General features: G+C 40.9%; 4 protein-coding genes and 4 pseudogenes across 13 annotated transcripts; 3 read left to right on the forward strand and 5 right to left on the reverse strand.

Annotated features, from left to right (window-relative positions):
• The first annotated feature begins 27,474 nt into the window (after nucleotides 1–27,474).
• Nucleotides 27,475–104,829, forward strand: DCBLD2 (discoidin, CUB and LCCL domain containing 2). 3 transcript variants are annotated; one of them, XM_016199721.2, is made up of 16 exons: nucleotides 27,475–27,697; nucleotides 45,205–45,432; nucleotides 66,194–66,331; nucleotides 79,328–79,379; nucleotides 81,613–81,685; nucleotides 81,991–82,124; nucleotides 82,997–83,037; nucleotides 83,850–84,065; nucleotides 84,831–84,955; nucleotides 89,335–89,485; nucleotides 90,217–90,303; nucleotides 90,457–90,582; nucleotides 93,673–93,766; nucleotides 96,882–96,931; nucleotides 102,255–102,392; nucleotides 103,087–104,829. In XM_016199721.2, exons 1-16 carry the CDS (start codon nucleotides 27,490–27,492, stop codon nucleotides 103,554–103,556), a joined length of 2,331 nt encoding a protein of 776 aa, XP_016055207.2. In that variant the 5' UTR covers nucleotides 27,475–27,489; the 3' UTR covers nucleotides 103,557–104,829. The 3 variants fall into 3 exon arrangements, with proteins under 3 accessions (XP_016055207.2, XP_087674252.1, XP_016055208.1); XM_016199722.2 differs by lacking the exon at nucleotides 27,475–27,697 and adding an exon at nucleotides 60,124–60,269 and having other exon boundaries at nucleotides 45,361–45,432; XM_087818126.1 differs by lacking the exon at nucleotides 45,205–45,432.
• LOC148092870 (E3 ubiquitin-protein ligase KCMF1 pseudogene) lies at nucleotides 75,933–76,938 on the reverse strand (annotated as a pseudogene).
• Nucleotides 104,830–105,864: 1,035 nt separating the features above from the next.
• On the reverse strand, nucleotides 105,865–156,321 carry ST3GAL6 (ST3 beta-galactoside alpha-2,3-sialyltransferase 6). 8 transcript variants are annotated; one of them, XM_016199727.2, is made up of 11 exons: nucleotides 156,163–156,309; nucleotides 139,149–139,248; nucleotides 133,244–133,321; nucleotides 130,071–130,174; nucleotides 129,028–129,091; nucleotides 116,332–116,427; nucleotides 113,305–113,491; nucleotides 113,064–113,201; nucleotides 109,661–109,813; nucleotides 108,364–108,479; nucleotides 105,865–107,171 (listed from the first exon to the last, which is right to left on the reverse strand). In XM_016199727.2, the coding sequence occupies exons 2-10, from the start codon at nucleotides 139,235–139,237 to the stop codon at nucleotides 108,393–108,395; spliced, it is 996 nt and encodes a 331-aa protein (XP_016055213.1). In that variant the 5' UTR covers nucleotides 139,238–139,248; nucleotides 156,163–156,309; the 3' UTR covers nucleotides 105,865–107,171; nucleotides 108,364–108,392. The 8 variants fall into 8 exon arrangements, with proteins under 8 accessions (XP_016055213.1, XP_016055211.1, XP_016055214.1 ...); XM_016199725.2 differs by having other exon boundaries at nucleotides 105,865–107,186; XM_016199728.2 differs by having other exon boundaries at nucleotides 108,357–108,479.
• Nucleotides 136,457–137,022, reverse strand: LOC107527091 (PRELI domain containing protein 3B pseudogene; annotated as a pseudogene).
• Nucleotides 156,322–230,513: 74,192 nt separating the features above from the next.
• LOC107543058 (ferritin, heavy subunit-like) lies at nucleotides 230,514–234,290 on the reverse strand. Its single transcript, XM_087818129.1, has 4 exons — nucleotides 234,180–234,290; nucleotides 233,351–233,494; nucleotides 232,270–232,395; nucleotides 230,514–230,805 (listed from the first exon to the last, which is right to left on the reverse strand). The coding sequence occupies exons 1-4, from the start codon at nucleotides 234,273–234,275 to the stop codon at nucleotides 230,653–230,655; spliced, it is 519 nt and encodes a 172-aa protein (XP_087674255.1). The 5' UTR covers nucleotides 234,276–234,290; the 3' UTR covers nucleotides 230,514–230,652.
• A 19,315-nt stretch (nucleotides 234,291–253,605) lies between these two features.
• On the forward strand, nucleotides 253,606–266,355 carry CPOX (coproporphyrinogen oxidase). The gene is made up of 7 exons (XM_016220467.2): nucleotides 253,606–254,556; nucleotides 256,229–256,372; nucleotides 256,633–256,743; nucleotides 258,118–258,259; nucleotides 259,046–259,264; nucleotides 263,138–263,242; nucleotides 264,988–266,355. Exons 1-7 carry the CDS (start codon nucleotides 254,019–254,021, stop codon nucleotides 265,073–265,075), a joined length of 1,347 nt encoding a protein of 448 aa, XP_016075953.2. The 5' UTR covers nucleotides 253,606–254,018; the 3' UTR covers nucleotides 265,076–266,355.
• A 1,890-nt stretch (nucleotides 266,356–268,245) lies between these two features.
• Nucleotides 268,246–269,843, forward strand: LOC107543050 (MAP3K12-binding inhibitory protein 1 pseudogene; annotated as a pseudogene).
• Nucleotides 269,844–279,289: 9,446 nt separating this feature from the next.
• Nucleotides 279,290–279,737, reverse strand: LOC107543055 (large ribosomal subunit protein eL29 pseudogene; annotated as a pseudogene).
• Between the last annotated feature and the right edge of the window lie 8,621 nt (nucleotides 279,738–288,358).

The following is a 288,358-nucleotide window of genomic DNA, read 5'->3' on the forward strand; positions in this document are numbered from 1 at the left end:
AGAAAACAAAGAATGACTTAGTGGCATGAAAGTTGTGGTTGGCTATCTCCAAAAGTACCGAAAGAATCACATTTTAAACAAGGAATGACAAACTGACACTTACTGCCGTGCGCTCCAAAGCTGTTTAGTATGATGACAGGGTACACTGGCATATAACATTCTTTTCACAGTTCATTATGTGACTTAAAGTATAATACGAACAAGATGGGACGTACAACTATTCTGTGAGCAGAAAATGTATTCTTCAAGGAAAACAAATTGGTTAGGATATGTTGATATTGTTTTAGTCTTTTTCATGTAAAGAAAAATATTATTTTATTTCAGATGGTGTCTCTATGATTGATTCTGTATTGTGATTTTAAGAATATTCCTCATGCTCGAGTTAACAAGAGAAAACAGTGAGGCAAATGAGCCAGGAGGTACTCCGCTTGCTGAATAAAAGTCTGTTACAAATCAATTCATTGTCTTCAGCTCAAACTCCTACCTCTCTCAATTAAAATTATGATAGAAGAATAAGATTATAATTCTATTAATTTTTGAACAAATACATATATACAAGCTAAAAATAATATTCAATAGGTTTGCCCTGGCCAAGTGGCTCAGTTGGTGGGAGCATCAGCCTGTACACCAAACGGCTGCAGGTTCGATTCCCCGGCAGGTCACATACCCAGGCTGCGGGTTCCATCCCTGGTCGGGTGCTTATAGGAGGCAACCAACCAATGTTTCTTTCTCACGATGTTTCTCTCTCTCCCCCCCTTCCTCTCTCTCTAAAATCAGTAAGTATATCCTTGGGTCAGGATAAATATATGTACATATATTTATTCTTATTTATTTATTTGCATATGTGTGTGTGTGTATGCAAATATTCAGTAGGTTTATTTGGTCCCGGTGTTAGTGTCACTTCCTCTCCAGAGATCTGATAAAAGGTTAGCCAGGTGTACTAAAGAAAGTATATCCCAATCCTTTATGGATCTCTCTTACCATCTTAATTTTTATGTTTATTTTCTCATGCTAGACTGAAAATCTAATAGCAGAACACCCTTGTTCTTCTCTGCACATGGGCAATGCTCAGATGTGAAGTGGGGTGTGGGGGGGGGAGTGTTTTTCTATGCCTTCTGAAAAAGTCTCCCAAATGATGTAGACATCACTGGCTCTATGTGACTTCTAGTAGCCCTGCCAGCTACTATCCTGGGCCACAATAGATGATATTTTACTCTTTAAATTTCTCATGGCTACTTACATGTAGGGTACAACTGTAGAATATTATTATTAGCTAGGCTAGAAATTTCCCATTGGAGTCCTCAAAGACATAATTTAAAACAACTTTTCATATTTTGGGGCAATAGATCTACTTATAAAAATATTGTCATCTATGTCTAAATGTTCCAATTTATTTTGTCTCTTAATAAATGTGATTACAGAGTTTATAATAAAGTTCATGGCAGGTTATTCTTGTGAACTTTAATGTTTTTCTATAAGTCCAATCTATTGTTAAATATGGAGAGGAACTTACCTACTATAAAATATATAAAAATGTTCTTGAATATATAAAAACACTTTCAAGACAATAGTGAACATTGTTTTCTGAGAACCCAGCTTAGCCCTTAGATGAGGAACTATAAAAAATTTCTAAGGTCCCTTTTTGCTCTAAAATTATATGATTCTAATTTTAGGGTTTTATGCCTTTTTTTTTTTTTTATCTTGATTCAGCTTTGCAAGTTTCTTAAATTCATTCTCATCTTGCAATCTTCCCCAAGTTTCAAAATTCAGATCATGAACAACTGTGGTCATCCACAATATTCTATCATTTCAGGGAAAAGCAAACTCCTGAGAAAACCCCTAAAACTAATTAATCTAGGTTTCCCGAGGTCCTCAGAACTGTGCCTGGTCAGTGCCCAACAGGACTACCGTCAACTGCAATAGACTTCCTAATGCTTTATAAGCCAGGGTGATGGTTGTCTGTCCATCCTCTGCTTAGAATGACTAACTGATGGACATGGGACTGGCATCCCTTAAAAGGAGCTTTAGACAACCTAGCCCTTTCCAGAGAGAAACTATAGCCCTTATCACAACCTTCTCACTTTGCCCCTGCACTGTCTCCTCACCTCCTGGGTAGGCCTTGTCGTTACCCAGCTTTTTAAAACTTTATCTCCAGTTCTCAGCCTCATACTCTCTCCTATAGCCTGAAAATAGATTTGGTTTCTTGAATGTGGAGCTCTGGAACTCTTATCTCTTCGATATGTTTGTTTTGGCTCCGTCTTATCTTACTGCCCAAGGGAACAGCGCTGACATCAGTCAGCTCGACTGACACCCCTTCGGGAGGCAGAAACAACCCACCCTGTTCTATATCCGCTCCACGCCAGGATGCGTGCTCCAGCCTCTGCACCGTTCTCCTAAATTTCTCCTTCTCAATCCATTCTCCATGTCTTTGCTAGTATCATCCTAGAACACCTGAACATATCCTAAAGTCTCTCATAATTCCATGTTGCCTTAAGATATAGTCTAAACTTCTAAGCCTAAAGGTACCCCACTCCCCACCTACCTGTTCTCTATGCTCCTTTGTTCCAGACACGGCTGTCCCCTCACTCCCTCCAGAACATACCAAATGCTCCCACTTAGTGTGCCCGCGCCACCACTCTCTTAATCTTACCCGGCATTCAGGTCCCAGCTCAAGCTTACGTCCCTCATGAAACTTCTCAGAGATGGCCCACATTTTTCTACACCTGCTTGAGTACATCTAACAAAGGGATGAAAAGGGTATGTTGTCTGTAGTATTCATTGCAACACTTAACTACATAGACTTTCCCTATGCTGTTATATATGGTTATCTAATGTGTAATGTGAATGACCAGTTTTCCAAACAGAGGTTCCATTAAGATAAGAACTATATCTTAAAGTTAGTTAAACTGTTCCTAATACTAACAAGTAAATACTGGTTGAAAAGGAACTCAGAAATCCAAATGACTCTCAGGATTATTGTTCTAGTCATCCTTGGCTTAAGACAAAGAATGGACTAGATTATCTTATAAAATGTTTTCTCTCCCTGTATTTCTCAGATACTAGCGTCTTGGGTTTTTGTTTCTGGAAGCTATAATTACAATTCTTGCTTGCAAACAACCGGATGGACTAACATCTCAATGTATCTGCTAAATTTGTCTACCAACTATAAGTTGCATATCTTAAGCAAGTACCTTAAGCTTGCTCTGCTTTCATTTCTTCATCTGTAAAGTGGAAAAATTAATAAATGGAACTACCTTATTAGGTGGTGTTAAGGATTAAATGACATATACCTTAAGCTGCAGTCATATATAGTAAACACAAAATACATATTAGAGCCTATTGTTATTAATCGTTTCATTATAGGCTGAGAATCAGACATGGAGGCAACATATACACCTTGATGTAATTCTTTTTCTGGAACAGAAAGTGCTATCAGTATTTTTCATAGTCAGATCTGATGCACAATTTTGGAGCAGATTAAATATAACAAGCCTGATTCTTCCCTTAGTCACGGAAAGACAAAGAAATCAATTCTCCTTGTCCACATGACTCCAAAGCACAGAGACAAGGGGGAAAAGCCAAAAAACAGGGTGAGAGCAGAGAAGGTGGTTTTCTGGCATTTTCTGAAGGTACCCCTCCCAGTGATGTGTTGAAGCCTCCACAGTAGAGCATTGAGTAAATAAAACATCAGTAGTTCATACTTCAGCCCTCTGATTTGATTGGGCTTTATCTAACTAACCTGGCATGTTGGTTAGCTGAATTTAATGAATTTAGCACAACTGAAAGCTTGTTTTTGCCCTGAGTTCAATGAACCATAAATCAGTATGGCCACAGAACCTGTCAAAATGAAAACTGGTCACTTAAAGCCAAATTACACGCAAAATTTCCCGTGTTTTAGCAACCCAATTATTCTTTATAACTCAGCTCAAGAAATAAGAATCAATATTTAAATGTTTTTGAAATCAGACTCATTATTAATTACATTCAATTAAAGTAATATTAATTTGCCGTGAAAATGTATTGTCATCAGTGCTAGCATATATCCATCCATGTCTTAAGCCACAGTGGAAACAATACAGAATGAAGAAAATAAAATTCTGAACAACAAATGTAAATGTTGAGATACTGAGACTATTAAATGTTGAGAAAATTATTAAAGAAAACGTTTATTCCAACTGGGCCATTTATTTCCCTTATGGCTTCCCTTTAGCATCTTCATACCACTTACTTATAGATCCTCGTAAGTCAGTAGGAATACATCATTAATGATCAGTTTTATTTGGTTTAAACCAAACATTTTAATAAGCCATTTGGAAGAATATAAGTATCTAAACCCTGCAGTGCTTTTTCCCCCCAAAAGGTATCTGAATTGTGAGGTTTTTAAAAGCCTCATCAAATAGATCTAAAATAATTATAATAATTTAAATATCCTTTGAAATTCTAGGATTCAGTTAACATCATTTAATATTGACTTTACAAAACGCTAGGAGATTCATTTCTAGAACTGGCTCAGTCACTACCTTAGTTGTGTGAACTTGAGCAAGTTAATCTCATTGGATCCCAGATGTGTTTTATTTTTTAATCTGCAAAACCAAGTGGATAACTCAAACAATTTTTTCTCTTTTGTTTTGTTTTTTAAAAACATATCTTTATTGATTTCAGAGAGAAGGGAGAGGGAGAGAAGAGATAGAAATGTCAATGATGAGAACATCATCATTGATCAGTGCCCCCGACTGGGGATGGAGCTTGCAACCCGGGCATGTGCCCTGACCGGGGATTGAACCACAATCTCCTGGATCCTAGGTCAATCCTCAACTCTGAGCCACACCCGGCTGGGCTAACTCGAACAATTTTTTTAACTGCCTTCTGTTTCCCTATCTTTTTGATAGGATATATAAGATCTCCAACTCATATAAGAAAATACATCACATCTGTAAATTGCAATTGTGCCTCATCTATCCTTTCGCTCTTGCCCTTCCTGTAGAGTTTGAAGGGGGAAAATAAAAACTTTCCACGCAGATATGTTTTATTTGATAAAAACTTGCTTCATAGAAATGACAACCAGTATAACAACTTGATAATTTCAAATAAAATACTCAGAATGGATAAGCACAAAGTTAGATATTAACACTATGCCATGCCTTCTTTCAAGGCAACTGAACTATTATGAAACCTCATCTATTAATTTGTCCTGTAGCTGAACATTAATTTTCAACCATATACATTCTGATTCAGAGTGAATGCTGAATACAGTAAAGGGGAAGAGATTGATGGAGTTAGGAATAGTAGTTAAAGCAATTCTCATGTAGCTGAAATGTAGCCAAGAAGAATATCTGTAAGAGTGGTTGAGTGTTGTCCAGGAAAGCTGACATCAATTCAGTCCCATTATTTAATCTGTAAAGAGATTAGAGGAGGGCACGTGGCTCTGCTCCCCGATGCTGAAAGGAGAGAATTCTCTGGATACTTTGAAGTAGAAACTGGGTCTTACACATGCTGCTACCATGGGAGTAAGTAAAAGTTTAAATTTGGCAGAAACCCATGTGGTTGGTGAAAATCACTCCAAGGGCCTAAAGAAAAGTAAGCAGTGACCTGGAAGATATGCACTGAACTGCTTTTTGCCATTCCACCCAAAATGGTGCCACAATGCCTGAGTCAGTGGGACAGTTGAACACCCGAATTCTGCCATTCTCTCTGTCCAAAGAGACTGTGCTCAGCCACTCCTGGAGGTGTGGAGCCCAGAAATCCGTGTTTTAAAAAAGGCTCTCATGTGATTGTAATGTACGCTCAAGTTTGAAAACCACAACATGGAGATGTGAGAGTTTCTCCATGCTCCTGCCCCCCCTCCTCCACCACACAAGGGTAGCAAGGCTTAAATTGACTAGAGATATTAGATCCAGTTTCTCATTTCAGTTGGTTCTATTTTATTAAAAGAATCACAAAAAAGATATGACACCTTGGTTTTCAAATCATTATTAAAATCCTTGAAAATATCACTATTAAAATCATTCTTTCCAATCGAATACTTCAATAAGTATCTGTTGATTTTAGCAACTTTATCTTCCAGACAATTTTTGAATTAAAGAGAAAGGTAATGATAATGAATTTATTCTTTCCTACTGAGAAGAACCTTAGCAATGAGCCATCCCAGATGTGAAAGGAAGGGAAAAAAACCTCCCTGTGTTCTTTCCTTGGCTTATCTAAAAGAAGCAATAATTCTCCAGAAATTTAAACTACTAGACAGTGTAAAAAGAGCTATGTATACAGAAATAATATATTTTCACCTATATGGTAAAGATGAAAAAGAATGATGCATCAGTAAAAATAAATTCAGCTTCAAATTTATTAAACAAGTTAGAAATGTATTTGTTTCCCATGTAACAGTCTAGAGGCAGGCCGTCCAGAGTTCGTAGTGCAGTTCCTGGTGTCAGGGACTCGGGCCCTTTCTATCTTGTTGCTACACTATGTCTGGCTTTCAAACTGTGGAAATCAGGGTCCAAAATGCACACTGAACCACCTGCCACATCTACATTCTGAACAGCAGGTATGAAGGTGGGGGGAGGGGCATGTTTCACTTAGAGAGAACATTCCAGAAACTGCATATACCATTACTTTGAGAGCACATTATTTTTATTTATACATATCATTATTTTTAGACTTCATTTTTAGAACTTAGTTATATTGCCACATCTAGCTGTGAGGGATGGTGGAAGAAGAAATCATTATTCCAGCCTTGTGACTGCACCACAAATGATCAAAACCAATGCTGCAAAGGTGTCGGAAAATGGGTTGCTGTTGTTTTTTCACATTGCTGGTAGGAGTGTAAATTGGTACACTGTTTCTATGAATAATTTGGCAATATGCATCAAACACTTTAAGCTTGACCCCAACACTTTAAGGAAGTTGTCCTAAAATATGTATTACTATAATATTTACTACAGTGCTTTTATTAGTTGTGGTAAAATGCACATAAAATTTCCCATCTTCATTTTAAGTGTGCAGTTTAGTCCTGTTAATAATTTCACATTGTTCTGCAAGCAATCTCCAGAATGCTTTTCATTTTACAAAACTAAAACTCTATACCTGTTAAACAACAACTATTCATTCCCTGCCTCTACCCACCCCCTCCATCGCCAGTCCCTGGCAACCATCATTCTACCTTCTGTCTCTAGGAGTTTGATTACTCTAGGCACCTCATATAAATGGAATCATTTAATATTTGTCCTTTTGTGTCTGACTTATTTCACCTAGCATAATGTTCTAGTATGTCAGAATTTCCTTTCTTTTTAAGACTGAATACCATTCCACTGTATGTATACACCACATTTTCTTTATCCATTCAACTATTGATGGTCACTTGGGTTGCTTTCACCTTTTGGGCTCTTTGTTAAATTGTCTGTTCAAATATTTTGCCTATTTTTAATTGGGTTGTTTTCTTACTGTTGAGTTTTGAGATTTCTTTGTATAGTCTCAATGTTGGATGTGATTTGCAAGTATTTTCTCCCAGACTGTGGCTTGTTTTTTCATTCTCTTAACAGTGACTTTCACAAAGCAAAAGTCCTTAAATTTGTGAAGTTTAATTTATCAATATTTTCTTTTAGGGATCATGCTTTTTGTATCATATCTAAAAATTCTTGACTGCCCGGCCGGGCGTGGCTCAGAGGTTGAGTGTCGACCTAGGATCCAGGCGTCGGGGTTCGATTCCCAGTCAGGGCTCGATCAATGACTCTCTCATCATTGATGTTTCTATCTCTCTCTCCTTCTCCTTTCCTCTCTCTGAAATCAATAAAGATACACTTTAAAATAAAATAAAAATAAATAAAAATGAAAATAAAAAATAAAAATTCTTGACCTAATCCAAGGTCATGAACATTTTTCTCTAATGTTTTCTTCTGAAAGTTTTAGAATTGTTTATTGTATATTTAGATATATGATCCTTTTTGAGTTAATTCTTGCATAAAGTATGAGATCTAGGTCAAAGTCCAATTTGCCTATAGCTGTCTGATGGCTATAGTACCAATTGTTGAAAAGACTATGCTTACTCCTTTGAGTTACTTTTGCACCTTTATTAAAAATCAATCAACCATAATTTCTGGCCTCTTCATAATCTATGTGTCTATCCCTTTGTTAATATCACACTATTTTTATTACTATAAGTTTATTATGTTTTAAAATTAGGTAGTATGAGTCTTCCACTTTTTTTTTTAAGTTGTTCGAGCTATTTTACTTTCTTTGCCTTTTCATATAAATCTTAAAGTCAGGGTTTTTTTTCCCACTAATTTTTAGAGAAAGAGTGGAAAGGAGGGGGAGAGATAAAGAAACATCAATCGATTGGTGCCTTCACTGATCAGAATCAAACCCGTGACCCTTCAGTCCACGGGCTGACGCTCCAACCACTGAGCAAAACCTACTAGGGTTAAAAATCAGCTTTTTGACGTCTATAAAAATCATGTTAGAATTTTATTGTAATTGTGCTAACGCTAGAGGTCAATTTGGGGAGAACAGATGTCTTAACTATATTTTCTTCTAATCTACAAATACAATGTATTTCCATTTATTTAGTTTTTTTAAAATCGTTTTTTTCATCATTTTTTAGTTTTCAGTATAAAGATCCTACTCATCTTGTTAGATTTATACACAAGCAGTTCTTTATTTATAGGGCTGTCATGTTATTTCCAATTATTAATAGCTAGTATATAGAAATACAATTGATCTGTTTATATTGTCTTTTTAACCTGTAAACTTGTTAAAGTCACTTTATATCCCAGGGGTTTTTTTGTTTGTTTTTTCCTTGTAATTTCCTTGGAATTTTCTACACTGATAATCATGTCATCTATAAATGGGGTGATTTTTATTTCTTTATTTCCAATCTATATGCTTTTTATTGCTTTTACTTGTCTTATGACACTGGCCAGAACTTTTAGTACAATGTTGAATAGAAGAACAGAGAGTAAACATTCTTACCTGTTTTTTCACTATTAAGTGTTACATTAGCTGTGGCATTTTTATGGATGCCTCTTATCTGGTGGGTAAGGAAGTTACCTTCTATTCTGAGTTTGATGAGTTTTATAATAAATCAATGTTAAATTTATCAAGTGCTTTTTCTGCATCAATTGATATGATTGTGTGATTTTCCTTCATTAGTCTGTGAATATAATGGAATTCATTGACTGATTTTCAAAAATTGAACCAAAATGGCATTACTGTAATTAATCTCACTTGACTGTTGTTTATTTTCCCCTTTTGAATATTGCTGGACTTGCTAATATTTTATTAAGTATTTTTGTGTATACGTTCATAAAGGTCATTAGTTGTGGTTTTTTAAAAATCTTGTAATGTCTTTACTGGGTTTTGGTATCAGGTTAGTACTGACCACATAAAATGAATTGGAAAGTGTTTCCTCTTCTATTTTTTTTGGAAAAGGTTGTATAGAATTGGTAATCATTCTTTTTTAACTATTTGGAAGAATTTACCAATGAAACTCTCTGGACCTGGACATTTTTGGGGAGGGGGAAGGGGATTTAAATTATGAATTCAATTTCTTTAACAGTTATGAGATTATTCAAGTATCTCTTTCATACTTGGTGAGTTGTGGTTTGTGCTTTTTAAAGAATTGGCCCAGTTCAATTAAGCTGTGAAATTTATGTGTGTAGGGTTGTTTGTAGCAGTTCTTTATTATCCTTTGATGTCTGTGGGATCTATAGTGATATATCCTGTTTCATTCCTAAAACTGTATAGGTAATTTGTTTTTCTCTCTTTTTTGTACTGTTAGTTGTATTAGAGGTTCATTAATTTTATTGATCTCCTCAGGGAACCGGCTCTCTGTTTCACTGACTTTCTCTTTTGTTTTTCTGTTTTCAAGATTTCTTTTCTTTTTATTTCCTCCCTCTGCTTGCTTTCAGGTTATCCTGCTATTCTTTTTTCTACCTGAAGATAGGAGGTTAGATTTTTATTTGAAATTTTTCTTCTCTCCTAAGATAAGTATTTAGTGCTATAAATTTTCTCTCAGCTCTGCTTTAGCTGCATCCTACCAATTTACATTTGCTGTATTTTCATTTTCATGGAGCTCAATGTACTTTTTTTAAAAAAAAACAACCCACAACATATCTTTATTGATTTCAGAGAGAGGAATGGAGGGGAAGAGAGAGAGATAGAAACATCAATGATGAGAGAGTCATTGATCGGCTGCCTAGCCTACAACCTGGGCATGTGCCCTGACCGGGAACTGAACCCCGATCTCCTGGATCCTAGGTCGATGCTCAACCGCTGAGCCACGCCCAGCCGGGCTCAATGTACTTTTTAAATTTCCTTTGAGATTTAGCAGCATGGAAGATGTTAGCTTCCAGGGCTGCTTAGTCTACACTTATAATGATTTATACAAGAAATAAAATTATGTAAAACCTACTAATAATTATTGCTTGGTAATAAAATTATGTTTTCTTTAAAATTTAGTCATCTTATATAATTATTTCCATATAAGTCATGAAAATAAAGATGGGGATTATATAACTTAATTATGTTGACCCATATTAAATTGCAGCATTTGACTTATTTAACCTACAAAAACACTAATGTCATATGGTTCAACCTAATCATTCTTATGATACATGTAGTTCTCCTTTAACAACTGACATTCAATATTCCATTTCAGGATTTAGGATAACAAAGAAAGGGAAAAAATTGTGATGAAGATCAGAGTCAGCCATATGACTCACGACCAGATGAGGTCATAGGTCCCCTAAGTCTCCCAGAAAAGAGAATAAATTTTTGAGCATGAGTAAAAGGAGAAAAATGAAGCCTTGACTGGCCAATTTTTCTAGTGTTCAGAAGGTTATGGTGTCCGAATGAACGACTAGACAATGTAAAAATGAGGCCTTGCCTGGCCGGGCGTGGCTCAGCAATTGAGCATCAACCTGGGATCCAGGAGATGGCGGTTCAATCCCCGGTCAGGGCACAGGCCCGGGTTGCTGGCTCGATCCCCAGTGGGGGCGTGCAGGATCAACGACTTTCTCTCATCATTGATGTTTCTATCTCTCCCTCCCTCTCCTTTCCTCTCTCTAAAATCAATAAAGATATATATATATTTTAAAATGAGGCCTCAGGTAAAGGCTATTTACTCCATCTCCAGTTACAGATCAATCCATTTCTGTGGCTTAGAGTATAACATTAGGCAAGTTTCTTTTTAACCTGTCTGTAAAGTAGGGATAGTAAGGCCTAAACTGTAGTGTTGCTACAGAGACCTAAGTAGATAACATATGTTGATACCTGGCACAATTAGGGGCCCATTATATTTTAGCTCTCAGGAAGTCACTGCTTTGGAAAACCCTAGTGTTAGCGGAGGGGCATATGTCTCTGGTTCAAGCATGGACTTTGGAGCCACAGTGCCTGTGTTCAGACCTCATTAGCCATTGAGACTGTTGGCAAATTATATAACCCCTCCATGCCTCAGTTTTCTTTCTGTGGAAGGGTGGAACAGTACTGTGTACATCCTAGGGTTGCTGAGAAAATTAAATGAGCCAATGCAGGTAATGTGCTTAGAACACTGCCTGGGCTATAGCAAGCACTATATACATGGTATTTTATTACTAGTATGAGAAAATGGATTGGGATTGAAGAAAATTTTATTTTAAAGGGAAATATAAGTTCCAGAGTTGGAGAAACAAGGAAAAGGAGAAGTGGGGAGAGGGAAGGACAGAAAGAGAGGGGAGACAGGAGGGGAGAAAGGAAGAGAAGGGAAGGCAGGGGAATGGAAGGGAGGAGAGGGGAGAGGAGGAAAGGGGGAAGGTAAAAGTGAAAAATATTTTAAGACATTCCCTTTCTTTTCCTAAAACATTGGGAGAATGATACTAACACTGTACTAGACAGGATGCCTGCTACATTACATGCCTCTGGTAATGAAATCTTAGAGTATTTTTACTGTTTGTTTTTGAAGAAAAGTAGCAGGTAATGAGGAAAGCCCAGAGAAAAAGGCGCTCACAATCAATGAGTGAGAATGTAGGTAAATTGGAGAGCAAAAGGAGAGGGGAAGGCTGCTGTGTAGCAATGCCATAGCCAGCGTGGTTTCTGTTTCAGAGAAGCGAAATCGTGAGTGACAGATAATCACTTCATTTACTTCTCCCGTCTCTAGAGACAGTCCTCGCGAAGCAGGAGTACCTTTGAGGAGCTCCGCAGTGATTTTTCCCCTTAATGGATTGATGTATTTGCAGCACACATTGTAAAAATTGGTTTTGCTTTGTCTCCCAAATGCATAACCTTTTGGTTTTCTTTTTTAATAATTGTTGGCAACTAGCTCTGCATGACAGCATTGAACACAAATACCACTGATGATGATGAATGAATGGAGGAATGTGGGATGCATTGCACTGAAAGGGTAACACATTATGTCTATGTAATTGCTTCATCTCCCTTAGGATAGACAAAGTTCAAAGAAATGTGAGCATAGATGACTCACAGACATGTTCTTTGGAGCTACCCAGAATTCCTTTCTCTAATTGCATTGACCTTTTCTCCCTTCCTCACTCATCACATGTGCACTAGCTGTACAGGACATCTTGACAGGGTGTTCATCCACTTAACTTTCACACTTTTATTTATTGCAGCATCTTCCTGAAGACAGAGCACTTCAAAATACTAAAGTGGCTGGAAAACAGCCACTTTAAATTGGGCTTTCACATTTTTGGAAACACATGATAAGCAGTTTGGAAGTTTCATTTTAAGTAGCATTCTTTCAAATTTCACGTTAATATTGCCCATCCTTATGTGGTAATATGCGTTTTAACAAACCTATACTAATTTGATACTTTCTAGTTAACAATGGTGTGGGAAACTGTGTTTTGGCTAAAAGCTACATTTGAAAAGCCAGATTCCTAAAACAGCTATGTTGGAATGGTATTTCAGTTAATATTATTTCTCAACAAATGAGATGTTCAACAAATGGTCATTCAGAAACTTCCTGTAACTTCCATTGCCAGGAGTTCAATGCATAATAAGGCAGGTCTGACTATTATAGAAGACTTTGAATATTTAGATGGTTCTTCTTGGCCTTGAGCTGAGATATTAACCTGGTAACCTCACAGGCCATACCTCTTCCTTAGAATATCTGGAAACTGCTACCACATTGCCCTTTTTGACAAGCTCCTGTTTCATTTCATAAGAAGTGGTCACTGGACTAAACACCATTTTGGCTAATATCCTAGACATCTTAGGTCTGACAATGTTGTTGGTGAACTCTCTGACATCAAGCTTAGATGAAATATTCCAGCATAATCTATTGGTCAGAGTAATTATACTTCAGTGGAACATTTACCTCCTCTCTGCTGAATCATGTTTTTCTTTGTCAGAGTCTGGGTTTGTGTTAACCCTTTTAGAAGCAGTTTGTTCCTGTTCAAATCCAGATTATGACCAACTAAAAACCTTTGTCATATAAACTATTATAAAGCCAGTCCTTTCCCTATCTGTTCTTTTCTACTTCTTGTTTTAGCAAAGCTGAAGACTCCATTCTATTGGCTTAACTATTTACCATTCTGAGGGCATCAAAACATGTATTTAAGAGCCAGTCTACTTGGGTTCAAACCTTATCTTACTTAACTTGCTGTGTGGCCCGAGGCAAGTTACTTGATGTCTCTATGCCCCAAGTTCCCCACCTATGCAATAATAATTAAATGAGCTACTATATGTAAAGTACATAGAAGAACAGATATAGTAAGCACTAGGTAAATGTTTGTAGCTATTATGTTCAGCTGTTTCTCTCAGCATTGGGTCATCTAAAGACTAGAATATCATGATTTCTGTTCATTAACCCAATTCATTGATAAAAATGCAACGAGGTTACTAGCAAGGACAGACCCACAGAATTTCCCTCAGATTTCACTTTAAGTTTCAGTTCCAAGAATAGAGTAGACACTTGCCTAGCTTTTGCCTGGACATTTGCCTGGAATTTTGGAAGAAGCAGTTTCACAAAGTAATGTGGAGGTCCATAGGGATAGCACCACATCAGATCTAGCCACAAGAGGGCCATAGATTTCCCTCCTCTTCCTCCCAAGTCTCGAGGGCTCTGAGCAGAATGTGAGGCTTTGGTGACAGTGCTCTAGAGAGAAAGCAAGATGTGCCTATCCACAATCCTGCAGTCTAGACAAGGGCATGCACATCAGAAAGATGAAGGTGATAGTCCACCACTAAAGTTTGGATTAGGACTTAGCTGTGTCTTTGCAGATTGCAAATGCTGGGGCAGAGCACAAGCTGGTTTGATGCCTACAGACTACCTAATTATCAATGAAGTGAAAGTACTATAATCACCACGCCAAGCACCAAACGAGAAGAGTTACCTCTGGAGCAAAAGGCTACCAGGAAGGACTGTAGATCAAAACCTAAAAGCAATCAGCTCCCTCCCAGTGATGCCTCAAGGCAGTTGCACTAAAAGACCCTCCCAATCATATTTCTTGTACACCTGCGTTTTTCTGAACTATTGCAATTCCATAAAATTAATACACTGCATAATTAAAGACCTCACACACACACTCCCTATGCATTACCTCTTTTTAATATGATAGTGCTCTTTTATCCCATTACCACTATAAAAAGGTTCAAGGGCACTCCTACAATTGTATCAGAGTGCAAAAACACAGATTATTTAACCACTGTAGATAAGGTACAAAAATACATCATGTTATCGAGTTATACTGAAATGGCTTTAAAACATTAAATAGTTCATTTAAGTATTGCCTATGATTCCTCCCCTTTTATTTATTTATTTATTTTTTACCCTCACCAGAGGATATTTTTTCCACTGCTTTTCAGAGAGAATGGAAGGAGCAGAGAGAGAGAGAGAGAGAGAGGGAGAGAGCAAGAGAGAGAGAGAGAAACATTGATGTAAGAGAGACAGAATGATTGGTTGCCTCCCACACATGCTCTAACCAGGGCCAGGGATCAAACTTGCAACTGAGGTACATACCCTTGGTGGGAATTGAACCCAAGACCCTTCATGTACATGGGCTGATGCTCTAACCACTGAGCAAAACTGGGCAATTCCTCTCCTTTTAATATAGTATAAAGCACTGGCTCTCAAACTCTGGGGGTCACTATATGTGTTCAGATATGATTGGTTAAAAGTAACCAAAAAAAAATTGATTCAAGCTCCTTTGAATAAAAACATTTATCAGTTACAGGAGAGGAAGTCCAGATGTAGGCCAGGCTCATGACATTGTTGAACCAGTGGCTCAACAACGCCATGAGGACTCTGCTCTTCCTTTGATAGTGTCAGATTCATCCTGTCATAATTGTAAAAATTATTTATTATTTCCTACACTCTGCATCAAAATATTCCAGATTCTGCGGTAAAAATTTGTTAAGCATTTAGCGCTGGTACGTGTTTTGTATACATTAAATTTTTAAATATTGACAATAATTTCAGAGGGAAAGTATTATTTGCCTTGTTCTAAGATGAAAGTCACTATACAGAGAGCTGAGTTAGCAAGGGGCAGAGTTGGGATTTGAACCCAGGTTTTCATTTCACTCAAGAGTGACTCTTTCCATAGCCCCACCAAGTCCCTAGGCTTGCTGTGCCCCCATTATGCCTTTCTCAATCTCAGTTCTCGGCATAACAAGAAAAGACAGCATCTTCGCAAAGAAGTCTTTGTTAATACCTCCTGGCATTTTAAATATTTAGGATTTCACATTTATATAAAGTCATGAAAATATTGGCTCTTTATCCAGAGTTCACCCTTGAATTCATAATTACTGTATGGGAGGGAGAAATTTCACCCTAGTTTAGTATTTGATGGCCTCAAAAAAGGGAAGATTTCTTCTTCATCAATCACAAAATTTTAATTTCTTTTTATTTACTTAATCTGAACTATTTGGCATGCGATTTTTAAGCAAAAGATACAATAGTTTTCTACCCTTTTTTTAGTTGTCTCTTTGAAAGTCTCCTTTAGTTTTTCTGTTCTTACTCATGCAGACCAGTCGTCTTCTCCACATTCCAGTCAGGGGAGTGGATTCACAGACAGAAACAATCTTTCTACAGTGCTGTGATTATGAAGAGAGACAGAGCTCTCCTTTCAAAGCCTCTGTGTAAAGTAATCATAATCACACTGTGGTTCTGTGATGTTGATAACAAGACCAAATACCTTCCTCTCCTTGAAGCAGAAAAATGTCTTGCTATTTATGACGTGCAGAAATGACATCCACAGAATTGAATGTCACACAATGTATGTAGGGATGAAATAAAAAACTGAAACTTGAGTATCTTCACAGTCCTGGAACAGGACTCTGATATAATGACAAGGAAAGAAAAAAAAGTGTGGGGGGACTTTGTGATGAATAGGAAAAGTGTTTAGCAACTAGTATGTCACAGGCCTCTACCAGAGCAGAGCCCTAGAGGCCTCCAGGGCTACCAGTTTAGTAGACGCTGGAGGGTAGGGAGGTCTGTAGAGTCCTGGGCAGTGCCATGATGGTGGGGATACATTCAGGGGCATTAGGACAATGGCTACTTACTTGCTGAATGGAAACATTTCAGACTATGGCTTCTATCTTTAAAAGTGTGAACCTTCAGCATAGCACTTGGAGAAAGAGAAGGGCAGGCGATCAGACACCCCCGGGGGCCCACGGCAATCCTAGTTTATACCTGTTACTCCGGTGCCGTTATCAGCAGCTCCATCTTATGTAATCATCTTAGGTCATTGTGCCCTTGTCTTAGGATGACCACATAATACATCTTAATGTATCCCTGATTGAACAATATATGATACAGTCACCCTAATAAAAGGGCACAAAAATAAAATATAAGGCTGTTTCAAACAAAAAGCCATATAGGCAGGTGAAGGCCTTGGCATCAGGAAGGAGGAAAAAAATGGTAACACAAAGAAAACATCCCCATCAATTGGCCAGTGAAGACTGTATGTGAATGCCAGTTTTCAGGGTAATCTAGGGAGTCAAGGACATAGCCAAAGACAGCCCAGGATAATAGATGCCATTGCCAAGCCTCTAGAAAAAGCTGGAGCTGGAGGAAAGGCAGAATACACAGGGACACTTGGCAATGGAGACCCCTTCGGCCACTGTAAGCAAAACCAAAGACAATCCAAAGAATGGCTTGGGCTGCCTTGCATGGCCTTGGAGGTTATGCACCACCCAGCTACTACAAGGGTGACATTCCATAGGCTGTGATGCGAATGCCACTCTCTAGGGTGGAACAGTGCACAGTCTACATGTGGCTGTCTCAAAAATAGCATTATTCTAGCTTCTCTGTGCCCAGACATTGGCCTAATTTTATATATATATATACATTTATTTAATTAAATTTCTTTGCTGAAACCCTTAGAGTCTGCTCAGCCCCTTGGATGCTATCTTTAGGTTATGTGCACACAACTCCATGGTATTCAATACTTGGCAACGTTGAAGAAGGGTAATCTCTCCACCCCACCATCAAGGAACAAAGTCATAGACTGCATTTAAAAAATAGGGAGATAAAGTTGCAAACAAAGACTCATTAGGGATTCTCCCACCCTGTGGAACAGTTCACAAGTGCACACTCTTATCAGTGCACAGGCTCTGTCACTTCCTTTTGTAATATTATTTTCTTGACAAGGAGTGCAGTTCAAGGGCATCACACATTATACTGTGGGCAAGGATAGTCAAGGAGATTGCTTTTATTATAATCCCGGTATCATTAAAATAGGCATCTTTCAAATAATGGAGAATAAAGATGTACTAATATATTCCAAACTCTTGCACAGACTGTGGGTATAAATAAAGAATTCATTTACATTAATACCTTCAAATTGCAATGTCTTCAAGTCTCTACTTTCATTGCTAGAACTAAATGGAGAAATAAAATTTTCTCTGATAAAAGGGCCAGAGAGGCTGAATTAAAATATAAGTGAGGGATCTCAATGATCTAAGTAATATTTTGACAGTTGTCAGGAGGTGAAAAAAATAGTTTATACAGTAGCTAGTAACTCTGAAGATCATACCTTGCATGTTCCCACCTTCATGCCCTTTTCTATGCCATTCTCTTCTCTGATAGTGTCCTAACCTCTCAACCTACTGAAATCCTATCTATTCTCCAAAAGGCCTTCTCTATGAAGCTTTCCAGATTCCTCCAACAAAATGCAATGTCTCCATTCATTACACCTACGCCTATTTCATGGTTTGAGCTTATCATATATATATGTGTGCTTATCCAGTCATCCCAACAAGCTTCTTGGGATTGTTATAAAACCACTCCTAATTCATATTTATATCTATGGTATTGAGGACATACCATAGATATGAGGACATCTATGATATGTTAGAAATTAGTATTTATCTAACTGGATTAGGGAATAGGGAAATAGCAGTCTCACTATATAAGTCTATACTCAGCATTCATGAAAAGGACTGTTATACCAACTTATAACAAAGTCTTTTCAATACAAAGTCCTCTTAGGATTTGTTGAATGTGGATATGCCTTATATTTTGTTTCCACAGGATTGTGGTACCTCACTCCTTCATTAATACACATCAGGATTGCATTTGGCTCAAAATAAAAGAAACCTAAGTATGTAAATTAGCCAAACATAGATTTATTTTTATCCTGTAACATGTGTCTTAGGACATAAGCTAGTGTCAAAACTCAGAAATAGAAGGATGATACCTGGAATCTAAACAATAAGATAATTTTTCTGAGTCCTAAAGACTCACAATTCTTTCATCCATATGTTATTCATTCATCAGATGTTTATTGTAAACCTACTATTGTGCTATCTACTGTCAAGAGACACCAAAATAGTCCATGCTGTCTAACCAGGAAATAATTTAGTAACTTAGGATGTAAGCACGTATGTAGGATAACATCTGCAGTTAAGATAAGCTTGGATCTTAAGAGCCCCATGATCTTAAACGAATGGTCTATGAATCACTTCACAACGAGACTTTAAAAAAAAAAAATCAAGCTCCTGGAAGGGATTCTCTAAAGCCTTACGCATATGCTAAGACAACCCAATGGTGTAAAGCGATATCTGTGATTTCTAGTAACTGTTTGTAGTTTATGCCATGCCATTCACTCACACTGTGGGGAAGTGTATGCAGACTTACTGCAGGTGGATGTAGCGAACCATGTTGGAAGCAGGGAGGAGGTGGGGCAAAGTAGAGACACAAGCATGACTTTTGACAGAGACATTGTCCCTGTTGGGGTTATGGTAGTGACAGGTTATTCTAAGATCCACCAGTGGTTGAAAAAAGAAAAAAATGCCATCAGGACTCAGTTAATTTTGTCACAACTTTTGTATATTTTATTATGAAAATTTCATGTTTTTATGTTGCCGAGCTGGCTCAGTAGAAATTAGGTTGCTGCTTAGCTCTCAGGTTAGTGTGGTACCAAGTCAAAACGTGCTCTTGCCCACCTAGTAAGTAGATGTTAAAATGCAAACAGGTCTTTGGGACTCCAGGGATGTGGGATGAAAGTATCCACTGACCAAGTCCGGTACACTTCAACTCACAGCAGGCCCAAGACAAAATCTAAGCAGCATGGATAGTGGATGGTAGGATGTTCCAGAATCTCAGTGAAGTTTCAGAACATTCCATTTATTTGAGCTGGTCTTTGAAATTGTGAGAGCTGGATGGTAAAAGGGCACTAGAGTCCTATAGTTCAATATACAGGCATTCACTTATTTGCATCCCCCATTTCTATTTTCAGCTCTGATTCTTAAATTCCAGCCCTTCTACCTTAATTTATAAGACTCCAGCCCTTGTCATTATCGGTACCATCTTAATTCTAATGTCATTTTAACATCATCTTCAAGGTGGGAGGAGGGAATAAACATTTGTGGTCAATCCACATATTTTTAATTGGAAATTAACCTCTCCGATTTTTAAGCCTTTGTGAGACTGCATTAGGCAAAAATGAGGAATACCAATACATTCTCTATACACTAAATTCGATCCTATACAACTCTAAGACCTGGGCCTGTGCACCTTTCAAAATATTCAAGGCTTGAATTTTTTGATGAATTTCAGAAAATACAAGAGATAAGTTGGACATTTACTAGCACAGTTTTCAAAATTGCCATTTGTACCAAATAAAAATTTTATGACCAAAAAATAAAGCACTTTTATTAGGTATACTTGTTACCTGCTGGTAGCAGGCTTTGGAAAAAATCAAGGTCACTGAGTAATATAAGCAAAATTCCTAGAATAACATTGAGGCAGTGTGGTCAAGTGGAAAAGACACAAGCTCTCACAATTAGACAGGTCTGGAGTCTCAACCCAGCTGAGTTCTGGCCAAATCAGTGGACCAGTGTGCCCATGTGTGTGCCCATATGTGAATAATTATACTTACCTCACTAAGATGCCATGAGCCATCAATAACTGACACGTACACAATGCCCAGCAGAGGCAGATACTCACTAACCATGAATCCCCTGTCCCCTCTCTTCTGGCCAGGGTCCCTGAGCATGGGAGGTGACCCAGTAATAGGGCCCATGATTCTTCAGTTGTTATAGGAGAGTACCTCATGCTGGTCACAAACAGCCTTCTGAGGAATCTCCGTGACAGGAAATTGTGTGCAACTAATTCCTACAATGAGAAAGCTGTACCCCCTGTGACAGGCGATCTGCTTGTTGAAGACAGAGGGGCCCATTTAGCAAGCACCACATTTGACCTGTTGCCGGGTTTGGACGCTCTCTGTCGCCTGGCTTGCTGCCCGTTGCTCCTTGTGGCCGTGAATCAACATTGTGACAGAGAGGGCACTGGGTCAACTACATTCCATTAATAGATCAAAGTGTTTCATTTAGACTCTTACAGCAAAAGGGAAGCAATGTGGGAGATATACAGCTTAGGATGGGTATAAACTTGGCAGAAACAGATACATAAGGATTTTAAAATATAAATCTGAAAATGCCAAAGACACTAATGAACTCACACAGTCTGGACATCAGAATTAAATCTTCTAACTCAATGATTCTCAGTATTTTTCCCTCCACTACTAAAAGTAGGTCACAGGTTTCCATAAGGGGCTCTCAGACCTTCTAAAGCCCCATCAGGAAATTCTGTTGGTAATTACCATGTAAGTAGAGTAGCTCATTTTATTTATGTGTCATGATTTTTATGCAGCTTGTTTTTAAATCAATTTGGAAACCTGATAGGGAAACAATAGCATTAATTGGCTAAGATGTGGATTTCTGAGCTTTTTTGAATTTTTTTCCCAAGGACATTTTACATTCTCAAGATATTTTCAGTGACAATTCATACTGTCTTCTCCTAAATACAGTTTTCTTATCATTTCTTAGCTATATTAAGTCCATGAAGACAATCTTTAAAGAAAGCTATTTGGAAGGTACACACTCTACCTTTCATAAATGTTAGGTACCTCATATTCATTTGGGTTGGAAAATTAAGGTGAGGGTTATTTAATGCGATAGAGTGGAATGAGACCCACGATTATGAAAATGATGCCAGGACCAGGAAAAATTGATAGGCCAAGAGGAACTTAATTTCTCTGCACACAGAATATACAGACATAAAGTTTGGGAAATAACTTTTAGAAGCAAGAATATGATTATAGACGGGATTTGAGTACGATATTTTAACATATCTTCAAACATGGCTTATTTGTTGCATTTTGTTTTCTATTAGGGCACAGATGGTGCTAAAAATTTCATCCTGGGCCATGTATAACTATAATTCCTTAAATGGATGGCTGCCTTAAGCATGCATGAATGGCTGTGTATTTGTTCACTTGGAGAGAATTTCAATTTACTTATACATACTGTTGTAGTTATTATTAAAATAAAATCTAGGGGCTAACTCAGCATGGCTCTCTGGTGGGGTATCATTTTGTAGGTGATTTAAGTAGTTGCATGCATATGTGACTAACTATCTAGAGCGAGAGGCTATATTTATGTTGTGATAATGAAGTACTTTCTTAGTATTAGTTATTTGTCAAAATGAGAATAGCAAATGAGAGAAAGGCTAAAGTAAATACTGAATTACCTTATGTCTGGTAATTGATTTTGGGGAAATAAAACCACTCTGTTCCAAATCAAACAGCTAAACAAATGGTTAAATTTTGACATTAGATGGGGCTGTTAATATCTGGCTGTCTTCCAAATGAGTCCTAAATAAATAGGAAATCCATGAATTTTTTGACTCAATAATTTATGTCTTTTATCAAGGTCTGCTCTCACCCCCCATTTTAGTCAAGTCAGTAGTATCAAATAAATATACTGATTATATTCACCAAAAAATGAATGGACATATATTTAGATCTACAGATGAGAACTAAGCATTGATTTATAGAGATCGCCAGTAAACAATGCTAGATATGTGGTGAGAAGATTGTCCTATTAATTCAAAATTCTATGAGCACTTGGCATGTACAGTCACTCCTTCAAGATTAAAAAAAGAAATAGCTAGGTCAGTGAAATTATATTCTCCTTTGTTTTTCTCCTGGGAGCTATCTTGCTCTGCAATCAATCCTTCAGAAAAAATCTCTCACATTTTCACTTCAGTGCAGTATGTTAACTATGAACAAAATGATAGCGTGTGTCAGTCAAATGTAAAGTATTATTTATATTGACATTAAAACCTGATTATTAATGCAGAAGCTCATGGAAAGTCACATTAATCTGAACAACATATTATTTCCTTTTAGTCCATGGTCTGTCATTTTGCAAACCATGGTTAATAGGATGCCAAAAATAAAAAGATCTGTTTAAATAAAAATGTATAATATATTCTGCATCTCATTTATATCTTACTGTGTTAAAAGGTAGGCTAATATCTGCTAGTCTGTGAACGTAATATGAAGGAGATGATATTCTTTGTTTTAAAAACCTTAGGTATTCCTTTTAAACACTGAATTTTCAAAGGCTTGCTATTACTTAAAATATTAGTTCCTATTTTATTGACTTATTAGATGTAAAGGCTCTAAATTAACCTTTAATTAAAAGATTCAAAAGGAATAACTGAAAAAGGTGATCTACATATTTTAAAAATCCCAATTTCTATTGCCATTCTCTTGGTTCTTGAAAAATAAAAAGTAGAACTATTGTTTGCTTGTCCTAGAGTAACAGATGGCAGCTGCCTCGATGATTCTAAAGCTGGGGATGGAAACCGAGTTTCTCGTCAGGAAGAAGGGGAGTGGCACGGCAGCTTCCACGTGTCAAAACCTCTGGTTCAGGAGCCTCCTGCTTTCTCCGAGTGTTTGACGTCCGCTTTCATTTCACTTCCTGAGGACGCTGCCCTTTCCACGTAGAATCAAGAAGCTGGACACCAAGCTGATTGTCCCTCCTCTACTTGCGTGCCCCTTCTGCCCAGAGTTTCACTGGATCCAGGCTGACAACAGTAAACTTAACAGAGTCCGGGAGGAAGGCAGGGGAGGTTACAGCATAGCATATACAGCAACCAGCTGGAGTCTCTTTATCAGCCATCTCTCTCTCAGAGCATCTTAGCATTCCAACCACTGGGGAATTTTCACCCTTTCTCACCTCCCCTCTGCTCCAGCTTCTGGCCACAGTGCTGGCCAGCTTTATCTCCTCTGGCCTCCCCCATCTCCTTCCTGATAAGGTTACCCTCCTGCTCTAAGGCCCTGCTTGCTTCTTTCACAGGAGAGAACTGGGCTCTTTGTCTGGCTCCAGCTCATAAAGGCATTGCTGGGCTGGGGTCACGGGATGCGAAGCACACCCTTCAAGGCGCACTCCTGTTCAGCACAGCGTTCTCCCAGACAGGAATTCTGTAGCCATCAGCTTTTGCGTCCTTTCCCTCCATTAGGTAGTAGTTTAGGAATTAAGGACTTAGAATTTGACTGTGACACGAAAGGGAGCAGTGGATAAATTGTCAAAATGGACAAATTGTCAAAATGAAAACCTATAACAAGATCCATCCATCTTCTATTGTAAATAAAAGAAACCGAGGCCTAGGAAACTTACTGTAGGTTACACAGCACTTCCGAGTGGAAGTTGGATACAATAGTCCGGTCGAAGGCTATTTCCATGACCTCATGAAACACCTCAGTTTCTCAACAGCATTTCAACTCTGTATATTTAATTCTTTACTATGTTGCCAGCATAGGCCCCACAGGAAAGAATACAGTATATAGCGGGAGAGGCACATAGTCACTGCACACCTAAATCATATTATCTCAGATACTCCGGCATGTTCACTATTCATTTTTTAGTTCTCATGTATAATTAATTCTCTCATGTCTAGGCATGATGTTGATGTTATAGAGGGCGGTTTTCATGTTTTTACAAAATCTTTTGTAGCCACCATCAGAGATAAAATACCAAGCTGAAGCCTTCTTGTTCTGACCCACAAGACAGTGAATTAAACTTATTCTATTATGTTACTAGAAAAAACAAGGGGAGGGAGGAGATGAAAAAGAAAAATGGTTGTAGAAGAAGGCAAATGCAAAGTGATCAAAACCATTCATGTTGCTGCAATATGCCAAGAAAATATATGGAATGTCATTATCCACTAGCAGAAATGAAATACCTTCTAAAATAAATTAGGTTCCTAACACTTCTATCTTAAGTTTGTTGAAACAGACACCCAAAGAAATAATTTATAAATGTTAAGAAAATATAAGTAATAAACCTGAGAGCTAGATTTGACTGAAATGACTAACTGAAAGAAGCTTACAAGATAAAGAGAAAAATGTATCCAAACCAGTTCTGTTCACAGGAAAGAAGAAAGTCTCAGCATAATTCAGACATTTAGCAGCAAACTTGTCTGTAAACATGTGTCCAAACAGTCAATAGGACAAAGCAAAATGCGCCTGTGAGAATAGTAATCAGATCTTAGGGTCCTGAGCTTTGAAGTCTGAAATATTTCCCCAGAAATGCCGCATTCTTCTTTCTCTGCCACACCAATGGAAGATCACAAAAGCAAATTCTCATTTGTTCCCTTTTTTTGTTATCCTGCCAAAAATATACCCTCACTGATAAAGTCCACCAGTGATTCATTACACACCATCATCCCAAGGTTTCCAGTATAAATGCCATATTAAATGAGCGTCTCCTGTTTTATTAATGCTTAACAGACATTTAATAGTGATGATGCTGCCAGTGATTCTTACTGAATCTTACCATTAAAACACAGGTGTTTCTGTATGAAGCAAAGGCCCCCAGGTTCTTCTCCTCCATTCTCATTTTCTTAGCAGTGGCTGAGCTGAGGTTCATTTAGAAGCAGAAATAGTGGGAATGGGATGTAACCATTCTTTTCCTATTTCTCCTTTTCTCTACAGATCAATTCCATTTTCTCTGTTCCTCCACTCTTTATCGATGAAAAAAGAAGAAAGAAAATGAGACAAAAAGAAGACTGAGAAGAGGAAAAGGGGAGAAAGCTCTGGTGAGTTGAAATTTAGATTGAGAATCTATATGTTTAACATGGAGTAAATAAACAAACACATTAAAATGATACACAGTTTAATTTCCTGGCATTTCATGCATAACCATCCAGTGTGTTCCTTTCCTGAAGCTCTAGTCTCCCCTAGAGCCTTGATCCACAGCATTAATTCATTTACCAGTCAAGGAACGTAGTCAGCCCTGGCTGCTACAGGTCCTACCCCATGCAGCTCAGTCAACACCATTCACCTGTAATCCATTCTCCTTTGCCGCTGGCCTGAGATTCAAGACAGGTGGAATTTTATACCTGCCGTAATGGGTTTCTTAAAATCCTTCCAATGTGGTATTGTGGTATCAGTCCAAACCTCCAACATGCTGCTGATAGCCGATGGATCTGTTCACACGGTCGCCGTCCCCACAGAATGTAACCTCCTCTGATTGAATTTTCTATGCCCACATTAGGCCTAAAGCATAGTAGGATTTAATAGGCATCTAGTAAGTGCTTTTTAAAGACATTTGGTAGACAGGTTTAAAGCATGAGGGGTTTGCAGGGGAGTTGAAAAAGATGACCTCCAAAGTCCTTTACAACTTTCTGATTTTCATTTGAGGATATCAGTCCCTTCCGTGGTTTTGAATATTACACCTGTTCATGACTTCCACCCACCACTTCAGGGCACTCCTCATCCGAAGCTTTGGACCAAAACGTCCACCTGCCTGCTATATAGCTTCGCATATTAGCAGAGTGGGCATCTTAAATTCAGTATGTCCAAAATTAACCCACGTTCCCTCGGAACCTGCTCCACCTTTACAGCTTCCTGCACTTATTAATGACACCACCCTCCTTAGGAGCCCATGTGGAAGACACGCAGGAGGGCACCTGTCTCCTCCCTAAAGCCAGCCTGCCTCCTGGATCCATGGATTCCGCTTTCCCAAAACCCAGTTCTTTTTGTCACTCTATCTTTTGACAGTCTCCATTAAATTGTTTGTGACTCTAATAAGCATTTATTTGATTCTTTCACGATGTATTTCCATCTCTGTCCCAACACTACATCCTAGAACCCGTCTGTGTGTTAGGCTGAAACTCCTGCAACTCACAACGCAGGGTTTGCAGGTGCGCTGAACGGATGTTAGGATGCCAGGTTTCAATTACTTTGGGGACATGGATCTTGTTATACCCTTTGTTTGTTTCCCCCCTTTTATATGTGTATATATATGTCACTGATCTGTTATTGTCACTCGGAGTGGCCGCGACAATTAGCAGTAGCTTTTTTTTTTTTTAAATCCGCTCTATTTTTTTTAACAAGAAATTAAAAAGTCCTTTGGACTCGGCTCCCGGCTAAAGCCATCCAGGATCAAGGCTTCCCACCCCTTCCAGGGGCCTGATGCGCGGCGGGGGAGGAGCAGGGAGCGGGAGCAGCCCGCGGAGCCGGAGCGCGGGAGGGGGGCGTCCCGGAAGTCGAGGACCCGAGGGGGCGGCCTCCTCAGCCGGATCAGCTCGGGCTGAGGGCCCAACAATAACAAATCTCGGGGCCGGGCGGGGGCCGCCGGGGGCCCAAGCCTGGGGGCGGGACCCAGATTGGGGGAGGCGGGTGGGACGCTTTCCAGGGCCTCAGGGGATTGGAGGAGCAGAATGAGAGGCGGTGGAGCTCGATTAGCGGGCAGCGGAGCTAACTGGTCGATTGAGGGGAGAGCGTGTTGATTGGGTGGCGCGGGGGGAGACGGACCAGAGCCGACCGCGGATTGGCGGTGGCGGCTGAGGAGGCGTGGCCAGGGCGCGCGATAGGGAGCGCGAGGGATCCGGCGGCCTGCCCGCCCGCCTGCCAGCTAGCCTGAGCGGCGGGAGAGCGCGGCGAGCAGGGTCGGCTTGAGGGACGCGGAGCGGGAGGCTCGTTCCCCAGCTCCGCGCAGCCGTCCTCGGCGCCTCGAGGGGCCCCGTTTCCTTCCCTCCCCTCCCCTGCAGTCCGGCCTGGGGTCTCCAGCGGGGAACGGAGGGAAGAGACGAAAGAGGAGGCGAAAGCGGAGTGAGGAGCCGAGGGGGTCCCGGCGCCGGGCGAGGCGCGCGCTGCCTCTCGCCCTCTCGCCGCAGCCGCCGCCTCTCAGCCCGGTGCCGCGGCCCCGGGGCGCGCGGGACTCCCGGGGCGCCCGCACTATGCAGGCGGACTGCCCGCCGCCGCGATGGCGAGCCGGACCGTGGTGAGAGCAGGGCGCAGCCCTCACAGTCCCCGAGCCCGGGCCGCGGCCGCCGCCCCCGCCCGGGCCGCGCTCCCCCACTCTCACTCCAGCCTCCACCCTCCCCGCTGCGACTCCTCCTCTCCTATGCCTCTGTTCCTCCTGTCCCTACTTATCCTGCTCCTGCTGCTTGAGGACGCTGGAGCCCAGCAAGGTGAGTGGTCCCCGGGGAACGCGCGGCGCGTGGAACCCCGGGACGGCGGGGGCGCGGGGAGAGTCTGCGGGGCGCCAGGTCCCCGGGCCTTTCGCCGAATCTGCGACGCGCCGGGGGCGTGCGGGGCGCTTCCGTGCGTGGGCAGACCTGGCCGGGCGCTCGAAAGGTTAAGCGGCAAAGGTGGGATCAGCCTGTTGTCCCCCAACTTGGCGCGACTTTACTTTTTTGGCAGGGCCATTCATTTTCCTGAAAAGAGGGAATGAGACCTTGCTATCAAGGCCTCCTTTTTGGTATTGGATTCTTTTAGGGGGGGGGAACCTTTGGGAGGAAAAAAAAGTTTTGGATGTGTGACGCCTAAAGTTAAGCTAAGTGGAAGGATGGACAGTAGAAAGGCAAGGTAATTAAATAGCATTTTAAACCTATTAAAGGCAAGTGACGATAATTGCTATCTTTTGTGGAAATGCTCAGGTTCCAAAGCGAATGAAATTGATTCTGGTTACCTCTGAACCTTGATTTCAGACAGTATCCTCGACAGTCCCTGCCTATTAGGATGATGGTCTAGATGGCCAGGGTCAGAGGCTGGCTCTGACCCGGTGCAGCCTCTATGTTGCCTAAATGGAACGTTCCACGTTAAAAGGATAAGTCCATCCACAAAGGGACAAAACTTTTTTTCCATCTACAGTCCTTGGAAAACCTATTCCAGAAGCAAGCAAAATTGTTTATTGAATACTCTGATGGAAAGAGAATGCGGAGCTTATTCACGCTCCCCCCTTTTAGTACTATTTTTCAGGCAGTGAACCGCAGTTTTTGAATCAGTTTGTCATCAGTTATTGAACACATCTTCCATTGCATTTCCCATTTCATTGCAGTGAGAAGTGTTGTTACTTATTTCTGGGAAGATTCTTTTTTAATCGATCAACACATTTCCCATTTCATTGCAGTGAGAAGTGTTGTTACTTATTTCTTGGAAGATTCTTTTTTAATCGATCAACACGTTTAAGTCCAGCAACCATATGTTGCTCTCATGTGGTTTTCGGTAAAGTATGGAATCATGGCCATAAGCCTGTCATTATGACGATGCTGAAACTGACAGGCACATGGAAATATAATATCATTAACAAGGATAAAACATATTTGGTAAACTGACCTCTTTTAGATGTAGGGACAGATTTATTCAATGTAGATGGTTAGCAGTCAGGTTTTAGTTAGATAATCTTCGGTAAATTTTTGTACATCAGCCCTTAAGGAATTAGTGTGAAATCCTTCTCTCCATTGAAGTCTTAGAACCTATGCTTGTCTTTTCCTCCTAGTAGGAAAAAAACAAAAGAAAACATAAACACATACACAGGCTTACATTTACTGGGGCTTGCTTTGTAGCAGGCACAGTACCAAGTGGTTTACATGGATTAACTCAATCCTCACCACAACCGTTTGAGATAGACGTTGTTATCCTATTTCAAACATAGGAAACAGACCAAAAAAATCTAAGGTCTCTTGATACAGAAAGGAAAATAACTACATAAGCAGAATGCTCTGTTTTGCTTATTTCCAGATCTGAAAGTATTTATATCTTTTTTTAAAAAAATCTTTGAACAGTATAGAATCAGTTATATGTCTCCCCCCATATAAGACAATTACCTTGTTTATAGAATTTCTCAAGCCTGACCTAATTAAACATGCAATGTTACATTTTTTAAAAGATTTAAGTTTTTACCAGAGTGTTTTAACAAATACATGTTTGTCTTTCACAGTGTTATATAAACACCAATGCAGATTAAACACAAATAGGAAAGATGTTGGTAATTTAAAAGACGTAATTTCTAGTTCTTCTAAATTGATTGGGTAAATATTATTAAGTCATTTAAATTCTTCATATCTCAGTTTTCTACGTGGGTGATACAAGAATACCTGTTTTTTTGTTGTTTTGTTTGCTTTTCTTAAAAATTTTGTTTTTCAATTACAGTTGACATTCATTATTTTGTATTAGTTTCAGGTGTACAGCATAATGATTGGATAGCCGTGTCCTTTACAAAGTGATTATCCTGCCCTCCCATTCCCCCATATTTCAAGTACCCACCTGGCACCATACATAGTCATTAAAATGTTATTGACTCCATTCCCGATGCTGTGCTGTACTGTACATCCCCGTGACTATTTTATAACTACCGATTTGTACTTCTTAATCCCTTCATACCTATATCATAACTGATAGTACACTGGAGTTTTGCAAAGGGGAAAGCATAATATAGCTGAAACTGATTATCATTGCTAATCTTGAGCTTACTAAACTATCTGACAGAGTAAGGACCAGTGAGATATATTTCACCTGAAAATTCAGGAATTGTGTGGGATTTGAATTCCTTGATTTTTAAAAATTGTTTTTTCTTATCCAAAGGACCCCAATATGGACTGTGATGGAATTGCTTTTAAACTAGTCTTCCTAGTCTAACAGATGTGCTTGAAGGGTGCACTTGTGTTCCTTGTATAACCTGAAAAGAAGTGTAATTTCAGAATGAGAAGCATTGCTTTAAAATACTATAGAATTTTTAATAATGGGAATGTCTACGTGTTGTAACGTTGAGTTACAAGCTGGAGCTTTTACTTTACAGTAAGTATTAGGAAAAAGACTGGAAAGAAATGAAATGATAAGTTTTCTTTTGCTAGTATGGTTGTGGATAATTTCTTCTTTCTGCTTCAGATTTCCTGCAGTTTGCATATAGTCAGAATTTAAAATATGCTATGTAAAATGTTTTGTAATAGATTTTTTTCCCAGCCAGCCTAGGTAAAATGCATGTAATATACAGAGTGGGGCCAAAGTAGGTTTACAGTTGTTCGTATGGAAAATAATACAATCATTAATAAATAATACAAGAATAAACTCTGTTTTGCGTACTCATAAGTGTAACCTACTTTTGCCCCAGCCTGTAGATGTTGAGGTAGAATGGTGCTTCGGGCTCTTTTTTTTTCTTTCGGACATCATTTTGATGTAGTAGGGGATATTACCTTTATTTCAGTGATGCCATGCATAGCTATTCCTCAGCAGGTTTTTGCTGACAAGAGTGCTTTTTCTTTTAATTTGGCTCAGAGTAAAATTTATCACTGGTCTGAAAACTTACCAGCCTTTCATAGCAGAGATGTTTTTTGATTAGTCTCATATCATTAATCTATAAGTTGATTCTATTTATTCACATCTATTTTACTATCGTGTTTTAGGTACCGCTTATATTTTTGTATTTTTGATTTATAAATTTCACATTAAGTTCACCTTCAAAATAATTTTCTTATTGAAAACATTTTTTCCTATAAAATGTATGTCTTTCTAGAAAACTTAAATTGGTGAAGCTTATGCTGATTGCATATTAGCTACTGTAATAAATTTAATAGGAAGTCAAAGGTCTCCAGTGAATGAATTATGTCTCTGATTTACATTATGACTGTAGGAATTTGTATCACCTCATCTCAGGAGGTCAGGTTCCTCATTTGTATTTTGGAAGGCTTGCCTACCTTTTGGGTTAGAATATTATTTGAATGTGGAGTGAATTTTAAAATCCATTAAGACTGACCTGTTTATGACTGTTAATGTGAAATGTTTGTGAAGATACTGATTTTTGTTTGCTAATTTAATAAACCTATGAAACAAATCGGGTTCTTTTCTAAAAATTTCAGTTCCACAATGGTTTATGGAACTAATGTGTGGCGGGGGGGGAGAATTATGTTCTGTCAAGTAATGCTTTTTTCCCCAATGATGCAGGGAAATATTTTTGAACAATATTTGTGAATTGTCAGAATTGAAGAGCACTTTTCTCTCTGCAAAGAATATTTGTAATTATTTCTAGTATTAACATTAGGTTAATTAAATTTAGAATTTTCCATTGCCTTTCTTGGTGTAATAAAGCAGTAAGATTCTTTATATAGTTTTGTTTAGAGGCAAAAATCAAAACATCTTTTTCTACTATATTTCCAATTTTGCACAATGGAAATTAGAAATATAGCACATATTCTACATATGCTAGTGAGCAGATTAAAATCCACATTTTAAAAATGTATAAGTTAAAATTAATTGTAAAATTTCAGGTTATAGAAGATCAACATAAAAAAATCTTAAAGTATTGAATTGGTATAAATGAAAATACCAGTACTAGAATTAAAATGACAAATGAATTAATGTCCAGAAAGCATATTGGGATTTCAGTATGATGAGGAAAAGCTAAATTTACAGAGGTAGATTTTAAATTTCGGACTATACTTAATAAAATGAACCTGGAATGTGAAAGCTCAGGTGGTAATAATATTGAGCATTAATTGAATGCATGCAAATAGATAGTTTCTATTTCTACTTCTTGATGAGTTGGAAGAGTGTGGAATGATGACAAAATTAAGGGAATTAGGAAAAGCTCTATAGAGAATGATATTTGCTAAATGTGATTGTTGAAGTATGAAGTAGACACCTTGATAATTTTTCTTGTGTGGCTCATAAATTCACTTTATTTTAGAACGTTATGGCCTTAGTACTTTATTTATTTTTAAAATATTGAACAGATAACTGATCGTTACTCAAAACCAAAAACTTAAATGATAATTATCCACAGTTCTACCCCCTAATCTATCAACTTATAATTTTTATGTTCCTTTCTAGTCCATATTTACACACCTACATAATCTTACATGGATGTAATTTTTGTGTTATGTTCTGTAGAGATGTCTTGTAAAAATGTGTAAGCTAACACATAAGCTTACTTACAAAATACAAGTCAAAAACTTCAAAATGTAAAAATTCCTCAGAAGATATTTATTATTTATTATGTAATTACTATATTGTTCAGAACTGCTGTTACATTATTTTCTTTATTCCATTGGATTAAATTCTTCACTGAGGATAGGATCCTTGAGAAAGTACAGTAAGTCCTCAATGACATTGATAGATTCTGAGACTTACAGTGAAATGACTTGTTAACAAAACCAGTTTTACCACAGGCTAATTGATATAAAGTGTTAAGTTCATATAGCAGCTCATCAATGTCAAAACGCTGTTTAATGAAAAGACGTTGTTGGAGGACCTACTGTATGTCAGTTCAAAATAATAGTTCAGTAACATATCATGCTAATTTTCCAGATTATGTGGATTAAATCAGTATAATCCATGAAGACAGAAAATACCTGTAGATATTTAAGTGAACTAGTATTTAATTAATGCCAATGTCTGTGAAGCAGATGGGATAATGGGTTGATGTTAAAAGGCTAAAACATCACCTATTAAGTCAACCTGTACTTTGAAGGATATGTAGTTGGAAGAAAAACTAATTAGCTACTTGAATTGGAGGGAAGACCCCAAGGTACAAGCTCCCTCCACTCCTTAGGATAGGAGTGGCCCAATAGTTCCCTGCACGGCTTTTTCTGAGTAGGGTACGTGCAATTTTGCAGTCAAAATGGAATTGCCTGGGATCGAAGGAAAGATGCTGGTACTCTATCATTCTCTCATTAAGAACTGTCAGCATGAAGGAGTATCAGTAATGAGCTCCCAGGAGAGTATTCACATATGTTAGTCCAGTCCAGGGACATTCAGAGAAGAACAGTAAACATTTTCATTGTCCTCAGAGAACCTATAGTTTGAGAAATAATCTCCAAGTTGGAATATATATAGAAATAACCAAGGAAGATTGCACCCCGCTGTGGGTTTATGAGAGAAGGAGAACTCACAGTGCCTAGGAAATTAGGAGAAGCTTTGCCAATAAAGTGGTTTTAAGTGGGTGAGTTTTAAAGAATTGCTAGATTTCTAGTCCACAGTGATGGCAGACACTTGAAGAGTAAAGATCACAGCATCAGAACAGCAAGGAGTCAGGAAACCATGGGAGTTTAAAGCCTGCCCTGTTGCAGTGAGTAGCAGGCCTCTGGTCTTGGCCCACTGCTTTTTCCTTGCGCTCCAGTCTCTGCACCTCTGCCCAATCATTGAGCAAGTATTTGTGGGCTATGGTTCTACGCACTGGGGTACTGTCTGCCCTCTTGGAGCTAAGTTAATACTCCCATAGTGTGGCCAGCAGCCCCTTTATCACCTGTAAGATAAAATCCAAACTCCTTTGCGTATTATATATATGGGGTAGGCAAAAGGAGGCTTACAGTTTGTGTGGCAAATATTATAAGAATAAACTTTGGTGTACTCAGAACTGTAAATCTACTTTTGCCTACACCAGTATAATTTTTTCACATTCCAGACCCTCTCTACCTCTGTGACTTGCTAACCTTATGCCAGTACCCCTCATGCTTTAGTACAGGTGTAAGACTGGGCTGCTTTTTATTCTTACATAATTTTAGGCTTTTTTGCCTTGTTCCCTATACTGACTTCTTAACATCTGCCGTTTTCTCTACTTGGAATGCCCTTTCTTTCCTTGTCTAGTTGGTAGACTCTTAATCATCCTTCAAAGACCCTTCTTGGGTCTCATCCCCTCTGTGAAGCGTTTTCTAACCATCACCAAATACTCATTTCCAGATAGTACTTTCCAGTTTTTTCTGTTCATTCATTAATGACACTATTTAAAATATTTGTTCCTGGCAGAGAGTTTTATTCACTTTCTTATTTTTAATAATTAGCATGATGTCTGTATATTAAGGGCCCATTTCTGGTGTTAGTCACTGAACGTCTGCATGCCCTTCACGCCATTGTCCTTTGTCTAATCCCCACAGTTAGTGGTCCATCCAAGAGCCTGGGCTTCTCAGTCCCATGGGAATAGAGCCATTTCTTGAGCCTACTTGCTCAGAGTCTTAACATCTGCTCAGCGTTTCCCAGCCATCCTCTTCCCAGGTGCTAGACATCTGCTGCACTCCCTTGAGAGAGGAGGCCTCCTTTGCCTGGAACTCTGTACATAGCCATGGCTCCTTCTTAGAGAGCACTTCTGTGCCCACCGGTCATCTTCCTTAAGAACAGTAACAGCCTAAATCAGCATCAGCAAGTTGGGTGCACTCCTTTTTTCTCTTTCAAGTTCTCATTTGAAGAGTCACCTCCACCATTGTAAGAGTCCCCTAGTTTGGGTTCTAGTAGTTGCTTGCTTTCTTTTTTAGTCACCAGCTGAAATGCTAGAAAAACACTCAGGTAGCTTTAGTAATATGGTATCAGGAAAATAATGAGAAACAAAAGCTGGAAAGGTCAGTGGGAACACTAGTTTGAAGGACCTTCCCTTGCCGGACAGGCTGAGGAGTTTGTATGTGAGATATTAGGCGTGGTATCAGCTGCATGGTATCAGCCGTAGGTTCCTCCATCTTCACCTAGTCCATTTGTGCATCTGCAGGTTCAGTTGTCTCTTACCAAGCCTTGGCACCCCAGTCTATCATCTCAGTTACCCTTTTCCCTGATCCTTGACAGATCCCCAATGTCTGCTCTCTCAGGTTCTGAATATCTCAAGATTACTGGAGACAGCCATGTGTCAGTTGTGATGAGATCTGCCACAGATCTGCTGTACTAAAACTCATTTAAATGATCTGTTTTGTTTTGTTTTGGCTTGGTTCTTTGTTTTACTCTCCAAAACCTGAGAGCTTTGTCTGTCTTCACTATTTTTTATCTGGTGGGCTTTGAAAGTATGGAGACTTTGGAATCAAACACACTTGGATTTAAATACTAACCATGTCAATTTGGGGGTTCACTTCCCACTCTCAGTGTTATTAAATATATAATGCATCTCTCTTTCTAGAATGTATAAGGGTGGGGTCAAACCTGTTGGGGTAGCTGGTAAGTTTTTGTTCAATGAGTGAATCGATGTGTGGATGAAGTTGTTTCCCTTTTTCCTACTCTGCACTTAAAATCTTCATCTTCAGATGTTTGCCTTCTGCTGACACCCAATGCTTTCCATCCATACCCCTTATCCCCATCCCAGTTATTGTTTAGGGAAGTTCCACCTCTAGTTCAGTGAAAAGGGTCAGACTATGCAGTAGAGGAACATGACAGCAAAGCAGGATTGTTCACGTGACATATTTCTTCCTGTCCTCTAACCCACCCAGACCTGAATGCTGACTTTCACCTTCCCCTTTGACCTCCGCTTTGTCTCTCAACTTCTGTTGATGTGTTTCAACTGTCTTTGATCTCCCTCCTCTCAGATCGTTGTCAGGTTCATGGTTTATCTCTTTCTTTCTGGAATAAGTTGTTTCTAGTTATTCTTTGGACCCTAGAAGCTAACTTTGTAGGTCTGAGAGACATTCTTCTGTTGCATGGGTGGAGGAAAAGTGTTTTAGTTTGGACTCTTGGTCGTAAGGAACAGAAGTCTAAATCTGCTTACTATAGAAGGGAAAAAAGTATTAGGAGGATTCTAAGGTTACTTGTGGAGTCTGGGGAAGAGCTGAACTATGCTAAGCCAAGGGGAAAGCAGGAATGCAGCTGGACCTCAGGCACCAGGGATTCAGCTTCATTTTTGTCTCTTCAGTCTGGCTTTCTGTGGATGCACAGATTCATTCATGGCTTTGGCAATCCTCCAGGCTGATAGCTTCAACACTGGAGAGATTCTGGGATTTTCCCTAATGTAACAGGTCCAGCAATTGGAGGGAAGGGTGAGTTGGCATCACTTTGGCCCAGTGTAAGACAGTACCTCCTCTTAGACCAGTCAGCTAGCATGGGGCATAAGGTGTAGAAAAACTGTTGGATATGCAGGGCAGATCCCAGAAGAATAAGGAGACACAGGCATCGTTATCAAGGAGAAAGAGTTTCACATTTATAGAGTCCACTGTATTTTACAGAAGTTGCTACCAAACCCTCACAGGTATCTTAGGAGATGGAAGGTGTTATCCCCATGTACAATGACGATATGGAGGCTTTTAGAGGGTAAGTGCCCAGGCCTCAAAAGTTGGCATGGCTAGAATTTAAATCCAAGTCTGTCTGACTCCAAAGCCTATGTACTTTCTACTAAATCACTTGCCTGTCAAGTGCCTGCCACTGATGTGTTTGGGTTTATTATTTTTCTAAATTCAACAGCATGTGTTAAGAACCAAGTATGTCCTATTTCTATGTGTATGCCTGCCTAACAGTTTTACAGCTGGTATGGTAAACTGACATAAAAATACATACGTAATTAAGCATATTAAATACAGTAAAGATATTTTGATAATAGAATTGGAGAGACCAGGACTTTCAGCATGTTTCACAAAAGAGGTAACATTAAATTTGTTAGGTGCGTGAGAGGAGGACTCATGCTGTTCTTGGCAGAGTGGAATAGCATGTGCAGTGGCCCAGAGGAGAGAACATAGAGTGCACAGGAGTCACCCACCGTCCCACAGCCGGAGCAAAGAGGCTGTGGGGAAAGTCAGAAAATGAGACCGGAAGGGGAATTGGGGAAAGATTATAACTGACTTTGTATCCTTGATGAAGAATTTGACTTATTGTATCATCAGTGGAATATAGTGGAAGGATTTTTAAGGGACCTTCATGGCAGGAGTGTTGACAGTGGATTAGAGGGAGGAAATATTAGCAAGCGTGGAAACAAGAGTCTGCACTTGTTCAGGGAAACCAAATTTAAAGATATTGAGGAGATAGAAGGTATAAAACATAGTGACCAGGTAAATTTGAGAGAGCAAAGGTTAAAATGCTTTCTTTCTTTCCCTCCCTCCCTCCCTCCCTCTCTCTCTCTCTCTCTCTCTCTCTCTCTCTCTCTCCCCCTCCCTCCCTCCCTCCCTCCCTTCCTCCCTCCCTTTCTTTCTTTCTTTCTTTCTTTCTTTCTTTCTTTCTTTCTTTCTTTCTTTCTTTCTTTCTTTCTTTCTTTCTTTCTCTCTCTCTCTCTCTCTCATTCATTCATTCATTCATTCATTCATTCATTTCTGGAATCCTGTTCTGCTTTCCATCCCTCATCCACCAGGATTTCTATCTTGTTAACTGCTGTTTATCCTACACGCACACACTTCCCTGTAGTACTCATCCTCCATGAAATTACTTGCTATGTCTGTCTTACTATATTGTGAACTATAAGGACAGAGGCCTTTACTGTCATTTTTGTTGTTTGGAACACCTAGTATAGTGTGTGGCATGTGGGAGATGTTCCTTGAATACTTGGGACACGTTGAGTTTGAATGCAGAGGTACTTGATATGTATAATAAGTGACAAGTTTGAAGATTAGGAGAAAGTTGGAGGCTTTGGAGTTTTCTCTACTTCAGTGGTAACTGAAATCCTAGGAGTAGGTGAGATTGCTTTGGTAGAATACAAAGAGTGGAGAAAGAGCCCTGAAGAACAGCAGCGTCAGCAGTAAGAGGCCAGGTCAGCTGGGATGCCAGAGAAGTTGCAATTACAGAGATAGAAGAACTAAGACATGGTAGGAAAGTTTTAAGAATGCAGGAGGGAGGATATAAAGGAAGGAAGAAATTTGGGAGAGCAGGAAGCACCAGCAGTGCCAGTGCTATAGAAAGATCACAAATGATAAGCATAGAAAAGTATCCAGTGGGTTTTGGCAGCTCAGAAACAGGCTGCTGTAGTGAATAGTTTCATTGGAGAGGTAGGTCTGCATTTCCTAGGGCTCCATAAGAAATTACCACAAACTTACATGGCTTAAAACAACAGAAATGTATTGTCTCATCGATCTGGAGGCTAGAATTGTAAAATTAGGGTGTCGACAGGGCCATGCTCTCTCGAAAGACCCTAGGCTAGGATCCCTGACTCTTCCTAGCTTCTGGCGGTTGTCACCTGGTGTTCTTTTGCATCACTCCACTCTCTGCCTCTGTAGTTGCATGGTACTCTCCCTGTCTGGATCTGTGTCCAAGTTTTCCTCTTCTTATAAGGATGCCAGTCATTGGATTAGGGTCTACCCTGATTCAGTATGGCTGTATCTTACTTAACCTGAGTACATTTGCAAAGACCTTGTTTCCAAATAAGGTACATTCACAGGTATCAGGTATTTAGACTTGAACATATCTTTTTGGGAGGCACAGTCCAACCTGCAGCTGCCTGGAAGCTAGAGTGGGAGGCAAAGAAGCAAGACATGAAGAATAGAGAACTGAAAAAATCTCTGCAAAAGAAAGGAAAAGTGAGAAAAAAGATGGTAAATGTCAAGGGACACTGGGTCGAAGGAGGGTTTTTTGTGTGTTTTGTTGTTATTGCTATGTTTTAAGATTTGTTAAAGTGTAGATCCTAGGCCCCCAGTGAAGAACTATCTTACAATGTATGATTTGTAGAAAAGTCAAATCATAACTGTCATGCAAATACAAAATAAACACATATCAAAGATTTTACTTAACTCATTCATTAATGAGGGAACCAGTGGATATCATAACCCATCCAAAGAGTATTTGAGAAGTTGGTGTTTATAGACAATCTTAGGACATGATTGCTAGGTTAGGTGGCTAAATTTGGTTAATGGTCATCAGGGCCATAAACTGTAACCTTTGGGATTATCTTTGCAACAACATAGAAATTATATGCGTCTCTACCAGGCAACAAACTACAAATTAACATGTAACCAAGATTAGTATCTTTAATCAATGATAAATAGCAAGTCCAGCTAAGTGTTTTGCCCTATAATTCTTGGGTGGCTTTTGGCCTCTATGACATTTAGAAGATGCGTTGCTTACCTTTTGCTTTTTCCTATTTTCAAGTTCCAGGTAATTTTTTTTTTTTTTTTTACATTTATTAGAATCTGTGGGGATGAGGGTCTGAGAACCCTAGGTGTTTCTAATGGAGACTGAGTTTTGAGAACCAGTGAATAAGAGACTGCTGAGTGGCTTCGGGTACCCATCTGAGATTGGAACTCATTACTCTAATGACACATATCCCCTGGATATTGTGATTCCTTTTTTTCCAGTAGTGCTCAGCTCCTTTGCAAAGAAATCATTTGATTCAGGGTGGGGGGTTTGCCAGAATATTGAAGAAGGACGCAGTAGCTAGGAAGTGAATGTACCAGAAGAGTATAGTTAATCCAGTGGGCATGAGGTCCAGGCTGGGTAGGGAAAGAAAGGAGGCCAGGACACAATTAATAGGTAGGGAGAAAAGAGAGATGTCAGGTTCACAGAAAGTATGCCGTGTAAGAGAGCAGAAACATCGGGACACTGACCAGTAGAGTAGAACAGGAAAGTTTTTGAGGTTTCAGAGATGGGAGCAGTCTTTGATAATGGCACAAACAAAGCCCAGGTTGTGGTCCTGAGAGTGAGTAACTAAAGTGGAGTAAGGTCATAGGGGAGCAGATAAGTGAGAACTACTTCCTAATGAATTTATACTTCTCACAAAACGCACTTGAAGCTTTAAAGCTGCTATAAAGTTTCTAAACTAATGGGCCATTGTTCCTATACTTTAGTTAGGTTATGGCCAAGTGCACTGGATCTGCATATGATGAGCAAAGCCTTTCTGGTCTTTTATGATGATACGAGTACCCTCAAACATTTATTGAGCACTTGAATATGGGTTAGGCCCTCGTTACTAGGTCTTTTTATACAGTGTCTCATTTAATTCTTACCCTGTGTGGTTTGAGTTGTTAGTATCCCCATTTTATAAAACTGAGGTTTAGCAACAATAAATTACCTTCTCAGGGTCTCAGTGAGTGATAGACAGGGCATTTAAGTTCATTGTATGACACCAGAGCCCACCTTATGTTCTAAGCAGAGATGTGCTTGGTGGGGGTTGAAGAGAATTTATACATCTTACATTGCTTTATGTTACTCAGTTTTGTAAATTATCACTAATGCAGAGGTGAAGTTGGGCTTAAAAAAGAATGAAGCTGGGAGCTATTTCTTTTCCTAAAAATATCCACAGTGACCCTCTTTAGGCTCCCAATGCATATCCATCCTATGTGGTATTAAAAAAAATACTGAGTGAAATTAAAGTAGTACCCTGAATTGTCCATTTAAGATTTGTAGTGATGCAACTTTAAAAATCTTACAGTAATAGTACTGATACAATACTTCTGGTCTAAAAATTCAGTGCTAAATAATGCATTAAAAATCTTCATTGTAGCCAACTGAAATAGGATATATTAGATAAGACTTGGAAGTTTATTCCTTTGAACACTTTTCTACTCTCTGTCTCTTTTCAGTTGATTATAAGATCTCACAGATGAAATTATAAGACGTTACAGAAGTCACACTTAGAGGAAGTGTAGTCAGAGCACCAGTTCAGTTATAAAGAAATCCTTGAAAGCTCACTGGAAAAGTATAAACCTTTCATAGCTTACAGTGACTGTAATGAAAGTTACTTGCTCTGCAGTTTTGACATATTTGTGCAAGCTTTGCTATTGTTAAAATATTTTTAGAAGGTGCATGGTGTTCATATTAACATAATTCAACAAGTAAGAATTTATATTATTTATTAGTAGTAATGTGACTAATATGTGGGGGTGGTCACATGAAATCAGCATCACAAGCACATACTTATCAAAAAAACCCCAGATGATTTTTGTTGTATTAATTCATTGTCATTTAAATGTGTTTAATGTTCCTTTTGTTTTCTCTGGGGATGAGGAGTTAAAATTATTCATTTATTTTCCTGGAACAATATCAAAATTTGTATCTGGCTTAACACATCTGACCCTACACTCTTCAGAGGAAGTGAACACATGTTCTGTGAGTAATCCCCGAGATAAATCTGCAGCCAAGCAAAGGAGCAGTGAGATCAAATTCCAGTGTTTGTTCCTCCTCTGAAATAAAACTCAGAGATTACATTATCAGGCTTCTACCTTTTATGGTCAGTTATAGTCTCATGGAGACCATCTAGGGGAGGAGGAGAAGCTGACGGTGGTGGTGGTGGTGATGGAGCTGGATAAAGAGTTGGTGATGTTGGGATTGTTGACGAGTTTATGGATTGCTCCTATGATACCCATTTTGAAAGCTATGCTTCCAGTAGTAGTTATGCTCTTTTTGTCAATTCTACCTTGTGAAAATGAATAATAGTAGGTAATACAGCCTGGCCACAGGTCATTGTTCTTTCCAGTGTACAAAGCTAAGCAGAACATTTAGAGACTATTACTCATGACCCTATTAGCAGCATTTGCCCCTTAATGTTAAGAGTTCCTGAGCCAGAAAAAAATCATTTGAGGTCTGAAGACTAATGAAAAGGATTTTTTTCCCCTCTAACTTAAAGAAAAATAAAGCATTCCATTTATTTGTTTTAAAAATTGGGAAGTGGGAACGTAAAACTCTTCAGTGTATGTAACTGCTGACCTTTGAGGGGAAACTATTTCCTGGGTTTTACCCGTAGCAAATAGAACAGTATTACCCTTTGTCGAAGTGAAAACCATCCAAAAACTGACCTGGGTCTCCTTATCTGAGATAGCCTAGCCTTTGCTCTAAGTCAGCACTTCTCAACCTTGGCACTGTTGACATTTACGATGGATCAGTCTTTATTCCGCGAGGCTGTCCTGTGCATTGTAAGATGATTTAGCAGCATCCCTGGTTTCTTCCCACTAGATGCCAGTAGCATCCCACCCCTCTAGTTGTGACAACAAAAATGTCCTTAGACATTCCCAAGTGGGAGGTACAGTTGCTCCTGTGGTGGCCTCCCCCTACTCCAGTTAAGAACCATTGCCCTAAGTATAGGGTATGGCAAAAGTAGGTTTACAGTTGTTCCTATGGAAAGTAATTCAAGAATAAACTTTTCTGTACTCACAAATGTTAACCTACTTTTGCCACGCTCTGTATATTAGGTGATTTTGTCGTTTTTTTAAGTATTTTGGTGTAGAATAGGCTTTACTTTTAAGAGCTATAAAATAACCTGGGAGCACATTTTTTAATTTGGAGATAAAAGTGAGAACAGGTCTTTCTTTGATTTGAGAATTCAGCCTTATGACCTTCTGGTGCCTAGTACAGTGTTTTTCAGACTACGAGGTAGGGACCCCTTAACCCTTAAGTGACTCAGGAATACAGAGTAAAGACCCTGTACATGCTAGAGTGTATAGGGTCACAGTGTGAAATAACAGAGAAAAGCATTTGAAAGCTGACCTAGTGAATATGTATAAGCCCAGCTTTCCCTTTCAAACCAGAATATTCTAAACATATACCTCATAGCAGTAGGTGTTTAGCTAGGCCAGCTAAGCTATTTATCTAGTCAGGTTAAACTTATCAAATAGTCTTTGAAATATGCAACATTCAGACTTGTTCACTGCAGTAGATTTGAGACTTTCTTCTAACTTTGATTTCTGGTGCATATCATCCTGTTTGCGAGAGGAGGAAGCTCTGAACTCCGTCACATATTTTAAAACATTCTTGGCACATTACTTGTGGACTGTTCGTGCCCTCCCCCTGCACAAGATACTGAAAAAGGACAGCTCCATTTTAATTGTTTTCTTCATCAGCATGCGCACTAAAGTCCTGTTTTTCATCAGTTAGTATGTATTGTATTAATTTGTGTAGAAATTAAGCTTTATGGAGGAAAGGGCAAGAAACGTTTTGTGTATTTATTGAGACTCAAACATAAATATGAACATAAAGACATAAAAGATAACTACTAACACTCTGCTTATACTTTCTTTGAAATTCATATTAAAATCACAACCTTAAGTAACAGCCCATGGGGAATACATTAAATGCAGCAGTCTGCCATTACTAAGTCAAGAATTCAGCTGTTCGTAGGAAATTCTTGGCTTTCTGAAATCCATCAACACTTCCAATCACGGGAGAAGCTGCCTTAGTTTCTGTTTACCAAAGAAAATACATTTATATTTTGAGCTGTTTCATTTATTCAGTGGCTACTTTTTAAAGATCGAAACACTTCCACAAAGCATGTATTTATCTTTTCAATGATAAGAGAACATTTCAGACTAGTTTCATGTTAGAAACTACCATAGGATAGTTGTTTTTTTCTCTAAGGAAAAATGTTAATGATTGTTCAAAAGTTATTTATATTACAATTTGATTATTTTCACAGTGAGGGTTTTATATCCCTATGTTTTCAATTTAGAGGATAATCCAACAGAGATGTTCAATGTATTTTCATGATAGTTTCAGGGAAAATTTGTGGTTATTTTTTTCCCTCTGAGTTGCATCACATTCTAAGTTTTATGTTTTCAAAATATGAGTGTATCACACAAAGACTCACGTTTATTTTATGGCACCCTTATACATTATATTATTGAGCTGATAGGCCTAGTTCTTGTGTGTGGGATGAAAGCAGGTGTAGAAGACAGGTAAAGTTTCACATTGATTAAAAGCTAAGCTTTCTAGGAGAGAGGTTTGTTTAGGAAACCAGATTGCTAGCCTATGGACTCACCTTTGAAAGTAGAAAAAGTAACAGTACTTGTATGGATTTGAGAATAAAGTTCTTTATCAACAGAGGATTTGAAGCACTGTCATCAGAATCTAGATCCAGAGTTGTTTCTTCATTAAAGTTCATTTTGAGACTAGTTGGAAATTATTTTTTTCATAGGTTAATAAACATTAATTAACATTTATTTTGCAATTACTGCTTGCTGGATACTATGTTAAGTTCTTATTCATAGGCCTTTAAAGCTTTTATCTGTTCTAGTAAATGATACCAGCACTACATTGTTCTTAAAAATAATAATTTACGACAATAGCAAGATAATAGAACATTCTGTTACAGCCATCTATATCCATATTAAGGTTAAAACCCAGCAGTGTCACTTTCAATATTGTTTTTTGTGTAAGCACCAAACTATTCCAAACAATGATTATCAATAGCTCTTTTGAAGGGAAAAATACTATCATTTTGAAAAGCTATATTAATCTTCCTATTAGAAAGAATGTATTTGAATCCTGTCATTAAGAAATGCTCAACTGTACAATTGGAGCAGCAGCACATGCCTCCTGCTCAGTAAAATAACACGTTTCGTAAGAAAGGGAAAGATACACATATTTGGTTTTTACAGACAATATGTTAAGTTACCTAAGTTTTCATTTTCATTCATATACAGTTACTGAAGAAATTTCTAGAGCAAATAATGCTGCTACCAAGATATGAAGGATATTTTTCCTAATCTTTAAATAAGCATTTTTCTCATCATTTTGTAGGGAAACATTGAGGCTTTTGGATAGGGATTACTAAAAAGTCAAATTTCAGTAGAATATAAAATTAAACTTCAATAAATATTGTTTTAATGCCTTCAAGAAGGAGTGCCTTGCGGTGTGTAATATGGTTGGTAATTGCATAATCTTTAGTATATAGTAAGTGTTTTAAGAGATCATTCACCTCGCAGATTTTATAGAAGGGGTTTGTGATGTTTGTAAATAGATGAAGCTAGTCACATACTTTCATTTTTATAGTTTACATTTACTTTAAACAATTACTATGAATTGATACTCTTAAAGTTTGAATTTATGACATGTACATATATTTTTTGCCAAATTGTGCTTACTTCGAATTCAGATTGGAAGGTTCTTTGAACACATAAATTATAAAGGTAGTCATTGGTTATTTTTACCTAACCTGGCTTCTTTTGGCTCCTGCATTTAGATATCTGTTTGATCTTGTATAAGGAAAGTATTGGTGGTATAAAATATCTAATATCATACGTATTTAAAAATGTTCACAAAAATCCTAATTATTTATAGTATAAGTTAAAGATATCAGAATAATTTATTGTTCTTTTAACTTTTTTTTTTAAAGGTGATGGATGTGGACACACTGTACTAGGCCCTGAAAGTGGAACCCTTACGTCCATAAACTACCCACAGACCTATCCCAACAGCACCGTTTGTGAATGGGAGATCCGTGTAAAGATGGGAGAGAGAGTGCGCATCAAATTTGGTGACTTTGACATTGAAGATTCTGATTCTTGTCATTTAAATTACTTGAGAATTTATAATGGAATTGGAGTTAGCAGAACTGAAATAGGTAGGAAATTTTCTTGTAAACGTACATGTAATACATTATTACCCTGAGTTTTAAAGCTAAAGCAATTTTTGATACTTAACATTGAATAACTGTGCTGTATGGGTGATGTGTGGGAAATGATTGAAAGCATGTGTGCAAATCTCAAATTTGAATCTTTTGGAAAAAGAAGATTCTTCCCTATTTGTTTATTTACTTTCCTAACAAGCCTTTGCTCGTACCTTTGCAACAAAATGCTGCTGTAATATTTATAAAAAGGAGAAAGTTATCTCATTGTTTTGTTTTCTTTTACCGTTTTATTTGTGGTTGAAGAATACAAGTATAATTCATGCTTAGGCAGTATATCATGGTCATTAAGGGCATGGACTTTTGATCCAAACTTCTTGGTATATAATCCTAACTCTGCTGTTGGCTTGCTCTGTGACCCTAGGCAAGTTACCTGACTTCTCTGTTTCCTCATTTGTAAAATAGAAAATAAACTCATATGTAAAGCACTTAGAACAGTACATTACATGCAACACATGCTTAATAAATACTAGCTGCTATTCTTACCCTTAGCTAAGAGCTGTGGCTTCTCAATTATGGCTACATATTAGAGTCACCCAGAAAGACTTAAATAATACTATTTAAATAATAACCTGGTCCTCACCTTAGACCATTTGAATCAGAATTGTTTGGGTGGGACCCATGCTCCAGTATTTTTAAAGTTCCCAGGAGAATCTTCTTTGTAGTTAAGCTGGGAACCTTTGACTTAGAGATCAGCCACCTTTCTCTTAAGCAAGAAAGGTGGAAAATTTTGTAAGGCTGTTTGGGTAAACTAACATCATAAAATAAAGAACTTTTGGGTTCTCTGAGTTTATTTGGAAACATTTATTGGTACAAGTGTGTAAAATGTCTTTGGAACCCAGTATCTTGTTCTTTAAGCATCTTGTTTATCCTCTGGCCTTCTCTCCATCTGTGGTTAAATCCTTCATCTCTTCTCTGTACGTTTTGGCCTCTTATCAGAGGGACAGTTCCTGCCCTGCTTCCCTGACTGCTGATTGATAACCTCTGTTGTCTCTCAGTCAGCTCTGGATTAACCTTGTAGCTCGATCACCACTTGCACATGGTGCTATGTGGTATCAGATAAGCTTTTAGGATCTCAAATCTGAGGATCTAGAAACACTATAACACTAATAGAAGACAAGTGGATATCCAATGCCTCCTGAGGTGATGCAGTGGAGAATAAACAGCACCACCTGAGCAGTCTTGCAACAACAATGAAAAAAGGTGAACCACAATGTGATCAAGCCCATAGCAGTTTACAGGAAATAAAGGAGCTAGAGAGACACATTGTATCAACCCTAAAACCTATATAGGCATACCCTGTTTTACTGCACTTCACGGAGCTTGCATTTCTTTTTACAAACTGAAGGCAAGAACCTCTACTAGCAGAAAGATTCTGACTCACTTTATTGCGATAGTTGCTTCATTGCGGTGCACTGAACATTGCACAATATCTCTGAGGTATGCCTGTATGTAAATGGCATTTTAAAAAAGGAAAGGGGAGGGAACTGTCATATATTGAGATACATCTTCCAGAACTAATGTGTGAACCTTATTAGTATCTTGATTTAAGCTAACCAACTGCAAGAAAACATTTTTAAGGTAATTAGAGAAATTTTAAGAAGAATTGCGCATTCAGTAATAGGAATGATTGCTTTTGATGTGGTAATGTTATTTTTTTTAAGATCTAATTTGTTAGAGACATTCTGAGGTCAAATGAAGTGTCTTGCATTTGTTTTAAATATTTCAGGGAGAAAAAAAGGTGGGACGAAGGGTAGGTGAAATAAGAAGGACACATAGGTGAAGCAGAGCCATGGCCACACAGTTGTTACACTCTCTCTACTTTCATATGTTTTTGAAATTTCCATAATGAAAAGGTTTTTCTTTAAAAGAAGATAAGAGGATTATATTTTGGATAATAACTACTGTTACTGTTATTAGGTTGAGTGAAATGAGAAAAATTTTGAGCACAGGTTTTAAATCGCGCACTGGGTTCTCATCACAGCTCCAGGACTTACTTGCAGAAAGTCTTTTCTACAAGTCGTCACCTGTACTGTAGGAAGATTAAATATAATAATACTTCACAGTGCTTGTGATATACTAGGTTTACAGTGAATCTCAGCTGTCCCTTATTTCCTTTGTTTTTCCATTGTCTCTCTTCACCTGGGTGAATTAAAAGCTGCAGAAAGGTGAAGGGTGCTGAGCGATGATGGTTTCTGTTGGGATTTAGTTTGCCCTCCCCATCACTTCCTCCCACATATCCCTGGTCCCCCATTTGGGTAGCAATCTGTGGTTGGTGGGAGAAAGGTAACTATCTTGACGCTGCAGAAAAATAAAGGACATTTAAGAATAGTTTGTTCAGATCATTGCAGATATGCAGAAAATTACAGGGTAGAATCAGATACTTAGTGGGCATTGAGATTCCAGTGATAATGGCAGTGAATCTTTTTCCTGTATCATCATTTCTCAGTGCCCCTTTCAAAAAGGCTGGCCCAGCTATAGCCCTATAAAAGTTGTTCCCAGTTTGGTATAAAACTGAGGTTTGGGGAGTTTCTTTTGTCTGTAATTGTTAATTTTAGGGTTTCCCCCCTGAGAGATGGCATTATGGAATAATGAAGCAAACAGAAAGGAGAATGATTTCTCAAGGAATTGTTCCTTTAGTCCTAAATTCGTTAGAATGTCTTTTAACTGATGAGGCACTTTTGGTTACTTGGCAGTTGGACAGTTATTTTCTGTTTTCTTAGAAATGTGTAATATTCTTTAAATAAGTGAGTTTATTATGATTTTGTATAACTACATTCTAAATTGCTAAAATTTCCAGAAACCTTTGTGAAATGAACTCAGTGTAGTGGTGCGCATTTCACTGACAGACAGGATGTGCTTAATGATAGTTAAGATTGGCTCTGTAGGTCTGAATTCTGTCACCTTTTTAAGGCAGATTGTATTGAAATGAGAACATCCCATTGCACCTGGAATATTATTTTCCTTTTTGATTATTCTTTAATTCCTGGTATCTGAGACATAATAGTTGCTCTATAAAGATGGCAATTGAAGTAAAAAATCCATTTGCCATTAATATTAACCTTTTCTCTCTATATACAAATATATACAAACTATTTTACAACATGTTTGTTTTATCTCAACATCTAGGCATCTTTTCTTATTGATCCATAGACATCTGTCTGCTAGTATCATTTCCCCGTGGATATTATTGACAGTCCAAAGATGAAATTTAAAAACATAGTATTAAAAAGAAAAGCCTTTGCTTATTTGTAATCTTTTCTTACTCTCTGTATTTTTTTCCTGTATTTTGCTTAAAGTTTTCATTTTATTTGTTTTTTGGTTTTTTGGTGTGTGTTTTTATAATCCTCACCTGAGGATATTTTTTCCATTGCTTTTCAGAGAGAGTGGAAGAGAGAGACAGACAGATAGACAGAGACATCGATGTGAGAGAGACACATCAATTGGTTGCCTCCTGCATGTACCCTGACCAGGGCCAGGGATCAGGTCTGCAACCCTGAGGTATGTGCCCTTGGTCGGACTCGAACCCAGGACCCTTCAGTCTGCAGGCTGATGCTCTATCCACTGAGCCAAACCGACTAGGTAAAGTTTTCATTCCAAATGAACTTCTGGCGGGAGGAGAAAGATTGTAGGTGTATCTCTAAATGAGAAACTAAATATTTTAAAGCCTAGTAGGTATTAAAGGAAAATGCATTCTGTAGAAGAAGAAATATATAAGTATGTGTGTCTGTGTATTCAAAGTTTAAAGATGTACATTCAGTCTTATACCTTCATCATGTCTCTTAAATCCTTAGATGATATTTATAAAGAGGAAAACTGAGGTCCTTCAGCTTCATTTCATAAATGATTCTGTGTCTCTTGCATTTTCAGTTTCTCTTTCTGTGTTGTTTTCCCCCTGTCTCTATAATGTGCTTAGGTTTTCTTATTTCAAGAGGAAAAAGTAAATTTTCTTTCTCTTTACCACCAAACCTCTTGAAAAAAGCTATATTGTTGATAATATTACACACTTAACAATGATGATAGCTAACATCTGAATTTTTATTCTGTAGAGGCCTAGGCTGATAATGCAAATAACTGCAGTGCATGCAATGCTTGCTGTGTCAGGCACTATTCAAATCACTTGTATCAATTTACTTATTTAGTCTTCACAGGAACCCTTGATACTGTTATGCTCTGCCCCCCATTTACTGATGGGAAAATTGAGGCACAGAGGTTAAATAACTTGTTCAAGGTCACATAGCTAGTAAATTGCTAAGCAGGATTCAGACCTTCACGGTGTGGCTCCAAAATTGGTGTCTCTTAGTACAAGTTTTTAACATGCTTGATTTATGAAATCCTATAAGAATTCTTTACATTATTCCCATACAACAGAAGATCAGAGAAGATAGGCAACTTGTCCAAAGTCACATAGGCAGAGTTGGGACTTGAACTGAGATCTGGCTGATAGCAAAGTCCATAATCTGAACCACTAAGCCTTTTAGAGTAATAGATACCAGCTATTATTTCTTAATCTTATACTGTATGACTACTGAAATTAGCAACTTTTTCCTTTTACCTATTATTTTGACATAATTTCAGGCTTGTAGAAGAGTTGCAAGAATTGGATAATTTCATATCCTTTCACTCAGAGTTTTCAAATGTTACCATATTTTTTACATCTCCCCCGTTTTTTTCTAAACTGTTTAAGAATAAGTTTCAAACACAATGTCTCTGACAACCCTCCCCCCCATATACTAAAGTTTTCCCTAGAAATTTAGAACATTCTTTTTACATGACCACAGAAGAGTTATCAAAATAGAAGAAATTTAACTTTGATATTATACTAACCTACAGACCTTATTCAAATTTCTGCAGTGCCCTTTACAGCAAAACTAATTCTCAGATTATGTATTGCATGTCACGTCTTATTAGTCTCCATTATTTTGGAGATTAAAGGCAAGGGCAGTTTCTCTGTTTCTCCTTGTATTTCATGATGTTGACTTTTTTTAAGTTTATGGGCCATTTATTTTATAAATTCCTAATTTGGTTTGTCTGATGTTTCCACGTGATTTGATTTCAGATTTTTGGCAGGACAGCCCCAAAAGTGATGTTCTCAGTGCATTGTTTCAGGAGGCACACAATGTCAATTTGTCCCATTTACTGGAGACATTAACTTTGATCTCTTGCCTAAGTTGGTATCTCCCAGATTTCTACACTGTAGCTTATTTTGTGGGAAGACTCTTTGAAATGATGTAAATACCCTGTTACTCATCAAGCTTGTACCCATTAGTCTTGGCGTCCATTTATGATTCTTGTCTGAATCAGCTGCTGTTGTTATGGCAATTGTCATCAAGTGGTGATTTTCTAATTTCATCATTCCTTCTATGTTTATTAGTTTTTTCCTACTGAAAGGGTGAGCTTTTCCTTTTTATGTGTCAGTGTGGATTCATGGATTCTTATGTTAGTCCGTGGTTTATAATCCTTATTATTTATTTCGATGCTCAGATTGTCCCAAATTTCCAGTGGGAGCCTCTTCAAGCCAACTCCTGTGTTCTTTTGTGATGTCCTCATCATTCTTTGAGTGATGAGACTCCCCTCTGGTCTGGCTCAGGATATTCTAGATTTACCTTGTACTTACTTCCCCTGCCCCAGCCCTGAAATCAGCCATTTCTTCAAGGAACCCTGGTTCTTTTTTGTGGAAAATAGTACAGTGATACTTCGGTTTTCAAACGTCTCTGTTGATGAACATTTCGGTTTACGAACGCCGTAAACCTGGAAGTAAGTGCTTCGGTTTTTGAACATGCCTTGGAAGTCGAACGTGCCACACAGCTTCCGCCAAGGGCAAGATCCTGAGGCCTAACTGTTGGCTGTGGATCCCTCAGTTTTCGAACGTTTCAGAACTCGAACGGTCTTCTGGAACAAATTGCATTTGAAAACCGAGGTACCACTGTATTAGAAATCAATATCTGATCTCTAAGTTTAGACCAGTGAGCTTCCATGCCCTGTCAGCAGATAGATTTAGTAAATAGATGTGTGTATGTACAAACTTACATATGTACATTACACATAGTATATATTTTATAATTATCTGATGTTTTTTTAAAAGCATGCATTCATACTGATACCTTTAATCCTAATCCAACATCACAGGGTTCATTCTATCGTGTCCCACTCTAACAATGAGATACCTAATGCCTGTTATCTACAGTATAGGTGCTTATTTATTTGTTTAGTTCTATAATGCACAGAAAATAGTTTCAGGATTGCTTGCCCATGCTTCTGAATCAAAGAAGCCTGCTACCTCGAATTCATGTTTGTTTAGTCTTAACCTGAGGACATACGGTCTAAATACTGTGTTCAAAATTGCCTGGGCTAGTTTTCCCACCACCACCTCCTACCCTCCAGTGTGGTTATGTTTTCCATTTCTAATAAGGTTTGGTTCATTTACTTCTGTTCATATTCCATTTTAGGGGGTTTTCTCCATTCTTGTTGGTTTTCTTTCTCCTTTGTTGAGTTTCGCATTAACATGGTTCCCAAAGTTAGAACTGTTCAAAAAGACAGTGGCATCACTACCCTGCATTCCTTTTACCCTTCTTTCCCACGTCCATCCAACCCTTGTAGCTAACCAGTTGCATTCGTCTTTGTCTTTTCTTTTCTGCATTTATCTGTACAAATAATATATTTGTTTTATTTTCTCTTCTTATACAAAAATCTAATGTACTATTGGTATTCTTTGCAACTTTCCCCGACGCTTCAACAGTGTATCTACTAGAAATCAATACACATCAATTCATACAGATAGCCCTCATTCTTTTCCAGCTGCATAGGACTTCATAGCCTAGATGTACTACAGTTTATTTAACCTCTCTTTTATCTATGGGTTGATTCCAGTACTTTATAGTTATAAGCAGTTCTGCAATAAAGAACTTTATACGTATGTGTTTTTGTATTCTTGGAGGTGTGTCTTCAGAGTAAATTCCTGAAGTACAATTACTGGTTCAAAAGGTAAAAAAAAATATATATATATATATATATATATGTGTGTGTGTGTGTGTGTGTATATATGTATGTGTGTGTGTGTGTGTATATATATATATATATATATATCTTACATATTGCCAAATTCCCCTATACAAGGGTTATGCCGACTTGCATTTCCACCATGATGCATTAAAATGTCTGTTTCCCACAACCTTGCCAACAGTATATGGTCATGTTTTGCCAATTGATAGGTAAAAAATGATATCCCAGTATAGTTACATTTCTCTTACTATGAGTCAGGTTGGACTTTTTAAAAACTATGTTAAAGGTCCATTTCTTTTTCATCTTTTTATCTGTCCATATCATTTCCCCTTTTTCTTCAAGTTGGGTTTTTTTTTTGTCATTTATTTCTCTCACGTATTCGGAACTCTCTTATTGTCTTTTAGTCATGTAGTAAATTTATCAGTCTTTTATTGCATCTATATTCTGAGTCATAATTGGAAATTGGAAAGCCTTTTTCTACATCATGGTTAAGAATAAATGTACCCATGTTTTCCTTTAGTATTTATGTGGTGCATTTAGATCCTGGTCCATTTGGAGATATTCTTTTGTACCATATGAAGTGTAGATCTAGTAGTACCTTTTCCAGATGACCGATCACTTGTCCTAGCATCATGCACTTAACAGTCTATCTTTGCCCCAATAGTTTGAAAGACTACCTTTATCATATACTTAAGTTTTTTATGTACATGGGTCTATTTCTAGACTTTCTATTGTATTCCACTGGCCTATCCAGGTATCAGAACTTCAGTTTTAATTATAGAGACTTTTTACTGTTTTAATGTCTGATCAGGCTACTCTCTAATCATGGATGTTCGTTTTTAATGTTTTCCTGGCTATTCTTGCCTGTTTATTTATCCATATGAAATTTAATATCAACCTGTCCAACTTCATAAAAAATTTGTTGGTATTTTTATTAGGATTATGTTTTTTATAAATTATTTTTATGATGTTGAGTCATCCTGTTCAAGAATAAGAGCTGCTTTTTCCCATTTGTTCACATCTAATTTTGTCTTTCAGGGCTGTTTAAACTTTTTCTCATGTAGGTTTTACACATTTTTTTGGTTAAAATTATTTTGAAATATCTTCTTTGTTACTATAGTAAGTGGTGGTTTTGGTTTGTTTTGCCATATGTCCTCTAACTGGTATCAACCACTGGTCATTCATGCCAGTTTAGTGCCAACAGGACACCCCAGTTTGGGATGCAGTGAAGCAGGAAACTTTATTTAGTGCACACAGCTCAACTGAAGTAAAATACGGCTGTGAAAACAGCAGGGCTTTTAGGCAGCCCTGAGGCAAGGCAGCTCTGAGGCCAGGGCCCTCTTCAGGGAAACCTTCTGCTCCGACCTGCTCTATCTGCCCCACTCTGTTCCTGCACAGGTCTGCTTCACTCTGCTCTGGCAGGACGTCTTTGGTGTTTCAGCTCCATCCAGGGCAAGGCAGTCTTCTCCAGTCTTTGGTGGAAAGTAAAGCACACTCCCTGAGCCAGAGGGGAGCTGGTGCACACAGACAGAAGCCCCCTCCCCCGCCCTGGTTCCTGAGTGGTCCATCCTCATGTGAGGGGACTCCAAATCCTCACAGCTTGATTGATCCAAAAGGCACAGTCCTGACTGGTCAGAACAAAGCTCTGATTGGTTGCTGAAGATGATAGGGTTATAGCTCTGCAGCTGCAGCTGAACAGGGCAAGTCTCAGTCCTATTGCTTGAAATAGGGTTCCAGAAACTCCTCTATAAAGGCAGCTCAGACTTGAATTTGAATTCTTTGGCATCAAGGTCATGCACACACATACACCCTCCTTATTTTGCCTTACATACCTGTTTTTGATCATCCCTTTATTTTTAGCTCTTCTGAGTCATTTTGTTTTGGGTGTATTTCTTGCATATAGCATATTACTGGGTCTTATTTTATGAACAAAATTGAAAATCTTTTTTTCAATAGCTAAATTAATCCCATTTGGATTTATTTATAAAACTGAAATGTTTGTCTCAAGTCTGTCATATTATTTTAAGTTATAATCATGTGTATTATATTTTCTCTGTTTATGTCTTTACATTGTTTCCATCTATTTTTTAAATTTCTTTTGGATTTTAATAAATTTTATAGCTTTATTCTATATGTTACCTTTCAATTTATACCTTTTTAAATGGCTGTTTTCTTAATCTTTTACTACCTAATTTGTCTATTTTAATGGTGTCTTTTAACTGTGACCAGTTGCCTGTAACTCCTCCCTATTGTTCACATATCCTACTTTTCTCTCTCTCTCCCTTTCCCCCCATTTTTACTTGTCACAGTATGAATTAGTAACTTTATGACATCGATTTTTTCACAGATGTTGAACCATTCTTGTGTCTTATTCTTCAACCCGTCTCTAACTTTTCTAAATCTAGAGTGAAACATATTAAATGCTCACTATCTTTTTGCTTAAGTTGTCCCAGTCATACCTTGAGTGGATGAAGTTCTACTTTGGATAGATTGCATCCTTATGGTCTTATGAGTGCAAAATCTCTTGCATGTTTAAAATTGCTTGTTTTTAAATTTTTATGACCTTGAGAGACAGCTTGATTATATATCCCCTTGATCCACATGTTCTTTCTTTGTGTTTTAAAAAAATACTCTTTCATTATTGTCTTGCTTCTTATATTGTTTTGGTTTGGTGTTTTGCTTTTTGTTTTTTGAGAAGTCTAATAACAATTAAGTTCTTTTGCCCTTAAAAGTATTTGATCTTTTATATAGAGGCTGTGAGAATTCTTCATTTACCTTTAAAGTCTAATAGTTTTACAAGAATATGTGTTGAGGTGGTTCATTGTGGGCTAATTTTCATTGGTATCCAATGAGCTCTTTCAATATGCAGGTTCAGATCTCTTATTCTAGAACATTTTTTTGGATAATAGTTTTAATATTATTCCTGTTTCATTATCCTGTGTAACTTTTTAGACACCTTAATTATTAAAAAATTGGATCTTTGCCATTTCAACCATCCTCACTGATTCTTTTTACATTTTTATTTTCTTTACATCCTATTTGTTTTCTTTTCTCCGACATTCATTATCATGTTTTCATTAGAATCTATTCCTTGTGCACCTTGTAATGTGGTCTTTATTCCTGGTGTAATTTTGTCATTATTTTATATTTTCTGAGATCAACTAATTTTATGTTTTTCTTTGTCCATTTCTGTTCTTAGTTTTTGAGTTTCTGTTTCAAGGTATTTCATCATATTCCCAGTTGCTTGTTTGAGGACATTTAATTAAATTTGAAGTGTTGTGTTCCAAATTCCTTCTGCTTTACTATTAGTGGTTTGGGGGGCTTCATATTCATAAACTGAATTGTTGGGATTCTCATTTTCTGCTCTCTTTTTCTATATGTTTTTAAGCAACAAAGCCTTTCTGTGCACAGGACTGGTGGTTTCCAGTGTTGTACATGCTGTATAGTTTATGATAAGCCTCTTTTTTTGCATATTCTTTTTTATTGAATTTGTTGGAGTGACATTGGTTAATGTGATAGCCCTCTTTCTGTCAGTGTTGTAAATTTTTAAATATTTTTTGGAAAAGAGATTATAGTGGGGAAGGAATTCTATATCCTGTGTGTGTGTGTGTCTGTGTCTGGCAGGATCTTGTCTCCTCTTCTTGCTTTGTTTTTAACCTGTTTACTGTGCAGTTTTCAAAGTATTTGTCTCTGTTACTTTTAACCTACTTCTCCCACCAAAGTGTTTCCTTTACAAAATTGCCTAATCAGGATTTCTGCATTCTTGAGTTCTTCCCTGAAGTCAGTATTCTCATCTACTGGTGGATTTAAAAATATATATATTTTCTGGTTGTGCATGGGATAGCTTGATGAGTCTTTCATTAACTTTGCCACAAAAGTTATTCTTAGATTCCATGAAATCTGTTGATATACTTCAGGGATCTATGAACCTAATAAAAAAATACTTTTTGGTCTTTAGTTTCTTTCAAACTTATTTTTTTAAAAGTATTTAATGTCAGATTACAGTGTTCAGCATTGTTTCATTTGAAAGAAGCGAGGGGTTTCGCAATGTGATCGTCATTGTTAACATTTTACATTTAGAGTAGTTTCCCACTAGCAAAAATTAAAGAAGTGATATTGAAATACAGTGATTACTCTGGATGTTTTTCATGAGAGGACTTGATGAGAACTTGAACTTAACTTGAATTTGCCCCTAAAGCAGAAGCATCATACGAAGTTGTTGGTTGCATTGCTATATACAGAAGCCATATGCAGTTCAAAAGACCATGGCGAATCTTTGTGCCCTGAAATAGTCAGGCTGGTTTGTGTACTAGAACAGAGAAGCAGTATTGAAGCTTTGTCTCTGTAAATGATGCCATCACTTCAGAATGTTACCTCTAGTGTTAGGAGGCAGATCAATGACGAATTGACACCTGTCCCATTTCTCATCAGTATTTAAAGGGATGAAATTTAATCCACTAGTTGATGCTGACCCCATCCAAGATTTCCTGTTTGTGAGCTCTTCTAGAAAATGTTAAAAGCCTTTGACATCTCCTAAGTGGTGAAAAGTTTATTTTTCCAGAAAAGCTTTGAGAGAAATTTCTTGGTATGCTGTATATGTCTCACCTGTGATGCTTGGCAACGCATCTGGTTTTGCTGAAGTCTGCACATTATTATGACTCATTGTTTTTACGTTACTATACTTGGCATGAGAAACTCTGCCAGCTATCCTAAAAGAAGTTGTCAACTTAATAAGAGCCAGGGCCTTGAGTTACCATCTTTTGAAGAGTTTTTATTAAAAAATACAAACAATATGAAGCTCTCTTCTGTCCAGAAGTTTGCTGGCTTTTTAGAAGATAAGTCTTAAGGCCCTTGAAGTAGAATTTCACAAGAAAGAAGGAAATCCCACTCAGAAAAATTGATGGGAATGATTGGTATTACCTCGTGCATATTTTGGTGTCATGAATGCTGTAAAATTTTCTATTGAGACGCTTTGTTCATCATCGTGGATGGGAATAAAAATCTGTGTGCTACCTGGCTGGGCGTGGCTCAGTGGTTGAGTGTCACCCTAGGATCCAGGAGATCATGGTTCGATTCCCGGTCGGGGCACATGCCCGGGTTGCAGGCTCGATCCCCAGTCGGGGGCGTGCAGGAGGCAGCTGATCAATGACTCTCTCATCATTGATGTTTCTATCTATCTCCCTCTTCCTTCCTCTCTCTGAAATCAATAAAGATATATTAAAAATATATATATATCTGTGTGCTCTTTTGTCCACACTACCATTTTGGAAGAGGAATTGGAGGGGACAACTGTGCTTATAATCAAAGAAATGCACTATTAATAAACTAAATATGTCCCCTCCCTGTCTTTTGGATTAGTAAAAAATATAAAATTTTAATATGCTTGACACGGGTGGTGAAATTGGTACTTCTTTTATATTGGGGATGTAGTTATTGGTATAGCTCACTTGGAAAGCAGCAGCCTGAAAGTATATGTTAAGAATCACTAAGGAAATAGTTCAGGAAGACAAAAGAGGTTGTGCTAGGAAGATGTTTATTGTAATATTATTCACTGTATGAAAAACCAGAAGCAATCTAAATTTCTAACAGTAAGGAAATTAGTAACAAAATTAAGTTCGACCTACCACATAACCAGTTTTTGGCTATCACTAATTGTCTGCTATGAACATTCTACTTCCTGGTTTTTGGTGAACATAAGTTCCCATGTCTGTCTAGACGAGGAATTGCTGGTCACTGGGTGTGCATATGTTCAGCTTTAGCAGATATTGCCAAATGCTTTTGTGACTGTAGCAGTTTATACCCACCATCAGTATATGAGTTCAGTTGCTGCTCTCCACTTTTCCCCATTTTAACCATTCTTGTGTGTGTGTGTACTTGGGACCAAATTGTAGCTTTGCCTGGCATTTCACTGATGGCCGATACACTGTGCTCTTTTCATATGTTAATTTTTCATTTGAATATCTTTTGTCAAAAGTCTGTTTAAGGTTTTTGTGCATTTCTATTAGTTGATTTTTTTCCCCCCTCTTATTTATAGTTCTCTATATATTCTGTATCTGGGTTCTTTTTAGATATATTTATTAGATACCTTCTCCCTTTTATGACATTCCGTTTTGCTCTATTATTGGTATCTTTTGATAAACAGACATTAATTTTAGCTTATTAATGTTATTCACATTTGTTAATTTTTTTCTTTTATGGTTAGTACTTTTTGTGTTTTCTTTTAAAATCTTTGCCCACTCCTAGTCCATGAAGATGTTCTGTGAAAGCTTTATTGTTTTCCCTTCTACACATATAGGGGTGGGCAGAAGTAGGTTTACAGTTGTGAGTATGTGAAACAGTTTATTCTTGTATTTTAATTTATTAATTGTATTATTATTGTTACTATTTTGTATCCTTACTTATGATTTATCTTTTAGGAATTGATGGCTGGTAATTTAACCTACTTTTGCCCACCCCTGTATTATGCTCAGTCAATCTAGAATTGATTTTTGTTCATGATGTGTGAAGTGCCAAGGGTATGTTTTCTCATGTGCACCTTGTTCATTTTAAAATGTGCAAATACTGGATCTGTCATTTGTTCATGAAGAAAATACTGAAGTATCTACCTTCCCAGAAATCTAAATGGACAGTAACTTTATGATGTAGAAAAACATACTTTTAAGTATCCACTACTGTCTTTTAGAAGGAAAGGCAAATCCATTCTTAGCAATATTGCTAAATTTCTTTTAAACATAGGAAATATGTGTTTGTTACTTGTCCTTTTAAATATTTATAACCAAATAGTTTAATTGTTTAAAAGGATTTTAGATCTGTATCCTTCTAGTATCCTGTGCAGGTGAATCGTCCTTGAAGCACTAAAGCTAATGCTAAATCTAGTCAAAAACAACTTGTTAGTAACAGCATAAGAGAAATCATCATGTGAAGACATCTTAGTCATTCAAAAAGAGAACACAAAATCACTCCACATAATTTAGTCTGGGGGCTAAATTACAACTCCAACTTGCTCTGGTCCACCAAGCACAAGGCAGTGATCTTTGAAGCTTGGCTTTTTGAAGAAACTGTACTGATGGATGTTATTTAATGACAACATCTCCTCTGTACATTTTCTTGATATTATAATGGCCTCTTTTGTACTGTAGGGGCTTCAGCTGTGTGTTTGCCCTGCCCCACTACACAGCTCTCTGAGGGCAACACAAGTTTCATCATTGAATCCTCAGCACTTACCTAGCTCAGTGACTGGAATTCAGAGGCTTAATAACATTTATTCAATAAAAATTCCTTTGAGAATTCCACATTTTGTTTTTTAGATTAAAGTTACTCTACTTGGGCAGTAAAAAATTCCCTAAAGCTGTTTGTAAATTGATGTTCTCTACACAAGCTACATTTCCATCTGTGGGAGGTAGACAGGGTTGATGTGCTTTTGCTCTAACAAATAGCTTCCCACCTTATCTTTCTAACTTGCAAGTTGCTAAGAGGAGCATTGTCCCATGCCACACCTGTTGATAGGTCAAATGATCTTCCATTTAGTCAAAAACATAAACTACGTTTTGTGTTTTCATGACAATATTGACTGCATGTGGTAGTTGATCCGAAATCAGATGCATCTCTCCTTTATTTTGAATACAGAACATTTCCATTTAACATCTTCCAGAATTTAATATGTTACTTTTCATCAACTACCAAAAGTATTTTTGATACGGAATAGAAAAGAGGCGTGATAACCTTAAGATCTCTAAGTTCTATGCAAGTGGATACAAACTTACTACCAACAGGTAAAATAAATGACTGAAATGGACTAGGTGTGATAACAGCATTGCCATAATGATAATTGATAATTGAGCTTAAGGACTAGGGACATTAGGGAGGGCTGGGGGCTGTGGCAAACTGGAGTGTGACTTTCTCTTTCAAAGGACAGCCATTACTTAGGTACAACTATTTAGAAAACTGGCCCAGGTTTCCTTTTTTCTCCCCTTGTGATTTTTTAAGAGAAGTCAGAAATTCAGAATTGATACGAAGTTTCCAGATTTTTAAAATTTTGGCAACTAATTCAAACATTTTTGAAATAGTGCATGGCCCAAAACTACTGGCCAAGAGGCCAAGTAAAATACATCTGTCTACTGCTTCACACCCTGAGCCATAGATTCCAGCTTGTGCACTATACTTCTTTTAGATTTGATTATCCAAAAGCAGTGTGTTCTTACTATACTCCAAAGTAATTTTCTGGTTGTATTGGTTTTCTGTTTCATAACATTACCACAGACTTGGCAGCTTAAAACAACACAGTTTACTATCTCAGTTTCTGTAGCTCAGAAATCTGCACATGGCATGACTGGATTCTCAGGGTCTTGCCTGGCTGAAGTCAAGAGACCAGCTTGGAGATGAGGGTTCTCTTCCAAGCTCACTGGTTGTTGGCAGAATTCACTTCCTTGTAGTTGTAAAACTGGGGTCCCTATTTTCTTGGTACTTGTTGGCCAGGGACTGCTTTCAGTTCCTAGAGGCTGCCTAGAATGATAGTTCAGGGCTCCTTTTGTTTCTAAAAGATCACATTGTTCTTTGAGATTTATCACCACCTCTCCGTGCCAGTTTATTCTAGGGACCGCAGGATGTTGGTTAGATGGTTTGTACATTTCAGCTATTATGAATAATGCTTCTGTGAGATGATAATGTACAACTCTGTGTGGACATATGTTTGCATTTCTCTCAGGTGTATACCTAGGAGTAGAATTGCTGGGTCATATGGTAAGTCTGTGTTTAACCTTTTGAAGAACTGCCAGACTGTTCTTGAAAGTGACTGCATCATTTTGCAGTCCCACAAGCATTGTATGAGGGTTTCTAGCTTTCAACATCCTTGCCAACACTTGTTGTTATGTGTCTTTTTTATTCTAGCCATCCTAGTGAGCGTGAAGTGATAACTCATTATGGGTTTGATTTGCATTTCTTTGGTGGCTAATTTTTATTTTTTTATTTTTGCACATTCCATGCATTTGAGCAAATTATAAGGACATCATTGTGGTAACATACAGAGTATTTTCACTGCCCTAAAAGTCCTCTGTGCTCCGCACATTCTACCTATCTTCATAGGAATCAAACAATCTGTAGCCTTTTTAAATTGTCTTCTTTCACTTATAATATGCATATAAAGTTCTTTTCTTGTCTTTTTGTGGCTTGGTAGCTCATTTCTTTTTAGTACTGAATAATACTCCATTTTCTGGGTGTTCCACAGTTTATCCATTCACCTAATAAAGGACATCTTGGTTGCTTCCAAGTTTTGGCAATTAGGTATAAAGCTGCTATAAAAATCTGCATGCAGGTTTTTGTGTAGACATAAATTTCAGCTCCTTTGGGTAAATACCTAGGAGTGTGATTGCTGGATTGTGTGGTAAGACTGTTTAGGTTTTTTTTCTTCTTTTTTTAAATTGATTTCAGAGAGAGAAGGTGGGGAGGAGAGAGAAACATCAATGATGAGAGAGAGTCATTGATCGGCTGCCTTCTGCACGCCCCCTGCTGGGGATTGAACCCACAACCCGGCATGTTCCCTGACTGGGAATCGAACCTCGATTGCCTGGATCATAGGTCGATGTTCAGCCACGCATGCTGGGCAAGACTGTTTAGTTTTTAAAGAAATCCCCAAACTGTCTTCCATAGTGTCTGTACCATTTTGCTTTCCCACCAGCAATGAATAAGAGTTTCTGTTAATCCACATTTTTGCCAGCATTTGGTGGTGGTGATTGTTCTGGATTTTGGCTATTCTAATAGGTGTATAGTGATATATCATTGTTTTAATTGGCATTTCCCTGGTGACATATGGTGTAGAGCATCTTTTATATGCTTATGTGACATTTGTATATCTTCTTTGCTGAAGTCTGTTAAGATCTAAGTTCTTTGTATAGTTTAGATAAGAGTCTTTCATCAAATGTGTCCTTTATCAGATGTGTTGTTTATCAGATGTGTCTTTTGCAAATGTTTTTTTCCCCAGTCTGTGGCATGTCTTCTCATTCTCTTTTGCATTGTCTTTTGCAGAGCAGAATTTTTTTTTCTTTTTAAGTATATCTTTATTGATTTCAGAGAGAGGACAGGAGAGGGATAGAGAGATAGAAACATCAATGATGAGAGAGTCATTGATTGGCTGCCTCATGCATGCCCCCAACTGGGGGTCAAGCCTGCAACCTGGACATGTGCCCTGACCGGGAATCAAACCCCAATCGCCTGGATCCTAGGTCGACGCTCAACCACTGAGCCACGCCCGGCTGGGCAGAAATTTTTTATTTGAATGAAGTTCAGCTGATCAGTTCTTTATTTCATGGATTGTGCCTTTGGGTATGATTATGACTTTTTAGATACAATAACAAAGTCATCAGATTTTTTTCCTATGTTATCTTTTAGGAGTTTTATAGTTTTGCATTTTACCTTTAAGTCTATGACCCATTTTGAGTTAATGTTTGTGGATGGTGTAAGGTCTGTCTAGATTTATTTTTTTTGCATGTGGATGTCCAGTTGTTGAAAAGACTATCTATGCTCCATTGTAGTACCTTTGCTCCCTTGTGAAAGATCAGTTAACTATATTTATGTGGACCTATTTTTGGTTTCTCTGTTAGGTTGATCTGTTTGTCAGTTCTTTCACCGATACCACACTGTGTTGATTACTGTATCTTTATATAGTAAGTCTTGAAGATAGTATCACAACTCCAACTTTGTTCTTCAGTATTGTGTTGGCTATTCTGGGTCTTTTGTCCGTATAAACTTTAACTTCATCAATATCCACAAAATATCTTGCTTGGATTTTGATTCAGATTTCATGAATCTATAAATCAAGTTGGGAAGAACTGACTTCTTGTTCAAGTTTAGTCTTCCTATCCATGAACATGGAACATCTCTATTAGTCCTTTGATTTTGTTCTTCAGAGTTTTATAGTTCTCATACAGGTCTTATGCATATTTTGTTAGATTTATGCCTAAGTATTTCATTTTGGGGATGCTAATGTAAGTGATATTGTATTTTAAATTTCACTTGTTCATTGTTTATATAGAAAAGCAATTGACTTTTGCTACTAACCTTGTATTCTTCAACCTTGCTACAATCACTTGTTAGTTACAGGAGCTTTTTTGTCAATTCTCTTAGATTTTCTACATAGATGATCATGTCATTTGTGAATAAAGACTTTTATTTCTTCCTTCCCAGTCTGTATACTTTTTTTCCGCTTTGTCTCATTGTGTTAACTAATACAGTATGATTTTAAAAGAATGGTGAGAGCAGACCTTGCTTTGTTCCTGATCTTATTAGGAAAGCATTATATTTCTCACTGTTAAGTATGATGTTAACTGTAGTTTTTTTGTTTTGTTTTTATAAACAAAGTTGAGGAAGTTCCCTTTATTCCTAGTTTATTGAGAGTTTTTATTGTGAATAGGTGTTGATTTTGTCAAATGCTTTTTCTGCACCTATTGATTTATCATGATTTTTCTTCGTTAGTCTGTTAATATGATGGATTACATTAATTGATTTTCAAATGTTGAACCAGCCTGCATATAGGATGAATCATAACTGATTGTAGCGTATAATTCTTTTTCTCCCTTATTGGGTTTGATTTGCTAATCATTAAGGATTTTTGCATCTATTTTCATGAGAAACATTGGTCTGCAGTTTTCTTGTGATGTATTTGGTTTTGGTTTTAGGGTGATGCTGGTCTCATAGAATAAGTCAGGAAATATTCCCTCTGCTTCTAAGATTATAGAGTATTTGTGAAATTTTCTCCTTAAATGTTTGGTAGAATTTACCAGTGAACCCATTTGTTCCTGGTGCTCTTTCTTTTTAAGTATATTAATTACTGATTGTAGAGATAGGAAAGGAGAGTGATAGAGATAGAAACATAGCTGAGAAACATCAATTGGCTGCCTCCTGCACGCCCCCTACTGGGGATCAAGCCCACAACTCAGGCATGTGCCCTGACTGGGAATCAAATTGGTGACTTCTTGGTTCATGGGTCGATGCTCAACCACTGAGTCACACCTGCTGGATGTTATTATCCATTCTTTAGCACTGCCTTTTGAGTTTCACAGAACATGTGTGGTTTAAAAAAATGTTTTGTTTCTACCACAGATTAATTTGTTCACATTTTGGAGGATAAGATAACTCCAGATAAACAAATAAGCAAAAGGTGAAACTGCCCTGCTAATAAAAAATACTTTTATGGTTCTGTCCATTTTGAAAGGGTTAAAAGGTTTTTTAAACATTGTTTCACATTAATAATATATTTTTAATAAAGGTATCTTTGTATGGCATGATAGGTATTCTACGATCTTTTTCCTTTGTACCTGAAAGGATCTGAAAAGTCAGTATTTGTACTGAGAGCCTTAATCAGCCTTGTAATAAAATCACACATACATAGATCCTTCATAGCAAAGAACAGCTCATACTGATGAGCCCAGATGAAACTATTGCTCACTTTTACAAAAGCCAGTCTTGTGTAGAGATGCTAGTTGACGTAGTTTCTCTTGTCTTTACTGTTCCTATTGGGCTGTAAGATTTAATGTGGTGGGCACTGGCTCTGCATATATTTGGGTTTGCTAACAAATTATATAGCTTTTGATATTAATATTTGAGATAATATTTGGAATACTGTGAAATATATTACTCTGTTTTTAAATATTTTATGTTCAAAAGTAATACGTTATTTAATATTTGTCCTCTCTCCTGGACTGTTTGTGAGTAACTTGGTATTAAAATCAAGTCTGAAGACTTTACCTTCCTTTCTTGTGTATTCAAACAGAACTTGTAGTGTTCTTTCATAACGTGTCATTTTGCGTGAATGTGAAAAATACTGATAGTGCCTGGCCAGATGTGGCTTATCGGCTGAGCATGGACCTAGGATCCAGGAGATCGCAGTTCGATTCCTGGCTGGGGCATGTGCCCAGGTTGCGGGCTCCATCCCCAATGACCCTCTCATCATTGATGTTTCTGTCTGTCTCTCTCTCCCTCTCCTTTCCTCTCTCTGAAATCAATAAAGATATAATTAAATATATATATATATTGATAGCTAAAATTACATTCCTTATTTAGAAGTAGATGGTTTTGTTTCTTTTGCATAGATGAGCAAGATATATATTTTATATTAAAACCATAGCACCTAAGACAAATGTGTGTGTTTACCTCGATGTTTGGTATTCATTTATTAAAAGCTAAATAAATTGAGAAGTTACAGACTGAATTGAGGTTTTGTTTGTTTTTTTCAATATAAATGATCACCTAAAGGGATTGACCAAAAGTCCAACAGTCCTTGGAAGAAAAATTAAGAAGGTTCATAGAAGGTTTGAGAGGTGCCCTGAGGCCAGGAGTCTAGGGGCACCCTGTGGGGTTACTGGTTGTCAGTTTATTTGTGGGCCACCTGCCTGCATGAAATGTTCTAATTTCTTAAAAATTCCTCATTATTTTAAAGACTGTATTTCACAGCAAATTGAAACTTCAACAGGTCAGTGATGCTTGTGCTACTTTTTCTTTTGAATCACTTGAACAGTTATTACTTGGCTGTTTTCTTTTCTTCTTTTTCCCTCAGAGTAATGGGATTTTAATCACTAAACACCCTAGTTATCATTTTAAACTATTTAACACACAGTTTGGTATATTATTCTGATTCTGTTATCTGCATTGCAAGTACTAACTTCATGAGAGTCACAACAAATATCTGCTTTTCTTTCATTCCTAGGCAAATACTGTGGTCTGGGGTTACAAATGAACCATTCAATTGAATCAAAAAGCAATGAAATTACAGTGCTGTTCATGAGTGGGATCCATGTTTCTGGACGAGGATTTCTGGCCTCATACTCGGTTATAGATAAACAAGGTAATTTTCACTCTATACCATGTCTCCTGCATTTTATAGTTCCTAAAAGCAAAAATTACATGTTTCTTTGAGTACCTGTTATCTAAGCTTAAGGTAGGGTAGAAACACTGAACAGTTAATAACAAGTACATATATTTGACAAAATGAGATCAGTTTTAGATTCCAGGGAAATGTATTAACTTTTATATAAAGCCCATCTACTTCCCTTTCCTTAGAGGAAATACTGATTTTTACTTTTATAATATTGGAACACTAACAATAATAACTTTTAATAATTTGTCAATTACTGAAATGTGATATATCAATTTAAAGCTTTACTCTCCACATTTTACCATTTCATAGTACTGTGTTAAAGACCATATTACCATTTTTCTCAAAGAACAAAGTCTCATACCACCAGGAGTACCCTGGGTGCTGAGACACTCTAAAATAAACATGAGATGTTTTCCAGATTGTTAATGTTTAGAATTGGGGGGGGGGGGGGGGGGGATGTAAAATCAAGGCTATTAAGTGGCATAGAATGAACTGTTTATCTGAATTTCTAAGGTAAAATGCAAGATTTGAATGAAATCTCTCTTGTGTTTTGGCTGCTTGGCATGTATTCATTCCCTCTTCTGTTAGGGGTACTGTGGTGAAAAAAGTTAGGAGATGTTGCTAGTACAAGGATAATGTCAAAACCATCATTTAAATTATTTCATTATTCAACAATAATTTATCTAGTTGACCATTTAAAATTTAAAATTGGATTTTTTAATTATATTAATCAGAAAATTGGCAAGAACCTCCCAGGTGTGAGAGTGTTAGGCACTGGAAATGACCGAGGGAAATACACACTGTTCCTTCTCAGCTGTGGTAGGTCTGAGATAAACACTGTACAGCTCATTAAAAATTTCATGTAGAATCAGATAGAGAAGGGAGCTGTTTCTTGTGAGGAATCTGCTTCCCTGTGTGTCTAAGCTATGGAACAGGTGCGAAGGCTGACATCTTAGAGTGAGAGAGAGCACTTATTGGGTGGAATAATGGAAAGAAAAGAACTGGGAAATTATGTTAATGAGCAACTAATATTTTTGACAGAACCAGGAAAACTAAGGGAATGAAGTGTTGTAGAAGGGGCACTAGGTAGCCCTGGAATTAAAACCAGGTGACCTCTAGCCAGTCACTTGGCCTCTGTGAACTTCATCTGCACATGGATTAGCTGTGAGGAGTATGCCTTATAATGCATGCACGGTGTCTGTAGGCACCAGCATAGTAGGCACAGACAAATGTTCCCGCTTCACTGCTGCAGGCGCACGCGCACACACACACACACACTCTCTCTCTCTCCCTCTCTCTCTCTCTCCCTCCCCCCCCCCCCCCCGACCCACCACCACCATCAGAACAGTGAGGTAAAGAACAGTGAGATGATGATAGATTTCCATCCTTGCATTTTATTTCCTGGGTGTCTTGGGTTGATAGGTGAGAGGCTAGAAAATGAACAGTTTGCTTCTTACTCTTAAGTTCATTGGGCCAAATACAATGTTCAATGACCTTCATATTGTCCCCTTTCTCTCTCTGTTATTTATCGAATTGAAAGTTTTTGAAAAATTAGTATTCTCTCTTAAAAAAAAAGAGTTCCTATATGGGGGTATTTAAATGATAGCCCTTTTTGTCCATAGGTGTCCTGTACTAATGTTTCTTAGGAAGCGACAGTGATTTCAAAGGGCAGAATCATTGCCAAATCCCAATGGCTGTGACATTATTTTATATCAATCTCCACTTCCAAAGTTTCTAAAAAATTTTCCACCAAAACCTGGAAGTTTTTTATAGTAGCACTTTGAAAACTCATAATCATCTTGGGAAATCCTCATTTCACAGGTCTCTCTCTCCTGAGTTTTTACCTTTTTTGTGTTTTGCATACCCTTGTCCCATCCATCGAGCATTTATTTTTTTATTTGAAGTTAAGTGAATTGTCTAAATTCAAGAGAACATGGGTTGAATTTCTTATTTCCTCTTCTTGGGTGGCCATTTAGTCACAATTTCTTATAATGACTCATTCACTTGAAGGCTGGTTGGCTTTGGTGAGAGCCTCAGTTTATTTCCATCTAGGAAACTTAGCTGCCACACTGAATTCCGTGAATATTTCCAGGGAACATCACTACATGTCCCCAGCTTAGCAACCTAGTTGAAGGTTTAGAGTATTTGGGAATAAAGATTATGAAAAATCTTGCTTTAATAGCTTTTTCATTTGTTAAATTTTCACACTCATAAGACTTGTTAATGTAATAAATGTATGGTAGGAGTCCTGATTTTGTGTGAAATAGATTAATTTTCATTACCTTGTGCAAGAGCCCATTGCAAAATTATATTCCTTTTAATGCCTTATTTCCTGTCATATGCTTGGCATTGAGAAAATTGCAGTAAATAATACACAATCATACATGGGGCTTACAGTACAGAGTTGGAAAAAAGATATCAAACATATGGTTACTTAATTGTAGTTATAATACAGTGTATAATTAAGTCCAGTAAGTGCAATGAAGGCCACATTCAACAGATAGGAGGCTGGAGTAAATGAGCAGAAAATTGATAAAGAGCAAAGCTCTCCTGAGGAAGTCACTTTTAAGCTGAGAACTGAAGGATTAATTGGAGGTTCCAGACAGACAAGGAATTAAGAGCATTCTAGGGGAGAGGACAGCAGGTGCAAAGGCCTCATGGTGAGGAGTTTTGGGGGAACCATTAAAGAAGCCGACACAGCTGGGGTGAAGTGAGTGCATGGGGAGTAGGTCACATTATTCAGGACTTTGTAGAAAATGTAGGGGTTGAAGCTTGACTGGATTTATGTTTTTTTATAACTTTTATGTTTTTAGTGTTCTCTGTTATTTTTAATGATCTTTGAGCAGTAATGTCCAGTTATTACCAGTTTTTTAAAAAAATTTTCACCTGTGAACCTCATTTTGAGAGATATCTACCAGTGAAAGGAAAAGTTTCCTCATTTCCCCATTGGGTAGCAGGCAGAGACATAAATATGAATCAACACTTTCAGTAATTATGAGAAGACTAGGATTTCTATTTGGAGGTGGTATAATTCCATCAAATTCAAACTGGACTCTCTGAAATTGAAATTTTCAACTGAAAATTGAAGATGTATGTGAACCTCAAAGATAGTCTGGATGTTATATTAACAACCACTATTTAGAAGTTCTGTAGAGAGAAACTCCTAAGTTACTGCCCATCTTACTGAGAGGCAGAACCAGCTGGTTACCCAGAGGTCCAGACTCAGTAGCTCAGATCTTTAATCTATATGCTAATAAATGCTACCGGCATTTCCATTCTAAAACGTAAACTTAAAAACATAGCATTTACCACTGGACTGGAAAACTAAAATAAATTTTATAAGTTGAGTGATCTAAATTTCTAGTTTTGAAGCTTTTCATCATTGGCCAGTTTCTAGGAAAAGCTCAACATTTCTAGAATTATTCCGGGCAATGATTTTTTAAGTTATTTTAGTTTTAGGACAGGGAGCTCAGCAGACATACCTGCATTTGCATTGAAAGCTTCAAGTCTTGCCCAGTTGGCGTGGCTCAGTGGTTGAGCATCAACCTATGATTGGGGTACGTGCACTGGTTGTGGGCTCTATCCCTAGTAGGGGGGGCGCAGGAAGCAGCTGATCAATGAATCTCATCATTGATGTTTCAGCTCTCTCTCTCCCCCTCCCTTTCTCTCTCTGAAATCAATAAAAATATATTTAAAAAGAAAGAATTTCAAGGCAGCTCCTATTAGGTGCTGTAAATTGGGTGGTGTATGTGTGCACAGTTGAAAAGTAGTAGTGTGATGTTTCTTTTGTGGAACATGAAATCATAACTTAAAAGATAATTTTAAATCTCTTTACTTTAGATTTCACCAATCCAGAATTGTGTAGTAGTCAGTCTAGAGTTTGCCTTTATTTTTGTGAGGAGAAATCATAAATGCTTTACAATTTTGTGTGAAATAAATGATCCAGTGTAGATATTACCATACTTCCTAATTGGAACTCATAAACACTTGTTCATTCAAGCCCACTGACCCACAAGGACAGTGTCCTTAAGACTTGTGAACAGCTGGGCCCGGGAAATGTTTCCATTTGACAGTGTTATTGTTGCTATATGTTAGATTATTTTTAGAGTTAACACCCATAGTGTAGCAGTTTTCTGATTGCCACATTCTTTAACCACATTTTTTGCAAATATTTTTCATTTTCTTCCATCTTATATCAGATTATATCAACTTGTAAATGAAACATAGGGTGAAATAGAGAATTTCTTTCTAATAGAGTCCAGATTTCTGTAACTGGATGGTTATTTTTTCCTTCTTGGAATGTTTTTGGTTTTGAAAAGAGATCATGAATTCCTTAGATTGTTTGCTACCTTAATCGTAATTTCATAGAATCCTTTCTGTTTTGAGTGCTACACTTAGCTAGGTTTCTAATTTTAGTTTTTCTGTTGTGTTCCTAATTTTTTATGTTGTATCTGGCAAACATGTTAAAACTTTTAAGCTGTCTAGCTTACATGCATATCTTTAGATTTATCTTTGCTTACACAAAAAATGAATGTGTATTGTGTTTGTATGCATAATATAGTACACATGTAGAAATATATCTGTATTTTGGTGTCAGCTTGTACAACCAAGGTTCTGATGAGCAAAGTTTTGCAGAGAAAGCATTTATAAACAGAATCTGTTAAGACAATCCAACTTACAGGATAGAGTTTATTCCAAGCTGACAGGTAACCTGAGAGCACTTTAATAATTTTAATGCTTTCTGTGTATTTCACTAGTTTAGTACATTAGGAATGTCGTGATGGGACTAGGCACATGTTTGTGCTAACCAGTAGATATATTTGTTTACTGCTGCTCTGACTTCTGTACTTATTAATGTCATAGATATTGCCTAGGTCACAAAAGAATTGTGTGATCTTCTAATGTCTTACATTGCCTTTTCAGTATGTAGCATTTAGTGTTGAAAGGGTTTGATTTACCCATATGTAGATTACAGCCTATCTGACTACACTGTTGCTTAGGCAGCTGAGCCCTGCCTACATCATACATAAGAAAGCATTGAGTATTTTCATCTGAGAAAATTTTTCCTGATCTCCTACAGTGGACTCAGCTCCCATAGATGGCATTGTAATATTTCTAAGAGAAATGTAAGATTTAGTCCTACGCTCAGTATATAAAAGGAGATAAGATGAAACATATCTCATAGTATCTGGGACTTAGTAAATGTTAGTTGACTGAATCACGGTAAATTATTTTATGTGTGTAAATTTCTCTTCACAAAATGTCAGGCACATGCCAGGTCCCTATCATGGAAATAGCGGTCCTGTTGGCAGGAGAGCTTAGTGCACCATGTGAGCCTCGTCCAGCATCCTGTAACACTTAGCAGATCAGCTGTCCACATACTCGGTGCAAGCTTCCTGACAAGGTTTGAATTTGGACAGCAAGACTTCATACTCCTTCAGGCTCTGGGAAAATGGTTATTTAAAGCATTTTAGAGCAAATAAAGGAGAAGAATTTGTAGGAACATTATCTTGCTGCTGCTGCTTTTCTCCTTTCTGGTAAATAAATATAGTAACTTAGTTGCAGTACTTGCTTTCTTGATTTATAATAAATACAGGCACACCAGCATCCCTTTCTTGAAGAGTAAATGGCTTCAACTGGACAAAAAGTATACCCTGCAGCTAATGTAGTTGGTGCTGTACTGTTGTAAGTGGTGGGTGCTGACAGTGCTGAGTCTTTTCTTCAGTTCAGTCAAGCACACAAAACTAAGAGTATTAACTGGGAAAATCTAAACCTGTTTCACAGTCCTGCAATCTCAGAAATAGTCAATGCTGTCAGTAAAATATACTAAGTAACCAATATGCTGATATTTTTTATTGATCTGTGAACTTATATTTTTCCATGGTATTATGTATGGGTTAATGTCAGATGCCATGTTTAAATAAATACTGCATGGAACAATTATAAAGTTCCCCAGCCTTTGCAGTTATTGGAAAATTTTTGAGTTGTATTTCACTTTAAAAAACAAACAAACAAACTGTGTATAGGATGCCAGTTATGGCTGATGGTAATATCGATAACTAAGTTTGGAGCTGTCTTAGAAAATCTGATGTCAGCGTCTTCATTAAGAAAACCCTGGACTCTTTCATCCTGTTGATTATTTGGATTGCCTCTGTTTTTGTGTTTCCCATGCTCTTCCTCAGTCACAGTGTGCTGCCTCCAAAACCCCATCTGTTTTGAGGCCTGCCTGCCTCTAGAAAGCAACCATAACTAAGGTTAAGGCTGGTGTTAGCAAGGATAGAAGCTCTTTTTATAGGGATTAAGATTGCACTCACTTTGGGTTAGACTCCGCTGCTAAGATTAGTGTGAAATCTGCGCTATAGGAGCTAACTCTCCTTTGGGCTGCACAAGGGAAAAAGCAACTAGCATGCCAGGCTGCCCTAGCAGAGCCCCTGCCGCGCCACTGGCGTTTCCAGAGCACCCAGGTGAAGCACTTTGTAGTAAAATATGGGTTGTAAATATTTTTTGTATGTGTAAATGTTTGATTTAAATTATTTTTTTTAAACTCTCATGTAGCCCGGCCAGGCATGGCTCAGCGGTTGAGCATCAACCTATGACCCAGGAGATTGCTGTTCGAATCCCAGTCAGGGCACATGCCCGGGTTGTGGGCTTGATCCCCAGTGCGGGGTGTGCAGCAGGCAGCCGATCAGTGACTCTCTCATCATTGATGTTTCTGTCTGTCTCTTCCTCCCCCTTCCTCTCTCTGAAATCAATAATGATATATTAAATAAAAACTCCCATGCAGAGGCACTCAGTTAAGGATGGAGTAAATTTTACACTGCCCTGCACTTTGAACATATCACCCATGTTCTGGTTATTGAAGTGGATCCAGCATGATGATTGAGTTGACAAATGAGAGCTTTATTGCTATTGTTAAAATCACTGCCCTGAGCACTTCACACAGAATAAGTTCATCTTTTTTTTAAGTTGCTCAGGTTAGAAACTTCAGTTATCTTCGACTCTTCTCTTTCTCTGAAACTGCATGTCCGTTAGCTTCTTCTCAGACTATATATGTCCGTACATCAGAATCTTACTGCCTTTCAACAGCTCCAGGACCACCATGAGCTCAAGTTGCCATCAACTCTTACCTCAGTTATGACAATAGATTCCTTCCTGACCTTTGTTTCTGCCCTTTCTCCCCTTCAGCCTACTCTCAACCCAGTGGCATGATGATCTTATTAAAATGAAGGTCTCTCCTTACTTTGCCCAGTGTCCTTGCCTCCAAGACCCTGTAAGATACGGCTTCTCATTACTCGTCTGCGTTCATATCTTTTCTTACCCTTGTTCACTCTGGCCTTAAACATGCTTGGCCTGCTCCCCCCTTAGAGCCTGTGTGGTTTCCTCTGCCTGTTCCCAGTTGTCCACATACCTCACCCCCTCACCCGTTTTAGAGTTTTATTCAAATGCCACCACCTCAGTAAGGCCTACCCTGACCTCCCTACTTAAAATTGCAACCCCTTAACTTCCTTTCTTTATTGTACTAACGTATTTGTTACCCACTAACAAACTTTTTATAATAGCTTTGATAATAGTTTTTAAATATATCTTTATTGATTTCAGGGAGAGGGAGAGAGAGATAGAAACATCAATGATGAGAGAGTCATTGATTGGCTGCAGCCCGCAACCCGGGCATGTGCCCTGACCGGGAATCTAACCCTGATCGCCTGGATCCTAGGTCGATGCTTAACCACTGAGCCACGCCCGGCCGGGCTGATAATAGTTTTTAAAATAGCTTTACTAAGATATAATTCACACACCACACAATGCACCTAATTAAAATATACAATTCACTGATTTTCAGTATACTCAGAGTTCTGCAGTCAATGCCATAATCAATTTTAGAACGTTTTCATCGCCCCAGAAGAAACCCCAATGGCAGTCACTCCCCATTCCCTACCCCTGAACCCCTCCAGTACTAGGCAACAGCTGATCTACTTTTTTCCTTATAGATTTGCCTATCCTGGACATTTCGTAGAAATCACATAGGACGTGGTCTTTTGTAACTTGTTTCTTTCACTTAGCACGTTTTCAAAATGTATCCATGTTGTAGCTTGCATTGAGTACTTCATTTCTTTTTGTGACCAAATAGTTCACTGTATGGATATAACACATTTTATTTATATTTTGTTCATTCATCAGTTGATGAACATTTGTGTGCAAGTATTGTGTGGACATACATTTTTAATTCTCTTGGGTATATACCTACTAGGAATTTCTGGGTCATATGGTAACTCTATGTCTACCCTTTTAAGGAACTGCAAGACCATTTTCCAGAGCAGCTTCATCATCTTACATTCCCACTAGCAGTGTATGTGTTCCAATTTCTCCACATTGTTGCCAGCACTTATCTTTTTTATTATAGCCATCCTCATGGGTATAAAGTGTATCTCACTGTGATTTGAGTTTACATTTTCCTGATAACTTATGATATTGAGCATCTTTTTATGTGCTTATTGGCCATGTGTATCTTATCTGGAGAAACGTCTATTCAGATCCTTTGCCCATTTTTAAGTGAGATTATTTCTCTTTTTAATGTCAAGGTGTAATAATTCTTTATGTATTCCGGATACGAGATCCTTATCAGATAAATGACCTACAAATGTTTTCTCCTGTGGGTTATCTTTTTCTTTCATGATAGTACCTTTGAAGCACAAAAGTTTTTAATTTTGATGAAATTCAACTTAAGTATTTTTATGTGATTGCTCAGCACCATGTCTTAAAAAGGCTATTATATTGCCCTGCCCGCCATCGAATTCTCTTGGCACCCTTATCAGAATCAATTCACTGCAAATGCGAGGATTTCTTTCTGGACTCTCAGTTCTTTTCCATTCATTATACATTGCTATCAGAAGCCTCTGAGCGTATGGTTTCCTTTGAGCTCTACTTGTCTTGCCTAGACTGTTTCTTATTAGCTGGGAGTGTTGTAGTAACTGGCTTTCTAGAAGGCTGTTTACTTGGGAAAAGATTTCAGGAAAGACACATCTTAAGGCTTCTAAAATCCACAGCGTAATTGATGTTTTCTTTGCCTTTAAGGAGTTGTAAAGGTCAAAGTCTGTAATCATGACTTTCTTTCTCTGTCTTTAGTCATCTTGGCTCTATTTGTAGCTGTCCATTTTGAATTCCTATTTCCATTTAGGGGAGCTCTTTTGAGTCCCCATGAAATTTTTTTTTAAGGTGAACCATCCAGGCAGTTTTTATTCATTAATATTCATGACTACACACAGCATTCTCATTAGAGATTGCAGTTGCCCTCTCAGTTTGCATGTGGAGTACTAGGGGAGCCTTTTGCATGTCAAGGTACAGGAAGCAGAGATCAGCCTGCACTGCTACCTGCATTTACCTGCTAGAAGTAAAAATTAGTTAAGTGGAAGCGATTATCATACATATTTTCTCTCTCCCTTTTGACTGGACACAATGTAGCAAGAGTGGCAGGCCTGAAATTAGTCACCAAACAAACCCAAGGTAGCTGTTGTTGTTCTTTCATTGGCAAATACAGCACGGAGGACATTGTCTGTGAACTGGGATGTCATCAAAGAGCACGTGGTGGAGGCTCATTTACTTTATCACTGTCTTTTAAATTTAGGTGTTCTAAAGCAACATCTAAAGGCGTAATATCTGCGGAGCCCATAGTGCCAAAGTCTGCCGTCTCCCTCCAGTCGTCATCGTACAGACTGGCTGCGGTCTGCACTTTGCATGGTCTGGCGCTGTTTCAGACACGTTAGGATCATTCAGCCTTGTTAAAAGAAGTTGGGAATTCTGGATAGTCTGCCGACTGCTTTCTGTGTTGGTTGTCGCCACGTGACTGGTGGTGACAGTGTTTGTGTTAGTGCACCGGCTTGCACTGCGGCCTCCCTTTGCTGCTGCGCCGCCTGGGCATGCGGCCCGCCTAGCTGCAGCTGCAGCTGCAGTTCTAACTGAGAAGCGCAAGGGCCAGAGGAGTAACGCTGTCCTCCTGCAGAACATCTCACTCCTGATAACTGGGATAGAAGCTATAGGACTCATGGGGAAGATGAACTCAGAAGAAGCAAGTCCACCAGTAGAACTGCTAGTACAGTGCGTGCTTGGTCTATGAGCACGAGGGCCTCCTAATCCCCGGCCAGGGTAAGACATCCTGTGTACATGTCGAAAACCACTCGACCCATCTGAGTCTCTAGGGGCTTTGTGCTGAAATGCAAGGTGAGCTGCAGTCATCGGTGACATGAGTAGTCTCCTCCAGGTAATGCTGCACATACAGGACAGATAACTTCTGTGGATGTTTCTGCGTGTTCACACTAACATGTTCTTGTATAGCCCATTTTTCCACAATAGGGAAAAGTAAGACTGTGGCTGCTCTACAGGGAAAGCTTCCCCACCATAGTACAAATCAAAACCTACTCTTGTTAATAGGCACTGTATTGGAGGTCAGTTTTATGCCTTCTTGCACCACTTTCATAACAAGACACACAAAGATCATAATCAGCAAATTAAACAAATCTTCGACCTCAGAAATTTCCTTTTAAACCTGCATCACAGCTGATACTTTCATGTCAGGACATCCTAGTTCAGATGGTGGCAGCGTGGCCCTTCCCGGTTGAGCCCCCATGGCATTCAAGAACAAGGTCACATGAGTTGCAGACATTCGTACGGCACGATCTGGAGTTTCAGCACTGTGTGGACGTATAATAAAGCCCTGTTCTGATCAAGTATATCCGTGGCCGACCAGCATTCTGGCACCTGGCCTGAAGGTAATAAGGCCAGCTGGCAATCTCCTTGTGGCTTAAATACCATGTTAGACCACACAGGCACCTTTTTATCCCGGGCTATTAATCTTAGAACTTCAATTTTTAATCCTAGAAGCTGGAAACACTTTTGGTAGAGCAGGAAAGTGGAAAATTAATTCTTATTGATGCAATGTAAAGATTGCCAGGAATAACTAGAGTGTAGGTAATTCAGTTCATCTGCTTTTCCCAGTCAGTAAACCTGATAGTAGTGAACCCTTTCCAGGCATGTGTCCTCTTAAACTGCTAAAACACAGGTTCAACCTAATCATTTAACCTAATGCTGTGGTATATTAATACATATAATCACTCTCAAAATACAACTTTTCTATTGGTATAACTTTGTTATGCTCTAGTTCTTTCAAGACACATTTCAGTTGGGTGACAAACACATGGTTTATTCAGAGTTGTAGAATAGAATCAGTTATCCCATTGTTGCTATAGTGGACATTGATTTAAAAATATTTGTGTGGCCTGGCCGGGCGTGGCTCAGTGGTTAAGCGTCTACCTAGGATCCAGGCGATCAGGGTTCGATTCCCAGTCAGGGCACATACCCGGGTTGCGGGCTGCAGCCGATCAATGACTCTCTCATCATTGATGTTTCTGTCTCTCTCTCTCCCTCTCCTTTTCTCTCCGAAATCAATAAAGATATATTTAAAATATATATATATATATATTTGTGTGCCATCAGTATACTAGGACACATGTGAGGCGCTGTCTCCATCAGTGTGCTGGTCACCTTCAGCAAAGTTGTTTGGCCAAGTGTTTATATGTGAAGTCACTTACTTCATGGTTGCCTTAGGGCCACCTTCCAGGTTTTCCTCCCAACTGGTTAGTGCATTGTTGGACTTATTGAAACATGCTAACAATCAGATACTCACTCTGATTGAAAGCCTTCTGTTGTGCCAAGTGCTGTGATTGCTGCTGGTGACACAAAATGGCCTCAGTCCCTGTGTGTAGACCCGGCCTCACCTAATGATGTTGCTGTAACTCTAATGCATCAACAAATCATTCATATATAACACATGCTACTGTGAGAGCCTATGATAGTCATCCATTCACTAAAACAGACAAATGTAGGTGCCTACTGTGTGCTAAAGGTGTTTGATTGCCAAGGTGAGGGGCAGCTTCCCTAAAGAAATGTCAATTAAGCTGAGACCTTAGAGAGGAGTCAGCTTATCAAAGGGTAGTTGAAAAGCCTCCTAGACCAAGAGAATGGCATGTTCTAGAGAAGACTAGTGTGGCAAGAAGCCGAGAGGGAAACAAGATGAGACTGAAGCACTTGAAGACCTCCTGGGTCATGTTGAAGGTTTTCCCTCTGTCCTAAGAGCAGAAAGAAGACATTGAAATGTTTAAACCGAAAGCCGCCTTTACATAGCCTGTAAACTGGGTCTCAATTAGCCAGCTTAGCTCTTATTCAGAGTTGTTGATTTCTAGGTAGAAAAAGGTTAGAATTTTAAAATTTTGTCATATTTAGAGCAGTGCTCCAACTGTAGTGTGTTTAGGAATTACCTGGAGGGCTTGTTAAAACAGATTTTTGGGCCCCACTCCCAGAGATTCTGTAAGTCTGGATGGTGTTCAAGAATTTGAATTTGTAATAAGTTCCCAGAAGATGCTGATGCTGCTGGTCCTGACGTGGACCAGATTTTGAGTTGCAGTTATTTAGAATTAACTTACCCCTCTTTTGTCATTATTTTCCTGGTGTGTAATCAGCAGAGGATCATTTTTAGTTACACAATAACTAAATTTTTTTTTTCGGGAGCTGTATTTTATAGATGCCATTTAAAGGCTATAAATTACACTTACCTGTGTACCTTTTCTATATAGGGTGGGGCAAAAGTAGGCTAACAGTTGTTTGTATGGAAACTAATCCAGTAATAATATAAGAATGAGCTTTCACATACTCACTACTGTAAACCTACTTGTGCCCCATCCTGTTTATGTGACTGTGAGGTGATGCAGTAAACAGCTTTGGGGAGACATAGCCCAGAAATCAAGATACTTAAAATCAGAAAGAAATTTTGATTAACAAAAATTTGTCAACAATACTTTGACAGCCATTGAGATTTTGAAATTTAGAACAATATGATTTGGGATTTGGAAACAGTGTTTCGGCAAGAGTAAACCTGTGTATTATTGAATCCGTTTGTGTGTGTTTTTTCCCTAGATCTAATTACTTGTTTAGACACTGCACCCAGCTTTTTGGAACCTGAGTTCAGGTAGGAGCATATTTATGCCCTTTTTCCCCTAAATTTACCCTCATTGCCTTCAGCCTGATTCTTCACACACCGAAGATTAACATCCGTGGTGACACGTGGTCATTGTTGTAACACCTCACTCTGTAAACCAGAGTTTTATTTAAAGCCATTGCATTGCCATGTTTAAATTTTGCATTAATTGTAGCATTTGGATCTTCTCCACAATGAAAATACAATTTTAATGTACTTTAAAAGTAAAACCAGTTGCTCTTCAAAATCTGGCAGAACTGCTAATAAAAGTAGAACTATTTATCTTTTCTATAAAAAGACAAGAGATGGGTTTAGGCTATTGTGAAATTTCAGTGTTCCTACCCAAGGAGTATTTCTGCGATTTCCCTGCTTTGTGCCCTTGTCTCTTGCCCAAACTAGATGAACCCTGCATCGATTCCCCTCCCAGTCCTAATTTTTGCCGGCCTTACTCTGCCGTTAACATGGCTGCCAGGTTACTTTCTAAAATACGTATCTCCTCACCCCCTGCTTGCAGATTTCAAGCACTCCTAATCAAGGTGGAGTCATCCGGATTCCTTAGCTTGGTGTTCAGGATCCTGTCCCAGTTTCTTGGGCCATTTTCCTAGTTTCGTCTTGTGCATTCATGTGGAAAGGGCGTCTGGATTGCTTACACTGCTCTGAGCTCTCAGGACTTTCGCCTAGAATCGCTTTACTCCTCTCTGCTTGGCAGAATCATTCTCATCCTCTAAGACCATCTCACTAACCCCCCTGCCACTTGCTACCTCTTCACAGAGAACCTTCCTCTGTCTTCAAAAATGGTTCTGTCTCTATGGGGTGGGTGCACTCTTCAGCACTTGTGAGGGATCCTGGTCTGCAGAGGTAACCCTGGCATCAGTGTATGGCTCACAGCCCTGCAGAGGGTCCACTGTCTTGTGTCCTCTACTCTCTAGCTCCATTGTCACCGCCCAAATGCAAGCTGCTGTCATCTCTCGCCTGGACTACTGCCCTCTCTGCCTCACTCTGTCCCAGCTTCCACTCATGGATCCTTACAGTTTTTTCTTCCTGGGAGCCACAGTACTCTTTTAAAAATACAAATCAGATTATGTATATGCACTGTCAAAATCCTTTATTGACTTTCTATTTTTACTTAGTAACATATTCCAGACTCCTTGCCGTAGCCCACAAGGCCCCTGCATGATCTGGCCCCTGCCCTCACTTTAGCTTTTTCTCACACTAACCCACCTTTGCTGACTGCAGTCTACCTGCACTGGTTGTTCCAGACACACCCAGCACCTGCCTCACAGGCATGCTGTTCCTTTCTGTCAGGATGCATCTCCCTCCACTTGCTCCAGTGACTGTTAGTTCTGCTGAAGCGACATGACCTCAGGGCCCAGTTCCTTGACCCAGACAGTGCAGAGCCTGTGTGTGAGCAGACATCTGCCACCTGCCAACCACGTGACCCAGTCACGCAGTTCCTCAGGGTCCTCATCTGTAAAATGAGGAGGGTAATAGTTCCTGCCACGTAGGGTTCTTACGTGGACTACCTGAAGCTCTTAGAATGCTGCCTGTCATATAGTAAGCTTATTGAACATTTTTATTACTTTTATTAAGTCAGAGTCTTCCAAGTTCTTTCATAGAGTCTCTTTCCTTCATAGCAGAATCATAATCTAATTGTTTGTGTAAGTATCAGTTTAATGTCTTCCCCCACCACTGATATAAACTCAGTGAGGACTGGGGGCTGTGTTTGTTTGATTGACATTTGTAAGTCCAGTACCAGCACAACCCAGCACTTGGACCACATAGTCAAGTAAATGTGTCAAGTGGGTAGGTGGGTGGGTTAGGAGTGAGTGAGTGAGTAAATGAATAAATGAATGAATGAATACTAAACTTTTTTTTAGATCAACATAAATTTGATCAATAGAGGGTTGCTAAAATAAATTATGGTTTATCCACAAATAGAATTTCATGTAGGTGAAGAGAGCTTAGAGTACAAATATGCCTTTATTCATTCTGAAATAAAATAAAGCTGTATGTAAAATAAGAGACACTTTTTATACATTTGTGGGTAAAGACGTGTGTGGATGGATAGGAGAAAGTCTGAAAGGGCTTTTCAGGTGGTGGTCCTCTCAGAGTGGTGAGATTATGGTATTTACGTTGAAATGAAAAATGGATATGTGGGGTTTTTTGGTCTTTTTCCCCCAAAAGTACAGTGGTATGTGCCCTTTAGCTTGTTTTTATTTCACAGTAAATACTGTCCGGCCGGTTGTCTGCTTCCTTTTGCTGAGATATCTGGAACAATCCCTCATGGATACAGAGATGTAAGTAGGCTCTAAGACTTAGGTTAAAGTTGTGATGGGACTTTATTTTTTTTAAACTTCAGAATAGGTAGATGTGTACCTATTGTATATCTTTGTTTGGGTATTTTTCTAGGAATTGTTTCTTTTTAGTAATGTGTAATGTTTTATTTTTCTTCTAAAAATCTGTGTTACTGCATTAGTAATATGTCTCATGTTTATTGAGAAAACTGCCTAGATAAACTAGTTTATTGAGGAAGTGTAAGTCTTATTTATGAATTATCAAAAGGAAATCAAACACTGACCTTTTCTTTCCCTCCTTCCTTCAGTCCTCGCCACTGTGCTTGGCTGGCGTGCACGCAGGAGTGGTGTCAAACGTCCTGGGTGGCCAGATCAGTGTTGTAATTAGTAAAGGCATCCCGTACTATGAAAGCTCTTTGGCTAACAACGTCACATCTGTGGTGTAAGTATATATGCCGATTATAATAAGCATGCTGGGCAGGGGTGGGACAGGGACTCGTAAGACCTCAGCAGTGTAATAGTCAGTGGCACTCATGTATGTGCCCAGCGCCTGAGTGTACTGAAGAGGACAGGCAGGGTCATACTACTTGGTTAGTTCTCTGTCAAAAAGGTCATTTGGAAGCATGTTTGTTTGTTCTTTTCTAAGTGTTGAAGAGTCTAGAAGTATGTTCGCAAATCCTTATTTCATTTTAAAGATCAGAAGGTATAACTACTCTTCTTTACAGCCTTGTGTGACCCAGGATGAATTGAGGATAACTGAAACACTTTGAATGTGAATTAAATTTTGACATTAATCAGAGGTGGTAGTATTATGAATCCCCCTCTCATCCCCTGCAACACTGGAACTTCTTGTTCTTAGACACACTGCTTTCCTGTAACAAATGCAGTCTCTCTCAGCAGTATCCGGCTTGCTTCTGTTTACCCCAGGAAACTGGAGCCTCCTTGTCGGAGAATTACCCCTTTCCATACACCTTCACCACAAGCAGTTGCCAGAGGAAAGGCTCAGGAGTCAACTTATTCCATGAGAAAGATAAAATAACATATATTCAAGGTTACAAGGACATATTTGCACAATCACGTATGAAACAAGGAACTAGGTACTTGTAGAGAAAGTTATTTATACTGATGTCAGAAGTTTTGCTTAGAAATGAGACTCTCTTTTTAACTAGGGACATTATCAGTTGTCTAATATATAGCCAGAGAATAGTCTTAGTTCTTTATACAGTAAAATAAAAACAGAAGTTTTACTAAGACAAATATGGGGAATTCATGTGTTATGTGATGTGTCACCAAAAACACCTTTCTCTCTTTCAGGGGACACTTATCTACAAGTCTTTTTACATTTAAGACAAGTGGTAAGCCTTTTGTGGACTTTATAATTTGTGTAGTAGCTAATAGTTTTGAACACTGAATGTCAGGAATTGTGCCAGTCACTTTTCTTGTACTTTCTTATTTAGTTGTCACAATAACACTATGAGGTTAGATGGTGTTTAATAATATAATTAAAGTTTTATATGAATAGGGAAATGATCGTATAAGCAAGGAAAATTTCTAGGAAAGGTGATTTTTGAACTTGTCTGAAGACGTAATTCATTCATTTGACTGAAAATATTTATTGAGTGCCAGCCTTTAATTGTCAGGTACTGTTCTGGTCTAGGAGAACAGCAGTGAGCAGAATAAACAAAATTCTGCTTTCCTGGAGCTTACATTCTGATAGTGAGAGAGCAACAATGAACAGTGAATACACCAATTATTTATAATGTATTGTTTATAATATTAGATGTAGAAAATCAAGAAAAGATAGGCAATGCAGGAGAGACTGGTGGGGGATCAGGGCAAGCCTCACGGAGAATGTGACATTTGAGCTAACACCTGAAGGAGGGAGAGGAGTGAGTCACCCACTGACCTGGGAGTTTGTCCCAGGGAGACTGTAATATATCTCCATTAAACTAACGGTTGTTGCTCGTGAATAAATATGTACAGTTCCTGACAAGACACAAAGCATAGACCCAAGAAACACTTGCCTAGTTTTGAAATTTCACTGTTAAAGCGTACTATTTGCATAGTGTAAGTTAATTAAAGGTATAATAGAAAGTTTGCAATGAGCAAGTTTATGTAGATTTTAAGTTTATATCTGGAAACCCAGTTACTTTCTTCTTTGTTTCAGGTTGTTACGGAACCCTGGGCATGGAATCTGGTGTGATTGCCGATCCTCAGATAACGGCCTCGTCTGTGCTGGAGTGGACTGACCACACCGGGCAGGAGAACAGTTGGAAACCCGAAAAGGCCCGGCTGAGGAGACCAGGGCCACCCTGGGCTGCTTTTGCCACTGATGAGTATCAGTGGTTACAGATAGATCTGAACAAGGAAAAGAAGATAACAGGTTAAGAGACATGATGTTTTAGAACTTATACTGATTTTATTTGAAAACCTGGTGACATCTAAGATTTTTATAGAAAATTAAGTCACTGCAAATTTGATTCTGTGGTTTTACGTTTTCCTTACTGGTGTTAATGTTACTGAAGACAGTTTTATAAAAAACATGACAGAGGAGAGGAGTTGGTATGAGTCTTATTAGCTTTTTTGTTATTGTAATAAGATTCTTTTAAGGTAGTGTTTCAGTAAGGTGATCTTGAGACATCTGAAATAACCATCTATTATAGTCATTAAGAGAAATTTATGTTCAAGGAGTTTACTCTTAAGTGCTGTAAATAATATTCCACATGTGCTGAGTATAAATTTAATTATTTAGTGCAATTTAGCAAGTGGTCAGAATAATTGTCTGGGATTGGTTTTGTTAAAGATTTATTTCGGTACCGAAAATTATACCAGTAATCATCTTTAATCTGTTCATTCTCAGGAAGCCATTCTTACTTGGTAGGTGCAGTATATTTCACTGTGATATGAACACAGGCTGCTAAAATGGAATGGTCCTTTCCTTATGTGTGCACTTAGTTCTTCCTGTCTCTACACAGGAGCAAAGCCAAGGATTTCAGCACTGTTATGATGAAACCTTGCGCTTAGATGTGGTAATGTGTCATAGGCAAAAATGTTGGAGCAGTGTATGTTAGGTGTTTACATTTCAGTGGTGAACAGACTTCGAAGATTAGACCATGTGCAGTAATAAAAGCATCCCTCCCTTCCCCAGGTATTGTGACCACTGGCTCCACCATGGTGGAGCATAACTACTACGTGTCTGCCTACAGAATTCTATACAGTGACGATGGGCAGAGGTGGTCTGTGTACAGAGAGCCTGGTGTGGAGCAGGATAAGGTAACATGATTAACAAGTTATTTTTTAAAACATTTTTTTAAATAAGCCTTTGCCAAAGTCACAGGAGCTCCTCCTGTGTGATCTAAAAGTTAAATACTATTTGGTGTAAGTCTGCCCTCTTCTGGTTATTTTAGGTAGTGTTAGTTATTGACCTTATCCTTCTAAGCCATGGTTAGGAAATTCTCAGTGGTTCTAGGTCACTTTTGATGATTGTAAGGGTTAAGTACTTTACTAATTATTTTTTTCACTACATTTTAACTCAAATTTTTAGAGACTTTATTAGGAAATTCTAGAAAGGAACTTATAATTTCTTGTCTTTAAAAAGCTTTTCTTTTCAATACACAAAATGATGGAGAAGCCTAACTAATTTGTTCCCAGATTTCTACTCGGTAGGCAACGGGGACAAAAGAGCTAAAGGCAAAAGAGCATTAATTTATAGGCCACTGTAGACTTGAAAGGTCATTTCAAGATCACCTCAGCAACTTTGTCTTAGAAAACATCTATATTTTCCTACCTGAAGAATTCCCTTAGCTTCTGCGGTCATTACGAAACTGTTGTCTTAGTTAACATGACTGTGCTGAAATGGGCCAGACTGCGTGAGAAAGGGGTGGAGAGCAGGCACAGGTGGCTCCCCACACCTGGCTCCGGGCCCTCGATCTACCACAAGGATCTTGTAACTGCAAGAGTCCATGTCCCTGAGGAAGGTAGATTCCTCTCATCTAGAAATATGAGCACATATTTTTAGTGACACTTCCGTATGAATTTTGTTTTAGTTATATGATACTGATACTGTCAGTTCTCTATCATATATAAGACTTACTAATATATCTTCAATTGCCACTTTTCTCATCTCTCTGTTCAAAAACTGCAGGGGCTTCCTATAGTCTTTCATATGGATCTAAACTCTTCTGCTGTTATTCAAGGCCTTCTTTCCTCTCTTCTACTTGATATCACATGAACTCCATCTTTGGTGAGCCTCTGCCCATTGAGCAAATAACAATATTGTCTCATTTCTATCTTCTAATGCCCCCAAACTTGACTACCTTTTACTCTTACTTAGCACATCTATATTTATTTGTATAATTTTTATTATATTTGTGAGATGTAGTTAATTTTTTGAAATTATAAGAATTAACCATGTTTACATTATAGAAACATCTAAGAACATTGAATTTCTGAAAAAGATTTTTTGTTGTTTCATTTTGAAAGATAATTTCACTGAATTGAGAGTCTGGGTTGCCAGTTTTTTGTTTCAATACTTTAAATATGCTGGTACATTGTTTTCTGGTTTGCATTGTTTTCAGCACAAATTCTGCTACATTCTTAATCATTGTTGCTCAATATGTAATGTCTTTTTTTCCTTGGCTACCTTCAAGATTTTCTTTTTATCATTTGTTTTAAGTAATTGGATTATGATGTGTTTTGTGTAGTTGGCTTCATGTTTCTCCTGCTTGGGCTTCTTTGAGCTTCTTGGATCCCTGGGTTATAATTTGCATTGAATTTGGAAAATTGTATGCCATTTTTTTTCTTCAAATGTGTCTCCTCCTCATTTCTAATTACATGAATATTATGACTCTTGAAGATGTCTTACAATTCACTGATGCTGTTCATTGTTTTAATCTTTCTCTGTGTTCTCTAGTTTCAAAAATTTCTATTGTTTTGTCTTCAAGTTCAGTAATCTCTTCTGCAATGTCTGATCTGCTATTAATCCTATCCTGTGTATTTATCTTTAATACTGTGTTTTTCACCTCTAGATTTTCATTTTGGAGCTTTTAAAATTTCTTCCATGTCCTTAACATGCTCATACTTTTCATTACCTCTGAAACATATGGTTATATAATAACAACTCTTAATGCCCTTGCCTAATAATTCTATCTACTAATATGTCATATTTAGATCTTTTTATGTTGATTGATATTACGGGTCATATTTTACACATCTGGTAATTTCTGACTGGGTTGCCAGACATAAACATGACATTGTTTGGTGCTAGATTTCATTTTTTATTATTCCTTTAATTCTGTTTGAGCTTTATTCTGGGACACACAGTACTTGAAAATCATTATCTTTTCAGTGCTTGCATTTTAGCTTTATTAGGCAGGACTTGAGCAGCCTTTTGTTCTAATTTTTCCCTACCACTGAGAAAAGTGTTATAAGTCCTCAGCCCAATATCCCATGTATTGGGAGGTTTCTTCACTCTGGCTGTTGGCAGTGCGAGCTGTTCCCAGCTCTGTGCAGTTCTCAGAATTTTTCTACTGGCTCCTTTCTGGTGTTTTTTACCCATCCACAGATAGTTCTTCATATGAGGGTAATCTTCCTACAGTTCCTAGAAGTTTCTCTGCAGTTTTCTTCTATACTATACCCTGCAAATTCTAGCTGCCTTCGCCCTCCATCTCTGAGCTCTGTCTCCTTGATTCAGTGAAACACTAGGCTTTTTCTAGGCAATATTGGGGCAGGAAAGGCCTCACCTTGTTTGTTCCCCTTTTCTCAGGGGTTGTTGCCCTATGCTGCCTGTTGGCCAATGTCTGAAAGTCCATTGTTTCATATATTTTATTTGATTTCTCAGAAATTTAAGGCAGAAGATTAAATCAAGTCACTGTAAATCTATCGTGGATAGAAATAGAAGTCCTTCATGGAATTATATGAAATAATGTTTTGCCTCACTTATGTTAGCCCATCTGCTCCCTCATCTACCCCCAGCTCAAGGGTAATTGGCATATTTAATTTCACACCCTTTCTAAGCATACATCCATGCATGAGCACATACAGACCAATTGAGAGAGCTTTTGGTTTGGTTTTGAAGTGGAACTGTATGTACACCTTGTTTTTATAATATATTGCTTTTAATAGTATGCCACTTTTTGTGTGCTAACATCCAGTAAATTTAAGTTCCCAGAGAATGGGAACTTTGACTTCCATTTCCATATTACCCTCATGACACCTTGCAAACCAACCTCTACATAGGGATTTGTAATAAATGCTTATAGGTTAAATACAGCAAGTCTTTTTTACTTGGCTTTTATAAAATCTTTCTCCTTTAAGTTTTTTATAAAAATGAGACTGCAGTATGGAGTAAGATCTCAGGGATATAGTTTTTATGTCCCAAAATGATGTTTATTTATTATTTTTATTCCACTAAAGTGATAAACTGTAAATAATTGCCTTCATTTTATTTCAGAGTAATATCTGAGGAAATAATGGAAGATTACTCATGTGGAAATTATTGTAATTTCAAATTAAACTTCTTAGAAAATGAAGGATATTAACACATCTTAGAAGTTTACAATGTAATGTCATGGTGACTCGGCCAGGAAAAAAATAGCTATAATATTTGGAAATGACATGATTGAGGAAGTAAACATTTACTTGTTCCTACCTTAACTGATAAAAATAAGCCACTTTGATTTTAGGAAGGTGTTCATTTATTAATGGTCTTTAGAATCTACCTGTAGATGATCTGGCCTGTAGGAACAGGGAGGGCCTTTTTTGCTTCGTAGAGCCCTAACCATAGGTCTGAAGACACACATTCAAGTCGCTGTTCTGTCACTGACAGACTGTGGGATCCGATTCTGAGCTGCAGTTTCCTGGGTTCTGCCCCTTTCGTAGGGCTGTCATAGAGAGGAACTGACTTAATCATAGGAAATGCTCTGTGATTAAGGGCTCTTCCAGTCTAAGGTACTATCGTTATTTGGTTGAAGTAGCTGAGGGAATAAGATAGTCCTTGAAATCATATTTTTACCTAAGGATTATTCACGTAATGCATCCGTTGCTGTTTAGTGACGATGGTTACATTAGGCAGGGAACAGTGTCCCTTTTCTGGCTCAGAGAACAACAGAATATGGGAACTGTGTTTATGTAGTTTATCCAGTAGGTGGAGCTATATAACTGTTGTGTGTGTTAGTATATGTTCATTTTCAGTCTATTTATTGAGAGAAAAATTATGAAAAGTGAACAGTAAAGCATTTCCTCTGAGATCTCATATGATCAGTTATGCTTTGCTTTGAAAATAAAATCAACATATTTATATAGTTGGGAATTCTACAGGACTAGAGTTACTGATTCATTAATAACAATATACCATCTCATTGCAGTTGAAGCTCTCTTCTCAAATAGCCAAGTTAGCATTCTTGTTTGTATCATCTTAACATCATTTTTATATTCTGTATTTTTCTTTTATAAATTTTTGATGAAGAATGTGCAGCCTCTTAATAATTTTCCAAATTGTGATTTACTTTCTTAAAAATTAATTCTTATTGTCGTACTTTGCAGATCTCATTTAAGGCCCACAACAAAAAAAACACACCCAAAAACATGTTTCAGTGGAGCAATTTAGCCCTGGCCTCTGTTGATGTAAAGTACCAATTTTTTGTTTTTTAAAGATATTTCAAGGAAACAAAGATTATCACCAGGATGTGCGTAATAACTTTTTGCCACCAATTATTGCACGTTTTATTAGAGTGAATCCTACCCAATGGCAGCAGAAAATTGCCATGAAAGTGGAACTGCTTGGATGTCAGTTTATTCCTAAAGGTAAAGCAACAGTATGTTTCAAACGTGTTTTTTTCACTGGATTGATTAAGAATGCTAAGTGCTATTCTCAGAGAAAGTAATTAATAACAGTGTGTAACCTCTAAATTACATTATCTTCCTAAAGGAATTTTTAAAAAGAAATAGTTATCCTCTTAAAAAGTTAGACATAAAAACAATTTCCAGAATTACAAGTAGAAGAGAGGGCACCCGGGATGAGAAGTCATGAGATTGCTTTCCAAATCTAGTCTCAACCTTAACAGTTTTTAATCAGGTTTCATGTATATAATCCTTGTATCACATAAGCACTGATGATTGATTACACAGTAGTAACCTCTAAATGACTTTCACTTTGAATAAGTTAAAAGTGGGAGTAACTTCCTTCAACATTATATAATATTTTAATGCCCTGTTTACCGTTGTATCCCTAAGAACTGCCACAGTGCCTAACACATAGTGGGCCCTCCATACATATTTATTAAATGAATTGCTGAGTAGATCACATCACAGTAAAATTTTTATAGCTTTAGAGTTCAGCATCATTCGCCTCCCTACTCTCAGACAATTTAATTATTTAAAAACGGTGAAGTCCCAATATATTTGTGCATTTAATGCAGAATATATTTGTCCTTCTGACATGTTTCTCTCTGAGGTTTAAAATGACTGTGCAGAATTAAGTATTCTAGGAAATGGTAAAGACATTTAAATTACTATTTTCTAAACCATTTTTCAAGGTCGTCCTCCAAAACTCACTCCACCTCCACCTCCTCGGAACAGCAATGACCTCAGAAACACTACAGCCCCTCCAAAAATAGCCAGAGGTACGCCTCCTTTAAACATGAGAATTTCATAGCCCCTGGATTTGTGGTATAACTTTCCATAAGTATGTTAAAAGCATTGTAAAGTAACTTTATTTTAATCAAGTTGACATAGATAAAAGAATAAAGAGTTTTTAAACCTTTTTGTTTTTCTAGGTCATCGCCCAAAATTCACTCAGCCGCTACAACCTCGCAGGAGCAATGAATTTCCTGCACAGACAGAACAAACCACTGCCGCTCCTGATATCAGGAACACAACTGTAACTCCAGATGTCACCAAAGGTGGGCAACCCAACGTTCATACCTGTCTGTAGACTTGTTTTACTGTTTGCAATTTAAGTTTCTAAGAACATTTCTAGCTTTTTAACTCTGTTTCTTGTCCTTGGACTGGAGTTTTTTAAGTGTAGCAAGAAAATTGATTCCCTCTCTTGGGGGAAAACTGGCTTTTTTGCTCTAAGTTCTGTTCTCTGGAGCCATGTAGAATTGTTCTTTAAATATTTAGAGATGGCTGGCCCTCGCCGGTGTGGCTCAGTGGTAAGAGTGTCCACTTACGGAAGGGTCACGGGTTTGATTCCGGTCAAGCCCATGTACCTGGGTTGCAGGTTTGATCCCTGGCCCTGGTTGGGGCGTGTGTGGGAGGCAACCAGTCGATGTGACTGTCTCACATCGATGTCTCTCTCTCCCCACCTTCCACTCCCTCTAAAAAGCAATGGAAAAAATATCCTTGGGTAAGGATTAACCAAAAAAAAAAAAGAGAGGTGGCTGCTCTATTGTAGACCTCCTCTTGCAGTTTTTGTCTCTATGCAGCTAAACATTGTGGAGTCTCATGCCTAGAAATATTTCTAGAAATGAAAAGCATAGCAGGAAACAAACCTTTTCTCTTGATTATATATTAATTGGTTGGATAGGGAATTTGGTGGCAAAAAGAAGAGAAAAATGTTTTGGTGAAAATTAATACTTTTTAAAAAATACTCTGAGTTAACACATAAAAAAACTAATCTCTTTTTAAAATGTTTGCAATTATAATTTTTCAGATTATAAGTATAAATATATTAGTAGGGTTTACTTTCAGATTTTATTAATGATAAGGTATTAACATACAAAACATAATAGTTCTTTGATTTTATAAGTTGTTGAAAAACAAAGTTTCAGCTGACTACAGGAAAAGAAGCGCCTGTGTCCTAGAGGAATGTTTCAGTGCTGGCAGATAAATAAAGCACACGCGTTCTCAGGACAGCGCAGAGGGGAGATTGCAGCTCATTCATCGTAACTTGTGCCACCCAGAACTTTAATCATCCTCATTTTCTGAAAATTTGTCTGGATTCAGATAACTTTCAACGTGTCAATTTCTTTCCTATCTTCCAAACAAATTTCTTTGCTCATGCTGCAGGGAAATCTAGCAAGAAGCATGAGTTCTCAGAGCCGAGGGATCTTAGCATCTCCACAGAGAGTTTCTTCCCAGTTTGCAGGAGGCAAGTGTTTGGGCAGAACCCAGACCACATGCATTGCCCATCTTGAAATCTGATTGTAGAATCTTAAAATCTAAAACTAGAAGTGCCCTTAAAGCATTTTCTTCCAGAGCCAGGATCCCTGCAAGATTAAAAAGAACAAAGAATGTGCAGGTGTTTTTAATTGAAAGGGTCTAGCCTCTGGGACCAGTGCTGTGTAGACCCAAACCCAAGCAGGCGTTTTAATACCTCTGATTGCATCCATCTGAACCCTGATTGTTCGCCCTCCAATTTCACAAATTTTAGAGATAAGCACGTTGACTTTCCTGATTCTTAGTGCTTTCTAGCCTGAGTCAGGATTTCTGTTGTATGCACTTCTCCATTTTTACATTCAGGGTGAGAGTGATGCTGGAGGAAGCGTGTCATGGACAGATTGTGCCGCTGTAACTTCCAGCCCCTCCTCCGGGGGGCCTCAGCACCAGCAGGCTGCCTTTCTGGTTCCCGGGTTAGCTCTTCTGTGTGTTCTCAACAGTTGCCTCCATATTCTATAAAACCTTAACCCTAAGATCTTCACTCATCCCCGGTACCCTCTTCAACTTCACGAAGAAAGAAGAAGCCATTAGAAGGAAACTCCCTTTTTGTGGAACCTACAAAACTCACGTGTACCCTCTTGTCTACTGCACTAAAAAAGGGGGTTCTTTGTACAGCCCAAGACCGATCACCACCTGTGCCCAAGTTCCCATCCTCCCAGCCTCTCAGAGGCCTCATGTTATTGGTCATCCTCACCCTCTCCTGTTATCAGCCTCTTTCTGTTCTTTGGACACAATTAAAAGTGAATGAGGCCTGACACAGTGTCTGGTACTTAGCCCCTGGTATCCCTGGTGGATATCAGTAGTTGCTGCTGTCCTCGGAGTCAGGAGGGGCTGACAGATGAAGGAAGAAACTAATGTCCCAGATGACCTTAGGCAGACTTTTCTATACCTGGGCCCAGGATTCTTTATCTGTGGAGTGAGATAAGGGGATCAAATGACCTCCTCCTCCCTGCAGGATCCAGCAGTGTCTGTTTCTGCCCTGTTGATACACACATTGGCTTTATGTGCTTAACCGGATATTGTCTCCTTCCTGTATCTATAAATATTGTGCCCTCATGTTGCAACATCATTTCCTTTTTCTGGGTGATATTTTACTATAAGGAGGATACCACAATGTACTTACTCCCTTTCATTGTTGGGCATTTGGATTGTCTCCAGTTTTTCACTCTTCCACAGATACAGAAGCAACCTCTTTAAAGATTCATCCTTGAATGTCATCTTAATTTTTTCCCAGGAATAAATTCTAGATATGGACTTGCCAAATCATCATTGTTTATTTGTATTGCCCCCCCAAGTGATACAGGAAGTATCAATTTATAGTCCCATAAAAATACCTTTTTCCTAATACCCTCTTGAACAATTAGTTCTTTTAAATGTTTACCAATTTGATAAGCAGAAATAGGATCTTACTGTTTTAACTTCCATTTCTCTGATTACCAGTGAGGCTAACATGTTGAATGGTCACTTGTTTTTTTAATGGGTTGTTCGTTCCTCTCCGCCAACTTTTCTGTTATTTTTTACTTGTATATTCTGTAATGTATTAACTAGAATAACCCTTTATCACATGCAGAATATATTGTCTCAGTTTATCAATCATTCTCAATCATTGTCCTGGTGAAGCTACTATGAAAAAGTTTAAGTGTAATACAGAGTGAATCAAATAGTGCGACGAACTTCCACATATCCATGAAAACTTCTGAGGTTACCAACTCATATCCAGCCTCACTTCTTAAATAATGTTTATGGTATTTTTTGAGATAGAAACCTTTGAAAGCTGATGTGGGTAATCTTCACTCTTCCCCGTCATAATTGCTGCCTTTGGTACATTTCAGACGTAGCCTTGGCTGCAGTACTTGTCCCGGTGCTCGTCATGGTCCTCACCACTCTCATTCTCACATCAGTGTGTGCCTGGCATTGGAGAAACAGGTTAGTATATAAGCGGTTCAGCTAATCAGTCCTAGACGGGATGTTTCCAAATGTGAAATAGAAACTAAATACCCAGGGTGAACTATATAATTCATCTTTTGGAGAGAGCTAAGATAGTCATTAAAAAAAAATACATGTTTCCTCCTTTATTATAAAACATGAGTGTGTTCATTTATATAGTCAGTCACTGGGTAACTTTATTGTATCAAATTTTGCACTGGATACTGGGATACACATATTAATAAGAAAAATGTCTAACACATAGTAGGTGCTTAGCAATATTTACCAAAGGGATGAAACACCATTGTGATCTTCAAGGTGTGAGGCAAAGTGAGGAACTCTGTAATTTGGAGAGCTATTTAAGAAGTGCTAGAGAGGGCAAATGCGAGAACCATCAAGAGTTTTTGAAATCTTTTCTGAAAGTCATCCTTAAGATTCACATGTTTTACTAAGAAAGAAGGAATTGGATTTGGCTACATGGTGGAAGGTAGAGAACGCCCAGACTGAGGGAACTGCTTGAGCAAAGGCACGGAGATGTGGGATGTGGGCGGCATAGGGAGTCATTGCCGGGGGCTTGGCTTGGGAGAGCGCCGAGAGAGAACCACGAAATGCAGCCTGGGCCAGGGCCAGGGAGAGCGTTCTGGGAGAGAAAAGTCTGGATTTCATTCTGTAGAAGGGGAAATCATTGGAGTGTGTTAAGCACATAGTTGGTATTACCAGATGACTGGACAAAGATAGTGGCAGGAGTTTTGCAGAGTGGATTGAAAAGGAGAGACCAGAAGAGGCAGAAAGATGAATTAGGAAACTGCTTGGGCGGGGGTGGGATATGTCCCAGTGGCATCAATGGGATGCATGACTGGCTGTCATGTCAAGGAAGTGGGAGGGATCCAAGGTGATCTGAAGTTTATGGCTTGTGCAGTTAGACCAGTAGGGACGTCATAAGGTGAGGTAACAGAGCAGGAGGGACAGGTTTGGTGGAGCAAGAGAATGACTTTTGTTCAGCCATTCAACAAACATTTGAGCTCCTACCCTGTGCCAAGTATTGAGCCTTGTGCTAGGAGGCCTGTGATGACCCCAAAGCTTATGGAACGGGAGAAGATACAATGCAGAAAATATAGGCCATGGTACTGACGTGGATCCCAGGGGACCCCAGATTCATGGTGTTCAGGAGGTTATCCATAGACCCAAGTTAGTATGAGGGCAGTAGGTAAAGGAGGAGGGGGAAAAGGCTTTAGGGAAGTCCAGGAAAAAGAAAATTCATGATACTTCCAGGGAACTGGACAGCAGCAGTAGTAATGATGAGAACAGCAGCAACAGCTAATTTTTATAGAAAGTTAAATGATTTCAGGTGTTACTCTAAATGCTTTGCATGTTTTAACTAATCCTCAAAACAGCCTATGAAAAAGATCCTGTCATAAATCCCATTTCACAGAAGAAGAAAGTGAGAAGGGAGCATCAATTACTTGCCCGAGGTCACTGGCCAGTACATGGCAGAGTGAAGTTTTGTACCTGGCTGCAGATCCCAGGCTCTTAACCGCTGCTCCCTCTGAACCAACCAGGCAATAAAGTCGAATCCACCATGGTTGAAGCACAGGGTGTGGGGTTGAGGCCACAGGAGAACTGTTGAGAGGGAGACGAGTTGAGTTTGGGACGGTGCTTAAAGAACCGTGTGGACATGCGGACTCCCGAGAGACAGGTGGAACACGTCTGTTTAGGACACAAGGTCTGAGCTGCAGAACTGAAGTTACTTCTAAGCCTGGTGGTTGAAATTGCTGACGGCTGGCTTCACAACAAGGAGCAAAGAAGGAGATGCTCTTAAAGGGCTGCGGAGAGGAGCATGATGAAGTCAGCCGCAACCCACTGAAACCTAACCCACGCCAGGCTGCTGTCAGCACTTGACGTGTAATGAATGAATAACCTGAAGCTTTTCCCCTTGAGATTACACAAAGTATAGTACAACCCTTGGCTAATGATCATACCATTCAATTAATTGTCCCAACCATATAGGGCACCTGACTTCCATTTAGAAAAGATTATTGATGTCCTCTTATTTAGAAGTCTTATGGTAGAGGATTTGCAAGGAGAAAAGCACTAATTATTAAACCAGGATTTTATTATTTCTCTCACATTCCAGTTTTTGATTAACAGCTTCAGCACCTCTACCATCTCTTCCACACATTTTACATTGTACTTTACTTTGGAATAATGAAATGTTTTATTTTAAATACAGCCAGACTCTAAAATGGTGACATTTTAATGTCTGTAATAAAAACATAGTCTAATATGGGAGTAGCATGTTTCCAAGTAGGACGTACACATTTGTGATCTGGAGCAAATCATGTAACATAACCACCTTGTCCACATTTAAGCACTAGTACACGTGTGTGCTTTTTCTCTAGCTTGCAAAGCATTAATTAATTGGACTTACATACTTGAATCGGAAACAGCCCTTTGTAAAAGCCTCTAGGTAGATAGTAATTCTTAACGGAGGGATGGGAGACCTCTCCTGGGGGGGACATGTCAGAATTGTGAGGGGTGGACTGGGCAGAGCCTTCTTTGTTGTACAGGTGAGTCTCACCACCCAGGCCTGGAGAATCCTGTTTTCTCCCCTTGGCCATTTGTCACTGTTTACTTAACCTGGGATGGTTGGGGGAATTCATTCTGTGCAACGAAAGGTATGTGACACTTGGAACTTCTCTGGGACAGGGACGATAGAAGAAAAGGAGGAAATTTGAAACAACAATACAGAAGAAAATGTGGGGTTTTTGTTGTTCTGTGAAATTTGTATTTGAAACCAAATTAGACCTGACATGATTTCCCCATAGAAACCCCACATTTCAGGGCTGGATCTTTGATTTGATTCAGTATTTTTATCTATAGAATGAGCCTTTTTTATTTCTTTATTCCTTTTGAAATAGTTAGGAAACAAGATATCTGTCTCAGGAGGCAGTTAATATTTATTGAGAATGAAATAGAGGCCTCTCCCAGGTAGATCAGCCAGTGGAAATGTGTACTCTTGACTAATTATTAACTTTGGTGTTTATCCTGCAATTTCAGAGCTGTCTTACTAGTGAATTCACTCTATTTGCTAACTTTTTCCCCTGTATTTTTCCAGAAAGAAAAAAACTGAAGGCACCTATGATTTACCTTACTGGGACCGGGCAGGTAACTCATGACATTGCATCTCTTTCCATTGGGGGAAGCTGCCCCCTCCAGGTGGCAGTAGCAAAAGGGAAGTTGTTTTCGGGTCCATGTAAACTCCCCAGCACTGTCAGGAAAATGGCATTCCTCCTCTCTTCTGATCATTTTTACTCTTCTGTCCAATCTCTTCTAGTCAATAAGGAGTGAAAAGGAAAGGAATTCTTTTTTTTCTGGAAAACTTGTCTGGTTTTTATCAGGTATCTATTTCTCTTGAGACCAGCTTTCTTTGAGGCCTCTGTGAACACAATGTAAGAAGCAAAGGATTTTAATCCTAGTAACAGTGTGTGTTTGTCACTCTGCTCTGAGTATTTACCAAGTAGAGTCCCGCAGTTTAGGAATCTGTGAAGTATGCCATCTCTGCCCATGATAGGTTGCCATCTTCTGAATTCCAGCTCTGTGTGGCAGGTAGATTGCTGCAAGTTACACCAGAGGCCCCCTACAGGTCTGCTACTTCCCTGTCTCACTACCAAACAGCTGTTAGGAGCCAAAAGCATTCACCACTGTGAGCAGGGTAGAAAAGAGCAATTGTGGGAGCTGATCACCTGCTGCTAGGGTGGATCTTGGAAAGTATTTTTTGAAAGAAAAAAATTACTGTATCTGGCTAGTGATCTGCTTTTGTCTGTGCTTTTGATCGTGATTTCTGCCACATTCTGCTTTGTACTGTATAGTCTATCAAAGCAAAAAATAAATCTTGAACAACTTAAGGACTAGTAAAAGAAGAACAAAGTAAACCCAAAGCTTCCATAAGGAGGGAAATAATAAAGATTTAGAGCAGAGATAAACAAAATAGAGAAAAGGAAAACAATAGAGAAAATCAGTGAAACCAAAAGTTGGTTCTTAAAAAAAATCGACAAAAGTAACAAACCTTTAGCTGGAAGAACTTAAAGAAAGGAGAGAAGATTCAGAGTACTAAAATCAGAAGTGAAAGTGGGGACATGACCAATTATGTGGAAATGCAAAGGATTATAAGACAGTACTATGAACAATTGTACACCAAAAATTGAGTAACCTAGATGAAACGGATAAATTCTTAGAAACACAAAACCTGCCAAGATTGAATCATGAAGAAATGGGAAACCTGAATAGACCTATAACTAGTAAAGGATCTGAGTTTGTAATAAAAAAATCTACCAACAGAGAAAAGTCCTGGACCTGATGGCTTGACTAGTAAGCTCTACCAAACATTTAAAGAACTAATCTTAAAGATGCCACCAAAAAAAACCAGTAGAACTAATAAATTAATTCAGCAAAGTAGCAGGATACAAAGTCAACACAAAAATCAGTTGCATAATAAAGGCCATATGTGACAAACCTACAGCCAACATCATACTCAATGGTCAAAAACTAAAATCATTTCCCTTAAAAACAGGAACAAGACAGGGATGTCCACTTTCACCACTTTTAGTCAACATAGTACTAGAAGTCCTTGCCACGCCCATCAGACAGGAAGAAAACATAAAAGGTATCCAAATTGGAAAGGAGGAAGTAAAACTGTCGTAATTTACAGATGACATGATATATTGTACATAGAAAACCCTAACGACTCCATCAGAGTACTGCTAGATTTGTCAAACGAATTTGGCAAGGTAGCTGGATACAAAATCAGCATCCGGAAATCAATGGCATTCTTATACACGAACAATGAACTTTCAGAGAGAGACACAAAAAACAATACCATTTACCATTGCAACTAAAAAAATAAGATATCTAGGTATAAACTTAACCTAGATGTAAAAGACCTGTATTCGGAAAACTACGGGACACTGAAAAAAGAAATAGAGGAAGATTTAAACAAGTGGAAGAATATACCATGCTCATGGATTGGAAGAATTAATATCATTAAAATGTCAATACTACCCAAAGCAATCTATAAATTCATTGCAATTCCTAATAAAATACCAACAGCATATTTCACAGATCTAGAACAAACATTTCAAAAATTTATATGGAACCAAAAAAGACCCCGAATAGCTGCAGCCATCTTGAGAAAAAACGAACAGAGTGGGAGGGTTCACTTTGCTGGACATCAAACTGCACTACAAAGCCACTGTCATCAAAACAGCCTGGTATTGGTACAACAACAGACATATAGATCAATGGAATAGAACAGAGACCCCAGAAATAGACCCACGCCATTATGGCCAGTTAATATTTGACAGAAGAGGCAAGAGCATACCATGGAGTAAAGACAGTCTCTTCAATAAGTGGTGCAGGGAAAATTGGACAGATACATGCAAAAAAATGAAAGTAGACCACCAACTGTCACCGTACACAAAAATAAACTCAAAGTGGATAAAAGACTTAAACGTAAGTCACGAAACCATAAAAATCCTGGAAGGAAACATAGGCAGTAAAGTCACAGACATCCCACGAAGTGGAATTTTCACTGATACATCTCCTAGGGCAAGAGAAACAAAAGAAAAAATAAACATATGGGACTACATCAAACTAAAAAACTTCTGTGCAGCAAAAGAAAATAGCCTCAAAATACAAAAGAACCTCATGATCTGGGAAAACATATTTGCCAAGGATGAATCTGATAAGGGGCTAATTTCCAAAGTGTACAAAGAACTCAAACTACTCAGCAAGAGGAAGACAAACAACCCAATTAAGAAATGGGCAGAGGTCCTGAATAGACCCTTCTCCAAAGAGGACACACAGATGGCCAAGAGACACATGAGAAAATGCTCAACGTTCCTAATCATCAGAGTGATACAAATTAAAACCACAATGAGGTATCACTTCACACCTGTCAGAATGGCTCCATCAACAAATCAACAAACAACAGGTGCTGGCGAGGGTGTGGAGAAAGGGGCTGGTGGGAATGCAGACTGGTGCAGCCACTATGGAAAACAGTATGGAGGTTCCTCAGAAAATTAAAAATGGAGCTGCCGTTTGACTCAGTGATCCCACTTCTAGGAATATATCCTAAGAATCCTGAAACACTAATCAGAAACAATATATGCACCCCTATGTTCATAGCAGCGTAATTTACAATAGCTAAGATCTGGAAACAGCCCAAGTGCCCATCAGTAGATGAGTGGATAAAAAGGCTCTGGGACATTTACACCATGGAATACTATGCAGCTGTAAAGAAGAAGGATCTCGTACCCTTTGGGACAGACCTGAAGAATATTATGCTAAGTGAAATAAGCCAGGCAGAGAAAGACAAACATCACATGATCTCGCTTAAACGTGGCATCTAATGTACTTAAACTGATGAACAGAATAGATTCAATGACATGGAAGCATGGATCAGACTGACGAATGTCAGAGGGATGGAAGAGGGCGGGTGGGTGGAGGGGGAGAGATTAACCAAAGAATTTATATGCATATATGCACAACCCAAAGACACGGAGTATGGTGGGGAAAGGATGGAATGGGTCATTGGGGAGAAAAAAGACATCTGTACTATTTTAAACAAAAATAAAATCATTTCAAAAAAACTTGAGAAAAACAATCAGTTGCATTTCTATACACAAACAATCTGAAAAGGAAATTATAAAACATTTCCATTTATAATAGCATCAAAAACAGTAAAATATTTAGGAATTAACCAAGGAAGTAAAAGACTTATACAGTGAAAACATTGCTAAAATAAAATATAAAAAACATAAATGAGAACACATCCTATGTACAGATTCAAAATCCCGGTGATATTTTTGCAGAAATAGAAAAATCCATCCTAAAATTCAGGGACCCCTAATAGCCAAAACAGTCTTGAAAAAGAAGAAAACTGGAAGGCTCACACTTTCTGATTTCAAACTTACTACAAAGCAACAGTAATCAAAACAGTGTGGTATTGTCATAAAGGGACATACAGACCAATGGAATAGAATAAAGAACACAGAAATACAAATACAAATAAGCCCTCACAAATACAGACAAATGATTTTGACAAGGGTGCCCAGACCAGTCATTGGAAAAAGGACAGTCTCTTCAACAAATGACTCTGAGAAAACTGGATATCCACATGCAAAAGAATGAATTTAGACCCTAACCTAATACCATATACAAAAATCAACTCGAAATGGATCAAGGACCAAAATGTAAGACCTAAAAGCAATAAAACTTATTTTTTTAAAATAACTAGGACAAGCTACACGACATTGGATTTGGCAGTGATTCCTTTGCTATGACATCAAATGCCCATATAACAGAAAAAATTGAAAAATTGGACTTAAAGAAAATTTTTTAAATTATGTGAAGCAAAAGACACTATCCACAGAGTAAGAAGGCAACTCACAGGAAAAAATATTTGCAAATCATATATCTGATGAAGGATTAATATTTAGAATATGTGGGGAATTTCTAAAACTCAACAACAAAACTAGATTCAAAAATGGACAAAGGACTTGAATGGACATTTTTCCAAAGAACATCTACAAAAGGCCATTAAACACATGAAATGATGTTCAACATCACTAATCTCTAGGGAAATGAAAATCAAAACTACAATGAGATCCACCTCACACCCATCAGGACAGTGCCTATCAAAAATGAGCGGTGGTGAAGATGTGGAGAAACTGGAACCCTGTGTACTGTTGGGTGGGTATGTAAAATGTTACCACTGCTGTGGAAAACAGTATGGTGGTTCCTCAAAAAATTAAAAGAATTACCACATGATCCAGCAGTTCAGCTTCTGGGTATATGGACAAAATAATTAAAAGCAGGGTCTCAAAGAAATATTCCTACACCCATGTTCACTAGCAATGTTGCAGCAGTTAAAACATAGAAACATGAACGGATATGTAACATACATACATGCAGTGGAATATTATTCATCCATCAAAAGGAAATTCTGTGGTATGCCACAACATGGATGAACCTTAAAGACCTTGTGCTAAGAGAAATACACCAGTCCACAAAAGACAAATGCTGTATGATTCCCCTCCTGAGGTACTTAGAGTAGTTAACTCATCAAGACAGGAATAGAATGGTGGTTGCCAGGATTGGGGGAGGGGAGACTTAGGAAGTTACTGTTTAATAGGTACAGAGTTCCACTTGCACAAGATGAAGTTACAGAAACGGGTGGTGGTGGTGGTCGCACGACATTGTGACTATCAGATACCACTGAGCTGTATACTTGAAAATGGTTAGAATGAAAAATTTTATGTTTTGTGTATTTTACCACAATAGAAAAGGAAGCTTGAACATAAAGGCTAATTCATATAGATATTTGTTATAGACATGGCTTAAATGCAACCGGATTTCTCTTATTACACTGTTACAATTTCAGACACAGGTTTTTATTTAATGGTCTCTCTTGCTTACCGCCACAATGAAGGTTGGTGGAAAGGAATGAAGCAGTTTCTCCCTGCGAAGTCCGTGGAGCACGAGGAAACCCCAGTTCGCTACAGCAGCAGTGAAGTCAATCACCTGAGTCCGAGAGAGGTCACCACAGTGCTGCAGACGGACTCTGCAGGTAACTGTGTGGCCACCTTCCGCCTCAAGGCTGAGGGAGGAACCACTCTGCTTGCTGTGAGGTGTTCAGGGATTTACAGTATCTTTTATCTTTTCCATGTGTGAGAGATGAGCTATTTTCCAAAGGTAGACCACTTTTTAAAAGATCACCTTGAGAGTCATTTCTGTGCCTCAGATGTTCTATCCATAAAATTGAGCCATTCATTTCTAAAAACTGGGCATTTTCTCTCTACCTGAAAATTTGTTTGGTTTTATTGGGGATATAGGGGTGTTAAGAGCAGGAAAGACATAGTGAGCCTTACAGTATTTATTACATTAACTTGGCACGTATTTATTATAAACGTTTCCTCATATTTGGAAAGAAAAAAATCTCAAATTTTTTCTAGTATTATTCTAACAATGGAAAATTTCTTTTCCAGTGAAAGGCTGAATATATCTGGAAAACATATACAAACACTCTTTATGCAAAACCACATGATTGAGGCTTTCTGGCATAGTAACTTATTACCACAATATACAAGATAACATCTTTTAATTTTTGAACTTGGTCCTTGCAGGGTCTGTGTTGGTAGCACCAACAGTTCCATGGAAAAGTGTTTGCTTTTGGTGTAAGCCTGCAGCTTCCACCCTAACTTTTAGGAGCCCTGTATCAATGAGGTAACTTTCCTGTTGTTTGCCTTTTGCAATACCCACAGAGTATGCCCAGCCGCTTGTGGGAGGAATTGTTGGCACACTTCATCAGAGGTCTACCTTCAAACCAGAAGAAGGGAAAGAAACCGGCTACGCTGACCTAGATCCTTACAACTCCCCAGTGCAAGAAGTTTATCACGCCTACGCCGAGCCACTCCCAATCACGGGGCCCGAATATGCCACCCCAATCGTCATGGATATATCGGGCCACACCACAGCTTCAGTGGGTCTGCCCTCAACGTCCACTTTCAAAGCTACAGGGAACCAACCTCCTCCTCTAGTGGGAACATACAACAGTCTCCTCTCCAGGACTGACAGCTGCTCCTCAGCCCGGGCCCAGTATGATACCCCAAAAGGGGGGAAGCCAGGTCCAGGTGCCCCTGAGGAGTTGGTGTACCAGGTGCCACAGAGCACACAGGAGGTGTCGGGAACAGGGAGGGATGGTGACAGCGATGTTTTTAAAGAAATCCTTTGAAGGTAATGCTGCTTTTTACAAAGCATCGTTTTAAAGCACATGGCTTTTTTTTTTTCTATTAGTGGTAGTAATATATAGAATGTATTGCCTATCTGTCACAGATGTAGTCGGGGGAAGTTGATGACCGAGGTACAGGAAACTACTAATCTTGCCATCTTGCTTTAAGAGTGTTACTGTGGCAGTTACTGCTTGCCTGTTAAATTTCGAACATCCTGTTTGTTACTACTGTAAAACACTATTTTTAATACAGAAAAAGCTCCCTACTATGCACTTCAAAGAAATTAAGTCACTGAGAGTATTTATTACCAATGCTGCAGGTACATTTGATGAACTCGGGATGGCTTTGTAAGCCTGACGCAATAACGCATGGTACTGTTCTTAAAATTTCTAATAGCTTGAACTGCTCTGTGTGGAAGGTGGGTACTATCATGATTTCCTCCCCTTCTATTCCTATATTGCTTTCTGGATTTTTAAAAAAGTAATAGTGATACATAATCATTGTTTTGATTGCAGTCATACGCAGTCCATTTTCCCGTGGTAAGAGCTGTAGGTAAGAAACTCTGGCTTGTGAGCAGGGTGATTGTCACTTTTTGGCTCAGGTGCTTTGACACTCACGGTACATGACCTGGTCTCATCCCTGCTCGTTCCGCCAGGGGGCCTTGGTGGCCCAGCCCCGTTCTTGTGTTTGTAAAATGTTTTGAGTTTTTTCAGTGGGTGATACTTGCTCTGTCAAACCTCATGAATTCAGATCCTCTGATGTGTTTAAGTTTACTTCTCTATGTGGAAACAGGAACTTTGCAATTTAGAAAAGCTATAAAAGAGATCCACTCCCTCTCCTCCAACCTTATTTGCAATGGATTTTCCTAGGAGGGTCGTGAAAAGGTGAGGGCTTCCAAGTAGACGCTGTAAACTCGACCACTTGTATTTGTCACAGTGAAAGGCAAAATCGTTCTTCAGAAGTCCTGCAAATTACCTTTACAGAAAGTAACCGGAATTTGCCCTCTTTGGTTTTAGATATTTTTCTTTGAACCTCAAGGTATTTTTTATTTTTAGTGTTTTCTGTAGCAAACTATGAACCCAACCCGTATTCTTGAGCTCTGCGTGAGTGTGCCCTCATCTGTGTGGTGAGCGTGAGTGCTTTATCTCATACCCAGGGAAGAGGCGTTGCAACATCCTCGCATGGACTGTTCTTGAAGTTTTTGATTCCTCTGGGCAACTTAACTTGTGCACACTGGCCCCGAGCTAGTTTTAGATGGGTGAGCTACAAACCACCTGCAGCTTATCAGCCTCAAGCGTAAGAACCATGGTTAAGTCTTTGGATAGCAACGCGACGCAAGCTGGCCGTGTAAAAGTCGGCATCCCTGCTCCTATAAACCTTAATTGGGGGGCTTAACAGAAACATACTTTTCCATCAAGTCCTAGTCATTTTCGATGGCCTGGGCCACCAGATTGTGATGTTGCCAGAACTTGCTAAATGTGAGTAAAAGCGAATGGTCTTCATGGTGTTGCTTCCACAGGGACAGCAGTAAAACATTGCTTCAGAGTAGAACTCTTTCTGCAGCCTCCCTGCCCTCTACTTGGATGCTTTTGTTGGTTTTATTTTCATTTGCTTTTCCTTTTCCAGGCACACTATGAGGCATGTTATCCATTGAAACACCGATACATTTTGTTTCGAAATATTTGAAACAAAAAGCACAGGTGTTGAGCTTTTATTAGAACATATGAATGTGTAAAGCACATGTGTGAACGCTGCCGTCCCCTTTCAGGTGGGAAGAGAGTAAACCAGTCTCTTTATTTTTTTATTCATCCTTGGTACAGAGAGAATATACTTTTCCTAATACCATATACCTGTTTGAAGCTTTAAGAGAAATGTTTTCAGTAGCCATTTCGTTTTCCCAAAGACACTTGCTGTTTTTGTGTAACTGTACACCTACCTTTCCCATGGAACTGTTTTGAGAAGCAAATGTTTTCTTCCATGACGCATGTTTTAAGACTTGATTCCTGTTGCCACTGTGCTATCCTTGAACTGCCAATGATTTTACAAATATCTAGTTTTTACTACTTTTATGTATTTTACTTTCCAAATGAAGAGCTGAGCCTGGTACAAAGGGTTGTTCTGGTTTTGTACTTTTAGTTTTCATAGTAGAGTTTTGGGGTTTGGGGTTTGTTTTTTTAACATTTATATGTTTGATATATATATATATATACAGCTTTGGAGACAATCAAGTAACAACTGAAAATGTGAAAGTAACCATTTTTTACAAAATTTCCTTGAATTTTTATTCTTTGCTTGAAACATGTAAAAGACTTAAGTCACTGTGGTTTATTGGATTAATTTCTTTCCTGTAAATACAATTATAAAAATAGAACCAGACAATGGTGCAACAAGTGTGGCCATTTCTCGTTTCCTAAAATTACACTGACTTCGCTGTTACTTGATCTTAGGAACCAGCACAGTTAGAGATAAGATATTGTGAATGCCAACTTATATTTTATTAAAAGCTGTAAATCTAAATAGATCCTATTGTATGCAGGGTCTAGTCCAGTTATTTAAGTTCATGTTTCACTATTTGCACTTTGCATTGAACAATGGGTTTAGTTCGCTGATGAAACGGTTCATAGAGAATTGATACAGTGATTGAAATGATGACATTATGTATATACTTGCCCTTCCTCCCACAGGGGGAGCAGAAAATGAGCTCATCTAAACATGAATGCAGCTGTAATTGTATGGAAAGTGGTAAAGCATGAACTTACTTGTCCACAGTGTTGCTGGGAGAGCAGAAGGGGTATAGAAACACCATGGCAGGTGATACAATTAGAACTAATAGATTATGCTTTCCAGACCTTTTTAAGAGAAATGAATGAAGCTCTACCTGAAAAACAGATTACCTTTTAGCTCTACCTTTCAGTTCTGAACTTGAAGTCCCTAAACTGCAAAATCTAAGTAAGAGCTAGATGGTTATAAAAATACTTTTTAGGTCAAGTGTGGTACCAATATCCCATTTAATCCAACTTGTGATTAGTTTCTTCATCTTTCCTCTCTTTTTTTGGCACTGGGAAGGGTGGAAATAAAACACGTATTGAACATATTGGAAGTAAAAATGGCTTAAGTGTCCATGATATTCTCCCAGAATGTACTTTTCTTACCTCGGCATGTACTGTAGTCACTCAGTATTTGTATATGTTGCTAGAATCTAGATTGTATAAATAGTGAGATTTTAATGTGTTCATGTGTTTTTAATAAATTGTATATGTGTCTTGCTCAGATTTTTTATTTATTTTTTTTTTTGGCTTAACTATAACCACCTTGAGGTTTGTATGTAGCCTTTTCTTATACTACACAGAATGCCAGGTTCCTGAATTTTAACATCAGTCAGAAAATTTGATGGCCAGTATTACAGTACTCACAGTAACATTTGGAAATGCCACCATTGGTTTTGACTTTCTGTAGCCACAGTATCTTTTGAAGCAGAGTTACATCAAACAACTTCAGCAGCCAGCTGCAGCCCCCGGCTGTGTGGTAGGAGGGAAAGGCCACTGAACACGTGGACGCCAGCCTCGCCCCTGCCTTTTCCGCCTCAACACGATTAGGAGACTCGGAGGAAACTGGTCCTGTGCAAACGTATGCTATTAACAGAACATCATCCATATTCAATTTCTAGATCAGCATAAAATCAACTAGTAGTTTTCTCCCCTTACCCCGCTTTCTAAGTACTTCATTTATTCCTGTTTCTGGTCTAACATTTCACCCTTTCTACACTTTCTCTAGGGAGGCAGGTTGGTTGTCAGTAACATCAGTGTCTCCCAGTGGTAATGATTCAAAAGTATTCTTTCAATGCATACTTCTGACAGCTTTTAATTCCATCATGCTTGTAACTTCCTTTCTCCTTCACTTATCCCCACCCCACCATAGGCTTTAACTAAACTGGGAAGGGAGACCAGCTCACCACAGCGGTAGGAGTGGCTTGTTTGCATCCTGTAGAATTGATTCCAAGTAGCCAGGTAAGCTTTCTATGTGCAGGTGAGAGGAAAATGCCATCTAGATCCAAAATCACCTTGACTCTTAAGGGTTTACTTACTTGTGTCTATTTCATTTCTTTCCTAATTTACTTCAAATGCTGAAGTTTTAAAATTTAATGAATTAAAGCAGGCAAAACACAACGTTTGAGAATTTTCTCCTTGAGCTTGCCTAACTCACCTGCTTTGTATAAACTTTATTTCTTTAAAATAATGCAGTCACCAGACTTCAGTAATTATATTCTTTCGTTATTTCACGTTTAGCCTATTTCCTTCAACTTAAAAAATACCATCTTCATTCTACCTAACTGATCATAATCGTGGTTTACTTAATTGCAGGGGAGCCTAATTATACCAGTATGATCTTAGATTTCCATAACCATCCATGCTGCTCTGTTCAGGGCTGGTTTAAAATTCAAATCAGGTTCTTTAAATAGAACAAAAAGAAACTTTAAAAACTCAGCCAGGCACAGACCTGAAGTGCTGCCAGTTTGCCACATCCCCACCAATTTACAGTAGCCAAATGTGTCATTAGGAAGTCACATCCCTTCAAAAGTCTAAAATGAAATAACTAAAAAGATACTTTAAAAAAACAATTCCATTAAAACTTTACTTACTTCCCTGACATGGTAACTAAATATATCTTGGTTTTCATAAATTAAACATTCACAGAAAATAAGCTGGTGGTTATGAATCACCAGGCAGCTTAATATACATAATTTCTTGACACGGACATCCAACATTTAAAAATAAACTAAAAATTGCAGTACAAAAATAAACCTCATACTGTCAGCATTATCTTCTCTGTCTGTAGGGTCAATCTTGAGTCAAGTTGATTACAAAGTTCTTTTCTATAATGTCCTTCAAAAAGAGCTGCTCTGCAGTCACATTGTGATACGCATTCTAGAAGATAAAAATAAAACCACCGTTTAGCCCCCGCTCAAGTAGCAACAGAATGGGCTGTATCTAAAAAGCTTTGGAATGAGGATTTGACTTGTGTGAACCTAATTTATTTTCCCTTGCTCATTTTTGTGCCAGAGCTTTCCCTAAAACTCACTCTTTCCACTTAAACCATCATATAGGTAAGAGGGTGACTCACATCATCCCTGGTTTGCCGAATCTCAGTGGAAGTCTAGAAACCAAAATTTTAAACTTTAATAAAAGCGTCACCTGGAACTCGTGTTTAAAAAAATTACTCTGTTGATGGGTATCCTAATTTTCCTTAGGAAGGTGTTATAATGTGTTCTTTAGATGACTAGAAATACCAGATGTGCTACAGGAAAGATTAGGGCTGAGGAGAAACGAGCATGAAGTCTGCCCCAGGCACCTAGCTCTTCAACTACGCAGGAGTTTGCCTTACGTTGAGGAGAGGGCACAATTTAGTATTAAGATGTACCCTGAATAACACCACCTCTTCAGTTCACAGAGCATTGGGATAGCCAAGGGGACTGATTTCATGGGATACTTTATAGCAAATCATTTTTATTAGCTAACATTTTAATCTTATCATTTGTGATGTGCTACTCATCTAAGTTCGAATTCAGAAAAGAGAAAACCCCTTCCCAGTCAATTAAAATAAAAATCTGACTCAATCGACTACCATTGATCTCTAAACTCAAGAGAAACATGAGCCAGTATAAGATGACAGCCTTTCTGACCATAAAGATTTTCGTGGGGTTAAAATGTTATAGACCTTATCTGCTTAACTGAAAGAATACATGAAAATAATTACCATGGACATGGCAGTGCTTTTTGGTGAATGTGTAGTATCTCCAACAGTAGGCTGTCCATATGTGTGTTTAAATCATGCAGACAGGATACAGTATCTAAGTTAAGGCTTGGTCCCTACAGGGCTTTGTCAATACTTGACAGTAACGGAGATTCTCCCAAGGGTCTGAGGCCCACACAGTGGGACTTGCTGCTGCAGTAAGAGCTCTGCTGTCGAGTCCTAATTTCGGCACTTGGTAGCGCTGTAACACCCTCTCACGCCCTCAGTCTCTCAAAAGCTCTTCCCTCAGTAAAATGACAGGGTCAGAGGAGAGAAAATAGGTTTTCCAGCTCTAAAACTCAAGTGTGTACGTTACCTTACTCATCAAGGACATGGTGGCGTTCCCATAGTAGTGTAAAGGACTCCTGAGGTCAGAAAAGTTGTATCTAAAGCCAGCGAGGTGGACTTCGTGGCACATGTGAAAGGCCAACGTGATGGCAATAATTCCCGTCGTCGGGTGTTTGGGTTTCTGGGGAAAGAAAAAATTCTTTTAAAAATCCAAATGAAATAGTTGTTTCCATAGCATATTTGGGTGGCCTAATCTTAAAAAAATCTTACTTAGCTTAGGGAAAGACTAACTTTAACACCAGGTAACTTCAGTGATAAGTTGTACAACTAAATATCTGACTAGAAAACAAGGATTCTAGATATATACAAAGTAACATCACAGTCTCAACTGGATCCTTATTAATAACAAGAACAAATCATATCTCCTTCACATATACATATATTCAGAAAAATGCCGTTAACAGCTGCTTGACAGGAGGACCTTGGCATTCAAAGTTTTAATTCTCAGTAAGATGGTCTTCAAAGGCCTGAACAAAGTATATCAAAGTTTTATCACAACAATTCGAGATTTCCTTAGAGTTAAATGTGTTTTTTTTACAGATCCCATAGAAATTACATGTGATTAAGTATGATTGGGGGGGAGGGGGGATTCAAAGCAGCGCAATAAAACCAGCAGACAACAGGAGGCACAGAAAGCCGAGCAGCCTTTTGTGTTTCTTTACCCCCTGCACTCTGTGACTCCACAAGCCCACACCATATGCTGGAAAAGGACGTTAATGGTTTGAGTAAAACCCGGCAGTTAGCCTGGCCTGAGTGGCTCGGTTCGTTGAGCGTCCTGTGCCCCAAAAGGCTGCTGGTCCGATTCCCGTCAGGGCACAGGCCCGGGTGTCAGGTTCAGCCCCTGGTTGGGGTGCGTACAGAAGGCAACCGGTCAGTGTTTCTCTCTCCCTTTGCCTCTCCCTTCCTCTCTCTCAGCATCTACTTGGGTGATTAGAAAAATAAAAAATAAAACCTAAGGGTCACCCCGTCACTGTTTCCCTCTCCTGTACCTGTGCATGTCCTGTACTCGCTTTCATCACACTCATCACTCCCTTACAGAAACCGTCAGTTCTGCACCTGCCGCCCACAGAACCTGTATGACCGTCTGACAGTCTCAATCCTGGCGAAAGCCACACCCAAGTAGCAGTTACAGAGCAAGAGAAAACATACCTGCCTGGTTCCATGTCATGTTTTTGACCGTCTCAGGTAGACTTTCAGTTACATTCCCCCAGTAAATTTCCACCCGGCCGCTCCAAGATGATCCCTTTGTGCCCCTACCCTCCCACAGCCCTAGCCGCCTCCCTACTTCAGTTCTCATCTCAGAAAACAATCACGTAGAACCGACAGCGCCTTCCCAGCTCCAACTCTACCTTCCTCGACCCAGGTTTCCAGTGCTCGCCCCTCCTACAGGGGCGAGGTACCCGTTTCTCCCTACAGCCAGCTTCTCCCCGAGGCACCACACTTCCCACCTCTCAGCTACTTTGCTTCTACAGGTGTCTACCTTTCCCCTTCATCATCAATATTTCTCTTTATTGAGTCATTTCCTTCAGCACACAAGCATGTCTATCTTTAAAAACCACGGCCCTTGACCCTGTGTTCTCTCCCAGCCATTTTTCTGCTGCCTTTTCTAGCAAAACCCCGCTACAGATCTGCCTCTGGCTTGCGTCGCACATTCTCTCTAATCCACTTCAAACAGGTTTTCTTCCTTGCTCACTCAGAGGACCTCCGTGTCTCCAGAACCAGGGTCTGTTGTTTGTGCTCACCCTTTGCATGGTGTCGTGACATGGGGACCTCTCTGAAGTACCCTGTAACCTCACCTGGCTTCTGGGACCCCACGTCCTACCAGAACTTCAATCTAGTTACTAGTTCTACCACCATCTCAAAGGCAGACCAGGGTCTTCCTGTGCTTTTGGAGTTAAGATGCTCCCTAAAACAAAAAAATAAGGTAATGCCCTGGCCGGCGTGGCTTAGCTGGTTGGGCATCGCCCTGCGCGCGGAAAGGTTGCCAGTTCAATTCCGGTTGGCACATGCCCGGGTTGCAGGCTCGATCCCCAGTGGGGGGCCTGCAGGAGGCAGCCGATCAATGACTCTCATCACTGATGTTTCTATCTCTCCCTCTCCCTTTCTCTCTGAAATAAATTTATATATATATATACACACATATATATAAAAGAGGTAAATCTGATCTTACGTCTCTTAGGAAGATAACTGACTTTTCAGAAGCTGTCCTTTTCACCACAGAATTACTACGAATCTCCGCTTTCAATACTAAGAAACAGTTTAAACTTAAAACATTTATGTTTTTTGACTTGGGAATCTCACTTTCAGGCATCTAACCTATAGAAATCACACAAGTGTGCAGAAAATCCCTGTTAGCACATGCATGTCTATGTTATTTATAGAGGAAAAAGCTGGATACAAACCTAAATGTCTCTAAATAGGAGAATCATTAATTAGATGGAGGGGAGAAGTAGCAGAACACTCTATGGTATAACTGCAGTTATACTGAACAAACAAAATGTGTGTGTGTGTGTGTGTGTCTGTAAATGCATGGGAAAGTCTAAAAGGATATAAAAGGCAAAAAACCTTGGGAGATAATGTGAGTGACTGACTGAGGGAAGAGAAGGATGCCCTTTTTAAAATATTCCTTTGTAACTTATTTGATTTTAAGTATGTAGTACTTTAGAATATTTTTATTGTGCTAAAGAAAATATACATGATACGTGTTTCTTGGGATTTTCCCTCATTACAAAAAGAGAAAGAAAAGCCCTCATTTCAGCCGCGAGGGCATGTTACACAGTTACTCAGATTTCAAGTGGAAAACATCTGCCACCCTACAGATCTAGACACTGTTGTCTCCTAGGGGTTGTAGACAAACAGGGCTGCAAAAATCATAGTCAGTGAGATTTCTTTTAATTAAAGGAGTGGGAGTTTCAAGAACTGTCCAAACTGCTGTAACTACCGTTTCCTGAGAATTCAGTGCCAGTCTCTCCTCCGTGACTGAAGAAGTGTTTCTGGACCACCTGACTGCCCGGCCTCTGGTTTTCCTGTGGCGTTTCTGCCGCGGTGCCTCAGACCACTCCTTTCAGCCGGGAAGCCAGGCTGCCCCGAAACTCCGGCTGCCGAGAGCCCGGCCTGCCCCTCCCCGCCTCCCTACCCCCAGCCCCGCGGGGGTGAGGTTACAAGAGGAGCACTGGGCATGCAGATGGGGACCCCACAAGGGCCCCCACAAGGGCAGAGCAAAACCTTCACTAAAGGCTCTTCCTTGCAACCTGAAACACACAAAAATATCCACAGATATCTAATTTCACTAACTCAGGCGAGACCCCCAGGGTTCCCGTGCTCCTCCAGCCAGACCTCTCGTTTGAAAGCGTGCAAAGAACAATACGTACCTGGTTTTTGGGAAACACTTTTGGGAAATTAAGCAGTTCATAAGCTGCCGTTCTGATGATGAAAGGATCTAATATTCTGATTTGATAGGGTTTATAGATCAGGTTTAAAGCTGGTTTCTTCCAAAAACCATTAGTGTTCTGAAATAAATCAAGAATATAGAGAATAAACATTTGTGGTTGTCTTTTGTTATGGGGGGAAAAATGAAAGTAATCGGAAGGGAGATCGATTTTACCAACTTACTATTTTGCCACCTGTCAGCAATTCCCACAGCCACTTTAAATCGTGCGGCTTAAAAGCCGTGAGAATCGCCGTGGTGTTAGGATCGTTGTGTTTGGGATCTGAAAAAACAGATTCTGGATAAAACAGTCGGAAGGTTGTCCTTCTCCCAACTTCCTCTTCATGTCCTAAAACAGGACCATTATTCATTCTGTGGACAGTAAAACACAAGATATGTAGACCAAGTGCAGTGTGAGCCGTTTCCACCAGTTCCGCGTCCCGCGGACACCGTCGGCCACAGGTCCAGGGCGCTCAGGGCACGAGACGATCGGTCAGTCTCCCACAAGTAACAGCCAAGGAAAGAATCCCCCTTCGTGAAACAGCTGCTTGATCAAAGCAGCAACTTGCGTGTGTATTTGAAAATGAACTGTGGGGTCACTGGTTATTCAGTCGCCCCCGGGAAAGCTGAAGGCTAAATAAAACAAATGGGAACATCAGAACCACAATACTAGAGTGAAAAGAAATCCCAACAAACCCCTTGGATTTACAGATGAGGGCCCTGAGGTCCAGAGAAAGTTACTTGCCCAAGGTTGCAGTCACGTAGCAGGGGGACATGTGTCTAAGCAGCTGACAGGCAAGAATCACACTTAAGGTAAAAAAAGACCCATCAAAACCGTTAGGCTCTGAAATAAAGTAACAATATAAAGTTGCGGTATCACTCCCAGCCTCAACCAAACGGATGTCTGCTGCTGGAGTGAACTGGGAGCCACAGCGGATCCGCTGGGTTTGTGTTTGCCCAAAGCCCAGGGTAAACGTGCGCTGTTATGCACACACCGTGAAGGCGTGCTAGTAAGAGGAATGCTGTTTCCAAAACAGGGTTCTTTAGGAGAATAAATACTATTTCACCCTTTGCTACTGACTGTGTGACTTTCGTAATGTTGTGCCTGTAGCATTTTCCCACAAGGGCTTGCCGTCGTTCCAGGTGATCAGATTTGAGACAATTATAGGTAAAGAAATTTGTGTTTCAAAATTGTTTTGTGGATAACTTTTCACAACTTCCTCAGAACGGATAACAAACAGAAAATACGGTGACACCACTTGCAGAACCCCTGAGCAGTGTGTGACCCAGCAACCCCCCCCAGGCACGGCCAGGCCATCCCAATGCACCCCCCGCCCCCCTCCCCCCCGTGGGAAGCATTCCCGCTCTTCAAAAGATATTCACAGCCATCCTGACACACACCCAAACTGACCCCAGAGATGACCCTCCATCGACCTTTCAATGAGAAAACAAACGTCCCCATTTCCCCACCACTCCATCTATGGGGCTCCTGGTAGCTGCTGTCCTTCCCGTTAGGAATGACCAACACCGCCTGTGCTCTGGACCCCATCCCTCTCTCTCGGCCACACCCATCTCTGTTCATTCCCATCAGTATACCAAGGTGCTCTAGAATCTCCTATCTTTATAAAAGAAAACAACACAGACAGTCCTCCGACTCCGTGACTATCTCATGTCTCAGTTTCACAGCAAAATTCCTGGCGTTGCCAGGTTTCTCCGCTTTCTCGCCGGCCACCCTCTCCTCAGCCCACCGCCTCGGGCTTCTGCCCACACCACCCTCCCAGGTCGGCCCTGCCCACTGTCAGTGCGCGTGAGGTTGGCAGCCCAGGGAGAACTCTGCCCGTCTTCATGGCCTGCCACCGGCGCAGGACGTGGTGGTTCCCCTCTGTCTGAAATCACTGTGCCCCCTTGGCTTCTGTGACTCTTGCCTCGCTGGCGGACCTTCTCCGTCTCTTTGACTCACTTTTCTCTTTGTGCAACCTCTGAACTGTTGAGTGCTCTTATGCTCAGCCCTGGGCCCTGTTTTCTCTCTCAGGCTCTCCCTGGGAAACCTCCCCCACTCGGTGGTTTAAGTGCAGTTTATAGGCTCATCAGGACTTTACCTGTGCATCCAACTGCCCACTGGACTTGCCCACTGCAAATCTAATAGGCACCTCAAACCTAACACGGAAACACAGAAATCTCCACTCTCCTCTAAAGCTGCTCCCACCCGTCTTCCCCCAGCTCAATAAATGGAACCACTATCCGGCCAGTCTCTCAAGGTGAAAACCCAGGAGGAGGCATCCCTGGTCCTTTATTCCGGTCTCTGCTCACATCTAAGACATTAACGAACCCTGAAAACCCTACCTCTAAAACATGTCTCAGTCCAGCCGTTCCCCCCCGGCCGTGACAACCCTGGTCCGAGTCACGGTCATCCACCTGAACACAGCGACCTAAATGGCCTCTTCCTTTCCACCCGTGTCCCTCACATGCCGCTGATCAGGCCCAGCCGGACTATTGTAAAGATAACCACATCGAATTGCTTTCTTGGTTAAAAATTTTCAAATGTTTCCTCTTGTACTTAAAGTAAAACCCCAGCACTAATCCCAGTTTACAAAGTCCAATCCCAGCGTACACAGCCTGCCCCTTGCCCACCCTAGTTTCTGACCACGCAGCTCTCCCCCAGCCTGCTGCCCTTCCGCCTCACCGGTTTTCTCGCTACTTTCCTCGAACCCAGGACCAAATCCTCCTGGGGGCCTGCGGTCAGCATCCTCTCCGCCCACTGCCTTTCCCTAATCTTCACACGGCCAGCGTCACTTAGTCCAGCGCAGGTGTCTCCCCCTCAGAGGGGTCACCCATCCTAAAGTAGCCACTCAACCACTCCCTACCATCTATTTTTAATTGTGTGTCCAGCATTTATTATTATATTTCCTTATTTAATTACCGTTTTCTTCCCCTCATTAGAACACCAGCTCCACAGAGAATGAGAGCATTGTTTACTGCTCTATCCCCTGTGGCTAGAACTGCCTGGCATATTAAGGGAACTTAATAAACATGTGCTAAGTGAATGACCTGAAATCTTGGCTCACTCCAGCCAACAACTGAGAGACAAGGTTGTGTAATGGACTTAAAAATATCAAAGCCACTCCTCCTCCTTTTAAAACACAGCTGTACTCAAAGAGGAAACCACATTCCTTTGAAACAATTCCAGTTTAGCAAATGAGAAGTATGCTTACCTTATTACTACATCATAGGAGTCAATTTTTTCTCCTAATGTCTTATTCTTCAAAACTCCTCCATTACCAACCACCACGCACCTTTTACATGGCACACTGTTGGGCAAACAGACAAGGGAGAGATTGAACCATCTGTGACAGAACTGGGCGATGCCAAAGCCCATTCACACTGGCAGGAACCCAAGTCAAATTTCACCTGTCGCACCAGAAAAAGAACTGATTGTGACTTATCGGTCTAAGGGTGCATTAGAAAGATGCAGGATTCAAGAATAACATTCCGTAGGAAGTGTATCGTCTTTAGCAACTGTTAACTCTTACCTGCCCACTCGTTCCCACATTGGATTCTCCTCACCACCCATAGATAAGCCTGACAATTCCATTTTACAAATGAAGAGAGGTGCAGAAAACTGTAACATTTCAAAGTCATACTCCAAAGAGAGAGAGAGAACTTGGATACAATTGGATCTAGATCTTTGAACTACAAAAAACACCCTTGGACACAGGATTCTGCATGTTAATATGGACACAGTGTGTTTTCGTTACATTTTTTACCAGCCTGGCCCATTCCCCTGAGATTCTAGCTCTGGGTTACTGCTCTGTCTTGTAAACGTGGAGCCAGGTGGGAATCAGGGGGGGACAGTGGAGCTTCCTTATACCTGCCCATGCTCACGTAAATTTCTCAGGCATGTACTGGTCCTTGGAGCTCAACCAATACAAACTAAAAAGTCACTGTGTTCCTGGCAAAGGGCTGTAAAGTAGGACACAAAGTGGGACTTTGTGTTGCTGGCTGGGATCAGCCGAGGACCACGGATTGTGTACCGTCAGCTCACAGCAAACACAGCCTGGCCCGTGTGTCTCCAGGCTCCCATCACCGCCCAGCCAGGCCTTTTCCTCTAGGGACGAAACTGCAGAGGGGAAGGCCACAGACTGCCCTCGTGGCATGGAAGCATAAAGAAAAAATTTCCTCCAAGAGCCAGGAAATCAGCAGACCAGACAAACTTGAATCTGTAAGGCCCTTAGGAAATTCCTGAGTAGAAAATTGCACAAATGCTGTAGAGCATTTAAACACAGAGCGTGCAGAAGTACAGAAACCATTGAGAAGAGCCAAGTGCCCTCCCTGGTCCGGCGGATCAGCTGGTTGAAGTGTCATCCTGTGCACCAAAAGGTGGTGGGTTCGATTCCCGGGCAGGGCACATCCCTAGGTTTTGGGTTCATTCCCTGGTAGGGGCGTGTATGGGAGGCAACTGATCGATGTTTCTCTCTCCCTCCCTCCCTCCCTTTCTAAAATCAATAAAAACACATCCTCGGGTAAGGATTTAAAAAAATTATTTTAAAGCAAGAAAAAAGCCAAGCAGTGGCCCTGTCAGGTTAAGAAGAGACACCGGGCACATTCCTATACGCATAAGCTGACCGTTTTTACTTAGAATTTGTGTAGCTCATCTATTTGACATTTTTAACACTAAATATTTTAAGAATACTTTTTTACATGTTTTATTTTGAGACTCTTAGCTCCCCAAATTAGAGTCATGTCCAGATCAGTGTCTACTTTGTTACAAAAACAAGACCATCTAGAGTTTCACAGGTGGCAGGGTCTGGTGGGCGGGGCAGGGAGCATCCAACGGGCACCTTGAGGACATGCCCCAAACCTCTACCAAGGACACGTCACAGTGTGTTCTAGAGACATTTATTTTTGAATCTGCTTGTTTTTAATATGAAAGTAACATCTCTAGATGCTTTTATATGCAAGCTTGACATTAATCCTAATTCCAGGAAGGCAACTTTACCTGCAGCAGGTGGGGAAGATGGAAGCCCTGGTGACCGTCAGGGCCCCTCCCTCTCCAGGCGTATTGCCATTGTCCTCACCAGTGCCACCGATGGGTGCTCGGCAGCAGGGGGCAATTCCCACACTCACAGCTTATGCGACCTTTCCTTCCATAACTTCGGGGTCAGCTTAATGCAGATTAGAGGCTGAAACTGAAGCTGGCTCCACCCCCCCCCCCCCCCCCCCAGTGGAATGCTAAGCAGAGGGGGCAACGAGGAGAAGCGGCTAGGAGCAGAGGACTGAACTAGCAGCTCTGCTCCTGACAGATATCCTTCACGGGGGTGAGGAGGAATAGCTCGTTATGGGAGCCAGACTAGCCCTGTCCTTTGATGAAGGCTGGAGGCCACCTCCCTGTCAAGGGAAAGGGCAGCCTTGCCTGAAGGTCAGGTGGCATCAGGGCTAGAGCTTCCATCCTGGCTTGGGGGCCCCCAGCCTGACCCTCTACCTAACACGCCATGGTAGGGCCAGGAGCACAGCAGGGCCACCCCCGGGCCTCTGGGTTATCCTGGAGTCTCAACAAAGGACTCTGACCCGCAAACCACCAGTAAAAGGTTAACTTAGCTCATTTCCAGACACAGCCACCTACACAGTCACTGCTTAGCAATGCACTGACCAGCTGGGCCTCGGTGTTGGCAGGAGCCCCCTCAGTGTCACCTGTCATCTGACTGGGTTACAGCTGGTCATCAAGCCCTGGAGCATGTGCAATAAATGCTACCATCTGTGACACTAATAAGTCCCATCCCTGGTGCCCACGCACACCCAAGGCCCTGCACCTCCTCTCACAGGCCTGACACCACACCTTCCAGCCAAGACAAAATGGGGGAGCCAAGGGCTACAGGCAGATCTCTTCCACAGGAGCCCCGAGGATTAGCTACAGAGACGGGGTGTTCCCTGTACCCAGCCTCCTGCTCCTTACGGTCCCAGCAGGTTCAAGGACTTGGGGAAAACAAAGAAATCTTACAAACACTGCGTCAACTCGAGAACTCCAATATTAAAGCTGCTTTACAGTTCAACAGTCACCACATTTGCAGAATTTCACTTTCCATTTTCTTTCCTGTCAGTTTTACAGGGGCAGATGGACAGAGAGAAGGCCCTTTGCCATAGAAGAAGTTTGCCATTGCCTCCAAAAGGAAATCTTGTCAACGAAACTCCACTTTTCCTCCTGGTAGGCACACTGCAAAGACCCACGCATCTTCCTGGGGATCATACATAACACGAGGAACAGTTTGGGGGTACCCCTAGGACTACTCTTTGGCAATAATATACATTTTTAAGTTGAATTTAGAGAGAGAGGAAGGAGGGCGGCGGGGGAAACATCGATGTGAGAGAGAAACATTGATCGGTTGCCTCCCATATGCACCCCGACAAGAGATCAAACCCACAACCTAGGTATGTGCCCTGTCCAGGAATAGAACCCACAACCTTTTGGTGTAGGGGTGATGCTCCAACCAACTGAGCTACCCGGCCAGGGCTGGCAATAATCTCTTATCTACAGCTAGTGTTCGTTCACAGTTCCACCATGACTCCCGGAAATACATGAGGATCCCGATACATGGTCTGAGCCACACGCCTGGAAACTCATTGCTTCCCTCTCTCCCAGCAGGTGCCCACATACGACTAAAGGAGTGATCCATCCTCTCCCTGGTCTCATCCGCCTGGCCCAGGCTCCTGGCTTTCCCTGCTTCCCTGGGTATGAAACAATAACTCCAGTGTCCTTTGGGTGACTGGGTAACGTCATATTTAATTAAGACACCTTTCAGGCACAAATAGCTGCAGTGAATGGTGAGTCTCCAGAGGGAAGAATGGTATCACCTGTCTTTCTGTATTCTCCAACCTAAAACGTCCCGATTCACGGGCTCTGCGCTTAGAAACCGGTTCGGTTGTTATAGTAAGTGTGGTGTCATTTTCCCACTTTGAGTCCGGAGAAGCAGGTATCTGCTCTTCCCCCACCCTAGAAAAGGGCAGGGAAATGCACAGGCCCCGGACTGCTCATCTGGAAAACAGAATCATTCCAGGGTGCCTCAACCTGTTAATGGAAAATCTGGAAAGCGGCTGAAACCACAATGGTAAGCGATTACACTCGCCCCGGTGAGGGGCACGTTCCTCAGCAGGTCAGGCCAACCCAGAAGTCAGTACCTCGTGCAGAGGGAACCCCAACACCATCAATGTGGAGAAAGCAAACCTGAGTTGACCATTTCAAGTGATCTGTGGTCGTCTTTTCTGAATGCTTCCTGACATCCATTTTCCCCTCAGGGGCATCTTATGCATTAACATGTATCACTCCACCTTCAACAACCTATGGCAGGTCCCATCAGCCATCTCCCTTGTGCCTCCCTAGCAGAGCCCTGCCTTCACAAGCCTGACAGTGGTGACCACATTACTCTGCCAATAGGTGGTCTAGCAGCGGCCACAGGACCCACCCCTGGGCCACAAGATACAGGGAAGTCTATTAAATGCTCTGGAAAAGATTGCAGTCCCGGCGAGAGGCTGGTTTGGGCAGAGCCCTTTCTTTTTATCCCCACCTTCCTTTCTGCTCAGATGTCCACATGTGACGACATCAAGTTAGAGCAGCTGCTGTTCCCTTGCAACAGGGAAAGGCAGAGCGCGCCAGAGCCGCCGCCACCCATCCCACCTCGGAACCGCAGCTCCCGCATCCAGAGGTGCGGCCTGCACACAGCCCGGCTGTAGGGTGCGCCATTTAGGCAGCTACCCGTGTGGACGGCTACTCCCTGGAGCTGTGCAGTCCAGTCTGCATAGCCTGAAACAGCCCACCCTGCCAGGGGACCACAAGCCCACAGACCCAGGAACCACATGCCTACGCGACGTGGGAGACAACGGCCTGCTCTGTTTAAGTCACGTTTAGTCAGGAAGATTGCTACTTGCAACTCAAAGATCCCAAAACCCTGCCCAATGGACTGCGGGTGGGGACCTGGCTGCTAGTTCTGGCTACTCTCTTTAGCACCTCTGGGACCTTGGCCTAGTGACCTTTCACCTCAGTTTGCCCTTTGTGAAGTAAGCGAATCACTGAGGTCTTGACTGTCATTTTGTTACGTGGGAGGCTTCCTCCCGCACCTGTCTGTAGCTCTAGCAGCAGCTGCCTGCAGAAGTTGCTACAAAACAGGCAGCTCCCGCCTCTGCACCGCAAGTGACTCACTCTGCTGGAGGATCACAGCTTCCCCTCACCCTCAAGCCTCCCTCCCGGCTGAAAACGCTGCCGTGGAAAGAAACCCTGCAAACCAGCAGGTGTCCAGAGTTTGATGAAGCTATGGATACCTCTGACAGGGCCGGCTCTTTATCATAAACACACTGCTGCCGTCTCGGTCGTTCTCTTCTTTTTAAGTTGTCCGCGGGCCATGTGCCCATTCGGGCGGTTACCAATCTAACCAGGCTCTGTTGACACTGACAGACTGGAGTCTGCCTGGGTGAGCAACCTGGCGGCTCTCGCCAGCCCCGCCCAGCGCAGGTGCTTCCTTTGGTCAGGTGTTTGTGCCTAGTTACTCCGTAACCGCCGGGGCGGGGCTCGGCCGGTCCGGAACCTGGCCTGCTTCCAGGGCGGGCGGCGCAGGGAGCCGGCTCCTGCCTTTAAGTAGGAGCTGACACGCGGCGCTTCGGGGTCGCTGCTGCTCTGGCTGTGGGAGGATGCGTCCCCCTGAGGAGAAAGCAGCATCCCGGGCCCAGGGTGCGAGCGGGGGCTAAGGAGCCACACGGACAGCCGGGGAGCATCAGGACCTTGCAACATGGGCACATTTTAAGAACAGCTTTTCTGTGATGCAGGTCCCTTAAAGTATCCCCAATCTCTAGTGAGGGTTTTTAAAACTACATTTGTATTGATTTTTAGAGAGAGAGGGAGAGAGAGAAACACTGATGTGAGAGCAAAACATCGATTGGCTGCCTCCTGTAAACCCCCCACTGGGGATTGAACCGGCAACCCCTCAGTGCACCAGATGATGCCCAACCAAGCAAGCCACACCGACCAGGGCTTTAGTGAGGTTTGTAAAACGTGGCCACCTTGTGTGAACTATGCTTTAGAGAATAAAGAGAGGAACCCGAGCCTGATAAATCATGTGCAGCAGCAGGATACAGCTAAAATGTCAAGAGAACTCAAGCTGTGCCCCTCCAAAGGGCTTGTTCTATGTGCCACCTGATAGTGCCCTCCAAGCAAAGTACTACAGAGGCTGGAAAGGAAACTAGGTCACCTCAATGGCTGCCCTCTTTTTCAAAATCTTTTCATTGAAATATAATTCGCATGCCACAAAATTCACCATTATAAATAAAATTCAGTGGGTTTTAGCATATTCACAAAGTTGTGCAACAATCACCACTATCAAATTCAGAACATTCATCACCCCGCAAAGAAACCCCCAAGCCAGTAGCAGGCGCTCGTCTCTGGCAACCACTAATCTACTTTTTGTCTCTCTAGATTTGTCTATTCTGGCTATTTCGCACAAATGGAATCTTATATGTGGTCTTTTGTGCCTGGCTTCTCTCATTTAGATGTTTTCCAGGTTTATCAGGGTTGCAGCATGCATCAGCACTGCCGTCCTTTTTCTGAGTGAATAATTTACCATTACAAGCATATACATTTATTTCTGTTCTGCAGCTGTTGGACATTTGGGGCTACTATGAATAATGCTGCTTTGAACACTGATGTGTAAGTTTTACGTTGTCATGTCTTCCGTTTAAACTTTCTATTTTGAAATTATTCTAGACTCACAGAAAGTTGCAGAGTAGCACTGAGAAGCCCTGCACACCCTTCACCCAGTTTCCCTGGTTACAGTGACTCCGCTCTGTACAATGGTTACACTGTTAACTATTCCTGATTAAAATTGGCATTGGTATAACGGGCATATATAGTTCCACCCCCGGCTTCTACGTGAAACCAAGCAAGGTTCAGAAACTCAAACACTTGCCCCAGGTCACAGAGCAGTGAGTGCTTTTTTCCACAAGAGTTGACCCGCTCCCTTTCGATGGCCGAGGCCCAACCACTTCCTCACCTTCACCCCCTGCCATAAAAACAAACACCTGTTTTTCAGGCAGTCCTTTTCTAGCAGGTTTGTTATCAATCCCCTGCTGCCAAAGTCCTGGTCTGAGAGCTAGTCTGAGTGTTTCCATAAAAGGAGGAACATGAACAGAAAACAAAAAGTAAAAGGATTGCTCTAATCATTGTAAAATGGTTTATTTTCTGGCCCGAGCTTGAGGTGGTGGTATCACAACATTGCGAGTGTGCTAAATGCCGCTGAATTGTTCACTTTCAACGGTTCGTCTCACGTTATGCAGGTTTTACCTCAATTAAAAATAAGGTTTGTCAACATTTCTGGGAGACTTGTTTTCTTTCCCATACTCAGTAAGACCAGCTGGCTCAGAGGCAGAAACAGAGAAGACCAACTGGCACATTTCCTATGCATGATCTTATCTTCAGGGCGAGAGCTGAGGGAAGAAAACATGTTGTGTAGTATCTGTTCAGAGAAGAGTCTATCACGATCAGCTATCTCTAAGAGGGGGGAAAAAAAGAGCCTATTTAACATATATGTGTTTTGAATGAGCTTACACGTGTACTCTGAAGATGTTTTCGTTTAACCCTGTAAGACTCCTAACAATCATCTGATTAAAAATGGTTTGAGACTAAGCATGAAAGCCTAAGCTATACTAAGCAATGGGAGCGATTTATAGCCCTGGAAATGCTCAAGAATATGACCAAAAGAATTCACAATTCCAGAATTCTCATCCCTTCCCTCTTCAGATGATGCTCAGGATAAGACAGTCCATTATGGAGTCTTTTCTGTCTTTTCTTTGCTTATTGAAATGTGAAGGAGGGGCAGGGCCTGGAGAACAGTGGGAGTCTGGAAGCCTCTTCACTCAAGCTCCTACATCACCTTTCTGAACCTCAGTTTTCTCATCTTTAACATGAGGGGATTGGACTACATGAACTCCACCTGTTCTGCCTCTGACAAGCTCTATGACTTCACCACTTTGTTTTTGGGTCTGGCTCAGTCCATGCAACACATCAAGGACAGGTGAGCTTAGGAAATTAGGATTCTTTAGGAAACAAGTCAGCAGCCTCAGTATGGACCCTACCCCAACCTGCTGGGCCATTGCTCGGGAGAGAAATGTAGAAAGAACTATAAAGGGAAAAGCCCAAGATTACACCCTCTGTTACAAATACATACCATTAAAGATAAATCAAATAATAAAATAAAATGGATAATGCATACGTCCTATTGTATCGTATAACCTTTTCACAGAGATCAGACAGAACTGTCAAAAAATTAGGGGGAAGGGCAATTTTCTAAAATATAAATGTTTTTCTAACAGATGTGATTATAAGAAGGGAGGCAAATTATTATAATTATTACTAGGTGACAAACTTTGAAAAAAAACAGATGTAGTTTTTATAGGGTTTTTTTGTGTGTTTTTTTCAGTGGGGAGAGGGGAGGGGTTATGGAAGGGTGGAGGTAGGGTAAAGAACAAGCATGGAATTGTTACAACTCCAAGGCTCTTTCACACAGTTTTATGGCCAAACACACACACTCCTGTTTCCTTCCCTCTTTAATTCTGGCCCAAGTTCTTCACGGTATTAACTTTAGAAAAAGGCTCTCTCTGCCTCAGAGTTACTTTACGAACATTACCTTACAAATATGGCATAAATAAGACCTCCAAAAGAGATGCCGCCTCAAAATGATGTACACCACCAGTATGTTTCCACAGTGTATCAATTCGCCAAGAGAGAAACCACCGTGGGCTGCTGAGAGTAACATACTGACTGCCTTCAGAACCCTGAGTTTCCCAGGCACAGGCAGGTGGGCGCCAGACAACTGGAGAAGGCTGATGAACTGCTATTGTAGCTGCCCTTCAATAATCATGTTTCCTTTGTCCATTAAAATAGGACTCTTTTTTTTTTAAGATGAGCACACTGCCAAGCGGAATAAAGGCTACAATTACCAGTCATATTTACAGCTAGGTGTGACCTTGTGATTATATTCCTAGCCAACTGGACATAATCAGTGGTTGCTAGTAAATATTTAGAAACCAGTTCTATTTGGGAGGGAGGAGGGTGATGGGGGAAGCCTGGGTATGTAGTGTTTGGGTTTGTTGTGTCTGCCAATTTCCATGGTATAAATCACCCCACTGTGGGTAATTTCAGGCTTCCGCCCTGGTGACACTGAACAGGGAGTTGGGAAGAGCTGCAGCTCTCGGGTGAATGTAACGAAGTGTGATATGTGATTTCTGGGAAATGTCCTGAAAGAAGGCGGCCAGCCTTCCTGGATGGGGGTATGCCCTTCCCCCCCCTCCCCCCCGCTGGTCAGAACGTACATGTGGTGGCTGGAAGGCCAGAGTGGAACACCGGGAGGAAGCAGTGTATGCAGAAACACAGAATCACAATGGAGAGGCCTTGGTCCCCGATGCTCACCGCTGCTGGGCTGGCCCCAGCACGCTCACCTGCCAACTTCACTTATGCAACATTTGTGAGAGAGAAAAACACTTCTATCTTGTAAATGCAAGCGGTATTTGGAGTGTTCCCATTCGCAGGGGAACCTACTACCACTGAGGGCATCATGCATGCTGAACAAGGTAACTAAACAAGACTAGGATTGTATCTGGTAGGCTCATAAAGGATTCAGGTTTGAAACAACAACAAATGAAATGCCTGAACCTTTCTGGAAGGGACAAAGAGGACAGAGGGGGCGTCACATGTTGGTGAAGACAGCAGCCATGGGAAAGATGGACCTCACCTCTCCCACCTCAGCCCCTCCCCTCTGACCTACAGACCCACAACAAAGAGCGAGCCATCCCACGCCAACAAGGCTGCCCCCTTGCCCACGAGGGGCCAGCTTCCGAACCCACGGCCGGGCATCAGGGAGGACTCTCCCGCTAGGGGCAGTCGGATCCTCTGCCTGAGAAAGAAAGGCTGTTCTCAGACCTCGCTCTTCCAGAGCGGTTTTCCCAGGTCTGGAGAAATAGTAAATGTAGGTCACGCAGGGGAACAACGGGAATTGCCTCGGGCAGCAGCAGGCAGGGTAGTATACATGCCTTTCTGGCATGGATTTGAAACGTTTTGCTTAGGCACAGGCTGGCCTGTTACTGTGTTTGTTATACAGTGGGTTCCAGACAAACACTGAATGACTTACTTAAAATACGGGTAAAATTTATTACATGTGAACCCTTCCCAAAAGTTAATAGGCAAAGAGAAGATAATAGTGTCTCGGGTATATTCTTATGGTGGGTGAAAAAGGGGCTACGCGATAGACCTGCCAGGCCCAGGGGGCCACACGGCAGGCCTGACCAGCCCAGTGACCAAAAGTACCCACACGGGACGGTCTGATCACTAATTCCTAACTGGGCAGGTCCCAGCAGGTAGTCCTGCTGCAGGCCTACAACGTCCTCAGCAAAGCTCAATCCTTACCTCAAGTGAGCCCTGTCGCCTGTTCTTGTGCATCTGGGAGAACATACCTTCGAACCCGCAGAGTAATTTTCTTTTCCTACCCCTCAAAGGCACAAGCACTGGAGCCAGCGCATGAGACCACAGAACCCCTCATTGCTCTTGTTCCCCGCCTATCGTCTCTGTGCTATAAATGTTAACTATTAACTATCCTGTACCCCCCAGTGTAAAACTCTGTTTTCCCATTTTGCCTTTTATCCAATCCTGCAGATTTCTCTGCTTTGCTTTCTCCCATCCCCTTAATCTACCACCAACGGATTTCATGTGTCTTCCTTCGATGTCCTTTGATTCTTTTAATTGACGTTTTTAGAGAGAGAAACATCGACCCATTGTTCCACTCACCTATGCATTCACTGGTTGACTCTTGTACGTGCCCTGACCAGGGGTCAAACCCACAACCTTGGTGTATGGAGATGACGCTCTAACCAACTGAGCTACCCAGCCAGGGCAGATCTCCTTTGATCCTAATGTATACGATAAACTGCAAAAGCGCCATTCTCCAGACCAGTTATAATCTTGCTCCCCAGCATATGTTGTCAGCTTGGCTCAAAAAAACTCATAAAAATTCTCTACAGGTTTGGACATTTCTTAACAAGGTCAACATTATCTAATTTCAAAACACTCTTCCTGAAGTCTGCAGGGAACAGGTGTGCACATGTCAAACATGCGGCTCGGCCAGGCCGAGTGTCCGAGTGCATCGCTGTCACTGTGTGGGGATCCCACGGGGACCTCCTCCCCTCACTCTCCGCCTGGAGAGTCTCTGCATTCACTCGACCTCTGTCTCTTAACGACTTCAGACTGAAGAGCTCTTGGGCAATCAGCCCGATTTTCAATCTGTCCTTACCACCATACCCACCTCTCTCCCAATACAGGAGAGGCTAAGAACCTGGCACGAGTTGGTGGCACAAAGGAGGGGGCACTCTCAGTGACAAAGCCAGGAAGGGCGGGAACAGCAAGGCCAAGTCAGCAAGAAGAGGAAGCGGCCCGGCCCGGCCCCACAGGCTGAGGAACACCTGTGCCAGAAGCGGTTCTGAAAACAACTAAATAAAGCACAGTGTAGTTCTAAGATAAAAACAAAGCGAAAACTAAACTTTCAGTCACATCCCCTCACGTATCCTGACTGCAGGCCAAGAATCTTTTCAAATATTCGCAGATCCTTGTTGCGAATATCTGAGGTACAACCATTATCACTTTTAAGTCACAAACCCAGGCACTGGACAAGCGACGCAGGTCGCATCCTGGCTCGGGCACTTACCAGCTGTAACCATGTGCATTTGTCTAGCCTCAGTTTCTCCAGCTAAAAAATGGAGCTCATCAAGCATACTTGGCAGGGTGGTTGCAAAAATTAGACTTGACATAAAGCACAGACACGTGCCAAAGGTCTACACAAAACAATACTCTACAAATGAGAGCTACATAAACTTTAGGTTAGAAGAGAATATATGTGGTGGTTGTTGATATGCAATCAAAAATTGAAATTGAGACAGGTTGATGGCATAGTTTTAAATCATAACAAGTAAAAACTGAAATGAATCAACATATATAACATAATCCACACGTCAATAATCTGGGCCCCCAACAGAGGAAAGTGAGATGAAACTGGACAAAATCTAGCACAGTTCTCCCTCTCTGTTATGGAAACTCTTATCTTCATTTTCACACTTCTGTCCACTAGCCTATTTCTGCACCCGTCCCCCCAACGGCACCTCTGTTATCTTGAGCAAGAAGGGAAATTCTGCATTTTACTTTTCAATGGAGGTCTGACCTCTACAGACTGCCCCATATGATCCCGCTGGGCCACTGGCCAAAATCTAAAGTGTAGCTTAAAACTTTGTGAAACAAGTCTACCTCTATAAAATGAGTCTACTTGCTAATTCAACTGGCAACTCAATTTCCAGGGGGTGAACCTGACAACAAAATGTTTTAAAAGCGAAATTACCATTTGTAGTCAGAAGGTGTATATCAGAGCAAGCGGTCTCCTTCCCTCAAATATATTTTAAATAAAAGAAAGAGAGCTGCCTCTGAAATCCAATATTCAAATGAAGCAGAAAGGATCCTTCTGAACAGTTTAGAAGGTGGGCAGGAAGGTGAGGGAAACAGCCCGCGGAGGGAGGCTGGGAGCCGATTTACAGGGGGTGAGAACGACCTCTTCAGTAACAACTTAGAAAAGGTGGACGTGAGTTGAAAAGGCCCCGACTCTGCACTAGTATCACCCATCATAAGACTCTGCAAACTTTTGAGCCAGCCAATTATGCAGCTTCTAAATTTATTTTGTAGTTTGTTCGTTCCAAGTGTCCTAGAAATAACTGCTAGATGTTTTAGTTATGTACAAATGCTACGGAATTTTCCCGAGTGACCACATTTTACATCGAGGGTGTGTGGGGGGGGTCAGTTGGCTAAAACTGAAAGTGAAACAGAGGCAAGGAAATGAACTCACCTGTCGAACTCATCAAAGAGGTCACAGCTCTGCAGTTTTGAAAGAGCAAGTCGAAAATATTCCGCTAGAAAACAAATAGAGCACTGTGAGTGAAAGGAATCGTGGCTTCTTTGGCACATAGTAAGCAACCTTACCCCTCCCTTGCCCAAAAGCCATTTTCAACTGGTGTGGCTACATTTCATTTCTCTTGCGATGAAGATTCCTGATACGAAGACTGCATTTAGCCAGCACACTCACAATGGTAAATGCCCTAAGGTCACGTTTCAAAAACCCCAGAAAAATAACAGGACTAATGAGAAAACAGTCATAAAAAAGTAACCCCCAAATTAGCAATATCAGATGATTCTGAAACTGACATCAGTATAGAAATCAATATACAGTAAGTTTAACCTTATGGAATTACCAAATTCTCTGCAATATACGTTTAAAATACACACGCACACACACACAGGATCAGTTAATTAAGCAAAATCTAACTCAAAACTGTAGGCTTGCCACCTGCTGGGCCTTTGGAGTCTCTCAAAAACCGAGAATAAACCTGTGTAAGGCAAGTCGGGCGTCAAGCAGAGAGAAAATTGTTCCATCATTAGCGGATGGAATATTTCTCTCTAAATTTAGCAAAAATCAAATATCCACTGATTAAATTTTAACAATTGGGCAAGGAGCTAGACCTTGCTAATGAAATGATGAAATAAAGTAAAACCCACAGGACAAGAGGTGAAACGGGAGACTGGAAGTTAGTACACGGGGTTATCCTGCTAATTCTAAACTGGAATAATTCATTAACTCTGCGGTGGCAAAGCAAAGTAAAACACAGTGTGTTAACAGCAATAAAAATCTTTGCTTTATTGTTTTATTCTATACTGCCTCAAAAGGAATTATATACTAAAATGAACTCCCTTCTTCCCATCCCAAAACCATTGATTCTTTAGGAATCATTATGAAGCAGAAAGATTTAAAAGGCCTTAAAATCATATAAACATGTGGCTCACATCAAACACTACTCGTATGTAACAGGGCAGGTTAAGAATAATGTTACTGACCTGATGTTCTTGTCCCATAGGGCAAATCAAACTTATCACTACCATAGAAGGAAGCAAGCTTTTTAAAATCAGATGCACAAAGGAAGGGGTGAAACGGATGAGACCTGGAAGACAAGGGTAAGGAATGATTTTCCCCAGATGCACATAACACTTGTAGGCTTTGAAAGTCGCAGCTGACAATAACCGTAGCACATTGCTCATACTGTTATATTGACTGTATGAGTGTGTAATTATTTTTTCAATTCTTTAAAATCATCTTAAACGGTATTTAAATATTACATAAATGGGATACACAGTGGAACTGCATGACCAGCCTGGAAACACTTTCCAGGTGGTGGAGCCAAATTAGGGAACAGCTAAAGGGAACAGCTCATGTTGGGAACCCAATTCTAAAACCAACCAACACCAAGAGATAAAACATTAGCCATACACTGGAAGAAACCAAGGAACTAATAAGGGGAAATAAAAGTATTGACGCTAACTAGTCCCAAATGTTAAGGCACCATATGTATGAAGGTTTGTGCTATGAAAATAAAATTTATATTAAAATTAGGTGTAGCTAAAACCCAACTCCTGATGCCATTAAATTAAGAGCTACTCAAGAACAAGGACCACGGGCCTTTGTCTTCTGATTGCCTGTCTGTCCTGAAGGTACCCCCCCCCCAGGTGCTCTCTCAGACAAGAGACCAAGTTTGATGAGAGTAGGGGGTGCCTCTGGTTTTTCTCACTTTTAGTGCCTGGCACAGAGTAGGCAGACAACACACATTTAATTAATGACTGAATGAATTCCAATTCCAAACTAATTCTTTATGCAACCGTTATCTAATAGAAAAAAGATTTTTTTAATTAAAGATAAGGGACAGGTAATGCTCATATTAAAATACCATTTTTACCTACCAGAGGGACTGAATGCTACAAAGAAAATCAAGCTAATTCTTCTCCCAAACCCCACACAGAGCCCTGTCTTCCCAGACTTATCATTTTTGCTTTATCTTAGTCTAAAAACTGCAGGTGGGGATCCGAGCACCCCGAGGCTTCGGAGGCTCGGTGACAGAGTGGAAATACACAGCAGTAGGGTAGGGGTGAACGAGCTTCAGTTTCATCCTGGCTTTGCCACTCACGAGCCTCTAACATTTTTCAGAGCTGAGCTAAAGGCTCACATGCACTTAGACTAAGGAAACAGGTGAGAGACCAGGCCTTCCTGCGTTAGACAGGATGCGCTCCCAGATTCAGCTGGTACAGCAAGAGCAGCCTCGGAGGCCCAGACCATCTCAAAGGGTCGTGTGCGTATCAGGATTAATGGCCAAGTTCAGCATCTGCTCTGAGAAGATGAAGTGTCAGGTCACCTGACTTAAGGCTGAGGGGAGACACAAGATCTTCCCAGCTGGGGAACCTGAACCACAGGTGACTTTGCACCTTGAGAGCAAGGCAGTAAAGGACCCTGTTCTCTGGAGCTGCTGGGGGTGATGACGATGACAACTAATGATTAGTGTCTATTGCTAGTCAATCCTTGTGCTAGATGACTTACATTTTATTTCTAAATGACGTAACAGTTTAGCACCACGTCTCACACAGAGTAGGGGCTCAGTAAGTATCAGCCTTATCTGTAATAATTACACACTCCAGTGTATATTACCTTGCATTATGCTACCTGTGTACTATAATGTATCATATTACATTACACTTCCGCTACTGTTGCACCTACAGACATCTGGAGAGGCAGGTAAAGTCTACTTAATCACTTTAGACAAAGAAACTAAAGCCAGGAGAAGGGAAGTAACTACACAGTATTATATGGGGGTCACTGACCCGTATCTGACAAAGCTGAAGTCCACACCCAGGCCTAGCTCTAAGGAAAGGTTCCTCTTTGCAGCACCGCAGGCAACGCCTCCAGCTGTCCCAGTAGAGCTGCTCCTGGTTCCTCCTGGCAGCGGAGAGAGCACTGCCCCAGTGACTACAATTCACAGGACAACTGCAAATCTACGAGTCCATTAAACTGCAGACCCTCTGCGCCTGCTGGGCAATGTTGCATAAATACTTTAACCCTTTTCTCAGAAAGGAAATACCCTTTTTTTTTTTTTACTAACGATGAAGAATGCCTTGGTTCTAGAGCAGCATTTTAACTTGCAGTCTGCAACCCACAGGCGGTTCATAAATTTTGTGAGTCACTGTCAACATATATTTCTAAGTAAATAGAACAGAATATAGGGCATCTGGAGTAAGAAGGGTAAAAATTCTTTTTTCTCTTATTATAAACATGCATATATACTAAGTTACAAAGTAAAACGTATTTCCTAGTATGGTTCATGGTCAAAAAAGTATAAGATCTCTCTCCGAGTGTTTCAGTGGCCCTAACCGGACACACCCCAGTGGACAGACGGCGAGCAGCCGTGGCTCACCTATAACCATATACAGAAATAGTTCATGTGTCTGCAGGTTTCCAGAGAGTTGGCTGATTTTAAGGCGATCTGTGGCCCCCAAAAGGTAAAGAACCAGTAATGGAAAGGTGCAATAATATAATAAAACAAAATAAAAACGGGAAATGTGATTTTTGATCCTTGATAAAACGCTAAAAACAAACCTGGTACCTGTTTTACACAATCAAACATGCTAAGACTAGCCCGTCCTTTATTCCTCTTTGTTTAGAATCATTTTGACTAGCCTGTTAAAGTTGAGGCGACAGAGGGGAAAAACATTCGTGGATGGAAGAGTAAATTCCCTACAACCATAATAAACAATTATTTACATCCTCTATAGATGAATATGTAGTTCCTTAAAAGTCAGTGAAAGTCAGGGAAAATTTCTAACTGTAAGGTTTATCTTAGAGGCGAGGGAGAAGCCACAAACTAAGGATGGAAAATAACACCGGAACACAACGGGGGGGGGGGGGGACCCTAAAACACAGTTCACTTTTTTAATGATCAAAACAAACAGACCTCTCTAATCTCCCCTGTGTGAAAACAACACTGGGCTGATTGAGTTCCTCAATGTCTTTTCTTAAAATGTATGCAGGGCTCTGACTAAAGCACAGAAAGAGCCAGGAGATCCCTTAAATGCAGTGTGAGTGCTTTGCACAGCTCCAGTTTGCACGAGGGGGAAGTGACCCTGTGAGGGAGCCGGCTGCAAAGGCACTGGGAACATTTCCTAGGCCCAGGCGTCTCTGGTGTGTTTACCTCAGGAGGGAGGCGAACGCGGGCTTTGCAGGGCACGGGTGGACCTGGTGTCTCCGCTTCATCTCGGCGGGGGGCATCCTGCAAGACAGAGAGAGTCCGTCAGAGGCAGGGCCGGGCAGCCCAGGGCGAAGCAAAGGCCCTGGGACCCCGCTCGGGCCACCACCCGCGGCCTCAGCACCTTCTCCAAGTCCAGCGCACCTGAGGATTCGTGGATGGGAGGCAAGAGGGATGGGAAGGGTGAGCGCCCCACGGTGGTGCAAAGAGCAGTGACTCGAGGGCCCTCAAGAAGGGGGCTATGGAAGCCGCAACCCCGCTGGCTTTTCAGAAGGCCCCCCAAAGCCTGAGAAACCCAGCTGACCCCAAGTGCACACGGCAGTCTGGGCCCTCCCTGCCACAGGGGACACCGACCTGCAGCAGACAGCGAGGACACACTGACCTGAGCAGGTGGCACCCACCCCGCCTCGTGATCTGGTGACTCCACAGATCACACTGCTTGGAGTCATATCTAACCCTCCTCGGGTCTTGGCACAGGTTAGGCCTGTGTGTCTCCTGAATGGAGCACTTGTCTCCGCCGTTTGAAAGGGTATTGTGAAAGGCAGAGAAAACAAAAATAAATGAAGGGGTAGGGTGGCCGGACCCAGACGTAGCCAGGAAAGAGGAAAACAGCTTAATGGGAGAACATATAATGGTCATTCACTATGTGAGTAATTCATTTAAAAAGAAAACTATTTTCTCCTATAATTTACAGGATTCAGAATTAAATAATAGTCTAAACTCCTCATGGATAGACTCAATTTTCAATTTTGAGGCAATATCAAGCCCTCATAGAACTGAGGTTCCTGAACTATGAGGCTAGTAATGTCCCTATGCAGAGAAGCATCTTTATAAAAAAACATATAGATAGATAGATTAGATAGATAGATAGATAGATTAGATAGATAGATAGATAGATGATAGATAGATAGATATAGATAGATAGATAGATAGATAGATATAAATAATATGTGTGTGTGTGTGTGTGTGTGTCTTTATTGACTCCAGAGAGAGGAAGGGAGAGGGGGAGGGAGAGAGAGACATCAATGATGAGAGAGTCATTGATCGGCTGCCTCCTGCACACCTCCTGCTGGAGATCGAGCCTGAACCCAGGCATGTGCCCTGACTGGGAATCTAACCACAATCTCCTGGATCCTAGATCGATGCTCAACCTCTGGGCGGGGGGGAGCAAGAGAAGCATCTTTTGTGAACACCATAAATGACAGGAATTCCTTTATTTATATGTAAGGAAGATAAATAAATACGGTGGAACACCACCCCAGGACATAAAAACTATATTCAAAGGACAAGATGAAGTATATTACTTGATTTCTAAGGTTATTAAGAGATAGAAACCAAACTATTTTAGATTGTGAAGACAGACTTTGGGTGGCTTTAATAAAAGACAAATAATCTGTCTTAATGGGGGGGGGGGTGAATTCCTTTTATCACTAGGGCATTCATTAATTCATTACACTTTTTTCAGAAAAAGTATAATTTACAGAAATTACACAAGGCAACTTTTTATTAAATATCAGTATTTAACAATATTTTGTTTTGCTGAAATGGTATTTCAATTGTAAAAACCATCTCTGGTTACAAAAAACTAATCAAAAACCTTATTGAATTTCACTTGCTTTTACAAATGCCCTAAGAAATCTTAAGCTAAACAACATTTTAAGTAGAAAAACACTAATTTTTAAATAGCTTCGTGTACTATTTCTGTGGTTTATGTACATATATTACCTGGTTTCTTTTACAGGAAACCTGACTGGAAGTTTATCATATAAGCATTGTAAAATAAAGGCAGGAGCTAATCACCTTTTAACAAAAATACTCTATACGCAACAATTGCAAATATCAAAGATACTCTTTAATTAACTGCGGCAAAATATGAAACAAAACACATTTGCTGGATTGTTTTTCAGAGCGCAGCTGCCCGTGGCTCCCGAAATGAGGACGCCCTATAAATACGGCCGCGGAGCAGTCGTGCGGCGGACAGTTCAGGGCAGTGCTCTTCCCCCCCAGTTGTTCTGTTCTTCCCGCCTGCTCCACTCCCACATGGGATTTATGCCTCAGATAAAGACATTATTTGAGCAATTTCAAATGATGCACAGCTCCTCATGTAAAAAAGATGTTTTGTGGTCACAATTACTTCGAAAAGCGATTGTTGAAAATAACCTGGCATATCATGCTTTAGCAATAACAGAACCGTGATTGTGACACACGGCAATTTATAGGTTAGGCAAACGTGAAATGCTAAAAGATGGAACAGCCGCTCTTCTGTTTCAGTTTAGAGTGCTGCAAAATTCCAGCAAGGACTTGTTTTTTTCAGTTAACACAACCAGCCCAGGAGACAGCATGCTAAGTCATAAAGCACAAGTCCAAGGAAGGTAACACCTTTACTAAGTTATAATAAAATCATATTTTGTTGGAATGATATATTGAGTGAGTGATAATTTTCACTCCAAAAATGTCATTTAAGTACCAAATTAAAACACTCTGGTTTTTAATGGTGGTTTATAGCAGAGCAAGTTATTTTATATAAGTTAATATAGTTTTTAAAGCTATAAGATTTCTCCTTTTAAAGTGAGTTCCCGCCCAGCCGGGCGTGGCTCAGTGGTTGAGCGTCGACCTGGGATCCAGGCGATTGGGGTTCGATTCCCGGTCAGGGCACATGCCCGGGTTGCGGGCTCGATCCATGACTCTCTCGTCATTGATGTTTCTGTCTCTCACTCTCCCTCTCCTTTCTTTTCTCTGAAATCAATTAAGATATATTTAAAAAAAAAAAAAAAAGTGAGTTCCCTCTTTTAAGTTTTCCGCAGCAGGGCGGCTGTGTGTATTTAGAGGTGATCCTGCCTTGTCCTGGGGTTGGTCCAAGCCAGGTAGAGCTCCAGCGCATGGCAAGCTTGAAAATTCTACCTGGAAGAGGTTTAATATGCTAACACCAACTTCCAAGTACTTTTCAAAAAGTGTTAAATTTTCACATAAATACTGGAATCCTCAAAACCAGGCAGTCATTTCGAACAACACTAATAGTTTCAGATGTTCCCTTTTATTTAGAAACCCTGTACCTCTGTGTTTTGATCAAGTCACATAGACTTTCTTCAGCTTATTAAAAAAATTCTACCTAAAATATAATTGTATTTTTTAAATAACAAATAATGCCAGCTAGTAGAGACCCAGGGACTGGGTGTTCTATACCAACTTCCATCATTTCTCTCCATACGCTCCCGCTTCCAAAGCCATCAGTTCTTCAGTCTCAGCATTTATGTTACCCATTCCACTGCTTCTCGGCCTTAGTTAGCGTTTGAAGATATACTTGCTATCAGCGCCTTCAAGATGACTAACTATTTTCAGTGATTGTGGTCTCGAGTCAAAGCAGTTTTTTCTAGGCCCTGAGGATGTGGCTTGAGTATCAGCCTCTCGTCTACTGAAACCATTTTTGCAAATAAAATATTAGAAGATTTAAGTTCCATGCTTTTCTCTACAGGATCAACTCCAGAATGTCCTTGCACGTGTTTTGGTTCCTGCTGCACCAATAAGAGATTTCACAATGGAAGGCAGTCCCCACTCTGTGTTGCGAAGTCCACGGCTATACAACTTTCCAGAAGGATCTCTGTGTCTGTCCCATACATCAGTTCCAGCCACACTTGGTTGATATGGTTTACATATTTCTGCACTGCAGCTGTTGTAACAGTTTCCCACGGGTGGTCAAAGACGTGTTCCGTAGTCAAGATCTTCATGGTGCCGGTGGCTTCCACGGTATCAGGGCAGGGCAAAGAGGCAAAGGGGCCACACTGGCCCCTAGCCGCTGTCTCACATTCAAACCTCAGTCTCAATGTCTCCCACCTCGAACAATTCGGTTCTCAACCAAGTTGTTCACTATGACAAAAAGTGTCTCTCAGGCCACAAACAGAGGAGAGAATGTGCAGTGTAAGTTTGTTTACTACTAAGCCTCCTGCCGTTAACATCTCAGGAAATTGTGCTGTGAAAATTTTTTGTGTTTGTTTTTGCTTTTGTTGCTGGCGAAATGGACAATTAGCACAATTTAAAAACATAAAGAGGCCATCAAGAGTGCCAATGTTGCTAATGGTGTGAAAGAAACAACTACCACAGGCAACTAAAGAGGCAGAACACTGTTGTTGATTTGGATAAACAGTTAGCAAGTGACAGCATTTCAGAGGCCATGACCTGAAAAAGCAAAGATGCTGCATGCTCACCTCCTGAAGGACACCCTTGGAACAAGTGCTGAAGATGACCCATTTAAGGCTAGTAGTGGGTGGCTCGATAAATTTAAGTATTTGTTTAGAGATTAAATAATACATTAGACATATACTGTATATAAGGAAGGTTAAAACGGAATCATTTGGAGATCTGGAATGAAATAATCTAATTTAAATTCTTTCTAATGGGGAAAAATGATTTTGTTTTTGAATAATTGCTTCTCAAACAGCCTTCCAGAATGAATTAAGTTCAAAAATCGAGGTTCCACTCAGTTTTTAAGGAAGTAAGTTCACAGCAACACCCATTTGAGGTAATCCCCTATGGTATTTTCTTTGACTGGAGTAATGCGTTAGCTCAGGAGTGACATGAACATTCCTCAAATCCTGATGACAAAAGACTGTGCTGGCCCTGGCTGGGTTGCTCAGCTGGTTATAGCGTCGTCCAGATATGCCAAGGTTGCGGGTTCCATCCCCAGTCAGGGGACATACAAGAAGCAAACAATGAATGCATAACTAAGTGGAACAACAAATCGATGTTTCTCTCAATCAATAAAAAAAATTAAAAAAAAAAAAAGACTGTGCTGAATTCAGACCCCTTTTATCATCTTCACCATTTCTTCTATGACCAATGATGGACTTACAGGGAGGTAGCCATGTAGCAAGCTTGTTTTTCTTTTCCTGTCTTCCATTACTAAGCGTGGGGCAGAGACAGGCTGTGGCAGAGATGGAGGGAAGTCCCTGTGGTACAATTTTCATGTAGTGTGTAATCAGACTAAGTTCTCTAGCTAAATATTTAAAAGTCCAAAGCCTAAAACCCAAAAGTCCTAAGCCCACCCACCTAGCAATGGGACTTTCCCAGTGACCATTTGCCTAACTTCCTTCCATGAAGAGCATTATAATTATTTCTCAATCAATCAGCATTGACATCAAATGCAGAAGTACCAATTTACATTTACATTTTTATCTAGTAAGCACAGCTAGAAACATCATCTAGGATCTACTATTAAAACCCTGGCAAAAAGAACTAGTTGTGTGATTTATTTTGATATAATCATATTTTACCATGCATTCAGGATGTAAAGGTCATCAATACTTTATTCCTAGACAAAGGACTGACAATGGGGAAAGGGGAAAAATCTTATTAGAGAAGTTTTCTCTGCAATAAAACTACCTTTACTTCTTCAAAGTTTTACAGGTGATATTTCAAGTCAGAGTTGTTCAAAATATACATATATCATCATTCACCAAATACTTCTAAACAAAGGAAACCACATGTAGTATCTACATTTAATCAAACAATCTCTTAGCCAAGCATTTTAGGCTCTAAAAGTCAAGTACCACTGAGTCCAAGAATCACTCATCAATTCAAGGAGATGAACTATTATGTAAAAAAAAAAAGTTTCATCCCAAAGGTGGTCAACACCACGGCTTCACTGAAAAGTCAAGGAAAAGGTGTTGCTTATCAGTTTTTACACTGCTAGAAATAAAATGCACAGGACACTAGCATGGCAAAAACCCAGTTTATAACAGAAAGCTAGAAAAGTTTCAAAATGCTACAGGGGTTTTTAATAGGGCTAATATTATTTGTGCATCCGTGTGAAAGACTAGCTTGAAAGATATTTTTAAATAACAAAAATGAAACTTACCAATAGACATTTGTTCCCCATAATATACAATGCAGCACATAGTAGAGGAAAACAGCACTCAGGAATATGGCCACGAGGTAGCCTCTCATGGCTGGCCCCCCTGCAACACAAGGAATGCAGCCCGGAGGCAAGGGTGTTAGAAAATGCATTTACCCAGCGGCTCGTGAATAAACGTGTAGAAAGGGAACGGTAGAAGGAAACGATGTGGGCCTATTATTTTCAAAATGCCCACTAACTGTGCAGAAAGAATTGTTTTCTGTCTCTCATCTTCTTTCATCAACACAACACAATGTGCATGTAGACCCTGTGATCGGTTCCCTTGTTCCAAAGCCAGCGGCTTCCCTGCTACTTGCTCATGTCAGGCGAGAAAGGGAAACATTCACGAGGAACAACATTTTTACACATCCACTCCGTGTTGGAAACTTTTTTCAAAAGCATAAAAGAATATTTTTTAACACTTTTCTCTCTCAACAGAAAGTGAATATATGCCTTGAGACGTAAACATTTCATTTCTTTAGTCCTTGAAATGACTTGTGTTACACATTACAATTTTTACAATGTTTTTCTAATTTTATAAAATAAAAGAAAAATGCTATTAAAAGTATTTTCCACATCCTCAATTTTAATACACCTTTAGAGGCACTTATTTGCTTTTTCGATATCGTAGCAAAGGTAAATTCAGCTAATTACTCACTTGCTTTGTATTAAATGACTTTATAGCTCATTGTACATTTGTAGACAGAAAAATCTTGACAGAATCCTTTCTATAGTATAAATTCAAAAACCAACAACAAAAAACCCTTAGAGAATGTTTTCTAAAACATGGTTATTTAGTTCCCACTTTTACTTCAAAAACAAAAATGAAGAGACTCTCATTTCCACATGCAATTAAGTGCAGAAGACAAATTTATTACATATGGTTCCACAGTAGATCTTCTGTTTCAATGCCTGTAACTTCAAACACATTTACTGGCCCGGCCAGCGTGGCTCAGCGGTTGAGCACCGACCTAGGATCCAGGAGATCGAGGTTCAACTCCCGGTCAGGGCACATGCCCGGGTTGCGGGCTCCATCCCCAGTCGGGGGCGTGCAGGAGGCAGCCGATCAATGACTCTCTCACCATTGATGTTTCTCTCTCTCTCTCTCTCTCTCTCCCCCTCTCCCTTCCTCTCTCTGAAATCAATAAAAACTTATTTTTTAAACACATATACTATTTCCCCATATCTCTTATCAAGTGTCTGGTGGAGATAACTGCATGCACCACTCCTCACTCCTCCCCTTATCCGTTAAGCTCAGTGAGGGCAACGCGCTGTGCAATGTGCAAGTCCGGCTGCAAGCATTTCCAAATGATGGAACGCTGCCCCCCTTTGCAAGGTAAAATAAGTGTCGGTGGAAACCTTAAAATAAAGCACTCCTCTGCCTTCATAAGTAGAATACGCTGAACAGAATTAAACTTTCCTTGATGATGAAGGTCATCTTAACAAATGTCCTGGCTGTGCTGGGCTCTGCTAGAGTTGGCACTTTCGGGAACTGCGCAGGGTGTGGGCTGGCTGCTCACCCGGGGTGACCAGCCAGTCAAGGCTGCTGATCTCGCCTCCCTTGCTGCAGCTGGTGCCTCCCACTGCTGTTAAGACAGCCACCACCCTACATGCCACGGTGATAATCAAAAAGGAAGGCTGGGTCAGGGGAAAGCAAACAAACGAAGCGGGCAAACTTCAGTTTCCACATCCTTCTAATTTAGTGTACATAATCCCTATGAAGAGTCAACACTGGTTGGAAACCAGAAGACAGGGTCTCATGGCCCAACTCCACATAATTCCCGGCTTGGGGGACCTCGGGTAGACAGTTTGCCTCTTCCAACCCGAGTGCCCTCACGTGTTTACCAGTGAGAGCACACAACTCGAAGGACAGGCATCTGGCACGACACAAAAATATGTGCTGAGCGTGTTTGTGTATTGCATTGTTGTTTGTTTTCTAAACCTAAAGTGTGGAGGAGAGACTGTTCCATAACTTGACAGCTGCCGGATCCACAAGCTGGACCCAGGACAGAGGGGGGAAGGTTGTTTACTGGGAACCCCACTCAGAGTGATGGGAATCGACGTTCCGACATAAATCGGCACCCCTCCCCCGCCTCCCACTGCCTGCGGTTTCCCGAGCAGGCTGCTGTCTGACCTAGTCAGGCACCTGATTTCCCCCACCTGGTAGCACCCACACACTAGTATCCCCCCGCCCCTCCTTTTTACCCTGTGTAATCCTTTGGCACCTGCCAAGTGGGTGCAGGAGTCTGTTTTGCCTTGCAGCTGCCCGGGACATGTCTCCTGTGTAAGTTTCCCTTAATAAACTCCATTAATTACCAGACTGCAGCGGGCAGCCTGTTTCTTTGGTCTTTTCTTGCCCTCTACTTGCAGAGGTAGCTTTTCATTCTCCGCGCCTTTCCCTGGGTCTGCGTGCACCAGCAACCGGCGAGCCAGGCAGGAGACCAAAGAAATGGGCTTTAGGGAAAAAGCATCTTCAGGGGAAATCTGAGGCTGGCCATTTACATCCATGTGGGGAAAGGTGGCCCCTCTGCTAGATACATGTGTGAGTACAGGGATGCCCCCAAAATTTATCAGCTAGTCTCAAGCCTTTGTTTGAGGAACTGCAGTGTCAGGGCAGGAAAATTTCTGACCGCAGTCATGAGCAGTTTGCTGGCCACTGACACTCAGCTAGAGGCAGAAGCCAGGGTTAGAAAAGTAGAGGAAGAACCGAAACTAGAAAAAGACACTGGAATGTCTACAGTCTGTCAGCATCAGACTGGCTGACGGAGGTGAGGGAGGAAAGGCCCATTCAGCAGAGCACGCTTCTTTTGTGGAAGCCCTGAGGTCTTCGTGTGCTTCTGTTTATATGTCCACGTGTCTATATATGTAGGAATTGTGTGGTATATTCTACCTCCGATGGCACTGCTGACTGGCAAAAGAGCTATGTTTAATTGGCTTAAAGGAATTAAGCACTTATATAAATTAAGGATTGGGTATTCTAAAATTTTCAGAAATACAGAAACCAATCCAAATGCTTTTCAGGATCAAGCGATTTTGGAAAATGTCTGACAGTAAAACTAGTTTAAGTTTGTTGATTTAATTAAAACAGACATGTCTTTACCTTTACTTTACCTAGCCTTATAAATTTATCAGCAAAAATAACAACTTAGAATGAAGGCTGATTTTGTCTAAAGTCTCATGAAGTTTTGTGGGCAACCTAAACATAACTGTTAAGAACCAATGAAATAAATAGATTTAAGTAGAATGAAAGGGCTTTAGGTGAAAGCTTTGACAATAACTGTAGAAGGTTTATGAAAAGAAATCTTTGGGGGGGAAATTTTAATGGGTGGTTAGGGTGGCCAAGATTAAAATGAATTTAAGTGGATTTAAATATTAAAAGTAAGCTGTTGTAATATGAGTTTGGTTCTCTCTCTGTTAAAACGTTTTCTTAGACTACAGGTCTGCTCCTGATAAGATATTGTAACGAGTTTTCTGCCTAGAAAACAAAGATTCTATATTCTATCAAAATAATTTTCTGTGTTTTATGTTGTCTTAACCAGGTCTTTGATTACTAAAGAAAAAATCTTCTCAATGATAAAAGCTAACCTTCTGCATTTGAAATGCCGCGGCTGACGTTCAGCAGAAGGCAGCAGCAACGGAATCTACAGGGACGTGGCACGTGTGGCTGAAGTCCATCCTGCTTCTGCAGGAATGACCCCTCACTGCCACTTTTGCCATCCTGATGTCCTTGTAATATGGCAACAGTCTGCTCCTGAACCAGGGAAATTAAGATGGGTAAACAATGGTTGTCAATTAAAGGAATAGTCAGGGCTACGGGAGCCCCAGACAGCTGCTCGGTTCTCCCAGGCTCCCTGGAAAACCCCACTCAGTATTTGCATTCCTTCATCCATCCTAGTGCTCTTCAGCTGGACTTAATTCAGCTGCCACACGGTGTGGGTTATCCATTGTGTTCCTGCTGTACGTTTGTCGTCTGGGCAGGCCGAAGCCTTCCTCTGCTGCAAGGCTGATGCCCTCACAGTGACAAAGAGACTGTGAGGAAATGTGTTTGCCACTTGGGTTTACCTGCCAGATGCTCCCTCAATGCTATTCACCTAGCCCCACTATGTGCCACGGGACGGTGGCTCTGAACCTGTCATTGTTTTCCTTCCCAACCTCTGTGAAAGGGGCTCATTCTGTTGATGACATAATGCTAACCTGTGAAGACTGGCCTCTGTGCAGAAAGCCTTGCAGGCTTTGCTGGACCACCTACAACAGAGAGGATGGGCAGTGAGTCCACAGAGAATTCCAGGTCTGGGCACCGCACTCAAGGCCTCTGGAGCTGTACAAGACCTGCATTGTCACAAAGTACCAGCCTAACCTATCCAAAAAATGTGAAAGAGGTACAGGATTTTGTGGGAATTCTGGGGTACTGGTAAACATTTGTGCCCCACCTGGCACCATGCCTTCAACCATTATATTGTCTAGTCAAGTAGGGACGTATGTGGGACTGGGGAGCCAAACAACGGGCTGCCTTTGAGAAGGTAAAAAGTCTACCTTTAGACAGATTCAAGTCCTTGGAATCTCCCAGGCAGGGCTGCCATCTGAGTTTGACATTTCAGTAACCCTGGAAGGCATGGGCCGGGCATTCTGGCACAAACAGCAAAAGGAAAGAGTGCCCCTTGGGTTTTGGACCCAATTATAGAAGGGAGCAGATATCAGACAGGCTCCAACAGAACAGCAGTTATTGACAATGAACACAGTTCTCTCACCAAAGAGCAGCCAGTGACGGTAAGAACTTCCCTTCTCACCAAGGAGTGGATGGACATGTTCCACCGGCCTGCCTCTCCCACAGCCCAGCCTCCTCCTCACTGAACAGCATGCTCACGACGGAGGAACACTCTGTCCAATAGTCTTGTTTTCAGAGATGCAATTATTAGGCCTGTTGAATATACAGACCCTCCAAATGCTCCCACTCCTATCCCCGAGTCTGCCCCTGCAATCTGCAGAGAGGGAATATGGGAAGTTCTGGCTGGGGCTTGGTATAATATGGCTCTAGCCAGGACCATCCATCTACCTGGATGGCAGCTGCCATCCAACCATCCACCAACACTATCTGGGTGGGAACAGGAACGATGGGCTGAATTAGGAGCCGTGACTGGTAATCGAGCATCAGCCTTGGCCACTGATCCTGTACACTGACAGGTGGGCCGTTTTAAATGGAGTCACTTCATGGCTTAGACAATGTAAACGAAAGGTGTGGATAAGTAGGAACAAACCTTTATGGGGACAAGAGATTTGGGCTCACAAGAGCATGAGGCAGATCTTGTCTTCCATGTCCCTGCCCATAAGGCATCTACACCTCCAGATAAGCTGCAAGCAGACGTCTTGGCAAAAATACAGGCTTTAGCAAATGAGCCATCAGTTGGCACTGCCATTTGGGTGCACCTGAAGCATGGGCATGGCAAAGGTGGCAGGGCTGCCTTTAAAATACAGTGACCTGTCAATTTAGTTATTGAATTGAGGTTCTACCTTCTATATCAGTGATTTTCAATGTTTTTCATCTGATGGCATACATAAACTAACTAGTAAAATTCTGTGGCATACCAAAAATATATTTTTTGCTGATCTGACCAAAAAATGGCATAATTTTGATTCACTCACATCGGATGAGCATTGTTGTGTTGGCTGTTTTTTTGGTTTTGTTTTTTTACAATCTAAGGGAAATGAGGTCAGTGCCCCTGACTATATAGTCAGGTATTGCAAGTTTTAAAAATTCTTGTGGCACACTGGTTGAAAATCGCTGTCCTGTATAACCCATAGCAGCTGGGTTGGTGGAATGGAAAAATAGCCACCTTAAACTGCAGATAAAGTTATTAACTAGAAAACCTACTTTGGCTGGTGGACAAAGGTGCCTTCCCAAGCATGAAAACATTTAAAGGACTAACCTGAGGGACCTACTGCACCCTACGCTAGGCTGGCGACTGAGACCGAGGCCCCCAGTAAGGTAAAGGTGAGGAAAACAAAGGACACAGCCATAATCCCAACACTTGCCATGGGCCAACAAACTATGACAGAGGGCACCAGGCACTATGGTCTCTGGATCAGGGACCATTTCTGCAATGGGATGTTCCACCAGGATAAGTCCATTACTTCCCTGCATGGGAAGTGCTCAGTTTCTGGTGGGATCCTGTTATCCTACTGCAATGAGGGCCTGTAGAAACACACTAGTAAAAGAGGGAAGAAGATAGAGGTCCTGGTCTGGTACATTCCTCCCCGTATTCGCCTCCTCACGCCAGGAAGCACCACCTCCCCTGGCAACATGTATGGTTTACACGGCCTGCCCAGCTTCCAAAGACTGTGGCCACATCAACCTCTGAAAACCAGGCTACAAGCGTAATTCTCATAGAAGGAGAAGATCTCCCAATTCAAGTCCCTGTATTTTTCTTTCCGATCCTAGACTCCTGCTGTTCTGGTGGCATCCAGTTTGTCTTACAACAGCCTAAGACATGCTTCATATGTAAGTTTCCCTTAATAAACCCTATTAATTAGCAGCCTGGAGTGACCAAGCTGTTTCTTTGGTCTTTCCCTGCCCTCTAATCACATTGGTAGGTTTTCAGTCCCGGGGTTTTTCCTTGGGTCTGCGTGCTCTAACAAAGCCAGCTGTTCTCTTTTGCTACAGTTAAATGCATGGGTTTTGAGAAAGCCAGACTGAGACTTGGCTTATCCTTAGTGCAGCCTGTGCTGTATTCTTATTGGCCTGACAGGAAGATGCAACTGGGTGTTGTTTTGGCAGAAAGTCCAGCATCTAGTAATGGCAAAGGGAACAAAGCGTGTGAGTGAGGCACAGAAAGGTCTGCTGCCTCCATCCCCTCAGGCCTGTGCCTCCCTTCCCCCTTCCTTCCGTCTTCATCACCTACTGTAATGTATGCTGTCTTGATGTATTGTGGAGTATTATAAAAGTTGCCTTAAATTTATTTGGGTAAAAAGCAAAAAATAAATTGCATACTATTTAGTGGGTAAAAATAATAGTGTGGTTCTGTGTTTACTGAGAAATCATTGGTAAAATCTAAGTGATGGAGACGACTAGGGTTTGGAATTATCAAAGTTCAAAACAGTGAGATGTTTGGGATGTTAGATGCATCACTCAAGTAGCTAATGGATGACTCAGAGACAGAGAAGATAGCCAGCCCAGAGTCTGGCCCTTATAATGTGTTCAACAAATGTTAGGTTTCCTTCCTCCTCTTGTGCTGGATGAGCTGCGAATGGCCAAGGAACTGGACTCCGGCCTGGTTCTAAAAGGCAATTCACCGTGTATGTGAGAGAGGTGAAACTAGTCACCTCTTTGGCCACAGGCCATGAGGCACGCTTCATGATGACAAGAAGGGCTGGCAGTGCAGATGGAGCCAATATGGACTTGGCTTGTCTCATCCCTTTCATTGAATTGACCTCAGCAAAATGCTCATCCCTCCCATGGAGGTATCACCCAGACATAAATACAGGATATGTTTAAGACTGTCCTGGAAGGCATTTCACCATGGGCCAAACAGTCACCAAGCAACCTACCTAAATGCCCAAATTAAATATTTAATGCTCCTCCCAGAATAACATCATTTATGCAAACACCCAACGAGGATGACACCAGCATCAGCAATTTTTTAAAAACGTATTTACATCTAAGATAAGACAGCATGTGATGCAGAGAGAAAAAACTCAGTTTACAATTCAATTTGCTTATCTGTCACCCAAAACACATTCTTTGGGAAATTTATGTATTATTTCACAGAGCACAAGTATGGGTAACTGACATTTTCATTGTTTTTCACTCACAAATGTGGTTTGGCTGAAAACAAAGAACTGTGAGAGAATGTTCTTTTTCCTTTTAAAAAGTAAAACGAGCTTACTCTTGAAGAGCCACTGCACACTTGAGGAAATTTAGGAAGCTTAGCCACTCTCTTATATTTCACAGACAATTCAAAGCGCCCACATTCAAGTTGCAAAATAGACTTGGACCAGCCAGGATATCCTTGTGATTAAACTATAGATCCTCTGCTTGCTCACAGGAAAAAGAATCCACAAGTAAACAAATTCTTCTATTATATTTTATAAATGGAATCATCATTTTGCTTTGAACAAAAGTAGTCAAAGGAAAACCAGTTAGAATGTCTGCTCTAAAAAAAATTATAGCCCCGGCCTCTGTGGCTGTTGGTTGGGCGTCGTGCACTCAAAGGTTGTGAGCTGGATTCCCCGTCAGGGCACATGCCCAGGTTGCGGGCTCGATCCCCGGTAGGGGGTGTGTAGGAGGCAGCCGATTGATGTTTCTCTCTCACATCGATGTTTCTCTCCCTCTCTAAAAATCAATTAAAAAAATCTTTAAAAAAACAATTATGCCCTTCAGTATAGCTTCATTCACCAAAACAAGTTTTCCAGTTCTTGACACTAAACATCACAGACACCAGCTTCTTGGCTGCCGCTCTCCTAAGGCCGGGTTCCCTAAGACATCCTTTACAAAATTTATATCCTAAAAGCAGTTATTCATCTAAAGTGTGAGGAGAGGGCCTCATGGGAGAGGAGGACTCGCTGGCAGAGATCACACATTCATTTCTTCTTAAATTATACAGAACCGAATATATAAATAACCTCCATAAGTGAAAGTGAGCTCAGTCTTGGCAACAGTGTTTCCTTTTCTTTCAAAATAAAAGTATATTTTATTTGTGTGGAGCTTCAAAAACACTTCCAACAACCCTAGTATGTCCACTGCACTTGAACACCAAAGCAAGCTAGAGCCGCGGGTGCCCGGGCATGATCTCCGCGCCCCAGGGAACTGAAAGCTGCCCGAGGTGAGCTGTCCCAGGTCACCCAGCCCGAGGACGGAAATAGGCTCGCACTCTGACCACTTCATTCTCAGGGTTCCATTTCTGGTGTCACCCTGTCTATCAACATTAAAGGCAGAAGAGGAACTCAAAGGAGAGGATCCTAGCCCGCGGCATCCCGCAGTGCTCCGGGCAGCTCAGCTCCAAAAGGGGCAATTCAGACCCTGGTGAGAAGGCAGGGGCCCTGGGGCAGGAGTGTCCGGCCTGCCATGGCAGCCCCTGGGGTCAGCACCAGCTCAGGTTTGTTCAACATTCCTCGCTGGATCTGAATCTCTGGGGCTCAGGTGAGGGCACTGAAACAAGCACCTTGCAATTAGATTCTTGCGCATGCTGAAGTGTGACCGTCGCTGCTCTGGGACACTAGAGCCTGCAGGAAAAGAACCACGGAGGGTTCAAGTGAGATACGGAGACCACCACAGGGTATCCCACTGCGCTGAAAGCTCCAAGAGCACAACTACCTATCATTTCATTTCCAGCACTTCTAACAACGCCTGTCAAATAGAGGATAAGTAGACAGTTGTTAAGATAGTTACAGATCCCATAACTAAATGCTCTGTGTTCCTTTTTTATCCCAAATGCCTCGCACATGGAAAATGCCCAGTGAATAGTAGCTGAGGAGAACCATTAAGGTATATGAGGGCCGAGCATGTGCCAAGGCCTGTGGTAAGTGCTTCGGGTGTATTGTCTCACGTAACCCTCACAACTGTGAGAGGTGTGGTCACCTTACAACCTGCACTCACAGAGGAGGAAAATGAAGCTCTGAGAGCAGCTGTCACTTTCCTGAGCTGATAAGCAGCAGAACCAGGACTCAACCCCCTGTCTACCAGACCAGAGCCCGGGCCTCTCTCCTGATGGCAGCTATTACAAATGCACACAGGCCCGTCCTTCTGACACCAGACTAACACCACAGCATGTTCCTCTAATTTGCCTCCCCCACCAGCTCCTTAAGCAATCACTTCTAGTGGTTGCTGAAATGGAGAGAAAGGTTATAGTCACAAACTGTGTTGAAATAAAACCCTATTACTCCTAACCCTGTTCTTCCCAATCCCATTCCTCTGGATTTTAGTAAATCCATTTTTTTTTCTCTCCATGGTTCTGTGGAGTGTCCTAGAGCAGTGGTCCTCAGACTGTAGTGTGTGTAAGAAGCAAGTTAGAGGGTGCTTGGTTCATTCACTCCCGAGCCCAGAGCAACCATGATAGCATTGCTTATAAAAACAAACACAAAAATAACCTATAAAATGTCACTTGGAAAGGGTCATATTTTTATTTTTACTCTCTCCTATTGCTTTTTCCAGCAACCTACTAGAAAAGAAGTATGTTCAGCAATAATTCTGGAAGCATTGTTCTACTGACCAAGTATAAAACCCTGTGGGTATCTCAATGCCACACACCACCAGGGAAGAAAAACCCTTCAAGCTCACTTTTCCCGACACGGAGCACGTGCACACAGACCCAGCTGCTTGGCTTCATTGCACTCAGTTTCCTCTAGACCTGGCTGCAGGCGCTTCCCAATGCCCACATGCAGCCTCAGCCCCACTCCAAGCTCTTGGACTGATCCCGGCCCAAGGAAAGGGAGCCTGAGGAGCCCTCAAGTAGCCGCTCAAGAGCTCAGTCAAGTTCCTGCTGATCCTACACTGACCTTGGACGTATCTGCCGGACCTGGGTTCCTGTTGTCAGTCCCCGAAAGAGCCTCGCTCTTCAGCGCCTGCCTCCTCCTTCAGCCACCCCAGCAGCTCTGCAGCTGGACTTCAGACTCGTCAGTAACTAGGATCCTAAACCACGTCCTCAGCCATTCTGTGCCCTTACGCTCTCTGCTTCCTCCGCGACAGGTGCCCTGCTCTTCTGGCGGCTCTGTCTCCTATCACACCCTAACAATACTACCCAATAACTTGCATCTTTATGCAAATTTAAAAAGGACACTCCCTCTGTTTTCACATAACCCCAGGGCCACCTATCTTGGCATGGGCAGGATTTCAGCCACAACTCTTCCCTTAGCCAGGTGCCCCTGTTCACGGCTCACCTCCACCACCTTGTGAGGTGGCCCTGTGGACAGCCTGTGTCCGTTCAGCCCGGGAGAGGCCCCTCTCCATTCAGGTCTCCACCACGCCTCAGCTCACACTGAGTCCCACCCGAGACTGTCAGAGCTTGACCAACAGATCTCACATCCTGCCCTCCTTCCTCTTGGTATTACTCAGTTCACGACTATTCTCTGCAATCACACGTCCGTGGGAACATGAGCTCCGGCTCTAGCTATGCATTAACGTCTAGATCCTGGTCCAGCTCCATGGCTGCCCTAAGCCTCCTAGACCTAGCCATTTTCATATAGCCCAGGCCTTAGCGGAGACACCAAGGACCCATCGTGACAGATGAAAGGCCTCAGTCCTCCTTAACTCATTTATTTACTACCCCCCCCTTTTAAGTGTGGTCCTTATTACTAACTAGATAATCCAAATGTGTCCACAGCCTCATTTCCATACCAAGCACCTCCGCCCTCTAGCAGTGGTGACCGTGTAATAGCACAGGTCATTACGTACTTACTAAATGCCCAGCTCTGCACTACCCCCTTTGCGCTCATGATGATGAAAGCAGGGATACTATCATCCCCAGGCTGGAGATGCTTAACTCCCAGATCAGTGGCCAGAATTCAAACTCAGATCTGTCTGGGTTTTTTAATTGTACACTATAGGAAACTATAACTACTATATTTTTAAACTATAACATCATGAACATATTCACTTAATAGCTTTTTAAAGTAAAGTAAGAGACTGATACACATTAAATGTATGCATTTATTAAAATACACTTACTTAGAAACATTATAATATGAAAAACTATTCATTTTATAATGAAAGAGGTAAGTGTTAATGAATCAGTAGTCTGGCTGACAGGACTTTGCTAGGAAGACCTGAAAATGCTCAATAGGCTAGATGTAAAGAAGGAAATTGTGGATATAAAATTAATATGCAACATTACACCTGAAAAGGCTAAATTTAAACCTGAAGTGTTGAGCTACTGTTATTTGATACAAATTAATGGGGAGGGGGATTCTGTCATTACTGAGTATATTAATAGAAAATTATAAGTTGATTTATGTGCCCGCCCCCATAAATACCTATTTGTATAATTTCAACAAATTAGACCGACTGTACACATTTTGACTGATTCCTAAACACATCATCGGTTTGCCCTGGCCAGTGTGGCTCAGTGGTTGGGCGCCTTCCCTTGCACCAAAAGGTCACCAGTTAGGTTCCAGATCAGGGCACATGCCTGGGTTCTGGGCTCAATCCCCGGTAGGGGGCATGCAGGAGGCAGCCGATCGATGTTTCTCTTGCCCTCCCTCCTTCCCTCTCTCTAAAATCAATAAAACCATATTTTAAATGCATCGTTGGTTTTCCTCCTGCAGGCAGAAGAACACATATAACTAATCAGCTGACGTTTCTCCTCACCAGTCCTGCTAATACAGTGGCATGCAGCTAGTGTCTACACACAAACACACTTTCTCTTTCAGTTTCTGACGAAAGCCAGTGCTTTTGTTAGACTTCACCCTTAGCATGTGTAGACAGAGATTTTCACCTAAAGCTAAGCTGTAACTGCCAAACCAGATAACTGAATCTTCCCCTGAAAATTGTATGTGCTCACTGCAAAGAATGATGTTTTGGCAGAATTTGTTTTTCAGTAGCACAGTGGGACACTCCCAAATCATTCAACTGATAGCTTGCTATTGTGCATGCTAAAAATAAACAAACTGAAGTTCCTGTTTTTGAGATTTCTCCCTTTAGATTCAACTATATTTCTGGCTTGTTTCAATTAGTATAATGCTTTTGAAACAATGTCCAAGTTGTTGCTTCTACCAGGAATTCACTCCTTTCTATTGCTAAGTAATATTCCATTGTGTGGCTATACCATAACTTGTTTATCAATTCACCAGCTAATAGATATTTGGTTCCTTTTCAGTTTTTGGTTACTGTAAATAAAGCTACACATTTAAGTACAAGTCTTTGGGTGGGCATATATGTCTTCATGGGTCATATAGTAAATGTATGCTTGAATTTATGTGAAAATGTTATATTGCATTCTGATGCCTATTTTTGATCAACAGATTTGCTTCAGCCTCTCAGTTGAAAGGAAAAAGCCCCTACCCAACTATTCAAATTATTGACACCACTGGAAGCCACACCCACTGACAGAGGTAAGAAATGATTGATTTATTAACATCTGGCACTCATATGCATGTGCGCTCATCTACTTCAGGATGTGGGGAACAGAGTTCAGTCTGGTGAGGGAGCCAAGTTACGTTGTTTCAGACTAAGTGTGATCATCTGTGATGAAAAAAGCTAAATACTTTAAGACTCTGCTACTCAGAGCGGCCCACTGACCAGCAACATTGGCATCACCTGGGATCTTGACAGGCCGAATCTCAGCTCCATCCCTCCATCCACTGAGTCAAATTTCACGTTAACAAGATCCCCAGGTGATCCAGCTCCACTGGGGAGGGAATGATGGGCCACTGAGAGGATCAGGGCTTCACCAAAAATAGTTTTTGAGAGGAACTGGGAGCTCATTCTGTAGGCCATGCTCTCTCCCTTCAAAGTCCTTTGGGGCTTGATCTTTTAAAATTTCCAATAACAGAATTTTCTCCGAAGAAGCTAGTGAGACCTTCTGAAAGCAGCTTGGAGAAAACTTTCACCATTCTAGGGAACGTCTGTGGTTCCTCTGTAAACGCCCCACTCATCTTAGTTTCTATAGTTTTCAGTCTCACCCTCCCACTTACCACCAGTGTCGCTATGACACTGCCGGTATTTTTGAGAAGAAACAGAGGGGTGGGCAAAATTAGGTTTACAGTTGCTAGTATGGAAAAATACAAATTAATAAACAAGGATAGAAGAATAAACTGTGCTTCAGCGGGAAGCCCCTTCTGCCCACCCCTGCACGCGGCTCCTCAGCCTGGGCCTGCAGGACTCACGCTTCCTCCGGCACGGCCGCCGATGTGCCTAGAAGTGCCAGCCGAGTCACCAGCCACACCTCGACACCAACATTTCCAATGACCGCATTCACGATCTGGACCCAAGAACGACAGATCTCAGAGCTGGAAAGACTGCAGGGCTCAGGGCATTGAAACGGAGCAAGGTCTTAAGTCTTCATATTCCACAAGAAACAGCCACGGTTTAGAAGAACTGAAAACCCTGCCAAAGGTTACCTGGCGAAAAGCAGCAGCGTCAGCCGCACAGGAGAACATTTTTACGTGGATTCTGCTCCAGGGCGATGCCGGCCTCATCTCTGTTCCGCCCCAGGCCTCTCTGAGCTCGGGGGTTCCAGTTCCTGAAGCCCCTGCCCTGCGAGGCGCTGCTGGGGCCTGGGCCTCAGCCCTCCACGGGCTCTGCCTCTGCCCCCAGGTCGTCTCTTCCAACGCAGCACAAACACACGTGTTCTCGAGCTTTTATCTTAATCCTGTTTCCCAAACCCACGTTCTCGTGGCTTCTCAGCGGCTAGCAATAATCTCTAATCTCTCTTCCCGTTAAACCAGCCCACGCGCTGCACCTGCCGTAAAACCTTCAAAGCCCAGCCCTCGCTTTGTCACCTGCCCCACAGGAAACGCTTACGTGGCTTTCGCTATCTGCCAAACAAACAAAGTCCCTTAGCCTGGCACTGAAGGCTTCTATCTTCTTTTCATTCAATTTCAATTTTTCCTTCTTTAATTTATTCTTTGTGGGTAGCAGCGTAATTAGGGGTTAAGGTTGCCCACCTGGCTATCAGCCCTCCTGGGTTTGGGTCGCAGATCTACCTCTGACTCGTTGTTGGGCCCTGGGAGTTGCTTAACCTCTTTACACCTCAGTTTCCCCTCCTGTAAAATGGAAGTGATGGTGCCACCTAATAGAGCTATGGTAAGTAGTAAACATAAGGCACTTAGGTAAATGTCTGGCACATGGTAAGGATGCTCCTAATCTTGTTTTAATTCTTTTAAAACAAATGAAGCATTAGCTGTCCATACACCAAACCCTCCCTAAAAAACTAACTTCACAGCATCCTGGGAAAGGTCCTGCAGGACTCACCGTGTTGTGTGAGTAACAGCCTCCAAGAAACTAGGCTTCCGCGGCAGTGCCCGCAGGTATGTCTGCACGTTCATTTCAACAGCTCGGAGTCTCTGATAGGAAGCCTCCCTCATCTTCTAAATATAAGACGGAAGGCATCCGAGAGAGCAGTCATTCACCCGCAAAACTCGTCTTAGAATCAGACCCTGTTTCTGGCGGCAGGAGCCACACCTTTTTTCATGCTGCTCTGAATCTTAAAAGTGCTTCAAAACTGCTCTGAATCTGCATAATAACCCAGATTTGTAATCAGCATATCAAACTGAAGCGAGAAAATCAAGGTCTCTACAAATAATCTGAGTTGGAGAACAGGTTTCATCTTTCACTCTGATTTGGACCCGCTATAATGTTGAGCAGGGTTCAAATACCATGTTCTAGGCTCAGGAGCAAACCCCAGGGCCAGTCAGCCACGTCCAACAAGGTAAGAGCTGAGTCTTCATTAGAGAGTGGGGGCAGAGGAGTGGTCACTGCCACGCGTGGCAATAAAGAGTCCAAATGTTCTGAGCGCTACGGGGCAGAGCTGTGTGAGATGCCTTAGGTGTGTAATTATTTTAATCCTCAAAGCCACCCTTGAGGAAAGGCACTGTCGTCCCTATCACACGGATGAAGACACTAAAGCCCAGAGAAGTTATAACGAGCACCCCAGTAGCAGTGACTGGGACTTCAGGCACACACCAGAATCCGTGCTCTTCAACCTTTATTATGCTATAAAGATTCAAATTATCTCCATGTTTCTAATGCCAAGAGATGTAAAGATGGACAGGAAAGGCATTTCCACACATCTCCGAGATGATCACAGCACCAAGTCCACTAAATTAAGATGCTTCCAGCAGTGACCCCGCCTGCCTCCAGTGACCTGATGACCCAGCCCTACCTCCGACCTAGGTTCAGTCTCAGGAGTTCTGCAAGCCCAGGGGCTCAGGACACTGGGGAAGGGCTTTGAAACAACTCATGAACAATTTTGGTTTGAATAACTAAGAGACCAAGAGAATCTCAAGGACTAAATCTCCAAACCATTATAAATGTCCACATTAGCCAGGACCACTGAAGCATCCAGTTCCCAGCCAGTAAGCACCCTCCACAAAACGATTTCCAAATAAAACAGTAATGAAACAATTCTGCTAGCAGAATAATTGTTCTCTGATGAAACTTAACAACCAGAAAGACTATGGATTCATGGGTAAAAACATCGAGCTAATTCCTGGTGGACATTTGAGCTCCAGGGCTTTCTCAGAATAAATTTATAAATTGAGATTCCATGAATACTAAGGAGAATATGCCTAAAAATTCTATTAAAGTACTTTAATAAAATTATTATTAGATGTAGCATTTAAAGACAGAGGGAATTCAAGTTCATTCTATAGAGAAAACAAGGCACAGAAAGGGCAAGCATCTTGCCCAAAGTAGCACAGCTTGTTAATAGCAATTTCTACAATAGTTGTGATTCATGTAATGTTCTAGTTTCAACTCCAGAGTTTTCTTACTCTTTAAATTCCAGATTGGTTTAAAACATTCCCAAGAAACACCCATTCATATGGAGAATAAAAGTAATATTTAAAACTTCCCTAGCTCAACCTTGAGGTATGCTGAAGAGTCACTGGTTATAGGAATAGTCTCAGAGGCCCTCTGGCTTCATATTAAATTCATAAGCGATCCACTAACAGGCAGCCCTATGCAAAGGAGAGGGTATTTTAAAGTCACCTGCTAGAAATGGGAACATTGTATCATTCAATGTATGAGAACATTTCACGTGTTCAAACTTCCATCTAAAAAGTCTGAGCCGAGCCCGGCCGAGCGTGGCTCAGCCGCTGAGCATCAGCCCGGGATCCAGGAGATGGCGGTTCAATTCCGGGTCAGGGCACAGGCCCTGGTTGAGGGTTCGATCCCCGTCGGGGGCGTGCAGGAGGCAGCTGATCAGTGACTCATCACTGATGTTTCTCTCTCTCTCCCCCTCTCCCTTCCTCTCTCTGAAATCAATAAAGATATATTTAAGAATAAAATAAAGAAAAAGTGTGAGCCGAAGGCAGTGTGGCCTGGGCCTACCTGCACCGTTACGGACTCCGTTTCCCAAAGGCCTTCTGTCCCTGAAGGTAAGGAAAGCGGTAAGGCTGCCTGAGCGTCAGGAGGCTGGCGGCTCAGTGGTCGCCCCACAAGGAATCATCCAAGCCAAGGCTGCCCTGCCGCTTCACTTGCCGGCACTGAAACGAAACACAAAGATTTAATCCATTACAAATGTAATCCATGCAGAACATTTTGATGAAAACACTCTTTTCGTAAACTCACCCCCGACCCCTCCCAAAGTGCTTGACAGGATGATGAAATTAAATCCAAAAGCAAAACAAAAAACCCGACAGCAAAACCGACGGCACGTATTAGTGTCGTTCATGACGGCTTATCCACGGGGTCCAGCTCAGTCTTCTCGAAAAAACTACCATCTCGAGCTCAGTGAACCCAAAGCGGCCTGGTAATGAAAGAACCATCTGTCTTCCCGTCAGCCTCTCTCCACACACACAGCTTTGTTGTTGCCAGCGGAGGTGAGAGAAGGAGCGGCTGCTCCGCAGACGCTGGGAAGGGGAAGGGGAAGGGGAGGGGAGGGGAGCAGGGGGAGGAGAGCGGGGAAGGGGGCAGTAAAGCAGCAAGGCCAAAGTGAAATTAGTAAAACAGCAACTGGCTTGAGAAAGTGCTGTGGCCACTTTCTCAAAAATGTTTTGAAACAAAATCTTAAAATGCTCCTGTTACAGCGTTTCTTACATAACACTAACCCTGATACCAAAACCAGCAACAAAAAAACTGCAGCTCTGTACTTCCTGTGTCAGCAGAAAATGTTATTTTTTTTTTAAATTCTTGAGAAACAATTATGAAAACCAACAACATCATGCCAAATATTTCAGAAGCCGCTCAGGAATTCTAATGTCCTACAGTAATTGGGATGCTTTATTATGATAATCATATAGTAACATGAAAATTCAGCTTCTACCAGGAGAGAAAAATTTTAAAGCTGAGTACGCTAATTTAGGGCTATTTCTGCGTGTTCAGAGCGTGTGCCACACGCTCCTGAGAGCCGTTGGAGAAAAACGAAATCAGGGGATGTGCTGAGTTGTGGACTACAGAGAACTTTTTTTCTTAAAAGTTTAAAATCTTAATCTGAACCTAAAATCCAAATCTTAAGACTAAAATCTTAAATCTTAAAATGTATAGAGAAACAGAAAATGCTCACTGTCATCTATTCCTATATGCATTTCTATATACTTTTGAAGTGCTAAGAAGTTGGCCCATTTAGAAATCAGAAGGCAGGCGGAAGTGCTCTTTAGTGGCTGTTACTATAATAGAAGTCTCCACCATGAGACAGAATTGGGAACCTAAGGAAAGTGTGGATAATGATGTTTGTGTCTCGGCAGCATTCTCCCTGAATGCATAAAAATACAGCTCCTGAGTTTCTATCTCCTCCCACCCACTACCACTTATCACCAGCTGATGCAAAGGTGCAATCACAATACTGAAGTTGGAAGGGCCCTTGAAGATTTTCTAATCTAAACCAGTGAGTAAAGAAACCTCGATGTTACACCAGGAACAGCTAGGGGGTGGAGATGTAGTTATACCTGGAGAAGCTTAAATCGAGGGAGGAAAGAAGATAGCCCATTTTCCCATTTAGATGGTCTTCTTGAAGAAGAGGCGTGGCCAGGCTCTGAAGGCGGATGAGCCGTGCAGCTTCAGGGAGTTAGGTTTGCGTGCAGTAAGGAAGAGCCTGCTCCTATTCAGGTTGCCTAAAGTTACTGCATGCTGCATTGCTGGGTAATGAGTCACTCGTTACTAAAGATATTCTGCTCTAAAAACCACTTGGGCCCTGGCCAATGTGACTCAGGTGGTTGGAGCAACGTCCGTGCACTGAAAGGTTGTGGGTTCCATCCCCGGTGGGGGGTGCCTGCGAGTGTTTCTCTAATAAATTGATGTTTCTCTCCCTCCCCCTCTCTCTAAAGTCAGTAAAACATATCCTAGGGTGAGGAATTAACAAAACACTTGCGAGGGATTTGGACTGCAGTGCTAACTAAACTTTAATGTTCACTGGCATCACCTGAGCCAGTGAACATTAAAGTTTAATGTTGTTAAACTTGTTAAAATTCTGATTCAGTAGGTCTGGGTGGGGCAGAGCACGTGCATTTCTAGCAAGCTCCCAGGTGATGCCAGTGCTGTGGGTGAAGACTGTGGCTTATCAAGGACGCAGCTGGATTACAAGCATTAGAATGTTATGTAACCAGTGTTTTCCAAAGCACAGTCTTCTAACCAGATGACTTCAAAAGTCCTCTTTACCCATGATTTGGGGGCAGATGATTAATAAATAGGTTAAGTGGTTAGAAGCAGGATTTTACGAGTCCACACATTCAAATCTCCAAAAACAGTTTGTATCTTGCAGTACCTGCCAGGTCATACTTCTGAGCAATAACTAATGTTGCACAATTCTAAGGAAGAAATGTTTTACTTCCATTAAAAAAAAAATGCTCTTATTCCAAGCCTGGCAGATAAATAAGCATTTTCTGATGAATGAAAGAAGGAATAAATAAATGCATTCAAAATGCAATTATTTATGATGTTAGTATACTACAGTTAACAGAGAAGTAGGATGAAAGGAAATCATCCTACAAAATAATTTCTCCCAGTGATCTGTGTTGTAAAATCTCCAAAGGTGGGGAGGGGGAAAGTGTCCCGAGGCTATGATTCATAGGGCTCTTTATCAATGTAGAGTGCTGCATTATTTTTCTAACCCTGGAATTCACCTCCCTACCACCTATCTGAATCAAAAAAATTCCTTTGATGCTTAGAAAGCTCCGTTTCTTGCTTGCTCATATTTTTGCTCTGCTCTCCTACTTAGTTAATAAATACGGGCTTGCAGTCTGTTCAAAGTCCCTTCTGATATCTTTCCTGGATAAATATGCTAATATTTGAACACAAAGACTTTCCTCAGATTTTAGAGCATTCTTAGGCTTCTCTCCCAGAGAAAATAAACCCGCAACGAAGGGGGAACCAGTTTCCAGCCTTTCCTCTGACTCTGAAAATCCTCCTTCCAATGGGTTTACTGTTGTGTGGGGAAGGCTGGGGGAGGGGGGATCAATGGGGGGGAAAGGGGGGCATCTGTAATACTTTCAACAATAGAGATAAATTTTTTAAAAAAGAAAAGAACTGTAAAATTAAAAAAATTTTAGAGCATCATCTCGATACACCGAAGTTGTGGGTTAGATCCTGGTCAGAGCACATACAAGAATCAACCAATGAATGCACGGATGGGTGGAGCAATGAGTCAATGTTTCTCTCTCCCTTCCTCTCTCTCTCTCAAATAAAAAAATGAGTAAAATTTTAAAAAGTTGTACGTAACATTCCATTTGACTTGCAAAAGCCCTTTTTTTTCACACTGCTCATCACATCAGTTTATTCTGATTGAGCCTAGCTTATTCTGCTCCCTGGGAACTATCAGGACCTGTTTGTTAATTCCTCTTTTGCTAATTTTAAAAGAAAAAAGAGTGAGTTAAATTGAGGGTAAACAATCAGATAAACAAATCAAACCTTAAGATTAAAATGTGGGAAATTTTCCTGCTTTCCACAGCAAATGCAAATATGTGATAAACTTACATTACTACCCAACATCAGATGATCCTCTAAAGCCTCTAAAATTACTCTAATGACATAAATCATCATTTGGGTTACCTTATAATTTATTATCGCAAATAAACCAACACAAGTGATACATATTTTTTATAAAATTATAAATCCTAGATTTATTTCCTAATACACCAGTAGGTTAATCCTTTCGTCAAAGCACATTGAGTCAAATTCATTTCCTGAAAATGTTAACTCTGAAAGTTTTCACCTCCTGGGGTAACTTTGTTCATTTAGTCAATAAGTAATTTCCCAGGGCCTACTCTAAGCCAAAGTGTGTTCTAGATACTGAAGATACAGTAGCAAAGAAGAAAAACAGTTTACAATCCAGGAGAGAGGCAGAAGTGAGCTGGTGGTTCACAAGTAACTTTTAAAGGACAATTGTGGTTTGAGTAGGAACTGACCCCGGTGGGGAAGATCAGGGAGCTTCTCTGAAGAATTTGAGAGAATTCTCAGAAAACTCCTCTGAGACAGAGTTAACCAGATGAAATTAGGGTGGAAATAAAAAACAATCTAGGCAGAAAAAACAGCATTGGCAAAGATTCTGACGTGAAAATGAAAAAGTACACTGAGAGAACTGAGGTTGCTGACAGGAGTGATGATGAAAATAACTAATCTTTGCTGCACAGCTATTACCTGCGCAGGCTCGTATCACCCTCACCACAGCCCCGCGACAGGCGCTGCTACTCTCATTCTACAGATGAGGAAACTGAGGCTTAGAGACACTGACTCGTCCAAGAGCTCAGAGCTAGAAGATGTCAAGCCAGGGTTTGGCCTACAAAGTCTGCAGCTGGGGTCTTTATTTTTAACCTGTGTGCCATGATAGCTTCCCAAGAACCAGATCAACTTGGAGGTTTCCCTATGTTCAGATTCATTCTGTCAACTTTCATTTTCACAGAGCCACATCGTAAAATACAGATGTATTAGAATGGCCTCAGTCTCATGCCCAGTCTTGGTAAGTGTACGGCTCCTAGTTGGAACTCATTTCCTTAGGAAATATTTCATAGAATTTTTTTATCACGAAAATGTTAATAGAAGTCTAAATGTCAATATTAGAAATGCCCATGAACCCCCAAACCAAAATAACGGTATCTTTTCAGGGATTATTTTCTAATGTAGATTTAAGTTCCTCTCCCTACTGCAGCTACTCTTCTGTCAAATGCAACCACTATCACGAATTCAATAGATAGCCAGTCCACTTTTTATTCATACACAGGTACAAACACACACATTCATAAACATTATATGCTGTACAATATTGCTTTCTGTGATGTTTAACATTTACATAACAAATATATAGCATTCTGAAATTTGGGCTTTCTACTCTACACTTCTGGTTTGCAGGCCCACCCACACTGATGAATAAAGGTCTAGTTCATACTTTTTGAGTTCTGTGTTCTATGAACCAGCTTTACCACAGAGCTAACCATTCCCTACAAGTAGACATTTGGGTGGTTTTCAAAGAATTGTCTGTCTGGGTGTTATCTTGAAGCCAAATTTCCATTTTCCAATCTACAAAAGCCAGTTTACAAAGTGAATGAACCTTACAAACTGCTAGAAATAGTCTCAAAGAGAAACTTCACTTTAAAGAGGGGCTTTTTCCCCCTAAAATAAAACCTTCAATAACTGAGGTCACATAAAAATACCTAGATATTTGGAATACTATGAATCTCTGAAAATGGAACATAAATAGTACTTTAAATGAGAAAATGAATTTCTAGTGAAGGTAAATCTGTAATAATCCTGTTGAAACAAAACATATTGAAGAGAAAGTAGAGGCAGAAAATAAGTCTTCTTATGACTGCTTTCTCTTCCTGATAACCACACTGACTGGGCAAAAAACCAGTGATGGAGCAAGTAGGTAAACTAAAGGTTTGTCTAGAATGCTTTGTTTTGTGTTCTGGCCAGAAAATAACCCGAGGCACAACCCCACAGGAAGATCACCAAGGTTTTTTTGGAATCAAGGGACTGGGAAGTGCCTACTACAGTACATGCCAGAGTCAATATTTGATAAGACAGACAATGAACCAAAGCAATACAATGCTGGTCCCTGATCTTGAAATGGTCACACCTTTAAACTGTTTGACTAGTTTATAGCTAATGTTCTGTTTTCATTAATGAAAAGTTTTAACTCAAGGAAATCATAATAAGGTTTATTATCGAGTGCACAAATTGAGTCAAGTCTATAAATATGTGAAGACCCATATGGAATTCCTATACCTTTAACATTATTTTCTATTAAAAAAAAGAATCTCAGGAAACTTCAAAAGGCAGATGTTTTTAAAATATGGATAACTGTTTATTAATGTCTGCGTTCTTCACACTCTAAAATAACCTAGTTTGGAAAATGCCAAAGGCAATTCAAACGGGCATTTCTCTTTGGACGGAGGGCAAGTCTCTTCTAGTAGATTTCCAAAAAGTGTACAACATCCCCAAGAAGGTAAACTAAAAAAAAAAAAAATCTAGGTTTCCAATGAAAGAAGTAATTGCAGTACCCTGGGAGTCACAATGAAGTCATACTGTTCAGCCCCATTTTCAAAAACAACTAGCCAGCCCTGGCCAGTTTGGCTCAGTGGCTAGAGCGTCGGCCCACAGACTGAAGGGTCCCGGGTTTGATTCAGGCCAAGGGCATGTGCCTCGGTTGCAGGCTCGATCCCTGGCCCTGGTCGGAGTGTGTGCAGGAGGCAACCAACCGATGTCTCTCTCTCACATCGCTCTCTCTCTCCCTTCCACTCTCTGAAAAGCAATGAAAAAAATATTCTTAGGTGCGAATTAAAAACAATTCAAAAAACAAAAAAGAAAGAAACTAGCCAAATATTTTAGCACATTCCATAGGCAAGCCAAAGAGATCACGGCTTCTAGATCCCTGGCCTCCAGCCCACGGAATCCTCCTGGCTTAGGAAAACCCTCCCAGGGTTCAGGAGGCAGGCGTGAACTCAACTGAAATGTATCCTACCAGTAAATCAGTGAAATTGCTGGCCAAGAAGGTGGAGCAACACCACCGTCCATTTATCCATCTGTCCATCCATCCATCCAACACAGATATTTATTACCCATTTGTCACATAGCACAAGATCCATAGCACAAGATCTCAGGGTGCAAGGACTGTCTGAGTTGAGAGAACCCAGGTATATACAAAAGTCAAATCTATATAGCCACACATTTAAACACAAACATACAAACATGCCCTGGTCGGTGTGCTAAATGCTTAGGGCTTCTGCCCACACACCAAAGGGTCTTGGGTTTGATTCCCTGCCAAGGGCACATACCTGGGTTGCAGGTACAATCCCTCCGAGTGCAGGAGGCAACCCATCGACCTCTCTCTCTCTCTTCCCCTCCCTTCCACTCTCTCTAAAATTCAATGGAAAAAATATCCTCAGGTGAAGATTAACAAAACAAAAAAATACAAACGCAGTCTTTTGCCTCAATCTAAGCTACAGCTTCAAAGCACACTGTTTTATTATTTTTCAATTATATAATAAGTATATTTGACAGAATACATGATTAACATAAAACATGCAGCTTTTTTCCATTTCCCCCTCAAAGGGCAAAATATACATATTAAGATATTGCATAAACAGCAGAAACCAGAAGTTGAGAGAAGCTTAGCAAAAGCATAAGGAACCATAAATACATCTGCAACAAAAAGTAGGACTATTTAAAATTTTGAAACTTCCCATGCTTGTGATTTTTTCATTTATTTTTTATTTTATTTTATTTTATTTTTTAAATATGTCTTTATTGATTTCAGAGAGAGGAAGGAAGAATGAGGGAGAGAGAGAGAAACATCAATGATGAGAGAGTTGTCACTGATCAGCTGCCTCCTGCAGGCCCCCGACTGGGGATCGAGCCCGCAACCCAGGCATGTGCCCTGACCAGGAATCGAACCGGGATCTCCTGGATCCTAGGTGGACGCTCAACCGCTGAGCCACGCCCAGCAGGGCAACTTGTGATTTTTTTAAATGTTCTGAAGATTTCCCCCTAGCTCCTAGTGGTCAGCCAAAGCTTCTGCAGTGAAAGGAAGCAGGGTGTTTAGGGGTGCAGGTCCACTCTGTGATGGAGCCAGGCTATGGACATACGAGCTAAGGGGCAGAAACAGTGTGGAGAGCATTTTAGACAAAAGCCATGAGCAAGTTCCTAGGTCCAGAAGGGAGGAAACAAAAGAAGAGCACAGGAAGGGGCCTGGGTCAGTGGAGTAACCATGGGGACTTTGCAACACATTGGTCCTTGTGGTTCCCCTAAAACCAGAAACTCAGCCCAGAAAAGAAGATAAGTTGTAAGGCAGTCTAAAAGCAGTCCTTTGCTACCCCGCTCACAGAGCTCCTTATTACTAAAGCCTAATTACTGGGCTGCTCTCTGATGGGCTTTCATATTTCCTCAGGTGAGAACTGCTCTTTGATATGCCCTAAGGACCACGGAATGAGACCTTTATTTGCAACCCGCCAAACTACTTCAAAGTAGGTATTTCATTTAAAAAACAAAGTTGGATGTATTTTTCTTCTATTAAAGGTGATTCTGACCCAGAGGAACTGGGGAGAACTGGACGCAGCAGTGGCCCAGCCTGGGTCTGGGAGTGGGGCAAGGCCGCAGCGATGGGAATCACAGCAGGCGGATTCTCAAGCTCTGCTCTGGGGCAATCAGGAAACGAAGCCAACTGGGTCTGAAAACGCTAATGACGGGCAGAGTGAAGGAAAGAACGGCGATGGAACCTCTGGCTTCCTACAGGGTGCATCTCAGGCACGGGAGTGCCCAGGGGCAAGAGGGCATTCCGTGAGCCAGTCCTGACAGAAGCAGCCTGGAAAGGGTACAGCCAGGGCAACTCCAGGACCAGCGGACAGGAGTGCCCTGGGGGAAGCAGAACAGAGGGACCAGGCACCAGCCCCCCACACACCCTCCTGGGGCTGCAAGAACAAAGTGCCACAAATGGGGTGGCTTACGACAACACAAGGGTATCGTCTCGCTATATACTGGTCACACAGTACCCTGTCTCTGGAGCCTGAAAGTCCAAAATCAAGGTGTTGGCAGGGCCATGCTCCTGCTGAAACCTGTACGGAGGATCCTTCCTTGGCTCTTTCTAGCTTCTGGTGGTTCGCTGACCCTCCTTGGTGTTCCTTGGCTTGCAGATGGGTCACTCCAACCCAGTGCTCTCCCCGTGTCTGTCTTCACATGGATGCTTCTTATATGGACACTAGTTACATTGGACTAGGGGCCCACCCTACTCCAGCATGACCTCATCTTAACTACTTACATCTACAACAACCCTATTTCCAAATGAGGTCACATTCTGAAGTACTTGGAGTTAGGACTTCATCACGTCTTTTGAGGGGACACAATTCAACCTGTAACACCATCCTTGGGCTGCCCAGTCCTCGCCCTCAGCCAGAACTCTGATGTTCTGGAGCCACCCAGGACACCTGGGTGCTAATTCAAGTCAAAGAGACACAGAGAAAAATTACCCTATGGTGGTGGAAGTCTGAATCGTGGTTACCTCTAGAGAGGGAAGCTGTGACGGGGGGGTGGGGTGGGGGACTCCCAGAGGGCAGATAATGTTCTACTTCTTCATCTGGAGGCAGCTGACCTGGGTATGCTCCCTGGGAGGTAATGTATGAACTACACTTACATGGTTTGTGGACTCCTCTATATGTCTGATACTCCTGTAAAAACATTACTTTAAAAAGCATTAGAGGGTATGAGCTGCCTAAGAAATAGGAGTCCTGGCAACCTAGGGGCATGGCCTGGGAGGGGCCACAGCAAAAGAGATAGCTGCTCAGTCCTGCTGGTTCAGCACCTGCCAAAGTAATTCATTTATAATAAGAAAAATGTAAGTGCCAAGGAGTCTATACCTTTGAACTGGTAGATTGGCAACTTCTATGGGCAAATTCATGGGTGATAATTAACAAGTTGTTTGATAAGCACATTAAGGACACTTTCTCTCCTCAACCGTGCTGGAAACGTGCTAAGACACTTCTTGCTCTGCCCTCTGTTTTCCTGGCCTCCTTGCACACCTCTCCCACACATTCCGTGTTCAAGCTAATTATAGTTCAATTACGTCTCAGTGTTTTTTTCTTTCACATCTAATACTTCTCTGGGAAATTTAAGCTCTTGTGGTTAGGATGCTTTGGGTCCTATTGCTTAATTTCTTAGCAAAAGAAATCAACATAAAAAAACAGAGTTAAAGTGTACTGGACACCACTCTGATTTAGCAGAAAACATATTTTGGAGTAAAACCATATCAGATTTTCTAGAATTAAATATAATCCAGACTTTTAACATCAGTTACTGCATAAACTTGGAATAATATATTGAGATATTAAAAACTGAGTGACGGCTTAAAAATGAGAGGGGAGAGGGGAAGGAAGCCAAAGCTTAATGTCAAAGCAAACAAAGAAAAATCAAATATTGATCAAAATTTAACATTTAAATGATCAAGCACATAATTATAGAAAAATAAAGCTGTGGCTGGAAGCGCTTGGTTTTCTGTTCTGTAAAATGTGTCAGGAGGCACTGAAAGGTGGCCAGGAATTCGCAGTGATCCCCTTCACTGTTCTCGGATGTCTCTGTCCTGCTGATGCCCATCTCTACTCTCGAATTTCATACGGACTCCCATGCTTCAGAAGTCGCAAATGGTATTAAACACCTGGGTTATTAAAAATGAGAGCTCTAACATCAATTATACATTACCGTAGCTAATGTTTTCATCAAATGGAAGAGATGTATTCGGTGCCACGTGTAAACCCAAGTCCAGCTTCAGAAGCAATGTGCAGGATTTGCCTGCTATAAGTTGTCTTTGTAGACCTACGTCCTATAAGGCACATAGCCTCAGGGAGATGCAAACGCATAGGCCATGGGGGTCTGAGTCTGATCGAGCAGACTCCTACATCCTCTCCTGCATCGTCTCCTAAAATGCTCGCCTTTGAATGTTATGCTCTGAGAGCACCAAGCTTCGAGCATTTCTCATTCATGCGCTGTGTCATGCCTAAGAGCCTTGGCCTCGCTCTTCCTTCGACCTGCAGTGCTCTCCCCCCCCCCATCGCCTCCCAGCCTCCCCCCTCCTTGCCATAAATTAGAATCACCTGCTGGGATCTTGCTTCTCAAGGAGGACTTCCCACCCTTTCCGTCTCCACCTTGCATTAGGATGAAGGCAGAGGAGTGTCTAAGAAAACCAGCACACATAAAGCTGTTTTGAGAACAAGAATAAACTCTGAATCATATTTTTTAAACTATTAAAAAACTCAAAAAGATATTGTTTTTTAATGGATATCTGAGTAGTGTTTGCTTCTAACCCTAGTGTATTTTTAAAACGTCATAGTGCTATTCAACCAATAGGTTTCATCCCCAACTTCACTAAAAGCCCATGTGCACATGTGCGCTTGTATGCACACACACACACATACATACATACATACACACACACACATACATACGCACACACATATACACACACATACACACACACCCGCATCCCTCCACTGTGCCCACAGATCCCTACATTATAAACATAGGGATCTACATTTATAGATCCCTGGAGCCAGCACAGGATAGGTGCCCACATATTTGTTGCTGTTCACTGAAGAATAATTTAAGAAAACACAACATGAGTAAATTAATAGAGTCCAAAGTGGAGTCAGGTGCCAAAAGAAAACAGACCTGAAAAACATCAGAGCTAGATGAGGTCAAACAGAAAGACATTCTGGAGAACGTTAATTTCTAACATTTGAGGAAGAATACAGTTATAATAATAGAATTATAATAACAATAATGGCAAGTAACATCGATTAAATGTTTGATATTTGGCAGAACCTATGCTAAACTATTTACGTGTGCTTACTATTTTCATTTTTAAGAGAGCAGCTTGGTCTCTTGAGTTTCTCACAACCACTGCCCTAAGAGGGAAACCACATTCTTTTTTTTTTTTTTGAAGATTTTTAAATTGATTTTAGAGTGAGAGGAAGGGAGAGAGACAGAGAAACAAAATCAGCTGCTTCTCACACGCCCGTCCCGGGGATCAGGCCCGCAACCGAGCGTATGTGCCCTGACCAGGAACCAAACTGGCAGCCTCTCAGGGCACAGGAGGCGCCCGACAGCTGAGCCACACCAGCCGGGGCAATATGTGCTCACTTTTTAATTATAGGAATAACTGTGATGTTGACATTCTCTCAAATGTACAGATAAAGAAAGCAATACTCAGAAGTTAGGCAACTTGCTCAGAGTCACCCATTATAAGCCATGAAAGTGGAAAATGAGCAGCAGTGATAACCTGGCTCAGCTCAGGAGGAGCAGGGGCCTGCGGAAAGCACAGCCCAGGCTGCCCGGCCGGGTGGCCAGCTGGTTAGAAGGCCACCCCAACACGCCAGGCTGTGGCCCGCTCAGGGCGCATGCAAGGGCCAGCCAACGAGCGCACAAGTAAGTGGAACAGCAAATCAGTGCCTTTCTCTCTCTCTCAAATCAATCAATCAATTAACAGATTAATTTAATTTTTTTAAAAAGGCATCCCAAGCTAAAATACTGACAGGCTTGCAGTGGCTACAGGTTCAAACGGGAGAGTAAAATAAAAGTCAGCAACATGAAATGGCAGAAAAAAACATCCAAGACCAGCGGGAGAAATTCTCTGGATTTTTGAGCAGGAAAAAAAAAATTCCCTAATGAAAACCACACTTGAGGGATGTTATTATAAAAGGTGCCTGGACAGAAATATTGGTGTTTATAGGTAAAGAGCTTAGGTAGAACATTTTTATAAGAATGATTATATTATTTTATGGTTAAAGCGGAAGAGCCCACTAAATCTGCAAAAAGTTGTTTTTTTGCTATAGATGGTCCAGATTTGTCCTCCAAGAAATTCAGTACCTGGAAAACATTTATAGGTACCTCAGGATCAGAAAGTACACATATCTCCTAACATCCTGCTTGTGAAAAATCCAATTATTTCTAATTTATTTGTAGCATAGTTGGGATCCAACAAGAGTGGTTAGCTAACTTACTTTGACATTTCCCTAAAATATTCTAATGGAAATATTTAGGCCAGCACCATAGAAGGTGCTGTTTTTATTAAAATAATAAAGCCTAGCTGAACATGGCTCAGCTGTTGAACATCAACCTAGGATCCAGGCGATCGGGGCACATGCACAGGTTGTGGGCTCGATCCCCAGTTGGGGGCATGCAGGAGGCAGCTGATCAATGACTCTCTCATCGTTGATGTTTCTCTCTCTCCCCCTCTCCCTTCCTCTCTCTGAAATCATTAAAGATATATTAAAATAATAATAAAAATAAAATAATACAATCAAATATATAATAAATTAAATACTTTTATTCAAACTCGTGCACCCTTTCAGCAAGAGTCCTTCATGCATTAAGAGATGGAGGAGGCAGAGATAAGGGAATGTGTACATTTTCTATGCTCAGTAGAGCCAAAGAATAAAAAGAGATTAGAGATTTCTTTTTAAATTCCCCGACTCCTTTTGATGATTAATATAGAGTTCATATAAAATATAGATAACATATAATAATTATAATATAATAATTTCCAAATATCCACAGTATTTTGACGGCAGTGTCCCTTATGGTGCAAAGATCACTTACATTTACAAGCGAGTTCCTTTAACTTTTAGAATCTATCAAAATAAAATTATAAATTAAATTAATTGCTGTGACTGAAAATCCACTCACACTCTAGCTGAATCCCTAGATTATCATCTCATTGCTCTTATCTAAATGCAACTGGATAACCCATTTTCCAATTTTTCAATGCAGTTTAATGACATTCTATTGTCTCTAACCTCTTTTTATTCTTTGGCTCTGCTGAGCAGAGAAAATGTACATATTCCCTTTTCTCTGCCTCCTCTATCTTTTAATGCATGAAAGACTCTTACTAAATGGGTGCCCAGATTTGAATAAAACCATGTAATTTTATTTCATTTATTGTATTTTATGTTATTTTATTATTATAATAAAAGCAGCACCTTCTACTGTGCTCCACTAAGTATTTCCAGTAGAATGCTTCCTAAGAAGAAAACTCTACCAAGCTGCCAGAAACAGTGGGCTGATAACTAAAATCAGAGAGGGTGGGGAGGGGGAGAAGGCACTCCTTATGTGGGACAGGAAAAAACAAATCTAAGAGGTAGCACCTTTAAATATTTAGAATTTTTCAAATATGAATACAGAATATCTCTAATAACCAGGAGGATGCCTTCTGAAGACAGCGTCCCTCCTGAGAAACTGTCACCAGGCGTCTGTCTCACCCAGAGCTGGCCGCTGGGCCCCCCTCCTGTGCCACCTCCTCTCTCAGGTCCCTCTGCCAGGTCAGGTGTCCTTCCCCCACTCCTCCCGGCTCTTCTAGTCTTGCTGAGGAGAGCTTCTTACACCACGGCATGCTTTTGTCTCCAATTAGGTTAAAGGATACCTATTAGCACCTAAAACATATCATAATAAGCGCTGGAACTTGAGCAAAGCAAATCTCTGCCTGCTCAAAGGCATGAAATTGTGCATGTAGAGATGTTCGGCTGCTATTAAAGGGGGAATGACTTTGTCATTCACATTCTTGGCAAACCTATGTCCTCAGTAATGTAACCACAAACCTGATTAACCCAACTCAAATTACCATAAATTACAAATTACGAAAACGTATTGGAAGGATCCATCTGATGACATTTACTTACCAGTTTCTTTCCTATCAGCATTAACACACTATAATATTTTCAAATAGAAAGAAACCTCAAAATCCGAGGTGTTTTAATTAACACATTCAAATCCACAGGGATTAACTCACTTTTCACCTGTTTTCTCCAATGGGTAAAGCTTTTGAGATGAAAAATTGATCATCTTAGTAGTTATAAAGCTGTTATAACGGAGCTGTTATATTAAGATTGTGAGTTTATCCATGGCCACTGAATGAGTCACTTGGCCAATATTTGCTCAATCTATAATGTTCTGGGCACTGCACCAGATACAGGGGACACAGGAGTAAAGAAGAACAGACAACATTGCTGCCCTCTCAAATAGAAATGTGTTCCAGGTTTTATGCCACTACATCAACCAGTGAGAAACAGACACGAAAGCTGAAAGTGAGTTGTTATATTAGTGTTGCTAAGAATGTAAGTGAATAAATGAGCAGGGCATCTGGCTAAAGAATCTTAAAAAACAATTTTCTCTCTAAAGAGTGTACCAAGCTTCCCCAGAGAGTAATACACTGGTGATGAACTATCCTGGAATCAAAGGATAACTGATAAAAATGCTGGGCCTTCTCTTCATTTCTGATAAAGCAGCACTATTAGGGTTTATTAACTAGGACATAAATTTTCATAACTTAAGAGCTACTATAAAATTGCCAAGATCCTCTACAAAGACCAATAGAAATGAAATTTCACAGGCACAGCCCATTCCCATGAGAAGTATTGCGAGTCTTGCACATGACCCCTGGAACTACTCTAAAAAGAGCACGGACCTCCCCTAACAGACTGCACAGAGGGAGGCCTGGGAGACAGAGGGTGGGACTCAGGAAAAGGCAAGGCTTTAGGATTATTCAGATGATCACCTCTTGCAACAATCATTGTCTTGCAAAAGATATCAACTGTAACATATTTGACTAAATCATTAACTTAATTTTAAATATCTAGTTTCAGGTATCACCAGCCAACCCAGAGACTTCTTAGAGACAATTAGACATTCAGTCTGGAGAGAGGTTGAGATACCAAAGCTAGAGATGCCGGGGGGGGGGGGGGGGGGTGTTATGCATGAAGATGAAACTGAATATATGGATTTATTTCAGAGGATAAGAGGAACACTGCGGAGGGTCCTCGAACCCTGCCTGCTTCTCTCTGTGGATATGCCTGTGCCCCGGCAGAGGACAGGGAAGGAGAAATCAGTGGTGGCCAAGTAAGGGGGATAAGAAATACCAACTGAAAGTGAAAATGTGCGTGTGAGGGGGAGAGAAACAGGAAAGCCCATAGCACACTGGGTAAAGACTGAGTTAGCCTCTGATTAAAAATCCCCAGTGTCGTCCCACTCTAATCAAAACACAAGTCAAACTCCCTTCTACGATCTGAAGGCTTCACAGCAGCTGTCCCCTACCTCCCTCCCTGACCTCGTCTCCCCCTTCCGCACTCTCTTCATCTAGTTCTTCAAACACCCCAAATTCATTCATGCCTCTGGCACTTTGTAGTTGCTGTTCCCTCTGCTAGAAGGCTCTTCCTTCTGTTCTTTACTTGGCTGGCTCCTTCTCACCATTCCCATCTCAGATCAGATATCACCCCCTCAGAGCAGCTTTCTGGTTGCCCTAAAGCAGCTGTCCCCCATGCCCTCGCTAGCACACCCCTGTGCTGTATGGTCTTCAAAACACTCATTCTATCGGAAAGATTTTTCTTCCGTTTATTTGCATCTAGTTTAATGACTCCATTTCCCACAAAAACATAAGCTCCGTAAGAGCAGGGGCTTTGTTTTGTTCAACACTGCACACCCACCGCCAGCGCTGGGAACATTTCCTGTTGCACGGTGGATACTCAGTAAATACTGGTTGAATCTCACGTCTCACCTAATGGAGGACCATGCAGACAGTCACCCATAATCCACTGGAAAACCACTGTCTGCTCCCCTGTCACCCCCACCTCCCAGCAGTGACGGTGACCCCCAGCCATACCGACACTCTGCACCTGCTCCTGCAGCCAGTGGACAGCAAGGGTGATCCTGCTTCCCTGGGAAGGCTCTCCAGCTTCCTTGCCATCTCCTTATCTAGAGGCCTTATTTCCCGTATCTCCCACAGATCTTTCTGTATCTCCCACAGATCTTTCTGTATCTCCCACAGATCTTTCTGTTGCAGGAAATCACCGTTTAAAGAACCCTTCAAAGACCATCGTTACAGGCTACTGAACAAAACGATGCCATGTTCACACCGAGCCTGAGGCATAAGGGGGAGACAGAGAGAATAGGGGAGAAGAGAACCTTTCATTAAGCTTTCCAGTGTTTACGAGGAGAAGGCCTCCGAGAGGTTGGCTGCTCTCCTTCCCTTCTTTCCCAACGGTCCAGGAAGAGGAGAGCCCCTGGCCAGACGCAGGAGGCTGTGGCACTAAGCTGGCTGCTCCCCGCTGGATAACCAAAAGCTCTCCAAGAGAAAAAAAAAAAAATGCAAACACCAGAAAGAGACTCAGATCTTACTTCTCCTTACTCTCTCTTGCCCTCATAACCTCACTCCCAGAATCTCATCCCTTCTTATCCCAACAGCCAAGCTCCTGACCAATTCTGAGGCCCTACGGATCCCCACGGTGAGCTACTGTGCTTCTGACGCCCGGACGTGGAACCACAAAGACAGTTTCCTACCGAAGCCCTGTCAGGTCTAGAGCATGCATTCTACCCTACACATGGAGCTCGCTCCAAATCAAATACCTTCTTAATTTTAACCCATAAGGGCTCCCTTGGAAATGGCGATGGATGTAGTTGGGATAAACAGGAGAGGTTCATTTCACCTGTGAGGGTGGGGATGGAGCCCTGGGAAGACCTCCTTCCAGGCAAGAAGGATAGATAGGAACTTCAGTGAAACTATATTCAGAATGAAAAGAACTTTTGGAACGCAACCCACTGGAGGTGACGTATCCTCCTGACCTTGTCCAGGGACACAGCACACCTCAGTGGCCTGTCAACAACGTGGAGAAGACAGAAGACACCTAACTGCTGAACGTCTGAAGCTACCAGAAGGAAAGGCAAAGTACGCAGACCACCTGTTCAAGAAGCCCAGCGGACGGTGTAATGAAGAACGTGTATGCAGATTGGGGCACTGGGGCGGAGAGGCACCCGGGGAAAGGATTTGTGAGCTATGTACCCCGCGGGGGCTTCCTGGGGTGGTGCAGGGCAGAGGCGAGGCAGACCTTCCCGTGACCCGCTCTGAACCACCCACCCTGGGGCAGTCTCAGGGGCTCAACATTCCTGTCTCACAGTGCCGCTCGGGAGATTTAACAAAACAGCGTATGTGCCCACGCTGGGGATCACAGCGGGTGCACACGAGTTCCCTGCTTCCTCCAGCTCCTGGATAAGCACAGCCTAGAATTCACGTTCAGCACATCGAAGGTCCCCAGCCTTGAACGGAATCAGCTTCCGTGGCAGTCAAGTGGGAATCCGCAGGTTAGCCAAAGACGCTTAACAGAGAGACACGGGAAACAGCATTATTTCATCTCCCACAGTGATCCACGTGGCGTGGAACACACCAATATCTCCCCCAGAAGAAACAGCCGCCGCTGCGGTCGGGAATGAGAAAACCTGAGAGTACAGTTTTCACCAGAGACGGGCTGCTTTTAGTGGCGTGTCTCTTCGCGGCACTATTCTGCCAATACGTCTGTTCCTTTCTGAGCCTCAAAGATTTTTTTATTGATGTGGGGTTTAAGAGCAAATTGAGTATTTCCCCACTCCACCCCGCCCCCCCCCCCCAAAAATCTACTGAAACGTAGTCAAAATAGCGGTTTCCCTTTATGGCCCCATTAGAAGCAAACGAGGTACGATCTGGGGCTGTGACCAGAAAGTCCCATCCCCGGGCCCGCGTGGCGGAGAGACCTGGCGGTCAGGGTGGGCAGGAGGCCTCGGGCCACCGAGGGCGAAGGCGCGTGGCCGCCCCGCAGCTTCCCCGCCTGGCCCCAAGCCCAGCACTCGGGCTCCCGGGCTCCGAGCGGGACCTGCGGCCCGCGGCCCGACGCGCTCCACCCGCTGGGAACCCGCGCCCCCGCCCCGCGGCTGCCCAATGTTGCCTTCGCGCAGCAACAGTAACCTCGCCCCTGGCCTTTCTCAGAAAGAGCGTAAGAGAAGGAACTTTGGGCTTGCTTTTAGTTTCTGGAAATCGCTTCTTACACATTTTCTTTAAAGGCAAAATGACAACGCGCAAGGGCGGGGGGCTGAGGTCTCGGCCTCGAAACGACCAGCTTCTCCTCCCTTCCCTCGGAGCTAACGGCTGCCCACACCGCAATTTTCTTCCGCCGCCCTTTCCCCCAACGCCTCGGAGCTCGCTTTGTTAGGTCTGGCTCTGTGGCGGGAAGGGTTTGTCGGAAATGTTTTGCTAAGGTCAGAGACGCGAACCTCGCTCTCGCCGCTGCTCCCCCACAGACCCTCACAAAGGGGGAGCGGCGAGCGAGGGGCCGCCACCCCTCCGGCGCCCTAGCTCCCTTGAGGTTAGAGAACAGGGTCCCACAGCAGGGTCCTCGCGGCCCCCCGCGCCCCTCCGCCCTCCCCGGGCTGGGACGGGGCTCCGAGCGCCCCGCCGGGGCTCCCTACCCCCTAAACCCGGGGGGGGGGGCGAACGCGCGCCACGCGCAGGGCCCGGAGGGTGCGCGGAGGGACCGTGGCCTCAGCGTGCCCTCCACCCCGACCCTGCGCTTCACAGGCTGCAAACCCCGAGGATCTGGGCGGCACAGACCCAGGCCACCCCGACCCGGGGTGGAGCTCGGCCTCCCAGCACCTCTCACGACCCTCACCCCCATGCAAACCCGCCGCGAGCCAGCCAGAGGCCCAGGCGCTTAGACCGCAGAACCTTGCGGGGCTCCGCGGCCCGGGGAGGGGGTCCCCGCGCTCACCCCGCCGCCGCCGCTAGCTCCAAGCCGGCTGGTGCCTCTCCAGCGGCGTCTGCAGCATCGGGCCGCCGAAGCCCGGCGGTGGGAACAGAGGACGGTGGCGCGGGTCAGAGGCGGCGTGGGCACGATCCGGTGCCCGGGACCTGGCCGGGGAGCAGGGAAGGGCGCAGTGCCGCCCGCAGGCCGGGCCGCAGGCCGGGCGCCCGCCAGCCCGCGCGCTGCCCTCCGCGCCTGGGTCCAGATGCCAGGCGACTGCGCCCAGCGCCTCCGGAGCCGCGGGGAAGCTCCTCCTGCTCGGGGGCTGGCGCCAGAGGGGCGGGGGCCTCGGCCGCCCCCAAGCTCGCGGGGGAAGGTGCAATGCGGTGCGCGAGGCTGTGGGGCTCCGGGTCCCCGCAGCGGCGAGGGGGAGCGCAGCTGAGCCCCGAGCTCTGGGGCTGGGCAGCCGCCGGCGGCGCGCGCTCCCGGGAAAGTCACCGCCAAGGGGAGGCCGGGGAGCGCGGCGCGGCTTCAGCGCGGGCTGGGAGGGTCAAGTTGCCCGGCCGAGGAGACGCTCCCGTACCGCCCTGCTGTGTTGGGAAGACTGCCCGGGAGAACTCGAGGGGAGGCCCGGCGCTCCCCCTTCCCCGCCGGGCTGGCGGGAGGCAGGAGTAAACACATTTGCTCTGCGCACCGGGAGACTCCGGTGACCCGGGGCGGAGCGGGCGGTCCCTGGGAGAAGGGGAGGGGTGTGGAGCGCTCCGGAATCCAGGGACTCGACTCTTCAAGGGCAAACCTATTCGAGCTTTGTATCTTTGGGAGATGTTCTTTGAGGGAGGCTAACGAAGGTGGGACGCGCGTTTTAACCAGCAGCTCTCCCTTGAGAAAAAGCGTATGATGTCCTCATACTTGGATGGCTCTGAATACTTGTTAAATTCCAGTTGCTTGTGAAATAATTCATTGTCTAACTGCGTTTAATTAATAGCCTCAGCCTTGAGACACCGAGCGTCATCATCACATGCCAGCAAATGACCCCAGAGGGAAGAGCCGCAGACGCGTGTGATTCAAAGCGGGCTCTGTGCGAGGCACCGAAACAAAGTCCTTCTTCTGTGTTTGTCGTAATTTTAACAGCAGCCCTAGCTCAGCACTTGTTATTTCCTATGGTTTCACGCACACACACACACACACACACACACACACACACACACACACACACGAAAACGGAGAGGGTTCAGAAAAATCCCTGGGCCTTTCCCTCTCTTGAAATTGCCTTTGCAGTGACACACACGGATTTTGTCATTTTAAAGGTGACTCCGGAGACATCAGGGTAGTGAAAAACATTTAGGGAATTGATCCCGCTGGGCCCATTTTTCTTGAGGCTACTTTGCTCTTTTAGTTTCTCCTGAATTCCTTATTACCCTTCTCTTGCTAGTGATTCGCAGAGTTGAAGCAGCCGCGGAGCAGGAGGCGCTGGGCGTCGGGACGCGCGCGGAGCGCAGCGCACCCCCCGCAGGCGCCCGGCCTGGGGGCGGCCCCGCGCCCTCCCCGGTTCGCCAGCCTGGCACTTCTCTCCAGCAGCGTGCTGGCAAATGCAAATAATCATGCTGCTGATTTCCCCAGTACCGAATTATGCGTGCAAGAAAAAGGAGTTCAGACTTCCCGGGAAACCTCTTCATAACTGCACAAAAGATAGTATCTCCAGAGGCTCCTGATGCTGGCAGGGTTTCAGAGGTGCGAGCAGCCCAGTGCCAGGAACTGCGTTTCCTCTGCATTTCCTCAGCCTGTAAGATGGGGGAGGCGGCAGGGTGGGGCTAGGGACCGGTGTGTCCTAGGCCATGAACGTGTAAAACATCTGTGTGGTGGAAGCCACATGAAGACAAGTGAAAGAAAACAATTGCTGCGTATTATTAAAAAGGATTACTATCTGGAATATACAGGTGTTCCCCCCCCCAAAAAAAGATGTATGTACATTTTAACAACGGATAGCTCAATTTTGAAAATGAAATGCATTTTAATAAACACTGCCTTTATAATTATTCAAAGTGTGTGTATACATTTTGGGGGGACACCCTATAGAAAGGATTCTTATAGACCCGTTTAAAAAAAGACAATCCGTTTTAAAATAGGACCCAAGCCATAAAGCAAGCAATCCACAGAAGAAATAGAAAAAGTCCACAAATTTATACAAAGATTTGAGTGTCTTTTTATAACACTGTTGAGGAAAATGTAAACAATCATGAGAAATTGGATTAGCAAAAACTAAAAAAACAACAATATTGAGATTAACGAGCTTCGTCAAAGGTGTCAAGGAAACTATTTGAGGAAGTGTAAAGTGGTACTTCCTTTTTAGAGAACAATTTGGTGATTGCTATTGAATTTACAAGGTTGTTTGGGGGTTTGTATTCCTCCTTTGAAGACAGTTTGGCCTCAATCTGACAAGCCAGGTAGGAAAAAGGGCAAGGAAGGAAAAGAGGAAATCTCATAGTAACTCCCAGCACGGAACACACACGCACAGATAGGGCTTCCTCTGGAGTTGGGGGGGGGCTGCTGTCTGTAAAACTGCCCTGCCTTGGAGCAGCTTGCTCTTTCTCTTAGTCATGAGAGGTGTTAGAAGCTTGGATCTCTGTCCCAGCTGATGGGCCCCACTCCCAGGAGACGAGGGAGAAGTCCCAGTCTCCCCTCCTGTCTGTGGAGATGCTCTCCTAATTTCTACTCCAGCATTGTGACTGACAGTTCCATCAAAGCATTACAGGTAACACTATTCAGCTCATTATTGTAAGTACCACGTTAGCTAACATCTATCTTTGTCTCTCTTCTTAGGTGGTTTACTGTTTCACCTCATGCGAGTGTTTTTATAGGCTAGCTCTCTAAAAGTGGGATTGCTGAGCAAAGCGTATGTGAACCTACAATCGAATAACTTCCCACTTTGTATTTTCATGTTCAGGAATTCACACTTTTAAAGAAAACTATTTCCACAGCACTGCTGAAGCAGGGTGCACAGTGGAGTCACCACAGTGAGCTCTGAGTGGTACAAAGGCTTCTCTGCGTTTTCCAAACTCCAGTCCACTAAGAATACATGTATCCTTCAGCCAGCAATTCAGTTTTCTAGGACTCTGTCCTGTAGAAATAATTACATATAAACACAAAAATATATGGGGATGGTCACAGTGGCATTGCTTATGTGTGGGAGGAACAAACTTTCCCCTATCCTCATGGTTCTTCTGGCTCGTCTAGGAATCAAATAGACATGAAACAAATCAGCAAGAAAAAAAAAGACAAATTTAACACATACATATGTATGGGAGTCCCACGTACATGAGGGAACATCCGAGACCACGCATGCACAAGAGTTTCAGGATAGAAGGGAACATGGGTAGATAAGACATCTCTAGCTAGGGATGAGGTAAGGTGCCTGGGGGTTTCAAAAGGTCATTGCAGGATGACAAGGAGAGCAGACCTTTAGTAAATAGAAGTTTGCCCTATCCTATAGATAGGTTTTTTAAAAAGTTACATCTGATCATCTCTTATGGCCTCTAATTCAAATTCTTCTAGTAGTAAGGGGTAGTGGTGAAGTCTCTCTTAAGCCTTCTGCTAACGTTGCCTTTAGCTCAATACAATCTGCAAAGCACAAAGACACATGTTGGGGTAACTCATTTGTAATGTTTAAAAACAGGAAAATAGCCTTGCTAGGCATGGCTCAGTGGTTGAGCGTCGACCTAAGATCCAGGAGATCCTGATTCGATTCTCAGTCAGGGCACATGCCGGGTTGCGAGCTCGATCCTTGGGGGGGGGGGGCCAGGAGACAGCTGATCAATGACTCTCTCATCATTGATGTTTCTCTCTCTCTCTCCCTCTCCCTTCCTCTCTGTGAAATCAATACAGATATATTTTTAAAAAATAAAAACAGGAAAATAGTGCCTAGGAATAGAGTGACTAATTAGATTATGGTATAACCTACTATTGAATGCAGCTATTGCAAAGCTACTATAAATGTGCACATACATATAATGTGACAACAGCTAAGGTATATTGGCTTTAGAAGTTCTACGTTTAGAAAATATTTCCTTTGTGATTCATTTAGATCAAGCAGAAAAATAAAGGACCACTGATATGTGTGAATATATTTGTAAAAACATAGGGAAAGGTTCTGAAGGCTACACTCCAAAATGTTGACAAATATTTCTTCTAGAAGAGTGGAATTACAGAGACAGAGAGGGAGCGGAGGAGAATTTTTGCTTTTTACTCTAAGTATTTCCAATAACTTGAACTTTTTATAAGGTACATGAATAACTTTTGTAATTTTTTTAGAAGGATGTGTTTGGGAAAAGAAAATAAAAAACCCAAAATGAAAATGCATCGGTGTTCCGGCACAAATTTGAACTCACTTGGTTACTCCCTGCCTGTGTGCTTATCATCCTATGTAATGCATTTTTCCCAGTCAATAGAGGTCAAAATAGAAATATCGGGTAAAAACAAAACAAAATAAAACCCTTATAACAACATTGAAAAAATAACAAGAAAGCCTAGTTGAATCTTGTTTTTATTTTGCAATGGGAAAAAAGTAGTCATGAAAGAAGCTTCAAGAAAAAGGTTAATACATTTGACTTCATAAAAATGTTGAGTTTCTAAATGACAAAACACACCAAGAAATAAAACGACAAGCTGGAAAAAAATATTTGCAACACATGGTAAATGTTTAATTTTCATATTATACTGAGAGCTCTTTGGGGGTGGGGGGAAGAACGTAATAGAAAAATGGGCCAAATTCTTCTAGTGTTCAGGGGTAGTGGTGAAGTCTCTCTTGATGGACAAGCAGCCTTCTGAAAAGAAAAATAAACCAAACATGGAATTAAACAAATATGTATGCCTACTCTGTTTTAGGCACTGTCCCAAACACGTATGTAGCAGGCAAGGAAGGAAACATAGTAATTCTTGCCCCTAAGGAGCTTACATTCTAGTGGATTCGAAGAGTCTTGACTTCACTAATCAAATTTAAAATTATGTATAATTTGCACTTATTGGTAAAAGTAATGGCTATTAAAATTCTTTGTGGAGATATAGTACTTTCCTGTGCTGTTGGTGGGAGTGCAAATTGGTGCAGCCTTTTTGGAGGATATTTTAGCAAAAACCATTACAACTTTAAACATTTATGTACTTCGATGCAGAAATACCTCTGGTAGAAACTTTCTGTTACCAATGTCCTTGCACAATTATACAAAGTTGTACATAAGAACTGCCATTTAGATATTGCTTATAATCTAAAGGTAAACTAAATCTAAATGTAATCCAGTAAGGGGTTGGCATTGCAGGGCACATGTATACTATAGAATTCTGTTTGGTTCTATACCTGATGACTTGGAACAGCCTCCAAGATACTACTAAATGTAAGCAGTATGTTGCAAAATGCATTGCCTAGTAAGATCCTGTTACTGTTAAGTATAAAAAGCAATAGAAACAATAATGATAGTTATACTACAGCTTATGTTAGCACACAAGCAGAAAGTATTTGAAGGAACACACACAAGCTGTGAACATTTGCCACCTCTAGAGGACTTTCTAAATCATACATTTCTGAATGTTTGATTTGCACAATGAGCACCTATTTATTTGTCACTGGAAAAATCAGGTAGAATTTTCAAAGCATTTTAGGTTTTAGGAATTTTCACACGGATTGCTTAAAGACATACCAAATTGAGCTTTCCTTGTCGGGGAGTAGGCAGACCATGGTTTTCCTGAGAAGGAATGACAAAAGATACATTGTAAAGGGGCGATTGTGCTCCATTTTCATCACAACCTTGATAGTGGCAGTGGTTTTGGTTTCAATTGTCCTCAACCTCAGAATTAAAGGAACTCATCCGCTGCCAAACTGGCAGGGAATTCTCACATCACCAAGGGATGTTTATAAGAGGGTGGTTTGTCAAGCCAAGAGATACAGGGATACAAAATTGGTTCTGGAGAGTGCACCAGGACCCGCTCCCCCGTGCGTACCTAGGAACCTCTCCCTGCGTGTGCTGTTATATCTGAAGGTAAACAGAGAGGAGCCCAGGGAGTAGGGGGGGAAAGAAAGGCAATGTGGAGGCCACCGGATACACTTAAATGTGAGCTCATATTTATTATACTCCTCCCGATGCTAATTGATTTTATATAGATTACATTGTTTATTACACACAGCACCCCTATGAGAAATAGCATTAGCCCCATTTTCCAGGTGAGGAATTAAAGACTCAGAGAAATTCCATAATTTGCCCAAGGGCCCAGAACTATTATGTGTCAGCGCTGGGATTAGAACCCAGATTAAACTCCAAAGCCCCGTTTTCACACCAAGACACAGTGTCTTTCTATTCAAGAGATGAAGCATGTGAGAAAATTAATGACTATTATTGCTAGAGTGTGACTTTTGTGCGTGCATATCAAGCCGTTGGCTGAGGTGGAATTGCAGTAAGTTCCAGCTCCCATCGCTCCCATTTCACGTCCCCCAGACTAGAATGTTTTCTCCAGGGACGTGTGGAATGGAGACTACTGAAGCCTTCCTTCAGGACCCCCGTCATCATTTCTCCTCACTGTTTCTGCTCTCTCTCCTACACCTGAAATCACTTTGGGGGGTAGATGCCATTTTTAAGGTTCCAGCAGAAGCAGGAACTCTGGTGGCATCAGGGTCATCACAGAGAAAACGTGTTCAGAGGCTCCCCAAGAGCATGCAAATCCAGTACTTCCATTTCATTTCTACTCCTCACCAAACAGTTTATTACACCGCAGGACACAGTAAATAGAAGGGAACCAGCCTCAGTCATAAAGAGCTCCAGACACGGGAACCACTTATGAACAGCTGAAGTAGAAATAAAATGAAGGCTTGAAACTGATCGTTGTTTCCCTGTGCTTTAAACTAGTAATCTGTTTTACTACAATTTTTGTTTTTACGATATATTTTAGTAAGCTTTTATTTTTTTATAGTCAGATGCCATATTGGCAGAAGTTTTTCCAAATCCTGCACATAACTGTTAATTATTACAAGTGTATTAACCGCATTACTATATACTGACCATCCAAGCAGCTATCTGCAGTGCTTCAAAGGTGGTAAATACTGATAACTTTTGCCTGGATCATCATTTTAGTATTATTCCATAAAATTGAGGACCTTCTGAATCCCTGCCTAAGGGACTAAAAAGAAGCAAATATAATTTTTGTTTCGCTTGGAGAGGGGAAGTAGGCAGAACTTAACTCTATGCCTCTGTGGCTATCACTTGATACATTAACTGAACCAAGTCAAATAAGTCCCTAGACTTGGGATCCACAAAATTTTGTGTAACTGATAAGAGTTTTATTGGCTATAGATTTAAAAGCTAAATACCACTGACTTTTTGGGCCCTTTAAAGCTGAACCCCACCACTGAGAATCTAATCTTCCAGACAAAATTCCCATCCACAGGCTGGAAAACAATAAAACTAAAACACTAAATACTTGGAAGTTGTCCCTAAAATTTATTCCACTCCCAGATGATCCATATAATTCACTTATACGTTGCTTCAGAAAATGTGCACACCCCTTACAATTCAGCCTCCCCCCCGACACACACACACACACACACACACACACACACACACGCTCCGTCTCTGACATCTCTCAGGCATTCACTCCCCACTTCCACAGAGGGACTTGGGAGTCCTCTACTTCTGGCTACTTTCTGAATTCTCAGTCCCTCCCTCTCAGTGGCAGCGTGTTTATTTTTCACACAAGGTGCCGTTGCTGACAGAAGCATTTCGGCATGCTGGCTCGCCCCGCGTGGAAAACCGGGGAACATCTCCAGGCGCCGTGTCCAGGAAATAAAATGGGGTAATGCCATTTGTTGGTGTGTTTATGAATCACTCAGCAGGGTTGTAACCTTCACCTGAAAGCAGAATCACAACCACTCTGACAGCTCCCGAGCAATTCCTAAATTCAGGCGTAGTGACGCTGCAACAGGCAAGAGAAGAGACAGGTGTCATGTCCCCTCCTGAGGGGAGACTGACCTGCCACCTGGCTCGGCACATTTTAAGCGTCGACATGGCCATCTTAAACGCCTTGCTGACCGGTCGCGGGTGTACACGTGGTTCCATGTCCGAACATTGCTCACCTATCAAGAGATAATTTGGGTCTGCGCTTACATTCGTTTAAGTAATTTTAAACACCTTGCTGACCGGTCACAAGGGAAAAGTAGCCGGCTGCATGGGCGAGTTCTGGCTTGAAACAGCCAGTCAGCAAGGCGTTTTAATAGCTTCGGGTTGAGTTTCACTTACCACATAGGTTGGCAATCAGCATAATTGGGAATTTCTGAAACACTTGCTAGACAAGCCTAGGGTTTAAAACAACAAACAAAAGCGTCCATATGACGGAATTGCTGCTTCACAACTTTTGCCCGTTTTTCACCTGTTGTCCTACAAAAACCCCTCATCTGATGAATTTTAGTGAAAGCCTCTAGCAACAGACCTTTCCTGACCCAGCCCTAGATCCTAAGTGTCAGAAATAACTGCCCGGGGTGTGGATGCCTCCCTGGGAAAAGGGGGATGCTTCCCCCGGAGGGACGTGTCCAGGTTCCCCTTGATGTTGCCCAGGGAGGGTGCTCCACGGGTAACCAGCCTGGCCCTGTTCCCACAGCCCCTCCTGCCCTCCCGAGGATGCAAGGCTGTGTCCTCCCCGGGATCTCCCCTTGGGACAGAAGTGAAGTGGTCTTGAGACATCTTCCGCATTTAGGTAGAGGGAGTGTCTTTGACAAGCCAGATTGTTGAAGTCTCAGTTCTCAGGCCTGGGCCTCCAACTGCTGCTGGGCGGTGCAGCCCTCACGTATCAGCACCCACGGTATGCACAGGACTTTACAAAAAGCAGAGTCAACACACCCCAAACCCAATGTTTCGTCTTCCACCGTACTCAGCCTTTTCTCTTCACTTGCTTGTTTTTATTCCTGACGATGTCTTTTCCCACGTGGAAACCTCAGAATCATCCCTGACTTTCTCCTTTTCCCCATCTCACCAGAACCTCCATCCTTTGTGTCATTAACACCCTCCGCTTTCACTGATTAAGTACAAGTGTACTAAGTGCTTGCTGCCTGCCGGCCCCACTTTCTTAATATTTTATTATGGAACAAGATAACATGGAAATTTAAGTACAAGTGTACTAAGTGCTTGCTATGTGCCAGCCACTGCTCTAGGTGCTAGGAACAGTGTGACGGTGGGACACCAGGCAAACATCCTTGCCCTCCTGGAGCTTCACTTCTAATAATTCACAGTATCCTGAAAGAGTCCTCAGGAGTCATCTGCTGAGCCCTTCATCTCCGTTTCACCCCTGCTTCCCTCTCACACAGTTCATTCTGCCTACCCCAGGCCTAGATTCCCCGAGCCACCCCATTAGACGTGACCTGGAACTGCTTCTCTGTGTGATAATATCCTGGGACCCCCGGCTCATTCTTTCACTTCCCATTCTGGGGCAACTCTCCCAAACTCCGCTTAGGCTTCTTTCCCTTTCTTTCTAGAACACCCTGCTTCCCTGCACCCCACCCCCCGCCAACACAAGAACAACAGTAGACTCCCCCTTCTCTGCCTCCGTCAGTCCAGGCTTTGAAAACTAACTCAGCATAACTTGGGTCATCTGCTGGAGAGCTGGTCCCCGTGTGCTTTACCCCGTAACGGAAAAGTCATGAGCCAGCAGAGCACCACAGCTCGGTGCCTTCTTGAGACGGGGGAGTGTTAAATATGTACAGCAGGGGTACATGGGAGAACACAAAGAAGTTTAAGACAAATTTTTATTTACAGCCATCTCACAACACCAGGCAGAGGGTGGCAGCCCCAACTGAATAAAAACCCTGGGCAGACGTGCGCGGTCAGGTAGAGCAGAAAGAAAGTCAAGTTTGCTGAGCATTGAGGAAGGGCTTTGCAATTATTATCACATTTAATAGTAACAAACCTGAGAATTAAATATTATCAAGATAACATGGAAATTTAAAAAGAGAAAAAAGTCACATTCAGACTTAGGCCTGGGTGAGTCCAAGGCCCTGACACCTACATTCATTTGGCAGAGGGAGTAGGACCAGTGCTTTTGATAGAAACCCCTCAGTGACTCTGACACACACAGAAAAAAAGTTAACTGCAGAGAACAGATAACACTTAATTCAAAAGTTTCTGAATCTTGATAAAATAACGATTCATTTACGTCTTTAATTTTTTAAAACAATTTTTAAACTAAGCTTCAAATTTTCTATTACATTGGCATTTCTTTTTTTCTTTTTTTTTTCTAACACAAATTATGCTTTTCTTGCAGTCCTTAAGAAATCCATTTAGGCTCTGGCCATGTGGCTCAGTCGGTTGGAGCACTGTCCCATACACCAACAGGCTGCAGGTTCAATTCCCAGCTGGATTCCCTAGGGCACATACCTAGGTTGCGAGATCAGTCCTCGGACAGGGCTGGTACAGGAGGCAATCGATCGCTGTTTCTCTCTCACATAGAAGTTTCTCTCTTTCCCACCTCTCTCTCAAAAGTCAATAAAAACAGATGGGAAAAAAAATTCATTTAGAAGTAGCCTAACTAGTAAAAACAGAGTCTGTTGCAATTGCCCTGTGGGCCTGCCCATTTCCTCTCTTTATAAATGTTATTTCATAATGGACTAAAGAGCTGCTTTTGGAATTTAGTAGCCTTTCCCAAATTGTACCTTGAGAGATGCTAATCTGCATTCCAAGAACAAAAGATTCCTAGGCAAATAATATTGAAATCTACTCTTCCACCCCTACCCCCAAGCCATATACAGTATATATTAGCATATTAAAGAATCAGATAAAAACTATAATAAAAAAGGTGTTTAACATTACTTAATGTTCAAACAAATTTAACAAGCTTGTTTTGGCCGGGAAACACTCTTTTCAGTATTCTGTTGTAATCTACTCTATCTCCCCAAACAAATTAAAACAAGAAACAATTGCTGTAGATTTAATTCTCTACATATCCAATTAGAAAACCAAGGGCTGGGATCATTTCATGAAATTGACCATGAATATGAAAGGTTGGAGACAGATGTCACTTATGTTAATAGAAATATATTTACAGAGGAAAAATGCATGGCAAATTTGCAATGACAGATTATAATATAAAACCATCACCATATTGTTCTTGGAAACATACCGTTACCAGCATTTCTTAATATTTTATTATGTAAGTACTTAATATGATCAATCATTATTTCAAACATTATAGTACATAAGAATGTGAATTGGTTCTCTGGATGTAAAAGGGGGTGGTGTAATAAATCGTAAATTCCTATCTGAGGGCAGGGCAGGGTGGGTAGTCATGCTCCAGGCCTGTAACTTCTTTAGTGAAAGGTCCCTGTCCATTGTTCTTGTGCATCTAGGTTAATACACCTTTGAAATGCCAGAACTAATACCCCTCAAAAGGTATAACCGCCCTTAAGAAAGCACACAACCTTGTAATCCAAGCCCCACCTTGCTTTCTTCCACCCTCGTGTAATCTTCCTTATATTCCCTGCTTAATCTCAAATGCATAAAAGAAGCTGCAAAACTGTTATTCTTGGAGCACTGGGGATCTTGTTCCCCAGTATATGTCAACAGTTTGGCTCAAGTAAACTCATAAAGATTCTCTACAGGTTTCTATGTTTCTTACATCAACACTTCAGACATAATAAAATGGATTCTGGTCCACATTCTAAAATAAAACATACATGTACTCAGAATTTGCCATAAGGAAATTTCTACCCAAGGATTGGGAGCCATTGGTTTTGAATTTTTTCCAAATAAGTCTTTAGGGGTCTAACACCCAACATAGCCCCAAGCCCTAATAGAGATTATTGGCCCTACCCCAGGGTTTCTCATTCTGTCGGAGTAAGGTGTGGCCTGAGAATTTTTATTTCTAACAGGCTTCCAGAAATTGCTGATGCTGCTGGGCCAGGGACCACACTTTAAGAAGCATGATTTAGGGGACTAAATGTACTGATTTCTAAAGTTAAAATTATTATGAAAGGGCTGTGAGACAGATAATGTTTCTTCTCTGTTTCACAGGAGGAATAAGGCATAGGTTATTTAAGAAATGCAAAGTTTTAAGTAAGTAGTCAAAACTAAATAAAATAATAAATAATTCATATTTAAGTACAAAGATGTATTAGCTTGAAATCAGAAGTCTCCTAACACTGATCATCAGGATTCAAAATACTTGGGAGTTGAGATGCTTTATGATTTGATTTGAAATAACTCTTCTTTTTCTCCCCCATAGAGATTTTAGAAATTTAGGTTTTAAAAAAACAAGTAGTATAATGTTAGATTATGTGATGAGAAAGTAGTCCCAAGGGTGTAGGGAAATTTGTTATTTCTTGTGAATGGGTCTGTTGGGAAACAAGCTTCTTGGAAGGTAGCATCCATGAGAACAAACAGGCAATCTGATGGTGGGAACGACCCAAAGGACTGGGCACCAGGAGGTTTACTGAGATGTCAACTAAGAGGTTTAAAGAAGAAAAACAAAATGAAAATAGAGAAAAATCAACATTTTTAGATTAATCTACCTGTAGTCTGAAAACTCAATGTTCCTAATATCAAGAGAACTACACTGATAGACTCTGTTATTAACAGAAACATAATAACCACATCAAGAAAGGCATCTATGCTGTATTATTTTCCTCTTGCTGCTGTACTTTGTTACAGCAAATTATAATTTATTGGCTTAAAACAAGACAAATTATTTTCCTTACAGTTCTGGAGGTCAGGAGTCTAAAATGAAGATCTACGCAAGACTGCGTTCCTCTGGAGGCCCCAGGGGAGAGTTAGTTCCCGCGCCTTTCCCAGCGCAGAGGCCGCCCGCGTTCCTGGGCTCATGGCGCTTCCTCCGCCCTGAAGGCCGGCAGCACAGCATCTTCAGATCTCTCTCTCTGGCTGTGACACCTGCTTCCCTCATTATTTGTCTTTTCCTGTCTCTGACCCTCTGGCCTCCCTCTTATAAGGACCTTGTGATTACATTGTCTGAACCAACCTGGATAACCCAGGATAATTTCCCCATCTCAAAATCCTTAACTTCATCGTATCTGCGAAGTTTCTTTTGCCACATAAAGTAACATATTCACAGTTTCTGGGGATTAGGGTGCAGATGTGGACATCTTTTTTGGGGGGAGGCATTATTTGGCTTACTACATATTCCATTTATTTTGTTCTGGACAATAAAACACCTGGAGTCGTGTTTTTCAATACCGAACATCACATTTTCAGTGGGAGATTGATTGATAGTGTTGTATAGAAAAGAATGACTACCAATCAGTCACTTGTTCACTTAAATACTTGTGAAGTGTTCACCGTGTGCCAGGCAACAGGCAAGGAGAACTGGGCGCGGGAGGGTGTGTGTGTGTGCAGATAAGAACCCTGGGGAGTGTCATTCTTATGAGCCCGGACTCCGGAATCTAGTCATCTGGTCTTGAACCATTTATTCCCTTATCATTTATTCCCTGTGTGACCTTAGCAAACTGCTTCATCTCTCTGTGCCTCAATTTTGTCACCTATGAAATTGAGATAAAATTATAACTGCTCCATAGGGTTCTTTTTTTTTCAAGGCAGAATCCACAGGGTTCCTGTGACGATTAAAGGAGAACACTGACTGGCACATAGAGTTCAGTAACTGTTGGCACTGAGGGGCACAGTAAGAGGACTGCAAACAGAGCATGCAGCACCTAATGACCGTAGCTGAGCACCTACTGTGTGAAGCTCTGTGCTTCATGCTGGATGATGCAATAGGGCGGCATGGCAATGAGCGGTGGGCTTCTGAACTAGGTCATCAGAAAAGGATTCTCAGAGGAGGGACCTTTCAAACTAAGGCCCAGAACAGTAAGCTATGAAACGATGAGTGAAAGGAGCAATCCAGTTTAACTGCAGAACCAGCTCCAAATGGCCCTGTCCTGTTTCTAACAACATACTGTGTTGCTTTTCAGATGTATCAGACCACAGCTGCAAGCCATGCAGCCAAAACAGGAGCAGAGGCGGGTGTTTTGACCTCCAGCTGCACCTGGAACCAAAGCCTTGCCCCCCCCCCCCCCCCATGGAACCAAAGGACCAGGGCGTGACTGGAACTTGAACGCTGGAACCCTTCAGAAGCAAAGAGTCCATTGACCAGGAAGATCTGGTGCTGAAGTGCCTTATCACCTCTTACCATAAATGTCCAAACTCCAAAGCTCTCCGATCAAAACCTGCCCTGCCAGCACTTTCACATACCAGCCTGTTCCCTCTGACCCCTTAAACTCACCCCAAACTTTGGATGGGGGAGACATTTGAGCAGCATCTCCTGTCTTCACACTGGTGACCCACAAATAATAAAGGCTCTTTCTTTATCTCAAAAGCCAGTGTCAGAGTTTCAGCTTCTGTGAGCATTGGGCAAACAGGCCCTTGCTCAGTAACACCAAGAAGAGGAAATCTTAACGAAACAGGAGCCTGTACATCAAGTAGCTCCCCAGCTGGTCAGAGAGACGGGAGGGGGGGGGGGGAACCCAGCTAATTGTAGCACAATGGGGTTCCTGCTGCCCCAGGCTGAGAGCAGTGTTCTGGGAACCCAGAGGAAGGGGTAATTAGTCAGAACCGAGAGTTGTGCAAGGCTGTGTCAAGCCCGCTCTATAAAAATGTAGAGTAGCGCTGTGAAGATTTCAATCCTACCTTCATCAGAGGCGTCTGTGAGAAGCAGATTGCTGGGCTCCCCTCCACACTCAGTCAGGATGTCTGAGTGGGCTGCCTGGAGATCTATGCTGAACAAGCACTGTCCTGAGAGGAAGAAATTTTGGAATCCTCTGGTTTAGAGAAGAGGCTTTGGAGTCAGAAAGATGACTTGGACACATGGCTTAAATCTCACTTTCCTCCTCTGTCGAATGAGGGTAACAAAGCCTTCCTCAATGAGTAACTATGAGGGTTAAATGAGATAGTATTTGTAAAGCGTCATCTATTATGGCTATTGTAAGAAAAGTGCAGCTTGGACATAACTGAGTAAAGAACTGACCCATGTCGCAGAGCTCACCTAACTTATCTCAGAGTCTCACCTGACAGGGGACATGACAGTGGCGAGGTCGCAGCTGTTGGGATAAGAGGATAAGAGAGGGAGGCTGGAAAGGCTGCAGGCGGGGCTGGGCGGACGCCAGTCACCCTGGGGAGGGAGAGCAGTGAACAGCTGCGAAGCTGTCACAGGTTTGTAGGAAGCAGCTGCTGAGCCTCTTCATTGTTTTTCTTTTCTGTTTTTGTACTTCCTCAGTTCACACGCCAATTGTTTAATGTCATTCCCTCCCTGAGACCCGGGCTAGTCCTTGGCTAAATAGAAAGTCATCTTGTTTAAAGAAGAAAACACCAAATAATACTGAATATCAAGTATAACTGAAAAATATTTTTTAAAACTTAATAATTACAAAAAGAGAGAATCCAGGTGTAATAGAAATGGAGCCACTTTAAAATGGAGCTGGAACTGCCTGACACGTCTTATATCTCAAATACTGGAATGTTAAAAGCAAGGTAAAGTAACCTTTGCACGGGGCCTAAGCAACCTTATTTCTCAAGAACTGTTGGCAAAGATAATAAAAAAGTCAGTTATTATGACTACTGGACTTAAATTTTAAACCGTTGTTTAGAACTAACATCATTGTGTTATGTTATCTGCAGCCATTGAACTGTCTTCCTTCTAATGACATCCTTGTTCCCTTTCCCGTAAATGCCCATTGCCTTTGTCTCCCAATCAGAACATTATTTGGGCTTCTGCCTGAATTACTGATTTCTGAATAGTTATTCTTCGATCTAGAATAAATCCTTGTTTGCCTGACACTTTGAAAGGCCCTTTTATTTTTAGGTTAGCACAGAGAAGTTAGTTTGGCAGCGGGAGGTCAGGGCTGGGAAATAACGAGTCGACGCAAACCCCTGCAATAGTACACGCGGCCCCAAAACTGCTGCCAGCAGTGGACAAGCTTACCCCCTTCCCACTGGTCTGACAAACCTTGAGGAGGGAGGGAGGCTGTGGTATCAACACCCCCCCCCCTTAACTGTAGCCATCTCTCTCATAATGTCAAGCAAGGAGGGATGGGCCCGTAAGGTTACACTGGAGCTGAAAAATCCCGGTCACCTAGCGATGTGGTAGCCGCTTTCGTAAAGTCAGCAGGACACACTTGTGCTGATGATAGAAACAAATCTGCGCTACCAGTCTTATAAAAAAATGTATAGCACATACAGCGATGGACAGTGCGCAATACTTGATCATGACATAAATGACTGTACTATGTTAGTGGTTTATGTATTTACTCTATTTTATTATTATTTTAGAGCATACTCCTACTTATAAAAAGTTTGCTGGAAAACCGTATTGTGTGTTCCACGGCTGGTGCCCCGTACCCCTGGTGTTCCCGGGGTCTCTTCCCTGCAGGGCCTCTCTCCTGCTCCATTTGGCCGTGTGGTGTGTTGAACGGTGGCGCCCTGTGCGGGCCTGTGGCCTAGGGGCCAGGGCCGCCGCACAGAGCCTGGGGGTGGAACAGGCGGTTCCTTATGGGCGAGATTTATTTTAAGCTCTACCTTCCTTCTACAGGTCCGGGAGTTACAAATTAGGTTCCCAATATTGAAGCGAGAAGGGGGTGTTTCTGGGGTGAGGGTGCATCAGGTGAGCATTATTCACCAGGTGGACAAGGCCGGCGGGGAGGGGGCTGAGAGAGGAGAGGACAGAAACAAGAGGGGGTGTCACTGAAGAAACTGGTGAACCCACCGGCATGGCCCGTGAGGATGAGGAAGAGTCAGCGCAGGGACACCACTCCCCTCCTAACTACCTATAGAAATTAGAAATTTTTATTGCTCACAATAAAAATCAGAGACAATAATTACTGAATATCTGCTCTTCTATCATCTTGTAATGACCCCCGGAACCCCCAAGGTGCCTTAGGTCATCTTTAGCACAGGATATTATATATACCTAATTTTTCCTTTCTGTCTCTGAACCTCTCATATATGTGGGGTTTACGACTCTCACGCATGTGGGGTTCCCATAAGTACATATGTAATCAAATTTGGTTATTTTCTCTTGTTAGTTTGTCATGTAGGTTTAATTATTAAACAAGCCAAAAGAACAGAGGAAGACAGAGGAAAGTTTTTTCCTCCCCACAATAATTATTTAACTATATATATAATCATAACTATATTATGATAACCTATAGTGGACTTATTTTTGATGTTTTAAATATGTTACTAAATAAATGTAAATATTTAAAATGTTTCTCTGTTTTTCTAATACAGTAAATTTTAAAATCATAAATAATACATTAGTTTTAACTTCAATGAGAGTGGCTAATTGGAAAATTTTTATATTCTTTAAAGAAGTCCACTTTTTGAAAGTGACTTTGGGAAAGTTGTTTGCTTTTTGCTGAAGTTCTAAAATTTAAATATCTTCAAATGGTTTCTGAAATAAACTCAATGTCTTGGAAACTTTTCAAGCTATTTTTCATGGCTGGTCAGTGTGGGAATTCCAGTCGTTGCTTTACATAATTTAAGTAGCATAAAGGTGTTTGACCTTGAAGACTTCCCTTTAGTGATGTACATATCCTTGCCTGTGTCTATGATTAGACTACAGACCATCAAGACAAGCCTCTAACTTCCCAAAGCTTCCTTCCTCCCTTCCTTCCTTCCTTCCTTCCTTCCTTCCTTCCTTCCTTCCTTCCTTCCTTCCTTCCTTCCTTCCTTCCTTCCTTCCTCCCTCCCTCCCTCCCTCCCTCCCTCCCTTCCTCCCCCCCCTTTCTATTTTTAGACATTTTATGATTTTTTTTTAAGTCTTAGGAACACTGTGTAAATGGTACCTAAGATCCATTTGCAACAAGCACCTATAAACATCCTGGTTTTAAAAATCAGGAAGTAGAAAAGTATTGCCAGAACTCTGAGGTCACTGAAATTGTTTTTGGAGAGAAATCTAGCAATCCCTGAATACCTGCCACCTCCCAGACTTTTCAGAGAAAAAATGTCTGTGATTCCTATGCATACGGGCAATGATTTTTGTTTTTAATTTTATTCAATTTATTCAAACAACAACAAAACAGTTCACCCATTTCTCTCACCCTCCCATCCCCCACTTCTTACAACCACCAATCTGTTGATATCTTTGAGCTTGGGTTTTGTTTTGTTTACATTTGACATTAAGATTGATTATTTGTATTTGTTTTTCTCTGTTTAACTTATTTCACTTAATGTAACACCCTCCATGTTGTTGCAAATGGCAAGATTTCATTATTTTTTTATGGTTGAATAATATTTATGTCACAATTTCTTTATCCCTTCATCCATCTATGGACACTTAGTTCATTTCCATATCTTGCCTATTGTATATGATGCTGCAATGAACATGAAGGTGCATATATCTTTTTGAATTTGTGTTTTCATTTTCTTTGGATAAATACCCAGAAGTGGAATTACTGGGTTATGTATTAGCTGTCTTTTTAATTCCTTGAAGAACCTCCATAGTGTTTTCCACAGTGGATGCACCAATTTATATTTTCACCAACAGTGCACAAGGTTCTCTTTTCTCCACATCTTTGCAGCATTGGTATTTCTTGTCTTTTTTATAATAGTCGTTCTAACAGATGTGAGGTGATATCTCATTGTGGTTTTAATTTGCATTTTCTAAATGATTAGTCATGTTGAGTACCTGTTCATGTTATATTTTGGCCATCTGTGTGTCTTCTTTGAAAACAATGTCTATTCAGATCTTCTGACTATTTTCTAATTGGATTGTTTGTGTGTGTTTTCTGCTGTTGAGTTGTATGAGTTCTTTATATTTTTCTGGTATTATTCCCTTATCAGATATATGATTTCCAAATATTTTCTCCCACTCAGTAGGTTGCCTTTTTATTTTGTTGATGGTTTTCTTTGCTGGGCAGAAGCTTTTTAGTTTGATATAATCTCACTTGCTTATTTTTGCTTTTGTTGCTTTTACTTTTGGCGTCAGATTAAAAAAATCATAGCCAAGATGTGTGTCAAGGAGTTTACCACCTATGCTTTCTTCTAGAAGGTTCATGGCTTCAGGTCTTCCATTCAAATTCTTAATCCATTTTGAGTTAATTTTTGTGTATGATGTAAGATAGTGGCCCAGGTTCATTCTTTTGCATGTGACTGTCCAATTTTCCCAATGTGGGGGAAAAAAATTAGTTTTTCAGTGTCACTCTCTATATGGTGTGATTTAAGATCAGGTGCGAAGGCTGCATCCCCAGCTCCCCTTTGGTACACTTTCCTGACGCGTGTCCGTCCATTATTAACGACGCATTCCTTCAGGTCAGGGCTTCTCAGTCTCCCTGCTACTGACATTTGGGCTGGATAATTCTTCGCTGCGGAGGACTGTCCTGTACCTTGTAGGACATTTAGCAGCATCTTTGCCCTCTACTCTCACTAGACGCCGGTAGATGTCCACTGTGGCAAACAAAACTATCTTCGGACACTCCCAAATAGAATCATACCTGGTTGAGAATTACTGCTTTAAGGTCAGGCCTCCTCCCTCACACACACACACACACCCCATTTTGTCCTTCCTCCTACTCTTCCTCTTTTCCTTCTCCCTCTCCATTTTCTGAGCGAGGGCCATTGTGCTTCCCGCTTTACCCTCAGCAATGACTCAGGCGAGATGAGCGCACTATTCTCTCGGGAAACTTTAACACGTGAAGCCATTATTAGTCACCAGTGACTTAGGGTAACCAACCATCCCCTTTGACAGACTGAAAAAGTTCCCAGGACGTGGAAATTTTAGTGCTAAAATTGGGGAAGCCTTGGTCAAGCCAGGATGAGCTGGACACCTCAACTTAGTGGGTCACCCTTTAACCCCTGGCCCATATGGTCCAGTCTGTGTATAAAGTCTTACTCAGAGAAGCCCAGACCAAATATCTATTAGTAATAAAAATGGAATTAAGTTCTCATTTGAGGGCTTTAAAAAAACTTATTAAAGTTGATTCTTTAACCACCCCAACAACTCCTTTATCTTTTTTCCCACTTCCCCAATTATCTTAGACCCACACTACTTCAGCTCCTTATTTTCCCTAAATTTCCAAAATTCTCTTATCTCTTTATTTTGAAAATAGCCTCTTTCTTTTCTCCTTCCACATCTCAGAGTCTATCTTTATTTCCACTTTTCAACGTAAATTCTGAGAACTGATTAGGCAGTTAACAGAGAGGCCACTCCCTGGTGGGTGTCTGCGTGTTGCAGGTACAGAAACCAAGCTGCCTGAGTCACCCTTCACTTTGGTGTAGGAAGAAAATCCCAGATCATTTACATGTAATACCACATATTGTTAATTTATGAGCTCCTTCCTAATAAGAACAGTGAGCAATGAGGGGAGGAGAGTGAGAAAACTGTAACCCCTGAGTTTTGATGGGATGGAAGGATGGAAAAAAGAAGCTATATCCAGATAGGGCTCTGCTCAGAGCTGCTGTGGGGGGAAATAAGGCTGCCAGCGCTCGGTATTCATTCTGAGAGTTTAGCAAGAGGCAGAGGTCAAGGATTAGGGCATTAAAGGCGAATACAATGTGCTGGGGCATAGCCCTGCATAAAGCCAATGTTACCTCCTTTGGGTTACACGCTTATCTTTAGCTCCTTTCTCCCCAGCACTGGGTCCTTTTAAGCCTAGTTACCATTTGGCCAACTCTTGCTTTTCCTTCAAATGTTTCAAAGTCACTACAGTACCCACCACAAAACCTTTTCTTTAGCAAAAGTGTCCTAAAACATAGTCTAGTGCCAAGGACGACGCCAACCGTGGTGGCCACTCAGGGCCAGGGAGGCCCACTCTAGATCCGGGGGCAGTCTGCAGAAAAGCGTGGAGCGAAGGAAGATGGACAGTTACTGTATTCAGCTGACGGCCAGGCTGCTGTACAGAGAAACAAACCGTCTTCCCGGTGGCGGCCAGCGGGCACATACACACGGGGGACACACTACACCCTGGGGGACAAACCTGCACCCTGGGGGACAAACAGGACCCCTGGGGGACAAACAGGACCCCTGGGGGACAATCCGCAAACCCGCACTCTTCTTCCCCCTGTGGCAGCCAGCTGGGGGACAAACCGCACCCAGGGGGAACAAAACCCACACTTCTGAAAGTCCCGGGCCGGTCCTACAGGAGCCAGGACAATAGTGGCTGTCAGCCAACATGGGTCAGACATTAGTTAACAGCGCATCCGCTATGACTATGCTATATCATATTTATGTAACTACGGCCTTCTGCTGGGAGAAGCTGGCGAGAAAGCCTAAGTGTTTCTGTTTCCCTACATACAGGACATTAGTTCTGAAAGGAAAATATTAAACTATGAGGTCACTAATATAATAGTAAACGCCCATGGAATTAAAAGAAGATAAAAACACTTCTCGTGTATGCACTTTAGAAAAAGAGACAGAAGGAGTTCTGGACTCTTACTCTGTGAACTTAAATGGCTTGTTGCATTTCCTACATGTAAAACGTTCCCTCGTGACTCATATTTTGAACACCATAGACTTGGAATCATTTACTTCACTTATAAAACTCACTTCTTTCACTTGAGGCAAAGGATCAAAGCATCTGAAAGACAAGGAAGGAACTGACTGCAAACAAGGGCATCTATATCTGTTTATGGGAGTTCTGAACACTGTAGACTGACTGAAGTCATTTTCATGTTCCAGGTTCATAGTGACTCAGCTCATTCCTTTTCATAAGTGCCGTTGTTAAGGAACTCTGCCCTGCCTTTCCCAGAGGCAGATAATGCTTTTCATTTGATTAAATACAATTCAATAAGTAAGTGTCTGTTTGTTGAACGTTGAACTCCTGAGCAGGTTTGAGTATGTCTTTTATGTTAACATGTATTATAAAAAATTATCCTATCATCGACACAGTCATAATTTTCCTCTACAATCCTATACTGAAACCTTCTGGGAATAGCCCTTTGATAAGGACTGCCTAATTCTGGTGACAGATAAAGTTCAGGGTCTAGTAGGTTGGGAGTCTAGTGGCACCATTTCCTGCAGAGTAACGAAAACAGAAACTCAAAGTGTAACAGTGGAAAATTGTAATCCACCCCACCATTCTTTTGACATTGTTTCTGTAAATGCTGACTCTGACTAATATGTGGCTTGTAGATAAACAACATGTTTGTATAAGAATCCTAGGAACTAACTTCAGCAGATACAGACTCCGACCATCAATCATCCCAGTTCTGGTAGATTTGCTGACCTTCAAATGTAGAACCAGCATGACAAAGACCAGGATGACACGCACTAGACCATCACTTGACCAGTTTTGAGGTCTTTATTGGAATGGACTGTGCTGGTCTGCACGTAGAGAGCTTTTTAGCACCTTCCCCTTGATTTCTTTGTCCTGCTTTGTCTCTCCCTCCTTATAAAAACCTCTGCCTGCACTGAGATGTTGACATGGGCTTTGTGACAGGAGTCCCCCATCTCCTCAGGTGACCGGCACTTGAATAAAATCTCTTTCCTTTTTCACCATCATCTGTCTCGTGCGAATTTGGTTTTAGTGGTGGTAGGCAGTTGAACTTGGGTTGTGGTTACAAAAGCCACTAGGGGTCTGGAGATACTCTCAGGCAAATGCTGGCTTTGGTTCTTAGTTAGCTCTTAGAATTCCCACTTTATTTTGATGTTGGCTTTTATGGATACCTTAGTTTCCTTATGGTCTCAAAGAAACATTAAATTATATCTTTTTTTTTTTTCATAAAGCTTGAATTGTTTTTATTGATTGGGACATTTACGATAGTAAGTGTTCTGTTATGCCAGAAAAAAGCTTGGCCTGGTCTAATAATAATCTACCTCCATTTCCTGCAGGTGTAATATCGAAACTACGAGCTCTTATCCGAGCAGCTGGGCCTTTTCCCTCACTTAGTCTGCTTCCTACTTGTAAACTTACAATGGAAGATGGGGGCATTTTTGGCTTTTTTCCCCTCTTCCTTGTCTCTGTTTCTTCTTGTATTTGCAGCTGTTGCTTTGTACTCATCCATCGTCAAGCATGAGGGGGAGAGAGATTTTCTCTAGGTTATTGTCAAATAGAAAAGTTGAAATACGAACAGATTCTTTTATCATTTGTACTTTGATAGTCAGTTGTCAGTTGAGAAAATTAAAAATTTTAATTTGTATTAACAATAAAAATATGAAGTACTTAAGAGTCAGCTGTACTTTGATAGTTGAGAAAATTAAAAATGTTATTTATATTAAAAATATAAAATACTTATGAATAAAATTTTTAAAGATATACAAAATATTTATGTAGGAAATTATGAAAAGTTATTAGACATTATGAAACAACAGTTAAGTAATGGAGAAATGTTTATGAATAGCAAGAGTCAATATCCAAAATATGTCAGTTCTTCTAAATGTATCTATAGATTTAATAAAAATTCAATAAAAAATTCCAACAGAGTGGTTTTTTTCTATTGTACTTGATAAACTCATTCAAAATTTACAGAGTTGAACAAAAGGTCAAGAATAGCCAAGGCTCTCCAGAAGAAGAAAAAGGTGCGTCAGAGACACTTGCGCCATCAGTTATCAAGCTACATTGAATAACATAGTGTTGAACTGGTGCAGACAGACAAATAGCCTACTGGACAGACTACAGTGCCCCAAACAGACCCACCACTGTATGGATTTATGGCAGAGAGAGAATCAAAGACCAGAGGAGAAAGGATGGAATATCAATAAGCGGTTCTGTGACATTTGGGTGTCTGTATCACTTACCTACGGCTATGTGACAATCTTTCCTGGCTCCAATTTTGTGCTTAAAATAACTATTTGTTGATTTCACAATTCTTAGGTCAACAATTTGGACTGGGATCAATGGGGTGCTTTTCTCAACTGGCTCATTTAGCTCACTCATGCACCTCTGAGCAGCTAAAAAAATCAGTTATGCTGATCTTCTGTGTTGGCTGGAGTGACAAGTCTGACTGGGCCACAAATCTTTCATCATGCAGCAGATAGCCCGTGTATGTTCACATGGGGATGGTTGACGTGATCACAGAAAGCAAAAGCGGTCTAGGCCTAGAACTGGTACATCACTTCTGCTGCATACTACTAGTGAAATAAGTCACAAGACTAGTCTAAATTCAGGGGTTGAGAAATAGACATCTCTTTACGGAAGAAGCTACAAAGCATTATGGTCATTTTCGCAACCTAGTACAGCCTATCCTTTGACAAAATAATTACCATTCCTTCCACATGTAAGACTCCCCAAATCTCATCTAATTATGACATCAGGCTATTGTGGGATCTTGTGATCTAAATCACACCAGTTGAGTCTCCTCAGATGGGCTCTTCTTTCTTGTTCTAGAGACCCATGAACTAAAAAAACACTAATTATCTTCCCCCAACATACCCATAATATACAATGATGAGGCAGGGTCAGGATCAGTACAGTAGACACCGCCAGAAAGGGGAAGAATGTGGAACACATAGCAGCCACTGGCCTGTAGCAACTCTGATATCATTTGGATATCTGTTGCCAGGTCTCCTCATCTGGGGGCAGGAACTATTTCTTGGCTGGGGTCTAGTTTCATCTCCCTGCTTCAAGGCTCTTAGCTCTACCTTCTGAGCTCTCGGCTCTATCTTCTGAGGTTGCTCCTTTCCATGAGGAAAGACCCATATTTAGCGCTAAAGAGCTTTCTCTAAGTGCTTCCTACAGGTAAAAAGTGAGGGTTCCAGAGGCAATTTTGTAATTTGAGCAATGAGCAATCCCAGTCTCTGCAATCCACGTATGTGGTGATTTCACAACTATCCTAAAACTCTGTGGTTTTCTTATGTCTGACTTGAGTTTAACTGGCTTAAGAAAAGCCACACCCACAATTCTTTCAAGAGAGAGTTTTGTGGGTCTGTCAAGCTGTTGTGGGACAACACTCTTAAAATTCTTAGACCCCCCTCCCATTTTTTTAGTTGAGAGAGTCTACTAGATATCATCTTATTTCTTTCAAATGCCTTAATAAAATTTTAATAGCCACACCTTGGTATAAACTTTGGCTTCAGGCTTCTTTCACTTGGAGGATTTTTACTGGCTACAGGATTACGGGTAAAAAGCTGTTGGGTTTTTTTGTCTGTATATTCTCTCTAAATTCTTTCTTTAGCCTTTTCTTTCTTCCTAAGCAATTAAATAAAACCAACCAATACTTTCAACATTTTGCCAGGAAATCATCTTGCAAGGTCCATAAATTCATTAGAATTCCCTTCTCCCTCCCAGGGGCCTGTATCAGAATGGGCCAAAGAACCAGCACAGAGCTGAATCTAACCAATTACCTTGGTCTGGCCAAACAGATTGAGGAGGACTTTCTGGTTCACTGATGCTAGAGCAGCCCTGATAACTAGGCCAGAGGGCAAAGCAGGGTGGCTGGGAGGCTGCGTGGGTGTCCCTAGCTCTCTAAGGGACTGACTTCCATCTGCCAGATTGTCAGTACTTTTCAATAAGTGCCTGGCCTCACAAGGAAAGCTGCCAGCGTCATTTCCTATTTGGCTTTGTTGAGTGAAGTCCAGAGGAAACCTGATTATGTCACCTTTCTCCTGGAGCCACCCACAGCACTGGCAAGAATGGCACGGGGGAGGGGAAGCAAGAGCTGGGCCCTAGGCATGGAAAGGAGGTGGTATTTGGGAAAGCCCTGGAAGGCGGGTAGGAAAATAAGTTAGAGTAGGCCCGAAGTGCCTGAAACTGGACAGGGAGTTTGTTGTAATCAAGAGCCCAAGACCCTTGGAGGAGATGAGGAGGGGGATGTGTCCTCAGAGAAGGTGAACGGTGGTGATACAATCGGTGACAGCAGTTGGGTTCTGCTCAGCCTCTGCTAGTCCAATTGGCTGGCCAGAAACATTTGCCCTGTGCTTTTTTTTCTGGTCTGCTCTAGAATGTATTCCATCACAGCAGAATTGACAATAATTACAGCTCTGCCCACTTTTCTCCTCCTGTGCCCTATATATACATTTCTTTCTTCTTTCCCTGCTTTCCTCCTGTTTACAGAAAAGAAAGGGTTCATCCACCCGACGTTAGCAGAGCCAAAACACCAGGCACCAAGAATTGCAATGGAGAAAGATTGGCTATTTTATTATGAGTGGTCCCACCCAGGAGAATGGGAAGCTAATGCTCAAAAGGCCCAATGAGAGAATCATCTATGTGTGAGAGAGAGAGAAACATCAATAGTTGCCTCCTGCGTGCACCCCAACTGGGGATTGAACCCGAAACCTGGGTATGTGCCCTGACCAGTAATTGAACCAGACAGTTTCGTGCATGGGCCGATGGTGCTCCCGCCAACTGCGCCACAGCGGCCAGGTGGGGCGGGTTTTGAAGGGTATATGGGGAACAGGGATGCAGAAGCGCTGGTGAGGCGAGTTTTGTTTGGAGCTCCGTCATTTACGGTAAGGGGTGTCAGCACAGCGTCTTCTTGGACAGGGCACCCTTTGCTTCTGAAAGGGTTGCGGGGTTTGAGTTCTGGTTCTGGCCCGCTCATCCTTTGGTTCTGGGGGGGTGGGGGGGCTCGAAACTTTGGTTCCGGTTGCAGCTGCAGAGCAGAGTTCTCTCCGCTGAGCAGGCTTCTGCTGCATGACTTGCGGTTTTGGCCTGTTGTCTCCGAAGAGCAACACTATATCTCCTTAAACAGGATAGAACTATTTTGAGCTGGTTCTGTGGTTGCACTTCTCACTCTTATTTTTCCTTTTTTATTTATGTGTAACATTTAACTGCTGATACCTATAAGTAGCGTATGGCCTTCCTAATGTCTTCAGAGCAAAATGATTGTCACTTGTGTGAGGATATGGACCAGCCTATTGTAGAAAGTAATATATATATACATATATATATGTATATATATGTTTCACAGAAGTATCTATTGGTTAATGGAATTTATTTTGCTATGTGAGAGTTAAATCGGGAGCTTTTTATTGTTGGTGTTAGGAGAAACTGAACTTACTTTAACCTTACTGAGGAATATTGAAGACTGTGACTAATCATATGTGCTAGATACACGGTCGGAGGCAGCTGTAGGAAGTACTGATAAAGAATTAAGAACAAAGTCCCAGAATAATGGAACAACCCACACCAAGAATTATGATCAAGAATCATGGAAAACAGGATATCAGAGTAAGCTCAGTGTCACTCCTGATGCAAATTGAGTATCTGCTGAAGGTTTACTAAAAAGGAAGATGATGAATTGTAGCTTCAACTCCGTATAAATAGAGCTGAATGTCCATTATAGCTTTGCAGTCATTTGCTGGCTACCAGCATGAATTTAGGTTTTTGATTTGTTTTGGTTGGTTTTGCTCAATAATAAACTTAGCTTATTTACATGTATAAATTGGCCCATTCATTTGGATTTAAATTTCTTTCCCCCCCAACAATGTTGCATAATTATCATTATGTTTATAGGCTTGGGCATCAGATGGGCCTGGCTCGAATATCCTGTCCTGCAATTAACCAGCAGGAATATTGGGTAAGTTTTAACCTCTCTGAGTTTCAGTTTCCTCATTTGTAAAGTCAGAATGATAATAGCTACCTTGCAGCATTGTTCTAAGGTTCAGAGGTAACTGTGTAATGCCTCTGGCTACCTCAGTAGGTAGTCCAAAAATGAAAGGGATGCTGCTTATTACAAGTTAAGTAAATTATGCGTGTTTTGTTTTTTACATGGAATATTATGGCACCATTTAAAATTTCCAAAGGCTATTACTGTGGAATATATGCTCATGGTAAAATATTAAATATAAAGCCAGGTTACAAAAGTGGCTATGCAGTGTGATTTAAACAAAGCAGACAAAAAAAACCTTTATAAGAAAGAAACGTTTGGAAGAACATAGACCAACATGCAGAAGGGAGTGTGTTGGCTGCGTAGCCCTTACCGCCTCTTCCTTGGCTTGGCTCCTATGACACAGGCCGGACATGGCAGGTGCTGCTTTGGAAGACACCTGGCAGCTGGGCACCGATAGGAGATTCATTTCCGGCCAGAGGAAAATAAGCCTGGGGAAGGGTTTTCTCTCTAACAAAAGTGCCCCATGGCAGAAACATCCATTTTGGGGACCCAAATATTGTCATATTTACATGCGGTGCCCGGAACAGGGGGAGCCATCTGCAAATGTGAAGATATGGAGCCAATATACTCCCAGCACCTGGTGCAATTGTTGAACTGCTCTAACAAAGCTGGAAACATTTCCTCCAGACTTCTTAAATGTAAGGTACTAAACTCATGTTTTTTTAAGCCACCTTTATTAGTGTATTCTGTTACTTGAAGCTGAATGCACAGTAACTGATATGAAAAATAAAGCTATTTTAAATTTTAATTACATTTTCCACTTTTGAAGATTTTTGTATCCTTAAATTGGGAAAAAGTATCTTAAATAGTAAGCTATTGAAATTTTTTTTTTAATCCTCACCCAAGGATATGTTTTTTATTGATTTTTTTAGAGAGAGGGAAAGGGTGAGAGAGAAACTTCGATGTGAGAGAGAAACATCCATCGATTGCCTCCGTAGGCGCTCTGACCGGGGATTGAACCGGCAACATTTCAGTGTACGGGAAGATGCTTCAGCCCACTGAGCCACACCGGCCAGGGCAAGCTATCGAATCTTAACGTAATAAATTATTGGTGTGATTTGACCTTAATTGAAGAATGGTTTTCATGAGCTACTGAATAATTATTTTTCTGTCTTCCCTCTATACCCCACCCCTGACCCTCCTGAAAATGCTTGAACTTTGTGTCACCACAGAGAGTGTTTCCGTGGGAATCAGTAAAATGCATGCAACTATCTCTTATCTCAATTTTCAACAAACTGTTGGCTATGGCATATCTTACACAAAAGTGTTACTGCATAATAAAGATGAATAGCATTCACTAACTTGGCATTTATGGGTGGCTGTTTTGTTTTCTTTTGCTCAGTGTAATCACCTATCATTAATATGTCTCCTGTCATTTATGGCACCAAGTAAACTCAACAATCATGATTAATTAACACGTGAAATTTTTTTCTAGCACAGAATTAGAAATCTAATTTTTAAAGTTCCTTATGATCTAATTTTGGTCACAAGAGCTCCCTGCCTTGTCTTTCATAAGCTATACAAGCCTAAGATCTTTGCAAATATATTGCCCAAACCCTCATTTTTAAAGATCTGAAAACTAAGGCCCGGAGAAGTTAGGGGCTGGGGCTCAGGTTGGATAGCTGGCAGAGCAGGGGCTGTAACCCAGACCCTCTGACTGCCAACCCAGAAATGTTTTCACCAAATATTGAGGAAAGAATAAAACCTCACAGCAGCCACTTTTCCTAATGACCTTTTTTTGGGGGAAATTTTTCTTATTAAATGAGGGGTGACACAGATGTCAGGTATTAATGGTGACAATATTAAGATTCTGGGGCCACACAGATTTTATTTAATTCTATGCTTTTCAAAAAAGTGTTTTGTGATTTTATTTTTATACTTTAGTAAAATTTTATATATGATGAACCTGCAATGTAACATCTTGAAATGAATACTTTAAGTTTTAATTTGGAAAATATGGACATAGTATTAATGTTGGGCCCTGGCATCTCTCTTCATATTGTTATTCTGAGCCTTAGTCAGCCTGCTTGCTTCCCGGGGATGACAGAAAATAATGAGTAATGAGTAATGTCAGGGAGGACACCAGACAAGGGGCAGATACTCTCTTCATTTCTTTTATAATCTGGGAAGACCTGACATCACACCCCCAAGATGACAAATCAGGCCAACTTGAGGCTCGAGGAGAACCGGGCTCCCAGGATGTCTCAATAGACAGGAAAATCTCCTCAGCCCTGAGACCCCTAGTTTCCTCGCCTGTTAAAGAGGGACAGTAAAATGTCAATTCCAGAAGGTTGTTCTAAAAGTTAAATGAGCCCATTATTGTGAGACCCTTGGTGGAAAGCTAGGCGCATGCAAGGAACATCGACCGGTCCTTGTAGATGCCGCCCTTCCAATCGCCACTTTCATTCTACCTTCCTCTGTCCTCGTTCCTCCAATTAACCTTTGTAGCCCCTTTAGCTTTTTCTCTCCTTGCAGTTTGGCCCCCACTTCCCTCTTCTGCTCTTCCTTTGCTCTTTCTTTTCCTCCCCAGGTATTTTTTCATTTTCTGCCCAGATTATAACCTTAGCCAACCAGGGGCAGCAGTCACAGCTGAACAGAGTTTTCAGGTCCTTCATATTCTTCTGCCTAATAGTTAGCATGGATTTTTTTTTTCTTCCAGTTTCTATTATACTTCATTTAAAAAGGGAGTAGGTGCCCTGGCTGGTGTGGCTCAGCTGGTTGGAGCATCGTCCCAGACACTGAAAGGCTGCAGGTTCGATTCCCAGTTGGGGCCTGTAATGGGAAATGGGAGGCAACCAATCCATGTCTCTCACATTTATCTCTCTCTCTCTCCCTCTCCTTAAAAACCTCAATAAAACATATCCTTGGGTCAAGATTAAAAAAAAAAAAAAATCCTTTAAAAAGGAGGCAAGCATCCTTAGTAGATCATTTGGTGCCTTTGTAGATCCACATATTCTTTAGGACTCATGCCTTAAATACAGATATTTTAAATTTGCAATTCATGAAAAATATGAATTTAATCTATGCAGTAAACATAAAAGCTAACTTTTTTTTTGAATGCAGGCTATGTCCCAGATCCTGTTCTATACCTTTCATGCTTATTAACTCACTTCAGAACCTAGAAGAGCACAACATCTGACAAAATAGCTTTTAAATTTTTTTTTGTTTTTTGGTGAGTTTTTTTGAAAAAATTTTACATGCCCATTAAATAAAATTATGAAAATACAAATAAGTGCCTAGAAATTAGCATGCACTCATAATTCTAAGATTCTGATATAGTCAGTTAACATTTTAGTATACATCCTCACACATACATACATGTTTTATACATATACATATCATACAATTGACATCTTATGACACATACATTTATTTTAGTCCATACACAATTTTGTGCTAAAACAGTAGTTTTGGATGTTGAGATGGGGTTCTAGCAGGGTACCACAGCCATGTGCATTCCTTTACTGTAGAAAGGTCCTCTTCCCTTTGGAAAGGTCATTATTGCCTACTGTCTTGTTTTTAAATTACGGTGATAGTGATCAGAGTGACCTGTGGTGATGACTAATGACAGCTTGGCAGAAAATAGACAAAGGTCATTATCCTAAAATCTCTGTGGTGAACTTGCTGCTATTTTGGAGGAAATGAGTGAAACATCTCTGGATCTCCATGAACTGTATCATTAAGTATGCATCTATTAACATTCTCCAAAGGGTGATCTTTCTATGAAGAGAGGCATATCAAGTGCTCTGAGGATAGCAAGTGGAAGAGAAGACCTTATTGAGAGTTCCTAATAATTCCTGTTTCATATTACATAAAAATATACATCACATGGTCTTGCTTATACGTGGAATCTAAATAACTTAATAAACTGATGAACAGAATAGATTCAATGACATGGAAGCATAGATCACACTGATGAATGTCAGAGGGATGGAGGAGGGCGGGTGGGTGGAGGGGGAGAGAGTAACAAAGAATTTATATGCATATATGCACAGCCCAAGGACAGGGACAATGATGGGGAGAGGGACTGGGAAGGGGGATGGGATGGGGTGGAACGGGTCATTGGGGAGAAAAAGGGATACCTGTAATATTTTAAACAAAAATAAAATTTAAAAATTTAAAAAAATATATATATATGTATATATATATACAGCAGATACTATGGTAAACTTCTATAAGTACTAATATATTTGGCCTAACTTGGAAGAGTCTAAAAACTTCAGGGTTCATATAGGTAAGTTATGCTTTGAAACAACAGGTGGGAAGATTCGGAAATTTTTGGTGTATGTTGCAAAGAGTTGAATCACAGACTGTAGGTTAAACCAGTTGTACAATTGTAACTGGGAAATGGAAGGAGAGATAATGATTGGTCTGAGTTGAGTTTCCATAGCATTAAACACATAGTAGATGTGTAACAAACCCTTTGTCTTGGGAATGATGTAATTAGTAAATTGTTTGCCCTTCTTATATGGCCCCACCCAGGATGAGTGCTTTAGTTGAAATGGGAATTTCCATTAGATGAGTAATATAGTCAATGATAAATCTGAGGAAATCAAGGGCAACTAGACTGAAAATATTGACTGAACTTATTTGAAGAGTCAATCTAAGGGGTGACTTGTATCTATAGCTGAGAACCTGGCACCTGCTGTCCCTCCAATTTTACTGTGAAGCTGAAGTCAGCTGGTTTTTAGCTATGTTTGGGTGTCAGTGGTACAAGAAGTTAACTTTTTTTAAAAAAATATATCTTTATTGATTGCAGGGAGAGGAAAGGAGAGAGAGAGAGAGAGAGAGAGAGAGAGAGAGAGAGAGAGAGAGAGAACATCAATTATGAGAGTTGTCATTGATCGGCTGCCTCCTGCATGTCCCCTACTGGGGATGGAGCTCACAACCTGGGTATGTGCCTTGACCAGGAATCGAACTGGATCCTAGGCTGATGCTCAATGGCTAAGCCACACCCAGCTGGGCAGGAGTTAACTTTTTATATTACTGTAATACAATTTTTAAAAGATAGAAGTGTTTTTCATCTTTTCCAGTACTGTGGAGTAGTTTGTTGTAGATCAAACCTTCCCTTGAGAATTAGAAATGCTAGACAATACGTAAAATCATCAGTTTGAAAAAGTTAGGGATCTATAAAGCCACCAAGGGCTTTGAGAGGTCAAGATTCCTGGGAGAAGGTACACTGGATAAATTTAAGAACCTCCTCAAATCTTCTATGTCTTGTCTCTCAGATCCTCAAACTTATCTTGGACATGAGCTCATCACCATTTCATCAATAAGCTTAGCAGGCTGCCTGAGGTAAGTGCTAGTTTCCACCATGGACTGAATTGTGTCTGATGTAACATGAGCCACTGCAGCTATGGCACCAGGCTGGACTGTAACCATCAAGAATCTGATTTCTATTGGTTCTGGAGTTGGATGAAGCAACATGCTGCAGGGTGTGGGGTGTTAACCTACTGGGTCTGACTGGGCCAGTTGAAAAATCTGCAAATGCATAGAAGTTAATGTCTTATACAGTAAATTCTGACAATAAAATTCAAGTCAGGAGGAGCCATTGCATACATTCCTCTCCCTTTCTCCTTCCAATAGACGATTTCAAGACAGGGTGTTTCTATACAGTGAGCGGTGTCTCCTCATGAAGCTGTGGTCATCTGCAGTAACACACTAGCTTATATTTGCTTTTCCTTTTATGCCCTGCCCTTTTTCTTCACTTTTACTATCTCAGGTTATACCTCCAGTAAATAATTAGCATTTAACCTTTACCTCACTATTTCTTTTGTGAGAAACTTAGGCTAAGACAGAATGCGAGTCCAGAGAAACAAGAAGGAGGGCAGGTAACAGGTGCACCCGCCGCCTCCCGCAACCACATCAAAATGACAACTAAAATACAGAACCACCATCCCTCAGAACCTCCTGAGATCCGGCTGCACAGAAGCCCCACAACCAGGGAGCTGAAGCAGCACCGAGACGGGAGGAGGGGCGGGGACGCAGGCAGATTGGGACTGAATCGGAGACGCAGCCGCTGGCCCACACCCGGTGCCACGGGGTAAACCCGGGACAAAATCTCGGCGGTGGGGGTTTCCTGGAGGAGTGAGGGGTCCCAGCCCCACAGTAGGCCCCCAGCCCAGGGCTCCAGGGCCGGGATGAGACGTCCCCACAACTTTGGGCTGTGAAACCAGCGGGGATTGTCCCTGAGGGTCGCGGAGGCTGCGGGAGCCCAGCAGCTCCTCTTAAGGGCCCGCGCATGGACTCACTCCGACGCTCCCTCTGAGCCCAGCCCCGGGCAGCAGCCTGAAAGGACCCGGGACACTCGGGGGGAACTAACCTGCCTGAGATCCGGGCGAGAGGCGGAGGGCGGCTTCCTCCCGGGCGGAAGGGCTGGCGGAGGCCATGGCTCCTGTGGCGAGTCCTCCCCGCACACAGCCCGCAGGCAGGCGCCATATTTGAGTCGCCAGCACCTGACTCACACCGAGGGCCCCGCCCAGTGATTCCCGGAGGCCCCGCCCCTCTCCACCTGCAGCTCATCCAGGCCATTTCCAGGGGCTTTTCTATGCAAGTGGCCTCTTGAGCTTCATGCTTGGGACTTTCCTAAAATCTCTCAAACAAGCAGCAGCATGCCCCATATGGCTTGCTAAGTGTCCCCACCCTGGCACTAGTGGCAGCCTGCACTGGCTCATAGCTTGGCCTCTCCTGGACACCTCCAAGCCCAGCACAAGTAGCAGCCAACTGCAGTTTGCTGTGTAGTTCATGCTGGGTGGCCCTGGGCAAGGCACTGGGACAGGCTGACTTTGCACCTCCCTGGAGGCCCAGAGACAGTGCACCTGGTGGTCAGACTCGACCATGCTGGATTACAACCCTACCACATCCACGAGTGACACTCAAGGGGCGCACTTGGTGAACACCAAAGCTCCACTGAAGTAAATCCTGCTCCATAGGGGTGTCTCCAGCACAGCAGCTCTCTGGCTGTAGTTGCAGCTGGTCCTCACAGCTGACTGGCCTGGGGGTCAATTCCTCCCAGTGATGCCAACAACAACCAAGGCTCAACTATAACAGGACAGTGCACACAGCCCACACAGGGGAGCACCTAGAAGGTCCAGCTCAGGTGACTGGGGAGGCTGAGCCACTGGACCCTACAGGTCACCTACTACACAAAGCCACTCTAAAAATTCCAGGAGACATAGCAGCTCTACCTAATACATAGAAACAAACACCTGGAAGCAGCCAAAATGTGGATGCAAAGAAACATGTCACAAAGAAAAGAACAGAAGAAATCTCTAGAAGAGGAACTAAATGAAATAGATCCAAGCAATCTAATAGATGCAGAGTTCAGAATTTTGTTTATAAGGATGTTTAAGCAGACTATTAGGGAAATAACTGAGAAAATCGATAACATAATAAAGTACCAATTTGAAATGAAGGCTACAGGAACTGAAATGAAAAATAATTTACATGGAATCAACAGTAGAGTAGAGGACGCTGAGAATCAAATCAGCAATTTGGAACATGAGGAAACAAAAAACACCCAACCAGAAGAGCAAAAAGAAAAAAGAATCCAGAAATATGAAAATCGTATAAGGAGCCTCTGGGACAACTTCAAGAAGCCCAACATTCATATTATTGGGGTGCCAGAAGGGGAAGAAAGAGACCAAGAAATTGAAAACCTATTTGAAAAAATAATAACAGAAAACTTCCCCTACCTGGGGAAAGAAATAGACTTAAAAGTCCAGGAAGCACAGAGGGTCCCAAACAAGAGGAACCCAAAGAGACCCACAGCAAGACACATCATAATTAAAATGCCAAAGGTTAAAGACAAAGAGAGAATCTTAAAAGCAGCAAAAGAAAAGCAATTAGTTACCTACAAGGGAGCACCCATATGATTGTCAGCTGATTTCTCAACAGAAACTGCAGGCCAGAAGGGCGTGGCAAGAAATATTCAAAGTGATGAAAAACATGGAACTGCAACCAAGATTGCTTTACCCAGCAAAGCTATCATTTAGAATTGAAGGTCAGATAAAGAACTTCACAGATAAGAAACAGCTAAAGGAGTTCATCACCACCAGACCAGCACTACAGGAAAAGTTGAAGGGTCTTCTTTAAGAAGAAGCTAATGAACAAAAGAATCTGATGAACTACATAGATCCAGACATTGACGCATGCAATAGACGATCATATTTCAGAGGAAAGAGGGAAGGAGGGTGGAGAGTGGGAAGAGATTAACCAACAAAGTTATATGCATATATGCATAACCCATGGACACAGTTAATAACAGGGTGAAGGCCTAGGGAGGGGGTGGGAGCAAAGTGGAGGGGGTCAATTGGGGGGAAAAATGGGACACCTGTAATACTCTCAACAATAAAGATAAATTAAAAATAAATAAATAAATGGGGGGGGGGAGACAGAATGTGAGGTTAGAGAAGTGAGTCTAATTTGGCTCTATTTTCTTCCTTTGGGCACTTGTCTGTTTTTAAGTAGAAGTCAAGAGGCTGAGAAGCTAAGTAGAGTTTCCAGCAGTCTTACAGTGCTGGTGGGCAAACACTGGATTTCAGGCCTACCAAGGAGAGGTCCAGGCAAATACTCCAGTTTTAACTTGGAACTCTGGCATCAAGTCAACTAAACCCTTGATTAGATTAAAATTAATATTCCTCTTATGTAATTGCCAAACAAAAATGAATTCTCTCTGGAAGGTAACATTGTCTAGAGTGTTAAAAGATCTCTACAATATATCGTATATTTTGTATAGCTGCCAATCAAAAATTAGTAGGCATACCCGAAGATGAGACCACTTTTCATGAGCCCACAGATGAGACTGAAAAACAAGAATGAAAACAGATTTTAGAAATACCCTCACTGGAGATGCAAATACTGAAATTATTATACACAGACTTTAATGAGATATTAATATGTTCAGGAATCACATGAAAAGAAGGGAAATAGCATAAAATTGGAAAATTCTTCAAATGGAAATTCTAGAACTGAAAAAATATAACTAAAATGAATAGTTAATAGAAGCAAATTAAAAAAAAAGATGTATAAGAGATATATGAGAAATGGTAAAAATAATATATATGTAACTGAAATTCTACAAAAAAGAGAGAAAGATAAAACAGAGACAAAATTTGAAGATCAAAATGATAGAATTTTACAAAATATCAAGCCACGAATTCAGAAAGCCATAAACTCCATGCAAATGAAATATAGAGAGCACAACATACAGGTGTATTATAGTAAAATTGTTTAGAAAAACAAAGACAAAAAGAAAATATTAATACAAGCTAGAGGGAAAAGATGTATGATTGTTTGGGGTCTGTCTCAGCCTATTAATAGTGATGCTGTTGCTAGAATGCCTGGGGCACTCATCTGGGCCAGGAGTACACAGACATTGTCCTGTCTGGAGCCAGTGTTGTGGCCAAACCAACCTTTGTGGTTCTTATTATTGTAAGACACACATCAGCAGCAACCACCAGGGAACTTGGAAAAGACAAGCTTTATTACCCACAGGTTTTGGAGGGTACAGAGCATGTCCATGGCCACACAGCAAAGTCACCGGTAGAGAGAGGGAGAGAGAGAAAGCATGGACCTGGCGTTCTGCCTTTATTAGGGTCAAAGGTGGGTGCCTAGGGTTTTCTGGGTTCACTCTATATTGGGGAATTTAAACATAGGAGCTGAAATTAAAGTGTGGGATAGGAAAAGCAGGGTCACTCAGAAGGTCAGTGATCGAGGTCAAACAGGGCTTCCTAAAAGGAGAACTTTATGGGTGGGGTGGCCTGGCTCTTTAACTAGTTGTGTAGCTGCCAATGTGTTTATTCCAAACGGATGTCTTTGAAGTAGATGCCTCAGCCATCAAAACCTTAATGTCAGGCACTCACATTACAATAAAAAAACCTAATTGTTTGACACTTAAATTACAGGGATCATCAAAAGAGCCACAATAAGACTTAGATTTTGTTAGTAAGCCACAAACATCAAAATGTCATCTAATGTCAGAGCTAGAAAAAACAAAAACAAAACCTGTACTAGATTTCTACACTCACTGAAAATATCTTTTAAAGTGAAAGTGAAATCAGGGAAATTAAAAGAAGCTAACTGTGGTTATGATAGAGGAAGAAATGAGCATGTATTGAAGACCTTGTCCCTATAAGTATGTATTCATTTTCTTCTTCACCATAACCTGATGGAAAATATACTCAGTATCTCTGTTTTAAAACTGAAAATACCAACCCTGAGGGGAAGTAAGCAACTTGCCCAAGGTCTCACAGCTTGTTTTTCTGACTCCAAAACTTTTGTTCTCTGCCCTATATTTTGTTGATGTAAGAAACATCCAAACCTATAGGGTATTTTTACGAGTTTCTTTGAGCCAAACTAACAATATATGCTGGGGAGCAAGATCTAAAATGGTCTGGAGAATGACATTTTTTGCAGCTTATTTTATACACCAGAATCAAAGGGGAAGGTGTAAGTGGGTTGCGTGAAATCCATGGGTGATAGATTAGGGAGGTGGAAGAAAGCAAAGGGTGGGAAACCTCTGGGATTGGATAAAAAGTGAAACCAATAGACACATGCTTCTTTTACATCTGTGGGTATGGGATAGTTAACGAATAACAATTAATATGATAACAATAACAATGAGGGGTTCTGTGTCTCTGGCTCAGTGATTGTGTCCTGAGGGGTTCAGAAGAAGAAAATTATCTTGACCTTCCAAAGGTATGTCATCTTAGATGAAAAAATGACAACAGGCTCACTTAAGGTAAAAATTGACCTTTGTCAAGCAAGATATTGGCCTAGGGCATGACTACCTGCCATTACTACCTTTAGTTAGGAATTTTCAATTTCAGACCATCTTCTGTGGTTACTTTTTGTCTCTGAGTTTATAAGACCACCATGCAGGCCTCCCTGAGCTTGTCAAGGTTAGTGTGTGGCCCCTTTTTCATTCACAATTTATATCATCTCTTGTAGCTTGTTTCAGAGTTCACAAATTTCCTCGTCAGACAACATCTCATTTGAATAATCTATATGTTGAATCTAGTCATGTAAACACAAAAAAGATAATTCATTTTATATAAACCTATCTTTGATTTTCAGATAATCCATTGAGAATGCAACTTCTCAAGGTAACAGAGAAGTTAACAGAACTTCTCAGTAATGAGCCTGGGAATACGCGTTGGAGCCCAAGTTGAATGCAGCTAAAATAGGAAAGTAGCCAACCTGATTCCCTCAAAGTAAAGTGTAACTTTTTTCATTTTAATTATTCTACATCAAATCAATCTGTTCTCCCTACACACATCTGTCAGGGTTGGAAGAAAATCCAATTTTTATCTGGCAGAAAATTTAACTGTATTCATGGAGTGGGTGGGTACGACCCCTTTTTTATATCAGGATTCTGTAAGAAATCCTGGGGCTTATTGGAAATTTGAGATGGACCTCTGAACTTGACTTTCATTGTCACTGTCAAAATGTTCATTGTCCAAGCTGAGCGGTATTTTCCACACCAAACTTCATAGTCAGGAACCTCACTGCTACACGACCATGCAGGTATCCCCTGTTTGAGAACTGGACAGCCCCTCCACTGTGGACTCTTTCCCACCGCTCCCCTCCCTTGAGTCCAGGCCACTCCAGTCTCTTTCAGCTTTGACCTTTTCTGACAGCTCAGCTCCTAGACACCATTCTAGAGTTTTAGAAAGCAAAGAATTTGGCTTTTTTTTTTTTAGCTTTATATACTTTTAAAATTTTTATTTTCAATTACAGTTTACATTCAATATTATTTTGTATTAGTTTTAGGTGTACAGCATAGTGGTTAGACAATCACATACTTTACAAAGTGTTCCCCTTGATATTTCTAGTACCCACCTGGTACCATACATAGTTATTACAATATTATTGACTATATTTCCTATGCTGTACTTTACACTCCCTTGACTGTTTTGTAACTACCAACTTGTACTTCTCAATCACTTCACCCTTTTCATCCAGTCCTCTTATCCTCTTGCCCTCTGGCAACCATAAGTCTGTTCTCTGTATCTGAGTCTGTTTCTGTTTTGTTTGTTTATTTTGTTCTTCAGATTCCACATGTAAGTGAAAACATTATGACATTTTTCTTTCTCTGACTGGCTTATTTCATTTAGCATAATAATAGGTCCATCCATGCCGTTGCAAATGGTAAAATTTTATTCTTTTTTATGGCCAAGTAATATTCCATTGTGTAAATGTACCACAGCTTTTTCATCCACTCTTCTATTGATGGGCACTTCCAGATCTTGGCGATTGTAAATAATGCTGCAATGAACTTAGAGATGCATATAATCTTTCAAATTAGTGTTTCGGAGTTCTTTGGATATATCCCTAGAAGTGGAATCACTGGGTCATAAGGGAGTCCCATTTTTAATTTTTTGAGGTAATGTCATACTGTCTTCCACAGTGGCTGCACCAGTCTGCATTCTCACCAACAGTGCACAAGGGTTCCCTTTTCTCCACATCCTCGCCAGCACTTGCTCTTGGTTGACTTATTGATGATAGCCATTCTGACAAAAGCCTTTAAGTTTTTTCTTGGAAAAAGTGAAGCTCGGGCTCTCGATATCCCAAACTTTGCCAACCCTCTTAAGAAGAGAGAAAATGTTTCTTAGACTTCACATCTAAGAAACACACACACATGCACACACACAGTTACAGGAATGCTGTTGGAAGAACCTGAGGCATTTATAACCACAATACTTTGGGCAGCACCTTGGAAATACCTCACAAATGTTTGGAACACAGTTTAAGCAGGTATGTATGGGTATTGGCATAAAAATTTCCAGCAAATACGTTGGTGGCACTCCTGCTAAGGCAGTAGTTTATCTTATAGTCACAGGCTGGTGTGGCTGGTATTTTCCCAAGGAACAAGATCATCCTTCCAAAAGCTATGGCTGGGGCAAAGCAGAGCCATATGCTTGGGATGGGGATGGTACCTTGGCGGGGCAGATCATCAGCACTGGAGGAAGACGAGTGGTGGAGCTGCCGTGGATGCAGAATTGCTCCCTGGATGTGCACATGCACACAAAGGAGGAGGAGGTGGTGGGACCCCCCCTGTCCTGGAATGGCACATGGCCTGGATGATAGTGCAAGAATGGTCCTAGAAAATGGGGCGGGGGGATGGAGAGGGGACTGAAATAATTCCTTAGGAGTCACTCATAACCTTAGTTGGTTTTCTCAGGGTTGATGTGGTCTGAGAAATAAGGCTACTGTATATTTGAGTCAATGCTAATATAATAGGATCAGTAATTACAATAATTACACCAGGGAGTGAACCGCACCAACATTTCAGCTATTGTGCTAAGTGTTTATATTCCTTGTATCGGTTTTCACCCCAAAAGTAGGTGCTATTAGCCCCACATTACAAGTGAGGTAATTAGGGGCAACTAAGCCTAAGGATAATTAATAGATATCAGAGATGGGATTCAAATCCAAGTCTAAACCCAAAGGCTTTGTGTTTACTGTTATTCCTCAGTTATTCTTTTTTTTAACCCTCACCTGAGGATATTTCTTCCATTGCTTTTCAGAGAGAGTGGAAAGGTGGAGGGGAGAGAGAGAAGGAAACATCAATGTGAGAGAGATTAAGCCTGTAACTGAGGTACGTGCCCTTGGCCAGAATCGAACCCGGTACCCTTCAGTTCACAGGCGGATGTGGGCCGACGCGCTAGCCACTGAGCAGTACCAACTAGGGCTTCCTCATTTATTCTTAAGAGCAAAGCCAATGCTATTCCCTACTTCTTCTTACCAAACATAATGCACTAATAGACCATGGTCCTGGAATTGCATGAGAAATGGTAGATTTAAACTTTCTGGGAACTTGTAGAGAATGCAAACCTTATATGAGCTGGGAAATGAGGAGGTAATTTACTGCCAGTAATGGATTTGAATTTTCAAAAAATCTTACTGGACTCCTCAGACATCTATTTGGATGTTGGCAGAAATTATGTTCATTGCATGGGTGTAGTAGCAACATTTTTTCAATAGTTCTTAAATAAATTAAAATGTGACTCCTCTTTCTTTGTTCCAGGCAATTAGATCTACTGATCTCTTGCCTCATCTTAACAAAAAAGAAAAGTTTTAGTAATTATAAAAAATAAGCACTCTATAAATGTACTTTAAACCGTTGAATTGTATACTTTAAACAAATGTCTTATGTAAATTATAATTCACTAAACTGAAAAATAAAAGTATACTTTCATATTGAAGTGATTTGTATCTCTGCATAGCTTCTTTAGTTATATAGTACATGCATGCATTGACTTTACATAGTCATAATCACTTTATGGTTGTTTGTATTAAGATGGTTTTGAAATTACTATTCTCCAGTTGTGTATTTGTGTTGCTAATGGTTGCACAGACTCCTTCACATCACTTTCATTGCTCAATCAGCCACTGCGTAGCTATTGCACAATTGGATTGTTTCCAGGGCTCTGCTCTTACAAACTCCACTGTATTACAAAGATTTGTACATGCAGCTTGGATTCATTAAGATAAATTCCCAATTGTGGGATTACTAAAACAAAAGCTATGCTCATTTTGAGTTCTTATTATAGGTTGCTTGAAATAGTGCATCAATTTTAATGCCACTGACATCTTGGAGGTCACACATATCTTGCTGGTTTTCCCTCTGTGTGTCGTACATACAGTTCCCTTTCTCTTTGTTGTTATGAGGATGTTTATAGCATCTCCAAGCAACTAACACAATGCTGAAGACTAAAAATATAAGCAACCCATTTCCTAAATCATATTGAACATTGCTACAAATGCCCATCAATGTTTGCTATTTGGCTGTTACCTTCATTCTATATATTTATTTGTATTTATTTTTTATATTTTTAAATTTATTTTTATTGCTGTAAGTATTACAGATGTCCCCCTTTTCCCCCATTGATCCGTCCCCCTAGGCCTTTACCCCACTATTGTCTGTGTCCATGGGTTATGCATATATGCATATAAATTCTTATGTTAATCTTTCCCCACCCACCTACCCCTGCCTTCCCTCTGAGATTTGTCAGTCTGTTCCATGCTTCTTTATCTCTGGATCTATTTTGTTCATTGGTTTATTTTGTTCATTAGATTCCATGTATGTGTAAGATCATGTGACACTTGTCTTTGAGTGGCTTATTTCCCTTAGCATAATACTCTCCAGGTCCCACCATGCTGTCTCAAAGGGTAAGGGATCTTTTGTTGTTATAGCTGCATAGTATTCCATGGTGTACATGTCCGACAAGATGCTTCATATGATTTCAGTCTTCTTGAACTTGTAGAGACTTGTTTTGTGTCCTAACATGTGGTCTATCTTTGAGAATGTCCCATGTGCACTTGAGGAGAATGCCTATTCTGCAGCTTTGGAGTGGAATGTTCTGTAAATGTCAATGAAATCCATCTGATCTAGTGTGTCATTTAGAGTCACTGTTTCCTTGTTGATTTTTTGTCTGGAAGGCCTATCCAGTAAAGTCAGTGGGGTGTTAAATCCCCTATTATAGTGCTGTCGATCTCTCCTTAAAATCCTCCAGAAGTTGTTTTTTCCCCCAGCCTGTGTGAGTCTTCTGTTATGAGGTGGGTCTCTTGTAGACAGCATATATTTGGGTCTTGTTTTCTTATCTGTTCAGCCACCCTATGTCTTTTGATTGTGACATTTAATCCATTTATATTTAAGGTTGTTATTGATAGGTACTTATCTATTGCCATTTTATTCCTTTATGCCTATGTTTCTTGTTCTCTCTATTTCAATTTCTTATTACAACAGTCCCTTTAACATTTCTTGCAATGCTGGTTTGGTGGTGATAAATTCCTTTAGCCTTTTTTTTTTTCTGGAAAGCTCTTTATTTCACCATCTATTTTGAATGATAGCCTTCCTGAATAGAGTATTCTTGGTTTCAGAGCCTTGTTTTGCATTACCTTGAATACTTCATGACATTCCCTTCTGGCTTGTAGAGTTTCTGATGAAAGATCAGCTGACAGCCTTATGGGAGCTCCTTTGTAGGTGACAGCTTGCTTTTCTCTTGCTGCCTTTAAGATTCTCTCTTTCGTCCAGCCAGGTGTGGCTCAGCGGTTGAGCGTCGACCTAGGATCCAGGTGATTGGGGTTCGATTCCCAGTCAGGGCACATGCCCGGGTTGTGGGCTCAATCAATGACTCTCTCATCATTGATGTTTCTATCTCTCTCTCTCCCTCTCCTTTCCTCTCTCTGAAATCAATAAAGATATATTTTAAAAATATATATTCTTTGTCTTCAATTTTTGACATTTTAATTATGATATGTCTGAGCTTGGGTCTCTTTGGGTTCTTCTTGCTTGGGACTCTCTGTGCCTCCTGAACTTGTGTGACTTTTTCCTTGACCAGGTTAGGGAAGTAAGTTTTCTGCCATTATTTCTTCAAACAGGTTCTCTAACCCTTTTGACCTCTTCTGGCCCTCTTATAATGTGAATATTGTTATGTTTCATATTGTCCCACAGCTCCCTTAAACTGTCCTCCTGTTTTTTAATGTTTTTTTTCTTTTTGGTTCACTGATTGATTTTTTTCTACCCTGTCTTCTAATTTGCTGATCCTATTCTCAGCTTCTCCTAATCTGCTGTTCATTCCTTCAAATGTTTTTTTAATTTTATTTCTACTATGTCATTCTTAATTTCCTCCATAGTATCTATATCTTTTTTCATGCTATTGAGTATCCTTATGATTAGTATTCTGAACTCTATATCTGACAGATTGCTTATCACCATTTCATTGAGCTCTTCTTCTGGAGAATTCTTTCATTCTTTCATTTGGGGCTTTTTTTTTTGTCTCCCCATTTTGGCTCCTTGTTTGGATTTGTTTCTATGTATTAGGTGAATCTGCTAGAACTCACAGTCTTTGGATGGTTTCTGGTGCAGGCCAATGTCAGATGCTATTTGTGACTGGCCTTGAATACCCTGTTTGAAGTTTTCCATACTCCACAGTTTCTGATTTCTTCTTCTGGGGCTGGGTGTATCTGGACAGGATCAAGATGTGCACCAAGGTCTGCTTTTCCAAGCCGTGGGTCCAGAAGAAAATCAGGCAAAGACTCAAAGCACCCAGAGGCTGATCGTTATTTAGTTTCTTAATGAGCCTCAGATTGTAGAAACTCCACAGGGTGGGGCCATAGGTTTTCCAGCAGGGTAGGGCAATTGCTTCTTATCCAGGCAAAAGCTGCTTGGAAGGTAAATGTGTGCCTCAGATGTCCTCTGCCATATGGGGGAATGACAGCACCAGGGCCCAGATGGGTGTCCTCTGATATCTATTCCCCAGCCAGCACCCCTGGATTCTCCTCACACTGCTCTAGTCCACTCTGCCTTCCCTCCGTCAGAGCCCAAGGTGAATGGCTGCACATGAAACTGTGCATTGGCCCTTTAAGAGGGTGCCTGTATTTCCACCCCTCTCTCCCTGGCAGACAGAAACTTAGATGCTTTTCACAGCCAGATGTTATGTGAGCACCTATCTCAGTCCTGGTGCTCTGGACTGGGAAGCCCAGCTTGGGGTTTAGACCCCAGAGTCCTCAGTGGGAACCCCACAACAGCTGAGATATCCCTCCGGACCTTCAGCTGCTCTCTGTGGGAGCCTAGCCAGCCCTCTTGCACCTCCACACTTCCTACCAGTCTCTATGCGGTCCACTTTACCTTCTTGGTTATGAGGGTGGCTCCCCAGCTAGTCTTCAGTTGCAGTTGATTATTCAGGATGGTTTTTCTATATTTTAGTTGTAATTCCAGTTTGGTCCTGGGAGAGTGTCAATGTAGCTTCCACTCAATCTGCCACCATCTTGTATCCATTCTATATATTTAAATAAGAATTAGTTTTTTTAAAAAAGAAGAAAGAAAAAAAAGGGAGAGGGAAATTAATGTGATTTTTGCATTAGGCACCAAGGAGTTTAAATTAAAACTTCAGAGTAAATTGTGGCAGTGAAGGCTAAAACAATATCTTATTCTTATCTTGAAATTTTCAAAGTACATAGTAGGTGCCCCAGTTGAGTGTTTTGTTCATGAGACGATCATCTACCATGTGTGTCACTGCAGAAGGGCGATTTGCTTTACTGAGTCCACCAATTCTAAAGCTAAGCTAATCAGAAACACCTTCACAGACACACACAGAAAAAACATTAGCTAAGTATCTGGGCGTTGCTTGACTCAGCCAAGTTGAAAATAAAATTAACCATCATAAATCCACCCCTTATCAAGTTGGCATGCACACCCATCTCCTTAAATGATACCTAACTCAAAGTAAAAGCAATAAAATCATCATAATTCCACCTAACGTGATGCAACGATCCTGTGTACAACCAAAAGTGCACTAACCCTTTCTTGAGAAGAGGAGGTACTTGACTGATGTTTATTATTTTCCTCCATATCTTGTATACTATTATGAAAACTACTATTCATGCATATCAACAAAAATTGGCTATGACCTAAAGTCAAAACATCTTACGTTGCATTAGGGAATAAGAGAAAAAATAAAATGAAGATACATATGTGTGTGTGTGTATACACACAGATATATGTACACAAATGTATTCATAATAAAACAATAAGGAGGAAACACTCTTTATTAATACTGCTTAATAATGAGGAATACTCGTGACCATTATAGTGTTTATTTCTGACTGATCATGCAGTCGTAGCTGGCATGTATAACTACTTTTTCCCACACCCATTCTGTATCTCCTTTGCCTTCAGCAAGCACCTCAGCTGGTCATGGTTCTTTACCTGGCGGGGTGACCCAAACTTTCATTCCTGAAGGGTACACAGGTCATTAGTAGACCTGCCTGGATTGCGTCATTGTAGTTTTCCATTTCCTCATTTCTGGAACAGAAGGAATCATAATTTATTTTGGCTTTCAGTTCTTCCCATTGTGGCCAATATTCTTTCTATATGTAAATCCTTTGATTCTATTGCATGCATCATTTTTATCTTTTTACTGTTCTGTGACATTAACCTTTGTCACCTATTATCAATTTAATCTTTCTGACAGACCACAAAACACCATAAGATTTTATGGAGTGCATACAGAAGAGAGACTTCAGCTTACCTACCCTTTGTGAAGACAAAAACATACTCAAGAAATAGCAGTGAACCCTGTACTAATAAATGTCAGTTCTAAGTAAATGATAGCTCTGATCCTTATGTAAATACTTGCACTGGTTACTCCACTAAAAGGAAATAAAATTTATTTTTGGATTCTTATTTGGCTCTTATTTGGCTCCCAGCTTACTATGTCATAGATCTTCATTTGCTTTAAAAGAAAAAGCAAATATTGGAAAATAGGCAGTCTAACTTATTACCTCAATGAGGGGTTGTCTGTCTCTCTGTCTGAGTAGAGAAGACTAAAAGGTGGCAATCTAGAAAAACCTGGTGGGGCACACGGTTTGGATATCTCCTCCCTGTCACTGAAGCACAGGGGACATCCCCAAACTGTCCCAACCAGTTCTGCTTTCTGCTGCGGGTACTTGCCTGTCTTTATTACAGTTCCCTCCTTTCTTTCCTTAGGGAAATTTCTGGCTGCTCATTTTCCAAGACAACGCTTGCACAAGGAATCTTAAATCATTTTTTATTTTTTAATGTATCTTTATTGATTTCAGAGAGAGGAAGGGAGAGGGAGAGAGAGATAGAAACATCAGTGATGAGAGAGTCATTGATCGGCTGCCTCCTGCACGCCCGACTGGGGCTCAAGCCCGCAACCTGGGCACGTGCCCTGACCGGGAATCGAGCCACAATCTCCTGGATCCTAGGTTGATGCTCAACCGCTGAGCCATGCCCGGCCAGGCAGGAATCTTAAATCTTAAATGTCATTTTTCTGAATCTCTTACTTGGCTCTCTCCAGGAGCCAACAGTTTACTTTTAAGTGAGAGACCACATGAACTGTTAGTGTGAGTCAGCTGCAGCTGGGTCTCAGGTCGTTCTTTACGAAGGTCTGTATGTACAGAGCACTGTAGACAGAAAAGGGGGCTCTGAAATATATCTGACTAAAAGTAACCTTCCAGGGGGGTCTGATCATAAATTCCTACTGGGCAGGTCATGGTGGGTTGTCATGCCTGATTGGTGTGGGGTTTTTTCTGTTAATAGTAGTCACTAATGATCATTGCCTACTTTTTTTTTTTAATTAGCAAAATGGTAAATTTCATGCTATTATTTTGTAGAAATTAAGTTATTAACTATTTAATTATTCTAAAGTAGTTCATATAAGAAAGACAGGTTAAATCCTAGATTCTTTTCTTCACCAGTTTTCAAAGTTATGAGTTAGCTCCCTACTACTGGTCATCCGCCAAAGGTGACCACTGTTTTATAAAGTTATTGATTATAGTTATTAACATTATTTAATAACTGTTTATCATTAATAAGTGTTTATTGCTATTATTTAATATTTTACTCATAAATTCAAGCATATTTGGTATATTTCAATCCATTGCTGTTATTTTTCTCATTAAGGTGGCTATCCTTACCCAAAAGAAGTCTCTTCAAGTGGGTTCTGAGTTATTTTTGATAGCCTTGCTTTCTAATATGATCATGTTTCAGGATTATTTAATATATTTCCTGACTCTGAACCACAAGCAGCCATTTCTCAAAGGAGCCCTTGTTCCTTTTAGTCACAAATGGTAATTAGAGACCAAAATGAGGGTGTGGGAGTGCTCGTTACTAATTGTTTCCAGGTCTTTTCAATGAACAGCTAGGGCTTTTGTTTGTTTGTTTGTTTTGTGTGGTTTTTTTTTAAATGAAGATAAATACATCATGAGCTGATTCTGATATTCACAATTAAATATCTGTAAGATTTTTACTTAACCTTCATTTATATCTCCTTTATCCCACACAGGAAATCCCAGTTCTCAAAACACCAACATAATTACCTATTTGTTTTATCACATGATATACACAAATAGCAGTGTCAGAATAAGAACACCACCATCAGCTGCTGTGCTACTAGGGACATTGTTCTAAACTGCAAATCTGATCAAGTCATATCTCTGTCTAAACTCCTCGTTTTCCCATCCCCTGAAGAACAAAACCCGAGCATGTTAACTTGCCATAGAAGGCACTTCATGATCTGACCCTATACCATTGGCTAAGCCTAAAATGCTCTATTCCTCCTTCCTTCCTGAGTCATTTATCCAAGTCCAGATCAGAAGTTGTTTTATGCCAGGTGCCCCCTACCCTGGCACAAATGGTCATTCTTTCTCTGTGTTGTTCTCTGCCTCATATGGGCTCTTATTGGTGCATTTACTAAACTGAATTCTAATTATTTACATATATTCATGTTTTCTACCAGACTGTGCATGTCTTGATGGCAAGGCCCATTCAATTTTGTATTCCTAGCATCTAAGTCCATGAAAAACAGAAGGTATTCAATAAACACTTGTTTAATGGAGCTGATTTAGTATGACTGAAGTGGTACAAAAATCTAGCAATTTTGTTTTCTGATGTTTAAGAAGCTATTTCTCTGCAGTGTTTTTAAGAAATGTATTTTCTGCTGCTAATTCCTCATTGCTAGGAATTAAACAGAGACAGAAATTATTTGTGAGGGCATAATTGCTGTTGCATCTTTCACGATTAAGGTAAGTGCAATGATCATGGTAACAATAATATCTGTGAGCACCAGCAAACCTCCATGCGGTAACTCAGTAGTCACATCTCTAATGCTAAGAGGCAGGATACTGAAGGGTCTTCATGTCTCTGTGTTGCTGTTTTAATAGATTGCATTTGTGACAGTCCTCTTAATGAGGCTCAGGTCTGCCCCCAGAGGACCAAGGCAGAGAATAAAGTTATTCTCTTATATTCTTTTCTAACAGTTTTATTTTTTAAATCCTCAGCAAGAATATGTTTTTATTGATAGAGAGGGAGAGGGGGAGGGAGAGAGAGAGAAAGAAAGACATTGATTGGTAGCCTCCTGTGTGTGCCCTAACTGGGGATAGAAACCTTAACCTAAGGTCTGTGCCTTGACCAGTAATCAAACCCACAACTTTTGGTATATAGGACAATACACCAACCGAGTCACCTGGCCAGGGCTTTTCTAACCATTTTAAACATTTGCTTTTAATAACCTCAGGAAAATGCAAATCAAAACTAGGATGCACTATACTCTCACTAGAATAGCTAAAATTAAAATGTTTACAGTTTGCAACTGTTCCATACCAAAGTATTTTTTATATGTTAATAATTGTGCTTTATTTCCCCTCCTTTTTCTCTAAGGGCATCTATACAAATGCTGAGGCAGTTCTCTCCCTTCACTCTTCTTCTTTTTTGTATTTCTCATTGCTTGAGTTGGGGATTTTTGGATAATTTATTCACAAGTGTTTCCCATGGAGGAAAAGGGACTAAGGTAGCAATCCAGGCTAAGTGATTTTAATTTTTTCTAATGCAGTATCTTTCTTTTCTGTAGTCATGAAATCAACTGACTTCCTCCAATTTACTTTGTCTTTGTGGCCCTTTTTATGAAGCCTTGCCTTTTTGCATTTATGGACCTTATGGTCCCTGGAGAGCCTTCTACCAGCCCAGTCCTATTCTTGAATCCTCTTTAGCCGACAAAGGATATGGCTTTTGCCCTAAAGAGATATTGCTCAACTTAGGAAGAAAACATTTTAGTGTGTGTGCTTTATGATATCATTAGCATTGGGTTCTCGTTCCTTCACTCTCTTTCTTCGTGTACCTGGATGATAAGTGTCTCGGGCATCTGAAGTCAGCCTTTGTAGTCCAGGAAGCCAGGAAAGTGCTGCAGGTGATTCTGAGAAGAACAGGATATGCAGAAGAGTCCTAGAGTGCCAGGTATTAGAAATCAACAGTCAGTAATCACTTGCAAACCGATGGGGCCCCCCTTATCAGTAAGAACTGCTGAGATCAAAGAGGGCAAGTGCTAAGGGACGGTTGGGAAACAGGTTTAGAATGTGTTTGGGTGAGAAGTCACAGGGAGGTGGCAGGTTCAAGAAAAAGCACTTCAAAAAGAGAGAGGAGTTAGAAAGTGAAAATTAGTGGCAGATCTCTTTGTGAAGGTGGCTTCCTCACAAGAGGTGGTGAAGATATCATAGAAGTTTGAAATTGATGATAGGGGCCTTTGTGAACCAAGTTAAGATCTAAAATTTAGGTGAGGTTTGGAACTGGAAGTGGCATTTATTATAGCAATAGAAGAGGGAGCTCTTGAGGTGAGAAACTGGGAAACCTACTCCTTCTTTCCCTTCAAAAGCTCCTCCTGGAGCATTTGAGACTGTGCTCCCTGGCATATGTGGTCAGTTTGCCTCACAAAAATTCTCCGTCTACTTGAGGAAAATCCAACTCATTCAAATATGATTCGCAGAGTAATGGTGCAGCTACAACAGCCAAAGAATGCTACTCAAGGAAGATAAAAGGGCAAAAAAGGAACTAAAAATAGATACAAAACTTCCCTGTAGACTAAGAACACTCCTAGAAAAATATTGCTCCGAAGCAGAGGGAAACTGCAACACACATTCCAACATGCATAAAGGGGGATAAATTGATGATGTAATTGCAGTCAGGGAGGAAGACAATAAAAAAATAAATACAAGAACTCAGGGGACACATGGCCAACAAAGGGAAGGTGATGGCCAGTCAACAGGAGGATGTGAAATAGTAACTAGTACAATTTAGGAAAGAAATAGAAGGAACAGACAATTTGTTGGAGCCATTCTGACAGGTGTGAAGTGATACCTCGTTGGCAAATATGTTCTCCCATACAGGGGGCTCCCTTTTCGTTTTGTTGATGGTTTCTTTTGCTGTGCAGAAGCTTTTTATTTTGATGCAGTCCCATTTGTTTATTTTCTCCTTAGTTTCTCTTGCCCTAGGAGATGTATCGGGAAACATATTGCTAGGAGAGATGTCTGAGATTTTGCTGCCTGTGTTTTCCTCTAGGATTTTTATGGTTTCATGCCTTACATTTAAGTCTTTTATCCATTTTGAATTTACTTTTGTGTATGGTGTAAGTTCATGGTCTAGTTTCATTTTTTTTGCCTGTATCTGTCCAATTTTCCCAGCGCCATTTATTGAAAGACTATCTTTACTCCCTTGTTTGTTCTTGCCTCCTTCGTCAAATATTAATTGACCCTAATGGCGTGGGTCAGTTTCTGGGCTCTCTGTTCCGTTCCACTGATCTCTATGTCTGTTCTTGTGCCAGTATCAGGCTGTTTTGATTACAGTGGCTTTGTAGTATAACTTGATATCAGGTATTGTGATCCTTCCGACTTTGTTCTTTCTCGAGATTGCCGGGGCTATTTGCAAATATTTTAAATTTATTTAAGCTGTCCTTCAAGTGTCAAAGCTACAGGTAAAAATTTCTGCAAATTTAAGGACTCAGAATACTATCCACATCAGGCCTTACTGAAGCATCTGCCAGAGAACAAAATTCACTTAACCAAAAGATGAGGGAAACTTCAGCAAAAAAACTGGGGTGAACACTGACTATGTCTAACAACAAACCAGGACCAAATCAAGGCCTAACATAAGGGTTACGAAATAAAATGTAAATATGAACATTATATTTACATAAACTTTCACTATGGGGGCTGTTATTTTGGAAATCATAGTCATAATTTTACTCTAATGGCTGCCTTTATAATTAGACTTTTATACAATACTTAGGACCCTCTTTCCTCAGACAGTATCTATTGGTTCCTACTGTAAACATCAATGAATTAGCTTGAATTTTCTTTCTCCTCTTTTCTCCACCCAGTTTTAGTCAATAATATCATTCGTTGTGGGTTGAACTGTGTCCTCCTAAAATTCATGAGGTAGGTATATGCTTAGTTTTATGAAAAAAAAATGCCATACCTTTTTCCGAAGTGGTTATCCCACTGTACAGTCTCACCACCAATGTGTCTGAGCTTTTGTTGTTTCATCACCTTGTGAGCATATGGCGAGTTATTTTAATTTCAGTCATTCTCCTGAATGTGTAGTGAGTGGCATCTCATTGTGGTTTGGGTTTGTGTTTCCCAATGACTAATGGTATTAAGTTTTATGTATATTCACGTTTACCCCATTTTTTGAAGCTATTCTTTAGTACTAAATTGTTTGCTCCCTCAAAATCCTGTTGGGATTATAACCAAAGTTACTTTAGTCATATACTTTCATTTGAGGGGTGTCACAATTTTCATATTTAGTCTTTCTTTCCTTTATTCATTATTCAAAGATTTTGTCTCTTTCAGGAGGCATTTTTATTTTATTTCCTATAGGTTCTAAGATAGTTTTGTTAGAATTATTCCTAGATATTTTATGTATTTGTGAATATTATAAACAAGTTATGTTTTTTAAAATGTTTTTGTTTATGGGAAAGGTTCATTTGTAGATATTTATCCTGTATCCAGCAACATAATTAAACTTTCTTGTATGTTATAATAGCTTTTCAGTTCTAGTTATAATCATATCACATTAATAAATTTTTTTCAAATAGATATATCTTGTTTTCCTTTAAATTTTCTATTCATTGCCTAAAATAGTTTTTCTTAAGCATGGTGATTTTGCCTCTTAACAGACATTTGGCAAGTCTGGAAACAGTTTTGATTGTCACTAGTGGAGGAGGAGTTGCTATCTAGTAGGTAGAGGCCAGGGATGCTGGTAGGCGTCTTACAATGCATGGGACAACTCCCCACCACAGAGTCATCCAGCTCAAAAGTGCAAATAATGCTGAGTTTGAGAAACCTTGCGTGAGAACTGTGAGAAAAACACTAAGTAGTGTTGAAGATAAAGCAATCTTGTCTTACTCCTGATGTTAATGTGAATGTCTATGATCTTCACTAATACATATAAAATCAAATGTAAATTAGTGTTAATTATAAAAGTGGGAATTTGTTCAAGAATGCTTTGTTCAAGAACTAGTGATTCTCCAGTGGTGGCAAGTTCACCATGGCAGTGATTTTCAAGAAGAGTGAGTTGTAGAAAAGGTGTGGAGATGAAGATCACTCTGTGGTAACTATAGCCCGAGGCATGCCCTTCCCCACTAGAATTACTAAAGTACTATCCAAGTTTAGTTAATATCAGGTAGGCTACATTGGACCTGCTTGTAGAACCCCATGGCCTTACATTTTATAATGAAAACAATGCTAATGTTCACAGTGAAGGTCTTCTTCGGGTTAAAGCTTCTGTGAGCTTACTATTTGCATGTTCAAATAGGTCTATTCTGCCCTAACTCTTAATTTTTTCCCTCAGCATTTTGAATATTTTTTCCCCATTTTCTCCTTTCATCTAATATTGATGAGAAAACAGTAATATGGCACTTTTCTTTCTTTGTAAGTGATGTCTTTTACAGTGAGCTTTTTCATTCTTGATTCTCTAAAATTTTGCTACAATGGATCTTTTTCTCAATTTCTCTTTTCTCCTGGAGCTCTAAATTAGATCTTTCATCAAAACTCCATGTCTTAAGATTTAAAGTACCATTTCCTATTCCTTTAGCTGAGGATTTCTTAGCTTACTTCAATAGCACTTGTTTGATTAGCTGTGTCTATTTCAATATTCAACCCACTTGTTAACTTGAATTTTTTCCAAGGTATACCTAATTGGATCTTTCTATGACTGCTTCTCATTTCAAAAGAGATACTTCTAAGATTAAATGTTTTAAGCTGTCTCAATTTCAGTTATCTGTTGTCTTTTTTAAAGTTGAATTTATTGGGGTGACATCCGTTAATAAAACCATACAAGTTTCAAGTGTACAACTCAATAAAACATTTGCATACACCGAAAGTCAAGTCTCTTTCCATCCCCATTTGTCCCCTTTGTCTACTTCCACCTCCGCCCACCCACCCCTTCCCTGTGGCTATCACCACACTGTTGTCTCTGTGTGCACGTGTATGTGTATAAAAATTTTTTTAACCCCTTCACCTTTTTTTATCTAGTCCCCCAACTGTCAGTCTGTTGTATGTATCTGTTTCTGTTTGCTTTGTTTGTTAAATTATTTTGATTATATTCTATATATAAGTGAAATTATATAGTATTTGTCTCTCTGGCTTATTTCACTTCGCATAATGATTCCATTATGTATTCGCTTTCCTCAAGTTTCAGAAGTGGCACTACTATATAAACTATAATATATAATCTGAGCAGGTGCTGTTCTAGATACTTTACATATATCATTTACTTAATCCTCTCATTAACTTTATGAACTATGTACTATTAACCCCACTTTAAAGATGACTACACTGTCAATGAGTGAGGTGAACTCTCAAGGCCACGGAGCTCCTAGCCACTCAAGCTTGCTTGGGCTTCGCTTGCTCCTGAAAGCAGTTCCCTGCTGGCTGCCAGCCTGCCCACAGCGGAGAGGGAGGCACAGCCACACGCTTGTTTGCAGTCTTAGTTGCCCGTGTGCCTTCCTGTTCCCTTTGCGTACCTCAGGCTCTGAAAGGGCACCAGGTTCGCAACAGCCTGTCCATTGTAACTCTTTCAGGTGAGTCACCATTTCTAGACCAAGAGCTCTTTGTTTAAGTTTAGCTTCACCATTAAATAGGAGAAAATCCCACTATTTTGTGAACTTTAAATCTGTAGGATATATAGCATACAAGTTGAAAGGAAGGAAAACAGTGAGATCTAAGGTTTTACTACTTCATTTTTACTGTATCTACTTGGACTCTGAAATTCCCAAATCCTGACTCTGCATCTGAGTTTTGTTGGGATCATGGGAGAAGGGGGGAAAGCTTTTCTAATGCACCCACTATCCTCAGGAAGCTTTCACTAAACTCACATTGATGGAATTTAACCTTTTTTTGTGCTTCAATAGCAATCTTTTTACACACAGTTATAATGCAAAAGCCAATTTATTTGTACACACAGCAATGAAGGAAAGCAGTCTTCTGTCGAATGAAGAAGAGTAAGATTCTTAAGTAGCCGATTTGGGGAGCAACAATGGAAAGACTTGCTTTGCTGCCTTCAGACGTTAGCTCTCTTTACCTGACGCTTCAGCAGGCTTCTTAAACGGGTCTTCCTCCTCGGCCTTCTTTTCTAATCCCTTATGATAGACAATCTGGCGTTCTAGGTAGTTTGTGTTCCTCTTCTGTTTATCCAAGTACTTTCCCAAGAAGCGTACGAGCTACAGAAATAAAACAGGGGAAGACTCCTAAGAACCTTGTCTGCAACGGGAGGCAATCAAAAATCTTGCTACCCAAATTACAGCTTACGGACCCACAGTCCTGGGAGCGTGTCAGAAATACAGAAACTCAAGCCCCACTGCAGACCTACTAAATCAGAGCCTGCATTTTAAGAAAGGACTAGGTAGTTCATATGCACATGAAAGTTCAAAGAACACTTATCTAAGACATTTAAGACCTCCAGGTGAATACAAATATCCACTTTCAAGGAACATGAGTGTCAGGGTATCTCATCAAAAGTACAGAGTAAGCCCTAGCCCGTTTGGCTCAGTGGTTAGAGCGTTAGCCCTTGGACTGAAGGGTCCCGGGTTTGATTCCGGCCAAGGGCACGTGCCTCGGTTGCAGGCTCCATGGAGCCAGGACACAATGCTATAGATCCCCCTAGCATCTCAGGAAATCAAAGTGAGAAAAATGCCCTTGTACAAAAGTTATCAACCCTAGATGCATATTGGGCTCGCTTAGGAGCTCTGACCAGGTCAGGGAGCATGTGGAAGGCAACCTATCAACGTGTCTTGATGCTTCTCTCTCTCTCCTCTTCCCTCCCTCCCTTTCACTCTCGGAGAAGCAATGGAAAAAATATCCTCGGGTAAGGTTTGGAAAAAAAAGTACAGATTAATTTAAACAAGCTGCCACCTCAGTGGCTTCCCACCCTCTTTTGAATCACATGGAGCTTTCAAGTAGGTGCCCAAACCCGATTCCCAAAGACTTCGATTTAAGTGGTCTGGCATAAGGCTTAGGCATTTATACGTCTTTGGAGCTCCTAAAGGAGCCCAATATGCATCTAGGGTTGATAACTTTTGTACAAGGGCATTTTTCTCACTTTGATTTCCTGAGATGCTAGGGGGTTAGTGAGAAAGAATTTACCAACACCAGGAAGACTTCAGAGAAGTCCATAGAATAATAAATCACCGTTAACATTCACTTTTGCAGGGATGATCTAGGACAGTGATTCTCAAAGTGTGGCCCCTGGCCAGCAGCATCATAACCTGAAAACTTGTTAGAAATGCAAATTCTCAGACACTACTTGAAACTAATTGAGTCAGAAATTCTGGAGGTGGGGCCTGGCAGGTTGTTTGCGTAAGCCCTCCAGGTGATTCTGGCACCCATTAACGTTTAAGCACTTCTTGTCTAGATTTAAAAGCCAGCACCAAAAGGAATTTTGTTTAATTATCCAGAGCTCATTTTTCCCTGGGGAAATCTTCCCCATCTTGTGGTGAGTTGCATTCCTTCTTACAGGACACCTACTCTTTCTCCTTCCAATCTATTCCCAGAAGTAGGTTAATATACTTCCTTGGGGGAAACAAGTGCATGTTGGATGATCCACTGCCTTGGATCCACTTCTCAGAAGCAAGTCATAATCCAGGAGTGAGAGATGGCACTGCTTTCAGAACCAGTTAACTACTTACATCAGATTCATTGTTGGCAGAAGCTGTGGTCTTCAGGTCTAGCAGGAGCTTGGTTAACTCGTTCTCCAACTCCAGGGCGCACTCTAGAGCTTGCAGGCCAGTTCCCCAGTTGTCTGTCTCAGGCCTCTGTTGGAGAGAAACTGGGAAGTCACCTCAGGCACAGCTTTCCTACATCCGACTTCCTGGGTTGTAGTATGACTAGGTTTGTATAACCCAATAGTTTCTAAACTTTGTGGCACGATGCAATCAGCCAAGCATCTTAAATCCTGATGTCTGGATTTCAGCTGCAGACGTCATGAGTTCACTGGCATGGAGTGCAACCTCGGCATCAGGGTTTTAAAAGCTCCCCGTGCAATTTTAATGTGCTTCCAAAGCTTAGGTGCCACAAGCACAGAACGTGCACTATTCCATTAGCTTTCCAATTCCATGATAGTGGTTTAGTTCCATTCCTACAAGACATTTACTAGTTCTCATTTATAAAGCTGGAGTTAAAAGAACCCCTCAGATAACTAGGGATGTTTCTAGATGTAATATCCCCAGCTAAGGTTTAGATGAGTTCTTTTAAGTGTCTGTCCCAGTGAAAAAGAGTTTGTTTCACTACACTGAAGAGGTAGCTATTTTAAATACCTGCACGTGCATCTGAATTAGTCTAAAGATCTGATAGAGGATGCTAACTGTTCTAGAAGAGGCCATAACAGTTGCGCTTCTCAAACTACACAGAGCAGTAGAATCACCTGGAGGGCTCGTTAAAATAAGCTCCTTGGACCCAGCCTAGAGAATCTAATTCTGTGTGTCCATGAATTTGCATTTCTAATGAGTTCTTAAGTGCTGCTGATGCTGCTGGTCCAGAGACCACACTAGGTGTGGTTCATTGAGAAAAGCTAAACAAGCATTTAGTGGCTGCAATTTACTCAAAATTATATGAAGAGTCTACAAAGAAGATATATGCTTGCCCTCAAAGTTGGGTAACCCATATTATACACAGGATTATAATAACTAACAAGTTAGGTAGCAACTAATAATTTAGCTCTAGACCCAGCAAAGGCCCCATTAAAATCACCATGACAAGTTACATAGTCACCTTAATCACCGGAATGCAGATTTTACTCTCACGTTTTCTTAGATATTTTAGGAATTGCCTTCCATGCTCCCTCTTCACCTCAGCTTGGTCTTCAAAGAATGAAGCAAAAAGTGGTGGTTCCCTCTCTTCAATGTACTGACAGGCCTGGGACAGAGGCGAGAATGGGGAGAGATTGGAAGTGAGATGAGCTGATTTTTAAGACTGGAAATCTTATACAAACTCACTTTACTGTCTCCGTGGGTATCCGAAAGAGGCCTTCTTTGTCTGAGGTCCTCAGTTTGTCCTTTGACTTCCAGAAGGCCCCGTCTGTCTCTCAAACCCAGGCTACCTCAAAGAGAAGCCACCCAGATTTTAATATGCTGAGGCCTAATCTTTGGGCTATTATGGCCTCTTCAAGGATCAGATTTGTGAACCCCATATGCTAGCACTTATCTCCAGTAATTGTGTAAACACAGCAAAAGTCCAGCATAAACTAAGTGACATTTTAAAATTAATCTATTTCACCAATCCTGACACATCTACATTAATTCTAAAATAGAATATGGGTGAAAAATTATTTATTCACTCTACCACCAGCGTCTGATGCCCATATCATTTTGGGAACCCACTGGAAAGAACTGTGATTCTTCCTATCATAGCCCATAGTTTGCAATCACAGCTCTAAATCAATTAGGCCACAAAGCAGCAAAATCCTAGCCACTAAATTGCTGTTTCATCTATCTTTCCACCACAAACATGGGCATAACCACCATTACTAAGGAGACACAAAATATATCACCCAGATCAGAGCTGAAACCTCCCTTCCAGCGGCTCAAGAACCCTTACTAACCATAGATAAATAAGCATCACTGATGTGCAGCTCATAAGATGCCACATAATTAACAGCAACCCTACACTCTTCAGAGAGGGGGTGGTGGGATGCCATCTCAGCTTTAGAGAAAACCAGGCGTAAACAGTGCTACCCAGCAACCTAATGCACTTCTTAAATACTAGTAGGCAGATAGCCAGCCCACTTTCATACAGCTGAAAACTAGATGAAATTTCACCCAGCTGAGATGAACAGCTACTTATCTACTAATGAGGACATTGTTTCTGCATGAAAGAACCAATCTGACCAGAGAAAAAGGTGGGGAAAATAAGTTAATTCACCTAAATATCCCAGCCAGTGTTGAGTACTCTCTCTCACGTTTTCTCCATGATTTGAGAAGGCTGATTGACTTCCTGAATGGAGAAGTAGTAACAGAGAAGATGCATTAGCTTTAATTTATTTCTTTCTTTAAAAACTATTTTTTTGCACATCATGCTAGGTCCTATGGGGAACCTAAGAAGACTGACTAAAATGCATTCTTTGCCTGTAAAGAACATACCCCCCCCCCCGACACACCTTTAGGGAACATACCCTCCCTACACACCCCATAAGGTTGCATCACACATAATTGATCTTAAGACACGATAAGAAGGAGGTTCTGAAGTGTCAAAGCATATTTAGCTGAGGGGATTACTGCAGATTTCATTGATAAGTTGGCACTTGAAATTGGCCTTGGAAGGTAAGAAGGTAGGGAAACAGAAATGGAAGAAGCGTGTTCAACCTGGAGAACAGGCACACATAATAATGGTTTCTCCACACTGCAGTAAGACTGCTCCATTTGGCTCCTTTCTCAAGTGGTCTCCCAAAAGTTCTTACCTGCCTCAATATACCCCTTCTTTATTAGCTTCCTTTGAGAGTAGAGATAGTTTTACTTGTCTTGGTAGTCCCACAGCTCATAATGAAGTGTTTTGTAAATAATAGGTATGGAATTTAAAAAATCTGGATGATAAAGATTTTACTTATTGGAAGATATGAGAGTTTGGATATTTCTGGATAGGTCACCTTAAGATCTTAAGAAAAGATAATATCTTTTCATGTAAACATTCCATGGTTCTACCATTCCATCTGGGCCAAAACACAGAACTGGATACATATGAAGAAAATGTTCTTGTTCTTGTAGATTAAATACTATTAAGAAATATTGCTATCTAGCCTGGCCAGGTGTGGCTCAGTGGTTGAGCATCAACCTAGGATCCAGGAGATTGCAGTTTGATTCCCAGTCAGGGCACATGCCTGGGTTGTGGGCTCCATCCCCAGCTGGGGGCATGCAGGAGGCAGCTGATCAATGACGACTCTCATCATTGATGTTTCTATCTCTCTCCCTCTCTCCCTTCCTTTCTGAAATCAATAAAGATATATTTAAAAAAAGAAGAAGAAGAAAAAGGGCATATTGCTATCTAATCATTTAAAAACAACCTCACAATATACAGAACAAAATATACAGAGGAAAGAAACACATTAGCAACATCAGTAACAGTTGTGTTAGTATGGTAGCTTTACAGGTGATTTTTTTCCTATTTTCCATCTTTTTCAAACTTTCATATATATATATATATGAAATATTTCATATATATGCACATATTTCACATGCACATATATGTATATATACATATATATATGAGCACATATTTCTTCATTTTGATAAAGGAGTCTAACAGCTACCTTTTTTTTAAAATCTTTATTGCTGAAGGTATTACAGGTGTCCCCTTTTTTCCCCTCAATGATCCCCTCCACCCTGCATCCACCCCACCCGCAGGCCTTCCCCATACTATTTATGGTCTGTGCCCATGGGTTATGCATATATGCATAGAAGTTCTTTGATTATGCTCTCTCCCCCACTCCTCCCCCCACTCCCCCATTCCCGCCTTCCCTCTGAGATTCCTCAGTCTAACAACTACCTTTCTAGAGAATTAGCACAATGGAAGCTCCACATACATATATTGTTTTTTTCTTATTACAAATGTAATGCTTGGTCATTGTAAAGTATCCCAAAATTGCAGAAATATATAATGTAGAAATTATAATATATAATGTAGAGAGCCCATGGATAGCACTGTAGTTCCAACATATATTTTATTTTATTTTTAAATATATATTTATTGATTTCAGAGAGAGGAAGGGAGAGGGAGAGAGAAAGATAGAAACATCAATGATGAGAGAGTCATTGATCAGCTGCCTCCTGCATGCCCCCCACTGGGGATGGAGCCCGCAACTCGGGCATGTGCCCTGCCCGGGAATCGAACCCCTATCGCCTGGATCCTAGGTCAACGCTCAATTGCTGAGCCACACCCGGCCGGGCCCAATATATATTTTAAATCTAAATTAATTCATAATACCACTATTAAATTTTGGTAACCTGACGAATTGACTTTTGAATTATAGGATATGCTCAGACTGGTCCATGCACCCTCTCCCTTGGAATGTGCTGGAAACACATTTTTTAAAAAACAAAACAAAACAAAACAAAACACCAATTTCTTAAATTTTTTTTTTTTAACCTAACACAAACTTTCTGTCATTACAATGTCACTTTACCTTGTCATCTCCCTAATGATTAAGGAAAAAGCAAGGGACTCTTTTCTGGACTTAATCCTAAACAAGAAATTTTTATCTTTAAAATAAAATAACTTTAGGAGAGTATTTTTTATTCTCTTTATTGTGTTCTTTTTGCACATATATTCCCCATTAGTTTACAGGCTTCATGAAGAAAGGGCCTAAGTCTTAGTTGTCTTCATATCTCCCAGAGCATTTACTACAGTGCCTTGCCCATAGGAAGCACCCAATAAATTATATTGACTGATAATTTGAAAGAAAAAGAAACCTAAAAGTTGAAAGCTATTGGTTGTCAAAGAAGAAACAATGGGCTGAGTCAGATGAGTACTTTGTACTTTAGAAAAGTAGATATTAAGTCTCTAAAATTCATGGACAGGTAGAAAGCTGGGAATTCCACGTCATGAGTCTTTAAAAGAAAAGACAGCATTTAACACAGATGGGGGCACTGAGTGGGTTCTTAAATGTTTATGGATGAAAGAGTGAATGAATGAAGTAATTGATCAAAATAGCAAAATGGTAGGCTTTAAAAGCTAAGATGTCACAAGTGATATTGGTGACAAAAACGGATGGCATCTACAGAAATCCATGTGCCTACACACACACCCTGCAGCCTCTCCTTCCAGGCTTAGTGCAGCTATCATATACTCTGAGGTATGTTTTCTGACTTTTACAGTCTGGGTTTGGTATCCCCACCTTTGTGCTCCTTGGTTACAGTAATCATTTCCATACCTTTGTTAGAATAGCTATTTTCAAAAAGATAAGAAATAACGTGTTGGAAAGGATATGGAGATAAGGAAATCCTTGTATACTGTTAATGAAAATGTAACTCAGTGTAGCCACTATGGGAGAAACTATGGAGGTTCCTCAAAAAATTAAAATAGAACTACCATTCGATCCAGAATTTTACTTCTGGATATTTATCTGAAGAAAATGAAAACACTAATTCTAAAAGTTATGTGCATCCCCATGTTCACTGCAGCATTATTTATAATAGCCAATATGTGGAAATAACCTAAGTGTCCATCAATGGATGAATGGATAAAGAAATTGTGTACATATACATATACACACAATGGAATATTATTCAGTCATAAAAACAAATAAAATCTTGTCATTTGTAACAACATGGATGGACCTCAAAGGCACTATGCTAAGTGAAATAAATCTGACAGAGCAAGACAAATACTGTATGCTTATGTGGAATCTAAAAAAACAAAACAAAAAACCAAGGTCATAGATACAGAGAACAGATTGTTGGTTGCCAGAGGCAGGAAGTGGGGGGATGGGTAGGAGAAATGGGTAAAGGGAGTCAAAAGGTAAAAATTTAAAAAAATAAAAATAAATAAATAAATAAAGTTTATCTGGAAAGGCAAAGGACCTAAAATAGTCAAAACAATTTTTAGAAGAAAAACAACCTGATTTCAAGACCAACCCTAAGGTTAATCAAGACAGTGTGGTGTTGGCATACAGGTGAACATACAGCACCATAGAGTTTAGAAATAAATCTATCTATATATTATTAGTTGATTTTCAACAAAGGTACCCAAGGTAATTTTAAAAAGCCACACTGAAAGATTTTATTACCAATAAAAGCTTCTTAAGAGTATGCCTGAAGAATTAACAAACTTTTTCTTATATGAAGTTCTGAGAATCAAAGTGAAAGGTAGGAACCACGTAAAAGTGCAGGGCTACCAAATCATGTTGTGTGTTGTCTAACGAATACACCAAGTCCTGGGCAGCACTCGTTTCCAAAGTATTTAGATACAATAAAAGTATAAATCCACATATTTGAATTAAATCAAATATCAAATCCTCTGCTATTTGAAAAACTGACCTGATGACAAAAAAACCTCCACTTCAGAAAATTATTTTCTTTTTTTTTTTCAATATATTTCTATTGATTTCAGAGAGAGGAAAGGAGAGGGAGAGAGATAGAAACATCAATGATGAGAGAGTCATTGATCAGTTGTCTAGCCCGCTACCTGGGCATGTGGCCTGACCGGAAATCGAACCCCGATCCCCTGGATCCTAGGTCGACGCTCAACCGCTGAGCCACGCCCAGCCGGGCCCAGAAAATTATTTTCTTTAATAATTTGTTAACATATGATGTTTCTGTCACATATGTTGCATCTTATTTTTTATACTTTTATCAGATCTGATTAGCACCAAAAAATTGACAGTAGCGTAGAAACTGACCACAAAACTCTGGACAGCCAGGACAACTGAGTCATATGCCCATAACGGGGTTGAAAAAGATGAGCCGATGAAGGCCACCCAGTACATGACCATAAGGAAACTCGCCTGCACCAGGAGGGTCTGAGCGGCCTTTTCTCTGGGGAAGTTCTTGGGGACAGGCTGGTGGTAGTGCTGGGACTGCCTCTGACGTCTGCACGTGCGAGCAGCGTAATTCCTGAACAGGAGGCATCTTTTACTAGTGGCACCATGAGAAACAGGCTCCAGATGATGTAGGTTATAGAGGACAGTGAGGAGAATTTACTGGCATTTAGCAGATTGGTCTTGGTCACAGTGGAAGACACAGTGTAGGAGATAAGGTTACTACTGAAAGACAAACTGAGGACCCACAGAAGATGTAACTGGTGGGTTTCTGTGTAAACCCGGCGGACCAGGCGGTCCTGGGGCCGATGATGATGATCTGGAGCATGCTCAGGAGGCAGGTGTTGCAGATGGAGAGGCCCCTCATTACCTTGCTCATGTAGAAAACCACTTAACAGTTGAAGGCATTCTGAAAACTCAGTGACTCACAGAGGTCTGGGGACACCAAGAACAGTAGGGTGAGGAGCACCGGTCCGTGGACAAGGGCCCAGTGACAGGTGGTCATGTGGATGGCCTTAGGCCTGAGACCCAGAAGGAGTGGAGAAGTAGAAATGTGTGAGCTGAGACCAATGCCGGCTTGGAACAAAAGGCATTTTTTAATGAAAATGACCATCTTAATGGAAAAAAGGGAAGATTTTATATTTTAGAAAAAAATAGACTCCCACCATCATTCCATAATAAAATTAAAACATTTCCATCATCATTTTAATTTTGCCTATTTATTCTTGATTAACTCTATCTCATAAAATTTTAATAATACAGACTTGGCATGAGTTTCGACACCAAATAATTCCTATATATTAAACACCATCCACAGTCATACCTACATCAGCTACACATGGTCTATCCCTTTTTAATACCTGGGGTTAAAAGTGCTTTAGGAAGCACTTCTTTGCTTTCTGCATTCCTTCATTTCATATTCACAACCCAGCACAGTGCTGTGCATATAAAAATAAGTCATGAGTATTTGTACAAATGAGCTAAGTATATTTTATGCTAACAGAAAACAGAATCAACAAAGAGATTTCAGAAAAAAATCATGTTCTTTGAGTCTATCCCACCTCACATCACTTTGACATTTTTTATTTTTCTTCCTTCCTCCACATTTAAGTGCCCTTGTGATTACTTGGGGTCCAACCTGATAATTCAGGATAATCTCTCTATCATAAAGTAAGTGGATTATCAACCTTGATTCCATCTTCACCTTAATTCCCTCTTTTTCATATTACCTAATATGCCAGTGGTCTGGAGTTTGAGATGTGTCCGCCTTTTTGCAAACTGTATCTACTAAAAATGACCCTGACTCTCTCCCAGTTTAGTTTTCAAACCAGAGAACCCTTATGTAAACTCTTCATTTCAGAAGGGGATTGTGAAAGCCCTCAATTTTCAAGAAGATGAACAAATACCTCCCCCATACACACTTAGTTATATTTGTGGACTCTTTTATATTGAAAAAAAAATGAAAAGCCAGTAAAAGTATAAAATTTGATGAACAGCAAATAATCCTGTGTACAATATAAGATATTTGAGATTTGTTCTTTAATCCTCTAGATATGCCTTTTTTTTCCCCCTAAATTGTTCCCTACAGGCTGAAACTTTATCACATACAATTCTAATAAGAGTATGTAAGATTGTAGCTTTCAAAATGAATACAGTTTTTGTGGCTGAATAAAAGATCATTGTACATAAACTTAATGTACCCTAGGGAAATTATAAATCATCTACTTTCAATAGGCTCTAGGAAACAGAAATAAGCAGGTATTATGATCTGGTATGATAAAGGATACAGACATAAAACACTTCATAGGAAATAAAGTGCAGAAGGAACAGGAACACATTAGTATTTTAGACTGCATGGTTTCTCTGGAGACATAATCGCAAGTGCCAAAAACTTGTATCTAAATTCACCATAATAGCCACTTCTGTTACTTCCATGGACAAATATTGATTTGTGGTCCTTACTTTAAATGCACGTTTCAATGAAAAATGAAAAATAAGACTTTTACTATTCCCTTCATCTACCAAAAACAACCTGGCCGTTTTCCAACAAAAGGGCAAGTGTGATTTCTTAAAAGAGACTTTAGTGTCTTTATTATATACAATTATGTCATTTTTTCTTAAAATGAACACAGACCATTGCATGAAGTTTTCTACATTGGTTTTAAACACACTCGTCATCACCATCATCATCAGATTCTCACCACCACCACTACCACCACCACCACCAAGAGCAACAAAAAACTTCTAAATGATTGCTAGTCTGGACAATACATTTCCTGGTCAGCATCCCTGAACTGCTAGCGCCCCTGGACTGCTGCGGGGGACACAGGGCTGGGGGTATTGAGTGTGAAAGTGGATTGTTTTCAGCTGGTCTGGATCGACCATATGCTTACCTGCAGAGATATTTACTCTTGGCCAACACTATAAAATTTATTATCTAAACAGAAAAGATGTTCTTTAACCATCTAGAGATGAAAGAGGCATAAGAACATCGTTTGTGTGAATGTCTAAGGGAAAGCAATTCTAAAAATTTTGTAACGAAAGGCAAATGATGGTACTGAACATGGGTATCTGATCTATTCTCCACTTTTATTCTTATCTTTAGGAGTTAACGTCCACATTAATGAAAGTTGATCATAGTAATTTCAGAATAAAAAGAAAGCGAGGGTGAAGGGAAGAAATAAACTATAACAGAGCCCAGAAATGAGAGTGGATTCTTAAAAAAAAAAAAGTGAAAAGATACCTAAAGAGAAATTTAATCTCTTTCAAATTCTTATCAGAGTTCCATGCCAGAAAAACCCATGCCATTACAAAAACCTAATAGTTTTAAAAATAATTGCTATGTATCAGGCACTGTGCTAAACAGCTGACATCTTATTTCCTCTTATTCACATAAAAACACTTGAGAAATCTTCTTGTCTGTACTTTACAGGCGAGGAGCAGAAGTTCCGTGAGGCGCATTAACAGGAGCTGCTAAGCACAATAATGAACTGAGTCGGGTGGGTAGACATTTCCTGGACCGGGGGGGCTTTCAGTTTGATTTTGAGCACAGAAAGGAAAGTAAGAAAGGCTGGAGCTGGATAATGTTTCTCCCGTGAATCATCGGGAAATTGCCGTGTTGTTTTCTGTTTAAACTATCGATCTGCACAGATAGTGTCAGACGGTTGTAAAGCCCCTGTGTGTTTAACTTGTAAAGACCTTTAATCGAGGTTTGATAATGCCAAGGATAACGCTGGGAGAGCCGAAGGTCTCCCCCACAATGCAGTACTGTAATTAAAAGCCACCTTTGATTCTCTCTTGACAGATAACCAACTTGCTACATTGAACACATTCCAGGCCAGAGGCTTCGAAGCTCCAAAGTTTGCGTCCATTTTTATTGAAACCTGTCTCTGGATCTACGTTACACCCTCTCCTCACCCGTTACACGTTCTTATTTGTCTTGTTTTTCTTGACTCATTGATCGAACTCCAAGGAAACCATTAAGAAACTCCTTTCCCAACTCTATGCTCTACCATGACTTTGAATTGTAACCTTCAATTTTATTTCTGTTGCTTTTATACTCTACACAAATAATTAACTTTGGACTCATATTTGTCACCTGCAAAATGGAAAAATTGGTTTAATCATATCTTTCAGACTTTGCTTTTCTAGGTCCTAGGGGTTCAAAAAATTAACTCACATGATAGGGTGGTGGAGGCACTGCTCAGCCAGAGACTTCCTCGAATGGAGGTGTTTCTGCTTTCTGTTCACATATTAATTGGACTTCTTCATAGGATTTCATTTGAAAGGATCTGATACAAAAACAAATTTGAAAACCACTGGATTAAGCTCTTTCTATCTCAAACAGTCTAAGATAGTAATACCCTATGATTCTGCAAGCTTAACTACTCTGACAGAGGGAAGAGCTGTTTTATCTCTTTTCATTTTACATGTTTTCAGAGACTTAGACAGGTTTCTAAGAGACTTAGAGGCTAGATCTGGGGGTGATCTACAAGGCTTGGCTGAATGCACCATCGGACCTGATTGTGGCAGAGGGGCTTCCAGGGATAAATTCCTTTCTCATGAAATCATTCATAGCCACTCCACAGGTACCAGAAAACACACACACACACACACACACACACACACACACACACACACAAAACCTCATGTAATTATTTTCCCTGGCACTACTGACCCTGCTAATTTAATGTAGCAGAACAGGGCTGGTGAATTATAGGCAGAGCCAGAGCCGGGCATAACCTCAGCTCTCCCCTCCTCCGCCCTGCCCTCTCCTGCGGTCACTCCTCCCGTTCTGGCTGAGACTGAATGACAGGGCAGAACCCACGTTCACAGTATCTCTTAGGTCAGACGCTCAGAGTTGCCGCGCTTCCTGGAAATCCGCCCCAGCATCTACAGGATCACCAGACGAAATTCCCAGCTTCTGGTGCTGCGGCGGGCAGTCCACTTTTTCTCGGTGGCTGCGCAGCTCATCAGAGTCCTCCTTGCAGGACCTGCTACCTAAAAACCTAGAGGGGATGGGTACCATGTACTATGTGGTGTGTATAAATCCAGGTGGAGTGGGAGGAGTGTTTTATTACAAACTTGACTCTAGTTTGAGCTCCTAAGAAGAATTTAAAAGGTTCAAATTGTTATTATTAGCATCACTAATGTGAATAACTGTAATGCTTTCTGGAGACAGTTCCTTAGGGTGAAGAAGGAGCGGCACCGTATCTACCTGAGCTCCCCTTTCCATCTGCTTCCAGCCTCACCCCTCACATTGCACCCCCTGCGTACAGGGTGAGCTACCTCCAATTTTCGATCTGGCCGTGCCATCTTCTGCCTCAATGCCTTCCATGGAGTTCCCCTGACTTCTGAGTCAAGTACAAGCTCCTCGGCAGAGCATACAAACAGCAGCCTCATCTTGCTCGGTTCTCCACCCTGCACCGTTGGTTCCTGCCATTCCATTATCACTCCAGCTGAGGGGCAGAACCCCAACTCTTAGCCTGGCTGGGTAGAGTAATGTGAGAGTACCTCTTTTTTTTTTTCTTTTAAAAATAGTCTGTATTTCTCAAGTCTCCCTGCAACAAAGTCAATGAATGTCCCTATTGAAAATATTGCCTGTAATAATAGTGAATATTTATTGTCAGGCACTAGTGTGTTCTAAGTTCTCATTTAATCATTATAATAACCCCAAGAGATAGGTCCTATTTCTAACTTAAACTGTTGGATGAGGAAACTAAGGCACAGAGAGGTTCCATAATTATCCAAGTACACAAGTGACAAAACCAGGTTTCAAACTCTGGCAGTGAGTTTCCAGGAGCTGTCTGTCCTCTTGACCATGCTCTCATATAGTCTCTCATTAAAAATGCAGATTCCACCCAGCCGGGCATGGCTCAGCGATTGAGCATGGACCTAGGATCCAGGCGATCAGGGTTTGATTCCCGGTCAGGGCACATGCCCAGGTTGCGGGCTGCAGCCGATCAATGACTCTCTCATCATTGATGTTTCTCTCTCTCTTTCCCTCTCCTTTCCTCTCTCTGAAATCAATAAAGATATATATATATATTAAAAATATGCAGATTCCAGGGCCTATCCACAGCCTATGGGTACACATTTTAAACAAGATCCCAAGGTGATTCTTCTACACGGTTTTGAAAAGTGTTATTGTAAATTGTGTTCAAATGGAAAATAGTGGAAGGTGAGTGCCCTCTAGTGTATACACATGAGTGTCACACATTTGTTGGTGTTAATGAGTCAGTATTTTATCTGTTCTTACAAAGAGCTAGATTTCATGCTGGACAAGTTTTATGGGCTGTATCAAGATAAATTATTTCTATGACAATGACTTAACTGATTAGTACTACCATAAATTTATTGTCACAATAGCATTATGTAAATATTGCCAGAGAACTGTCTCTCCTCACACCCCAGCAGCTCCTGGAAATGCCATTTAAATATTGAAGCCTAGCCCAGCCAGTGTGGCTCAGTTGGTTGAGCATCATCTCTTGCACCAAGAGGTCGAAGGTTGGATCCCCAGTGAGGGCACACACCCGGTTGTGGGCTTGAACCCCAGTAGGGGGAGTGCAGTCGGCAGCTGATGGATATTTCTCTTTCATCCATGTTTCTCTCTCTCTCTCCTCCCTTCCTCTCTCTCTGTAAAATAAATCAATTTTAAAAACCATATTAAAGTGATCACTGCAATCTGCTAATAAAAAAACTTATTTTAAAAATAAAAAAAGTAAAAAAAATATTGGAAGGCTCCATCCCAACAAGTCCGGTTGTTAGAAATGGAGGCACAAATCCTTAGTTACAGTAACGGCTAAATGGGAAACACCAAATGCACTCTGTGCAGGAGGCAGATTTTACTCATCCTACCTGTGATGGCTGTGTCACAGCGTTGTCTTCAGTAGGTCCTGCTCCATTTATTACCTCAGAAGGGAATCAGACTTTGGGCCTTATGTTCTTCTCTTGTCCTCTTTAAATTGCAGCTGGAAGAAAGGAGAATCCACCTCTTCAGTGTGATGTGTATAAATCCCCTGTATTGTTATGTTAGACTATTGTTTATTCCCAAACAGGAAACCATCCACATATTTTTTAGGTTGGAGTTAAGTGTCTGTAACAAAAAGACCCCAAAATGTAGTGGACAAAACAAGATTGAAATGTGTTTTCTCTGATACAAATGTCCAGAGACATTAGTCCACAGAGTGGCGCTCTTACATCTACACTCAACACACGGATTCCATTTCTGGGTTCAAAGTGGCTGCTCCACTTCTGCTTTCGCATCTGTATCCCAGCCAGTGAGAAAAGGTGAGGGAAGAGCACATCCATTCCTTTTCAGGACAAACCCACAAGTGGCATAAAATAGTTTTGCTCACATTCCACTGGCCAGAATTTGGTCATAAGCTTCAAGAGAGGCCAGGCATGTCTTTAGTGAGACAGCTATATGCCCCGCTAAAACCTGGGGTACCATCATTCAAGGACGAAAGGGAAAATGGACAGCTAGCTGTCTCTGCCATAACCCACTTCATATATTTGGATATTTTCAATGTGCTTCTCTAAGCAGCCAGTTATTTGAAGAAGATGGGCAAGAAAATAAGTACCAGGTATTTCAAGGATGCCAGTTAATGAAATAATAGAATTTTTACAGAGATGCTGCTAATCCAGTTGAGAATGATGTTTTCTTCCCTTTAAGGTCCTTCATGGTAAAGACTTCTAAATTATGGATCTAGACAACTAGTTCAAAATTAGGTACAATCAGTCCTTGCAGTACATGGTTTCAATATTTACTAATTTAAGTGTTTAAATATCACCAATTTCTCAACAACCCAGTTCAAATTTCGGTTACCACATTATATAACTGTGGGTAACTGCCTAAAGTAGACACTCTGTGCTAGCTCTTCAGTCCACAAAGCACTCCATAAACAACAGGTGCACATAATGTTTACTGATCAATCATGTTATTGTTTTCAAAGCCTGTCCGTGATCGTTCAGTTCGCATCTGCTATTCAGTTTATGCACAGAGGACAGTGTGTAGCTATGCTGCTTCCTTGTTTCCCAGTGATAAACCCACTTGATATTTTTAGGAAAATGGATAACTGGAAGAGGTATCTGGCTAACAAAGATGAAAGTCCAGCAAAGAAACAAAAAGTGCTGACACTGGAAGTGAAATCTAATCAAATATACAGTGGTCCCTCAGTTTTCGAATGTAATTCGTTTCCGAAGACCGAGTTCTGAAACGCTGGAAAACCCAGGCATCCACAGCCGACCGCTGGGCCTCAGGATCTTGCCCTCGGCAGAAGCCGGGTGGCCTGTTCCACTTCCCAGGTGTGTTCGAAAACTGAAGCATTTCCTTCAGGTTTATGGCGTTAGTAACCTGAAGTGTTCGTCAGCCGAGATGTTGGAAAACTGAGGCACCACTGTAAATGGAATTAAAGAAGAAATGGCCGACCACAGTCATCACTGCCATATTTTGAGACACTTAGATATTCAGCCAGAGGAAGTCAGGATTCTCCAGAGAAACAGAACCAGCAGGATGTGTGTGTGGAGGGAGGGAGTGAGGAGTGGAGAGGGGGAGGGAGGGAGGGAGAGATTTAAGGAATTGACTCACATGTTTACGGAGGTTGGCAAGTCCCAGCTCTGCAAAGTGGGAGAGCAGCCTGGGGACCCAGATAAAGCTGATAAATTCAAGGTTTGACCAAATATCTGGGCACCAAGGCCCAACCAAGTTGATACATAAAATTAAGCATCATAGGAACTTAATGAAGGTTAACTTATGGACATAAAGGAAGAAAGTGGTTATGACAAGCCAGGGAAAGATGCCCCAAAGGAAGTGATGATGGTGAACAAACAAAAACAAACAGAACTTCACATTAAAGGAACTCTTGAAATATTTCACAACATTTAAGGCACAAAGGATAAAACGTTGGAAGTGAAGTCAAACTGAAAAAAGAGCAGGACAGTTCTCCAAGGTGTAGAAAAGGTGCTCGCCACATCATAAGTTATGCAGTAATAAGAGGGCAAGCACTGTTCAAATTATTTTTGACAAGGAAAAAGAAATGAAACACTTTAATTCTGAATATTTCTAATTCTTCAAATTATAGCATACTGAATTAATACTAGTCTCTGTATCTTTTTTATTTTTAACAGAAATTTTGAAGATCACAGGACAACCATAATTACCTCACATTGATTATTAAGGTTGATTTGTCTGACTTTAGTTTGCACTGTCATTTTTATGGTCCCTAAGTACCATGCAAAGTGGGGACCACCTGTATAATATTTCATTTGAAGAGATCATCTGATGGCTCAGATGAAATCTCTATTTCTAGGAGAATGGGAGGAGGGGGGTAACTTCTTTGTGTACCCTAAATTCCTAGTAAGGTGTCGGTGCTTAGAAAATATTAGTTTCATTGTTTTAGTGGACAATGACTGTGGGTCAGATGAAGAACAGTGGAGTAATGTTAAGAGAACATTAGAAACAAGGTCTGCACTTGGTCTACACCTCAACCCTAAACCTAAGCTTCAGTTTCTTTATCCATCACATGAGGGTAATAATAGTGGTCCTTCTATTATGGGGCTGTAATGAACACAGCACATAGGAAGTGCCAAATCAATGTCTAAGGAAAGAATGAGTGACCCAGGACTCAGTCTGACCAAGAGTAGTTGGCCTTGCAAAGTTCTCATAACCCTCTGATTACAGCTGAGGCTAGGACACTGTCTACCTGAGTGCTGTTAGGATGAGAGTAAAAGCGGTGGCAAATATTTGGAGCAAGAGAGCCAGGTCCCTTGAAGGTACATACATACCTATATTTGGACCAAGCATATTTCTTCCTTTGTCCTAGTCTTCATTCCCATTCCCTGTGACCTCTGTGCCCTCTAAATGGAGGCTGAATGGCTCAATGTGGGAAGAAGAGTGAAGGAACCAATCTTGGGTCTGGCCGTGGGTTTCCTAGTGGTGCATATTCTTGCCTTGTTAGTTTCCCTCTGTTCTCTCACTCCTTATGGCAAAAAAGAAAATAAGGACATGCTCAAGTCCTCCACCTCGAACAAAAAGATCCATCTTATAACTGCCCACCCTGAGCCACTATTGTTCTATATATTCTGTCAATTTCACTGTAGCTGCCACCTCATCTGGTTTTCTGAAGTTTCTGTTTCAAAGGCAGCCAGGGACTTCCTAAGTCCCCGAGCCCAGTAGTCAGCATGTTTCTGATCAGAGAGTGAAATTCTCTACCCACTGACCACACCGTTCTCCTAGATGACCTCTTCCCCCAAGCTTCTGTGGCAATGCACCAAAGGTCCCAAGACTTCTCGTTTCCCTTGTCCCTAAATGCCTCTGGTGCTCCACCTTCTAAATGTGAGCCCTTTTTCCTTTCGTTCTAAAAGATCTTCTCATCATTCCAGCTGTGGGTATCTCACAAGTTTCCCCTTTCAGCCCTCACCCCTCTTTGGACCCACATTTTGATTTATACAGCCCACCAGCATCTTAAGTTCAAATGTGCTTTCCCCTCCCTCTGCATTCATTCAATCTCCTCACTTCTAGAAGCAGGTCCTGGTCCTAGCTGAACAGTTAGACACAGGGGGAAAGGTCACTTTAGATAGATATAGAAAACAAAGGAACTGATTCTTGACTCCTAAGTTTATAAAGATGTTGATATGAGTTTAAGTTAAAAGATTTTAAATGTGTATTTTCCAAAAAGAGTAGTCTAGTCCATCAGATGAGACGAATTCTCCATGATATGAGTGAAAGCAGATTTTTATCTCATCTGCAAATACCACTGGTTGCCAGCACCATGAAATCATGGATGCAGGTACCCGGGAGCAATGGGAAGTGCCTTTTGTATTGCTGTCTGATGAGGACTCTCTCAGCAGTAGCCCAATGCCCATTGTTCCTTGATTGCTTAACAGAAAGGACTCCTGCATGTTTCCCAACACCTTATTCCCAATATTTTCCTAAATGAGCACCCCTTTGCAGTTGACCCATGATATTCTGAGGTCTCCTAGAACAGATGTTGAGAGCATTGTATAGTAAAGGGGTGGGTGGCCCGGAAGCTCCTGTATCCAGGCAAATGGACAACTGGAGAGCTTTTGGCTGTTTGGTGGAAACAACTCTTTTAATAACTATCTGGATCAAACTGATTACCTCTTGTCCCCCCTATATTTCTAGTTCTTTTTGAATTTTATATTTCTGTTAATCTAAGATTCATAGGCTTAATACTCTGCAATCATAGTTAAAAATTTCTCTCTATAGTGGGTATCTATGAAATTATCTGTTCACTATATTCCCCTTTTTAAAAGTAACATTCCACACTCACTACCCACCCTCCCTAACACTAATTATAGTGGGAGGTCCCCACGTTCTAACATGATTTCATCCATCTGCTACCGCTGGCCATTGTTGATTGGTTGTAGGGTGGGCATCTGAACTAAGATGGAATATTTAGAGTAGTAGGAAGACTTAAGTTGCAAGTAAAAGAAAATCTGATGAACTGTACCTTAATTTATTTTTTTCCCAAATGACAAGAACTCCAAAGCTTAGGCAACCCAGGGCTGGTGCATCTGCTCAAGGATGTCATCAGGACCCAGGCTCCTTCTATCTTACTGCTCTACAAACGCTTTCATGGGACTTTCATAATCTTGGTTACAAATGGTTGCTGGAATTCCAGATATCACATGCATATTACTATAGGAAAGAATTATTGAGGGAGCTAAAGGCAGAGAAGGCAAAGGATTAAAGGAACAGTTATTATGATTCTCTTTTATTAAATGTTTCTAGAGTAATTGGGTGTTATATGCGCCTCTATAAAAAACTAATTTTAAAATTACTTCAGTTAATAAAAAAGCAAGTTAGCAAGACCAAATTGAATTGGATCTTTACTATACATTTAGCTTTAAAAATCAACTATTTTAATGATCTATGTAAACACTTGCCTCTAAAGGCCTAAAAGTTTAAAATAAAAAAATTCTAGCACAAAAATAGAATAAAAATCTTTAAAAATCCACTTTTTGCTAATCTCATTCCCATGACCCCATCACTACCCTCATTAGAATTTCTGATAAATTTGAAGAAGTGTGTCAAGACAAACATATGTGATTGACAATACTTTGTTCATAATTAGCCTGAGTTTCTGTATCTAGCCAAAAGTAAATGAACTGAGTCACTGTGATCATATATTTCTTAAGTTTGATATTCAAAATTTGGAATTGGTAAAAATTGTACAATTTAGTAAAGCTAGTGTTGAGTGTGTGTGTGTGTGTGTGTGTGTTTAGAAAGCAGTAAAGCTGTGTCAGAGGGATGTCAGAGGCCTTTTCAATTCTCTGTGGAAAAGGGCAGATTAATATACAATCAGCAGGCCCAAAGTCAGTTACGTTCAACAGAGTTTTGGAGAAGAGGAGGGGTAAAGTCCATAAGGATTCTGAGAAGCATGCAGTTTGAAAGATTATACCTATATCTTCTGAGTTTGTATAAGGCTAGTCAGGTTCTTTTTGGCTGCTAGGGTCACATAAAGCATAAAGCAGTATAGAAAACTGGGTTCACAAAACGATGAGAACCCCTACCTTACACCTTGTTTTACCAAGTTATGTATACTTTTTATTTATCCCCATTAACTTTCTGATGCCTTTTACTCTTTACTGACAACTCAGGCTGAATACAAGTATCCTTCTTGCAGACAATTTGAACCCCCGGGAAATGTGATTTAAACTCACACTAACCAGGCTGTTAAGGTCTTTCTTAAGCATAACATTTTAAGGTGAAGAAGGTGGGGAGAGTGGTGGAAGCCAGGGGAGGAAATGAGAGAGGCCCTTTGCATAGAGAGGCTAAGGATGGCGAGAGATAGAAACCTGGAAACTAGTACACAGTTGGCTAAAGACCAGCCTATCTCACTGGGCAAACGTTCAACACAGCCTGTGCCTGCTTATCTTTTACTAACATTATGGGTAGTCTCAGGATCAAAACAAAAATGAAGGGACTTCTTAAAAATGGGTCAGAGGTGCGCTGGCTGGGTAGCTCAGTTGCTTAGAGCATTGACTCTGTAGAACAAGATTGCAGGTTGGATCCCTGGTGAATCTGGGGAAGCATCCAATGAATGCATAAATAAGAGGAACATATAAGAAGCAACCAATGAATGCATAAATAAGTGGAACAACAAATTGATGTTTGTCTCTCATCTCTCAAATCAATAAAAAAAAAAATTTTTTTTTAATGGGCCAGAAAGGTTTCTTCTTGATGAGATGCATGTTATCACCAGGCCCAGTCAAACCTCACCACAGCCATCTAGAACAGGCAAACAACACTTCCTAAAGTGATAGTTCTTATCTTTCCTTTCCTCCCCCAACTCAGCCTCCCAGCAAGCCACACTATGACAAAAATCTTCCCCCAAAGTAGTTTACTCACTTCTCAATCCAGGCCTTTACCTTTCATTAACCTGCTAGAGTCAGGTGTGCTTGCCCCGCGAACATCATGTCCCCATGCGAGAGCTGCCAGTCGCAGTTGTAAATGGATAAACTACACCACCTTGAACAATTGGTCTGCATGTAGCAACCAAGAAAAACTTTAGAAACCACCACCAGTGGCTTAAATTATCCACTACTAGAAATTAAAATCACCCTGGAGACTTAAGGGACAAATTAGCCCATGACAATCATTCTTACACTTTTATGATCACACAACATGGAACTGTGATATGGTTACAGGAACAAAAAAATGTGTCCATCATTTAGTTTCTTTTCTCATTTTTTAAAAGTGTGTGTATGTGTGTGTGGAGGGGGCTGGGGAGTAGAGGGAGTGTGAATGTCCTGGCTAGTTCACAGGAGCTGTTAGAAGTACTAAACCTGAGAAATAGTTGGCAGCATCCTAAAATTGTAGGATGATAAACATCTTAAATCTCTTTTTCCTTGATCACCCAAACACACCAGGTCATGAATTTTATGCTCGTCTGGTAAAACAGTCACCTTGCTTTTCCTATCTTGATTATTTTAAATCAGATGGGGACTGTAGGAGCAAGGCCTGGGAAGACTAATGCTAGAACTGTTGGCAGTGGCAGGAATGGCACCAGGTGTTAGACCCACGAGGTCAGACTGGACCTGGGTTCAGTAACCTCGGTACTTGAGTTCTGGCTAAGAATGAATTCAGAGCCAAGACTCAAACTATAAGAGAACATTTATTTTAGAAAACTACAGAAGTATAAGTAATTTGTAGAAGAAATGTGCTTAGGAAACAAGTTATAGAGTGAAAGGAAGGGCTCTTGGAGCTTAGAAGTCAGGGAGGTAAAAGTTACTGAGGGGCAAGGGGATGACACAGGCGTGAGCCCGGAAGGGAGACCATGCTGGGTCCCAGGCCCAAGGGTTTTAAGGGTGGAGATTTTAGGGGAGGTCCTAGGGGGAAAATCTCAATAGAATATTCAGCAGCTTTCCAGGTGTGTCCTTTCAGAGTCAGGGCCTCCACTGATGGACTGGTCAGCACCAGGGCAGGAGAGCCTCTGTTCAATGCAGCTGGTCCTGAGGTCAGTCCTGGGGTATTGCTTCTCTGGTTTTGCTGCTTTTCTGGGCCTGGGGCTGAAATACAACTAAGGCCTAGATATTATCTCTAGAGAGGAAAGATGGGGGGGGGTCCCCAACTGCATGACCAGCAATACCCTAGGGGAGGAAAGGTCACCCTGGGGATGAAGTCCCACCCTACAATTTTCTCCTTGCCATGCACCTGGGGCTTTCCTCCCTGGTGACCTTCTGTACCTGTCCCATCATCCTTGCTCTGCTCATGTCAGTCTAACTGCCTACCACAGAACTGCGATATTAAGTTGACCCCAGAAAGTATTATCCTAGTATTTCTTAGGAGCCTTTTACGAGCCTTTTCCCACTTCCTTTAGAAACTGGCCTTCAGGCGAGGAGTTCCCCAGGCTCCGCCCACACCAATCCTACAGGTTCCACCAGCTCCACGGGGCTAGAAACCGGAAGGGGCCTTCTGCAGGTAACAGCGCTAGGATCTGCAACCCGCTTGCAATCGCAGGTCTGGCGGGGGTGGGGTGGGGTGCCTCTGTCCCTATTTCTGCTCCAGTCCCTCCTGTGGTCCAGCCCTCCTTAGTCGTCCCCCTGTGGCTGACTGAACAGCGTCCCAGGGCTGTGCGTGACTTACAAGGAAGCCTCTGGCGCTCTCCCTTGGCTCCCACGGTGCTCGGCACCCGCACGCTTCCCGCCAGCACGCCCCTGGGGAAGGTGGGTTCCTTATCTGCCGGCCGCGCCCCTGCAGGCGGCCACAGGAGCGGACTACAGCTCCCAGAACCCCCCGCGGCCGCCCGCCGTCGGGGAGCGCGACTCCGCAGGGACACTCCGCCTAAGGTTCCTCGTTTCCTCGCCGGTCGCGGGCTCCGGGCTCCCGCGGGGTTCAGGGGCCCATCTCCCCGACGCGGGCACAGCCCGGGTTGACAGCGCGGGAACATGGCCTTGCACCTGGGCAGGCTGGGCGCCGGCCCCTGCTGGCGCGCGGCGCGGGGCCGCTGCGGGGAGCTGCGCGCGTGGTCCGTGCGCGGCGCGGCCGGACGCCTCTGCCGCGCCCCCGGCGGCGCCGGCGCGTCGCAGAGCCGCGGGCTGGGGCTGGGGCTGGGGCTGGGGCTCGGCGCGCCGGCGGGGGGCGGGCGGCGGCGCGGGGCCCGGCTGGCCGCGGCGCTGGCGGGGCTGGCGGGGCTGGCCGCTGCCGCCTTCGGGCACGCAGAGCGGGCGGAGATGGTGCCCAAGAGCCCCGGGGCGCGGAGCCCCTCGCCCGGGCGGCCGGGGGAGGAGGACGAGCTGGCCCGCCGCTGCCGCTGCTTCATGGCCTCGCCCGTGACCGACCTGCGCGAGCTGCGGAGGAGGCCGGACGACATGAAGACCAGGATGGAGCTGCTGATCCTGGAGACCCAGGCCCAGGTGTGCCAGGCGCTGGCCCAGGTTGACGGGGGCGCCCGCTTCTCCGTGGACCGGTGGGAGAGGAAGGAAGGTGAGGTCGGCGCCGGGGGTGAAGACGGGCAGAAGGGCGGGACTTCAGGCGGCCGACTCGGAATAGGGGCGCGGTGGGAAGGGGTTACCTGCCCGAGGGAAACAGATTGGCGCTGAAACGGCCTTCAGCCCTCTTCTTGCAGGCGGGGAACCAGATGTGCTGGCACTAGTCCTGGGCGTTTCCAGATCGTTGCAATTTTATAATGGCGTTTCTCGTAGAAGTCTTAGGGGTCTTTTAGCCAACAAGCGTGGATGTCCAGCTTTGTAATTGAGCGTAGGTTTCCCCCATATTTCATCTCTTTCTCTTGGTGCGGTTATACCTTCCCCTCCTTTGGAGATGGAAAGAGAAACTTGACTCCCCTTTTCCAAGTGCCAGCCAGGCTCCCCCAGCTAAGGGTGTCACTGTGTCACTGTGTTGCTTCCCCGAGTTGCACAAGAGATATTTGATTGGTTTGTCGGTAGTTCTACAAAATGCACCCATCTGATTTTCTGCTGGTATAGTCTTTCCTTCCAGTGGCAAATGCCTCAGTATTACAACCCAGTTCTTATATATTCGTGACATTTTTCGTACAGTACAGTGACACTTTGGTCATAAACTTGAAGGATTTCTGACTTCCCCACAGCAACTTCTCATTAGCTGGTGTTGGGCTATGATACTGTCACGTTTATATTACGTGAAGTTAAAGCTGGTTTTCAATGTTTTCCATCTTGGAGTGTTTTCAAGTGAAGACCGTTGAACCAGGACACAAAACCTCAACTACTAGACTAGCTGTGTGACCTTCAGAAGTTATTTAGCCTTTTTTGTGTGCCTCTATTTCCTCAGCTATGAAATAATATATGAGGGTATTGTAAGGATTAAATGAGATAAATACATGTAAGTGCTTAAAATATTGTCTGATACATAGAGAGCACTGAGCCAGACCCGGCCACCCTCCAGCTGTGTGTTCTTGGAGAAGGTGTTTGCCTTTTTGTGCTTCAGTTTTCTCATTTGAAATCCACAGTTGTACTGGATCATTTTATGTCCCATCCAGCTCGAAAAAGTCTTAGAGATAAAACAACTCAAACATGAACCTTTATGAAGCAGTTGCTTTTGTGGTAATTCTAATGTCTTAAAAACGCACAGAAGGGTTACTAATAGTAAAGCGCATATACCTAAATGTTACTGTTTGTCTCACTCAGTTTAGGGTTCCAAATCCCCTAAGTTATCGAATATCTACTGTTTTTCAGTTGCCTGTAAACAAAATGAAAAGGCAAACCCCAAGAACAATTGAAACAATATGGAGCTCTTAAATTCCATAATAATAGAACAGTCTTCAAATATACCCATTTCTGTTTTTAACCTTAGTTTTCTCTCATATATCATAACCAAAGCAGTAGTATTTAAAGGGAAAATGTTCCAGTGATTTATTTTAGATGATGGCATAAAAATGTAGGAGAAATATTCAGTTTGGTGATTTGGGGAGATAATATTTGCCTACCATCAGCAGCAGATGTAATAAAGCTAAGCTAATTATCTGATTTTATGGTACCTGAAAATTATAAATATACAGATATTATAGAAAATAGAGGAGGAAAATAACTCCTAGTCCCCTGTGTCGTGCAAGGGTTGTTTTCAGTTTTGCACTTTGTTTTCAGCTTTTCATTCTCTCCTCATTTTACATTTCTATAAACAGGAGGTGGGGGCATCAGCTGTGTACTTCAAGATGGGCGCGTTTTTGAAAAGGCCGGGGTGAGCGTTTCTGTTGTTCATGGACATCTTTCTGAGGAAGCAGCAAAGCAAATGAGAAACAGAGGAAAAAATCTGAAGACTAAAGATGGTAAACCAGTCTCAAAAGCCTTTCGTAGTTGCTGCAAACTGCTTTTCCCCACAAGTTTTATTTATAAAATAAATATTGCTTCTGTAAAAAGCCATTTGGGTGCATATGCCTGATAAGCATGTTCACAATTCCTTTTTTTAAAATTATATTTTAGACAAATTAAAAAGCGGCCCTTGAAAATTGGTCCAGAAAGCATGTTGGAGGTACTTTATATCAAGCAAGGTGATTGAGGGCAACTCACTGTGTGTTTTACTTTCCAGGTAAATTGCCATTTTCTGCTATGGGTGTGAGCTCTGTTATCCACCCCAAGAATCCTCACGCTCCTACTTTCCATTTCAACTACAGATACTTTGAAGTAGAAGAAGCTGATGGTAAGTGTGTTTAGAGCTGTGGAAAGTACTTCTGTGCCAAATGTGTATTTTAAAACAGGTTAGAAGACACAATATCTAGTAGCGAGAAAGAATAAATATAGTCTTAACTAGATTTTTCAGGAGGCACATGACGGCTTGTTCCTTGGGAGGTGTAATGAATTATGCACTGGACATGAAAAATAAAAATGGTATTAACTGGTCTCTGACCTCCTCCATATTTCCTCCAATACAGAGGGAATGGTTTAATGAACCTGAACTTAAAGTGCACACATGGTTCTTTGCAAGTATAAACTCATTACAGCCAAAGGAAAACCTGATGTGTGCAAGGTTAAGTTGAAACTGAGAACTTGCTTTTGGAAAATATCTTCCACATGCAAAGCTTTGCCAGTCACCAGTGCATCATGAGATGGGGTGCAGTTGATCCTGCCTCATTATGCAGGTATAGTTCTGGCCTAGGTCTCCTGCTTCCTGGGTCAGCACCTGCAGTGCCAAGCCATTCCTGTTGGTGTCTCTAGGTGATGGCATTTGAAGTCAGTGTATTTAACTTTTCATTTTGAAGCCACTTAGTTTGAGTCAACCTTTTAAGGTTTAAAAACTGGTAACTGGTACTGACAACCTATAGACCTAACTAAGCACATGAAATAGTTATTCTCAAATGGTAAGTTGTCTCCTTCAGCAAGTATTTTTACCCTTTTTAGGGGAAAGGGAAGACAGTGGCAATACAGGGAGCATAAGAGTCTCCTGTTTTTGTTTTTTTAAATAAGCTATAGATCCCTGAGCCAGATACTTATTTTTTGTTTGTTTGTTGTTTTTTTAAATTGTGACCACCAGCGGCATTTTAAGCTTCTCATGTGGTTTTAATATGCAGCCAGAGTTAAAATCCACTGTCTGGTCCACCTCTGTGGTGTTTGATCATTCCCTGCCATGTGTTTCATTTCCCTGACTGGTTCTACTCTCTCCTATTTTAATTTCCTACTTCCTCTTCTTTCCTACCCAGGCCTTACGGGCCATGCAGAGCTAAATTCAGTTGAAAAATATTTTGTTTTATTTAGAGAAAGGAAGAGGGAAGGAGGTAAAAGAGAGAGGAGGGGAGGAGGGAGAGAAAAAAAGAGATCAATTTGTTGTTCCACTTATTTATTCATTATTGGTTGATTCTTGTGTGTGCCCCAACTGGAGATTGAACCTGCAACATTGGCGTATCCGAATGACTCTCTCACCAGCTGAGCTACCCGGCCAGGGCCCATTTGAAAGTTTTTTGTTTATCACCCATTTCATGCTTAATAAAGTAAGCCGATAAATTGTTTGCTAATAGAGTAGTGTGATGCATCTCAAAGTCCAGAGTCCAGGTCATATTTACATGTCTTGATTTGGTAGGTAACAAGCATTGGTGGTTTGGTGGGGGAAGTGACCTTACTCCCACGTACTTGAACCAAGAGGATGCTGTCCATTTTCACAGAACTCTAAAGGAGACTTGTGACCGGCATGGCCCAGATCTCTACCCTAAATTTAAAAAATGGTAGGTAAAGGTATTGAACTTGTCATGATATTTAAAGTACATTCTGTTCCTTACTAAATACCTTTTTTAGCATATGAAGGTTGAACTGTTTTCTTCACCCACCAGAAGTGGGATACCAGTTTTAAATGGTTTTCATAAGTTATTGACTTAGGAATATTTGAATGTCTGCAATAAAAATTGCGTAACAGCATCTTTTTTTTATTCCAAATGATTTAGAATATTAACTTTAAGGTGATTTACGCTTGCGAATCCAAGGCTTTTTAATCCTCTGGTAGGATACAAATCCTCATTCCAGATGAGACTTGTGTCTTTGTTGCCATGGGAATGTATGAGAGCATAGGAAGAGTAGGAGAACTGTTAGGGACAGATGCAAATGTACCAGAAATGTTGGACTAGGAGAAAGGTGGAACTGGACACTTTGTCTCTAATTAAAACAAAAACGAGTAGTGAGGAGACCCAGGGTCTTTGGTAGATGTGAACTGGAGTCTAGGCATAAATTGCTTCTGAAGGCAGCAGCATCACTTGTTTCAAGAAATACAGTATTAAAACTGGGCTATTTATTTCTTTTTTCATTAAAGGCCATAAGAGTCCGTATGCTTTAGATGGACATTGGTGCTAACTGCAGGAAATCTAAAGCCCTAGTTTCGTTTTCATAGTTGGACAAAGAGTAAGGACACTGCTGGCATTAGTCAAGGATGGTGCTCTAAGTGGAAACACTCACACTGATTTTCGTGCCTCTGTTTTTTCCCCCTTTGATCCCTGATTTGGCCTTGCTCTGTTTTCCAGGTGTGACGATTACTTTTTTATAGCCCATCGTGGGGAGCGCAGGGGCATTGGGGGTATCTTTTTTGATGACCTTGACTCTCCATCCAAGGAGGAGGTGTTTCAGTTTGTGCAGAGCTGTGCCCAGACTGTCGTTCCTTCTTATATTCCTCTTGTGAAAAAGCACTGTGATGACTCATTCACCCCTCAGGAGAAGCTGTGGCAGCAGCTCCGGAGAGGACGGTGAGTGATCGACGGGAATAAACCGGCTCATTGTATAACTGGGGGGAGGTGGAGCAGCTGTAGTAACAGTGGGTGTGTATTGTCAGAGTTGTGTTAATACCCTAATTTCTTTTCATAACTAGATGAATATTAAATGAATAAAAGAACATTGTGTAATATAGTATAGAAAGAGCAAAGTGTATTTCATTCGTCTACATCAGAGATTCATAGTAGGCATGCGGTAATACTTGCTGAATTTAATTCAGCTGATTTCTTTTAGTTAGTCTTTAAGCAATACCCTCCACCCTTCTGCCAAGATAGTGGGTATCATTGAATATTTTTGCTGCTTTGTAAATTTGGAATCACACCTTTTTTCATTCATCGTTAATGTTTCATGGAAGTTCTTTAAATGAAGATAATTTTAGGAATTATTTACACTCAATGTTAATATTTACTAGTTATGGAGTCCTTACTATGTGCCAACCCATATATGAGGCAGTTTGCATCTTTTTCTCCACAAACTTGTTAGGTTGGTATAATCATTATCATTTTATAGATGATAAAACTTAGAAAGGCAAGTTCCTTGCCCAAGATTACACAGCTGGTAAATAAAGATCCCAGATGTGGAACCAGTTTATCATGACTTCAAAACTTGCAGTCTGCTCTGTGCATTGAGCTTGGTGAGCTCACTTGGGTGATAGTCGTGATATTATCTTTAGCTGGGGTATACTTGTGAATCAGCTCCAAATTATCCACTTCTCCAGCTCACATGAGTTTCTTATTGCCATCTTTTTATTTTTTTTAAATATATCTTTGTATTGAGTTCAGAGAGAGGAAGGGAGAGAGAGAGAGAGAAACATCAATGATAAGTCATTAATCAGCTGCCTCCTGTGTACCCCCTACTGGGGATGGAGCCCGAAACCCGGGCATGTGTCCTGACCAGGAATCGAACCAAGATCTGGATCATGCATGGTCAATGCTCAACTGCTGAGCCACGCCAGCCGGGCTCATTGCCATCTTTATTGCATGTATACTACTGGTCCATGGCTATAAAATGGGTTTTCTTATTTGTTTTCATTCTGTCTCAGGCATATGAATCTTTGGGTACTTAAGAAGGTAAGGCTAGTGCCAGAAAAGTTCCACTTAAATAATGCTCCAAGTCTAAAGATAAATGTTTGTGTTTATTTTTCCTCGTGACTGCCTGTGCTGTCTGGTCCCTGTTTATAAACATGGGAAAATGAGTTGATTAACTTTTCTTCTTCTTCTTTTTTTTTTTTTTTTTTAATATATCTTTATTGATTTCAGAGAGAGGAAAGGAGAGGGAGAGAGAGAGACAGAAACATCAATGATGAGAAAGTCATTGATTGAGCCCGCAACCCGGGCATGTGCCCTGACCAGGAATCGAACCCCGATCCCCTGGATCCTAGGTCGACGCTCAACCGCTGAGCCAAGTCCGGCCGGGCGATTAACTTTTCTTCTAAGGAATTTCTTTCACAATGCATCTGTTTTGGGACATATTTTTATTGTTGTTCCTATGATTTCTCAAATACACCTTTACTTCTCTTTTTTTTTTCACTTCACATTTATCATGTGTCCCTTGCAGCTAGGCTCTGTGCTGGATGCAAAGGTGAGCGTAACATGGACTTGTGAAAACAAGCTCACAGTTCAGTGGGGAAAGGATAGCTAAGAGGATAATTTAAAAAGAAAAAAGAAAATGCTATGGAAAGTACAATGTTCTAGTTTTGCATAAGATTTCACATGTAAAGCTGGCAGGTTTTGTGAACACTAATGAGATGAAGCCTTTAAAACTTCTTGGACATAAGAATAATGTATTTTGGGGTTTTTTTTGTTTTTGTTTTCATTTAATGACAAGGTATTTTGAGGTTTCACTTGTATGTATCATTGCATGTTGTGTGTTTTTTGAGTTAGAAATGTGGGGTGTTAGATTAATTTTCTGAGGTGTGGTGGGTGACTGGCCTTCAAGGAGAGCCTCCTTCTGCCACCCTTATCTCTGGGCCTTAAGATGGCAGTAAACTCGGGGGCTAAAGATAACCCCAGCTCTTCTGCAGTTATCAGCACTGTCTTCACTTTCTTACTGCATTTACAGCTCTATCTGTCTTCTTCAGAGGTTACTCTTCCCTATCTCCTCCTGCCCCCAAAACAATTTCCCCTACAGAGGTCAGGCTGCCTCCTTTCTGACTTTTCAGTCTCATTTGCACATTCATGTAGTGTCTTGCCCTCAGTTGTTACCATCCTCTCCCAAGACCTTAAACTTCAAGTCTTACAGTCTGTCTTTTTTTTTCATAGGAGATCAGAAACTAAAGATCTTTAACTTACTGTCGTTTTGTTGTGTTTTGAGAAAGGGAAACAGGATAAAATTCAGGCATCAGTTAAATGGAAGGGAATGGTTTAAGTCCATAGTTCACAGGTACCTCAGAGGGAATTTATGTATGGAAAGAATGAGAAAGATCAGATCTGAGCAAAACCTGGTGGGAGTCAGAGAGGCTAGTGTAGAGAAAGGGGCATGATTCACTCAAAAAAGAAAGCTGCAGGGGCTCCTACAGAAAGCTCTTTTGGGGAGCTCCTCACAAGGGTCTTTGATAAAGACATCAATGCAAATTAGAGAACCACAGCCATTCCTTAAACATCATGGTTCAGGAAGGTATTCTCAGGCAGGGATGGAAAAGGGCTGAGAGACTGAAGTTCTTTTCTATGGTCTTAGGAAGAAGTTAAGAAGATTCACTTAAATTATATTTTGAAACAGACAGAAGGTATTAAATAGTTATTAGTGTGCAAAATTCAATCAATGATAAATAAAGGTGAGGCCTAGAAAGGGATTCATGGATATAATTTATTTAAGTTTTCTCAGAGCCTTTGGCAAGTTTCCACACACAAGAACGCTTTCTAAAAATTGAAGTACTCTGGGATTCTAGGAGATAATTTCTCCTATGTGTGATTCAAGACAGTCAAGACAGTAAGCAGTGGATAAAAAAGAGTGTCTGAGGAAGTTTAGACTACGAGAGTAGTTTCTAAGTTGAGAAATGATCTGAAAGGGGTGCTCTTTCTTGACATTTTCAGATTCATGGATCATTCTAAATTATTTTGGGTAGTAGAACTTACTGTTTTGAAGTTGGGGAGAAGAGACCCTTTTACGTAGGACCCCATAATGTTAAAGGCCATCACAGATTTTTAAGCTAGACAGAATTTAGGTCTGACTCTGGCAGTTAATGGAAATCTAATGCACTCAACCAAGTTTACGTTGATGCTAAGAATATTTTTCTAAGAAAATAAAATTGAACACTGCAACTCAACCACTACCTTTTATTATGATTGCTATGAATCTGCAGGAAGGCCAATTTATATCACCGCTCGTTAATGCTGTTAACTACCTCAATAAAAGGGAATATCTAGAACATATTAGTAAATATTAATAGATTGCTGTTATTTGCCTTTGGTCTTTTAATTACAAGATTGTTACCCTGTATTAGTACATGTGAGTTATAGGCAGTGAAATGAAGTCTTCGACTCTGAACTATCTCGGACTATGGGGGAGGGCCAGCAGGAGCTGAACCATTTCTTTTTCACGATTGTCATGCCTTCAGGTTCTCAGCTTTGTGCTCATTCTTTTTATTTATTGGGAAACAACCTTCTTATTTTATAACCGCTCTGTGTTGGAGGCAAATCTATGTCCTATTGTTTGTTGGATAGAATACCTCTTTATTTATGCCTGTCCAGATGGAGAAAACTCAACTGACTGTATGTAGACTTGTGCCAGTTCCAGCTATTGGGGGGGGCGGGTAAGAATCCCCCCCTCTTTAAATATTCATTATGGGCTAGTCTTATGAAAGATTTTACTTAGCTGACCTTTACTGTTGTTCGATGTTTTTATGTCAGGTATGTGGAATTTAACCTGCTGTATGATCGGGGTACGAAGTTTGGCCTCTTCACTCCAGGATCCAGGATTGAAAGCATCTTGATGTCTTTACCTCTGACTGCCCGGTAAGAATAACTCGTAATAATTATTCCCCCACCCCAAGCCCCACCAAATATGAATGTTAACACTGCAGGTGTCTTACCCAAAGACTTCACTGGTTTTGACTTTGCTGATTTTATAAGAAAATCAGTTATATAATTAAGGAAAATCAAATTGGGTATTTTCAGGGAAGTCAGGATGAATGATAGACCTTCGTGTGTGAGAGCAGGGAAAGGAGGGAGGGAGGGAGGGAGAGAGAGGACGGGGAATGATGGTGCCTAGGGGGCCAGATTATCTTCCCTAGTAGTTTTATAGGAAGAGCTATTTATTTGAACATACCAGTTTTTAAAACTTAATTTTATTTAGATATTATGGCACTTGTGAGGAAATGTCTTACTCTCTAGTGTGAAGTATTAAGCTGGTTTGAAAGTATGAGGGATCATTTCAGGTGCACAGCATTCTCTCTGCTTTCCATGCCGCTGTGCTGAGCTAGCTTCCTGGAGGGCAACTGCATCTGTGTGGGGAATTTTACAGACAGATATATGTACGGTGGTGCTATTAGGTTAATAAGGATCTATAAATGACCTTGTTGCCTTTAAGAAAATGAGAATGATATATGTCCAGACTGAAATAGAAAAGATCAGAAAACAAAATAAAATTACCATTGTTTTATAAGAGCTAGAATCTTTTTTTTCCTCCATGAGTTTAAATGTCCAAATAAGAATGGACTATTGGCTGTCATTGACAGTCTGCCTTGCCTCATTCTGCTGTTCTGATCTAGCCTTGTGAAGTCGATACCCTCTGTGGTTGTCACTGCCTTCACAATGGCATTGGCTCTGTCCTCGTTTAACATTTTGGGATCTCATGTTGTCGGCTAGAAGCCCACGCACATCACTGTTAGGTATTCCTGCCACTGTAGAGATGAGATGAGAATGCAAAGTAGAGATGAGTTCCTTAAGGCCTCTGGTAGTCAGCCTGATCACTGCTCGCCCCTAATTATAATGCAGATTCCCAGCAGCTGTGGGTGGATTAGAAATCACTGCCTTGCTCAGTTGAATAACATTAACCCAACAGGTCACTTTTAGCTTATAGCCTATAGCAGGGGGTCTGCAAACTTAAGGCTACAGGATAAATCCAAGTCCACTTGTGTGCTTTTGTATGACCCTTAAGCTGAGAAGGATTTTACATTTTTTAAAGGATTTATTAAAAACAAAAGAATATGCAAGAGACCATATGTGGCCCCACAAAGGCTAAAGTATTTGTGTGGCCCTTTACAGGAAAAGGTCTAAACCAGTGTTTGCCAGATTTCATACCACAGCTTAACCATTCTGACCATATCTGTATACTATCTGATGTATTGTTTACTTTAATTTTATATTATTTTTTCTGAGAGAGAATTTATTTTAAAAGGCAAACCAGTATTGTCACCATAAATAGAAAGTAACAAAATAAATGTGTAAGTGTGAAGCTAAAAAGAGTTGGCCCATGGATCATCTGGGGTTAGAACTTTACAAAACCCTGGTTTATAGTAAAAGTATATTTTGCTTCTGGGATGGTAGCCAAAGTGTGCTCAGGAATTAAGAAACTTTATTTCTTTAGCAACAAGAATTTTTAAAAAGCCTAGTGGGTGAAAGGCACATTAGGCACAGTGGAGACAGAGAGGTATGAGACATTTTTTACTTTAGAATTTTATTTTTCATTTATATTTAAGTAAAGAGGTATGTGTATCATTTATTTATTACATTTTTTGCTTCTGTTTGGGTGTACATAGATGGGAGTACATGCATTCACCCTCAGAGAACTCCAAAGAGGCAGAAATTCTGGAAGTTCTTCGCCATCCAAGGGACTGGGTGCATTGATGGAGGTGAAGCAGCTGTCCTGGGGCTTGGGGACACAGAACGTGTGCTCCATTCCACTGGCTGGCACCGTCGCCACAGTGTGGCAGTTAGTTATCTTTGTTTTGAGCCCCAGTCTTCACTCTGGAGCCTGCCTCCCTGGCAAGTGGTGAAATGTGTTCTAAGCACCACGGGTTTCTGTTGGATGTTGTCAGTCACGGGAGGTGAGGTGGCAGCTTGTCAGAGTCCATTGGTTATACTTTTAGAATAATTTTATATGACTAGTTTACAAAATATGACATTGGGTTTCCTGTATTGAGTTAAGGGAATCTAAATTTGTAATTTGTATCAGGGAACTTCTCTTTTTTATTTCTTATATTTTTAAAAAATTTGTTTCTGCCACAAAAATGTGTTGTGGGATAAATATATTTTCATTAATTCAATGAGAGTGTGCTTATTAGTAATTTTAGGAAGCAACCTGAAATGAAGGTAAAACTTTTACTTTGTCATTACTGAAGTTTCTTTAATCATAGTGTTTGTATGTATGTATCTTGCTGTAGAAATCATAATATTGTAAATACTCTTTTTATTTTTATAATGATAGGTATTTAGGAACACTTGAAATTTTCTTAATCTCTGAAGATGCTACAATTCAGTGATTGCCTGTGGTTATTAACTCTCCATCATTGTTATTTCAATAAGGGACATCTAAGTTGTAATTTTGATTTTTGTAAAACTAGGATTTGTTAATGTTGGGATTCTCTGTACTTTTGAATGTGAAACCTTATAAGCATAGATTCTGATATTAAAAATATTCTATTCCAGAGAGTTCTATATGGAAATTTAAACTAAAAAAAAAGTCCTGAGGATGTTATGAATGTAGGAAGTGTTTCTCATTTGGTGATAAATATTTTCCTTCTTTAATTAAAGCAAACATAAAATAACTGTTATGAGTGTGAGAAACGTAGGCATCTTATGAATATATTTTTCTTATAAAATGGACTAGTTGAAGTTGCACTCTTTTTAAATTAGAGATTCTGCAACTCATATTTACTTTTAAGAGAAAATCACAGCAAAATTCTTAATGTGGCTTCTTTGTTCACATAATAACATGAATGTGTGTTGTTTTTTTAATCTGTAGTATATTGAAGTTTGTAAGGAGTAGTGTCTTCCTACATACTATTAAGCATTATCTTGGAACACGTTGAATGTATGTGACTGTGACTCTTTAAGGCTGGAAAATTTATGAATTCTTCAATTGTCTTACAACATATCTGCTGATTAAATTTTATTATGGAATATGACTTACAAATGTATTTTTCACTTTTTTTCAGGATAATTTACACAGAGAAGACAAATATTTCTAAGTTATAAAAGCATAGTTCCTCATTCCTAAATATTTTACCCCCAAAAAATATAAGTTTTGCACTCAAGTTTTCGTGGCAGCTTTACTCAAAATAGCCAAAAATAGAAATAACACAAATACCGTTCAGCAGGTGAGTGGGCTAAAGAAATTGCGATATATCCATATGTTAAAATACTACTAAGTAATGAGAAGGCACGACTTGATAAATGCAACAACATGGATGAATATTAAAAAAACATAATGCCGAGTGAAAGAAGCCAGACACAAGAGAATGCACTGTATAACTACATGATATGCAAACCTAGAAAAGTCAAAACTCATAACAGAAAGCAGATCAGAGGTTGCTGGGGGCTGGCGCTGGGAAACGGGTTGTGAAATGAATATTTTGAGGTGATGGAAATGTTCCGTATATTGAATGTGGCAGTAGTTACCAAACTGTATACATTTACCAAAACTTCTGAACTTCACACTTAACCCTTTGTGGTCGTTTGTCTACTCTCAGCCACCAAAGCTTTTTTACCGTTCCGGTCGTATGTCTGCTCTCAGCCGCCACAGCAAGGAACCGTACGAATCTTAACTCTATTTATTCATGTATCAGTTCATAACTTCTCTGAAAGCTCTTAATTCCGACCAGTACGACACCCATGTCCAAATTTAATATGACCGCAAAGGGTTAAAATCATGGAATTTTGTTGTGTATATAATTTATACTTCAACAGTGCTGGTTAAATTAAAAAAACCTATAATATGGGCATATAGGAATGAATGTTCAGATAAACTCAGTTTACCTTTTACAATAAAAAGTTATCATATAGATCTGCTAGCATATTTAGTTGTGTTTAGGGCTGTTGAGGTCTGGGCATTGGACTAAGATAAAATTTCAAAAATTTTCTGTTCATATCAGTTTTTTACACCCTTCATTGTATTTCTCTTACAGGTGAAATGGGGGGGGGAGTAACATAATTGCATAACTTTTGGAAAAAAGATCATTCTGCCGTTATTCACAGTAAATTTCTCTTTCAAATTTATATTGGTGCCTATTCTGAATCTACTGGAATCCCAGGGTGCACTTCCAAATGGCTCGAGTACCTAAGTGCTGCTGTCTTCTGCCCATTAGCGGTCATAGGGATGGAAATTTGGGGGGAGGGGATGTACACGCTTTGGGGCAAATTCCTAATCCCTACTTTTCTATCAACATACTCCGCCTTCCCACCTATTGAACTCAGTGTTTGAAATAGAATTCTGCATGACAACAAGCACCAGATGAGAAGGCCAAATAATGCGCGTTTTATGACTACTTATCCTTTCATGTATCTTGCTGTAAAAATTCATCAAGGTGGAATCATCTGCGGGTTTTTACTCACATCAGTGCCCAGGCTAGGCCGCTTGAAGGTGAGGCCCAGCTTGGACTCCTATTTCATCAAACAAGGCCTGCTTGGTTACTTTCTGGTCTAGCCCCAGAGGTTATGTAGCGTCCTTCCTCCACATTCCATTAGTTAGTTGAGTCACTAAGCCAGCTCCAGATTCGAGGGGAAAGGAATAGACCTTAACTCAGTGGTAGGAGTAGCAAGGAATTTGTGGCCACCTTGGAAACCACCACATAGCCTTTCACACCCAAAACCACAGAAGCGACTTGACTCTTTCCCTCTCATTGCCCTAATAAAATCCTGTTGAGTCCACCTTTGAAATGCTTCTTGATTTCCTTCCTCTGTTTGCTGCCACCACTATTGTATTACCCCCTGCCACAAGTATTAATTACGTATTTGAAACCCCTCATTTAAAAATTTGATCCTGAGAAGAGGGGAGGGGGTGGGGTTGTGAGCGCTGCTCTGTGGAGTTGGGGGCGGCCTGCCAAGGTGCCATGGCTGCTGCCGCTGAGCCTAGTCGCCCGTGCGTCGGTGGCAGGAGCCTGGAGCAGAGCTACAGCCCCAACCTCTCCCAAGAGGTGCTGTTCGAAATCTTTCGCTCCCTGCATACTCTGGCTGGGCAACTTAATTTCAGAGATGATGTGGTGGAAATTACAATCGATTGGAACAAGCGCCAGAGCCTCTCTGCATTCCAGCCTGCTTTACTCTTTAGAGCTCTTGAGCAACACATTTTATATGTACAGCCTTTTTTAGCGAAACTTCAGCCTCTAATTAAAGAGGAGAATACAACTGTTGCTGAAGAGATAGGAAAAGCAGAAACGGAACAAGAATGAAGTAGAGGCCACATTTCCCATTGGCAACCTACAGGAGGAAGAAAAGCACAAAGACTGTGATTTAGGAGATGTGAAAAAAGGCACAGATCCATTTTGATCCAGAAGTAGTTCAAATAAAGGCTGGAAAAGCAGAAATTGACAGATGAATATCTGCATTTATTGAAAGAAAGCAAGCAGAAATCAATGAAAACAACGTCAGGGAATTTTGCAATGTTATTGATTGTAATCAAGAAAATAGTTGTGCAAGAACTGATGCTGTTTTCACCCCATACCCCGGATTTAAAAGTTATGTAAAAGTTTCTAGAGTTGTGAATACATATGGACCACAGGCTCGACCTGAAGGAATTCAAGGGTCAGGTCATAAACCAAGCAGCATGCTCCGAGATTGTGGTAATCAGGCTGTAGAAGAACGGCTACAAAATATTGAGGCTCACTTGCGGTTGCAGGCAGGTGGTCCAGTGCCAAGAAACATTTATCAGAGAATTAAAAAACTTGAGGATAAAATCCTTGAATTGGAAGGCATCTCTCCTGAGTATTTTCAATCTGTAAACTTTTCTGGCAAAAGAAGAAAAGTTCAACCACCTCAACAGAACTACTCACTAGCTGAACTTGGTGAGAAAAGCAGCGCTCTCAAACAGGCCCTGCTTTGGAAATCAAGAGAAGCAGATGCCATGGCAGCTCACCACCTCCCATGAAAAACTCCTCTCATCCTTGTACTTTTTTATATAAATGTATGTAACTTGCACTGTAATTAATTAAATGGATGCATATTTATCAATGTAGACGTCCCTCTGAAGTCCAGGTTGATTTTCACAGGCGTCCAGCTTGCAGTAAGTAACCTTCCAGTATTCCAGTGAATTTTGAAATAGTTAATGCATTGAAATTAGCGATTTTAGAATTTATTTCCTTCTGTTTTAAAGGAGGTATTTTTGAAATAACAAAACTTAATTTGAAAGTACATCTTTTATTATGTGTGTATATCCCACAAAAAGATGTTTTGAATAGTGATATTTATATTTGTAACACTTATATTAACCAGTTTATTAGTTTAAATCAGTACTTTGTACATAATAGGCATTCAACAAAAAATTAATTGACCAAAATGAATTTTAAATGAATGGATACTTTTTTTTTCAAATGTCAGTTTTAATGTAAATAAACAGTAGATTCCACCTTTATCTCCTTATTGACCGTGTGACCTTAAGCAGGTTACTTATTAATCTAATCTTTCTTTGTGCCTTAATTTCCTTATCTGTAAAATGGGCGTGATAATAATAGAACCTATGTTTGTCGTGAAGAATAGGTGAGATCATCATGCACGTACAACTTTTGAAACTGGCCCAAGGAAAGTATTCAATAAATGTTAGCTATAATTGTTAAAAAAATTTTTTTTGATCCCTCCCAAAGAAACACGTTAAATTCCAATTTCATAATAAAACCTAAATTACCACATTTAAATTTAAGTTAGTGAAACTTAAACATTTACAGATGTCTTGACTAAATCCTGAGTTTAGTATTGTTACCTGAAACCAAATCATCGGTCGTACAATATAAAGCCTCACAGACCTGTTTCTACAGGTGGTATAATAAATGCCAGGTACACACTAGCGTATACTAGCAGAGCAAGGTAATTGAACTGCATTCCATCTCCCAATCGATGGACTTTGTTTTGATTCTAGAAGCTAACTCATCAGTATTTTAAAGCCTCCTTCACCTATTTAATTTTTTAAAATCTTTTACTGATTTCAGAGCGTGGAAGGTAGAGGAAAAGAGAGACAAAAACATCAATGATGATAGAGAATCATTCACTGGCTGCCTCCTGCACACCCCCTGCTGGGGAGTGAGCCCGAAACTCGGGCATGAGTCCTGACTGGGAATCGAACTGTGACCTGGTCATGGGTCGATGCTCAACCACTGAGCCACCTATTAAATCCTATTCATCAACATATGTTTGAACATGAAGCTTCGCATAATCTAATCCGTCATGATTTTAATGAGTTTCAATGAGTTGACACAAACACAGTCATTTGGCTTTGTAGTCATTCGGAGTTGCAGCATTGACCCTGTCATGAACTCATTTGCTTATGAAATGGTTGGGGAGGTATCAAATTAAGTTCACAAAGTACCAGTTGAATGCCTCTGTTAATTTTAACGGCAAGGGAATAATGCATTTATAAATAAGTCTTCATAATGATCTGTGCTGAGGTCTGGTCAAGGTTGTTCCCATTTTCTGATTTGGTGAGACATCCAAGGCTTTTAGAATGTTGCATGCCTGCTGCCTAACATACTTCTAACCGTAGAAATAATATGCAAAACTGCAACCCAACTTATTAGTTTCTTATAGTTCAAGTTGAAATTTAACTGAAAAATAATTCAGTAGGTATCCTCAAAGATTAATTTTATTATTTTAAATATTTACATCAATACAAACTTCTGCGGAAAGTTTTAAGTGTGTTTGATCTATATACTATTCACATGAATAATGTAAATATTTCTAGAAAGCAATAAGGACCCACTTTTCATCTTCACCTCCCTCTCCCCTGCCGTTCTAGTGATGTGAGGGAGATACGGGATCTTCCTGGGAACAGTGAGTCTTCTCCCCTGACACCATAGCATGTGGGTCAGAGACAAAGCCAAACCCGAATCCCAGCTCACAGAATCTGTGAGTATAATAAAATGGCTGCTGTTTTATGTCACTAAACTAGGGCAGCTTCTTAAACAGCAACAGATAATTGGAACAGGTTAGAGGCCCTTAAAAAGAGAGCTGTTTTGGTGAGCTTTATATGCCTGCAAGCTGTTTATGCTACTATTTAGCGAGGTGAGTCTGAGGCTCATGAGAGAAGTTAGGTGTAGAAACCTATATTTACCAATTATTTGTGTAAAGGTGATGACTGAAGAAATTGAGCCATTGGTGAGGCTCATGCAGTTTAATAAGAAAGGAGAGTTAAAGGCTGAATATGGGGCAGAGAAGTGAGCATGGGAAAAGACGTGGGGAAAGGAGGCCAAGAATCAGCTCACTGAATAAATGGAATAGGGAAGAAGGAAATTAAAAGGGACAAGTTGGGTGTGATTGTAATTAGGGTTAAAACATTTCTACATATAGGAGAAGATACTGAAATAATACATGCTATATGTAATATGTTTGATAGATTTGATAGATCAGGTATTAAGTTCAGATTTTTAGAAATGGTCCTACTCTCTAAATTACCCAGGTCTTCTCCATTACTAAAATTTAGGTAATAAAATTACTTCCACTAACATATCAGGTAGTGTTCCCAGTTTCTCAAATTGTGTTTAAATATGAACTTCTTTAAAGAACCAGCAGGTGGAGCACATTTACTCAAAAAAGCCTAATGTCTCTCCATTGAATTACGGCATTGGTGGAGAGATTATCTAAAGGAGCTATTACATATTTAATCAAGCACTGTTAATTTGACTATGATGTTTACCCCTTGCCAAATTTCAAATGGCTTATGTTTCATTTCTCTCTTTATTACGGAGAGGTTCTGGAGTTGGCAATGTTTATAACCCCAATAATGCTGAATGTCTAAAGCAGGGGTTTTCATTTGAGTTCCTAGGGAGTTCCTCAACTGTGAATTAATTGCCTGAAATATGAGAAAATATGCATTTTTCTTAGAGTCCATAATGTTAATTTGACTCAAAAGGATGAATGATCATGAAAAGATTAAGAACTACTTATAGAAATCGGGAGGGTGTCTCTACCTCAGGGGGACAATGTAATAATGCAGTGAGTCAAGGTCAGGAAATATTTTTATCCTTTCAAAAGTTCCAGTTTTGTGCATAATTTAATTACTTGTCCATAATAAATTAATGCATATATTTAATTCACAAGTAAGCAAGAGTGTTTGGGAGGTACAAAATTAGCAGTACAATAAAAAAAACTTCAAAACTTGCTTGTCCAAACAAATACTGTACATTTTTACACATTTTATTTTATTTTATCTTTATTGTTGAAAATATTACAGATGCCCCCTTTTTTCTCCATTGACCCTTTCCACCCCACACCCACTACCCACCCCAGGCCTTCACCACATTATTGTCTGTGTCCATGGGTTATGCATATATGCATATAAATTCTTTGGTTAATCTCTCCCCACCCACCCCCACCTACCTTCCCTGTGAAATTCATCATCTCTTCCATGCTTCTATGTCACTGAATCTATTTTGTTCATCAGTCTATTCTTTAGATTCAATATATAAGAGAGATCACGTGATATTTGTCTTTCGCTGCCTGGCTTATTTCACTTAGCATAATATTCTCCAGGTCCATCCATACTGTCCCAAAGCATAGAAGAACCTTCTTCTTTACAGCTGTGTAGTATTCCACGGTGTAAATGTCCCACAGCTTTTTTATCCACTCAACTACTGATGGGCACTTGAGGTGTTTTCAGATCTTAGCTACTGTAAATTGTGCTGCTATGAACATAGGGGTGTATATATTCTGATTAGTGCTTCAGGATTCTTAGGATATATTCCCAGAAGTGGGATCACTGGGTCAAAAGGCAGCTCCATTTTTAATCTTTTGAGGAACCTCCATACTGCTTTCCACAGTGGCTGCCCCAGTCTGCATTCCCACCAGCAGTGTCCCAGGGTTCCCCTTTCCCCACACCCTCACCAGCACATGTCGTTTGTTGATTTGTTGATGGAGCCATTCTGACAGGTGTGAGGTGATACCTCATTGTGGTTTTAATTTGCATCTCTCTGATAATTAGCAACACTGAGCATTTTCTCATGTGTCTCTTGGCCATCCCTATGTCCTCTTTTTAAAAATCCTCATCTGAGAATATGTTTCCATTGATTTCAGAGAGAGGGGAAGGGGAGAGAAACATCGATGTGGAAGAGAAATACTGTTTGGTTGCCTCCCCTACTCGCCTGGCCGGGAATCAAACCTGCAGCCCTCCGGTGTACAGGAAGATGCTGCAGCCAACTGAGCCACCTGACCAGGGCAACATTTTTCCACTTTTCAGGACTAAAAATGAAAGCAGAGAAATCAGAAAGCAGGATATCTTGATAAGTGAAAGAAAACATAATAAAGCTGGAACTTCTTACCTCTGTCTAGAGTTACAGAGGAGGAAATGGAAATATGCTAATTCTCATCGGCCTTAGAGGGAACTAAAGGATCCTGTCTAAAGAAATGGAGAGCAAGATGTTAAATTAAGATGCGATTTACAGCTATTCAACTAGAATAGAAATCGAAACCAGAATTATCCACAAAGCTAACAAACATACGGAGTGAAGAAAAACAACCTGTAGAATAATACATATGGTATGATTCCATTTGTATAAAATTCAAGGGAAGCAGAACTAGGTTATAGGCTGTTTTTAGTTAATGAAACTAATGAAAAAACCAGACAAGCACAAATTCAAGTGAGTGGGTAGAAAGATTGAGGTAGGGCTTTAAAGTTCTTAGAGTTCTGTTTCTTGAGCTGGACTCTGGTACACAAATGGTATTTTCAATATTTCAGTATATCAGTAGAATATTTTTTACTATCATATTTTCTCAACATTAATATATTAAATATTTAATTATAAACATTTTAACCTAGGAGCAGAAAAACTCTTTTACTCTGTTATCTACATGCACCTCTGTGGGTTTTCCCCCCCAAATATTAAATTAATGTCTATACTTTGTGGAAATTTTGAAAAATAAGCAAAAGTATTGAGAAGGAAATAACCATCCCATTTTATCGCTCCACTCAGAAATAACCATAACCAAATGCTGAATATATAATTTTGTATGCTGACTCCCGCTATAACTTTATATCTTAAGAATTTCCCCCTATTATTTAAAACCTTCAAAAGCAGAAAACAGGATGGGACTGAAAATAGGGGGTCTCTTGAAAATGAGCTACTTACTGGGGGCTCTACACCATTGCCCACCTCATTCCTCCAAGGGAATTTGGCCTCCAGATGGGCAGGAGATTCAAGGACTATTTTCTAGAAAACTATTTTCCAGAATAGTTCCCAGAATAGTTCTAGAGGGGAAAAAAGAAAAAAGCAAAAAACCCACGAAACAAAACAAACTACCACTGGAAGCTTTGGTGTTTTCACCATGAAATGATTAGCTCTTTTCTTTGTTCCCCTCTCATCTGCTTCCACCCCCAGAGCTTTCAATCAAAGTATTAGTGCCTTTTTAAAGGAATGGATCATCAGATAGTTGAGAGAAAATCTCCAAATAGAGAGAAAGAGAGAGAAGCAAAGAGGCGACAGACCTCTAGTTAATATCCATAGACAGATAATAGATTAAACTTGCTATTTAGAAATACAGAGGTAAACAAAGATAGACCTAATAGATTTTAAAATGGTTGTTTTTGGAGAGCAGGACTGGTGGATGGATAGAAATGGGAGAGATAATTACTGGTTTTCTTTATTAGCCTTTACTACTGTTTGTTATTTTTAAACTGCAAACATTTATTAGATTAATAAATATTAAAAAGTAAAGGCCATAGATTTTTTTTAAGATCTCAAAACATTGTTTTCATTGTATATATATTCTCATATCACATTGGTGTTTTTTTTAATCAGAAAGAACTTTCCATTAATATTTTTTATCATGAGTTGCCATTACTTTATCACTGTATCTAAAACCTCTTCCTGTTTTCAACCTCACTGTTAAGATTAATTAAATGCAAGTTGCCTTCTAACTAATTCTAACTTGAAGAGATCAGGTAGGCTCAGAGGAAAGAATTATTTAACAGGTTCTAGTAATTCTTCAAGATTCATAGAACTTTATGTGTGGCATTCAAGTATCTTTTCTGTCTATGCTAATAAGTGAAATTATTGTTCATAAAATTCAAACTGTATGGTCACAGATTTCATACACACCCAAGTACATGGGGAAGGAATTTCAGAGGGTGGGTGCTGGACGATGTCCCGTACGTGTGGCCTCTTCAAAGCTCTTGTTTGGCAGTTTCGAGCTTACACTGACTGCAATAACCATCTAAGGACTTGATCACTGTTTCCGGGGTTAAGCTTTCTATACATAGCAGTCTCCAGCTCAGCCATAAAGGCATCTCACGAGTGACAGAGGAACTTGAGCATATTTATGCTTATAAAGAAACCTAAAAAAAATTCCAGTTTTATAGCTCTACTTTAAGATATTTTAGTGACAATCTGAAAGACTTGCTACCACTGGCTGAAAAACCTCAATGTGGCTTGGAAATCACTAGAATAGGGAAATGAAAGGAAAGTTACCCAATTAACAAAACCCCCTAGCCCCTCACTGTTCCCCCTCTGTCTCCACAAAATTAGAGGAAGTTCAGTGGAAGGATGAGCCAACTTGACTCTTGAAGGAAATATTTGGCCTCCTCCTTGGATGATGATGATGATGATTTTTTTATTATATCTTTATTGATTTCAGAGAGAGGAAGGGAGAGAGAGAGAAACATCCATGATGAGAGAGTCATTGACCCGCTGCCTCCTGCACGCCCCCGACTGGGGATCGAGCCCGCAACCCGGGCATGTGCCCTGACCGGGAATCGAACCCCGATCGCCTGGATCCTAGGTCATCCCTCAACCGCTGAGCCACGCCCGGCCGGGCCTCCCTAGACAATTATACAATCTATTTCTTCAAGGTCAGATTGGTGTGGGATACAACCCAGGTGAGCAGAGATATAAGGCTGAAGGACACTCTCTGTTCAGGAAAATGAGTTACAAGGCGAAGAATGCCTCCTCCTCAGCGTCGTTACACGGTTTGGTTTGCGCCCTGGCCAGGTTCTAGTGTGGGCAGGTAGGGCGGAGTCCTCTCATTCTTACTCTACTTTTGTGGTATAACTTTCTGAGTTCACTGTTGTTTGTACCTCATAATTTTTTAGTACCTCACGATAATCTTAGATAAAGTCAGAAATGGATGAATTCCTCTTATTGACATAGCATGAAATTGTGCCTGAATTTTTATTAATTAAAAAAAATTAGAGTTAGAAGTATACACATTTTGAAAATTATCCAGGATGGGGCAAAAGTAAGTTTACAGTTGTTTGTATGAAAAATAATACAATAAATAGTGATACAAGAATAAATTCCGTGTTCCGCATACTCACAACTCTAAACCTACTTTTACCCCGCCCTATATGTACCAAGACAGCATAGCATCATGCTTTTATTACTTATATGTCTTGTCCTTGAAGCCTTTCATTCTTTCCTACCAGAAAACATTTTAAATTATATAATTCTCATAAAAATTTAGTTGGGCATAATAATCCAAAACTCGTTTCTTCTTTTTATGTAGCTTTTTTTTTTTTAGTGTACAGTTTTTGGTTCTTGCTTACATTCTATAGTTTGATGTTTTATCCTCTGGATTAATTTTAATACTTTCTGTTCTGTTACTAAAATACTTTGCTTTGCACACACACTTAGACTTACATTGCACATCTTTTTAAATTCCCTGTCACTTATTATGTATATCCTCTGGTCATTTTCTTCTTAGTTTTGGATAATATGTCCCTTCCTTATATGTGAAAATCTAAGTCTAGCCTTATGACATGATTGCTTCAAATGATGAGAAGGTATTTATTATTTATTTGTACTTCTAACATATCCTAAAAAAGAATTAAGGTGATTTATAATAACACATACAATATAATGGGATGAATTCAATTAAAGTAAGAAAAGTTAGCAAAGGGAAACTAATACTGGGAAGTGAAGACAAAATCAGGAGTGAGGCCAGTACTCAAATGCTTTCCAAATAAAGCCACATTTGTTTGGTGCTATGTCCCTGTTTCTGTTTAGCAGCTTCAAGTCCCCTCCTTGTAGCCTGAATACTGCAACTCACTTGTATTAGTCAGGGTTCTCCAGAGAAACTGAACACATAGATTCTCATCTGTCTGTCTGTTTACAATAAAGAATTAGCTCACATGATTAAGGAGGCTGGGGAGTCCAAAATCAGTAGTTCAGGTCCTCAGGCTGAGACAGGCTGGAGACCTAGGGGAGAGCTGACGTTGGTTGCAGTTCAGTTGGAATGAAGACCATCCACTGCAGAATTTCCTTTTGCTCAGGGGAGACGGGCCTTTTGCTCTATCCAGGCCTTTAGCTGACTGGAGGAGGCCCAGCCACGTTATGGAGGGAATCTGCTTTACTCAAAGTCCACTGATTCAGATGCTAATGTCATTGAAAACCACCCTCACAGAAACATCCAGAATAATTTTTGACCCCATGTCTAAAAACCCAGAAACAGCCAATTTCACACCTAAAAGTAACCATGACACGGCTGAAGCCTGCTCGTTTACTTTACCTTCCCCTTGCCTTTATCGGGGCCACACCCAGACACTTGGGCAATTGGTTGCTCTTTCTGGCAGGGCTCTGAGGCTTGTGAGGAAAAATGACTCGCTGGCTTTCTTTCAATAGGGAAACCAAAAACAAATGAAATTACAATAAGGCAAATAAGTAGCAGCACAAAAAACTATTATAGGCAGGGACTCAAATATGAGTCTGTATTGTCCTCCCTTTTCCGTATTTAACCAGGCACTGGCGAGGAGAGTTTATATTACGTAGCAATGCATCAGTGCGTTGCTTTTCATTTCCTCCGGTCAACATCAAAAATACATTATTTTTTTAAGCTAAGAAATTTGAGTCTTCTGATGGAGGAATTTAGCTGGAAAAGTGGAAAACAATTGAGTGGTAGGTATTTACTTGTATATAAAAACATCGAAGGCATATTTTTATATGTATATGTGTGTGTTTGGGGAAGGACATCACATGTTAACCTCTGTGCATTTTAATCCTTTTATGTACCTTTGGCTTCCTACCTCCTGTTTAACTTTCTGCTTCTCTTCTTTGTCCCCTTTGTTGTCAAGTGTACATCATTGACCCCCTTAGCTCAGCTGAGAACAATACACTTGCAACAGCATTTTAAAGGATACCACATCAAAGGGGGCAAAAGAATTTGCTTCCTGGCCCTGCTCAAGTTCCTCACCTTGAGAGTCTGCCCCAGTGGCCCCAACTGCTCCCAACGGTAACCGTCTCACCCCACTTTGAACCCAGGTGTATTTAGTATCTGTAACTCTCATCTGATTCTCACATACCACTCAGTACATTACTTATCTCTGTAAATTTAGATTGCCATGTAAATGCTCCGTTTTCCTTCACACCAGCTAATACGAATAGCTAATGCCGATCAGGGATTTACTATGCACCAGGCACTGTTCTAACATTACATGAATTGACTTATTCAATATTTCAAATAATCCCATAAGAGAGGTACTATTATCCCCATCGCATACATGAGAAAAGCTGAGTGGTAGACGGCTGAAGTATTTGCTCAGCCATGAGTAGTCTGGCTCCAAGGCCACACCCTGAACTACTGAGTTACGAAAGCTTAATAGGAGTCAAGACAGCTTCACAGCTCAGGAACCTCCAGCGGCTAACCAGTATTTGCATTTCAGTGAGGGACCTGGAGATGTCTTATGCTTGTTACTCTGTGAAAACAAATCCTATCGATATGGAAAAAAAAAATAAAGGAAAAAAGGCTAAGGAACTTTGATTCTACTAATGCAATTTTTATGGGTTTTTTTTCCCTTATCTTTTTTTTTTTTTTTTTTTGACAAATCCTGCCTCAGGTTTATTTGTACAAATTGCTCAGGACACCAGCCTCACACAGACAGCAGCCCAGGGGTCACACCAGTCCTTCCATCCTCAGGTTGGCAGACAGAGGCCTCTACTGTGGAGCCTGCGTGGGGACCTGGGCACCTTTGGGAACCTGACCTGGAGCCTGACCTGGAGAAGCAGCTGCAACCCAGGGCTTGTTTTGAGCCTTGGACTTTGGCCGGCAGAGCCTGAGACTCTTGGCGATGAGGGAACGAGCACTTTTCCAAAGCTTGGGATGAGCAATATAGGCAAGTCAACTGAGCTTGAGGCTGCCAGCCTTTGGGATCTTGGCCTTTCCCCTCCTTGGGCTTTACAAGAGCCTTGATAGCTTCGGCCTTGTTGGCCTGCATCTTCTTCAGGCCCTTCTTGTTGTGCTTCTTGGCAAAGTGCATGTCCCTCAGCACCCCTGGGTCTACCTCCTTAAGAGATTTGTATCTTTGTGATCTGGGTTTCTTGATGTTGTTTCTGTGCCATTTTCGGGACTGGTTGTGTGTGGTGTGGTTCTTGGACTTGGCCATATCTGCACCGAAGCCCGCGGCTCCTGAAGCCTCTTTTTTTCTATATTAAATTAAAAATTGTAGGTTAAGCTGACTTGAGTTCAGAATCAAGGAATGTTAATGATATCAAGGTTTTTCTGGCACTGATTTTTTTCTAAGTATCAACCTGTGGTTTGCTGACTTAACTGTAGAACCATGGATAGAATCCCCCTGTTATGCAACAAACCACTTCCTTTGTTTATTTATTTATCTGCAGTGCTTTAGCTAAACCTTTTTCCACTTGGCAGTGTTATATAATTGCAACTGTCTCACTACGTGGAGCATAACTATCGTAGATTCTGAAAAGCATGGACTTGGCAAGATTGAGGTTAGAATCCTGTGTTAGAATCCCTCACTGGGGTAATAGAAAGGGTTACCTATGTTAATATATGTAAAGCATATAAAGCAGTTCCAAGCACATAATAAGTGCTTTCAAAGTGTTTATTATTATCATTATCATTATTATTAAACCCCCACATTGTTAGGAAACATACTTAGCCCAGCCTCCTGCAATGAGAAGTTTCCACTCAGTTCATCCTGAAGGACAAGAAAATGAAACCTCTATTCTCACAAGACGTAAGATTTTCGATTTGGAAGGAAACCCAAGAGTATGCTGCTCACACTTCTCTACGATGTACCTCACAGGTGGTGATTGTGATTCTGTTTGAACATTCCCAGTGATGGGGAGCTTACTACCTCTCAGAAAACTTCATTCATGATCAAATAATTTAATTTTGAATAAGCTTGTACTGGGCATTGACCAGAATTTACCCTTCTGTAAATTCCACACATTGGTGCCAGTGATGGATCAGTTAAACAGTGGTTTGTTTTCTAATTTCTTGGGTAGCTGTGCTTTGGGAGCCGTTAAAGTGTTTGATTCAAAAAAATTTTTAAATACATTTTAAAATTACTTGTTAAAACTGAAATTCTGGGGAAAGGGGGGTATAACATCTTTGGGAAGTTTGCTTAGCTTTTCTAATTCTCAACTTTTTCATCTGTAAGAAATATAATTAGTAAATGAATAAGTAGCTCTCAGTAAATATTGGTTGCATCTTTAGAATTATTATCCTTGTATTACTGGCATTTTGATAAAGCTTCCTTAAAGCTCCGTGGCTCCATTTGGTTCTTGCTACAGACAGTTCTCAGCCATGCTCTCCCTTAACGCAGGGAAGGCCTTGTGATGAAGGAGCGTGAGCCTTCCTGGCCCCCACCCCCTTTGCAGCAGCCCAGCAAGCCCGAGCACCCCGCTCCCAGCAGCTGCAGTCCCTGAGACTCTCCTAAGGCAGCTGCTCGCAGGCTGCAGAGTCCACAGGGTCCCCGGAGCTTCGCTTCCCTGAGAGCAGTGCTGAGAGGAGTCCATGGCTGTGTGACCCCTGTGACTGTCGCCGCTGCACAGTCCCAGCCACCAGACCCTCCAAGGGGCCCTGTGGCCTCAAAATAGGAAGAAATCCATCACAACAGATTTCTGTTTGGGGGGTAATGCCTGTCTCATGTTAATCCAGCTTTGCAGAGGCTGGGGACCTGGAGATTATGGAGACTTGGCAGCACTCAGTCCTCAGTTCCGAAAACTATCTTATGTTCTCCTGCTTTCCACTCAGTTCCCGGAGCAGGAGACAGAGTGAGGACAAGGGCTGTCTGAGCTTGGCTAAAACAATACCCCCTTTGGCTCTCTCTCTTATAAATATCAGTGGAGTGTATTTTAAACCAGTTTATAAAATTATAAATGTAATATATGTTCATAGTAATGCTTTTTCAAACAGTAGTATAAGTATAGAACATAAAATAAGTTATATATCCCTAACCACTATCACCCCAATTCCACTGCCCGCTGATAGATCTTCTCATACATTGTTGAGAAATGTCATGCTCTTATGCATATAATTATGCATCTATGCCTACTTTTATAAGAAAACCAAGGAAATCTTCTTATAAACATATAAATATGTGTTTTACATACTTTATTATATTTCAGGAATTTTTCCATAGCAGCACATACAGGTTGCTTCTTTCTTTTCAATGGTTCTATAACATTCCAGTAAGTTAAAAATTTTATTTAACCAGTACCTCATTAGTGATTGAGATTTTTCTTGTTGCTGTTCTGAACTGTGGTAACTAGCTTCAAAAGCTGGCCTCCAACGAGCCTCGTCTCCTGGTATCCATACCCTTGTGCGTTCCCTTCCTTCACTGAATTGGGCTGACCTGTGGAAGCTGACAATGTTGTGGCAGTGGGGCTGTATGTATGACTTCCAGGACTAAGTCATAAAAAGCACTGTGGTTTCTGCCTTGTTCTCTCTGGGATCGCTCACTCTGGTGGAAGCCAGTTACCATGTCATGGGGACACAAGAGTGTACCGGAGTGAGATGTCCGTGGGATAAGGAACTTGTCAGCCACCTGAGTGAGTCACAATAGAACTGGATCTTCAGCCCCAGCCAGGTCTTCAAACAGCTGCAGCCTCTGCCGACAACCTTGACTACAGCCTCCTGACACACCCACCAGCTAAGCTCTTTTCTAGCACTTGAAACACAGAAACTGCATGAGTTAATAAGCTTTATTATGGCTTTAAGCTTTTAAGTTTTGGGGTAATTTCTTAAACAGCAACTGATAACTTGTACAAACAATACCACAATATTCATTCATGTCTGCTCATCTCTGTGAGACTATGAAAGTCTATAAAATAAATTCCTAGAGGTAGAATTACTGGTCAAGAAGAATATGAATTTTAAATTTCACTTAATAATGTCAAATTTAATTTAACAATGTTCCACAGTAAATGAATGGGCTTCCCTACATCTACCTCAGCTTTCTACCTCACCCTAGATTTTGGAAATTTTATTTTATTTTAATTTATTTTTTAACCCTCACCTGAGGATATTTTTTCCATTGCTTTTTCAGAAAGAGTGGAAGAGAGGGAGGGAGAAACATTGATGTGAGAGAGACACACTGATTCGTTGCCTCCTGCTCGCACCCCCACCAGGACCAGGGACTGACCCTGGAACTGAGGTATGTACGTGCCCTTGGCTGGAATCAAACCAGGGACGCTTCAGTCTATGGGCCTATGCTCTAACCACTGAGCAAAAACAGCTAGGGCTAGATTTTGGCATTTTATAGGTTTAAAAATATTTAATTTTCAATTTGGATTTCCTGCTTCTCATGAGATTGAACATTTTTTCCCACGTTTGTTGGCCAGTTATATGTATATTTCTATCAATTTATGTCTTTTATTCAACTTTATATTGAATTCCTTACCTTTTCCCTTTTAATCTGTTAGAGGTTTTATATAAGAAGAAAATTAGCCCTTTTAATAAATGTGTACATATTTTCCACTATTTAAAAAATTTTATTTTAGCATTACTTATGGATTTTTTTTTCAGAGTAGAAGGTTTTTACTTTTCGTAGTAAACTGTATCTAAAAAGTATTTTGAATTTTATAAAAAGCTGTACCATCTCTAAAATTTTTAAAAGGAAAACTCTCATATTATCTCCTGGTTCCTTTCTTATGTGTTTTTTTCCTACCAGCAGTGGTGACTGGAAAACTGAGTCTCAAAAAACAAAAACAAAAGCTCTAATTTTCAGCATTTGCCAATTTCTGAAGTATAAACACTCCCACCGTGCCCGAATGCAAGCTCTCCATGTGACTCCACTGAACACAGAGTTAGCTAGGAAAGGATGTGCACAGTTGGCTCTTGCCAGGTGCTCTAAGCCAACTCGAGCACATCAATGCACCAGAAATGTATTCTGACAAAAGGGATGAGAAAGATCCAGCCTTTTAATTGGCCTTTCCCCTCCAAAATGGCAAATCCATTTTTTTCTATAGTTGTATGTCCTAATGCATTTGGGTCTATTTCTGTACCCTGTATTCTCTTTTGTTGGATGTCTACCTATTACAACACACAAACAGTTTTAATTACTAGAGTTATATAATACCTTTTATTATCTGGCAAGGCTAGCCCTCTCCAACGGTCTCCTTTTCCCAAGGTCTCCCTGGTTCTGTTCATGTATTATTCTTACAGATGTGCCACTTATTTAGAAAGGTTTATAGCTTTGCCCTGGTCATTTAAAAAAAATTGGAGCCTATAAACGTGCACTATTGAAAGTATGCAATAATAATTCGTACGTGATCCTGTTCCTGGCAAGACCTGGGAATGCTTTTTGGTGAATGCTTTCCTCAGGCACCAATACTCAGTTGGATAAAAGCAATTGAACATATAACGTGGTCTTGTTTTGATAATATTTTTATGTAAATGGTGTTAACGTTGACAGTACATTTTAGGTGTGTGTCAAACTTTCATATTTATACTAAAGAATACAAGCAAGTTATTAGTGCCCTTCAAAACTTCTCATTCATTTTCATGGAGTAGATGGCAGTGGGAGCTATTTTAAAGAACCATTTGTGAATATTTATTATTGTGAATTGGATTGTTCTCAATGCCATTAAACTAAATAAAAACTAAATAGATAGGATGCTGCCAGCTGAGGTGGATGCTAAGGTGCACATAAGACTATAACTTTCATTAAAATATCTAAACTTTCCAACATAAATTTATATTGATTACTTAATATATTATGTATATAAATGTAAGCTTTTATTTCAACATAGGTTTTCACTGTTTAAAATGTTTGAAATTTACTGAGCCGGGTTTTCAGCAAAATGTGGGGAAGGGTGAGGCAGAAAGAGGTGTGTCTCTGACTCTCTTAAAAAGCTATTAGTTTCTCTTTAGTTCTTCAATTCCCCGTGCACAGCATCTCATATACCTTAGGTGCTAAATGCCCTCATCTTCTGTGCTTTTGGTTTGATTGGTTTTGTTTTCTTACATTAGAATTTTTAAATTTTTTTTTTTCAATTACACCTTACATTGGTTATTATTTACTCTAATTTCTATTCCCTTCACTGTTCCTCATAAAAAACTGACCTCCCATTATGAAGATCAGTGATTGTCAGGGGTTTGGGCGAAGTGGGGAGGAATAGATAGAGTACAGAGGATTTTTAGGGCAGTGAAGCTACTCTGTATGATACTATAATGGTGGATTCATGTCATTACACATTTGTTCAAACCCATAAAATATGCAGCACCAAAAGCGAACCCTGATGTAAACTATGGATTTTGAATGATAATGATGCATTAAACGTATGGTGATCAATTGCAATGAATGTACCGCTCTGATGGGGGATGTTCAACATGGGGGACGCTGTGCATGTGGGGGGGGGGTATATGGGAAATATCTGTGCCTTCACTCAATTTTGCTGTGAACCTAAACTGCTCTAAAAAATAAAGTCTATTAAAAAAAAAAAAGGTTTCAGAACCTTTGTGACACTAACTTGCAAATGACTGCTGAAAGATTTAAGTGCTACTTCTCCCAAGGGCCTTTGTGTGTGATAATATTTTCATATAAACGGTGTTAACGTTGACAGTACATTTTAGGTGTGTGTCAAACTTTCATAATTATGCTAAAGATGAACTAGGGAACTAGGCTGTAAAGCTGATGAGCTGAAGCTTTGGATCTGGCTCAGGTGGATGTGAGAGTTGATGGACATCACAGCCTTTCCATTCATCACAAGGAGAGGAGGGGAGCAGAGATGAAACGCAAGAGGCAAAATGAAAGCAGAAGAACTGAGGGCACTGGATTTGTGTCCTGGTCATGACTCCGTCACTTCCCAGTGAGTGATCTTGAGAACTCCCTGGAGCTCGTTTTTCTCACCTGAATAACAAGCCTGAAAACGGGGGAGCATCCTATCAGCGCTTAAAGAAGACAAATCGAGATAGTATGTGAGCACACGCTTCATTAATTGAAGGAATACAATTAATGAAGTTTTACTCTCCTTTTCCATTAACCCAGTGCCTCTACTTTCTTATTCCTAAAATCAGGATAATAATATTTATTTCTCCAGGTTGTTTTAAGGATTAAAATAGATATACTCGTAAAGTATTTAGAAAAGTATGTCACTCCCCACTCCCATCCTAGTAATTGCTCAGGAAAGATTGTTGCAGTTTCCTTTCCAAATCCACAGAAAAGACAACAGAGTGGTCGCCGAAGTTCCTCTCCATCCTAACTCACGCCCACCGCTCCAGGAGCAACGGAAGCCTGACTTTCCCACGGCTTCTCTTAGGGCATTTATCACTTTCTACCTCCCTCTGCTCACGGTTCCCATTGCTCATACTAGTTTTAGGGGAAGTGAACTTACAAAGGGTTCTTTGGACAGTTAAAAGTGAAGTGATGCATTTAGAAAGGGAATGAATTTTTAGAGCAGCGATCAATTCTATTTTAACTCATAGTATATAATTAAGAGGATCAGTAGAGGTGAGAACCAGAATAATCTGATTGTGCATCGCAGCTGGTCTCTTTCTGAAAAAGATGTTTATTCTTCTTTTCTTCATGTTTGCATTTTCAGTTGCCACCTGCCTTCTTGAGTCGAAATAGCCCCTTTCTACAAAGCTGCTGGGTTTCTCTGGAAGCAGGGAGGTTCTGGACCTCGCGTGTAATTGCTTTCCCCAGTTTAGTAAAGAGATCAGTCACCAAGTCACCCTTCGCTCCCAGTGATGGCCACCACCTCTAGTTTTGACAAGAAATGGTAAAGCAAATGAGTCAGCCTCTAGGGCCCTTCAAGAATGGCACGCGATGCTCAGGCTAACCTCAATCTTATCTGTCACTAAAGAGATTTCACAAAAAGCCTGCAGAAGCCCTTCTTCCAGCAATACAGGCACACACCTGGCTTCCTTTTTTATTCAGTTTGCCTCTTATTAGGCTTTCTAGATTTCATTTAACTTTTTAAAAACACCAAAGTATGATTTTTAGTTTGGGGGAAAAAAACAAGCAGCGATATAGTAGCCTGTGATCTTCCCCTTCAAGTAAGATTCTGCATAATTATGTGTAAATAGAAGGTATTTTAAATAGTGGAAGAGGGCCAGTGTGTCTGTTCGAATTCGTTGTCACCTCCTAGTCAATGGTATTAGAAGGACCTTTTGCTTGTGCTGCATTATTGGTTTTCTTTTGTTCCTGAGATGAATTTTGTTTCAATGGCTGTTTTCATTACTGGTACCCTGTTTTCTGCTCTGTTGTTTTTCTAACTACATTTTTTAAAAACACACTTTTTGTTTTAACTACTTGGAATAATATGCACAATGAAATGATTCTTAAATAATAGGAGAAAAACAAAATATGGGACTGAGAAATTCTAAATGAAACCCACATCTAGACTACTTTTTAAATCAACTTTGTAAATAATCACTTGTGTATAAAGGAGGTGGTAATTTATGTGGTGGGAGAGAGGGAAAGAGTTTTGGTTTCTTTGAACTTTTATTATTGTTTCTGTATGCATATCCTGTAGAAAAAAAAAGCAAACCAATAGCATTTGAAATTGTTTACTGACTGATCATTGGCTCCATGAGCGTTATTTCTCATTGGCAAGAATTCAGTGTATTATCATCACATTGGGTAAAGTAAAGCTGTGGAAATAAGGACTTTGGGCAGTAGGAAATTTAAAGTTGGTTCCAAAGGAAACTTTGATAATAGAGAAATTGATTTAGCCCAGTTCACCAGATAGAAAAAGTCAGCTATTCTGCCAAAGCATCCATTTTTTTAGGGAAAAAAGAATAGAATTTTAGTCGGGTGAACAGGTAGGACTTCAGTCAGAACGTGTATTTTGGTCTATGCATTCACATTTATTATAATCACTCAAATCAAAAGTTTTGGATTAGAAAGCATCATGCCTATGTATTTGAGTAAATCAATAGCCATGATAAAAATGTTATTAAGATAATAAGAAATATCAAAGTTGGCCAGATCTATCATCCACCCACTCTAATCCTACCTGTCTCAGACTGATTCAGGGGTAATATGTGTAGTATCCTGGTAGTTGACCTCCAGACAACTTCTAAAGTTTAAGAAGAGCTTATAAACAACGCTGATAACAGTGCCTGGCAAATATTTGGCTTAGTAATGCTTAATATTTGTCGAATAAATGAATGAGCCATAGTCAACCATCATCTAATTATCTACATTCCCTTGAAGCTAATCTTAGTTTATGTTACTTACTGTATATGACAAGCTTTTTGTTTTAAGTGTCTTGATTATCTTAAAAATCGCCTGTCTTAAGCATCCAGAAAGGTAGGCTTGTTTGTTTTCTCCAACTCTGATATTCCAGGATTTGCTTTGGTTAGTCTTAAAGCATAAAACAGAGAAGAAATGGTATATCCTCTAGTTGATGTACTCCCTGCCTCAGCTGAACCCCAGTTTCACTCAGAAGTGGAAGAATTCTGGCTTAGGTTGTAAACAACAAACGGGTAAGAAAACAAACTGTTTACCAGGGGTATTTATAGCAGGGCCCACCGGAAGGATAAATGTTAATTAGTTGTGACTGTTCCTTAACACCAGGGAAGTTACAAGATTAACAGAAGCAGATAAGAGAAGCGTGATGCATAAGCAATGTGGCAGAAGGTTAATTACAGGGAAGCGAGCTAGTATTATGTAGTTATAATTAATTGCAATAGACCCTGACAACGTTTTTATAGTATATAGTAATATCATTTTGAGAGGCCTGGAGGGACTAAAACAGGAAGAAAGCAGAAGCGAATTCCTTTGGCCAACAGAGAATTTGTTGACAGAGA

This window comes from Miniopterus natalensis, chromosome 6 (genome assembly GCF_054644295.1).
Source record: "Miniopterus natalensis isolate mMinNat1 chromosome 6, mMinNat1.hap1, whole genome shotgun sequence".
Classification (NCBI taxonomy): Eukaryota; Metazoa; Chordata; class Mammalia; order Chiroptera; family Miniopteridae; genus Miniopterus; species Miniopterus natalensis.

Coding starts and splice junctions, on each gene's coding strand:
- CPOX (XM_016220467.2), top strand. CDS start 254,019: ATGGCCTTGCACCTGGGCAGGCTGGGCGCCGGCCCCTGCTGGCGCGCG. Junction 254,557..256,228: donor CCGGTGGGAGAGGAAGGAAG/GTGAGGTCGGCG, acceptor TTCTATAAACAG/GAGGTGGGGGCATCAGCTGT. Junction 263,243..264,987: donor TCTTTACCTCTGACTGCCCG/GTAAGAATAACT, acceptor GGGTGTACATAG/ATGGGAGTACATGCATTCAC.
- DCBLD2 (XM_016199721.2), top strand. CDS start 27,490: ATGGCGAGCCGGACCGTGGTGAGAGCAGGGCGCAGCCCTCACAGTCCC. Junction 84,956..89,334: donor CTGGTGTGGAGCAGGATAAG/GTAACATGATTA, acceptor TGTTTTTTAAAG/ATATTTCAAGGAAACAAAGA. Junction 93,767..96,881: donor GCCTGGCATTGGAGAAACAG/GTTAGTATATAA, acceptor GTATTTTTCCAG/AAAGAAAAAAACTGAAGGCA.
- LOC107543058 (XM_087818129.1), bottom strand. CDS start 234,275: ATGGCATCCCACCACCCCCTCTCTGAAGAGTGTAGGGTTGCTGTTAAT. Junction 232,396..233,350: donor TCTGCATTCCGGTGATTAAG/GTGACTATGTAA, acceptor TCTCTCCAACAG/AGGCCTGAGACAGACAACTG. Junction 230,806..232,269: donor CTGCCAACAATGAATCTGAT/GTAAGTAGTTAA, acceptor TTATTTCTGTAG/CTCGTACGCTTCTTGGGAAA.
- ST3GAL6 (XM_016199727.2), bottom strand. CDS start 139,237: ATGAGAGGCTACCTCGTGGCCATATTCCTGAGTGCTGTTTTCCTCTAC. Junction 109,814..113,063: donor AAGTGTTTCCCAAAAACCAG/GTACGTATTGTT, acceptor TTCTTTCCCCAG/AAACCCAAACACCCGACGAC. Junction 108,480..109,660: donor CCATGTCCTTGATGAGTAAG/GTAACGTACACA, acceptor TTTATCTTCTAG/AATGCGTATCACAATGTGAC.